This window comes from Myxocyprinus asiaticus, chromosome 40 (genome assembly GCF_019703515.2).
Source record: "Myxocyprinus asiaticus isolate MX2 ecotype Aquarium Trade chromosome 40, UBuf_Myxa_2, whole genome shotgun sequence".
Classification (NCBI taxonomy): Eukaryota; Metazoa; Chordata; class Actinopteri; order Cypriniformes; family Catostomidae; genus Myxocyprinus; species Myxocyprinus asiaticus.
In genome coordinates, this window is record NC_059383.1 from 6,610,109 (window position 1) to 6,898,466 (window position 288,358).

Consider the following 288,358-nt stretch of genomic DNA (forward strand, 5'->3'; position numbering starts at 1 on the left):
AGGGACATTCGCCTTTTTCTGTTGGCTGACTATTGTATGGTTTTGACTTTTAACATCATTAGCTCTGTCAGTTATGTATGTTATGTCTTTTTAGCTAACGTTATTGTACTCCGTGTCAGAGCAGCTTCTCTTATGCCAGATTTCCGCTTGTAAAATAAACTCGACGGATCCCATTAATTTGAAGATGATTTAACTTTATGCAAATTAATATGAAATTTTATTGTGCTGACTTACCTCCTATCGGTACTGTAGTCACCCCAACATCTTTGGACGAGCTATGCTAGCTCTCATAATCTAACGTTAGCAGTTTCTAAAAATTCCACGGTAGTCTGGAGGCATGGTCGGCAAAACAGTGCTCATCGAGCAAGTGTCTCACATTTTACAAGACAAGAAGTGGACATGGAGCAGTACCTACAGCTGACATTACAACAGCACATTAATCAGCATATGGGATGTAACTCTCCATACACCTTAAATTACTTTTTATCGTCGTTTTGGTTCCTAAAACAGGCCTGTATGTTGGTGGTAACATGTTTCCATCACTGTGCTTCTGCAGGTCTTAAAAAGTGCTGAATTCAGTTTCCTCAAGTAAAGGCCTTTGGAAGTATTCAAAAGTCTTGTAAAACTCAAATATATATTTAATTTACCTTCGTATATGACCAAAAATAAATCAGCAAATCTTTACATTTCTGCAGCTAAAACCAGCAAGTGTTTGACATTTTTGCTTGAAAAATTACTGAAACTATTAATCAAAACAGTTGCTGATTTCCTTTTTTTAATCATCTAATCATTGCAGCTCTAAATATGTGATGTAAAAATAAATAATTGTAGGCCTTTGTCACATGGTTATATGATATCCTGTCACGTTTCGGGTAGTGCTCTCTTTTTCCACCATACATGTGTTTGCATCCCTGAAAAAACATGTAAAAAAAAAAAAATCTGATGTCACCCCATTTTCCTTTTGGAAAAAAAAAAAAATGTAATTCGTGATAAGCTGTGAGCATTGCATGTTTGCGTAGAGGTGGCATATGTAAGTTAAGATGCACAGTGGGATGGCTTATTGTCAGTAGGGTTGCGTTTGGGCTAGTATTGTATGAATTCTAGTTCTAGTGAAATGATATTTCGAGCATTGATATGCCACAAATAAGAATGTGTGCAATGGTGCAGTGTAGTTTTTTGTTTGGAGGGAAGTTGAGTGAGTTTGCAGTGTCATTGCAGCTGATATAGCTGCGAACTTACATGGTATAAATTGGATTTTGGTGACTCTGGAGATGATAATGTACATTTTCAAACAAAGTTTTTCATCCTTTGTCAGAAAAATTTACATCAAAGCCGCCTTTCCCAGGACAAGAATAGAGTTACCAGTTTTAACTATTATGTTCATTTATCCATCTTTTTTTAGTTGTAAATATAAATAAATCATTTGTATAGTATTATAATAAAGAATTTGTGAGGAATTATTCACTGTCTTAGTCCAGATGCTATCCTGTTGTTTTAACAACCACAATCTCTATTGTAGGTTTGTGTGAGGTACAGCATACATGAAAGGCAACAGCGCCCACTATTTATGCATAGTGCGTGGCACAAATCGTTATTGCACCCTTCAGATTTGAGACTGATAGACAGAAGAACCAACCAACAGTGAGTTCTACTAGCTGCTGGTCGCAGCTTAAAAAAATGATTCTGAGGAATTCGAAATTTTTCTGATTTTAATTAATATTTTTGTCATAATGCAGGTGGATAATGGAGGACCATCCGTGACTGAGTGCAATGAAAGTCCATTGATTCTTCATCACGAAAATGCAGCAGCACCTGAGGGGAGCGGCCCCTTACCGTTGTCTGAGTCTGTGAGCTCTGACTAAATCAACAAAATGAACACAAATGTTTTAAAATGTTCTTAGAAATGTTCTTAATCTTGTTGTTTCTTCGTATCTTCTATTGTGTAATTTCTTCACCCAAGATTATTTTGGGGAAGTTTGTGCTTTTTACTTTTATTTCATTCCAAATAATTATGACATATTCTGTCAGCAGTCCTCTTCTGTCTGTGATCTTGTATATACATCCAGTGCATGGCTAGAGCATATCTCCTGTTAGTATCTTTAGTGATGTTCAGGATATTTTTGAAATATACTTTCACTGTGGGTTTATTCAGGACATCCCTGCCCTGAGCACCGATATGGCTAACAAGATGAAGCTAGAGGTGTTTTTCGTGTAGCGTACTCCAAACACTTGTAAGGCAACACTAACATCTACTAAATGTCATGTTTCAGGAAGGTGCAGTAAATAAGATATTCTACTTAACATGTCACTGCCAATGAAGAAGTTATTAGTCATAAGTAGTAGTCCTGTGCAAGCAAATGTATTTGTGTGTTGGCAAAAACAAGAAAATAATATTCCTCATTTTGCATTCTTGACTACTTTAAAAGACACACATGCTTTGTAAACTAGAGATTGTGCCCTCACACTTGTCACACACATTTTGCATTGAACATTTTAAGCAACAGTGGAGGAAAGAAAGTGGTGAAGCTGTGTATGTTCTAATAAATTTAAAAACAGTTTAAGAATGTTACCACAAAACATTGTGACACAAAAATGTATAAGATTGTTAGGGCATAATGTTCTAACAATGTTATCACTAAATATTTGTAAAATGTTTTTAGAGAACGTTATCCTACCTTTTAGTAGAACATTTTGGGAACATAAAGAAAACTTCCTGCAGAAATTTTTTTAAGCATGTTAGGGTGGGGTGAGGCACATGACGCCATGAGAGGATCGGACTTGTGAACGGCGAGCGGAATAACGTCCGTATTGTCAGGGTCCCTGAGGGAGCAGAGGGACAGGATATGGTGAAATTCCTGGATGGGCTCCTTCCGAGTCTGCTTGACATAACAGGCCATAAGCTGGAAATCAAGCGAGCTCACAGGGTTCCTGCTCGGTGATCTGCTGAGGGAGACAGGCCTCGATCAATTCTGGCCAAATTTCTGAGATCATCCGATAAAGATTTTGTATTACGCGATTAAATGTGATCGATTCAAGGAATGCAAGAAACCTTTACATCAATGGAAGTACACTGATATTTCCGGCTAAATTGAGAATAGCTGCTAAGGATGGCCTAAAACATTTACATGCCCACAGCAAGCGATGTCCTTCATAAAGTCAATGGAGTGAGTAAGTCATCTTGTTGCACTCACGTTGTAGCCGAGTGGACCGGCTCACTGAACATTCACTTGACTGTTTAAAGAATCTGCGCTCTCTTTTTGTGCTGGTTCCACCTATCTGCTGGAGTTTATTTTGTAGAGTATCACACCTAATCTGTTTTATAGATTATCTTTTGTTTGCGTAATTCTGTCTCACAAAATTTGTATAGATACACCTCATTTGAGCAATCCGACAGCAAGGTTGTCGCGGGGGTTCTCTTAGGCGTGCATGGACTGTTTGAGTTTGGAGGGATGGACGCCAGTTGGCGTTGTCGTGCGTGGGGTTAATGTGCTGCACATTTTTCTTTTTTCTGTTTGTTTTGTTCTGGGGATGTTTGGGTTTTGATTGTTGCATTAATGTTGGAATGTGGTCTTTATAATCTTGTTTTTGACACACGATTTATTTTTTCTTATATGTCAAAATGTCAAATGATAATATGAGTGGATTGTCTCTCTCCATGTGGAATGTGAATGGGTTGGGGCACCCCTTAAAAAGAAAGAAGGTTATTTCTCTTCTTAAGCATAAGAAATATGATATACAGTTGTGCTCAAAAGTTTGCATACCCTGGCAGAAATTGTGAAATTTTGGCATTGATTTTGAAAATATGACAGATCATGCAAAAAAACTGTCTTTTATTTAAGGATAGTGATCATATGAAGCCATTTATTATCACATAGTTGTTTGGCTCCTTTATAAATCATAATGATAACAGAAATCACCCAAATGGCCCTGATCAAAATGTAGGGCTTTACTGGTTGTTTAGATCAGTGTTACTATCAAAATAATTGGTAATTATTTCTGTAGTTATTAATCAATATTTAAATTAATTAATTGGATCTAACTCATTAAAACCTCATATGGGGCTCCAGTAAATGTAGTGTGCTATGTTTAGGAGCAAGTTTGGTTATTAGCAATAATTAATAATTATCAAAGATAATTATTAATTATAAAAATCAATAGAACATTGATGAGAATCAATGTTAGCTTTTTTTAATCCTTTAAAATCAACACTTATCAAAGATAATCGTTAATTGTTAACATCGATGAAACATTAAAATTAACACTAGCTTATTGATCATTCAAATTCAATCAAAGATAATTATCAATTATCAAAAATCAATAGAATATTAATAAGGATTAACATTGACGGGGCACCACCCTGGAATCAGGGACTAATAACCGAATATTAAAACAGTCTCAATATTAGATTGTTTTCTTAGGAAAATTGACATCCGTTGAATATCGATTTTCGGGAAAAAAAAACAATGAATGAAGGTTTGAATCCGAGCACTGACATCCCGTCAGCATGACACAGGCGTATGTAAAACAATCCAAAACACTTCTCTTTGTAATATAAACAAAGTTTATTTTTGCAGTAATATCAATTAATAATTAATACAATGCAGTCAATAAACTTCCGACTTACAACAACAAACTAAACAGTGATATGATTAGATATGGAAATAAAATAATCATATAACACATAAGGTGTGTGTGTGACAGTGTGTGTGTGTGTGTCAGTGTGGTTAGTGAGAGAGAGAGATGATTAAGTGACAGCCCGAAAGCTGATTTTGCGATAGCTGGAGAGAAAGCAGCCGTGTTCATCACTCAGAGACGCGGTTTTACGAGCGGGGCTCGTAAAAGTCCCGTGTTATTTGACTCTTTAATGGATGAACTCAGTTGCTGTCTCACCCGCGATGGCGAAAATGCACAACAGTCCAATTTGGTTGGACCACAATACAGCAAAACAAATTCGTGATAATTAATACCCTGAGTATTAATAATGAGCGGACATGGCGGTCCGTAAACTGTACAAGCAAAAACCTTGAAACACAAGAATAACACACTATAATATTCTATCTCTGCCCAGACGTAAACCTCTTACTTGAATCGCATGAGGACACAGGTAGAATGTGTTTTCCTCCATCCTTTAACTTTGACCCGGTTCCTTGAGGCTCGGGTGATGACGGGGGGCCGTTTCCTCGCGCTGTCGGCGGGCGGTACGGCTGTTGATTCTCGGCGGGCTGGCGGAGAACTCAGAAATGTCGACTTGATTGAAGATGGAAGAGAAATCTTTAATCTCTTCACTTCTGTAGGCCAACGGATGAAGATGCGAGTGTTCGGTTGAACACAGAGTAATCTCAACTCGTCCAGCGAGATGGAGATTGTATGGCTACAGTTTCAAGTCGGACATTACTTCCTTAAGCCACGAGATTGCACTGGAGAGCAGCAAAAAGCTATGTCCGTATTCGGTGAACGAAGTCGCTGGAAGCAACTTTGGAAGCATTTCAAAATTATTTGAAGTCCTGATGATGTCATGTTTGAGGGACGTTCTGTGGTGTGCCACATCCTATAGGAGTTGAGCACTCGATCCTTTAGTGAGCAAGGCTTCATGGATTTGTAGTCTGTTTTGGACTCCCTTTGATTTTGGTGCGATTTTTATCAGTAAAATTTACGACTTAGAAGGAGGAGGCTTGAGGAATGTTTTTATGACTGTTAGGCCTGCCTTTGTCTTCTATCTGAATACATGAGGCCCAACATTCCCCCCTTTGTTCTGAAGAGTTGGTTGTTGTCCAGCATCTTTAGAGCAACTGAAGGGCCGAACAGTTCTTGTCGGTTCACAGTAACCTGTGGGTTACGCTATCCATGTATTCCTGATAGGAAAGAGAAATGGTTGCACAGTCCATACAGTTCATTAGAGTCCAGTTTCTGGACAGAGACAGAGGCACATCTGGGCATAGAACTTCTAGCTAATTCTAAAACTACATTCATCACACATAAACATTTCAAGTTATTGGAAGGCACAGCATTAACCATAACACAATCCTTTGTTGTTCTTTGGTCATAACACAAAATCAAAGTAGAACCTGATATTGGTTACTAGGAACAAAATGTTAGAGGAAAGGAGGGTTAAAGGTTAAAAGGCTTATCCTTGGAAATGATGGAGTTAACCTGTGTGATGGGCTCAGACTGGTGTGTAAAACGCGGCTGTATGAGAAGTGAGTCCAGTATGGCCTGTAGGTGTTGAATGTACTTGTACATGGCGTGTGCAATAATTGCGATGATGATCCAACCACTAAGGAGGAGCCAGAGAGCAACCAAACTGATAGGGTGTTCTCGGTAAGATGACGATCTGCTTATGTGACTATGAAATATAGTGGTCAAGCCAGTCGGTTTGAGACTGAACTTCACTAATTCCATCCCTTCAGCCTGAAGCTGCTGTTGAAGGGTGTCATCAACGGTGAGGCTGTGACCTCTAAATGCGTCCATGATCTCAATTTCTGCGTCATGTTTGTTGACGTTGAGATGATGGAGGACAATATTGTCAATGTGCACGATGGCTCCTTGGGGAACCATTAAGAACACTGTTTGGTTTGGTAGCCTTAGTTTAGTGGCCTTAGCTAAGTGGCTGTATCATGGCAGTCATATGACTTCGGTGGCTGGTGTTAATGAGCCAGCGACTGCCTGCTCACTCTACCTTTGTCTCTGTTCCTTCATCTTTGATGGACATGCTATCATGACACTTGTTCATGGAATTCGGCTCTTTGGCCGCAGAGGTAGTTAGTCACCTCTCTAATAAAGGGGTTGCGTTTTGACAAACCCAATGAATGTACTTTGTCTTGGTACACATGTTTAGGTTAGAGATAAGGTAGAGCGAGGGGTCCTCATCATGGTAGGCGAGTGTTGGTGGTGTTTTGAGGTGAATGTGTGCATTACCTCTCTGAAAACCAACATTAAATACAGATTTTATTCTATATATATTCTGCCTATGACGGTAGATTGAGGATAAATCCTATTTTGAGGTTCTGAGGATTTACATGGATTGGAATTTCAATGCCAAAACTATATGCCATGTGTATCTGTGAAGGTTGCACAATGGAGATAGTAGCAGATCTAAGGATTTGTTCGAAAAGGTCTAGGGATACCAGGTAAGCTGGAATCCTTCCACCACTCAGACTGTTGACTGAGGAGCTAATTTCCCTGAGGTCCTGCATTAGATCTCTAACGATACACGCATAAGTTGTTTTCTCTGACAAAATCCCTAAAGTGTGCAAAGTGTTATTGATAAGAACGGATTGCAAATTTACAGTGACTATAGTACCCTGAAGGGTTTTACCCAGGCCCTGTAATTGTTCTTATTGGAGTCGTCATCTCTGCTGGATTTTTGGACGATGGCGACGTGTGTATCTGAAGCTGGCGAACTGTTTTCTGGACCAAGTGGTCTCGGTATGTCAACCTGAGCCCACATGTGTCCACGACGGCAGTCAATGAGCGGAGCCAATCGGTTCAGTAGGTCCTGGCCAACTAACAGTGGTTCCGTATTAATGGGACATATGTAAACAGGGTCTGTTAGCATCATCCCTTGAAAGGTGTCAATCCAGGCCCGTTTTGTGATAGACGACCTATCTTGCGTGTAGCTTGTGATGCTTACGTTGCAGGTCTCTGTCTATAACGGTTTGCCAAGGGAGAGCTTTGCTCTAGCCACCTCTGCGAAGGTGTTGGAACCCATTAGACTATTTCGGAACCGGTGTCGAGTAGTGCGTGGGAGCGGAATGACCCATGTGTCAGGCATTGCCCTTACGGTACAGATCGCCCAAGAAGGTCAGAAAAGGAGGGTGTGGCATGTTAGGAGTGACTGTTTTGGGGAGCAACTTGGACACTGTTCCCCTTTTCCCGACCTACAAAGTAAACTTTGGCATTAACAGGAGGGGGTACATCGTCTAGTCATACTGACGAGGTTTCAGCGCCGTGTTCCTTTGAGGAGTCGACGGACCTGGTGAACAACGGAGCACGTCAAGCTTAGTTACTAACTCAGTCAAGCGTCTCCTTATATCCTCCATTTCCTCTCTCAAATCTTGTTCTCTGAGGGTATTTGAAACCTTGCCTACCCACTCACCTTCTTGTTTGGGTTTTCGTTCGAAACGTGCATTTCCTTTCGGCCAGCGAACGTTTTGTTGTTTAGGCCTGCCGTGACCCTGGGGGTGTGTCTGGTCACCACCCCCCTGGTTCTGTTGCCTACCCTGCTGGCGGGGTGATCGGCGCCTCTGGGGTCCTGTTCTAGCATTCACCTTAACGTGAGGCGTTTTGTTGCCTTCAAACACTAGGTCTGCATATGAGGCTTGGATCCCCAGGGCTCTGGCTTCGCCTTCATGCCCTCGGGCAGGGCGCACGCGTGTCTCCCATGCCAGTTGCGCGTACTTTCTGATTTCCTGCATGGTGGGGTTGCCCATTCTGCAGTGCATTGTGACGTCATATCGCACGCACTCGTGGAGGTTGTGAAGGAAAAGAGACTTGAAAGCTCGTTCCTCCTCCAGACCTGGTGCATTACTTCCTTGGAAGTACGTGGTTCTCAGGCGTCTATAATACTCATGCGGAGGCTCGTGCCTCTTCTGGGTGATGGCGAACGCAGCAATGGTAGCGGAGGCTTCATCGATATACAGCGAATACTCCTCGCGTAGGGCTTTACACAGAGCTGAGTAGCGGTTTCGTGTACCAGTCGGTAGCGTTTCCATGAACGCATGGACACTCCTTACCATGGTCTTCCATATGAGCTTGAGTTTTTCGCGTGACGAAGCGTAAGGCAAATCAGTCAGGCAGTGCTCAATTTCCCTAAGATAATTGTCGATGTTTGAATCTAGATTACTTGGGTCAAAGCGTTCTATGTCCCCTGCGAGGGACTTGAGTTGTCGGATGCGCAAGCGTTGGTGTCGGTATGACCACGGGTCGTCCGAGTCATCCAAAACATCATAATAACTCGGATCGCTATAGCAATGAGGACGACTTCCTCCCCTTCGTGGTGGGGAAGGACCCCGGGTTGCGTACAGCTCCCTGGCTAATGGGATATTCGAGCCGCTTACACCACTCTGGGCTTGAAAATAATTGTCCCCCCTTCGTGGTGTGGAATCAGTCGGTTTGAAATGCAAGGTGGCATGACTGAAAACTGACTGGGGGGGGCAACTATAAGGAGGGGCACCTGCATCCATCCAGCGGGCCGCTGGAGGATTTTGAAAGGTGTCTTGGAGGACGAAGTCAGAGACTGTACCACTAGGGGCAGCTCGGCTCCTAGCGTGTGTTCCTGGGTTTCTCAGGGGCACATTTCTACGCATAGCGCTACAAAGGGAGCCCTCTTCTATGTCAGATGTTGTGCTGTGTGTTTCAGCTGCACTTACCTGATCTGACTCTACTTTTAACTGGGCAGCTTGAAGCTGCCTGCGCAGGGCTTCGTTTTCCTCCTGCATCCGGGCATTATTTCCCTGTGCCTGGACTTTCTCAGCTTGAGTGCACCTAATTTCTTGGTGCAGGCTGAGATTTTCCTTCTGCACCGCTTGATAGCTGCTCTGCAGCTGTGCGAGCTGGGCCTGGTGCTCGGCGGTTTGCAGTTGGGTTTTGCAGTGATGAAGAAGGAACATTTGGCCCACAAGGTCCAGGATTGTGCGCATTGGCTTCCCGACCGGGTTGTTGACATAATCAACTAGTTCCTGCAATGCTTCATCACAACGACTAATATTGTAGCCATTAAGGTTATTTCTCTCCTCTATGGAGAGACGGAGGACAGCAGCAACTACATCTTGCAGTGCTGGGTCGACTAACCTCTTTGGAGCTTTAGCTCCAGTCATGCAGGGCGATTGGTGACTCATTTTACTGGGGCCGTAAACATTCTTGTGATAGTTGCTCTGACAGCTTGTTGTTTTACAGTTGATATAATGCTAACACGAAAGCACAGTTGAGAGGCTTCGACCTGTGGCTTACGGTCTACTGTTATGTAATGTGCAAATTTCACTGTGTTCTCTCTTTGGTGGACGTCAATGAAGTGACTTGGCACCTCTCTGTAACATTTAGATGAAAGCGTTAGGAGTTAAAAAATAATAACAGCAGATTTTAAGCAGACTATAGTACATTTTCCAACCCCTAATTCACTCTTAAGAGCACTTTCACACCACACTGGCTTATGTTTGGCAAGTTGTGAGAAGTAAATTGTCAAACAGAACCAAACTTTTAAGTAAGGATTTCAAGTTATTACTTTGGATTCTTATGCATACACACTGTGACAGAACTGGCACGTAGGATGCCTCACACGGGGCACCAATTATTATGTAGGGCTAAACTGGTTGTTTAGATCAGTGTTACTATCAGAAATAATTGGTAATTATTTCTGTAGTTATTAATCAATATTTAAATTAATTAATTGGATCTAACTCATTAAAACCTCATATGGGACTCCAGTAAATGTAGTGTGCTACGTTTAGGAGCAAGTTTGGTTATTAGCAATAATTAATAATTATCAAAGATAATTATTAATTATAAAAATCAATAGAACATTGATGAGAATCAATGTTAGCTTTTTTTAATCCTTTAAAATCAACACTTATCAAAGATAATCGTTAATTGTTAACATCGATGAAACATTAAATTTAACACTAGCTTATTGATCATTCAAATTCAATCAAAGATAATTATCAATTATCAAAAATCAATAGAATATTAATAAGGATTAACATTGACGGGGCACCACCCTGGAATCAGGGACTAATAACCAGATATTAAAACAGTCTCTATATTAGATTGTTTTCTTAGGAAAATCGACATCCGAAGAATATCGATTTTCGTGGAAAAAACAATGAATGAAGGTTTGAATCCGAGCACTGACATCCTGTCAGCGTGACACAGGCGTATGCAAAACAAACCAAAACACTTCTCTTTGTAATATAAACAAAGTTTATTTTTGCAGTAATATCAATTAATAATTAATACAATGCAGTCAATAAACTTCCGACTTACAACAACAAACTAAACAGTGATATGATTAGATATGGAAATAAAATAATCCTATAACACATAAGGTGTGTGTGTGACAGTGTGTGTGTGTGTGTGTGTGCAGTGTGGTTAGTGAGAGAGAGAGAGAGAGAGAGAGATGATTAAGTGACAGCCCGAAAGCTGATTTCGCGATAGCTGGAGAGAAAGCAGCCGTGTTCATCACTCAGAGACGCGGTTTTACGAGCGGGGCTCGTAAAAGTCCCTTGTTATTTGACTCTTTAATGGATGAACTCAGTTGCTGTCTCACCCGCGATGGCGAAAATGCACAACAGTCCAATTTGGTTGGACCACAATACAGCAAAACAAATTCGTGATAATTAATACCCTGAGTATTAATAATGAGTGGACATGGCGGTCCGTAAACTGTACAAGCAAAAACCTTGAAACACAAGAATAACACACTATAATATTCTATCTCTGCCCAGACGTAAACCTCTTACTTGAATCGCATGAGGACACAGGTAGAATGTGTTTTCCTCTGTCCTTTAACTTTGACCCGGTTCCTTGAGGCTCGGGTGATGACGGGGGGCCGTTTCCTCGCGCTGTCGGCGGGCGGTACGGCTGTTGATTCTCGGCGGGCTGGCGGAGAACTCAGAAATGTCGACTTGATTGAAGATGGAAGAGAAATCTTTAATCTCTTCACTTCTGTAGGCCAACGGATGAAGATGCGAATTGCTCGGCGGTCTCCTTCGGATCCGTTAGAGTGTTCGGTTGAACACAGAGTAATCTCAACTCGTCCAGCGAGATGGAGATTGTATGGCTACAGTTTCAAGTCGGACATTACTTCCTTAAGCCACAAGGTTGCACCGGAGAGCAGCAAAAAGCTACGTCCGTATTCGGTGAACGAAGTCGCTGGAAGCAACTTTGGAAGCATTTCAGAATTATTTGAAGTCCTGATGATGTCATGTTTGAGGGACGTTCTGTTGTGTGCCTCATCCTATAGGAGTTGAGCACTCGATCCTTTAGTGAGCAAGGCTTCATGGATTTGTAGTCTGTTTTGGACTCCCTTTGATTTTGGTGCGATTTTTATCAGTAAAATTTACGACTTAGAAGGAGGGGGCTTGAGGAATGTTTTTATGACTGTTAGGCCTGCCTTTGTCTTCTATCTGAATACATGAGGCCCAACAAAAAGTTTACATACCCTTGAATGTTTGGCCTTGTTACAGACACACAAGGTGACACACACAGGTTTAAATGGTAATTAAAGGTTAATTTCCCACACCTGTGGCTTTTTAAATTGCAATTAGTGCCTGTGTATAAATAGTCAATGAGTTTGTTAGCTCTCATGTGGATGCACTGAGCAGGCTAGATACTGAGCCATGGGGAGCAGAAAAGAACTGTCAAAAGACCTGCGTAACAAGGTAATGGAACATTATAAAGATGGAAAAGGATATAAAAAGATATCCAAAGCCTTGAAAATGCCAGTCAGTACTGTTCAATCATTATTAAGAAGTGGAACATTCGGGGATCTCTTGATACCAAGCCAAGGTCAGGTAGACCAAGAAAGATTTCAGCCACAACTACCAGAAGAATTGTTCGGGATACAAAGAAAACCCACAGGTAACCTTAGGAGAGATAAAGGCTGCTCTGGAAAAAGACAGTGTGGTTGTTTAAAGGAGCACAATACGATGATACTTGAACAAAAATTAGCTGCATGGTCGAGTTGCCAGAAAGAAGCCTTTACTGCGCCAATGACACAAAAATGCCCAGTTACATTATGCCCGACAACACCTTGACATGCCTCACAGCTTCTGGCACACTGTAATTTGGAGTGACGAGACCAAAATAGAGCTTTATGGTCACAACCATAAGCGCTATGTTTGGAGAGGGGTCAACAAGGCCTATAGTGAAAAGAATACCATCCCCACTGTGAAGCATGGTGGTGGCTCTCTGATGTATTGGGGGTGTGTGAGCTCTAAAGGCACGGGGAATCTTGTGAAAATTGATGGCAAGATGAATGCAGCATGTTATCAGAAAATACTGGCAGACAGTTTGCATTCTTCTGCATGAAAGCTGTGCATGGGACGATCTTGGACTTTCCAGCACGACAATGAAGGTTGAAAAATGTGAAGGTTCTGGAGTGGCCATCACAGTCTCCTGACCTTAATATAATCAAGCCACTCTGTGGAGATCTCAAATGTGCAGTTCATGCAAGACGACCAAAGACATTGCATGACCTGGAGGCATTTTGCCAAGACGAATGGGCAGCTATACCACCTGCAAGAATTTGGGGCCTCATAGACAACTATTACAAAAGACTGCATGCTGTAATTGATGCTAAAGGGGGCAATACACAGTATTAAGAACTAAGGGTATGCAGACTTTTGAACAGGGGTCATTTCATTTTTTGTTTTATGATTGTTTCATTCTGTTATAACCTACAGTTGAATATGAATCCCATAAGAAATAAAAGAAATGTGTTTGCCTGCTCACTCATGTTTTCTTTAAAAATGGTACATATATTACCAATTCTCCAAGGGTATGCAAGAAACGCAACTTTCTACGCAGGAAGCTAAAAAATTTGGTAAGATATGGGGTGGGCATGTTTTTTATAGTGCTGACTCGAGTAAGAGCAGGGGAGTCACTACACTGATAAGTAAACATCTACAATTCAAATGTCTCAAACAGATTAAAGATAAATTAGGAAGAGTCATTATTGTTTTAGCTGAAATTCAGGGACAAAGTCTTATTTTGGCTAATATTTATGTACCTAACGTTGATGAATAGGGCTTTTTTTATAGATCTTGAAAGGATGTTGCAATCTGCTGGCACCCCTCATGATATAATATTGGCAGGAGACTTTAATCTTTTGATGGTCTCAGTCCTTGATCATAGTGAAGCAAAAGTGTGCAAGCCCCCTAAAGCAACATTGACGCTTCACAGGATGTGTAAAAATCTTGGTCATACAGATATTTGGAGACTTTTGAACCCATCAGGGAGGGACAATACATTTTTTCATCAGTCCATAAGATTTAATCTAGAATATATATATATTTTTTATATCTAAGTCCCTCATTTCATCAGTTGCTGATTGCTCAATTGGGAACATTTTAGTTTCGGATCACACCCTGGTGTGTTTAGAGGTTTTGCCACATATGGGGAAAAATAAATCATATAGTTGGTGCTTTAATGTATCCCGTATGCAAAAAAAAAAAGCACAAGAAATCGTGGAATTGGAAGGAAATATTAAAAGTGCCAAGCTGAAGCACCGAATTTAATCTAATGACCTCAGGGAATTGACCTGATTGAAATACAGATATAAAACTATTTTGTCACGGAAGGTGGAGTTTTGGCTATTCAGGCCAAGACAGTCATATTTTGAGTCGGGGGACAAGGCAGGGAAACTGCTGGCTAGATGTACAAAACAGAGATAGTCTTTTTCTACCATTGCCTCAGTGAAATATGCTGGTGGTAGAATATTTACCCCTGCCATTAATAATGCTTTTAAAGAATTCTATCTTGAGCTCTATAGTTCCATGTCTTCGTCTACTGATGAGGATATTAGAAATTTTGTGGAACCATTAGAACTTCCTAAACTGACGGCTGAGCAAAAAAATTCTCTTGATTTTGAGATAACCTTGGAGGAGCTTGGCGAGGTAATTAAGGCCTTGCCTACAGGTAAGTGTCCGGGGCCAGATGGCTTTTACGCTGAATTTTTTAGATCTTATGCTACAGACCTGGCTCCAATTTTTCTAGAAGTTTATACAGAATCATTAAAGAACGGAAAGCTTCCGCCAACCATGACGCATGCCCGGATCAATCTTATTCTTAAAAAGAACAAAGATCCAAGCAAGTGTAAGAGTTACCATCCAATTTCCCTGATCCAGCTAGACGTTAAATATTGTCAAAAATTTGGGATAACCGATTAAGTAAAGTTATGACATCTCTTATACATATAGATCAGGTGGGGTTTATTCAAGGCTGTAACTCTTCTGATAACATTAGGCGTTTCATTAACGTCATATGGGCAGTGGCGAATGATCAGCCTCCGGTTGCTGCCATCTCGCTTGACGCTGAAAAGGTGTTTGATGTGGTAGAATGGGATTATCTTTTTAAGATTTTGGAAATGTACGTGTTCGGGAACACTTTTATTGGGTGGATTAAGTTACTTTATAGACACCTGTAGCAGCGGTTAATACGCTCGGTGACCTATATGAGAGTGGAGTGTTGAGATCCTTTGAAAATATGGTTCAACATTTTGGGATTCCCAGGTCTCAATTCTTTAGGTATTTACAGCTGCGCCACCTGCTCTGTACTATTTTTGGGAGTAGCATACACCCCCCTAAAGCGGCAGATACTCTGGGAGTGGTGATTACTGCTTTTGGAAAAGGTCATGAGGGATCAGTGTATTACTCCCTGCTAATTCAGAGTCTGGGGGACAGAGCTTCAACTTCTCTCAAGAGATTATGGGAGAAAGATTTAAACTTGGTATTGGAGGAGGGAATGTGGGCTAGGATTCTAAAAAATGTCAAGACTACATCTAGAGATGCAAGGGTGGGCCTTATGCATTTTAAGATTTTACATCGATTCTATTGGACCCCCTCTAGATTGTAAAGGCTTGGTCTTAAAGACACACCCACCTACTGGCAATGCCAATCAGAAGATGGGGACACAACCCATGTTTTTTGGTGGTGTAATAAGATCCAAGAATTTTGGTTGAGGGTTCAGAGTTTTATGTGTGATGTATTGGGCACTCAAATTTCATTTTGCCCCAGACTCTGTATTTTAGGCGATGGGGCGGTCATTAATATAGGGCATATATACATAAAAATTTGGGTCCTAGCCAGTGTTATAATCAGCAGACAGGTCATTCTTAGGGGATGGAAGTCGGCTGGAGCCGGGGTAGTGGCATTTGAAGAAATGTCATATAGAAGGCTAGGCAACATGGATTTATTTAATAAAAAATGGGGCAACTATTTAGCCTTTTTAGAAGGCTCCCAGGGAGGGGCAGTGGAGATAGATTTGTAGTTTTAAATGTATGATTTTATTTTTTTTATATATATTCTTAAGTGTTTCCTCTTGTATGTTTTTTTATTATTATTATTATTATTATTATTATTTTATTATTATTTTATTTGTATGTGTGTATACTTTCATTTTGTGTTGGACCACTGGATGTTTGTAGTGTGTTGGGGGATGTTCAGGGGGAGGGACATATAATTTGATATAATTTGATTCTGTGTGTGTATGTTCTGTTTCTTCAATACTTTTGGAATCAATACAATGTTAATATATATATATATATATATATATAAACTAAGCATTTTGAATTTCTGGGGCATTTTTATTATTTTGCATTGAATTTTTGCCTTGAGCCCTCCTTATTATCTGACCCTGATATAATATACTTGAAATATATAACATAGGCCTACTTTAAATACAATATATACTAATAATAGCAGTTGTTTAATCTTTTTGAATATTGTGCTGTGTGTTGTGGTCAGTGTAGATCCATTGGTAAATAGGCAACTAAAGTTGTGTAGTAGCTAACACTCAATTTGATATAAATGATCTTTCTCTATATATTGCAATACCGACAAAGTCCAGAAGGTGGAAGTTTCTTCCTATATTTCCACTCGTGGTGGCTGTCAGTCTTCTCTGGAGAGAGGAGGAGATGAATGCATTTTTTTGTCCCGTGAGCATCTGTGGGTTGACACATGCGCTCAGAGGCTCTTGGGGAGTGACAGAAGCGCATTTGGGACAGGAGCTCCGCGGCGGGCTTTGACTGAGCAGCGCTGGACCTCCAATACAATCCGGATTTATTCCAATCCTTTAACCAGCCACAAAGAGAGCCGTGGGCACCGGAACACCCGTGTTATTTAAAGAAGAAGAGGTTTAGCTGTTTAATCTTTACACCTTCACCTGGAACAGAGAGTGAGGGCTTAAGGAGACCTTGGATCTCAGTTTTATACATAAAGAATACAGTGTTGAAGAGAGCGTGAGTGTGAGCTGCTCGAGGACACTTTTTATCATGAACACGAACGGTAAGTATTCCATTTCATTTTGGCCACATTTGAAGAAAAGTTTTAATGTCAAGATCTGTCTGCGTTATAAGGTACTAAATAGACATTTGCACCATATTAGTTTAATGAAGTATATAATATTGTGGTTAGTGAACACATAACTCTCCTGGCAATTACAAGTTTTGATATTTGTGAAATTATCGTGGTAAAATGGTCTTGATAATAATTTTTTTTTTGTTTTTGTTTTTAAAAAAAGCTGCTTTTAAACTATTTAAAATGTAAACTACATTTAGTTATGAAGCACAAAACGGTTCCTGAACAGCAAAAATGTAAAAGGTTATTAAAATGTACAAATATATATAATATTTTACATATTATTATTTTTATATGATTATTTCTACACATTAAATTAAATGTAATTACATTAAAATATTTATTTTACATTTATAAACTTATAAATACATTTATAATATAACTTTATTTATAATAAATTATTTTCTAATTTAAATTAATACATTATATGTACATTAATTATTTTTTAAATGTTTAATGTATGTATATATATATATATATATATATATATATATATAAAACATTTATTAAAATATGAAAAAATGTAAATTCAACACGTGACAACCTGCCCCAACCTGACATTATGGAAAATGTTTCCTTGTTCTGAGAACACAGTTTAACCTTTCAGTCCAAATTTACCTTTATTATATGTTGACTTTTACCTGAATGTATATCTTTGTGGTTTTATTGTGTTAACTTCTACACTATATTACAACAACAAAACATCACTGTAGTTGTAATGTAACCCAGAGCTTTCCTTTTATTTTATATCAGTTCATGTCTAAAGATATACAGTATAATACAGTTGTCTACCTGGATATGAGTCTATCAACAGTACTGATGTTTGAATAAAGGCAGCGGGCAGTGAGAAAAGACATGTCTACACATCTCCTTTCTGTATTGAGTTCCTCTTTCAGCTACCTTGAGCAAATGTTCTTCAGGTACATCCGCTGAGCACATTGCATTTATAAGAGTCCAGGTGAAATACTGCTAGACTGCAAACCCTCATTAATAGTTATAATTCAGTGCCTATAATTGTGTTTTCCTATACCAGATTTGAACAGAAGCCTCACTCCTGCTTTGCAAACAGGACATGTTTTCAAGTAGAGGTTGCAATAATTAGGCACAATGTTTTGTATTCTACATTGTATGTATGTGTTTAAATATAGTTTACATGTGTGTAACAATTAGGGGAGACTGGGGCTAGTTGTCCCACAGAATAGGGCTATATCTCAATAACTTTAAGGTTTAAAGGAAGAAATGTGAAGCTTATAATTTCATAAAAACAGATTAATTTTTTTGTTTAAACTTCTGTATTATTTGAGCTGTAAAGTTGTTTAAATCATTGTTTTTACAGACGTTTTAGGGTTTACAGTGTATCACCGTTAAGGCAATAAAGTTGTAAAACTGGCTCTAACTTTACACAGAAAAGCTTAGTAAATGATTTTATTACACTAAACTCATGTTGACACATATAATGTTTATGTCTTGTGGCTATATTTTTGAAGCAATGTGTATAACGTTTACGGATTAGCCGCATTCACTTCCATTGTAAGTGCCACACTGGAACCCAGATTTAAGATTTTTTAAAGAAAAGGAGGGACAAGTTGAATTAATTTGTGTTAATCAGCATTATGCCACAACAGCTGTTGATTAGTTTCCTTTAATAGGAATAATTCTTGAGAATTTTGTCCTCCAAACAAAGATTTGAAACACAATGAAACCACACTGGCATACATTCAGGCAAGAGTCAGCAATACAATTTCGGTTGATTTTAACCATTGCAATGAATATGGTATTTAAAAAAAAAACAAAAAACATATAAATGGAAGTGAATGGGGCCAATCTGTAAAAGTTAAAATACTTAACATGATTTTAGTGTTATAAAATCACTTACTAACCTTTTCTGTGTAAAGTTATATCCAGTTTTACAACTAGGAACCCGGAATATTCCTTTAAAGTAATAGTTCACCCAATAATACAATTTCTCATTTACTCACCCCTAGGGACTACAAACTAAATGTTATTCATTTCAGATCAAATGTTGGAGCAACAGCCATAAACACGGCCGTGAACACAGAATACCAAGGGCACAAACAGACTGGAGGAAGGCAGCAGTCGGACAGCGAAGCTCGATACGAGCCTCGCACAAAAAAAATGCTATCACACAAAAGAAACCAACATTAGCCCCGGGTACCAGAGCCAAGCAGTTAGCCTAATATCCAGCAACAACAACACATACCTTTAGAGCGACAGCATCCGAAACCGGAAAGCGGTGGTCATTTGACCGTGACACGTGTCTAGGTCGTAAATAGCCACCCTAATATACCCCACGAACACACACTGATAGGTCACGACTAATGTCATTGTCATGACAATGCAAACGAGCCTATAATCCTGGGAGGGTACAACCTACCCTGCCATAGTATAAAGCATTTTATTTTGCAAACCTATTACCTTCATCTGTCAGTGGCTTGAAGTGTTTCACACCCAGCTTTTTCACACTTTGTGTCTTGATTCCTTTCTCAGTACTGATTTTTTATTTATTTTTTTCATTAATTTTTATATGCATTCAGCAGTCATTTTAGGGTGAACAGGGGTCAGGGGGCTTTCCGAGGATTTTAGGTTGTTAAGTATCATTCCCAACTTTCATTGCTCTGGTTTTATTGTTATGGACCATGTGAGACCTGTCTGATTTTGTGGCATACACATTACCCAACTGTCCCACCCCTTGACTTTGATTAGACAAAGAGATGCATCAGCATGATTCATATCGTCATATGTTTCTATCAACCACAGCTTCCAGCTTCCATCCTGACCTGCATCTTTCAAGACTGGTACTGTATAACTAAAAACTTCATGTATACAATACAATATTTATGTACTCCATGAAGTAGCCATTTTAAAGTCACCATATCATACTTTTTCTTTTTCATTTCATTTCATTCTTTTTTTGTGGGCCAAGCCCCAAAGGGGCAGAACTCCTTTTGCATTTCTTTGTTTTTGTCTTCATATTCCTTCCCTGTCATGGGAGTATATGGTAGCCATATGAAGCATTCATAGGCAAATAATAATTATAAAAATAATACATTTTATTTATTAAGCGCCTTTCCCACAGTTCAAGGTTGCTTCACAATAAAATGAAAACAAAACAACAAAGAAACATAACAATAGAGTGACAACTTGGAAAATGGCCATACAGAGCTAATCTCAAACAAAACAAAACATTAAAACATACTGTGAAAATACAGTTGATGAGTTTTTAATTGAAATTTGGAGAAATAGAGGATCTGTTACGCAGATTCAAAGGGAATGATTTCCAGAGTTTCGGTGCCATGACACTAAAGGATCTGCCACCCACAGAGGAAAGACAGAATCTAGGGAAAGCAAGTTGAGAGTCAGAGGACCTGAGAGTACGCACAGGTGTGTAAGAAGCAAGGCTACTGAGTTATTAAAAGGATCTTGGGTCACACTTTATATTAGGTGGCCTTAATTTCTATGTACTAACATTTAATACATACAAGACTATGTATTTACTGTGTAATTACATGTTGTTCTGCAAAATTATTGCTACTGAGGTTGAGGTATGGGTAGGTTTAGGAGTAAGGGTAGGGTTAGGGTTAGGATTAAGGGTTTAAGGTTGGGTTAGGGGTAAAGTTAACAGTGTAACTACAAATGTAATTAAATGCAAGTATTTTAAATGTATGTACATAATAAGTACATTGTATCAAATGGTTAAGAACATAGTTGTTAAGGCCACCTAATATAAAGTGGGTCCGGATCTTAATGGAATGCGAAAAGACACAGACAACCAGTCACAGGGATTGGGAGTAATATGGGCAGATAATTTCGTGTGGGTGATAACTTTTGCTGCAGAATTTTGAACATACTGCAATCCGGCATTGATTTTAGGGAGTAAGTAAATCGAGAGAATTGCAATAACCAAGACGAGATGATATAAATGCATGGGCTTCTGTGTTTTTAACAATTGGCAGAGATGTGCAATGTTACAAAGGTGCAAGAACACAGCTTTAACAAGGGAGCTTATGTGAGCTTGAAATGTTACTGATGGGTCAAGAATAACACCCAGATAACGAATGGTTTGAGAGGCTTTGAAAAGAACCACATCTTTGGCAATGCTCATGTCAGAGTTTTTTTATAATTTTTTACTATTTTACAATTTGAGTGCAACCAGATCTTGATATCATTTATACAGGCATTATATTAATAGAGGGGGAGGGCAATTTCAGAATGGGCAGATATATAGAGCTGCAGGTCATCAGAGTAACAGTGATAGCTAAGGACATATCAGCGAATAAAATGGCAGAGGGCAAGATTGTAAATGTTAAAAAAGCAAAGGGCCAAGAACAGAGCCCTGTGGGACACCACAAGTAATGGACAGTGTGAGATTTAAACTTCTGGATACAAATAAAACATTGTCTGTCTGTGAGATAGGATTAAATCCATGAAAGCTGTGTCAGCGATTCCAATAGAGGAGAGCCGCGTGAGGAGCATGTCATGGCCAACTGTATCAAACGCAGCACTTACAGTAGGTCAACCAGGATGAGAAAACCAAGATACCCAGTCAGCAGCTAAAAGAAGGTCATTGATAACTTTCAAGAGATGTAGTTCCTGTGCTATGAAAAGTGTGTAAACCAGATTGAAAAGGGTCATAGAGATTGCTAGTGAGCAAATATGATTGCAACTGCGAGGCAACAACTCTTTCCAGTATTTTTGACATGTATGGGAGATTAGAAACAGGCCTGAAATTGTGAAATTGATGTTTAGGGACAGAAGCAGATAAAAGTGAGAGCTGTTTATAAAACATGACATTCATCACACTGATAGGGTTGGGCATGAATAGCCAACTGACAAATTTGGGGTCTCCATGCCAAACTCTGCTGCACATAACGTTTGGCCTAGCAAAGCATTTATTTATTTTTTGTCAAATTTCTCTACTCATGATGATTACAATGGACCCCTTACATTAAAACTCCACCCATTACAGTGGCCGGCATCTTGGCTTCTGATGTTTATCGGTTTTTTTTTTCTTTTCATGTCATACAAACTTGGTTCAATTTGTCTGAAAATTGGCTCAGATGATCTTCAGACTAAGCCACACAGAAATTAATGAACAGAATTTTGATTCTCACTACTCTTCGGAAGTTATGGCAACACTTCATTAGGACCATGATCTGAGGGTACATTCCGAGTTTGGTGACAGCGCCATGAATGGGTCTAAATAAAAATGGCTATTTTTGCCCATAACTTTTAAACTGTCCATCCTAAAATCATGAGGTTGGTGTATATGGTCATGAGGATTTCAACAATTCCAATTATTGCAGACAACGGCCATATTTACTCTCCACCATTTTTTAAATTTAATATAAAAGTAAAAAAAAAAAAAATTACGCTTTGTCAGATTTAAAAGAAAACCGGTATGCGTCATTGACATCATGTCCTGAGGGTAGTAGTTTGGAGACAGCATATACAGTAGATAGCATTCTAACTGTAGAATATTATTATATTAAAGCTATTTTGAAATCATGTTATTGTCAGGATCCTGTCGTCAGTCTAGTCTTGTTTCTACATTTGTGGCAGGATCCTGACACTCTTGTTGTTTTTGTTATTTTGGGATGTTCTATTTTCTCCATTTGTTTCTCTTTCCCTGCTTGTTTCTGTTCTGTCTCATGTCATGCCCCACCATCTGGTTTCTCTGATCCTCTGTTAATTAGCTTCACCTGTCCCTCTCGTTTGCCTGTCTGATTTCTCCCTCTTTATATTTCCCTCATGTTCTCTGTCCTGTGCTGGATTCTTCCTCTTGTTTTATTTCTCGTGTTTGGTCCTTGTTGGTTTTGTATTTCAGTTTATTGATAGTTCTCTGTTGTGTTTTTTTTTTGTTTTGTTTTTTGTTTTTTAGTTTTGCCTTCTCATGGGTAGTTTTTGTTTATATTTTCTTTAATAAAGTATTTTTGAAGAGCTGAATGTTTGCAATTGGGTTCTTCCTGACACAAACCCTGACAGAAGAATCCAGCCAGAACTGAACCCAGCACACAGTCAGCTATCTTCATATTTGGTCTGTTTCTCCACCCAGCTTCTGTCTGGCAGGAGATTTACTTCTGTCTGGCAGCCCAAATTTTGGGCTGCTCTCAGGGCAGTCAGCCTATTTTGAAGTATGCCATTGCTCTTCTGGATGTGGCCCAGGAGCTGTGCTTGAGTGAAACTAGTCTTAAACACCTGTTCCTGGCCAGACTTGATGAGCCTCTCAGCTCTGAGGAGCTTTTATGGCCCTATTGGGGAGTGGTGAACCACGACTGACGGCTTAGAGAGATGCTTCCCCTGAGCAGGACCTCCACACTGGATAACACCTCCTCTTTGTCTGTGCCCCACCATCCTTTTGGTTCACCATAAGCCAAGTGTTACAGAAAAAGGAGGACTGCTGCAAACCCCAAAGTGATCCCCGCCCTCATCTCTGCCCTGGCCGCCGCTGTTCTTCAGGAGGCGTGCCGTACTTGTCGCTGTATGCCAGGAGGCACCCGTCCTCACCACTGTACGCCAGGAGGCTCCCGTCCTCGCCACTGATCGCCAGGAAGCGCCCGTCCTTGGCACTGTTCACCAGGAGGAGCCCACTGCTGACCGCCAGGAGGCGGAGGAGCCTGCTTCTGACCAGCAGGAGGCAGAGGAGCCTGCTGATGACTGCCAGGAGGTGGAGGAGCACGCTGCTGACCACCAGGTGGTGGCAGCCATTCCCGCAGCAATGCTTCTAACCATCTGAAAGAGGAGGAGTAGAAGGGCCCCTGTTCCCCAGACGCTGCCAGTGCTCCTGGCCACAGAAGCCGTTCCCCTGCCGCTGTCAGCGTTCTTGGTTATGGAGGCCATTTCCCAGTCTCTGCCAGCTTTCCCGACCATGGCGGTCAATGCACAGCCTGTCCAGTTCCCCATGGTAATCGAGTCTGTCCAGTTCCCTGAGGCTGTCGACGAGCTTGTCCAGTTCTCCATGGCTGTCGACGAGCCTGTCCAGTTCCCCGTGGCTGTCGATGAGCCCGTCCAGTTCCCCGTGGCCGTCGATGAGCCCGTCCAGTTCCCCGTGGCTGTCAATGAGCCCATCCAGTTCCCCATGTCCGTCGATGAGCCCGTCCAGTTCCCCATGGCTGTCAATGAGCCCGTCCAGTTCCCCATGGCCATCGATGAGCTTGTCTAGTTCCCTGCGGCCGTCAACGAGCCCATCCTGTTCCCCGTGGCCATCAACGAGCCCATCCAGTTCCCTGAAGCTGTCGGCGAGTCCGTCCAGTTCCCGAGGCTGTCGACTTCCCCCTGGTTTTCTCCACCCTCCCTTCCTTGGTTGGTACTTCCTATGACTCCAGTCCTGCCCTGGACTTGTGTTTTGTTTAGTTCGTTTGGGATGCCTGGTAGTTGTCCCTTAGGGAGTGGGGTACTGTCAGGATCCTGTCATCAGTCTAGTCTTGTTTTTTACTTTTGTGTGGGAAGTGTGGAAGACCTGGGTTTTTGTCCCATGTTGAAACCGGGAAGTAATCGTGTTCGCACACGATTCAGAGGTTCCATTTTCCCTCTAAAATAAATTTTTTACACATCTGATGACTAGGTTTAGGGTTGGAGTTTGAGGGTGTAGTTAATAAAATACTGTATGCATTCCTCGTTACTGTATCACATCCTTTCCTCGTTACTGTATCACATCCTTTCGCTGTACAACTCGCACCCCTCTGTGGGCATTTCACCCGGAAATTGGTGCCCACATGTGCCGGTATGTTCAAAAACACTTCTGACTTCAGCCACCGGGGGCAGTGCTTCAAATTTAGGTAACCACAGACAGAGTTTAACTAGAAATGTCAACCTACTATTTCCAAATTCACAGTGAGACCAGTCTGACCAGGAACAAATTTATTCAAGCGCATCATCAAACCGCAGAAGTTTAATGTCCATATGTAAATCCTTTACATTGTGTAGACATCACATGGGACATCATTTAGTTGACAGTCTTGTAAAGCTTGGCATATGGATTGTTTATGAGACTTCATTAAGTCTGCCTCAAGCTCTTGCAGTAAAGCTCCTTAATGCCACAGTATTTACAGTCACAATATGGACATAAACCATTATAAGGTCAGTGGCAAAGGATTCACTCACTATGCACAGCAGAGATTAGTGGTCATTCATAAGTTAAAAGATGTTTCTCACCAATTTTTGAATTTATAACACAAAGGGAGTGAGGGCAATGTAAATAGAAGTCTTCACAATGTTAATAAAGCATTGATACTGACATTAAATCTATACAGTACCATTAAAATGTTTGGACACACCGAATTTCAGTTTCTTATTATCTTTAAAACATTTGACCAAGCTTAAGAGCTTGAAATTAGTTTTGCAGACTAATATACATTTTGTTAAGAAAATGTGTTAATTTCTTTACAAAACTAAACTTTGAATGAATAATGATTTTTTTTTTTTTTTTTTTTCAGTGCATGAGTTGGATGGAATATTGAAAAAGAAGGAGTCAACAAGTATCCAGAATATATGGGAACTCCCTCAGTACTGACAAGATTTGGTATATGATGCTGGACTTTTAGTTAAAAACAAGACAGAAATACAATGTGACTCTTATATTGAAATGTCTATGCTTTCAGGTATTCTCACAAACAGAAAAGAGGAACAAAACATGCACTCTCACAATCATTTTTAATCTATTACAAAAGAAACACTGCAAAGTGAGCATTTGCATACAGCAAAAGTAGAACTCACTAATGGCTGATTTACTGTGTGAATCACTGAGAAAGTGACTCTGATTCAAACTGATAACCTGAGCACCTGAGTTCAATCCAATTTTATGAATATTTTTAGCTGATTCATTCAAAAAAAGTGCCAGTTCAAAAGAGTCATTTGTTTGCGAATCGTATATCACAGCTTGTGCTGTGTTTGTTGTTGCGTGCAGCGAGCTCATCGCAACAGAAAGGATGAAAAGTGACGTAAGACACATTATTGCGCAGTCTTAAGATGTAATTCAATAACACACAAGAAGATATTTGACAATACCACATATGAATGCACACAGTGTTCCAGACTGTCGCCATTAGCCACTAGATTTTAAATTATTGTCACAATTATTTATTTTTTGTAATATTTGCGACCTTTATATTCACAGTCTGGAGGCCTGCATAATTCCATTTGTATTATTTATAGTTTTGATGACTTTGCTATTATTAAAAAATATTAAAAATAAAGAATGAGAAGATATGTCCAAATGTTTGACTGGTAGTGTATATCCACATGTATACCACATGCACAAAATTAACTTGTAAAAAACATTTAAAATAATTGTGCAGTGGACCCTTTTCAAATATGGGAATGCAGAAGTAGCAAGATAGCAGGGTTAACTGCTATAGCGGTGAATGGGAGACCACAGCAAATATAGTTTTTGTATACCCATTTTTTCCTACAGCAAAATAAAAAAAATCCACTATTATGCTATCACAGCTTTCCAAAAGACTAAAAATTACAGAGCGGTGGATAACAGCATTCAGAGGATAAAATGAGGCCAAATTTTCTGCCACTCCCTCAGCAGCTGAATAAAGTTGGTGCCACATTAGCAGACTCCAAACAACAAAATTTTGTCAGAGAGTGTCACACATGGAGACTGTTTTGCTGAGACAGACGCTAATGTGTGCTTCGTTTCCCTCCGCCTAGCTGGCGATTATATTAATGAAGCTCACACCTGAAAACCACTGGAAAAATCAGTTAGTGGGACACTGGCTTTAGAAACCTCACAGTAGCTGTGGTAACTCATTATTTAAAAATAATTCCAGGTCACTACAAAGTATAATGCATTCTTTATTTGGAATAAGATGCAGATTTGAATCGTGCAAAATAAGACCAGGAGTGTGTATTATAAAAGAAAATAAGCTCAGAGCCTCAAACTTGATTTCATGTTGACTTTTACTTACCATGTTCCAGTACCAGCTGGACTTTCTGATTACCAGCTCAGCCTCAGGACAGAGAAAACCGTACATCTCTGAAGAACTGGAGTAGAACAGAGGGCAGATCCTCATGGGTGATCTCGGCCGTCTCTGTAGAAAGTTTGTAGAAATTTCATGTCTCATCCAAGTCATCAGCCTAGCCGATTTGTAACTGGTTGACCTGTGTGACATTACCATGGTTTTTGTGGGCACTGACAGCTTCCCTAGCAACTCCACTCAGGAGCCAAAATGAAGACAGAACTGGGTACAGGGTGGGCTGCCAGTTCCGGAGGGAGACCCCGAAGACTGGCACCAGTTCTGGGCACAGATGGCTCGAGAATGAAAGACACATCACAGCCAAGCTGGACTGAGAGCCACTTAAGAAAAGAGCTAGAAGACCTGAATGTGTCATCCTCATAGCAGTGCTCCAGACTGCGACTAAAATGCATCAAAAAAATAAGTAATTGCGACAATAATAACAAATTTGGTGACAGTAGGGAACACTGTTGTTCTTACCATGTTCATATGTGATTTCTTCACATATCATCTTGTAAGTTACTGAAATACATCTTTAGAATGCACGCCAGTGTGTTTTACATCGCTTTTCACACTTTCTGTTGAGATGAGCTTGCTGGAATGGCCTTTGATCTCAGGAGCTCAGGATAGCAGTTTGAATCAAAGTCACTTACTCAGCTAATCATAGTGAATCAGCCGTCAGTGACCCGGATACTGGACATTTATAAAAAAGCAATCACTGATGATCTACTGTTCATGAATTATTGCTGATTTATACAGTAGTTTACTCTAACAGAACACATATCGGAAAGACTTCTCTGTAAAAAGTGGAAACCTGCAATTGTTATCTTAAGGATCTATTTCTACATGATCTATTCCATACAATTAGTTTTTTTGATGGAACCTAATGCATTCAGGTTGATTCAGAGATGTTAAATAATATTTGAACTTGAGGGCAACTGTCTTCATACAGCCACTAAAAATCCCCCTATAAAATATCCGGAATTTTGTAATGCATAATGCAGTGGCATTATGACACAGTACTGCATTTTTGTAAGAAAACTAAATTGGAGGAAAAACATAAATGTTGGGGTGTTACTTGTGCAGATATTGATTTTTGCATTATTTCTAAAATGACTCGCAAATCAAATGACTCTTGACTCGTTTATCAAATGTAATGCTGAAAGGCACTCAACCTGAAATTCCCTAAAACATTAGTACAGCCATTTTTATACTTGGCTCCAGAAGCTTTCTCCCAAGGTTTTATTAATATCATACTTGGCTCAGTAGGTACATGCAGATAGTACAAATGAATTCTGAGTTGCATAGCCTGCCAGACGTGTACAGATTGCTTTTTCTGTTGTAGGCCTACCACCATTTACTTCCTGAAGTACACTGCACTGACACTGCATTCGTATACAGTAGTGGCCAAAAATATTGGCACCCTTGGTAAATATGAGCAAAGAAGGCTGTGAAAAAAAATCTGCATTGTTTAGCCTTTTGATCTTTCATTCAAAAAAATTCACAAAAATCTAACCTTTAACTGAAGTAAAACAATTGAAAGAGGGGAAATATCTCATTATTAAATAAATATTTTTCTCCAAAACATGTTAGCCACAATTATTGGCACCCCTAGAATTTCTTGTGAGTAAAATATATCTGAAGTATATTCCCATTAATATTTTACATTTTTTAGCGCACCTGGGTGACTAGGAACATGAAATTGTTCAGCCATGACTTCCTGTTTCACAGGGGTATAAATATGAGGTAACACACAGGCCAAATTCTCTTAATCATCAATCACAGTGTGTTAGACTAAAGAATATAGTTCTGATGTGCGGCAAAATGGTGTTGAGCTTCACAAAATGGGAAGTGGCTATAAGAACATAGCCAAAGCATTGAAAATACCCATTTCCACCATCAGGGCAATAATTAAGAAGTTCCAATCAACTAGAGATGTTAAGAATCAGCCCCGAAAAGGACATGTGTTTATATTGTCTCCATGCACAGTGAGGAGGATGGTTCAAGTGGCCAAAGAATCTCCAAGGATCACAGCTGGAGAATTGCAGAAATTAGTTGGATCTTTGGGTCAGAAAGTCTAAAATTGTTTTTTTTTTTTTTTTTTTTTTTTAAATCAGACATCACCTATATCTCCACAATTTGTTTGGGAGGGTTTCAAGAAAAAAAGCCTCTGCTCTCATCCAACAACAAACTCAAGTGTCTTCAGTTTGCCAGACACTACTGGAACTTAAAATGCGACCAGGTTCTATGGTCAGATGAAACAAAAAAAGAGCTTTTTGGCAACAAACACTAGAGATGGGTTTGGCACACACAGAGATGAAGTACCCAATGCCCACGGTTAAATGTGGTGCTGCATCTTGAATGTTATGGGGTTGTTTTTCTGCCAGAGGTCCTAGACATCTTGTTCGGATACATGGCATTATGGACTCTATCAAATATCAACAGATACTAAATCAAAACCTGACTGCCTCTGCCAGAGAGCTAAAAATGGGCCGTGGTTGGATCTTCCAGCAGGACAATGATCCAAAACAAACATCAAAATCAACACAAAAATGGTTCACTGACCACAAAATCAAGGTTCTGCCATGGCCATCCCAGTCCCCTGACCTGAACCCCATAGAAAACCTGTGGGGTGAACTGAAGAGGAGAGTCCACCAACATAGACCTCTGAATTTGAAGGATCTGGAGAGATTCTGTATGGAGGAATAGTCTCAGATCCCTTGCCATGTGTTCTCCAACCTCATTAGGCATTATAAGAGAAGACTCATAGCTGTTATCTTTGCAAAGGGAGGTTGCAAAAAGTATTGAATAAAAGGGTGCCAATAATTATGGCCAATGCGTTTTGGAGAAAAATATTTATTTAATAATGAGATATTTCCCCCTTTTCAATTGTTTAACTTAAATTAAAGGTTAGATTTTTGTGAATTTTTTGAATGAAAGATCAAAAGGCTAAACAATGCAGATTTTTTTTTCACAGCCTTCTTTGCACATATTTACCAAGGGTGCCAATATTTTTGTATTTTGTACTGTACACTGTACACTAGTTGACCTTGAAATTGCTTGACTGAGCTAGTAATTGGGACCAGGGGTGTAAAGTAATTGAGTAAATCTACTTAAGTATTATACTTCAGTATTATTTTTAGGGATTTTTACTTCACTTGAGTGCAATTTTAATGGAACACTTGTACTTTTACTTAATTACATTTCCATAGAAAAAATAGTACTTTTTACGTGGAAATATTTGTGTGACTAGACTGTATGTGACCGCCCGACAGACTGTGATGTATTCATTCAAAACTATGAGCACGAAATAAAAAACCACTGACAGTTTTTGTCATAAACTTTATTCTCAACGCCTGCTACTTCTACAGATTGGATAGTTATAAAGTCAGAAATGATCATTCATGTTGCATATACACTGCCTGGCCAAAAAAAAAATAAATCACAGTTTGGATTTAAATAAGCAGATACATAAGAGACTATGATTGGATCATTATTGCAGTGAGTAATTTGTTTAAGCTGGCAACAATTCCTTTAACCCTAACTGATGCAGTGTTTAGCTTCTCATTTCTTTAACCGCCATGTCAGAAGATGTACCCCGTGGTCATGGAAAAGATGTTACTGTGTTTCAGAAGGGGCAAATTATTGGCATCAAGCAAAGAGATTGCTGAAATCACTGGAATTGGGTTGAGAACTGTCCAATGCATTATTAAGACCTGGCAGGATAGTGATGAACCATCAGCTTCGCAGAAGAAATTTGTTCAGAAAAATATTATCTTTAATGATCGTGATCGGAGATCACTAAAATGCTTGGTGAAGTCACATCATAAAAAATTGACAGTAGAACTCACGGCTATGTTTAATAGTGAAAGTAAGAGCATTTCCACATGCACAATATGATGAGAACTTACAGGATTGGGACTAAAAAGCTGTGTGGTCACAAGAAAGCCACTTGTTAGTGAGGCTAATTGAAAAAACTTAAATTGGCTAGGGTGCATAAAGATTGGACTGTGGAGCAATGGAAAAGATCATGTGGTCTAATTAGCCCAGATTTACCCTATTCCAAAGCGATGGGTGTGTCAGGGTAAGAAGGGAAGCACATGAAGCGATGCACCCATCATGCATAGTGCCCACTGAACAAGCCTCAGGAGGCAGTGTTATGATCTGGGGTGGCTTCAGTTGGTCAGGTCTAAGCTCAGCAACGTGATGCACCAATAAAATGAAGTCAGCTGAATACCTGAATGTACTGAATGACCAGGTTATCCCATCAATGGATTTTTTCTTCCCTAACGGCATGGGCATATTCCAGGACGACAATGCCAAGATTAATCAGGCTCAAATTGTGAATGAGTGGTTCAGGGATCATGCAGAATCATTTTCACACATGAATTGGCCACCACAGAGTCCTAACCTTAACCCCACTGAAAGTCTTTGGGATGTGATGGAGAAGACTTTACAGTGTGGTCTGACTCTCCCTTCATCAATACAAGATCTCGGCCAAAAATTAATGCAACTCTGGACAGAAATTAATGTTGTGACATTGCATAAGATTGTCGAAACAGTGCTACAAAATATGCGCACCGTAATCAAAGTTAAAGATGGTCCAACGAAATATTAGAGTATGCGACTTTTTTTGGCCAGGTAGTGTGTGTATATATATATAAACAAAAAGCTTTTGTAATTAAATGTGTACATGTAATTTATTTCTACACTTGCCTTCATGTTTAAATCATATCTATGAATTTCTACTCCCTATTTGCTGAATTATTATTGTTGTTGTTGTTGTTGCAACTATTAATTATAATAAAAACTATAAAACCAGCAATGATAATGGTAATAATAATGATATGAAAAAAAAAATAGTGGAATCCGAGTAAATATTAATTATGAATTTTATTGAATTCGTCCATCTGATCAAGGTTTGGTAGCAAACCTCAGAAAACAATTCACAAACCAACAACATTATGATTTCTTCAAATCATCGTTTGAATTTTTTTTATCTTTCTTTATGTCTCAAGGGGCTGGGTGCTCTGACATGGCAATTTGTGAGTGCCTTCTCCCATACAACGGAACATTGTGTGACGGTGGCAACAATTTTGCAAAATAAAATGATGTGGTTCATTACACGTCTCAGGGCAGTACCGAAGTGAAATGTCCACTGTGTGGTGCTAAAAGCGAGTGAAATATTCTCCCGAACAGATGAGGTTTTTAAGGTTCTATCGAGATTTAAATCAACAAAACCTACCTCTCTACCATAAACCTTAAGCATAAACCTAACCGACAGTGTCATAAAAAGCAAATGTGAGATGAAAAGCACAATTTGTGAAACAACCACATCATTTTGTGGTGCTTCTATGACACATTCGGCTCACGTGTTGTCTCGTGTGCTCTTTTGGACCCGTACCCAAGCTTTGTATCGCATATGCAACACTTTATCAGTTAAGCTGCCGTGCAATTTGATCACACTAAAACAAGCTTGTTTATGTAGTTGATTATGTAATGTAAACATGAAAATGAGTCATGCGCTATAGTTAAGGTGTTGTATGTCATAAGACAGCATTGTGTGAGGAACAGAGCGAAAAGTGTTTATGAACTGATAATCTGCTATTTTACTCGAGATTTCAGTAAAGGGGGATAAAAGTCATTGCTGTTTTAGCACCTCTAGTGTTTATTCCACCAGGAAATGGCCATGCTATGTACAACAGGCCACATAAAAACCATTATGCAAAAATGTAGTTATTGTAACATAATTCTATGACAAGGTTGCGAATGCCACTGGGGGAGAAATATGACAGTCGTCAGAGACAGTAAAATGGTGACTTAAACAAATCAAATTCTTCTCTCTTGACTTCATTCTAGATAGGAAAAAAGTTACTTTTTACTTTTTTAATACTTAAGTACAATTTAATGGGAATACTTTTTTAGTTTCACTCAAGTATATTTTTTGTTAGATACATGGACTTTTTATTGAGTAAACTTTTCACTCAGTATTCATACTTTCACTTAAGTATAATTTCTGAGTACTTTTTACACCCCTGATTGGGACATGAGATTTATAGTGACCTCGTCATCTGATTTCTAACCCTGTCACTGATGGGGAAACATAGCCTGTAAATCCTGGTTGGATGGTGCTGATAAATTCGATTCCCTGATGATTACACCATCACGGTGAAATGACAAGGTTGACGTCGGCCAAAACAGAAGCTTGAGTCCTGTGTGTTCATCTCTGTCATAAAACTGAGACAAATTCTCCTTGTCACTGGGGGGTATTCCAGAAAGCAAGGTTAACCTACCGAGACATAAACCTGAACTCAAATATTGCCTACTCACGGTATTCCAGTGTTCTGTCGAAGTCTGTTTCCACTAAGTTTACCCTTTGTCGAAGTCTGTTCTCCCTATGTTTCCCCTTAGGTTTGTGTCGAAGTCTGTTCCCCCTATGTTTAATGTTTAATGGCGCAGTCGAACTCTGTTCCCACTATGTTTCCCCTTAGGTTAGTGTCGAAGTCTGTTTCCCCTATGTTTCCCCTTAGGTTAGAGTCGAACTCTGTTCCCCCTATGTTTCCCCTTAGGCAGTGGCGGACTGGCCATTGGGAGATCCGGGACTTTTCCCGGTGGGCCGCCCGTGAAATGGGGCTGCATGGGCCACCGCGTTATGCAGAAGGGGGCAGCGATATGCAGAAAAGGACAGCTCAACAACTTTTGGGCCAGTTTCTATGTAAACTCCCAGGCCGAATTTTCTTCCCAGTCCGCTCCTGCCCTTAGGTTAGTGTCGAACTCTGTTCCCCCTATGTTTCCCTTTAGGTTAGTGTTGAAGTCTGTTCCGCCTATGTTTCCCCTTAGGTTAGTGTCGAACTCTGTTCCCCCTATGTTTCCCTTTAGGTTAATGTTGAAGTCTGTTCCCCCTATGTTTCCCCTTAGGTTAGTGTCGAACTCTGTTCCCCCTATGTTTCCCCTTAGGTTAGTGTCGAAGTCTGTTCCCCCTATGTTCCCTATCTGTCATTCACTCGACGTTGTGTCGATGTAGTGACACTAGGGGTCACTCTTGGGAGCCCGAAACACCTCTGGTCTTTGAAAAAAGTATTTGCATACCACTCCCTCGAACATACGGGTATAAAAGGAGCTGGTATGCAACCACTCATTCAGATTTTCTCTTCGGAGCCGAACGGTCGATGCTCACTGAGCTGAATTCCGACAGCTGTTCATTTACCTCTGCTGGATCTGATGGCACATTTCAGCGGCTTCTCCCCCCTCTGCACTGGTGCACTGCAGAGAATGCCCCTGGGCTCTTCGGCAGAAATAAAAGAGTATATTCTAAAAAAAAAGAGTATATTTCTCTAAAAGAGCGGCACACACGGAACGTCTTTTTAAAGACGCGTCTTTTTAAAGATGCCTTTCCTTTTGTGTGTTATTCCTGGTTGCGGTAGTTATCTCTCGCCTTCTGATGGTCACGATCGCTGTCTTTCGTGTCTGGGCGCTACCCACGTGGAGACAGCGTTCATGGATGGATCATGTACTCATTGCGAGAACATGACCATGGCAACTTTGCGGTCGCGGCTTGCCTTCGTAAAAAAGCAAGCCACCCCAGCGGCTCCCTGCCTCGGTCCTTCTACCTACGGGTATGAGGCATGCGCGGCTAGCACTGGGGGCGATTTGGGGACCCCAATGGGACCACCTCCACCGGGCATCCCCCCACGGACCTCCCGTTCCCCAGCATGCTCGTCTGCCCCAATCGGGTTTCCGGATGAGTCTGCCGGCTCGTCTCATGGCGAGTTCGGCCTCTTGTTCGGAGCCCGCGAAGGTGATGAGCTCTCGAGTGCAGCATCGGAGAGCGGGCTCGTCCAGTCGGATGCGGAAGCCTCAGCTGGGCTCCCCCCCTTGGGTACGGTCGCCCAGTCACAGGCTGACGTGGAATGCGGAAAGATGATGGACATGCTTTCCCGGGCAGCCGCGAGCGTCGGGCTAGAGTGGAACCCTCCTCTCTCCCCTGAATCCTCGCAGCTCAATGATTGGTTCCTGGGCTTGCGGCACCGCTCACAGCCACACCCCACCCCAGTTCCTTTCTTCCCGGAAGTGCACGAGGAGCTGACAAGGTCGTGGGAGGCACCTTTTACTGCCTGGTCCTGATCTTTCAGCTCCCCTGCCCTCACTACCCTCGATGGTGGGGTGGCCAAGGGCTATTCGGCGATCCCCCCAGTGGATAAGGCGCTCATGGTGCACCTATGCCCGAAGAGCACCGGCACCTGGCGCGGGTGCCCAAAGCTCCCGTCCAAGGCCTGTAGGTTTACGTCGTCCCTGACGGCCAATGCCTACGGTGCCGCTGGACAAGCCGCCTCCACCTTGCATGCCTCTCCTGCAGGTACATCAAGCCAAGGCACTGAAAGAATTGCACGAGGGTAGTTCTGACCCGGGATTGATGCAGGAACTGTGCTCGGTGACCGACCTCACTCTCCGGGTGACGAAGTTCATGTCACGGTCTCTCAGGCGGACGATGTCCACCCTGGTGGTCCAGGAACGCCACCTTTGCTTCAACCTGGTCGAGATGAGAGAGGCTGACAAGGCAAGGTTCCTTGACACCCCCATCTCCCAGGTTGGCCTGTTCGGCGACACCGTCGAGGACTTTGCCCAGCAGTTCTCGGCGGTGAAGCAGCAGACGGAGGTCATTCAACATATCCTGCCCCGGTGCGGCTCAAGACCCCGCACCCCGTCTGCTTGTCGCCAAGGGCATCCTCCTACAGCAACAGCACCGGCTCTGCCACAGCCCACTCCCACGGCCCGGCCCCGGTGTGGAGCCCACCACAGAAAGCAGACACCACCCGTCTCACAGCCGGCCGCCAAGAACCCGAGAAAGGATTCGAAGCACCCCTGAGATGGGTGTAAGACCATGTGATGTATTTCCACTCAAAATACCCCCCCCCACTTCCCCTTGGGAGTGACACCCCCCCGACGTAGACACTTATGGCCCCAGTCGGTAAACAAATTCCACTCTTTTTGGGGAGAAAAGAGATGAAAAGAGGCCACGACTGGGCTAGTCTGTCCCTATTTTTTGTGCAGTCGACTTGTTCCCGAAGGACCGTTCAACGCTCATAAGAGCATTGGGGGAGGTTACGTGACGGCCTGGTGCGCTGGCTGTGAGGCACACAGCGGTCTGCTGTCTCGCACCGCCAGTCCACGTAACACAGTTCAGCTTATTGTGGCATTTCGTATAGGGACCCCTAGTGTCACTACATCGACACAACGTCGAGTGAGTGACAGATAGGGAACGCCCTGGTTACTTTCGTACTTTCGTGTGTTCCTCCTGCCACAATACTGAACTACCTGCTGAAATGTCCTGGACTTTGTCTCGGCTCCACAGCACAAAACCTGAATGAGTGGTTGCATACCAGCTCCGTTTATACCCGTATGTCTGGGGGAGTGGCATGCAAATTCCACTCGCCAATTCGCATTGGCCTTTTTTCAAAGACCGGAGGTGTTTGGGGCTCCCAAGAGTGACCCCTAGTGTCACTACATCGACACAACGTCTTGTTCCCTCCATCAGGGAACGGAGGTTACGAAAGTAACCAGGACGTTTCCCACACTGCTGATGCAACACACTATTGGCCACACCACAGGATAAGGTTAACATACTTGAACCGATGCAAAAATGTCTGTTGGGAGATGGTGCTTGTCAATAACTCGACAGAATAGGACTGAACATTCGTAAGCAAAATGCCAACTTCCTGTTTGATCATGTTGTACATTGGCCTCATAGACTTTATTAAAGGGGGTGCCCAAGCCATATCTAGAGACCAGAAGATCACAGAGACAGCAGCAGCTGGTGCTTTTCAACAGTGAGACAGCACAGACAGGGCTCCAGACTGCAACTATATGGTCGCATTTTGCGACTATTTTTCCTAACAGTGCGATTAAACTTTGCAAGAGGTCACACTGGTGTGACTACAAACTTGTCCGACTCTCTGACAGTGCGCTGTTTTTTGTTGCGCATGAGAAATGACAAACGGCAAACGTTCCAAAAGCTAAAGGAAACAGCTAAGTCTTTCTAAGCAAGTCAGTCCACAGTATCTTTAGAATGCTCCCAGGAGACTATTTCCAGTCATGCTGAATGGGGGAACACCAAAATCTCAAAAACAATTGGTCAAGATTATGATCAAAGAACATATTTCAAATCAGCAGCAAAATCTGACAACGTTGGAATCATAAATTGTGCTTTTTGTTACCTCAGATTACTCTTAAAAAAAACCTACATTTTCCCGGCTTGTATAGCTAATGCGCATGCACGTTCTCGAGTTGAATGACTCGATGTCCTTTCTACATCTGTTGACAGTTGGGCGCTAGAGCTTCTTGGTTGGGCGTTCCTATTTCTCCCATTCATTTAAAAGAAGTGGCCCGTCTCTGCTAAATAGTCTCTGAAACAGCTTCGTCAGTGCGGCTCAAGGCTCAGTGGACAGATCAGAGCAGAGACGTGCATTTACATGGACCGGTCTCGAGTGCTCAGCAGTGCAGATCATCATAAACAGCGCTGTGAGAAGCATGGGCTGGGTTGTGGATTTGGCATTGATTTTTTTTCTTTTAAACCTCAATGAAAACCCATAATGTGCGATGATTAAACTAGTTTAAAATCAAATTAAATGGCCCCAACCATCTAAACAGAATTGAAAGGAAAAAAGGAGAAATCTGTACCATAAGCAGACAGAAATTGAAAGGCTTTCGATCACATCAATCACATCACAGATATTAAAAAATAGTTACAATGAATTTATACAAATATATCAGGGTAGTGAGGGAATACAATTTAATTTCTGGATGTGTTTTTTCTTATGACAAAATGGAATAATTTGTTTTATGGTTACTGTCCATTATGGTTTTACTTTTACCTTTGGTTACTATGATCTAATTGCAAATACCACAGTTAAAACTATGGATACAATGGAACTTTCCTTTTGTGTAAAGTCTTTTCTAATGCTCTCTGATTGTAGAAAAAGGATATGTTTGTCTTCAGATGACTGTATTTTAATCAGCAAGATCCTGATGAAAAGAAACCGTGAAAGAAAACAAATTCCCGCAATCACACCGTGTCCTAACCAGACGTAAGCGATAAAAGTTATATTTTCCATTAAACAGAGTGTGATGAGGAGGAAGGTGTGGCTGGGCCGTGAGGGTGCATGGCCAGTGCTGAGTCACCTAATCAGCTGGGAGGGGGATTAAGACCAGCTGGGGCACCAGATCGAAAGAGAGAGAGACATGTGGCTGCTGTGTGTGTCTGTGTGTTTTATGTTATGTTTAAATTCAGTTCATGTCATTAAAGTTATGTTGACTGTTCTGCCAATTTTCGCCTCCTCCTTGCCCATCCTTTACCCATTACACAGAGTTTTTGTCCTAACCTGTCACGACAGGGCATTCTATTTTTGGAATGTTTTCTATTTTCTGCGACATAGTGCAAAAATGGGTCTAAAATCCTTCTCATAACATTATATATTAAAGCTGGGGTGACACTAGCCGGTTCAAAACACCTTTATTTTCGCAGAGGATGTCACAGACCTACGGAATGTAGTGTTTGAGGTCTCGTTCTATTCAACCGGTGCTTTGTCATAGACACACACACTGGCTTATTTTAACTTTCTCTCCATTTCCCTGCCACAAGAAGATCGATGAAAAAAACAACAGAGTACTGCTTGAGTGCATGAACATTAAAATCGGTAATAGTCTGAATTTTGATTTGATTCATAAAGTAACTTTGCCCTTTGTATGTGTGTGATCGTGTACTTAACCACTTGAGGTTTGCCGTAGAATGTGTATGTCCATACACAGCTTCAGTGAGACAATTAGGTACGTTCAATAAACAGACTGTTCCATCTGACTGTTGTAACATCTGCTTTTATTGTCAGTCTGCTGGGTATCCATCCAGAATGTTTCACATTTTTAAAGCACTTTTCTAAAAATTAGACTTAAGAAAATACGAATTGTTGCGCATTTCCATCCACTATGTAATGCGCATTATCATGAGGGAGCCGCCTCGTCATGATGGAGCAGCTGAATGACCTCTCCCTGCTTTGGGGAGTATTATTTGCAAGATTGGAGAAAGTATCTCATTTTATTAAATGCATCCACGAGACACAGCAGAATAAGTGTAATATCTGAAATAATGTGGGTTGAAATAGCAGCGATGCCCACACACCGCCAGTCTCCAAATACCTGGGAGCGCCCGCTCTCAAAACTGTTCTGGCAGATTGTGAGGACCCACTTTATAGACCAGCTGTGGGTTAAACACTTCTGAATGACAAGCGCTATGTTCAAAGAATTGTGTGCCAAGGTCAGACCTTTCGTTGGGCGGGTCACATCAAGCTATCGCACACTCATAACACATGCACGAATGGTCAAAACCAGTCATCGTTTTGGAAATAAACCATTTCCATCACCTTAATGTGCATTTTAACTAATGCTATAGAAAATCCACCTCCTCCTAGCGCATTAAATTTAAGCGAATTTAGAAAGTTTATTCGCATATCATGCGTTTCCATTCAGGATTTCTTATGTGCAATTTCAAAATGCGAATAAAAATAGTTGGATTGAAACCCACTGATGGATAATCATTTTAGTGTATGAATAGCGCAGTATCGCATCACGTCTGGTTAGGAACCATATTGAAATGCACAAAGAGTTAAATGTAATATAGGTTATTTGTGCATTAAAGGAATATTTCGGGTTCAATACAAGTTGACAGCATTGACAGCATTTGAGGCATAATGTTGATTACCACAAAAATTCATTTTGACTTATCCCTCCTTTTCTTGAAAAAAGCCAAATCTGGGTTACAGTGAAACACTTACAATGGAAGTGAATGGGCCAATTTTTGAATGTTAAAATACTCTTTTAAAAGTACAGCCACAAGACATAAACAATATGCATATTAACATGATTTTAGTGTGTTAAAATCGCTTACTTTTTCTGTGTAACGTTATATCCAACTTTACAACTTCATTGCCATGACAACATAATGCTGTAAACCATGTATGATGAAAATCTAATCAGCCGAGAAGAGGGATAAGTGCAGCAGGATGCAGCAATTCGAGAGAGAGAGAGCAAGCGCAGCTGCCATTTGTGTATTTGTGTTTGTGTCTTTTTGTTTAAATTAAATATTATTTTGACTGTTCAGCCGGGTTAACGCCCCCTCCTTTCCTATCCTTAACCTTTGTTACATTGGTGCCGAAGCCCGGGAAGGAGGAGGGATGCGCTGTCGTGGAGTCCTCGCCATTGCCATCCGCCCAAAGGAGCAGCCACGGCCGTCCGCCGGGTGACGGAGGAGTCGCTGCCGGCCGCCTGGAAGCGGAGGAACGGCCGCCATCAACGAGGGGTGGAGGAGCTCGCTGCTGGAGCGGTGGAGCCACTGCCAAAGGCGGAAGGGCTCCCTACTGGCCGCCAAAACGCAGAGGGGCATTCCATCCGCCAGGGGTCAGAGGACTTGCTCCGGTCTGCCCGGGGAGGAGCGGCTGTCATCCGCCAGAGGGTGGAGGAGTGATCGAGGACCAGGCGACGGCATGTCTGGGAACCAGCGAGCAAGTTTTTTTCTCTCCTCTCTCTCTCTCAATGTCGTTCCGCCTTGCCCTTTCCCTCTCCTCTTTTTTTTGTTTTTCCCTCCCCTTGTCCTCCTCCCCAGCTCTAGAGAGGAGTGGAAATGCCTGCCGGCCAGAAAGGGGAGAGGGCATGTACGTCATGCCGGGGGTTCCCTCCCCGGCCTGAGGCAAAGGAGGGAGGAGTGTGACGAGGAGGAGGGCGTGCCTAGTCACGGCCCGGCCCCCAATCGGGCTAATTAGCCAAGGAGAGGGATAAGTGCAGCGGGATGCGGCAGTTCGAGAGAGTGAGACACACGCAGCTGTCGTGTGTGTATTTGTGTTTGTGTCACAAATACAGCCTCCTCCTTTCCCATCCTTAACCTTTGTTACACCATGTAATCCTGTAAAAAAAAAGATTTAAACAACTTTACAGCTCAAATAATACACAAGTTTTAACAGAAGAATTAATGTAATTGTACTTTACTTTTGTAAATGTAAATGTACTTCAAATTTCTGCCTTAAAATCCTCCAAATATTGGCCCCATTCACTGTCATTGTGAGTGCCTCACTGTAACAATTTTTGCTTTTTTTTCATGTAATCAACATTATTCCACAAATGCTGTTGATTGAGCTTAACTTGTATTGAACCTGGAATATTCATTTAAACTCATCATTGCCATATTTCTTATGGAATTTTAGAGATTTTTAGGGAGATATGCACAAAGTAAGAGATAAACATTCACTTTATTTATTCATTTTACTAATATCGATAAATGTGTCAAAGTAACAACATTACATGATGTTAAAGCTTGTTTAACAAACGGTATCAGAGTAGCAGTTGTTCAAAACATGGTAAATTATACTCTCTTTTGATAATTGCACACCTGTAGCACAAATGCTAATGTTGCAGATTTATTTGTCAATTGGGTTGCTGGGAGACATCTCTGGTGACAGTCAAACCCCTGCTAAGCTAACGTGAGCGCTGCAGTTTTGTTTCCTTACACGTCATCTTCTGAGCAACTGGCAATGGAATGCATTTATAGTCGGAGATCGGAGATATCAAGTTGGATTATCCCACATCGACTTGAATGGAATGCAGAATAAAGACCTCATGTTTGCCTTTGTTCTTTGTCTAGTGGTGGTGATTTTGATTCATCTCAGTGACTCGAGTCTTTTGAATCCGTTCACCAAAAAGATTTGTTCAGATTCTCCACTGATTTGTTCACTGATTCATTCTTTGACCACTTCTGCAAATTATGTTTTTGTGCAATAGATGGCACCAAATGACCATTTTTATGTTTTAAACGAGGAAAATCCATTGAACCAAAAGCACATTCATTCACGATTGGAACAAGTCTAATCATACTTTATTCAAATTTGCCAACAACTGACAACAAACAATATCTATCGTATTGTGAACTGCTAAGCACAACTATTTATCTAGCATATAAATAATAAAAAAAATTTTTTTTATTGAGTTTCAGTAGCATCCATATGTTATTGTAATGTGCGGTCATCACTCACTTTCATTCATAATTACTCTGGCCCCTTTTCTTGTTGAACCAGTTGACGAACTGAACGAACGATATGCAGCTCCTCCTCTCGTTCAGTTGGTCAGCAGATCCTCATTCAAGAATGAGATGTCTGATTCATTAAATTCAATTACGAATGAGTGTACCAGTACATTCAGTTCGTTCACGAATGAGACCTCTCATTTCGTTCAGACTCAAATGACTGAATCGACTGGTTCAGTGAAGGGTGTATTCTTTTAGAGGCTGTAACCAATTATATGTTCCTTCACAGCCTGCTCTCGAATGCTATTGGCTCATGCTTTAAGTCAGTCTTTAAAAGCTGGACAAAGCAACACAAATGGTATTTGAATGTCTACAAATGTACAAAGACACAAAGAGATTAAATAACCGTTTTTACCAAAAAATAACAGGTCTTATTTTTCCTATATTTTGTCAAATGCTGGGCTTTTTTTTTTTTTTTATCAAGACATAGAAAAAGTTAAAAGAAAAGCCTAAATATCTTACACTGTGCATCAAAGCACAACATTTTCATTCGTAATTCATGTCCTTTTAACTTTATGGTAATTTCTACACATTCATAAATTGAAATTTTTTTGAAATTACTTTGTCGCTGGACTCTTATTACATAACGCCTGTTTAGGACAGGGTGTAACCCTAAGGCTTAATCTTCAGCATGTAACTCATCTCAGATCATTTGTGCTACAAACAGCATCATGGTAGAAAGTTTTGCATTTGCAAGAACCGCTCAGAAAATCTCATTCGTATTTCAAATGAATTGGTTTTCACACTGACTAACCACATACTCGTGGTCACAGTTGATCAGCACATTTCTCCTGGTCTAAATTAATTCATCAAGCTTTCAGTCTTTATCTCGTTTTCCAAACAATGGCTCATTTAGCTTGTTTGTTGTGGCAGATGTGATAGAGGAGGTAGTTGGCAGCATGGCAGTGCAGGTGGCAGAAGTTTAAATGTGAAGTAAACCACACTGACAAGCGTTCCAGCAGCTGTTATAGAATACCGGGTGTTTCTATTTCATTTGTGTGCCATCTGTATTTATATCAGTGTTCTACTGTCCAATTAAATCGGCAGTGTAAAGATTCTGGTGTTTTGTCAAGCCATGTGTGCTAGTGACGTTATACAGCATGCTTTCAAATAAAAGTTCATTGGTTTTGAACATAACGAGTCCATAATGGGAGTATTATGTGAGTCATTATTCATTACAACAGTAAGTTAAGTTTCAGGCTTCGAAGATGATTGGACAAGAGGCATTCCAAGATTGCTAATATTTAGTATTACAACACTGGGATGGTTCACTATTTTTATTACTCCACTTGTCTGTGTTTGTCCAGATAGTGGTGGGTATTTTGATTCATCATTCCTTTCAATTTCTTTCACTGCATTCATTCACCATTTCTGCAGATGACATTTATGGCAGTAGATGGCAACATTAAAACATTTTTTTTTTTTATGTTAATAGTGAGGAATGTTGAGTGTAATCGGATTACAAAGTAATTAGTTATTGTAATCTAATAACTTAACGAAAAAAAAGTTGTTGAATTTTTTTTTATTCTTGTAATCAGATTACATTTGATCACTTTCAAATAAGGTGATTACTTTTAAGTACACAACTTGGGTTATGAATATTTCTAAAAAACAATTTTAAATTTTTTTTTATGTAGAATATAACCCCAATTACGAAAAAGTTAGGACAGTATGGAAAATGCTATTAAAAACAAAAAGGAATCCTTTGTAAATTCGATTCACCCTGTGCTAAATTTAAAAATAACTACAACACATTATTTGATGTTTTACCTTGTAAATGTAATTGTTATATATATATATATACACACACACACACACACACACACACACACACACACACACACACACACACAGGTGGCCAAAAGTTTGGAATAATGTACAGATTTTGCTCTTATGGAAGGAAATCGGTACATTAATTCACCAAAGTGGCATTCAACTGATCACAATATATAGTCGGGACATTAATAACGTGAAAAGTTCCTATTAAAATTTGAAAAAATTCAGAACTTCTTAAACTACTTCAAGCAGTTCTCATAAAAAAAAATCCTCCACATGCAGCAATGACAGCTCTGCAGATCCTTGACATTCTAGCTGTCAGTTTGTCCAGATACTCAGGTGACAGTTCACCCCACACTTCCTGTAGCACTTACCATAGATGTGGCTGTCTTGTCGGGCACTTCTCACACACCTTACAGTCTAGCTGATCCCACAAAAGCTCAATGGGGTTAAGATCCAGAACACTCTTTTCCAATTATCTGTTGTCCAATGTTTGTGTTTCTTTGCCCACTCGAACCTTTTCTTTTTGTTTTTCTGTTTCAAAAGTGGCTTTTTCTTTGCAATTCTTCCCATAAGGCCTGCACCCCTGAGTCTTCTCTTTACTGTTGTACATGAAACTGGTGTTGAGCGGGTAGAATTCAATGAAGCTGTCAGCTGAGGACATGTGAGGCATCTATTTCTCAAACTAGAGACTCTGATGTACTTATCCTCTTGTTTAGTTGTACATCTGGCCTTCCACATCTCTTTCTGTCCTAGTTAGAGCCAGTTGTCCTTTGTCTTTGAAGACTGTAGCGTACACCTTTGTATGAAATCTTCAGTTTTTTGGCAATTTCAAGCATTGTATAGTCTTCATTCCTCAAAACAATGATTGACTGATGAGTTTCTAGAGAAAGCTGTTTCTTTTTTGCCATTTTTGACCTATTATTGACCTTAAGACATGCCAGTCTATTGCATACTGTGGCAGCTCAAAAACAAATATAAAGACAATGTTAAGCTTCATTTAACAAAGCAAATAGCTTTCAGCTGTATTTGATATAATGGCAAGTTATTTTCTAGTACCATATTAGCAATTTAGCATGATTACTCAAGGATAAGGTGTTGGAGTGATGGCTGCTGGAAATGGGGCCTGTCTAGATTTGATCAAAAATGACTTTTTTCAAATAGTGATGGTGCTGTTTTTTACATCAGTAATGTCCCGACTATACTTTGTGATCAGTTGAATGCCACTTTGGTGAATTAAAGTACCAAATTCCTTCCGAAACAGCAAAATCTGAACATTTTTCCAAACTTTTGGCCGCCTGTGTGTGTGTGTATATATATATATATATATATAAACACTCATTTCAAATCACATGATTGCTGCACACAACAAAGTTGGGACAGTCGAGTGTTTACCAAAGTGTGACATCACAATTTCTTATAATAACACTTAAGCATTTGGCCACTGAAGACAAGTTTAGCGAGCAGATTTTTCCCCATTCATCCATTATGCAGGTCTTCAGCTGTGCAATTGTACGGGGCCTGTGTTGCCGTATTTTGAGCTTCATAACGCACCACACATTCTAAATTAGCTATGTAAAGCCTAACATATGAAAGAATTGTTAGAAAATTAAAAAAAAATTTTTACATTCAACTGTTTTTAGGACCATTAGACAAAATATAAAAAATAAATAATATTTTGACTGTCCTGTTTCTTTTTCTATCAGATTAAAGGATGTAGAGGCATGCATATCATGTACATATTTATTGTTTATATAATTTGTTTATTAAAGCATGTCATATTGGAAATCTGAGATACATTTTTGTCCTCTAAAAACAAATATAATTGTTTTCTTATAGATTTACTTAGTAAACTTTGTTATAATAATAAAAAAAAAGTGTTAAGTCTTTTAAGAGGAAAGAACAGTAATATTATAAATAACACTTTGTGAAGATTGTCAGATAAATAAATCCTAATGGCATATTTAGCCCGTAAAGCCTAATGTATCAAATCTGATACACATTATTTCAACATTGTAATTTACTAACTTTTAAGGTTAGTTCACCCAAAAATGAAAATTCTCATGATTTACTTACCTTTAAGCCATCCCAGATGTGTATGACTTTCCCTCTTCAGCAGAACCAAAGTGAATATTTTTATAAGCAGATTTCAGCTCTTTTTGTCCATATAATGCAAATGAATGGGTGCCATCAGTCTACTGGCTGTTTGACAGTCTAAAATTCAGGCAGCATAAAAGTAATCCACACGACTCCAGTCGATCAATTAATGTCTTCTGAAGCAAATCGATAAGTTTGTGTAATTATTTATTTTTTACACAAACCTAAATTGCTTACTGCCAGCAGTAGACACATTAGAGACGCAAGCGCAATGGCGCGTTAACGCGAGAAGTCAGAAGCACGCGCTTTGTTCAAAACAGAGGAACGTCATGCGAGCGTTAGTTCATTTCAAACAGAAATGCAGCGCTGGGCGGAAGCAACGATTTAAAGTTAAAAACTTTTTAATTATCAATTTGTTTCTTACACCAACCTATCAGTTTGCTTCAGAAGACATTAATTGATAGACTTGAGTCGTGTGGATTACTTCTATACTGCCTAAATATGCCTTAGACCGTCAAACAGCCAGCAGACTGATGGCACCCATTAATTTACATTATATGGACAAAAAGAGCTGGAATCAGATTAAAATCTTCACTTCGGTTCTGCTAAAGGAGGAAAGTCACATCTGGGATAGCTTAAAAGGCAAGTAAATCATGAGAAAACTCTCATTTTTGGGTGAACCTACCCTTTCAATATAGTGCTTTGAAACAACAATAGGCTAGTCTTATAAAGCAAACATTTGTCAAAAAAAGTCAATAACTTCATTAACTTGAACTTTTAAAATAAGCTGTCATTTATTCCAGCATAGTCACTTTTCGCGCAAGTCCGCCTTCATTTTTTTTAAAGGTGCATTATGTAAGATTCAGAAACCCTTGTTAATAACGACACCTTAGGCCGTTAAGTGAACTGTAGCCAGCTACCTGTTGCTCATGCTCGCGCACACACTCCACTGGGACGCGAGCAAGCATCAGCCAAAACAATGACATAATGTACAAAGAGACTGAACATAGCATAATTAAAATTACACAGTTATGATTGTTTTACTACAAACTTTGAGACTAAACTAAAACTTATTATCAGCTAACATAGCATACTGATACACACATACAGCTACATACAACCGAACTATACCAGACAGTTTATGGTTGCACTGTTATTTGCACTATTGCATGTCATTTGTACTACGAATAAGAAACCAGTGTATTTGCTTAAATTTATTCTGTATACCTGACTTTTAGAATAAAGAGAAGATCGTTGAAATTATTTGAAAGTTACGAAGCAAGGTAGCTTGCAATTCGTCAGCGTTAGCAGGCAAGATCAAGTTAGCTAAAATTACACAGATCAATCCTTATGGCACCATATGTCACACACTTTGCAGTTATGTAAGCTTACCTGTCCAATAAGAAGAATGCCAATTCAAGGTCGGTTTTGATCCCCAAAACCAAACAAAGTTCCCTCCAGGAATCAAATGCCCTGCCGATGTTCACTCTAGTTTTCGCTCGACCACGATCACATTCCCGCTTAGCCAGATGGGATTCAGTAGATACATTTTTTTTGTTTTTTTGGCTTACTCAGTTTGTGTAGGAGTCGGTGTTGTGCTGGGAGCCGGACGTTTTGCTGGATTCCATCTCTAAGATAATGTTACCTAGTGTTGCAGTTTGTTGTTGCTGTTGATCAGCGGAAGAGAAGCTATTACTGTCTGAGGCAAGGCTCTCGGGAGCACGCATAAACGTCACATTCTTTGGATTTTCCCGGCAAAAGCGACCCGCTCCCTTCGAATGAAAATTCATCTATAGGCTTTAATAGGCAACCTAGGAAGTCCGGGTAGGGTAACCCATTGCGTAACAAGCCGTTCACACATTGGCAAAAAAAAAAAAAAAAAAAAGGATATTACTTGAAAATTGTTACATATTGCACCTTTAACTGACTGATTAAAACCAATTTTTCCCCACAAATAACCACTTAATGGTGTCTTAAACATTTGAAACTTACATACCATAGGTTGTTTGGCTCATTTGCTTGAACAGACAGTGAAACAGGAGCCCTCAAACATAGTGTATCATATTGGATACACACGGTTTTATAGGGTTAAAGACAGATCAGGACTGCAGTCAGGCGATCTAGCATCTGCACTCTCTGCTTACGCCGCCATGTACGTGCCAAATTTAGTTTGAATCATAAGTTATTCAACATTACTTTTGAACTGTTATAATAAAAACAATATTATACTCGCAATCATGCTGTTGGGTATGTGCTGGTGACTATTTTACATCTCTTTGGCAGGGCCCTATCAACACCCCGCTTATAGCAGAGGAAGTGGTGGCCATGACCAGGTGTCCATCCACTGCCTGCGCTGCAGGGACATCTGTAAAGGAGAGGTGGTGCGAGTGCAAAACGTCCACTTCCATGTCAAGTGCTTCACCTGCCAACGTAAGAATCAGCATCTACTTCAAAGGCATTGTTCACCCAAAAATGAAATTGTCGTTATTTACTCACCATCATGTCGTTCCAAACCCATGTAACTCTTTGCAGATTTCTCAGAAAACAAAAGACTTTTTATATTTATGCCATTTTGTTTGTCAAGTAAATATCTCTTGTTTTAAGAATATTTAGACATTTTTACTGGAAAACAAGAGAAAAAGTATCATTAAAGTGGCCCATGCAACTAGTGTAACTGTTCTATCCTGTAACACAGTGGGGGGGAAAAATAAATAAATATTGTTCAGTTTAAAAATGTATGGTTGAAAACTGGCCTTACTGATTCAAATGACTTAGTGCACACATACCATCAGCTCACTGTGTAATCTTTAGAAGAGCAGTTCTTCAGGAGCAGTTTGGACTCCTATTTTGTCTCAGGCCATTAAAGTACTTTGAAATTTATCACGTAGACTGTTTTTAGGGGCAGTACCATACTGCTATTTCTTATTCTGGTTAGGGTTTGTTCTAAACCCTTAACTCCAAACATCTTCCTCCTTCTGTGGACCAGTTCAGGCTGCTGAATAACTGAGCATGTAGTAAAAGACTCTTTTGTATGAAATCTTGAGTCAGCACTCAGGGATCCACATAGAGTCAGCAGCTTGTGTGAGCAGTTCAGTCTCCAGAAATTCAGAGCAGGTGTAGGAGATGGTGCTCAGAGTCGAGGGAGATCCACCAGCTGGAGACTCCAGCAGAGTCATCAGTTAGAAACAAGGCCTGGATATGTGTGTTTAATGTGTTAAAGGAATATTCTGGGTTCAATACAAGTTAAGCTCAATCGCCAGCATTTGTGGCATAATACTGATTACAAAATCTTATTTAAACTTCTTAAAAATAAGATGCAAAAATCTGGGTTAAACACTCACAATGGAAATGAATGGAGGCCAATTTTTGAACATTAAAAATACTCACTTGTAGCAAACTTCACACAGGGAGGGAAAGGAGGACACGGGAAACTTGGGAGTTGAACTCAGAGGTAAGGCTTTTACTTCACAGCACAACAGCTTCACAATATGTAATAGCTTTTCAACTTCACAAACATAGTGGCAGCTCCACCATGTCTGGACCCAGACTCTCTCAGACTCTCTGTCGGTGGCATGGTCTCTTATATGCCGCTCTCCCTAAGCTCACTGCAATTGGAAACAGGTGTTAATCATAATCTGGCTCAGGTGTATGTCCCTTACCACTTTCTCTCTCTCCGGGTGGATGCTCGACCACGCCCCCACTGCCACATCACTGTTTTAAAAGTATAGCCACAAGACATAAAGGAAATGAGCGTAAACATGATTTTAATGTGATTAAATTGTTTACTAACCTTTTCTGTGGAAAATTAATTGGCTTTTAGACAATAAAGAACCAATATTTTTTGAAAGAAGATCTGCACTCTGGAAATGTCTATAAAAATATAAAACTTTTTCATGGTGTTACGTGGACTGTTTTCACAAATTCCATTGTAAAATACGATAAAAGAGGGTAACAGATGCATATGGCCATGGTTAGCAAGCTAGCTTTAGCATGACCCTTACAACAATTCTAGAGTTCTGGCAAACTTGCCGCAAATTTGCCACTCATTATTTTCACATGCAAATGAGCTTGCTACTCGAGGCAAATGTTTGGCAGAAGTTTACAGCTCTTCACTGGTAGTAGCAAACCTGTAGCAAACCTATTGTTACAATGAAGAGTTTGCCGCAAAGCTCATTTGCATGTGAAAATAATCAGAATCAGAATGAGCTTTATTGCCAAGTATGCTTACACACACAAGCATTTTGTCATGGTGACAGAAGCTTCCAGTGCAAGAGAATGCAATGTATATACATGCATACAAACATATACATTTAAACATGTATACATATAGTGACATAAAAAATAAAGAAAATAAGATATAAAAAGAGAAATATGCAATAGCACAATAATGTTGTTAGAATATTTTATAAACAGATATACAGTTAAGTGCATGTGATGTAATGTATTGAAGAAGAGGTAGGATGTGTTGAATATAAATAAAATATATGGATATAAGTAGGAATGGATGGACTGAATATTGAACATGGTTTTATTGACCAAAGGAAAGTATTTGGGGCAGTTTTAACTGTTCATGAGGTGGATGGTCTGAAGGAAAAAACTGTCCTGTGCCTGCTGTTCTGGTGCTCAGTGCTCTGTAGCATTGGCCAGAGGGCAACAGTTCAAAAAGTAAGTGTGCTGGGTAAATGGGGTCAAGAGTGATTTTACTAGCCCTTTTTGTTACTTTGGATGTGTACAGTTCTAGTAGGCTGGGTAGGGGAGCACCAATAATCCTCTCAGCAGTCCGAACTGTCCTTTTGAAATCTTCTGATGTCTGACTTGGTAGCTGAACCAAACAAGACAGTTACAGAAGTGCAGAGGACAGACTCAATGACTGCTGAGTAGAACTATATCAGCAGCATCTGTGGCAGGTTAAACTTCCTCAACTGGTGAAGGAAATACAACCTCTGCTGGGCCTTTTTCAAAATTGAGTTTATGTGGGTCTCCCACTTCAGGTACTGTGAGATAGTAGTGCCCAGGAACCTGAATGACTCCACTGCTGCCACAGTGCTGTTCAGAATGTTGAGCAGGGTCAATGTTGGGATGTTCCTCCTAAAGTCCACTATCATCTCCACTGTTTTTTTATTTATTTATTTCGATTAAAATGTTTAATTGATTCACATATATGTAACTCATAAGACAAAACGTATATACATAGAATCAAACTTAACCCCAACTAATTACCCCTCCCAATCCCACCCTAACCCCAACAACATAACAGTGGTCCCAAATGACAGACACACACATGCACAAAAAAATAAAATAAATAAATAAACAGATAAACACAACAACAATAATTACACATCCACAAATGACAAATACCTGCCCCATTTCTCCACGAACACTTTATACCTCCCCGTCCCTCTGAATGTCACTTCCTCAAAGGCCGCCACCCATCCCATCTCCGAGCACCACTCCTGAAAAGAGGGTGCTCCAGCCAACCTCCAACCCCTCAAAATGATCTGCCTGGCAATCATGACACTGGTTAAGACCCAACTCTTTATGTGTCTAGTTTCACTGTCAATGACCACCCCATCACCCAAGATACAGAGTCTGGGGCAGAATGATACCTGAATGCCTAACACATCGCACACCAGACTCTGCACTTTTAACCAAAACTTTTGTATTACAACACACCCCCAAAAGACATGGGTTATATCTCCGTTCTCTGATTGGCATCGCCAGCAGGTGGGTGTGTCTTTAAGACCAAGCCTATACAATTTAGAGGGGGTCCAATAGAACCGATGTAAAATCTTGAATTGTATAAAGCGCACCCTTGCATCTCTAGATCCTAGCACATTCTCCCTCCTCCAATTCCAAGTTTAAATCTTTCTCCCATAATCTCTTGAGGGTGGTTGAGACTCCGTCCCCCAGACTCTGAATTAGCAGGTAGTAATACACTGATGCCTCATGACCTTTTCCAAAAGCAGAAATCACCTCTCCTAGAGTATCTGCTGCTTTAGGGGGGTGTATGCTATTCCCAAAAATAGTACAGAGCAAGTGGCGTAGCTGAAGATATCTAAAAAAACTGAGATCTGGGGATCCCAAAATATTGAACCAAATGTTCAAAGGATCTCATCACACCACTCTCATAAAGATCACCGTGTGTTAACCCCCCTCGCAATCCACTCTGACCAACAAAAAGGGACTTATTAATGCATAGTTTGGGGTTTAGCCATAGGCTTGAGGCAACATTTAGATAAATATCTGAATTAAACACTCTGGACACTTTTGTCCATACTGAGTGCAAATGTGAAATAACGGGGTGTGATTTAACTTCTCTGGTTAGATTGACAGAAAGACTTTGCAATGGTAAAATAGGGGCAAGAACTTCTTGTTCAATGCAGAACCAGGGAGGGGCTCTTTCAGGTGGAAGCGACCAATGACCCAAATGTCTGAGACCAAACGCATAATAATAAAACAAAATCTTGGGTAGGCCTAGCCCACCTTTGTCAATCGGCCTATGCAGCTTACTAAAATGTCATCTGGGGCACTTACCACTCCAAATAAAAGACTTCGCTATGCTCTCAAATTGCTTGAAATAAGAGAGGGGGACATCTACCGAGAGAGACTGTAGGAGGTAGTTAAATTTTGGAATACAGTTCATTTTAATAACATTAACCTTCCCAATCATCGATAAATATAATGAAGCCCACCTGTCTACATCGCTCAAAATCCTTTTTATTAAAGGGTCAAAATTAACTCTAACTAAATCAGACAAATTTGTTGGGAATAAAATACCCAAATACTTAATGTCCTGTTTGGGCCACTGGAAGGCTTCTGGCTGGAAGGCCATTACTAGACAGTATGCTGTTAGAGCCAAAGTTTCGGATTTAGACCAGTTGACTTTGTTTCCTGAGAATTTGGAAAGGCATAGACTTAGTAAGGTCAGAGACGAATAATAAAATATAATCTGCATAAAGCAGAAGCTTATGCGCCACGCCTCCCGCCACCACCCCTGGAAAACGATCCTCCTTTCTTTTCGCGGCTGCTAATGGTTCCAGGGCAAGACAGAACAATAATGGGGAAAGAGGGCAACCTTGCCGGGTGCCCCTATTCAGAGTAAAATAATCTGAAATGAATCCATTTGTTTGTACCACTGCTACAGGGTGTCTAACTTGATCCAACCAATAAACGTACTCCCGAACCCAAACATTTCCAAAATCTTAAAAAGATAATCCCATTCTACCATATCAAACGATATCAAGTGAGATGGCAGCAACCGGAGTCTGATCATTCGCCACTGACCACATGATACTGATGATACGTCTAATGTTATCAGAAGAGCTACGACCCTGAATAGACCCCACCTGATCTTTATGTTTAAGAGATGTCATAACTTTACATAATTGGTTAGCCAAAATTTTAGCCAAATTTTTTACATCTAGCTGGATTAGGGAAATTGGACGGTAACTCTTACACTCGCTTGGATCTTTGTCTTTTTTAAGAATCAGACTGATCCGGGCTTGTGTCATGGTTGGCAGAATCTTTCCATTCTTTTATGATTTCGAATAAACTTGTGGAGCCAGTTCTGTAGCATAAGACCTAAAAAATTCAGCAGCAAAGCCATCTGGCCCCGTAGTAAGGCCTTAATTACCTCGTCAATTTCCTCCAAGGTTATCTCAGAATCAAGAGAGTTTTTTTGCTCAGTCATCAATTTTGGGAGTTCTAATGGTTCCACAAAATTTCTAATACCATCATCAGTAGATGAAGACGTGGAACTATAGAGATCAAGATAGAATTCTTTAAAGGCATTATTAATATCAATGGCCGAGGTAAAAATTTCATCACCAGCAGATTTCACTGAGGGAATGGTAGAAAAAGACTCTCTCTGTTTTATATATCTAGCCAAAAGCTTCCCTGCTTTGTCCCCTGACACAAAATATGACTATCTTTCTCTGAATAACCAAAACTCCACTTTCCGTGACAAAATAGTATTATATCTGTATTTCAAACTGGACAATTCTCTGAGTCCATTAGACAACATTCTGCATTTCAGCTCTGCCTTGGCACTTTTAATATTCCCTTCCAACTCCACTAGTTCTCGTGCTTTGGATTTTTTGTGAATGAGGCATACTGTATGATCCTGCCCCTAAGAACCGCCTTAAGTGCCTCCCAAGCCATGCCCACAGAGGATACTGAGGACCAGTTGGTCTCCATGTAGACATTGATTTCATTCTTTAGCATTCGTTGGAAATCAGGATTTTGCAAAAGGGATACATTCAAGCACCAGCTATATGATTTCTTTTTCTCCGTATGTGGCAACACCACCAAGCTCACCAGGGCGTGATCTGAGACTAAAATGTTTCCAATTGAGCAATCGTCAACAGATGAAATGAGGGACTTAGATAAAAAAATATATATATATTCTAGAATAAATCTTATGGACTGATGAAAAAAATGTATAGTCTCTACCAGATGGGTTCAAAAGTCGCCAAACATCTGCAAGACCAAGATTTTTACACATCCTGTGAAACGTCATTGTTGCTCTAATGGGCTTACACACTTTTGCTTCACTATGATCAAGGACTGAGTCCATCAAAAGATTAAAGTCTCCTCCCAATATTATATCATGAGGGGTGCCAGCGGCTTGCAACATCCCTTCAAGATCTATAAAAAAGCCGTGATCATCAGCGTTAGGTGTGTAAATATTAGCCAAAATCAACCTTTGCACCTGAATTTCTGCTAGAACAACAATGACTCTTCCTGATTTATCTTTAATCTGTTTGAGGCATTTGAATTGTAGATGTTTATTTATCAATATAATGACCCCTCTGCTCTTACTTGAGCCAGCACTAAAAAAAAGCATGTCCACCCCATATCTTCCCAAATTTTTCAGCTTCCTGTGGGGAAAGATGCGTTTCTTGAAGAAACACTATATCATATTTCTTATGTTTAAGAAAAGAAATAACCTTTCTTCTTTTTATGGGGTGCCCCAGCCAATTCACATTCCATGTGGAGAAAGATATCTCACTCATATTAACATTTGACATTTGATATAATAGAAGAAATAAATTGTGTGTCAATAACAAGATTACAAAGACCACATTTCAACATCAGTGCAACAGTCAAATCCTGAACTTTCCCCAGAACAAAACAAACAGAAAAAAGAAAAACGTGAGCATTAACCCCATGCACGACAGCGCCAACCGGCGTCAATCCCTCTAAACTCAGAAGGTCCATGTACGCATACGCGAGCCCCCGCAACAACTTTGCCATCGGATTGCTCAAGTCCGGTGCTTCTATACAGATTTTGTGAGGCAAAAGTACATAACAGAAAATACTTTGTAAAACAGACCTCAGCCAACAGGCAGAATAAACAGAAAAACGTGTAGATTCATTCACAGAACTGTCTTGAAGGTGTGTTCCCCACAAAACAAATTCCAGCTGATATAAAGCCGTTCAGTTTCCTCGGACAGACAAACAATTGTTTCAAGTGTTCAGTGAACCAACTGTTATGAGTGCAGCAGATGACAGAATCATTCCAATGTCCCATGAAAATATTCCACAAAAACAAACTCCAGCCAACAGGAGGCATAAGCACAAAGAACGAACAGATTCATCCATAACTGTCCCGAAGCAGTGTTATTCCACAAAACAAACTCCAGCTGCTAGGCGGAACTAGCACAAAAAGAAACAAAACAGACATCCTGGTTCCTCGGATGATCAAGAGTCAAATTCATTCGGAGGCCGCATAAAAAAAAATACATCATGACTTACTCAGTCCATCAGCTTTATAAAAGACATCCTTTGTGTGGGCATGTGGATATTTTGCAGTCATCTATAGTGTCCATTCTCAATCTGGCCAGAAACTTCAGTGTAAAAGCGATCTTCCGTCAATGCATATGTTTCTTGAAGGAAGTGTCATGCCCAAAACAAACTCCAGCCGCTAGGCGGAGCCAACGCAGAAAGAAACAAAAATGGTGCCCAGCTTCCTTAGACAGTCGAGTTATGTACAGCGAGTCAGTCCACTCACATAAGTAACATGCAATGGTTTACTCACCCATAGTTTCTATAAAGGACTGTGCTTTTTTGGGGCATAAAAATACTTTGCAGCCGTCTTTGGTGTCTATCCTCAGTTTGGTCGGAAACATCAGTGCAAAAGCGATCTTCCACTGATGTAAGAGTTTCTTACATTCCTTGAACCAATCACATTTCTCTCTTGTCAAACTCGCAAAGTCCGGGAGAAATTAAATATTGTGATTCTTCCAAGAAAGCTTTCCTTTGCTCCTTGCCTGGCGCAAAACGAGATCTTTATCGGGTGATCTCAGAAATTTGGCCAGAATTGATTCGGGTCTTTCTCCCTCAGCAGATCTGTGAGCAGGGACTCTGTGAGCTCACTCAATTTCCAGTTTATGGCCTGTTATGTCGAGCAGACTCGGGAAGATCTCGTCCAGGAATTTCACCATATCTCTGCCCTCTTCATGCTCAGGAATTCCAACAATTTGTATATTGTTTCTTTGATTCCTATTTTCTAGATCTTCCTATTTTTAATCGATTCGTTTCTCAACATCTGCTACACTTGTGACCTACTCAGAGAATTTTGTTTCCATCGCCGTAATAGATCGACTTATTACAGCGAGATCCTCCAAGTTAGCAACAACCTTCGTCAGCATCACCGAGATGTTGGACAGTTGACGCTGAATTTCTTCTCCCGTTGTGCTTACCAACTCGAGTCCCCGGCATGCAGGCCCATCAGAGCTTTCAGCTAGAGCACGTAGGTGTCTTTTAATGACTCCAGAGTCTGAGGATTTTGACTTCTATGCCATGTTTACCTCAAAGAGCAAATATGTAACTGGGTGTATCGAAACTCACTGGATTAAACATGAAAATAATTAAAAACTAGCAAAGTGCGCAGAGCTAGTCGCTCACACGTCTGCTTCTCACATGGCGTCACGTGACCCCCTCATCTCCACTGTTTTAAGAGTGTTCAGCTCCAGGTTGTTTTGATTGCGCCAGACTGCCAGCTGTTCAACCTCTCTTCTGTATGCAGACTTATCATCATCTTGGGTGAGGCCGGTGACTGTAGTGTCGTCTGTGAACTTCAGAAATTTGACAGAGGGGTCCTTGGCAGTGCAGTCGTTTGTGTAGAGTGAGAAGAGTAGTGGGGAGAGCACACATCCCTGGGGGGCAGCAGTGCTGATTGTACATGTGCTGGAGGTGAATTTCCCCATTCTCAATAGCTGCTGCCTGTCTGTCAAAAAGCTGGTGATCCACTGACAGATAGAGCCGAGAACAGAGAGCTGGGTTAATTTAGTCCATAGGAGAGTGGGGTTAATGATGTTAAAAGCCAAACTGAAGTCAATAAATAGTATCCTTGCATAAGTCCCTGGTCTGTCTAGATGTTGAAGTATGTAATGCAATCCCATATTGACAGCATCATCCACAGACCTGTTTGCTCTATAAGCAAATTGAAGGGGATCTAGAAAGTCCTTCAGGTGGGCCAACACCAGTCTCTCAAATGACTTCATGACCATAAACACCAGAGCGATGGGTCTGTAGTCATTAAGTCCTTTGATTTTTGGTTTATTTGGTACAGGGATGATTCTGGAGCATTTGAAGCAGCAGGGAACTTCACATTGCTCCAGTGATCTGTTGAAGATCTGTGTGAAAATGGGGACCAGCTGGTCAGCAAAGGATTTTAGACAAGAGGGTGAAACCATCTGGGCCCTGTGACTTTCATGTCTTCTGTTTCCGGAAGACCCGGCACACATCATCTTCACAGATCTTAAGTGCATGTTGAATGCAGGAGAGGGGAGGAGGGTGGTGGCAGGAGGTGTAAATGTTTGTGTGCTGTGAAGGTCGGAGAGGGTGTGGGTTGGTGACTGGGCTTTTCAAATCTACAGTGAAACACATTCAGGTCATTAGTCAGTTGTTGATTCCCTACAGTGTTGGGGGATGGTGTCTTGTAGTTGGTAAAGCCTTTCAGGCCTCTCCACACTGATGCTGGGTAGTTAGCTGAAAACTGTTTTTTCAGCATTTCAGAAAGCTTCTTTTAGCCACTCTAATCTCCTTTGTCGGTCTGTATTGTACAAGATTTTATCCCCACTTCTATTATCAGAAGATCAGAATCAGCTTTATTGCCAAGTATGCTTACACATACAAGGAATTTGTCTTGGTGACAGGAGCTTCCAGTGCACAACAATACAAAACAGCAACAAGACATAGATAATAATAAAAACTGTAAAACAATTGAATAAATAAAAAGAATTGAATAGAAAAAAAGTGTATATACAATAAGACAATATATGTATGTATGTATATATATATATATATATATATATACATACACACACACAAACACACACATACATACTTAAACACATACACATACGTAGTGCAAACCTAAATACAAATCTGTTATATACAGTGCAAGGGAATGTAATAGTAGAAGAGATTGGATGTGTTGGATAAATATAAAAGACTAGACGATGAATTGCACATAATTATTGCTCAATGGGGCAGTTTTAACTGTTCATGAGATGGATAGCCTGAGGGAAAAAAACTGTTCCTGTGCCTGAAGGTTCTGGTGCTCAGAGCTCTGAAGCGTCGGCCAGAAGGCAACAGTTCAAAAAGGTAGTGGGCAGGATAAATGGGGTCCAGAGTGATTTTTCCAGCCTTTTTCCTCACTCTGGAAGTGTATAGTTCTTGAAGGGAGGGCAGGGGGCAACCAATAATTCTCTCAGCAGTCCGAACTGTCCTTTATAGTCTTCTGATATCCGATTTCATAGCTGAACCAAACCAGACAGTTATTGAAGTGCAGAGGACAGACTCAATGACTGCTGAGTAGAACTGTATCAGCAGCACCTATGGCAGGTTGAACTTCCTCAACTGGCGAAGGAAGTACAACCTCTGCCGGAACTTTTACACAAGGAGTCAATGTGGATCTCCCACTTCATGTCTTATGAGATGGCAGTGCCCTGGAACCTGAATGACTCCACTGCTGCCACAGTGCTGTTCAGAATGGTGAGGGGGTTGGGGTGTTCCTCCTAAAGTCCACAATCATCTCCACCGTTTTGAGTGTTTTGAGCGGCCAGCTGTTCAACCTCCCTTCTGTATGTAGACTCATCATCATCTCGGATGAGGCCGATGACAGTGGTGTTGTCTGCAAACTTCAGGAGCTTGACAGAGGGGTCCTTGGCGATGCAGTCATTGGTGTAGTGGGAGAAGAGTAGTGGGGAGAGCACACATCCCTGGGGGGCACCAGTGCTGATTGTACAGGTGCTGGAAGTGAATTTGCCCTGTCTCACAAGCTGCTGCCTGTCTGTTAGAAAGCTTGTAATCCACTGACAGATAGATGTGGGAGCAGAGAGCTGGTGTAGTTTAGTCTGGACTATAGCTGGGATGATGGTGTTGAAAGCCGAACTGAAATTCTCAAAAATTATCCTTGCATATGTCCCTGGTCTGTCCAGATGTTGCAGGATATGATGCAATCCCATGTTACTGTATCTTCCACAGACCTGTTTGCTCGATAAGCAAATTGAAGGGGATCTAGAAAGGGTCCAGTGATGTCCTTCAGGTGGACCAACACCAGTCTCTCAAATGATTTCATTACCGCAGACGTCAGGGTGACAGGTCTGTAGTCATTAAGTCCTGTGATTTTTGGTTTCTTTGGGACAGGAATGATAATTGAGCATTTGAAGCAGCATGGGACTTCACACTGCTTCAGTGATCTATTGAAAATCAGTGTGAAGATGGGGGTCAGCTGGTTAGCACAGGATCTAAGACATGCGGGTGAAATGCAATCTGGGCCCTGTGCTTTCCTTATCTTTTGCTTTTGGAAGACATGGCACACCTCCTCTTCACAGATCTTAAGTGCAGGTTGAGTAGCAGGAGGGAGCTTGAAGGAGGTGTTGGTGTTTGTGTGAAGTGAAGTTTAGAGCGGGTGTGGGGTGAGATTGGGCCTTTCAAATCTACAGTAGAACACATTCAGGTCATCAGCCAGTTGTTGGTCCACCATAAGGTTGTGGGCAGGAGTCCTGTAATTCGTAAGTTGTTTCATGCCACTCCACACTGATGCAGGGTCGTTAGCTGAAAACTTGTTTTTCAGCTTCTCAGAGTATCTTATTTTGGCCACACTGATTTCCTTATTCAGTGTGTTCCTGGCCTGATTGTACAAGACTTTATCCCCAACTCCGTAAGCATCCTCTTTGGCCTGACAAAGCTGCCTGAGTTCTATAGTAAACCATGGTTTGTCATTGTTGAATGTTAAATAAGTCCTAGTAGGAATGCATATATCCTCACAGAAACTGATATATGATGTCACAGTATCTGTGAGCTCATCCAGGTCAGTGGCTGTAGCCTCAAAAACACTCCAATCAGTGCAGTCAAAGCAGGCTTGTAGTTTCAGCTCTGCTTCATTGGTCCATCGTTTACAGTCTTTACTACAGGCTTAGCTGACTTAGTTTCTGTCTGTAGGTTGGAAGAAGATGAACCAGACAGTGATCAGAGAGTCCTAAAGCTGCACATGGGACAGAGTGATATGCATCCTTTATTGTTGTGTAGCAGTGATCCAGTGTATTTCTGTCTCTGGTGGGGCATGTAATGTGCTGTCTGTATTTGGGCAGTTCACGTGTGAGATTTGCTTTGTTAAAATCTCCATGAATAATAATAAGTGAGTCCAGGTGTTGTTGTTCCGTGTGTGTGATCTGATCAGCCAGCTGTTGCAGCGCTGCATTCAGGCACGTGTGTGGAGGAATATAGACACTCACAAGAATACACGAGGAAAACTCCTGCGGCGCGAAGAAATGCTTACAGTTTATGAAAAGCACCTCTAAATTAGGACAGCACATCTTCTTCAGCGTTGTTACATCTGTACACCAACATTCGTTGACGTAAAAACACGTTCCACCACCTCTCGTAATGAGTGGCGAGTTTGAGGCAAGTTTGCGGCAACTCTAGATTTTTTTGCAACGGAAGTACTGTGAATGCAGTATGTTAACCCTCTGGGGTCGACGGACGTGCCGGTGCATCCTGCTGAATGTTTTCCTCATAACAGCGGAAACAACTTAAAATACTCTGTCATTTTTGGGCATACAGATAAGTGTAAGACATCATTAGAGACTATAAAGGGTCTACTTTTATTTGTGTACACTCACAATAACAACAAAACCTTGTGCTTTTGTAAAATAAAGAAAATAAACAGGGTGCGCTTTCAGCCGTCTCTGTCTCCCTGAGCATCTTTCTGAAACACATCACAAAAATGAACTGAAACTCCACGGATATTTATCACACAAACATGAAACATATGTCTAAATAAAGCTTAAAATGTCTACTTTTAAATAAAACAATTCAAATTTAAAACAAATATTCTCCTGCAATGTAATCTGTATGAAACAAAGCGATGTACAGTTTCTCCTGGCTCAGCTAATTATCGCTAATGTGATCCCACCCACCAGCAGAGTGCGCTATTCATACGGTAATGTGCTGAGACGATCAATGCAAATGGTAAACGCCCCCAACATTGCCTTAAAAAACATCAAGTTCATTCACTTTTCTGCGCGTTTGGAAGATGGCACGCTACACACGTGAGGAAGCTCTACAGATGGTCCTGGATAGTGACGAAGTGTTCACATTTGAAAGAGTGACTTGATCCAGCCGAGGATACAATTTTGGATGAGTAAGTCTTTACTTACATTAGTTGACATGCTATTTTATATAAACATGTACGTATTTTACTAGTTGGACTATTTCCAGACTTGCCAGCCATGATTTAGAGTATTGAAATTTGAAATATGTCCTAATTGGCAAGATTTAGTTACATTTAAAAGTTGTTTAGGCTAAAGCATGATATCAATATGATATGTAATATGATATAAAAATAATATGAATGTTTAGATTATATTTGAACTAGTGTTTATGCTGCCTCATTATCATCAACGAAGCTTGTGCTTGCAAATATCTGTTCGGGTGTAAATGTGTAAAATGTGCTGTAAATATGCCCATATTAGAAAATCAGCATATTAGAATGATTTCTGAAGGATCATGTGACACTGAAAACTGCGGTAATGATGCTGAAAATTCAGCTTTGATCACAGGAATAATTTGCATTTTACAATATATTCAAATAGAAAAGTTATTTTAAATTGTAAAAATATTTCACAATATCAATGTTTTTGCTGTATTTTGGATCAAATAAATGCAGCCTTGGTGAGCAGAAGAGATTTCTTTTAAAAACATTAAAAAATCTTACAGATCTAAAACTTTTAAATGGTAGTGTAGGTCTAAAGTTTTTAAGTAAAGTTTTTATGTAAAGAAAATGTATAGTCAGATTACTTCTTTTAACTAAACTTGATTTTGTGAATAAGCTACAAACAATACATTCAATCATTAAGTCTCCTCACATTCATTCTCTCTCAAGGGAGAGGTCTTTGTCTCCTCATGTCTGAATCACATCAATATTCGTGATCATCCACGCCTCCTCGCATATGGCCTTTCTAACACTAAAAGTGTCTTACAAAAGTTAAATGACTATATTGTTTTATATGAATGAGTGATCAGGATGGTTTTCACATCATTTTTGTAGCAAAAACTCTAGGCTACAAGATCCAGTTCTCAAAAGTCTTGTGAACAAATGTTTAGTATGTGTTAAATGGCCTTATTTCAGTGACTTAAAATTTTAGTTTTTTCAAAAACCACGCATAAATGTTATTTTCTCAAAAATACATACATGTACATACATGTTGCTCTCATATTATTGTAGCCCAGTTTGTGCTGAATACAGTGAAAGTGAAGCAAAGCAGAGCTCATAGTTAGAACAATCCAGGAGCAAATAGCATCTTTTTCTGGCTTCAGACATCACCATAAACACAATGGATCTGCACCAAAAATCAGTGTGTAAAGAATGTAAGAAATGCACGTGTCAGTAAAGGTATCCATGTTGTTGTTGTGACTGTTGTGAGTCTCGCTGTAGTAAACTTCCTCAACGCGCTATTATGGGGCTGCTAATAGGTCAACCAGAAAACGTATACTCCACTTAATTTCTTCACCTATTCGAATGTGCATAGTGTCATGTAGACTTGAACAGAGAGATGAAGACTGTAGCTCAACAACCCAAAAACTTGCAGTAGTTCAACTATAACTGCCCATGTAAATGTACTCGGTGAAGACTTTTCAACACATGAATGGTTTACTTTAGTTGTCTCTGCATATTAAACTGTGATATAGGAGTAAATATTTAACCGTAGACTTCACTTTGAAGTTATTACCAATTTTGCAATAGCGTTACATTTATTTTCTGCTCTTACTGACTAATCCTGACCTGTGCCATACACAAATTACCTACTATACCCTCAGCAAAAGAAAATCCCTTTCTCTTCATTAAAGGCAGTGTTTGGTTTAAAGTAATTACTTGATGATACTGATCTTCTAACTTCAGCATTCCTCAGATAAACAATTAGCAGCCGGTTTAGTTTAAATCCTGCACAGTTCAGAGCAATAAATGTTTAATTTACACAGTCTGAAGTCAGCCGTAAGTTCAGCTGACATTTCTTCTTGATTTGATAATAATAGGCAGTGTTTAGCCTGAGAAAAAAAAGTGTTTGTCGTGTGAGCTTCAGTTTCCAGGTGAAATGCCCACAGAGGTGCACCAAATGGGAGTTGTAAAGTAAGTTGTTTTTAGCTATTAATTGTTATACAGTGAAGATGAATGCATATTTTATAAACTGTACCACTGAACCCCAACCCTAAACCTAACCATCTACGGGGTAAAAATGTAATCTTAGAGGGAAAATGTAACTTCAGAATCCCGCTTGTGACTTATTATATTTATTAGCTAATATTATTTATTATTCAGTGAAAATCTTGAAATCCATTGCGTGTTCATGAGAGATGCTCTTTTACGCTGGCTCATGCTTAAAATCCATGTATTCACGCAAGAACTCGCGTTTTTGCTACAACTGAAACACAGCACTACTCAATGAGCTCGCAAGCCACTTTTAATGAGCTTCTCATGCAATCTCAAGATTTTCGTTGAATATTGACTGCGGATATATGGGCACCAGAAAGCGGCTTATTGCGAGAAAGCGGTTATTGTGAGAAAACAGCATTCCCGTTTACATGCACTGTATAAGCACTGTACTCTTTACTCCCGTATACATGCGGCTCGTTCAGTAGGCAGCTTTTTCCACAGCACTGTCATTTTCACGCAACGCTTGTGTAAATAACACAGGGCATCCGAGGAAGACTTCACTATTTTACTCTGATTCACTTTATTTCCAGATATTCCAGAGTCGTTGCTGTGTTTGTTTCCTTAACTTACTATCATGACCTGCAGCTGAATTGTGATGCATTATTGGGGGTTTCCCTCTTACATAAAACTCCAGGATTCCCCAATGAATGAGCACATATACTGTATGCAGATGTTAGGGACAGTTGATATTTTACATTTGTGTATATGAATGGGTATAGTTTATAGTAATTGTGATTTTCCCACTCTACTCCCAGAAATGTTGAATTCTTTCCACTGTGTTGATAGGATGGAGCCTAACAACATATGACGTTGTTATGGCAGTCTGTTCCACTGCATTCTCTGGGAGAAACCTAGGTGTGTTAAACTGCTTTCTCTTAATCCCTTAAACGGCGTAAGGAAGTCAGAGTTCTTGTTTACATGACGTTTCAGAACGATGCTCTCTGCTAAAACCCTGGAATAAACCATTTTCTTAAGTGCATGTAAACGTGGTCAATGACATAAAGGTGCACTCAGTGTGCATTCCATTCTGAAGGGCTCATCCCTATGCCCTAATCCCTTTAAAGGGATTAGCCTCCAGAGTGAGAGCTTCGGAGGGTTGAAGGGTGTAGGGCTCAAAAATATCTGTAATTCGAAACGCAATTCAGCGTCATCTATCCAAGCCAAAGGAGCCGCTGCCATTGCACAAAGGTTGATGCTAGTAACATCACCTGCACCTAATCAGAAAAATATACACATGATTTTGCCACACTAACTGCTTTCAGAATGCAAACTGAAAAGACTGGAGCTCACATAGAGTGCCACTGAGATAATGAGAACTGCAAGCTACAATGTAGAGTTTGACGTTTAGTGTGCGATTTTCATTTTGTCTGCATACAATTCAGTTACAAATGCCTGCAGCTCAGTTTGTTTTCTACAGGCTTTTGTTGGAAGAAACCATCTGAGCACTCTTTCTTTCTCTTTCTCTTGCTTGGTCACTGCTGGTCATGAAGATTTAAACATAGTTCATCTAAAAATTTAAATTCTGTCATCTTCCTAGGAACACAAAATTAGATCTTCTTGCAGCTCATACAATGCAGGTCAAAGTGACCACATCTGCCAAAGCTCCAAAAAAAAAAAAAAAAAAAAAAAAAAAAACACATACATTCTAAATATATTCAAAGATGTTTGAGACAAGTCCAGTATTTAGCAGATTATTCTGTAAGAGGTGGGTGAAAGAATATCTCCCTATGATGCAGGAACGTCAGAAGTGGAACAAAGAACGTTGAAGTTTTAAAATTGGAGATCTAGTACTTGTAATGGATGAAACTGCACCCAGAAACTCATGGCCCATGGGATGCATTACCGAAACAATGGCAGACTCTAAAGGATTTGTCCATTGTGTTCGCCTGAAGACACAAACAGATGAATTAGACACAACAATAAGCTATGCCTACTATTGGAAGCAGTGTAGCACTGCCATTTAGTTTTTGTTTTTGTTGGATTCAAGTAATAAAACATTTGACTCTACATTTACACTGACACACATACCCTTACAAGCGAACATTACACCTGATCACATACTTAAAAATTTTTCTTTTTCAAAGAAAATTATCTTTATTTCTGAACAATTTCTTATGGACTAAAGCTTGTGTTTTTGAAAATGAAAGGACAAAAATGCAATGAATTTGAGTGAACAATGGACTTCAAATGGACTGTAATATGAAAATGAAATAAGAACATAAATGTCTGTATATTTAGATGTCTCAATGTTTGTACCGCTACTGATTTACTTTGTTGTAATTGATTGTAAACAACAATTAGGGGCTGGAATGTTGTAGCCATTTTAAGAAAGTGGAAATTTTGTGGTTTGTGTTAAATTCTCAAGGTGGTGTTTTATTTGTAGTATTTTTATTATTATTGTTGTTTACATTTATAATTGTCTGTGTGTTCTTAATTTGTATTGTCATATGTGTCATTGTTTGGAGGGAGGTGGTTACATATGATTTTTTTGACCACTTCATTATTAGAAATGCTTTTTCGTTTCGATTAAAATTAATTTAGATTTTAATTTAGAGATTTTCTTTGAGTTTGTTTTGTTTTGATAAATAAATACAACTTTTAAAGCAAAAGCGACTGTGGAAATGAAGTGCGTGCAAAATGATATGGTGCCTTAAGGGGCTGTTTACAGCAAAATACTAAAGAGGGTGAACAAATATTTTACTTCTCACTTAAGAACTTTTGGTGCTCTTATTGGATGTATCGCTCTTGCTTTTGAACGCACTCTGGTTTATGTGATGTTGAACACTCATGGATAAGCATGTCGCGATTATTAAATAACCGTCTGATTGTGGTTATTTGATTTAACTGGGGCATTCAATTTCCAATCACATTTTAATTCCCAAATAAGGGAATTTCAAGCAAATATACTGAGAGGCTATTTCCAAAATGCCAGTGCAGCTCTTATCTACTTGAATGGAGAAAGACCAAAATCTCAAAAACTGTTGGTCAAGATTACGATCAAAGAACATATTTCAAATCAGCAGTAAAATCTGACAATACTGGTATCATAAATTGTGCTTCTTTACCTCATATTATGCTAAATAACGCAATTTTCCTGGCTTGTATAGCTAATGCGCATGCACATTCTAGTGTTGATTGAAAGGTGATGTCAGTATCTAAAAGGTAATTGGCTCTTTTTACCTGTAAGGCAGGAACAGGAGTGTAGATTCCAGGGGGGAGGGCAGATTCATAGTAATCCTCCGTTGAAGCATAGTGAGGTGCAGAGAACAGCGCACAGCAGACTGGAAGGAAATCACTCTCCCGACACGCGGGTAGTGATGAGGAATCCTCCACTGAAGATTTATGAGCACAATAGAACAAGCGTACAGCAAACTGGAAGGCAACCACACTCCCGACTCACGGGCAGAGATGGGCAACCAAACAAATACACGGGGCAGGTCCAGCTTGGCAGGGAGTGTGAGGCAAGTTACTTCACACCAAACAACAATCTAGCAAAGATACTGAGAACACGAAGGGATTAAATAGGGAGTGAATCAGTGGAGAACCAGATGCTGCTAGCACACTAATTAGTGACATGATCAGCGTTCCTTTAGGAACAATCAGTGTTTCCCAGCAGCGCCTGCGAAACATGAGGGAGAGAAAATGACAAAACATGCAGAACAAACCGACAAGCTCACCAAAGTCGTGACAGTATAAATGTGTGGGCGGACAGGACCTGAATGTTGGGTTCTTGTGCAGGGAACAGAGGGGGCTGATAACTGAGGCTGCACTGGAAGGGTGATAATCCCGTAGACGATGACTGCAAGGAGTTGTGGGTGCACTCGACCCAGACTAAATGATCACTCCAAGAAGACGGATTATGGGAGGCCACACAGCGCAGGGTTTTTTCAAGCTCCTGATTCACCCGCTCCGCTTGCCCATTTGTCTGGGGGTGGAACCCAGAGGACAAACTCACCGTAGCCCCCAGCTCTCAACAGAATTCTGCCCAAAAACATGACACACATTGGGGGCCTCTGTCAGAAACCTGATATACCATGAATGCGGAAGACGTGGTTTATGACTGCTACCGCTGTCCCTCGCTGTGGGTAATTTGGGGAGGGGAATGAAATGAGCCGCCTTCGAGAACTGGTCCACTACAGTCAAAACAACTGTGTTGCCGTGGGAGGGGGGAGACCAGTCACAAATTCCATGGCTATGTGTGACCAGGGTTTCGAAGGGACAGACAGCAGTTGGAGGAGCCCGGTCGGGGGGTTACAGGAGGTCTTATTTGTCACGCAAACAGGGCAAGCGGCTGCGAACCGGCATATATCCCGCACAAGCAATGGCCACCAGAGATGTTGTCTAATGAGCATCTGGGTGCAAGTCGCCCCTGGATGACATGCAATGTTGGATGAGTGACCCCTCTGTAGGACGTGTGTCCAAACTGATCGTGGAACAAATAACTGACCCTCTGGGCATGTAGCGGGGGGCGCAGTGTTTCGTAGCGCAGCACGGACTTTAGCCTCCACCTCCCAGGATACCATGCTCACCACATGAGTGCCAGGTAGAATGGTATCTGGTGGGATGGTGGAGGCCTCGACCTTGAAACATCGAGACAAAGAGTTGGGCTTGATGATTTTAGAGCCCGGGCGATACAAGAGAACAAAATTAAAACTTGTGAAAAATAGTGCCCAGCGAGCCTGTCTAGAGTTAATGTGTTTGGCACTACGGTTGTACTCTAGGTTCTTATTATCAGTCCAGACCACGAAAGGTACCCCTGAACCCTCTGACCAATGAAGCCACTTGCCCAAAGCCAACCGGGCAGCCTGAAATTCTCGGTTACCGACGTCAAAGTTCCGTTCTGCTGGTGTTAAATAGTATGAAAAAAGGCACACAGATGCATCTTTCCATCCGAGGAAGAGCGCTGCGACAGGACCGCTCCAACATCAACCTCAGATGCATCCACCTCCATCATGAACTGACATGCAGGGTCGGGAGTAACAAGGATGGGTGCAGTAGAAAACTGATCTTTAATTTAGAAAACATCCCCCATTCACTGGCCCTTCCAGTGAGGAGTGTGATCACACAAGCCACCTTCATTGTCTCTGATGGGAAAGCAGAGGGCTGTAACGTGAAGAACAGGGATCATTGTGATAGGAATGTGCTACAGGATCCCGCCTCACCTGAATACGGGGTTGGAGGAGGGATACGAGCCTCTGAGTGCCTAGAAATGTGGGGAACCACCGGAGCTGGTGAGGGTGCTCCCTGAGTTGGACCAGCATCATGGGGGTTGCCGGAGTTGTTGAACGACAGAGGTGAGCTCACCGAGCTGCGACGTCATATCCAGAGGCCGGTTAGATGTGGAAATTTGATCCTGCTGATGTCCCAGTAAAGCTCCCTGCTGAGAGAGGGCGGAGCAAAGAGTAGACTTCCCTGCTGGGTCCATACTTGGCTAGATTGTTCTGTTAGGGCAGTGAGAGTAAGACAAAGAGTCCCAAGAGCAGAGGAACAGTTCAAAGGATTTATTAACAATAAGATGGTGAGATATCAGATTAATGTACCTTCGTGCTTTCTCGGGGATTGCTGACGTAATTGTAGGTTGGGATGAAAAAAGGAGATCAACAGTACTTGTTGTACTTTAACACACTATCACGGTGCATGCAGAAAACATTAATGTTCATTTAAAGAGAAACACTCCAACACTGTTTACATTGAGCCCGCTTCAGCTCTGATCTGTGCGTTGGCTCTACTGGATAATGACGCCTGGCGCGGTGCCGCTTTCCTAGGAAGGCAGTAATTTAAATGCTTCGTCCTCCTTTTTCTTGTAATCGCAACGCTGTTGCATCTAAGCGACAGCAGGGCCAAAAAGAGCCTGGCCGCTTCTCACTGTCAGTGAGGCCCAACAGATTAAGTCACAGTGCACGTTCTCCGGCCACTGAGAGAGCCATGGAATGCCCGCAGGCTTGGACGGACTGACGGGCGTTACGGAGGACAAGGTCATTGACAATTTCCTTCCACAGAGAGGGCGTGGGGGTCCGTTTCTCTTGTTGTTGCCCCATGTCGACCAGGAGTTCAGCCTGGTATGCAGAGAGGAGGGAGGAGATGTTGAGGGCCCTGGCAGCCAAGGCCAAGGCTTTGAAAAAGGCCTGATGGATGGAGGCAGAAAAGCGGTCCAATTTGTTGGGGTGAACATGCTTGGGGGGCAAGTAGGCTGCCTTGAGAGGGATTAAAGTGTCTGGCAATAGAGGGCTCGATGGCGGGGGGGGGTCATCCATGCCAAGGGCCGCCATATCCTTCATTTCAAGGCCCGTGAGACCGTGTTTGAGGTCGAGTGGGTCTCCCCAGCAATGCCTCATATGCTTAGCACATGCAGGGAGGACAGGGAAAAGTTGATTTCTCAGGCTGGGAGGGGGTCCCACGAGTTTCCCGTCGTACAAGTCCCTCTCTTTGTCAGTGGCACTTTGTAGGGCTGGCCATTTGACATTGAGGCGAGTGGCCGCTTGCTCACAAAACTCGATGAGGACAGACTGGGGTAAGGCTGCAAGGGCGTTAGCCTGGGGAGTCATGGAAGAAGGGAGGGCCTCCTCATCCTCCAAATCCTCGAGAAGACCTGCATCGTCCTCGTCACCAGAATCAGCCGGCTCATTGGTGAATGAGGGATCCCCTGAGAAAATGCCCTCAGGGAACACTGGGTTCCTTAGATCGGCCCAGCTGAGAGAGACCGCACCCCGGGAGGCCCCCAGGAACACGTCGTCGTCACCCTTTCCCCCGTCAGAGTCGGAAAGTTCGGGGTCGGCGCGCTGGGTAGCAGCAACCTTGAGCCTCCAGCGCCAGAGTTTTTTGGTCAGCACCAGGCAGTGGCTAGTTTTCCAGTTTTCCACTGTCTACGGGATTATGGAAAGCGCCATACTATGGAAAAACTCAGTAAAATCCATGACGAGCAGCCGTGGAGCAGGGGAAATGGTGAGAGAGAAAGGTGGGCAGCCTAACTGGTAGGAAGTGAGTGTGGGCGGCTTGCAATAAGTAGAAAGAGCTAACCTGGCTGAAGCAAGACAGTCACATCTGGCGGAGGCTGATCTGAATGATGTGTCCTCCTGTAGACAAATTGTGAAAGTCCAATTCCAACCGAGCTAAGAGAAGCAGAGGTCGCGAGAAGCGAATGTCAGCTGAGGAACAGCAGCACGTGCAGGTCATTATATGCTCTCAGGTAAGGGGGTGGGTCCTTACCTGGCATAGGTCACGCACTTCTGTCTGTCTAGCTAGACTTGGTGCAATTGGATGATTCTGCAGAGGTCAGGTATGGATGCCCTTCCCATAGGTGGATCTCGAACACAAGATGATGAAAGAGAACTTGAACTTTAGTATGCAGCAAAAGTATCATGGCATTTGGTGAGGTGGCACCAGAATAGCGTGTGTAGATAAGGTTGGGTAATCTGTTGTCATGGCAATGATGCCCATTGTTTCTAATCAATGAGCCAGACTAAGATGTAATATGTAGCGTATAGAGATAAGAGGGTGTGTACATGTGTGAAGGTTGGCCATCCGTCCTGCAGTGTTGGAATAGAGGGACAGATTATCCACTGTTTATCACTCAGTGGGGCACCAGCCAAAGAGGATTGATAATTTTCAACCTCAGTTTCACTGTCAGCAAACACACACACACAGTTACTATGAACTACTAAATGTCAATTTGAATATACAGCAGCCCCAAAAAGTATTTGGTCTCTTAAGTCACATTTAAAGATGTCTGAATGTCATTAGATTAGATAACAAAATATCACACCATATGGCATCTGCAAATAAAAGATGCTTTTCTCAGAACTAACTTCACTTTTCAAATTAATTCTGGACACGTTCGTTTTCATTTGACAACAAGAAAGTTTTTAATCGTTTTTTGTCTGTAAAGTGTGCAGTGTTGTTTGTATGCTCAGAAGGAAGAACAGTCTCGTTCAAACAGAGCAACCCCAAGGCTTTTGAAGCATCTAGTAATAAAGAGACTTCACTGAAGTAAATTAGTGTTTGTCTCGGCAATGTTGTTTTAAGTGATAAAATATACTGCTCACATCCATATCATTGAATTGCAGATCTTATGCATTTGGATCATATCAAAAGGTTTCAATGGAACTAATGATATCTTACAAAATATAGATTATAGATTTAAAGTCAAGACTTGACTGATTGAAGATCTGCCGCAGCTAGTCAGCCAAGAGGCTTGTGGCTCATTGACCGTGGGCTTTAATTATGAACAGAATCTGATTAATGAAGTGAATGACAATTCAATTAAATGCATTTTATTTGAAAAGTGATAAAATACTATAGTAAAAAAAATTGGCTTTAGACTGTCTTGCCCAACTCTTTAAAGAGTTAGTTCTCCCAAAAATTACATTATTTACCTTCATTGTACCAAACCCTTTCTTCGGTGGAACACAAAAGGAGAAATTTTGAATATCCTGGCTAGTTCTCTGGTTTGTGTGCAGCTGTGTTGTGTTCTGTTGTTTCTATCGCTTTGGCGGAACTGTTTTTAGATAAACAAAACAGGTTTTCGCTTGAATGGCCCATGTCGTGAGGGAGCTGCATGAACTTGCTCTCGTGCAGTCTCATGAATGCGCACAGGAGATCAAAGATCGGTCTGCAGTTTCACTAAATAATATGTTAGATTTCAGTTTGTTTCTCACCAAACCTTATCGGATGCTTTCATAACAGTCATGAGTCTCATGGAATAATTTATTAGATTTCTGAATTATACTTTTGCATCCTTTTGAAGCATGAAGAGGTGATCACTATAAACTGCCATTGTATGATATCACTGAGCACAACATTTTTTCACAATTTCTCCCTCTGTGTTAAGAAAAAGAAAGTAAGTCATATAGGGTTATAACAACACAGGGGTGAGTAAACAATAACTGAATTTTCATCTTTGGGTGAACTATCCCTAACGTGCTTCACATTAAATAGCAATAACATTAATTGACATATCTTGACTAAAGCAATATTAAAACTTAATATTTAAAAGTAAGGACTAAAACTTATTACATCATTTCTACAACCTATTGCATCAGTACACAAAATATAAGCAATTCGTTTTGCATTTGGTCTCCATGTTCCCACACGGCTCGTATGAGATGTCTGTGAGAGCGAGACTGTTGCTGAGCATCAAAAAATACCAACATGCTTGAATCTTGTTATGCTTATATCGTTTAACATAGATAAGATTATTCAACAGCCAAACTTCACAAGGTATGTGCCACTGTTTCCTCATGCTGTGCCTCATGTCAGTGCTGGGAGCAGGACACTGGCCCACTTTGGTTTTGCTCATGACGTATTGAGCTTCTGCTGAGGAATACAACAGTTAGTTCGGTGGAACGAAAGGCATTCCAAGAGTGCAGAAATACAGGTATTGTTACTAATTTAATAATATACTGTATAGATACATTATACTGTTTATATACTGAGTGTGTGTGTGTGTATACAGTGTGTGTGTGTGTGTGTGTGTGTGTGTGTGTGTGTGTGTGTGTGTGTGTGTATATATATATATATATATATATATATATATATATATATATATATATATATACACAGGGTTGAGAGGGATATTTTAAAAAATGTATTCCACTACAGATTACAGAATACATGGTGTAAAATGTAATTAGTAATGTATTTCATTAGATTACTCAAGGTCAGTAACGTATTCTAAATACTTTGGATTACTTCTTCAGCACTGGTAGATTTTTTCACTTGTTTTGACTTTAAAAAAATATTGCCTGTACAGTAAGACAAAAACAAAACAAAAAAAGTTACAAATACATTCTCTAAAAAAACCTAAATATCTTATCCAGTATTGCTTCTAAAACAAGATAAAACAAATTAGAAAATTAAGGATTTTGACAGCAGTCTGTTTTGTAATTGAGTTTGTCAATCTGTCCTGATCTCTTAGGATGTGTTTTGCATTCCATCTGTGCTATTTTTCATTTTTGTCTATGTACAGATGCATCAGATGAAAGCTTTTGAAGCAGTTCACTGGCTTTTTTAGAGTCATAAACACTGTATTTTTAAAAGTATTTTAAAGTAGTTTGAACTTTTAAAATCACGTCTGATTTAGCTGTCAAGAACGCTTCCTGTGTGACCAGATCTCATTCTGTGGCTGCGCTGCTTGTGGTTTGTTGAGGCGCACTGACTGCCCCCTGCTGATGCAGCTCATTAAAATACAAAGTTACATTTACTTCAAGCTTGAATTGCTCCAATGGTGGTAAAAACCTGACTTTCATAGAATTCTGAGTTGACAAACTTGTAAGTAAGAGTTCTATGAAGATGTGAATGTTTTTTATTAGTAGTTACGGTAATTCCGACATGATGTGAATGCACCATTATTGCCTGTTTTGATTAAAATTTTATTTTAAGAGTATTAAATACCAATTAAAACTCCTTTTATTTAACTTTAGAAAACATGAAATCAAGTAACAGCCCCGGTCAATTAGCGCATTAAAATGTTATTAACAAAACATTTTCAGAAGGTGCATGTTCAAATAATCCAACCAATCATGACAATAAGGATTTACAAACAGCTCATTAACATCTCTCCTTCCAACTTTCAGCATTTCTACTCCACTCTGAAGTGGTCTTGTTGCGTTTCATGTCCAAGCCTGTTCATTAAGGCGAGCTCAACCAGCCTCCCCTCTTAAACGCTCTTATGTAAAAGGAGGACTTGTCTCTCCAGACTTCACCTCATGGGAAGCTGTCATGCTGTGGCAAAAATTAGCCTTGTGCCTCACGTGCCCAATGGCATTTGTTCCGCCTGGATGCGAAAGGTCACGCTGGTATTTGAGCCCAGCCTACAGGAGTCGAATAATGCATATTTTGTGTGTGTATGTGTACTGGTCAGCTAACTAAATGAGCCCAACCTAGAGTTTGAAATGGACCTTTGTTGGATTGTGATAGAAATGCCTAGAAACTACATTTTTACATTTTCTAAATGTGAGTGGTGCTTGCCTGTGCAAAACTTACTGCCATGATAATAGGGTGTTGTGGTTGCTAGAGTGTTTTGGTTGGTTCTTAGGGTGTTGTAGTGTGGTTGCTAGGGTGTTCTGGGTGGTTGTCAGCCAAGTCAAAAGAACAACCTGGTCTCATAGATTCACATTACCACAGCTACATTTTTGCAAAATGTTTTTTATGTGGCTCATTGAATGTATCACAGCAGTTTCCTGCTGAAATGAACAGTAGACGCTATAACAACAACTTTTATTCCCTTTTACACTTACTTTTCACCTTGTTCCTTACAGAACCCTATCTAATGACATCTCATCACTTTTAGAGTAGACCTTTTTCACTTTTAGCACCAGATTTTATTTTTGACGTGAATGAAAACGAGGTTGGAAGGGATTGATTTACAGTGTCTTCAATGGCATGCACTGTATAAATCTATATAAAGCTCTTAGATCGTGTCTACTTTTCCACAACTCAAGTTTTCTGAAGTTTGCTATTTTATTGAAAAAAAAAAATCATCAGCCGAACGATCCTAAACAGTTTAAACAATTGTACAAACCTTTGAAGATACTGAACGTCTATCCCTGACAGCCTCATTGTCATTCCCATTGAAAATTAAAGATGGCGCTAATGTGAATAAGGTGCATAGCCCATGACTTGTTTGGTGATACATTTTAACATTTGTGTTACATAACTGTATTTACAAGCTTGTTCAAGCATGATCAAATTGCACAGAAGCTCAACTGATAGAGCATTCCATTAGCGATGTAAAGGATCGGGGTATGAGTAGTGAAGAGCACGCGAGTCAACGTGTGAGCCGAATATGTCAAAGAAGCACCACAAAATCATGTGGTTGCTTCAACAAATGTGTTTTTTTAAAGTCACATTTGCTTTTATGACACTATCAGCAAGGCCGTAACCATGTCTTGAACACTGGGGGGTACCAAACCATCACAAATATAATTGTCCTCTTTGGTCCTTTAAAATAGTAAAGGCCCTAAATGCAATAATTTTCTGAATAAAGGCTTTAAATGCGTGGTCATGTGTCTGTCTGTGGGAGAGGGAAAGCGGTAAGGCTCGTCAACTGGGTCGTAATTATCTCTAACACCTGTCTCTCATTATAGTGATGGCGGAGGGGAGAGAGTGACCAGAAAGCACGACGGCGCAGAGAGAGTGTTACTTATTTGGAGTGCTTTCGTTTATTTAAAAAGTTTTCTTTATTATCGACGGTTTCCATCGATTGTGTGTTTAAGAATTAAAAGACTGACCCTGAACCTGCTTCGCTGTCTCCTGACTCCTTCATTGCCCACGAACCTAGACCTTTTACAGTCTGGTTGTGGTATATATAGTCCATATACCCAGACCTCTCTATAACTGTCCAGGGATTCCCGATAAATCAACCAGAAGAGTTTAATTTGGGCCTGAGCTCAAATGTCATCCCGTCATAGAGAAGACGTACCAGTCATCTTTTTTGTTGTGGTGATATATAATCATTGTGGGACAGGATTGAACATAAGGCTCAATGTTATGGGCATTTTATTTGGCAAATTTGATATGCGCTAGTCACTAGCCTCTTAACTGAAACATTTCAGTACTTTGATTGGGCAATGGAAATAGAGTCTTGGAGTCCATTTATTTTATGCTACTGCTTCAAAGATAAGGAGAAATGGCATTTTCCCATTTAATTAATTTAGATTAAGATGTCTGGGATTTGCTTGCCCTCTAAATTAAAGGACTATAGCAGTACTATGGTACGGTGATGGTATCAGATGGTGATCATGATATTTCCAAAAAATCAAACAAAAGAATGCATTGACGTAACCATGGTGCTACTGTTTCGCGGGTTCACCCTGAAGACTAGCATATAAGCATCAGCTAAAATACTGCCATTTATGGATTACACCTTGTCCACAGAACTCCTATTTTGTTTTATTTCATTTATTCTGAATCTCTCTGTTGCTGTCATTTATTATTGGATAAATAGCAAAGTACATTCCTAAACACAGGAATGAACGACTAAACAGAGAGGGAGAGATAACAGGTAGTCATTCATCCTTTATCCTAAAACCTGTCCAAAACACATGCACACACACACACACACACACACACACGATAAAAGTAATTGCATTGCATGTCATTAACAAAGAACAGGAGGATGGGCAGCCTTGTACTGCTGAGGTGAATTTTAATTGTGTCTGTTGGCTGTTGATAAATACATAATCAACCTCAACCTTCCCCAACACACACACACACACACACACACACACACAGCTGCTGTATGTTCTCTACACTCTATAATTCCACATACTGTAGGTCTACTACAGACAACACAAGTCCGGACACACACACACTTTATTTATGGAGATGTTGAATTTTGCATGGGGCCGCATGGAGAGCGAGAGAGTAAACTGTAATGCGTGCAGATGTCACAAATCTTTTCTCTCTTGTGAATGGGCCAGCAAAGGCTGCGATTTGTCTTATTGACTCTTACTGGCTGAGAATGTACAGCATTAAAGCAAGTGCACCTGCACCACAGAACACTGTTTTATGTACAGTTGCAATCAAAATTATTCAACCCCCCTGACCAGCAATACATTCTGGTGATGTGAAATAAAACACATCAACTAAAACCTCAGCAAACAAAGTAAGTTTTTAATACACATTTGAGTAATTTTGAGAACAAAGAGTTCAGTTTACCCAAATTTTTAAATAAAAAATAATGAATTCTCTCCACAAATGTCATGTCAAAAATATTCAACCCTCTAAGTCAATCATTTGTGGAGCACCCTTTATCCTTAATAACAGCAAATAAATGTTTCAGGTAAGTGTTCTCAGGCTTCGGACACCTCTCTATTAGAATTTTTACACATTTCTCATGAGCAAAAGCTTCCAGCTCATTGACATTCTTTAGTTTCTGTGCTGCCACTGCTTCCTTGAAATCCCAACAAAGGTTTGGAATGGGATTTTAATGATGGACTGAAAGGGCCATTTAAGGACATTCCACGACCTATCCCAGAACCAGATTTTGGACAACTTGGTGTATCCTTGTTGTTATTGTCTTGCTGCAAAGAACACCCCATAACAGGACTGACCCACCTCCATGCTTGACTGTGGGGACGGTGTCATTCTTGTCATCACCTTGTTATCTTACTCCAGACGTACTGCTGACCCATGGGTCTAAAACTCATTTTCAGTTTAGTGTCATATGTCTATAAAACCTTCTTCCAGGACTCCACAGGTCTTTCCTAATTACTTCTTGAATATTCAAGTCAACATTTCCCTTGGTGAAGTTTTGCTTTCTTACACACCCCAAGAATGTTACTGTTGTACCATATTTAAAAAATGTATGAATAATGCTGCCAACTTTGTCTATTGGAAATTGAAGTGCCTTGGAAATGTACTTTTAGCCATGACCTTTCTTGTGTAATGAAATAATCTCTTCTATTAGCTTTTGAGACATTTTAATAGCATTTTTTGCATAGAAATACATTTTTGCTTACAACTCTAAACTTAAATTTTAAAACTTAAATAAGTGCCATTGCAGACTGATGACTTAATTTTGTTTTAAAACAATTACTTGTGTAGCCTTACATATTTAAGAAACAGCTACATGCAATAGGGGTTGAATAATTATGACAAGGTTGTATTTTTTAAAAATCCTGCTATTTAGAAATATTAGGTCATATATTCACACTATGACTTTGAATGTGTCACTCAACTGATATAGATGTAAAGTATAAAAATTCTGGGTCATCAGAAAAGCTTACCTTTGTAAATCCTTACTGTCTTGGAGGGGTTGAATAATTTTGATTGCAACTGTAGACATTATTACTGCCATTTCTGGTTGTTTCACCAGATTTATAATGAGGAACAATGTTGACGATCAAATACGCACTGTCCTTTCACACTTCACACTGTTTTCTGTCAAAATAAAAGCTCCAGGTGAAGGTGTATATAAAGTAAATGATACGAAATATATATCTAATGTATAAAACAATGTAATCCTAAAAATAATAATAATAATTATAAGCTTATTGCAGAGCTAAGTGTAAAGGATGTTGTGGCCACAGTGTCACTGGATCAATAACATCTTCTGGCTTGACCTCTGCAGCAGTACATGCACACACTCACACACACAATCACAGCACATGAACACATATATGGTTTAAATACACATATGCACACCTGCCCTTGTCATCCTCTAACTGCAGTAATCTGTGTTGCGCAGAAAGCGTACAGTATTGGCATGTTGCTTGTATCCCTGATGGGTGTGTGCATGTTACAGCGTGCAACTGCCGGTCGGCGTGATGCGAGAGATGGCTCAGGAAATCACATTACACACTCAACGGGAAAACAGGAAATGAAGAGAGAAAGAGAGGAACATAACAGTGTTTTGATGGAGGGCACTTTTACACACATTTAATGGGATATTTCACCCAAAAATGACACTTCTGTTATCTTTTTCTCACCTTCATGTTGTTTGAACCCCATCTGATTTTTATGGTGTTCATTGTTTTTGATGATCTTTTGTTTGTTTTTATCATTATTTTACGTGTTCATCGTTTACATGCATAATTTGTACTATTTACCAGTATTTACATGGATTTGTAGAACAAGTGCTAAAATGGTACTGTCTCTTTTATGAATAGTGGCAGTTCAGCAAACATCTCACTGAAGTGTTTTGAGTCTAATGGCTTCTTTACCGCACCCGTGCTATGTGTGATTATAATTGAATGTTTCATTTTTGTTGTTGTTTTTAATCAACAACTGATTGTAAGGAACGGAAAGGATATTAAATGAGACATTATTCAGTGACAAATGGATTGTGTAGATCTCATCTTTGGCCTAACAATACAAGGAAAGAGTTAAACCAAACTCATCACACAGTGAAAGGATCTCGCTGCTGAACATCACTATATTTCATAATCGCTGCTGAGTAAAATTTGAACATTTACCTGCCAGTGGCTAATCAGAGACATTTTAGTCACATAGCACAAAATATGTTTGTATGTATGAGTGATTTACTCGCATTGTAGAGGGTTGCACATACAGTAAAAGATTGATCTTGGGATTTAAGAATTGACATCAGGATTGTTCAAATGAAGATTGCGATGCATCGGAAAATTGACATACAAAAAGTTGTCCATATGACTTATGACATATGACTATATTCCAAATAGTTTGAAGTGATACGGTAGCTATGTGTAAGGCAGTGACTGAAATTTAAGTTGTTATTCAGAGATAATCTTCTCCGCTGAAGCAAGGAAATAAAATTTGTATGTTCTACAATAATGGCGTGTCAGTTTTCTTTCTTTTTTTGCATTTTGCATTTTTTTGCACAATGCATTTTGGAGCTTGACAGATCAAGTCCCAATTCACTTTCATTATATAGGCTTTTCCGACAATATAAACGTAAAAAAAAATTTAGCGAACATGTAGGTTTAGTAACGGGATTTCACGAGACCAGGTTGTATTCTTCTGTTGTCACTCCCTCAAATATGTTAATTAAACCTTTATTTTTAAAGGGAGAAATATCATAGCATAATGGAGTTGAACAGACACTGAAGGGATGTCAAATTTATTATTTTTTTCAGAACATGCATACAGCATTGCAGAAAAAAAACTGCAAGGTAAAAGCATGATATTTTAATTCCAATAAAACCAAAATTTAGTAGAATTTGTTATTTTTAATTTCTATATAACTCGTATAAAACATGAAATTTTAAAATGTATTTTTGCATTACACACTACAATAGTGTTAGGAGTTAAAGGAATATTCCAGGTTCAACACAAGCTAAGTTTAATAGACAGCATTTGTGGCATAATATTTATTACCACAAAAATTAATTTTGACTTTCCTTTAAAAAAAGCAAAAATCTGTGTTACAGTGAGGCACTTACAATGGAAGTGAATGGGGGTAATTTTTTACATTAACATAGTCACTTTTTCAAAAGTTTATCCACAAGACATAAACAATATGTGTGTTAACATGATTTTAGTGATGAACTCACACTAAAAAGCCACTAGCGTCACCGTACCAAACGGAGTTGCAAAATATTTATTGTTTTCAAACAGATTCCCCAAAACACCCATGTTTTCCAAACAGATAGTCCTGTCCCAAACTCATGCCATTGGTCGAGCTGATGTTGCTGTGTTGGACTGGACGGGTCGCTCAAACAAACAGAACAATGTTTTTATGTTACACTTTTAGGTAAAATCAACCTACGCATGGTTTTCTAATTGACAAGATAATAACAAGAATTGTAACATTTGAAAAAATTACAAACTTCACCTTTAAATTGATCAAATAATGTGACTAATTTCAGTATCCTGTTAATTATATCAATATAAGTCATGGGGACACAAATGGGGTAGAAATTGACTATTTTTAATGTTTGAGCTTCTCATACTGAGACAAAGACAATAACTTTTAGTGGACTGTATTCATAAGAACTTATTGAAGGATCTGATTTTGTAACCTTTTTTTTTTTTTTTTTTTTTTTGATTTTTCCCCTTTTTCTCCCAATTCCCAATGTGCTTTTAAGTCCTTGTGGTCGTGTAGTGATCTGCAACTGAGACCGCGCATCTTATCACGTGGCTTGTTGAGTGCGTTGCCACAGAGACATAGTGTGTGTGTAGGCTTCACACCATCCACTGCAGCAACCACACCCAACTCACCACACACCCCACCAAGAACAAACCACATTATAGCGACCATGAGGAGGTTACCCCATGTGACTCTACTCTCCCTAGCAACCAGGCCAATTTGGTTGCTTTGGAGACCTGGGTGGAGTCACTCAGGACGCCCTGGGATTCGAACTAGCGAGCTAGGTCACTCCAGAGGTGGTAGCCAGCGTATTTTACCGCTGAGCTACCCAGGCCCCTGATTTTGTATCTTTAAATAATGAAGCTGTTTTCTGTTTGCTTGTGTCTGCAGTGTGCGGCTGTGATCTGGCTCACTCTGGATTCTTCCAGAAGAGAGGTAAATACATCTGTACGGAGGATTACCAGCGCCTGTACGGCACCAAGTGTGACAGCTGTGGAGACTTTATCACAGGAGAGGTGGTGTCTGCTCTGGGACGTACTTACCACCCCAAATGCTTCATTTGCAGCATCTGCAGGTACAAACATTTTTATCCACACCACCAGAACTATGTTAAGATATAAAGTCAACACTGAACAGTACAGAAAATATATCACCAGTTTTTGCAAATTTAGTGTCTTTGCCACTTTATGTGATTCATATGACCTAAAACCCTAATGTTCACTGCAGTAATATACTGTACATTTTCTTTCTCCAAATATTTATTTTCTTCCCCCTTATCGTGTAAGTGGGCTTGAGGTTACAGTAAAGTGCTTTCTTAGCTTTCAGTGTCCGTGGAGAGATGACTTCGATTCTTTAAAGACAGCCTGAGGGGAGTTTTCATTTATTTTTGTTGTGATTTTTTTATGTTCTGTGTTTAGAAGAATGATAAACACAAACACACTTTCACTCTGATGTTCAGTTTCTTTTGTTGTCTTCAGCCTTTTTGATGTGCTCTTACTCTATACAAAAACAGAGAACAAAGTAAAGATGAAAAAAGTATAAGAACTGCAGTCACTGTACAGTGTTTCTACAAGAAAAAAAACTTGTAGAACTCTAAAATGTCCTTTAATTTTCTGTGTCCATAATTCATAAATGGACAAAATTAATTAAATAAATAAGGGGGAAAAAATTATATATATATATATATATATATATATATATATATATATATATATATATATATATATATATATATATATATATATATATATATATATATATATATATATATATATATATATATATATATATATATATATATATATATATATTTAGCAGTGATTCACTGACTGAGCAGGAGAGTAAAAGTGTGCAGATATAAACTGAGGATATTGCACAGCTTGTGCAGAATCTCAAAAGATAAGTGCCGTTCAAAAGACGGTTGCTGCTGAAATTAGAGCACAGAAATCAAAGAATTTACTATCAGTGTTCATAGCCCTGAACTAAACCATGTCATAATTAGAGAACTGGGGAGAACGGGGCTAGTTGTCACTCAGGGAAGTTGTCATAAATGCTATATCTCAGTAACTATAAGTTTAAAAATCATATTGATTCAAAAATCCAGTCACGTAAATGTGCATTTTCTCTAGCAGTGGTTCTGTATGTTGGTTTCAAACACCTAGTTCAAAACTCGAATAATTATTATAAAATCTATACTCCAACCTTTTTTCAAAGGTATTTTTCATAAATGTCAGGTATGGGCAAGTTGTCACAATTTTAATGGGCACATTCTCACGTCTTTTAAATGACATAAATGTTCACAATTTATTCATATTTGTTGGCCAAAACAATGGTTTGATATAAGTTACCTTTTATATTTTTGTTGCTTCATAAATTGTTTTTTATGGTCCCTTTATCCTGCTACAGAGGAAAATATATATATATATATATGTATATAAACAGTAATTTTGACTTTATATCTCAAAATTGTGACTATTTCTCATAAATTCCAACTTTATTTCTTGTAATTGCGACTTCACATCTCAGAATATCAGCTTTATAACTTTTTTATTATTATTATTTATATATTTTATTTTTTTGCAGTTGTAATGTTATATATTAGTGTTGCAAATGTATGTCTTGTAATTGCAAATTTGTATCTTGCAAATGCAGTTTTTTGTTCTCGCAGTTGCGACTTTATTTCTCAGAATTGCAAATTCATCTAAGCTCGCAACTGCGACTTAAAATTTCGGAATTGCAACTTTTGTCTTGTAATTGCAAAATATAAACTCACAATTATGAGAAATAGTCTTAATTGTGAGATGTAAATCTCAGAATTACCTTTTTTTTAGGATCCGTCTTCCATAGTTTTGCATTTCATAATAGTTTACGGTAACACAGTAATTGAGGGATCAGAAATTAGACAGTAATTCATGACACTTGTAAGTGACTAGTTATGGACTTGTTTGGCATTATAAATGATTTATTAAGTCTTTATTGGCTGATTACTTATTCTTGCATTTTAGCCCCTTTATATTTGCTTTTGTCATATTAATAGCTAGTATGATACAAAATACATCCTTTATAGACCATTTCAAGAATGTAAACAAAAACAAAGGAATTTGAACGGTCCAGACGTTTTTCCGGATCCTTTCAGCAAAGTCTCTTTTTCAAAGTAAATCAGTCCACTTGGTGGCCGATTTTGGAACGTTCTTGGGCAGTTTTGGCAGCTATTTTTCTATGTAAACAAGCATCATGAAAGTGCAGCTCCAATCTACTTGAATGGAGAAAGACCAAAATCTCCAAAACGGTTGGTCAAGATTACGATAAAAGAACATATTTCATATAAGCATTAAAATCTGACAACACTGTGTGGCTTCACTCAAGTGGCCTGGCTTCCCTGGACCTCGGACCTTAAGGGGAATAGCGGACCGGTATCCTGGCCCATCGGCCGCGACACATGCTCCAACTTGCACCTAGTTTCTGGGGTGCGGGTCCGGCGACGCATCTAACTCGCACCGGACCCTTCCTGCTCTGTTCCTGAACCTGTAAAGACGCCAGCAGGTAGAGACCGCTCTCCCAAGGAGAGGCGCGCTCGGTGTTTAAGGCAGCAGTGATGAGGCTCTTCATTGGGATCACACGAGCCCCATCATGTGAGGCGGGGTGACGATGATCCACTGGAAAGGCGTGTCGTTCTGTCACAACTGGTATAATAAATTGTGTTTCTTTACCTCAGATTATGCTAAAAATGCAATTATACCATCTTGTATAGCTAATGCACATGCATGTTCACGAGTTGATTGACAGGCAATTTCTGTATCTAAAAGGTGATTGGCTATTTTACCTGTATGGCGGGTTGACTGTTGGCTGCGGTTGGACATTCCAATTTCTCCCATTCATTTTAATAGAAGTGGCCCATCTCTGCTAAATAGTCTCTGTTTTGACAAGCAGGAAATGTTCATGGAACAATGATGTCACTTGACGTCACCAACGAACAGTCCTTGAAATGGTCCTCAGTACTCTGTGTGAATGTGCGGCTTATGAGTATAAAATACATGTAGAATGCATATAGTATTTCAAAAAAGGTTAGTTTTAGGTTTAGGGGTTGATGTAGGGTGTCTGTGGGACTCTAAATAAACACAATTAACATGCTGCAGTGATGCCCCTATACTGAATGGTAGTAATTAATTAGGGGTGAGAATAGCATCTAACACTATTTGCACTTATTGCAAAGAAAATGCTTTTTGTTGATATTTACACTAAGCATTAAAAGTCTCTGCCTTCTATATTTATTTGATACTTATAAGTTGCACATTTACATAGTGTAATGACAACCTATAAAGGATGTTTTTTGCACCTTACTAGCTATTGGTATCTTTTGTTTTTTACCTAATATGTTAATTGTTAGGGAAAAAACAAATGTAAAGATGCCATTAGGCAAGGGTAAGAAATCAATGAACAAAGGCCTAAAAAATATCTTATAATTCCAAACAAGCCCATAACTAGTCCCTTACAAGTCCAGTTATTAGTCATTAATTACTGTCTAATTTCTGATCCCTAAAATAAAGGGTTACCTAGTTTAACTGTTTACCTTTTGCTGAAAAGCCTATAATGGGCTGTTTAGCTGGTTATTGTTGCAGGTAGAACAGCTTGGCCACTGCAGCTATGATAAAACCATCACGGAAGTATGCAAAACATACTTAATATTGGTTACCTGCAATACGATTGTTCTGGTTGTTTAAGTTGGCCACCAGCTGAAACTGTTTAGATGGTCAAATCAGTTTAGCTGGTCTAGGGTGTTTTATTTGTTTTGTTTTTTCAGCAGGTCTGTTACTTTTTATTTCTACAGATGCTTTGATTGAACAGCACATAAGTAGATCACTGTATATGCAGCATCATTAGTATGGACTGGTGTGTGTGTGGCCTGACATGCTCTGTCTCTCTGTGCCACAGTAAGCCGTTTCCTATCGGTGACAGGGTGACCTTCTGTGGGAAGAAGTGTGTGTGTCAGCAGTGTTCACACACACTCGGCAACAGCAATGAGCCGGTGAAGATTCACGGGCCGAGCCGTAAGTCTGCGCTACTGAACTCTTGTCTCAACCTCATTTTAAAGCACATTACCCTCTTTCTGCACATGAAATTATGACTCTGTTCCAAAACCTAGTGAGCTGCCTTGCTGTCTACTGTTTATATAGGCAGCTGCCTTCTAAGGGAGCAGCCTAATTGAAAATAGAGCCTCATAATTGATTGATTTGGAATGCTCTACATAGGCAGCAATTCTGTGTGTTATACAAAATGCCCTCCTCACCTGCAGCCCACAAAAGACTTGACTTACAATTTAATCAAATAGCGTCTGATGTAAGCATGTTGCTAAGCTAACAATGTGATATTCTAATAAGCATAAAATACATAGCACACACACATATTGGGTGTAGCAGACTATTTTTTATTATTTAAATAAATGAATTGTTTTTATTATCACCATTTCTCACTGTGTCTGCCATCTTGGAAGATTTGTATTTCATTGAGTAGACTGAGTTGACTTCTGTACCTATGATGTTGAGAATTTGGCCTGAAGAGGGTGTCTTAGAAGGCATATGCTGCTTACCTTTTAGAACGCACTTCTGATGCCTTAAAATGCTTCCTGCGTAGCTTTTGAAACAGATCCAATATATTTATTCTTAATGTAAATGGCCTAGATGTGTTATAGCCCAAAACTGATAAGAAAGTGATCTAAATAATCTTTTAAATGCATAAATGTTTGTAGTATTTTAAGTGAGTGTCAAGCTCTCTCATCTTTCTCATCTCTCATGCTTTTCATTCATGACATTAATGGAGCCTCTGCCAATTTATCTTCAAAACCACTGCAATTACGTTGCAGCCTACTTTGTGACCCTCTAGTGCTAATGTTCAAAGTTATATGGGTGAATATCACGAAACTAAATACAGAAAAAAAAAATTAAGCCTTTTATGACCATTTTGATATACAATATATATATATATATTTTCATTTTCACATTATTGCCATGACAGTTAAGCACAGTTCCCTCCAAATTCAAAGACGTTTTACTTTTCAGTTATTTTGTAATTCCCATCATTCTCAATAGTGATTATCCACACTGTAACAAAGTAGTTTTTACTTTATTACAGTAAAAATATAAAATACAATCATTTTTAAGGGTCATAGACTTTAAATAACTTTGTGAAGTTGACATGTCCTATGGTGTGACATGCTACAGAATACTCCATCTAAAACCAGGGTCAGAAATTAAAGGGGGCTTGTGGCAAAAATGCCACCCAGAAGTGACATAAATGTGGATAATTTTAATTGACAGACTACATTTGTACTTTTAAAAATGAACTAATGAAGGTGATTTAAAGATTATGAAAAACTCTAAAGGGTCAGCTACCCTTATATTTAAATCAGCATAAATTAAACGCAGTACAACAAATACCACCATGACGTATAAAATACTTTACAATTTAAATTATATATCATTACTTTTCTGCATTAAAATAATGAGAAGGACATTTTTATGTTACGGTAACTTGAATTGGGTGGGAAATGTGCTTAGATGTCATGAAAGTAATGTCACACTCCCAAAAATCTTAATGGTCCTAAAATAGTCTTTTAAATGCAAAATATCATTTCTTATTTTTTTTTTTTTTGATGATGGGGTGAAATACGACTTGGACATGTTCTTGATAAGTTTTGTAATTCACCTACTGTATGTGTGTAACAAATTGTGTCTGGATTTGAACAAAGGATCAAGTCTGTAGGGATGGCAGCAGAGGCGGGCAACAACATAGGCACCTAAAAGAGAACAAATGAAGGGGCAACCTTTTCCCACCCAAAAACCCCTATATAGTCATGTATGATCATCTGCCAAAACTCTCCCTGCTGCCCCACTTAAATCCATCTCAATTTACTTTGGTTATTTTTCAACTTAGCATTTGTCAATAATGTTCCTCTTGTGCGACTATTAATTTAGTTTCTCAATAAAACACAGATTTCCATTTGTCACCTATCTGTCTCACTCGCTGACTCAGATCCAGGGGTGTTGTGGGGGGTGGGGGGGTGCTTCGGGAGCCCCTGATGTATTGTCCCAAGCCCCTGGTCTTTTCTTGAAGATTCACATGTTTCAATTCACAAATAAAATATGATGAATTACTTTGTTTGCCAGTAGTCTGTCTGTCCATAATGAAAAGCAATGGGCGCTGGCTGTGGTAGATTATCGTTTGCGTTCATTCAATTCAGCACATAAACTACCGTCAGCTGTGTTTTAAAGCCCTGACCTGACTGTCGAACATTACCTGTTCCGGACAGTAGGTGGGACAGTTGTCACTCGGCAGGTTTCAACAAACAGTCGTTGTTTTAAAGATCTGATGAGGTTATATACACCTATCAGCCACAACATTAAAACCAACTGCCTAATATTGTGTAGGTCCCCCTCGTGCCACCAAACAGTGCCAACCAGCATCTCAGAATAGCATTCTGAAATTATAGTCTTCTCACCACAATTGTACAGAGCGGTTATCTGAGTTACTGTAAACTTTTTCAGTTTGAACCAGTCTGGCCATTCTCTGTTGACCATTTCCGTCCACAGAACTGCTGCTTACTGGATGTTTTTTGTTTTTGGCACCATTCAGAGTAAATTCTAGAGACTGTTGTGCATGAAAATCCCAGGAGATCAGCAGTTACAGAAATACTCAAACCAGCCCGTCTGGCACCAACAGCCATCCATGCGATTATCTAGTCAGCCAATTGTGTGGCTGCAGTGCATAAAATCATGCAGATATGGGTCAGGAGCTTCAGTTAATGTTCACATCAATCATCAGAATGATCTCAGTGATTTTGACCGTGGCATGATTGTTGGTGCCAGAGAACGGCCAGACTGCTTCGAACTGACAAAGTCTACAGTAACTCAGATAACCGCTCTGTACAATTGTGGTGAGAAGAATATCATCTCAGAATGCTGTTCTGAGATGCGGGTTGGCGCTGTTTTGGCGGCGTAAGGGGGACCTACACAATATTAGGCAGTTGGTTTTAATGTTGAGGCTGATCGTTGTACATTCAAAACCAAGTACTATCCACTGTTCAGTGAAATTGAGATTGTATGTCTTGACTTCTGTGCTTAATTGTGAACAGTTTACAATGTGACCTGTTAAGTTTAAGCTATAGTTAGATATTATTTGTGAAAAATAATTAACGTTATTCAAAGAAATACATTATAAATGTACTGTATATTTAACTAAAACATTTTTTAATTATTATTAATGCACAAAAAAAGATGTAACATAAGAATAAAAATCAGCCAAACAGAGTGGGAGAAGTGGATTATTGCCTATAAATGTACACTTATAAATGAAAACTTATCCAAAAATAATAAATAAATGAGCAATATATTGAATATCTGATTTTTTGTTGTTGTAAAAAAAATTATATCAAAAACAATACATATGTCAGATACCATTTTTGCTATTTGCACATTTAAAAAAAAAAAAAAAAGTGTTTCATCATCTCATCTTTGTTATAAAAAGTAATTTTTCTTAATTTTGTCAATATACTTAAATATATAAAACATATAAAATATACTATTACAGGTATAGCATATGTGTAATATTTTAAAGGCAGATGCTATTTGCATCCCAGTGCAAATAATGGTATTTACACCCCAATAGTGTCAGATACTATTTGCACCCATATTTAAATAATAACATACAGTATATGGGCATCACTGCAGTGTGTTTAATGAATTTATTTAGAGTCCCACGGACACACTACATTAACCCCTAAACCTAACCTTGACCTTGACCTTACCTTAGAAAAAATAACCTTGGTTTTACTACAGTAAGCATAGTTTCACCATGGTATTTTTTGTAAATTTACAGTAACCAGTTAGTTTTTCTAATTAACCATGGTTACTATATTAACAACATATTACTGTACTAACACCATGGTTAATTGTATTAAAACTATGGTTTCTGCCAAAAAACATGGTTATTACAATATTAGTAATACAGTGATGCAATCTACACACAAGCGATGACGAGCCGCGGGAACGAGTGCGATCGACAGACCCCGCCTCCGGATCAAACCCTTCTCTGAACTCCTCGACATTCACTGTGACCAAATTGCTGTGATGAAATCAACATTTATATGAATTTGTATCTATTATTTTAAGTAGTATAAAAGTAAATGTTAAGAGTGGAAACAGGAAATCGGATGGGGAAGAAGAGTGGGACAAAACGCGGATTCGAACCACGGTCGCTAGGACATCAGTACACATTCACACACACGGTCATTACATCCCACGCCACGGCAGCGACACCTACTGTTTAGTTTGTCATATATTTCTGTGGTTTCACCAGACTATTGGGGTGAAAATAGTTGCGCTGTGTGGCAGATGCTATTTACACCGGGGTGCAAACAGACACTCTTTTTAGTATTTTAAAAGACATCTCTATAATTTTATTAGTCAATACATTTATGGGGAAAAGGCCAAACCAAATTCCAATTGACCTCATAAATACAGTATCTATCAACTGAAAAGTATATGCTGTAATAGTTTTTCTAATGAAACAATTATAAACAAAGTGGTTACTAAACTTGTCATCAGTAACGGGTTCCTTGAACTGAGAACGTAACACAAGGACATATCTAAACTTAACTCAAAGACATTGGATCACACAGAGTTTGCTCTCCTTTTAAAATATTCTTAATACCAATTGAAATGGCATTTACAACAATTTGGAACTCTTTTGGACTGGCTTCAAATTATACTTTTGGGAAAATTCTGAAAAGAAACATAACTGGTCATGGTCATTAAGCAACTGGCTATCAATGAAAATATTATTACTAAACCAATTCACAAAGAAAAGCGATTTATTCCTAATATGAAGCTATATTTAAATCAGTGATTAGGATTTTTTTTTTTAAGTTAACAAGTGAATAGTCATCCACACAATGTAAATACATTAGAGTATGTAATTTACCTCCATGCCATGTAAACAAATAAATATTACTAATTTCTTATTTTTCAAAAAATTTGTTTAGCACCACATCCTTTCTTTACTTGTGTGATTGTGTCGTAATTGTGTTTGTTCAAAATGTTCAAATTGCAATAAATGCAGAATATTGAAGGTGTTGGTGTAGTATATACTACCAGTCATTTCTATGGTTTGAAATTAGACTCAAAATGATTAATAAATGTGTGCATATCTGCCAATTTGATCAATGTTGCAAATGTATTTTACAATCCACATACAAATGCCTTTTAACTTGTGTGTGTGGAATTCAAAATTAAATTAATTTAATATAGACATATATAGACATATAGAACTGTGTAAAAGTTTTAGACACTTGAGTAAAATGTTGCTTAGTGAGTATGTCTTCAGAAATAATGCCATAAATAGTTTTCATTTATCAGTTAACATCATACAAAGTCCAGAAACATAAAAAATTAAAAAAAAACTAAATTTTTTTGGTGTGACAACCTTTGCCTTCAAAACATCACCAATTCTCCTAGGTACACCTGGACACAGTTTTTCTTGGTTGTTGGCAGATAGGATGTTCCAAGCTTCTTGGAGAATTTGCCACAGTTCTTCTATCTATTTAGGCTGTCTCAATTGCTTCTGTCTCTACATGTAATCCCAGACTGACTCAATGATGCTGAGATACGGGCTCTGTGGGGGCCATACCATCTGTTGAAGGGCTTCATGTTCTTCTATTGAATTCTATATGCAAAGGGAATGTTGAAATCTAAAATCGATATTTCCTACTCATACACTAAAAGCAGAACATATAAAGTTACTGTTTGAAGACAAATGTTTTTGTGAAAAATATAAAGCGCTTAAGACTTTTGCACAGTACTGTATTTGTGAACACAAATGTTCCATTTTGTATAAATCTATCACAATTTGTGTATGCAACCAAAGGAAGATGTTCCAAATCAAACACAAAATGATCTTGTGAAGTATTGAATGTGCTTTTGTGGATCAAGTGATGCATGCATCCATTGATGTATATTTGTGTTGATTCTGTTTGATTAATTTAAATTTTGAGACTTTTGTTTTGCTGTTTTTACCATGGCCGACTCACACACAAACAACTACCAATGGATAAGTCCTAAATGTATTCATAAATGTGTGCATATCTACCCATTAATTTGAAGAAGAAAAAAACTTCGCAAATGTGTATTTCAACCCTCAAAAAATGCATTTCAACTTGTATCTGTGAAACTGATCATTAAATAAATGTGTTGGAATTTGTACAAATAGAGACAGATTTGTGAATACAAGTGTTCCTTTTTGTACAAACACATCACAATTTGTGTGTGCATCTAAAGGGAGATGTTCCAAATTACTAAAGCACTAAACTTTAAACCTTGCTTAAAAATAATCACAGTTACATTTGCGAGTACGATGGCTCATTTTGTTGGCAGCGCGGTTACCCGCTTCCCCATTGTTTACATGCGGAGACATGGGACAGACATATCTCTCGAAGAGAAGGAGAGCGTTAATTCGGCATTTAATGAGAGTGCTTACAAGCGACAGGTGTTCGTTATTGCTTCCCTCCTCTATCGTACTCGCTTCAGTCGGCAGCCCACGCTCTTTATTTCTGACCACAACAGTAGCACTGATGCAAGGGGAGGCGGTCGATCCAAGACCTATGCAGTCCTTTTTCTAAAATTATGCTGCCATATTTAAGGCTTGTGACGTTGTACATGCTGCTGAGACATTTTCTTAACCTGCTTGATTGGTGCAACACAACTCAAAGTAAAATAAAATTTGGATCAACAAACCCTGGATTATCTCTAAACTCTGCTTAATTTAATCCTTATTAGTGCAACCCACCCTGAAACTTTTGTCTACATAATTGTCAGAACATGAGTACAGCTCTTAATGTTGTAGTATCCAAACACCTGGCACTGTTGCATCCTTTCTTAGGTTTCACTTTGAGAAGCCATTATTTCTCATGTAACACAATTAGATTGTACAGCTCAAACTGTATTGTTTTTAAATTGTTATTGAGGGGGAAACCTCCAAGGTGTACATGTAGAAGAACAGCAGCACAGCTAAAAGTGCCTTTATAAAACATGAATCATGTTTACAGACGATAAACTGAAGAGCACATACCATAAATACTTCACATTAAGATTTATACATGATCTGCTGATGTAAGAATTGGTTTCCATATTATGTAAATGTATATAATAAATATTTTTTCCCCAATAAGGCAATATTGATATGAATTCCATAATATACTATTTCAGATTCAGACAATGATCATTAACTCATTACTTATACCTTTTCAGATTTTTCCTGTGCATTGCCCATCAACAGCACTTGACTCACCTGCTCCCAAACTCACCTGTTCCAGGTCCAGTACAGGATACATTTTGAGATTAATATGATCCTTTATTGTTCTTTGATGTGAAGTCAGACTTTTTAAATTATATTTCCATGTCTTCAACATTTACATAAATAATTTACATTCTTCTTTTGCCAGGACTTTGTTTTGTGAATATGAAAAAAGAATGAAAGTTGTCATCATTTACTCTCCCTCATGTTGTTCCAAACCCATGACTCCTCTAGTCTCTTTACATACCTTCTAACCTCTTTCATGGGATGTGAGTAAATGATGACAGTTTTAATATTTGGGTCAATTATCCCTTTAAATATGTAAATATTGTTTTACCACAGCATTTAAAGTAAGGTATTAAGAAAGTGTGTCTGTATATAAAAAAAAAAAAAAAAAAAAAAAAAGAGACTCAAACGCAAGTCAGTTCGCTGAAGAGGCATTTAATTTTATATGCACATACTGTATACAACATGTGAAACTCAAGTGTCTTTCACATAATTTTATTGTACAACTAAGGAATGTGGTACATTCTTAGCAGGGGGCGATAATCAAGATTACAAATGATAATTTATGTTACTATGAAACAATAAAATTTGGGTAAATTTAAAAAAATTAAAAATACACTTAAGGATAGTTCACACACATCTAATAAATGCTTGTGTACAACTACAAATTAATATCCATAGAAAAAAGAGAGAGAAATACTTGCACACTGCTAACTTTACAGTTTAATGACAACGTTTCAACTCTGGGTCATCATCATGTTTTGTTTGGGTCGAAACAATTTCATTAAATTGAAATGTCAGCAGAGTGCCAGTATTTTTCTCCCTTTATTTATTTTATATACACACACAAACAATGGAATAGACATCACAACTAAAGCGTTGTGGCATTTTGCTTGAGGTTACCTTTCCTCATTCCTACTGCATGGTGTCGTGTCAGTTGTTTGGGACTGATAGATACCTCTAGCCAGGGCAAGAGCTGGATGGATAAATTTAAAATAATTAATAACTACACAAAAACCTGTTTAAAATGTTACATAATGAAACAAGGTTGTTGACATGAAGCTGTGTTATGCCTTTCCAGTTGCAAAAAAGTCCTACAGCAGTGTCAATCTACAACAAACAGGGGCCAGATTCACGAAAAATTCTTCAGAAGAAAATGGTAGATATACAGAAATACAGTTTAACAAATCAGAGATTAAACTTTTAACCCGTGATTAAAACCTTCATCTGTGATGAATTTTGTCCATCATTTTGTGTAGATCATTAGTACACAGGGCCGATCAAGCAGGTTAAGAAAATGTCTCAGAAGCATGTACAATGTCACACGCCTTAAATATGGCAGCATAATTTAAGAAAAAGGACCGCACGGGTCTCGGATCGAACGCCTCCCCTCGCATCAGTGCTACTGTTGTGGTCAGAAATAAAGAGCGTGGGCTGCCGACTGAAGCGAGTATGATAGAGGAGGGAAGCAATAATGAACACCTGCCGCTTGTAAGCGCTCTCATTAAATGCCGAATTAACGCTCTCCTTCTCTTCGAGAGATCCGTCTGTCCCATGTCTCCGCATGTAAACAATGGGGAAGCGGGTAACCGCGCTGCCAACAAAATGAGCCATCGTACTCGCAAATGTAACTGTGATTATTTTTAAGCAAGGTTTAAAGTTTAGTGCAACAGAATAATTCGATTCCTTGTTGGCGCAACCCACTGTCTGTCTATAAACTTTGTTAAGATTAAAACAGCAGACTTTAACACTGACTAGTGCCAGAAACAACGACACAGTCATTCAGGTGTTGGAATCCTATTAACTAGAAGCTACTGACATGTAACACAAATGCATTGTCACCAGGACTTGCACTCTAAAATGGGCCTTTTAAAATATGATATTATCCTTGGTTATATATGAGAGAAATTGAGATAAACATGTTATCCTTTCTGCTGATGTCAGCCTCTGTTTGCTTGAAGTGTGGAGCGCTTGCTCATTGACCTTGTGAATAAACCACACCCCGCCTGATGGTATTTCTGTAAAATGAGACTGACATTTAGTGGTACCTGCTTTGCTCGCACAAAGTTATGTGTGGATCGTGCAAGGCAAAACCAGTGGAAAGGAAGTCTCAATATTCAAACAAATCGATGAATTGACACAAATAGATGTCAATGAAGTGTGTGTATCTCTTGTTCCACAAATGCATATTCAATGCTTCATAAGGACAATTTGTGTTTGATTTGGAACATCTCCCTTTGGTTGCACACACAAATTGTTATGTGTTTGTACAAAAAGGAACACTTGTATTCACAAATCTGTCTCTATTTGTACAAATTTCAACACATTTATTAAATTATACATTTCACAGATACAAGTTGAAATGCATTTTTCTGAGGGTTGAAATACACATTTGTGAATTTTTTTTAATTTATTTTTAATTTTTTTTATTTTTTATTAATGGGTAGATATGCACACATTTATGAATACATTTAGGACTTATCCATTGGTAGTTGTTTGTGTGTGAGTCGGCCATGGTAAAAACAGCAAAACAAAAGACTCAAAATTCAAATGAATCAAGCAGAATCAACACAAATATACATCAATGGATGCATGCATCACTTGATCCACAAATGCACATTCAATACTTCACAAGACCATTTTGTTTTTGATTTGGAACATCTTCCTTTGGTTGCATACACAAATTGTGATAGATTTATACAAAAGGGAACATTTGTGTTCAGAAATATATCTCTATTTGTACAAATTCCAGCACATTCATTTAATTTAGAATTTCAAGACACAGGGGGCCTGGGTAGCTCAGCGAGTATTGACGCTGACTACCACCCCTGGAGTCGCGAGTTCAAATTTAGGACGTGCTGAGTGACTCCAGCAAGATCTCCTGAGCGACCAAGTTGGCCCTGTTGCTAGGGAGGGTAGAGTCACATGGGGTAACCTCCTCGTGGTCGCTATAATGTGTGGTTCTCGCTCTGGGTGGGGCGCATGGTGAGTTGTGCATGAATGTGGCGGAGAATAGTGTGGGCCTCCACACGTGATACGTCTCCGTGTTAACGCACTCAACAAGCCATGTGATAAGACACGTGGATTGATGGTCTCAGACACGGAGGCAACTGAGATCCATCCTCGACCACCCAGATTGAGGCGAGACACTATGTCACCACGAGGACTTAGAGCACATTGGGAATTGGGCATTCCAAATTGGAGGGAAAAAAAATTCACAGACACAAGTTGAAAGGCATTTGTCTGGATTGTAAGATACATTTGCAACATTTATCAAATTGATGGATAAGTGTGCATGCATTTTTTAATCATTTTGAGTCTAATTTCATCCCATACATTACACATTTTAATGTATTTCAAAATGTATTTTGTCCTCTTTGGCTAAGCCCCATATCCAACCCTAACAATGCCCCTGCTCAGATCAACTCAATTTTGGCTGGGGATGTGCCATACCCAATGTTTTACTGAAAACGTACCCTCTTCTGACAGACTCCAACATAAACAAAAATATTACTGAATGCACCTTAATCTGATTTATGAGGTCAGAGTTCATGTGTCTCCAACCAATTCACTAACTGATTCTCCAGTTTTCCTCTCTCCATCACAGCTAAATAAATCTTGTTTGTCAATTCAATAAAGTTTTATGTGCATAATTTCTTTCTCTATCTTTCAGACTGTGCGGGGTGTAAGGAAGAGATAAAACATGGCCAGTCTCTCTTGGCATTGGAGAAACAGTGGCATGTCAGCTGCTTCAAATGTCAGACCTGTGGGATGGTCCTGACCGGAGAATACATTAGCAAGTAGGGCTCTACTGTGGTGTCTTCTCTCACATTAAACTTTATGTCCCATACTTCTACATATTTAAGTGCTCAGCCAGTCAAAACTCTCGTTAATGTCATCCATATCTTGTCTTGTGAATGACTGTCTAAATATCAAGATCAGACCACCTACCTCTATCCCCTATCAATGATGTGTGATTCTGCTTATCATGTCTGTCTGGCAGGGATGGGATCCCTTACTGTGTATCTGATTACCAAAACCAGTTTGGAATCAGGTGTGAGACGTGTAGAAGGTACATCAGTGGAAGAGTGCTGGAGGTGCGTCTCTGTCACACACACAAAATGGATTACCAATTTTATACCTTGGCAATAGAGCGCAACAGTCTGTAAGTAAAAAATCACATTCGTTTTCTCCATAGAGAAATTTATTTTTACCAATATTAAATGTATAAACCTTTTAAAACAGACCTACCATGAGTTACTGTAGTAAAACTAAAAATCATATTCATGTGGGTAATATGGTTTTACTACAAATACCATATTTCAACTATATTTACTGTAGTAAAACCATGGTTAACTTTTGTGAAAATCAACCATGGTTATTTAAAAACCACAAGATAAACCATGGTTACTACAGTCATGGTTACTACAATATTACTATAAAAAAAAAATCATGGTTTCCACAAAAAAAAAAAAAAAAAAAAAAATACAACATTAAAAAACTTGGTTATAACAATCATGTTTACTACAATATTACTATAGTAAAAATATAGTTTCTGAAAAAAAAAACATAGTTACTACAATAGTACTAAAGTAAAATCATGGTTTCCGCAAAAAAAAAAAAAAAAAAAAAACTTTATTACAATCATGCTTACTACAATATTACCATAGTAAAACTATGTTTTCTGAAAGGAAAAAAAGAAGAAAAAAAAAGAAACATGTTTACTACCGTCATGGTTACTACAATATTGCTATAGTCAATTTGTCCATGGTTTCCACCCAAAATAAAATGCCAATTGTTGTTACTACAATGTTACTATAGTAAAACTATGGTTTCTGCAAAATAAACATGGTTACTACCGTCATGGTTTCTACAATATTACTATAGTAAAATCATGGTTTCCGAAAAAAACAAAAAAAAACCTTGGTTGTTACAATCATGGTTACTACAATGTTACTATAGTAAAACGTCTCTGAGAGGGAAAGAAACATTGCGTAATGACGCAATTGGGACTACATCAGTGAGTCACGTGGTCTGAAGCCTGTATACAATCATACCAATTCATTGGCTGATGGCGCTCAAGCAACGCCCTCAGGGAGCTGTGTCATGGAACCCATATAGGCGGCTGCTTTGGCACAATTTCACAAGATTTTCTGCAACAGACACAATACTATGCAGCAAATAGAGAGTATGGCCAGCAACACAACATCTCGTTTCCTCTCAGGGAACCTGAGCTGCAACTGCTGCCAAGCCGTAACACGGGCAGACAGGGGAATTCATGTGTGATTCTCTATTTCAGCACAACGAGTAACCACTTGATGACGCTCTTGGCTTACCTTTGATGGTCGACTTGCAACCAGCGACACAGTGGAGGGAAGCCCTCCCACCTCCATCATTGTGGCTGACTGAATGGGGTTTAACAATGTTTGCCTTAATTGTATTTAGGCATAATGACTGTCGTCCTGAAGTGTGCTTGCAGCAGGAATGTTTACAGAAAAAAAATCGCTTTCTTGGTGTTTTGAATGGGAAACAGTGTATGAACACTGGGGGAGAGTGCTTGTGCTTATAGTACATCGAATTCCATTATGCCTGTCCAGAGACCCTTTGGCTATGGGGACAGAGGCCAAATTAAATCAGGCAAGTATAAAAAGGGGTCATTCTGAATGTATTTACAGCAGAGGATGCCAGATACACTATCTTCCCTAGCATTAAAATGGGGAAGAATGTGCGAACATAAGAGGAATTGAGTGCAAGCAGGTTTGCCACAATGGCTACAGCATTTATTATGGGGGGAACATTATGTGACATTTATGTGTGTGATTTGTGAATACTTGTGCTTATTATACATCGAATTCCATTATGTCTGTCCCGAGACCTTTGGCCATGAATTCGATCAGGCAAATATAAAAAATGGGTCACTCTGAATGTATTTATGTATTTAAAGCAGAAAACACCAGATAAGAAATTAACATTAATTAGACTTTTTTTTTAACCTACCTTTGATAGGTTATTTTTATACCAATTGACCTCCATAAAACAATTTTGATACCAATTCACCTCCATTGGAGAATTTTGATACTAATATGCCTCCATAGACAAAGTATGTCCCAATGGTTTCTTAAGAAGAAACTATAATCCAGTCCATACATACAGGTGCATCTCAATAAATTAGAATGTCGTGGAAAAGTTCATTTATTTCAGTAATTCAACTCAAATTGTGAAACTCGTGTATTAAATAAATTCAATGCACACAGACTGAAGTAGTTTAAGTCTTTGGTTCTTTTAATTGTGATGATTTTGGCTCACATTTAACAAAAACCCACCAATTCACTATCTCAAAAAATTAGAATATGGTGACATGCCAATCAGCTAATCAACTCAAAACACCTGCAAAGTTTTCCTGAGCCTTCAAAATGGTCTCTCAGTTTGGTTCACTAGGCTACACAATCATGGGGAAGACTGCTGATCTGACAGTTGTCCAGAAGACAATCATTGACACCCTTCACAAGGAGCGTAAGCCACAAACATTCATTGCCAAAGAAGCTGGCTGTTCACAGAGTGCTGTATCCAAGCATGGTAACAGAAAGTTGAGTGGAAGGAAAAAGAGTGGAAGAAAAAGATGCACAACCAACCGAGAGAACCGCAGCCTTATGATTGTCAAGCAAAATCGATTCAAGAATTTGGGTGAACTTCACAAGGAATGGACTGAGGCTGGGGTCAAGGCATGTCAAGGAATTTGGCAACAGTTGTCGTATTCCTCTTGTTAAGCCACTCCTGAACCACAGACAATGTCAGAGGTGTCTTACCTGGGCTAAGGAGAAGAAGAACTGGACTGTTGCCCAGTGGTCCAAAGTCCTCTTTTCAGATGAGAGCAAGTTTTGTATTTCATTTGGAAACCAAGGTCCTAGAGTCTGGAGGAAGGGTGGAGAAGCTCATAGCCCAAGTTGCTCGAAGTCCAGTGTTAAGTTTCCACAGTCTGTGATGATTTGGGGTGCAATGTCATCTGCTGGTGTTGGTCCATCGTGTTTTTTGAAAACCAAAGTCACTGCACCCGTTTACCAAGAAATTTTGGAGCACTTCAGGCTTCCTTCTGCTGACCAGCTTTTTAAAGATGCTGATTTCATTTTCCAGCAGGATTTGGCACCTGCCCACACTGCCAAAAGCACCAAAAGTTGGTTAAATGACCATGGTGTTGGTGTGCTTGACTGGCCAGCAAACTCACCAGACCTGAACCCCATAGAGAATCTATGGGGTATTGTCAAGAGGAAAATGAGAAACAAGAGACCAAAAAATGCAGATGAGCTGAAGGCCACTGTCAAAGAAACCTGGGCTTCCATACCACCTCAGCAGTGCCACAAACTGATCACCTCCATGCCACACCGAATTGAGGCAGTAATTAAAGCAAAAGGAGCCCCTACCAAGTATTGAGTACATATACAGTAAATGAACATACTTTCCAGAAGCCCAACAATTCACTAAAAATGTTTTTTTTATTGGTCTTATGATGTATTCTAATTTGTTGAGATAGTGAATTGGTGGGTTTTTGTTAAATGTGAGCCAAAATCATCACAATTAAAAGAACCAAAGACTTAAACTACTTCAGTCTGTGTGCATTGAATTTATTTAATACATGAGTTTCATAATTTGAGTTGAATTACTGAAATAAATGAACTTTTCCACGACATTCTAATTTATTGAGATGCACCTGTAAATGATGACATGTTTGGTCTATACACAAATCATGACCTACTCTAGTAGTGTGCAGGAAGCCATTATCTGTATTTGTATCTGTATCTGTTCAAATGACAAAATTATCTGTATCTGTCTCTGTATTCATATAGAATTGGGTGTGGGCGGGGCTTAAACCAGAAGTGCGTCAAAACTAAATGAAACGTCCATTTTTAAGTGTTACTCATACATTTATAGTTTCTATTAATAAAATATGTCTTGTAAATGCCTTTTCATAATAATAGTCTAAAAATAATAATAATAATAATTTGTTAATTTGTAGGCTACATTAACTGTGGAATATGTTCTCCTGGTATTTCAGATATTAATATCTACATGAACAGAATTTTTGTTTGTGCATGCATAACAACATTATTCTGGAGGCAAGAGGTGTCAAGCAAAATGTGAAATGTCAAGCACACATTTTGCAGTGAAATTATAATAAAATCAAAATAGCCTAAAAACTGGTGTAAGTCTATCAGGAATTTTTACAATAGGACACCATTATTTTGTTAAATAATAATAATGTTAAATGTATATATAGTTGAAGTCAAGTGCAAATCAATCCCAGAACAACAGCAAAGGACCTTGTGAAGATGCTGGAGGAAACAGGTAGACAACTATCTATATCCACAGTAAAACAAGTCCTATATCGACATAACCTGAAAGGCTGCTCAGCAAGGAAGAAGCCACTGCTCCAAAACCGCCATAAAAAAACCAGACTACAGTTTGCAAGTGCACATGGGGACAAAGATCTTACTTTTTGGAGAAGTGTCTTTTGGTCTGATGAAACAAAAATTTTACTTTTTGGCCATAATGACTATCGTTATGTTTGGAGGAAAAAGGGTGAGGCTTGCAAGCCAAAGAACACAATCCCCACCGTGAAGCATGGGGGTGGCAGCATAATGTTGTGGGGGTGCTTTGCTGCAGGAGGGACTGGTGCACTTTAAAAATAGATGGCATCATGAGGAAGGAAAATTATGTGGATATATTGAAGCAACATCTCAAGACATCAGCCATGAAGTTAAAGCTCGGTCACAAATGAGTCCTCCAAATGGACAATGACCCCAAGCAATCCTCCAAAGTTGTGGCAAAATGGCTTAAGGACTACAAAGTCAAGGGATTGGAGTGGCCATCACAAAGCCCTGACCTCAATCTGATGAAAATTTGTGGGCAGAACTGAAAAAGCTTGTGCAAGCTGACTCGGTTAACAGCAGTTCTGTCTGGAGGATTGGGCCAAAATTCCAGCAACTTATTTTTAAAAGCTTGTGGAAGGCTACCCAAAATGTTTGACCCATGTTAAACAATTTAAAGGCAATGCTACCAAATTCTAACAAAGTGTATGTAAACTTCTGACCCACTGGGAATGTGATGAAAGAAATAAAAGCTGAAATAAATCATTCTCTCTGCTATTATTCTCTCTGACATTTCACATTCTTAAAATAAAGTAGTGATCCTAACTGACCTAAGACAGGGAATGTTTTCTACGATTAAATGTCAGGAACTGTGAAAAACTGAGTTTAAATGTACTTGGCTAAGCTGTATGTAAACTTCTGACTTCAACTGTAGCACCTTACCAGAGTTCAAGAACACTTAACATTTTCAAATTTAGCACAGTTTAAAGAAGAAGAAGAAAGAAAAAAAAAAAAAAGACAGTTTCAGTATCTTTGTTTTGCATAAGGAGGAATTTTCCTAATAGGTGAATACTCAATGGAGCATTTAAACCTTAATGGAACACATTGTTAAATTCCTGACCTGAAGAGCATTTTAACTATAATAAAGTTTTTTTTCTGAATAAAGCCAGTTAATTACCTTAATCGCTGATGTGGATATAAATGTGGTCAACTTTAAGAGACGGAAAGACGAGTTCCAACGTTAAATCACTTCTGGTCAGGTATTTAACATTGTACTCAGGTTTAGGCTATAAATAAATACATGAGAATCATGTGTGAATCGTGTGATACATTAAGTGTATATGATGTCGTATCTTAGTTAATGTTACACTTGACAAGCTCCAGGCACACAATTAACAGAGACCGCAAATGGAGTGGAGACCGCGCCCATCCGATCTGAAATCACAATGTGCGCATTCTCATTCATATGGTTTACACTTTAGAAATATTGACTGCACAGATTCATAAATTCACTGTAATTTTGGATATGTTTATTTAAAATGTCGCTTTATCCTTGTGTTTTTTAAATTATTCAGATGAATCCGTTATACATTTTGAAGTCATTATTCGTGCCTTTCCAAATAAGGTATTCAGCTTTGGGCACATCCCTAACCTACTCGATCATCCATACATGCTAAATCTCGAGTGTCCAATGCGTATCAACGCACGAGGAGAAGCAGGAGCGTGACCGAAGGAGAACTCAAAACACAACTCCTTAACAACGGAAAGACTGCAAAATCAGAGAGTACAGAATTAACACATCTTAAAAGGAGCGAGGAGCGTGAAGTACGTGCCACCATTGAACAGGGACAGAGATAGCATTTGCGTCTCTTCACTCGTCAAAGAAAAGACGGCCGCTCAACCATTTGAGTTTCACACACTCGGCATCTCCTGATAGGACCCAGGAAGAATAGTAACGCTGACGACGTACCTTTCGTGTGGGTAAACAATATTGTAATGGAGAAAAATAATATTTTTTTTTTTCAGCCTCTTAAGTCCCCGGGCTTGAGCACCAGTCACCCGGGAGCTCGCCCGCCACGCAACAGCGTTCCAAAAATGGGAGAGAAAGAAAGAGAGGCCAGGGCAGCGCCTGTGCCTTATTATGTTTCTGTGAACTCACTAGGGTGACAAAATAGAAGAAATTAGGTATTTTTAAACAAGTGCCTACCTTTTCCATCATTTCCGCAATGAAACCAAACCAGCGTTTCCTTGATGGAAAACGGCCTGTGTGACGCGTAACAATGCCAAACTAGGCCGCGTGCCAGATAAAGGAGCGTGTCTCAATGGCAAGAACAGTGCATCCATCTGGAGGGAGAGAGAAACACAAGGAAAAGTCTGGTGCCCGTCCTCAGTCCTTCTTCTTATGACAAGAGCTGGAGTCAAGGCTCATATGGCTCCTTTCAAAGACCGCATGGTTTGACAGAGCGTCGATGAAGCGCCATTGGGCCTGTTTAACAATGCGGTTGAATCCGCACACGAACTGCTCATTTCCAACGACGTCCTCATATGTTGTCACTCAAAAGGGAGAACATAGTCCTCGCTTCGGCGTGAGTCGCTAGTAACAAAATCGGTTAGAGAAATTCGTGCACTGAAGTAATAAAATCTGGCGAAATGGTGCCAAAGCAGCCGCCTATATGGGTTCTGTGACACGGCTCCCTATGGGCTTAAGCGCCATCAGCCAATGAATAGCCGTGATTGTATACAGGCTTCAGACCACGTGACTCACTGACTTAGTCCCAAATGCGTCATTACGCAACGCTGATGTTTCCTTGAAAGGGAACTATGGTTTCTGAGGGAAAAATATTTGGTAATTACCGTCATGGTTACTACAATATTTCAACACTTACAATAGTAACACCATGGTTTCTACTCAAAAAAACATGGTTACTACAATCATGATTACTACAATGTTACTATAGTAAAACTTTGGTTTCAGCCCAAAGAAACAAACAAGACAAAAAAACAGGGTTATTCAAATCATGGTTACTGCAATATTACTATAGTAAAACCATGGTTTCAGACAAAAAAATTAAAGTTAAAAATTACATTGGTCATTACAATCATGGTTACTACAAAATTGCTATCGTAAAACTATGGTTTCTGAAAAAAAAAAAAAAAAACATTGTTACTTCAGTCATGGTTACTACAATGTTACTATCGTAAAACTATGGTTTAAAAAAAAAAAATCGTTATTAATATCATTCATGGCCAAAATGATGCCCTACACAGTGCTATGTGACCGCTAATGGGTCCTTGAATAATGTATAATGTGCGTGGAAGGGCATCCAGTGGAGGTCCCGGTGCCCCCCTAGGGAGTTAGTGCCCTACACAAACTGCATAATATGTCTATAGGGAGTGGCAGTACAGCAATCATTTTTACTACACTATTACTATAGTAAAATTATGGTTTCTGCAAAAAAAAACATGGTTACTACCATAATGGTTACTACAATATTACTATAGTAAATCTATGGTTTCCGGCAACAACAAAAAAAACATGGCTAATACAATCATGGTTACTACAATATTACTATAGTAAAACCATGATTAATTTATTGCAGGGAAATGCAAGTTATTGCTAGGGAACGCTAACTTTAATGTGAGGGGTCAAAATATTTAAGAAAAAAATTCCACTTTTTCCTCTAAAGGGCGCCGTCGTTTGTTTGTGTTTTACTTAAAATCAAAGGTTGCTTTGTTGTGATTTATCACAGTGCTGGTTGGTTTGGTTCATGGCTTATAATCCTTTATTAAAAACTTGAAATGCCTACAGAGGAAATGAATGGGGAAAATACTTGACTGCTAAAAGGCTGTTGAAAAAGTGGGTTCTCACTATTGCATGCTAATATATGATAGTTGATGAATGTATAGTTTTTTGTAAGAGGTAACACTAATTCACCTGGGCAGTTTTCATTGTTCAATTCCTTTGGCCAATACTTGACTGACAGTCTTTGGTAAATACTTGGTTTTCCTCATTTTAACTCGTTAATGAATTATTCTTTTAGTTTTCATTATTAATGTGGTAATCTGTCCGCTCTCTGTCTGTCTCTCTCTGTCTGTCTCTCTCTCTCTCTCTCTCTCTCTCTCTCTCACTCTGTGGTTTAAATATTGTTATTTGGCACAATATCAATAGCAGCAGATGATAAATAACAGACAGCCCTTATACTTGACCTGTATGACTAATTTCTCAGATTACAGAATTAGTGACAGATATACTGGCCAGGCCAATTTATCAGCAGATATATTTGGCTTATATAGATTAACAGAAATATGTAAGTTCCAAAGTCTGCCAACAGCCTTGTCAATAAATATATGAAAATTCTCTTACCATTTACTCACCCTCATTCCACCCCAAATGTGTATGAATTAGTTGTTGGTGTACATGGTCGTCTGTGTTCCACGACTGTTACCAGGTCCTTAAATAACGTGTAAGGTGCGAGTAAGGGCAGCCAGTGAAGTTTCTGGTGCCTCCTAGGGTAAGATGGTGCCCCCCTAGGGTGCCCTACACAGACTGCATAATATGCATTAAGGGACCGGTGGTACTGAGTATATTTATGCATTAACTTTTGTTTAATGACTTTGGCTTTTACTTTGTTACGCATTACTCAACAGTAAAAATCAGAACTAAGTTTTTCTGGGGTGCACATTGTCATATAGATTTGTCTTATTGATTTAACCTACTGGTTTTGTTGTATAAAATATTCTATGGTCAGGAGCGGTTTGCTTATTTTCCTTCCCACTGAGAGTTCACTGACCCCATATCACAGTAAATAGTCCAAACAAATTATATTTAAACAAAACACTAATGCATAATGAATGTATAATAAGTTTTAGCGGGGTAAAATTAGTTTTTTAATTCGATATTCATTGAATATTCGCCTTGGGTGTGTAAGGGACCGTCTGAAAAGTCCACACACTGCACTAAAACACCACTGGTGTCTAAGTGTTCATTCAATTGATTTGAATGTTCTATCTAACAAAGACTTTTATTAAAAATATTTCTAAAGGTTGTAGTTTTTATGTATAACTTACAGCTGATGAACAATGAAATGGCAAGTCATGTAACATGCCATCCTCCATCTAACACTTTTTAAACAGCAACACTATAAATATTTTCTAATTTAATGTAATTATTATGCATGCAGCTTTTATAACCTTGTAGTAATTGAAATATTACATGGAATAATATTTAAACTTTTACACATTCATTTGTTACACTGCAGGACCATTTAAAATGATCTACTGTGACCATTTACAAGACATTCAGAAACTTTTGACATACTAATGAATTTTAACAGCTATGTGGCTCACTGACCACGTTTGCATGGACCGTTTATTATGTTTAAAGGCTCGAAATCAGTGCATGCATTTACATGAGCTATGCTCGTGGCTTTCTCTTTACCCCTGTATACCTGTACATGTGGCTTGGTCAGTAAGCAGCTTTCTCTAAGTAAAAACTAGAAAGGTAACAAAGCCTTGCCTGAAAATTACAAATATAGTTTTAAAATATTTAAAGTTTTCTGGTTTTACAGGCCATAGTATAAGAAAGAGAGACAGAAAAAAAAAAAAAAAGTCAGACAGATAGATAAATAGATCGGCCGATTTAAGGTTTACTGCGTTATGTCGTCATGGCAACAAAGTTGTAAAATTGGCAATGACTTTACACAGAAAAGGTTAGTAAGTGATTTTATCACACTGAAATCATGTTAACACTCATATTGTTTATTTCTTGTGCCTATACTTTTAAATTAGCCTCATATTAGATTAGATTAGCCTCATTCACTTCCATTTGTAATTAATCAATATTATGTCACAAATGTTGTTAATTGAGCTTAACTTGTATTGAACTCAGAATATTCCTTTAAATGTAATATGATATACCACCTGTCTGCAGCCCTTGTAAGATTATTTAGAAGCTCCAAACAGTATGAACATTAAAATAAACTGCAATCAAAATGAGGGACAAATTAGTTCCACTGGCCTGATTTAGCTTGAAACAGTTTTCGATTAGATTTGTCTTTCAGCCAATTTTGGAGTCTTCTTCAAAGTCTCAAAGTCTCAGTCTTTCTTTGGTTTTCTCTTCTTCAGACTGGAGGAAAGCACTACCACCCCACCTGCGCTCGCTGTGCACGCTGTCACATGATGTTTAATGAAGGGGAGGAGATGTACCTGACAGGTGGGTAGGTGCAGAGCTCACTTCAACCAGCTTTGCTCTGGAGCAGGTGCAATCTGAACAGTGCATTACATTTCTTGCATGTCATCTGATGTAAATGTTTTAAAATAGTCAATTAGGGCCTAAATGTATTCAAGCCTCCTTCTATCAAAGACGGATCAAAAAACTACTTTGACTCTACTAATTACTAGTAGTCATACAGCAAATGTTTTTATTCAAAGCGATTTCAAGTATACTTACTCTACTGGGACAATCTTCCCTGGAGTAAATTGAGATCAAATGATTTGTTCAAGGGCACAATGGTGATGGCTCATGGCTCTCTTCTTGTGGGGATTGAACCAGTATCTTTTTCATTACTGGCCCTGAGTTTTAGCCACTAAGCCATGGAACCACAGGCCCGTTTTTACAGGGTTTCAACCCCAGGTGAATTAAAGTCCATAATAAAGAGTGTGCAAATGAAGGGGATGGGGGAACAGATTCTTTATCCAACTGTTCATTAGTGAGTCGAAACATATTTTCTGCCAGAAATCATTTATAGATTTTCTCTGCAAGACATTCATTACAATATTAAGTGTCTTTACAATCAGATTATAGGTATGTGATTAATAATTTAGAAACAATATATGCATCTGTAACAATCAGGATGAATATACCAATATATATGTGTGTTGCTGTAGCTCAACTGGAAGAGCAAGGTCACATGTTTTTTCCCAGAGAACACACATACTGTTAAACTGTAGTGCATGAATATCCTGCTAAATGAAAAAATGTTTAACTGTTGTAAAACTTTACCAAAAGCACTTACATTAATTCTTCTGTTAAAGCTTGTGTATTATTTGAGCTGTAAAGTTGTTTAAATCATTGTTTTTACAGTCGTTTTAGGGTTTGCAGTGTTATGCATACTTGCCAACACTAGCGTAAGGTTCCCATTTTTGTATTTGTTTTTGGGAACTAATTCCTAACGTTCTAACAATGTTCTCTTTAGTTTTTATATTTTATAACCATAAACTAACGCTCACAGCATGTTCTGGGAACAGAAAATTGTTAGCTGGGTTCCACTGTTCTCCCGATTTACAATTTCTCCTGATAAACTCACCATTTTCCGCATCCACATTTTTCTCATCAGAATGTATTAGATCTCCAGGTAGGGTTGCCAGCTGTCCTGTAAAATACAGCATTGTCCTGTATTTAAATATGAAATGATGCATCCCGTATCTAATTAATATGATGCAATTGTCCCATAAGCTGATCAGACTGAGCAAAATCGTTCAGATCATTAATTTAACATTGATGTAAGTTGGAAATGTATGAAAAGGGGTCATCTGTAAAGTCCACACATTGTGCTGAAACATGCTAATACTGTGGAGGGTGTGGTAAGGGACCTTCTGAAAAGCCCACACAATGTGCTAAAGCTGTGGACTTTATTGAAAAACAGACAGTTCAATATAAATGTTAAAATAGATGTACAAAATTACACAGATCCAACAATGTATGAATACAATCACTGAGTCATAAAGACAAGAAGTACAGGTGAAGGAAAAAATAAATAATTAAAATGAAATAAAAAATATCGTAGAAATACATATAAACGATGGGTTACGTAATGTAATCCCGGGTTCTTTGATCACTATGGGAATCCCTTTGGGCATGACCACTACGGAAGCTCCTATGACACCACGTCTGTCCTTGACAGACAGGTCGGCCTGTAACCAGGCTCCGCCCCACCTATATCTCCTAGGTCGACCCCTACAGAAGTCATTATAGAGAATTTTCTTCCCATGCCTGTGCAAGGAGCGAAGTGTTGGTGAAACACCTCACTCTGTTATCAAAGAACTCGGGATTACTTTACGTAACCCATCATTCTTTTTCTAACTTCGCTTGGTGTTTCACTATGGGAGATATAGACTACTCCCGGATTGCACGACATATTACAACCATATAACAGTTAACAACTAAATGGGTTCCGACATACTGGCTCCTAGCACCGCATGCACTAAGGATGACTCAGACACATCCAATCTGTACAACTGCACAAAAGTGTGTGGCGTAGCCCATCTTGCCGCCGATATCCTGAACAGAAACTTCCTTAAGTTGGGGCCACGATGTAGCCATACCCCTTGTGGAGTGGGCTCTCAAGCCCACTGGCAGTTGAGAACCCCTGAATCTGTATGCTATAGTCATAACAAGTTAATTCTAGTTGAGAAGTTGAACTATCTCCGTTACCCAATGTTTGGATGGCCAATGTGGGGCTATCAGAATTAATGACAAGCCCTGCTCCCTCACTCTGGCTAGAGTGGGGGAGATTAAGCTCAGAGGAGGAAATGTGTAAAGAAGGACATTTGGCCATGGGTGGGCTAAAGCATCCACACCCAGTGGTGTATTTCCGTCCACTAGAGAGAAATACAGAGGACATTGAGCGTTTTCCTGTGAGGCGAAGAGATCTACGGCAGCCTGACTGTACCTCTGCCATATCTGATCCACCACCTGTGGATGGAGTCTCCACTCTCCATACAGAGGATTTCCCCTGGACAATAAATCTGCCCCTCTGTTCAAAATCCCCAGAACATGAGTTGCCCTGAGGGATAAGAGTCTTATTCCGCACCACATGATCAGTCTTACGGCCAATTGATGCAGTTGAAGGGAACGTGTGCCTCCCTGTCATTTGATATAAGCAACCACCGCAGAATTGTCTATTTTCACTAAAACATGCTGGCCCCTGATGGAGCTCAGAAAGTGTTTCAGTGCTAAAACACTGCCAGCAACTCCAAGTAATTTATATGCTTGTGAATTAGATGAGGAGGCCACACACCGTTCACAGTCCTGCCCATCAGAGTTGCTACTTCTAGTCCCCACCAGCCTCGCTCTTGCTACCATGGCTGCTGCAAAGCACTGCCGAGCTGGCTGAGAGGGTGGTCGTGGCACTTGCTTGCATGGTAAACAAAGGTTAAAGGCCTCGTCCTCCTGTTTCCTGAGGGTGCTGGTTTCCCTCATTTTCTTGAGCCGGCCCGAACAGACACTTAGTTGGATCGTAAGCTGCGTCCATGATTTACGCTTTCTGAGCATCACCCAAGCCTGACAGGTTTAACCACAACGCTCTCTCACCTGACACGGCCAAGCCCATTACACGGTCACAGCCCTGAACTGCACCCTGGGAAGAGTGCAGAATTAAATCGTTCACCACACAAAGTTCATCCCAGAGTACCGGGTTCAGCACTCCAGTGTCTAGTTGTCACCCCATCTCCTCTAAAATCTCTGCCTGGTATGCTGACAATAAAGAAACTGGGTTCAGTGAGCACACTGACTGCACCGCATATTTATACATCCTCTGATAGATCGACATGGTCAGCCGTTCCATCTTAATTGGCAGTGAATTTGAAGAAGAAATAGAGCGCCAGTTCGGGTGGAGATGATAGGCCACTGAAGACTCTAACGCTGGAGGTCCGGTCAACCCCAGCTCCCCCATCCCCTGAATCTCCAACTTAGAATATCCCTTGGCATGGAACTTGCTCTTAAAGGGGCTAGACCAATGGCGGGACATCTCCTTCATGCACACCGGCACGGTGCGCATGAGTTGTCTCGCGGTGGGTTGAGGAGGCGGCAACCTTTTCCTGATGTAAAGGTCCCTCTCTGCTCCTTTGGTGTCCTGGGCTGCAGGCCAAGCTAAGCCTAACTTCGCCACAGCTCGTTTAAACACCTCATGCAGGCCTCTGTCCACCTGAGAGGCTGAGTCAGCCGTGCTAGGGGGTCTAGACTGTTGGGCAGGGAAGGGGGTATTGTTCCTACCATTGTAATTTAATAGGAGATAGGCTGAAGAGAATAGCTTGCCTTGACGCGGACACTATTCTACATTTTATTTGAGCGAACAGCTAAAAAAACTCAACTTTTTAAAGATGTCACTCAACACAATCCAGTCCAACCAACCTCGCTTTTGGTGACAGATTCCAATGATGGTCCATCCGTTGAACAGTTAAGCGAAATCAGTGGAAAATCCGGATGTGCTGAGAGAGCTTGCTGTAGTCCCTCATGGGAAGAAAGCGCGAATGACTTCTGTAGGTGTCGACCTAGGAGATATAGGTGGGGCGGAGCCTGGTCACAGGTCGACCTGTCTGTCAGGAGCTTCTGTAGTGGTCACGCCCAAAGCGACTCCCATAGTGAAACACCAAGTGAAGTTAGAAAAAGAACCATCACAGTATGTATAAATAAGAAAATGAAGATAAATAATCATAGAAATAAAAATAATTATATTTTTATACGTCATGGGTCAGGAAAGTTCTCTGCATATAAGGATGTGGGAAGAGACCATATGAATACATTTCTTGATATTATTCATGTTCACTGCAGTATTACTGACCAGCACTGCCACTCCCTATATGCATATTACATAGTCTGGGCACCATCCTACCCTAGGATAGCACAAAAACATAAATATAAAATATCTCCCTATTTTTAACAATCCAGTGTTGGCACATATGGTTATGTCGTCATGGCAATGAAGTTGTAAAATTGGCTATAACTTTACACAGAAGGTAAGTAAGTGATTTTATCACACTAAAATCATGTTTTACACACATATTGTCTGGAGTCTTGTGGCTATACTTTTGAAACAGTGTGTATTTTAATGTCTACAGTTTAGCCCTATTCACTTTCATTGTAAGTATATCACTGTAACTCATATTTTTGCTTTTTGTAAGAAAAGAAGGGACACGGCGAAATGTTTTTTGTGTGTGTGTTAATTAACATTATCCAAGTTTGTTCAGTAGTTCCTATGTTAATGTAATCTTGTGTTGAAGCAGTAAATGTATTTGGCTTGCTGTCCGTATACTGGAGGGCTCAGAGCTCGAGACTCGACTCAAGTCCTGATTACCCCCAAAAAGGCATTAAGAAGAAATAACACTACCATGACTATGGCAGGAAGTATTTAGGACAATAAGCCAGCAACAATTCTATTTGGCAAATTGGCTTGGTAGATGCTTCTGAATTGTTTTTCCCAAAAAAATATTTGTACAGAGGGAGTGCTTTAAGCATTTGTTTGAAGGTGCGTTCTTGTACGATTGCTAGTCAAGAGGGCTATGCTGCGATTCGAACGAAAGACCACCACTCATCGTAGAAGTGGGTGGGCTCACAGTATGTGAACAGGGAAGGTGAAAATGATAATTGGCTCGTGCTGCGTTACAAATGGGAGACTGTTCTAAGAGAGAGAGGTTAAGCTCACGGCTTTTGAACGGGTAAACCCAGCAAGCAGTCGAACGGGGAAGGTGAGAATGAGAGTTGGCTCGCACTGTGTTCGAAAGGGAGGGCTCACACTGCGATTTGAACAGGAGACGGCTCTATAAAGAGAGAGCGCTCATGGCATTCGAACGGGTAAGCCCTGCAAGCAGTCGAACAAGGAAAGTGGGCACTAGTTGGTTATGCTGCATTCGAAAGGGAGGGCTCTCACTGCGATTCGAATGGGAGACTGCTCTATAGAGAGAGCGTTCACGGCATTCGAACGGGTAAGCCCAGCAAGCAATCGAACGGAAAGAATGAGAACGAGAGTTGGCTTGTGTTGTGTTCGAAAGGGAGGGCTCACACTGCAATTCGAATGGGAGACTGCTCCATAGAAAGAGAGCGCTCACGGCATTCGAACGTGTAAGCCCAGCAAGCAATCGAACTGGGAAAGTGAGAACGAGAGGAATGGGACTTGTTTGCGGGGGTAGCCTCACTCAATAGGCTAAGGAAGTGAAAGGTTAGTTAAGAATACAACTTTATTACGTTTGTCATGGCAGGGCACTGCTGCGGCAGTATCAAAATGCGAAAGGGGAGATGCTGTGGCATAATTGAGAGAATGCGGGCAGTGCTGCGGCAGTATCGAGCGTGGGCGGGTGCTGCAGCACATTATCTGGTGGGGCAATGTGGCTGCAGTATCAATGTGTAGGGCACACATAGTTTATCACATTTAGGCACACCTTATTGTGTGTCGGGCTCATTTAGACCATGAGCAAAGGAAATGCCAATGCCACGGTTAACGGGAAAAGCTAAAAGGCTCTTAACACTACACTCGAACAGGAGAGCTCATAATGCGTTTCGGATGGGAGAGCCCACGGAATGAATGACGTGAAATCTCACACTGCATTCGAATGGGAGAGTCCACCCTGTGATTCGAACGGGAGAGCCTGCATTGTGGTTGAACGGGAGGGCCCACACTGCGATTCGAACAGGAGAGCCTGCAACCAATGCGCTGAGGTTCACACTGCATTCGAACAGGAGAGCCCACACTGCAATTTGATGGGAAACTCTGCATAGTGTTCGAACGGGAGGGCCCAAACTGCATTCGAATGGTGGGTGGCACAGAGTAAAGAACCTTGCTGAATAGTGGTTTGATGGGTATACATTTGAGCTGTGCCCCTCGAGTTGTGGGAGATTTAGTGGCAGGCCCTGAAAGGTTCCGCAGTTGCAGCACCTGGAAAAAACACATTTGCGCTGCTTTGCGGTGTGGTGGAAGTTTGTCGCATGGTCCGAAGGACACTGCAGTTGCGGCACCTGAACAGCACGTTTGCGCTGCTTTGCGGTGTGGTGGGAGTTTGTCGCATGGTCCAAAGGACACCACAGTTGCGGCACCTGTACAGCACATTTGCGTTGCTTTGTGGTGTGGTGGGGGTTTGTTGCATGACCCAAAAGACGCCGCAGTTGTGGCACGTGGACAGCACATTTGTGCTGCTTAGGGATGTTTTGAGCCAAAGACAGAAGCACCGCAGTTGTGCTTTCTTAATTAAAATGGTTGCCATCTTTGGCTCCATGGTAGGTAATGGTGAAGTCTTGGAAAGACACCTAGATAGAGAAAGTGAGAGGTAAACCTGTGTACAATCCAGTGACAGGAATTTAAATGAGCTCTCTCAGAGACCTGCTGGAAGTAATATTGGTGAGACCCTGTGGAAGGCACAATTTCGGGCGTTGCTGTAGAAAAGACAAAATAATCATATTTAGGTGAAACTTTAGATAAAAATGTGCTAGGGAATACAGTATATCTTCATAAACAATGTGAAAAAATAGCATAAAATGATCTGAAAAATAAGAGCTTTGGCTCTGTACTGCATACAGATATGCATGGACTTGCAATCATCATTGAAGGATTCACTTTAGGCCATTCGCTCTTTAGGAGTATAACTGTCGTCTGTAGTACAATATACTTCTTGCACAGGAAATGCATCGCATAGCAATAGGTGTGAATTTTCTGTTTAACAATTTTTTATTGATTCACATAAATGTACCTCATAGAACAAAACATATATACATAGAATCAAACTTAACCCCAACTATTACTCCTCCCCCTCCCAATCCCACCCTAACCCCAGCAACATAAGAGTGGTCTTAAATGGCATAGACACACATGCACACACATAAAAAAAAAATACATAAAAAAATAAAAAATAAACAAATTAAAAAAAAAACACAACAACAATAATCACACATCCACAATGACAAATACCTGCCCCATTTCTCCACGAACACTTTATACCTCCCCGTTCCTCTGAAAGTAACTTCCTCAAAGGCCGCCACCCTTCCCATCTCCGAGCACCACTCCTGAAATGAGGGTGCTCCAGCCAACCTCCAGCCCCTCAAAATGATCTGCCTGGCGATCATGACACTGGTTAAGACCCAATTCTTTATGTGTCAACTTACAATGTCAGTGACCGCCCCATCACCCAAGATACAGAGTCTGGGGCAGAATGATACCTGAATACCTAACACCTCGCATACCAGACTCTGCACCTTTAACCAAAACTTTTGAATTTCCACACACCCCCAAAAGACATGGGTTAAATCTCAATACTCTGATTGGCATCTCCAGCAGGTGGGTGTGTCTTTAAGACCAAGCCTATACAATTTAGAGGGGGTCCAGTAGAACCGATGTAAAATCTTGAATTGTATAAGGCGCACCCTTGCATCTCTAGATGCAGTTTTTATGTTTTTTTAAATCCTAGCCCATTCTCCCTCCTCCAATTCCAGGTCTAAATCCCTCTCCCATAATCTTTTGAGAGTGGCTGAGACTCTCCCAGACTCTGAATTAATAAGGAGTAATACACTGATGCCTCATGGCCTTTTCCAACAGCAGAAATCACCTCCCCCAGAGTATCTGCCGCTCTAGGGGGGTGTATGCTATTCCCAAAAATAGTACAGAGCAAGTGTTGTAGCTGAAGATACCTAAAAAACTGAGATCTGGGGATCCCAAAATATTGAACCAAATTTTCAAAGGATCTTATCACACCACTCTCATAAAGATCACCGAGTGTATTAACCCCCCTCGCAATCCACTCAGACCAACAAAAAGGGGACTTATTAATGCATAGTTTGGGGTTTAGCCATAGGCTCGAGGCAACATTTAGATAAATATCTGAATTAAACACTCTGGACACTTTTGTCCATACTGAGTGCAAATGTGAAATAATGGGGTGTGATTTAAGGAAGGCGCCCGGCTGGAAGGCCGTTACTGGACAGTACGCCGTCAAAGCCAAAGCTTCGGATTTAGACCAAATGACTTTATATCCAGAGAACTTGGAAATGGAATTAATAATATAAACAATATAATGACTCCCTTGCTCTTACTTGAGCCAGCACTAAAGAAAACATGTCCACCCCATATCTTCCCAAATTTTTCAGCTTCCTGCAAGGAAAGATGCGTTTCTTGAAGAAACACTGTATCACATGCTTCTAGTCTCAAGATCTTCAAGCTTTTCAAGAACCCGTTTCAGATCAGCTTTGGTCGCGGGCGGATTAGCGGATGATTCCCTCTCCGAAGACTCCAAATAATCGATTCGTCTCTCAACATCAGTCACTCTTGTAACTATCTCAGAGAATTTTATTTCCATCGCCGTAATCGATCGACGTATTACAGCGAGATCCTCCAAGTCAGCAAGAACCTTCGTCAGCATCACCGACATGTTGGACAACTGACGCCTCTCCCGCCGCACCATCTAAATCGAGTCCCCGGTCTGTAGGCCTGTTGGGGCTTTCATCCTGAACACGTAAGTGTCTTTTAATGTCTCCAGAGCCAGAGGATTTTGACTTCTTTGCCATGTTTTACCTCAAAGAGCAAATGTGTAACTGGGTGTATCGAATTTCACCAGATTATAACATGAGAATAATTAAAAATTAGCAAAGTGCGCAGAGCTCGTTGCTCACACGTCTGCTTCTTGCAGACGTGTTATATATATATATAACACTTAATGTGGTAGCCGTCAATACTGTTAAAAACAAAGAGCTGTTGTGGCAGCTTCTGTTGAATAACGAGACTTTTTGGATGGAAGAGCTGTTCTGGTGGAGCCGAATGCTTTGCAGGGAAGTTGCATCCGATGATCCGTCTGCCTGGGTCTGTTCGTGGGGAAATGGGCAGGGCTGAATGCCGGAAAGACTCTCATGTCAGGAGAGTTGTCACATGAAGCAGGTAAGCAGCGGCTTATATACTCCTGCTCGTGGGCTATGATTTTTCAGATTAAAATTAACATGCTCCTCCTGAACCTCTGTTAATTAACTCCATTTAATGGCACAAGCATAATAATAAGGACATTAAATTAGGATTCTGATTAATTTCACTTCTACAATTATGATTAAACAGATAATTTCCAAATTATCTCATGTCCAACACTTGTATAAAAAAATGGTTGGCCACTACTTTTTTGGGAAATCCACGTGATGTTCTCAGTTGATTGATGGTCTTGGTGCTCTACAGCTGCATATTAATGGATTTCTGAAACATATTACTTTGAAGATTTGCTGAGTTGAACTTTTTATGGCATTGATTGGATTGATATTAGCTATATATTATAGTCACAGAGCCAAGAAGGATTTGAACAGACGCCAGGAGCTGTATATTACAAGCTTTATGCACAATGCCAGCAGAATTTGATACCTAGAATGAAACAGTCAGATGCAGGAAATCAGATAAAGCAGTGGCCAGTATTTCCTGGTATAATGCTGTTATGTAAAGTCCAGTCTCTCTTTAAATTATTTTATCTTTACTTTATTTGGCACCATACATAAGGTGTGACTTGTTTATAGTGTGACTTGTTTATATGTGTGTAGACATATTGAGAGAAATATCCCTGCAGCTCTGCTCTGATATATGGCCCTCTGTGATTCAGTGTTGATAAGTGGGAGTTGTTTGGAAGTGCTCATCCACAGACTCATCTCTTTGATCAGGCAGAGTGATTTATGAATACTAAGGATGGTACAGCACACTGGGGGAGAGTTGCTGTCTCTTTAGGGCCCTTGATTCACTTTGAATAGCTTGAAAAACTCCCAGGTTTATGCACTATTTAGAACTGAAATAAGAATGCCTTTTAAATGTCACTTTAGCAAATAAAGAGCAAAAAGAATGCAGAATTGTGATTTCAAATGTTATATTTTAGGAAGTAGAATAAATTAAAAGAAATGTGGATGTAAAAGAAAAATGTATGTAACTGCTGTGAGTTTAGTTGTGTTATCTCATAGCATATGGAGTATTTCCAGAAACATAAGATGATATTAATAATCAATGTCTGAAGTTCCACAGATAGAAATATGCATTTAATTTAAACACTGTATATAGTTTGTTTTATTAAAAAAAAAAACAAAAAAAAAAACACATATTTCAATACATTCAATTTTGATATCAATATTTATATATGTAAAGTCATCTGACAATAATATGCTGTGGGGCAACATTCTGTTTTGACGTCTTTGTTATTTAGAGAAACACTGTGTCAACTGAGGAAAAATAATTATTCTACATATCAGGGATAAGTAGGCTAAATAGTATAATTAATGATGTGATAAATTATGTTTTGACTAAAAGATTGTGTTGGACTTGGTGTTGGGGAAGCTACGATAGCTTCCCAAGCTACAACCTACTCATATCTGCACACCATTGGTGTAATTTCCTTCTTAAAAATGAAATGATCTTTATATCCAGTGGTTAAATGCTGAGGTAGACCGCTCCATCTTCAACTGGCAGGCTAGTAGCGAATATCTGTCCTGAGTGCAATACACACAACCCTCCCCATCATTTCCGAAAACACTTGAAGATTTACCGAACGAATATCAGCGGTGTGCTGAATTAGAATGAACAATGTAAAAGATTGAAAAAAGAGAATGATTAGGATGATCAATAAATTATTTACAATTTGCCGCCGTTGCCTTGTTAATATGATATCATGTAAAATATAAAAAATTAACTGTAGTCTGATTACGAGAATTTCAAAATGTAATTTAATCCAATTACAAGTACTTGATTTTTGTAATCTGATTAAGTAATTCAGATAACATGTAATCCACTACTACCCAGCACTGCAAATAACAAGTAGTATTTTATTCAAAATGTTAAAATATGCCATCTACTCTCTTTCCCATAGGGCTGGGCAATATGGCTAGAAAAATTATATCTCAATATTTTTCCTATTGATGATATTCTATATATATCTCGATAATTATATTTGCTCTGAAATGGCTCTAAAGTTATTTTTTATAATCAGAGGAACCATCATGATCGTTTAATTTAAAAAGTACAAAACAAGTAACTAAATCTTGTAATTTAGAGCAACAATAAAGTTTATTTGTATTTCAACCCATTTTGTAATTCAATACAACACCGTGATAATACCATATACCGTGATAATACCGTATACCGTGATAAAAGCAGTTAAACTACAATCACTCTTTTAAAATGTAGTAAGTTACACTACAGTAGCTAATAACATTGAAGCTATTTAAAGAAGAACATATTTATAGATATATAACCAATGAATTATATTATCTAATTCAGATTGCAGAATTTAATTTGGGTGACATTCCCTTAAAAAATTAACCATGATTTTACAGTAACCAAAATGTAACCATGGTATTTGTAGTAAAATCATAGTAACCACAAAATTGACCATGGTTACTACATAAATTATTATTACTATAGTAAAACTATGGTTACTGTATGGACACTTTAGTGTTACTGTGGTAAAACTAAAATTAATTGTATCAAGACCATAGGTCCTGAAAAAATATTTGGTTATGACTGTAACACTGGTTCCCTTTCAAGTTGGTCACTCCGACGCTGCGTCAGTAGCTGACACTATGGGAATTCCTCGCAGGAGTGCCGATATCTGAAACCATTTACAATCATGCCAATCTCATAGGAAGAAGATGCTTGGCGCTCCACCCCAATGAGTGCGTTATCGCGGGCATATAAACCAGAACAATGTGCCATTTCATCAGGATTTTTCAACTGAAGGGAAAAGCATCTCTCAGTCCCTTAACAATGAGAAATCAGTAGAGCATCTCATTCCCTCTTTTAAGGGAACCAAGGTTACAGTTGTAACCAAAACATTACCTTTTTAATATTCAACACTGCGTCAGTAGCTGACGTTATGGGAATCCTATACCATTACACCTACTGATTCACACGAACAAAGGCAATGCCCACTAGCCAACAGGGTAGTGAAAAAGCACTGACATAACCTCCCCTTGGTGGTGAAAATAGGAAGGAAGGACAAATAGATTTTTTTTGTTAGAAGTATGACAGTGACTAGGGATGTACCAGAAGACGAATACCTTTTTCGCAAATGTACGAATAATGACTTCAAAATGAATAACGAATGTATCTGAATAATAAAAATATATATATTCTTTAGACTGATTATACAAGAAGCACAAGGATAAAGCGATATTTTAAATAAACATATCCAAAATTTCAAAAATATTATGAGAATGTGAAGCCAATATTACTAAATTACTAATAATTACCTTATTAATGTAAATGCATAAGGTGTGATTTCAAATTGAATGGCCGCAAACTCAACTTCATTTGCAGTCGTTGTGCGCGTCTCAAAAATCTAAGCTTGTCAGGAGTAACTTTTTTTTAATTTAATTTTTTTTTTAATCCCCTTTTCTCCCAATTTGGAATCCCCAATTCCCACTACTTAGTAGGTCCTCATGGTGGCACAGTTACTCACCTCAATCCAGGTGGCAGAGGACAAGTCTCAGTTGCCTCTGCTTCTGAGACAGTCAATCTGCGCATCTTATCACGTGGCTCGCTGTACATGACACCTTGGAGACTCACAGCACGGGAGGCTCATGCTACTCCCCACGATCCACACACAACTTACCACACACCCCATTGAGAGCGAGAACCCCTAATCGCGACCACAAGGACGTTACCCCATGTGACTCTACCCTCCCTAGCAACCGGGCCAATTTGGTTGCTTAGGAGACCTGGCTGGAGTCACTCAGCATGCCCTGGATTCGAACTCACGACTCCAGGGGTGGTAGTCAGTGTCAGTCCTCGCTGAGCTACCCAGGCCCCCTGTGAAGTGTAACCTTAACTAAGACACTATATACATTTTCCAATTCTTGCAATGTCTATGTTAATGTTTTATACAATTCACACATAATGAAACCCATGCATGCATTAATAAACCAACCTGAGTGTGATGTAGAATTCTTGACCTGTGATGATTTTACAGTGGAGCTCGTCTGTCCATTGACCACATTTATATCCACATCACCGATTAAGGTATTTATCTGGTTAAGCCTTTATTCCAAAAAAAGTTTAAATGCTCCATAGAGGTTTAAATACTCCATATAGTATAGTGTACATCTTTTCAGAATATTCCTGCACACGTTATTACAGATAAACTTAAAGATGCTTGTTCTTTTTCCACTATTCTTCTGGAAATATTAAAGAGGCTCACTCTTGCCATTTGTTCCAATGCCTTTCTCTAATATTGCACCTGTAATTTAACTAAATAATGATGTCCTCCACATTAAAATACATTCAGTGACCACTTTATTACGTTTACACCTGTACACCTACTTATTCATGTGATTATCTAATCAGCCAATCGTATGGCAGCAGTGCAGTGCATAAAATCATGCATATACTGGTCAGAAGCTTCAGTAAATGTTCACATCAACCATCAGAATGGGGAAAAATTGTGGTCTCAGTGATTTAGATCGTGGCATGATTGTTGGTGCCAGACGGGCTGGTTTGAGTATTTCTGTAACTGCTGATTTCCTGGGATTTTCACACACAACAGTCTCTAGAGTTGACTCAGAATGGTGCGAAAAACAAAAAACATTCAGTGAGCAGCAGTTCTGCACATGGAAACGACTTGTTGATGAGTGAGGTCAATGGGCCAGACTGGTTTGAGCTGACAGAAAGGCTACAGTAACTCAGATAACTCCTCTGTACAATTGTAATGAGCAGAATAGCATCTCAGAATGCACAGCACGTTGAACCTTGAGGCGGATGTGCTACAACAGCAAAAGACCATGTCAGGTTCCACTTCTGTTAACCAAGAACAGAAAACTGAGGCTGCAGTGGGCACAGGCTCGCCAAAACAGGACAGTTAAAGACTGGAAAAACATAAACTCGTCTGATTAATCTCGACTTCTGCAGAGGTATACAAATGATAGGCCCACTTCAGTTTTCTAAAAATGAGAGATGTCTGTTGGACCCTGAAGAAAAATTCTGATAAAATGGCACTGTGCTCTGGTTTCCATGCCCACAGTGATGTGCGCATTAGGGTGGGAGTGCTAAACACCATCTGCCAATGAAATTGGCGTGAGTGTAAAGGGTTCCAGAGATCAATACTCCTGTGAGGAGTTCCCATAGTGTCTGCTACTGACGTGGCGTCGAAGTGACCGCCTCGAAAGGGAACCGTGGTTACTACAATATTATTTTAGTAAAGCTATGGCTAATTTTCGTAAAGTTTAAAAAGATATTAAGAAACTAGAAAACATCTTATTTTATATAACTGAATCAAAATATAGTGATAAAGTGCAGCAATTCACCAGTGGTGTAGTGGGATCTGAAGATGTGGGCAAAGTTTATCAAGGGTTCAGTCAATATTTTCACTGTTTTATAGCAGAAGTTGTGCTTAAATGCTTAAATATCTTAAATATGTTCGCATTTGGCAGCAAAGTGAATTTACAGTGCAAATGAATTATTACTTGTACTGTTCGCACATCAGCATTTTACTGTAAATGCTAGAAATGTCCCGCCCCTGTCCTGAAATGGAGAATATGCCTGGTTGGAAAATATCCCATCATGGCTGAAACAAATGTTCTGATTGGTTGTTTAGCTGAATCAGACTGTCTATCTTTCCTGCGCCTTAAGGTTAGCACTCCCGTTACATGCACTTAAAGACAATCTCTTTACACTTTTTAAAGTAAAATAAAAAAAATTCACACAATTCACTCAAAGGTACTGCCACAGTAGTTTGAAAAGTCATGGGTCTAAAGCCAGCTTGTTGTTCTGTTTGGTGACCTTTGATACGTATCATTACTCATTCTAGGTGAGCATACGCAAAATCCTTGGATGTGCTAGAGACTACACTACTGCAATACACTAAACATTTTGCTTAAAAACTGTTTACTTATTTACATGAAGCGTCCAAAAGAGCAGACTCACTAAAAGGAATCGGAGTTCCCAACACTAAATATAATGGAATCATTTATTTTTACCTCCTAATTTCATTACAATGGTAACCAGTAATTTGGGACCTTTATCTTCAAATGGGTGTTTCTCAATCCTCTCTGTCAGGCCTTCAGCTGGTTCAAAACACTGCTGCTAGGCTTCTGACTGGTACCAGAAAAAGAGATAGTATCTCTCCAGTGCTGGCTTCTCTTCATTGTCTTCCTGTCCAACACAGGATCCAGTTTAAAATTTTAATATTTGTTTACAAGGGCTTGCATGGTCTGGCACATGAGTACACTTCTGAGTTAATGTCTCTGCATCATTCATTTAGACCTTTACAGTCATTAAATAGTTTACAGTTAACTGTTCACAGATCAAGATTAAAATTGAAGGGTGATCAAGTCTTTTCATTTGCAGCACCAAGGCTTTGGAATAAGTTGCCTTTACATATTAAGTCTGCTCCAACTCTTGATGATTTTAAATCACTTCTTAAAATGCACTGGTTTGTTTTAGCATTTGATACTTTGCAATTGTACATTTTACTTTTACTGTTTTGTGTATTGTTTTTATCTCCTTTTGTGAATGTTGTTCTGGTATTCTTGTAATACATACCTTATTTTTTTAACTAGTTTAATTGTACAGCAATTTGGCCAACAGTTTTTGTTTTTAAATGTGCTATATGCAGCCCCAATTCCGAAAAAGTTGGGACAGTATGAAAAATGCTAATAAAAATAAAAATGAGTGATCTGTAAATTATATTCACCCTTTGCTATATTGAAAGCACGACAACTACACATATATGATGTTTTACCTTGTGAATTTCTTTGTTTTGTTTTTTATGTACAGTAAATCAGATGATTGCAACACGCTCCAAAAAAGCTGAGACAGGGGCCATTTAAGAATTTAAAATAACAAGGCAATGTGAAACAGGAGATGTTAAACAGATGAGGCAATCGTGTAGTAGGATATAAGGAGCCTCCAAAAACAGCCTAGTCCTTCAAGAGCAAGGATCATTTGAGACTTTTCAATTCGTCAACTGATGCTTCAGCAAATAATCCAGCACTTTGAGAACAATGTTCCCCAAAGACAACTTGGAAGGATTTTGGCATTTCACCCTCTACAGTGCGCAATATAGTTAAAAGATTCAAGTAATCTGGTCAAATCTCGGTGCGTAAAGGGCAAGATGAATACTACTTCTGAATGCGTGTGATATCTGATCACTCAGACGTCACTGTCTTAAAAACATCATTCATCTGTAATGGATATCATGAACATAGGCTTGGGATAACTTTAGTAAACCTTTGTTAGTCAACACCACTCGCCGCTGCATCCACAGATGCTAGTTAAGACTTTACTATGCAAAGGAGAAGCCCTACATCAACACTGTCCAGAAGCGCTGCCGACTTCTCTGGGCTCGGTCTCATCTGAGATGGAAAGTAGAACAGTGGAACTGTGTTTTCTGGTCTGATGAGTCCACATTTCAAATAGTTTTTGAAAAACAAAGCCGTCGTGTTCTCGGGCCAAAGAGGAAAAGGGCCATCCATGCTGTTATCAGCATCAGGTAAAAAAAGCTACACTGGTGTGAAAATAGCTGAACTAATGTCAAGCTACTAAAAATATAGTTAAGTTGGTAGTGTCGCTACTTTTAGTTAACTGCTCCCCAACACTAGTTCTGTTAAATTGCTCTGTTGTGTGATTCTGTTGCATTTCTTTGAATTGCAATTCAGTAAATTTTTCTTCCTGTCTTTACTATTCAAATTCCATTTCAGCATCCTGTGTTGTATTGCCAATTCAGTTCAAATTCAATCTCACGAACTGAAAGTGAGGTAATTCTTAAATTTTCTGAATTTTGGTCAATGTTGCTTTGTTGTCTTCCAGGTTCAGAGGTCTGGCACCCCATGTGTAAGCAGGCAGCAAAAATGGAGCGCAAACTCAGGGTATATGTTCAGACTTGCATCAAAACACCACTCTTTTGGACTGACGGACATGTAACATTAGAAACATTTCATAACAGTTTCCAACCGATTATTTTTAATTATCCCTGATCATTTCAGTCTGATCATAATAGTTTTAGCCACATTCAGTGCAGTTCAAATTGGGACATGTTTGCCTCCGCAGAGCATGAATTGTCTATTCGTTGATCTGTGTATGTGTGTATATGTGTGTGTGTGTGTGTGTGTGTGTGTGTGTGTTCTCCTGCAGCTCAGACGTACCTCAGAAGCCTCCATCTCTCCATCTGGTTCCAGTATCAGCTCTCCCAGTAGAGTGATCTGTGTGAGTACTGCTGTCACTCAGTCATTTGGACACTTTAAACTGTCCAGAATTGCTTATAAATCTTTGAAATGGGTAAGGAGAATATAAAGTTCCTCTTTCTGGGAGTTCAAGTTTTGAATAGTGCAGGTGACTTTTAAAACGAGTTTTTGAAGCGAACTATGTACAGTACTTCCGTTTTACATTCTGGCAATTTAGTAAAAAATTTTAATTTATTATTATATTTTTTAATTATTATTATTATATTATCAACATAACTATTTGAGTGAAAAGTTTAATTTAAAAATTAAATCTGCTCTACAGAACTTTTGGGCTCTCTATCGACAGCAGTGGTTGAAACCTAAAATTGTAAGTTACTTGCGAAGTAACAGTGATTTGTTTCTTACGCCAGTTGTGTTTCGGCACCGCTCTTCTGTGCAGATTAGTATAATGGTTTGAGATTACCTGTATTTACCATATCAGAGATGTATCTCTGAGATATTCATCTGTAGAGCCAGAGTCATGATGTGTTATTTTCACATTGATAGTTTGTTATTCGATTACATTTTATTACTTGCTTTGATAAAGATAAATAACACTCTTATTTTCATATTTTAATAGGATTATTCAAGTGTTTTATCCACCACACATTAATGATGTGGCTGATATGAGTTCAATGGAAGACCTTTAATGGTTTTTATGTTACAATTTACAGCCTTAATGAATTAAACTAAACTGTTATATAGTATGAACACAATAAAACTGTTACTAAAAACACAAGTGGATTCAGTAATGATCGGTATGAAATATACTTTATTAAACATGAAAATAATATGCAGAAATATGCAATATAACAAGTACACTGCAAAAATCCTTTTTGTATTTATGTCTTATTTTCCAGTAAAAAATATCCATACCTTCTTAAAACAAGATACATTTACTTGAGAAGTAAATTGCCAAAAGGTATTTTGTCTTGTTTTCAAAGAAATCTAACAAAATTTAGTAATATTTTTGCCTATAACAAGAAACAACTATTTGCCAATCAGGTAGGGGAAAAAAACAAAAACAGACAAAACTGATGCTATTGGACATGCAAATGGAGGCACAAAACATAAATACTCAGTAAGAAAAATATTTTTGGTAGTTTACTCTAATAAGCCGTTTTCTTATTTCTTTGGCAGTGGACTTGTAATGGAGACATGGTTACATGCTAAACAGATTAACATATATATTAATAAAAAAAAATGTTGCTACGAATCAAAATCAGTTCATATTTATACATTCGCTCTCACACACACACTTAGTGAACTTCGAAACTATAGCAATGTTATACAACACCAATAGGAATAATGGTGAACATGACTAACCAGGGGTGCTCACGCTTCAATGGCATGAGATATAATTTTTGGTGATGCTATTATAGAAAGATCTACATGCACAATTTCAATAAACATTATAGGCAGTGTTGTCACAATACCAAAATGTCTATAGTCGGTACCAATACCAAACTGAATTTATTTTACGATTCTCTATACCAAAACTAATACTGACTAATTTGTTAATTAAGTAAACATTGTTTCAAGATCTCAAGTAAGTATTCAAATAAAGGAAATAATCAGTAATAAAATAAAAACAAAGAAACAAATTAAGTTTCTAACAACAGTATCAATTATTTAAGTAAACATTCAGAAATACTTCTTAAAGCTGCTAAAGTTATCCAACCAATAGCAATGAGTGGTATTCTTGTTATTGTTGTTTGATTAATATTAACGAAGTGTCTATTAGTTTGCATTCACACTGCAAGTTCTAATGCACAGATCCGATATTTTGATACAAATCCACTTTTTTGTCATGGTGTTTACGTTTACTTCATACATAACTGACTGTGTTTCTATTAATACCTGCCAAGATTGGCATTTTTAAGTGTATTTGACCTTCATGCAGGAGCGTATCCACATTAAGGCCAAAGTATACTTCGACTGTCCGTGTTGCTGATTGAAATGTGTCCAGTATGCGTTATGCAAATTTCATCATCAACACAGTCTATGCGAATTGTCCACGTGCCACCCAGTTTTTCTCGACACACGGACAGTCCTTCCCTGCGTCTGAAACTGCATACTGTCACAGAATGTACTATATTTGATGAAAAACGCACTTCTCGGCCGGTAAAACAGTACGCTCTTTAGGTGTGCGAGAGGCAGTATGAAGAGAATTCGGACATACTAACATCCGGGAACATACGCATGGTCCTGTGACCAGAATATATGACGTGACAACAACAACTGTGAAAATCCACTCAAGTTCATTTAAATAAGTGCCATTTCATTACAATGAGCAACGTTCTTTGTGTATTCAGCACTTTCTGTTAAAAACAACCTTCCGCCCTGCGGTTCTCCACCATTTGTTTTAAATCCAGCGTTTGAATGTGACATTTCCTTGGCACGATGCATTGTGGGAGAGGAAAGTGTTCAACCAATCCACACTTTGGATTCCCGCTGGAAGTAGTAGGTCATCCGGGCATTTCTCGCTTACTGTCTTATGAATACTATGGATTCGTACATACTACTCCACTGGCATACTGTTTTTGGCCTACTATATAGTAGGGAAGTATGGACATTCGGATGCAGGGCTTGTCTTTGCACATGTACTAAAACAGTAATCACAAAGCAGTCGTAGTGTGCATGCAGTGAGTATCTTTTGAAAGGTTTAGCACTCAACCATGTGCAAGATGACCCGGAATGCAGAAAAATTACGTATACCCGAGCCTTTATCATGAGCGCACATAAGCACGCACACACAAAAAAAGCTGGATCACAGTCAGAGAGAGGAGAGTTTTCGAAACGTAGGACAGTGAGGGAAATTTCATTTATATTCATGAAAAAGCCGATACCTGATTGGTCGGAGAAACTATAAACCAACCCTAGCCGTAAACCTTATGCTAACCTATCAAGTAGAGCTTTCCTCATAAATATAAATGAGTCTTCCCCTGCCATCCTAGGTTTTGGAAACACCCCGTTTCTGAAAGATTATTGTAGATTTAGGCATCTTTAAATTTCCATCAGATTGGTAGTGGATCAGGACAAACTAACTGTCATTATTATTGCATCTGATCTAATAAGACCAATGTCCCCTGCAGCTGGTAGTTGGTAGATTTTAAATTTTCGCAAATGGCTGTTTTTGATTTCCAAGTTCAATCACTGTGATGGATATGTCATCACCATGTTAGATCTAATGGGACAAACGGGACCCTGTCTCCACCACTAAAGTGCATAAGCAACTATTTGTGAAAGGATATGCAAAAAACAATAATGTAATACTTCTAAAATTATATATTTGCATTTGTTTTGACTGCAGTAAGTAACATGTTCAATGGAAACCCACTGTTATCAAGTTTAAATATTTATATGATGATATTGAAGTCAAATGTTATTTACTGTACTTGTAGACCAATACTTAATTTAAGCAGTAGATGCATATTTTATGTCTGATGGTAGTTTTCATTTTATATGCCACATTTTCCAGTCTTTTGAAGTGTGATAAACATGTGAAGCAGGGAAATCTAACCTTTCTTACAAATGAATTAAGATGGGCAATGTCATAAATTTGCATATATTTGACCAAGAAATAGGGCAAAGGAATTGCAATGTGTCAGTCATTTAAAGCTGAGTGAGTATGTTTGTTTTGAGCTTTAGGTGTGAAGGTGTGTGTGTGCAGTCTGCAGCAGCACTAAAACTCTATCCCCGCAAGTTCTGTCTCTCTCTCTCTCTGTGTATCACCTCTCTTCTGTTGCGTGCTGTTCTGTGTCCTCTCCACAGGCTAAACTGCAGAATGATATCCTCCATTATAAGGTTCTGGCCGTGCTGCCAAAGATTAAGTCTATATATGAAGCGCAGCAGCCCAATCTTATACCCTATGAGCCCAATCACACATACTCGTCATATGACGGGCTAGAGCACTACAGCTATGGCAAGGTACGGAGATGCAACTGCAACATGGTGCCTCCAAGTGCGTGTCCAATAGCATCAGTTTTGTCTGTTAATTTTCCTCCATTTAAAAAAAAAATTTACAGAACACGTGTGCGTCTTGAATTTCTGTTTCGTAAAGTTGACTTAAGGCATCATGAAACAACATTAAACAATGCATGAAATTTTATAATGTGATGGTTTTCAGAGTGAAACTAATTATTCAGGAAGAAATAATGTAGTGCAGAACTTGAATTGTATCTATTGTGATTTGACTGGTTAATATTGGATTGGTTTTATCAATATTTTTATTGGATTAGTTTTATCAATATTTTTTTCTACAGCCATTTCCATACAGAAATCTCTTTTATGGCCATATATGAACATATATATAAAACTAGATAGTAAAGTTTGAAGACAAACTTTATGTTGGCTTGACAAAGCCTTGTCTGAAAGTTTAAAATAGTTGGAAGAGTTGGAAGTTTGAAGGTCTTACAGTCAGACAGACAGAAGGAACATCATACAGATAGACAGCCAGCTGCAAGAAGTCCTATGCAACCCTACCCCTTGCTTGTTTTTCTTAATGGCAAATTAGTTGCTAGGGTAACCACATTTGGTTGCTAGGCAGTTACCAAGGTGATAATGAAAAGGCTCCTTGCTACCCTGAGTCAAATTAATGAAACCAGAAATCTCTACAATGTTCTGGTGCAGAGATATGTGATTTGTTACATGGTTGCTAGGGTAACCCCATCTGGTTGCTGAGCAGTTACCAGGATGACACTTTTCAAGCCTCCTTTCCATCCTGAGTGAAATAAGTCAACCTGGAAGTCTCTACAATGTTCTGGTGTAGAGATATGTAATTTGTTACTTGGTTGCTAGGGTAAACCCATATGGTTGCTAGGCAACTACCAGGGTGATACTTAGCATGGCTATTTGCCATCCTGAGTGAAATAAGTCAACCTGGAAGTCTCTACGATGTTCTGGTGCAGAGATATGTGATTTGTTACTTGGTTGCTAGGGTAACCCCATCTGGTTGCTAAGCAGTTGCCAGGGTGATACTTATCAAGCCTCCTTTCCATCCTGAGTGAAATAAGTCAACCCGGAAGTCTCTACGATGTTCTGGTGCAGAGATATGTGATTTGTTACTTGGTTGCTAGGGTAACCCCATCTGGTTGCTGAGCAGTTACCAGGATGATACTTATCAAGGCTCCTTGCCATCCTGAGTGAAATAAGTCAACCCGGAATTCTCTACGATGTTCTGGTGCAGAGATATGTGATTTGTTACTTGGTTGCTAGGGTAACCCCATATGGTTGCTAAGCAGTTACCAGGGTGATACTTATCAAGGCTCCTTGCCATCCTGAGTGAAATAAGTCAACCCGGAAGTCTCTATGATGTTCTGGTGCAGAGATATGTGATTTGTTACTTGGTTGCTAGGGTAACCCCAGCTGGTTGCTATGCTGTTACCGGATTGATACTTATCAAGCCTATTTTCCACCCTGAGTGAAATAAGTCAACCCAGAAGTCTCTACGATGTTCTGGGTCAGAGATATGTGATTTGTTACTTGGTTGCTAGGGTAAGCCCATGTGGTTGCTAGGCAGTTGCCAGTGTGATACCAAGAAGGCTGCTTGCTGTTCTGAGTCATACAAGCCAGCAATAAAGTCTCTACAACATTCTGATCCTGAGATACCCATATAAGCGCAACCCATTTTAAATGGAAGTCAGTAGGGTTTGGTTGCTAGGGTGCTCTAAATGGTTGCTAGGACGTGGCTAAGTAGTTTCCATGAAGATACTTGAAGACTGATTGCTCACCCAATTCAAACAAACCAACTCTCATGTCTGTAGGACATTCTGATCTGAAGATATCACACGCAGCCTTTTTGAATGGAAGTCAAAGGGGTTTGGTTGCTAGGGTGCTCTAAATAGTTGCTAGGGCGTAGCTAAGTAGTTTCCATGATGATACTTGAAGACTGATTGCTCACCCAATTCAAACAAGCCAATTCTCATGTCTGTAGGACATTCTGATCTGAAGATATCACACGCAGCCTTTTTGAATGGAAGTCAAAGGGGTTTGGTTGCTAGGGTGCTCTAAATAGTTGCTAGGGCGTAGCTAAGTAGTTTCCATGATGATACTTGAAGACTGATTGCTCACCCAATTCAAACAAGCCAATTCTCATGTCTGTAGGACATTCTAATCTGAAGATATCCATCTAAGCCATCTTGAATGGCAGTCAATGGGTTTTGGTTGCTAGGGTGCACTAAATGGTTGCTAGGTTGTATGCAGTTGCTAGGGTGTTAAAGTGATGGAGTGAAAGAAAGAATAAAAAGAGTGGAGTGATAGAACGATAGAAAAGAGAGTGATAGATAGAAAGTCTGAGTGGTAGAGTGACAGTAAATAGATTGAATCCTCTAAAGGAGTTATTACAGGGAAAGGTTTTCACACCTTGAATGGGAGTCAGTTTAAAATCAGTCCTGTTCAGAAGTCTGATACGGGAATAACGGAAGTCCGATCAGTTAGAAAAGAGAGAGCAACCTGAGTCAGACCAGTCTGAAAGTCTGTGGCGAGTTTGGTGTTTGTAGCTTGAAAGCTCTAGGAGGAGATACTCTTTAAATTTTGGCTCATAAGAAGAAGAAGAAGAAGAAGCATAGTAGATCAGTATGTTGGCTTTGTCAAGCCAACATAATTATACACTGGTGGCCAAAAGTTTGGAATAATGTACAGATTTTGCTCTTATGGAAAGAAATTAGTACTATTATTCACCAAAGTGTCATTCAACTGATCACAATGTATAGTCAGGACATTAATAACGTGAAAAATTACTATTACAATTTGAAAGAAATATTCAGAACTTCTTAAACTACTTCAAAGTGTTCTCATCAAAAAATCCTCCATGTGGAGCAATGACAGCTTTGCAGACCCTTGGCATTCTAGCTGTCAGTTTGTCTAGATACTCAGGTGACATTTCACCCAACGCTTCATGTAGCACTTGCCATAGATGTGGTTGTCTTATTGGGCACTTCTCACGCACCTTACAGTCTAGCTGATCCCACAAAAGCTCAATGTGGTTAAGATCCATAACACTCTTTTCCAATTATCTGTTGTCCAATGTCTGTGTTTCTTTGCCCACTCTAACCTTTTCTTTTTGTTTTTCTGTTTCAAAAGTGACTTTTTCTTTGCAATTCTTCCCATAAGGCCTGAACCCCTGAGTCTTCTCTTTACTGTTGTACATGAAATGTCCTGATTACTTTCGTAACCTCCATTCCCTGATGGAGGGAACGAGACGTTGTGTCGATGTAGTGACACTAGGGGTCACTCTTGGGAACCCAAACACCTCTGCTTTTTTTAAAAAAGGCCAATGAGAATTGGCGAATGAAATTTGCATGCCACTCCCCTGGACATACGGGTATAAAAGGAGCTGGTATGCAACCACTCATTCAGGTTTTGTGCTGAGGAGCCGAGACCAGGTCCCGGCCATTTCAGCGGGTAATTCAGCATTGTGGCAAGAGGGACACAATGTCTCGTTCCCTCCATCAGGGAACGGAGGTTACGAAAGTAACCAGGACTTTCCCTATCTGTCACTCACTCGAAGTTGTGTCGATGTAGTGAGACTAGAGGTCCCTATACAAAACGCCACAACTAGCTGAACTGTGTTACGTGAACTGGCGGTGTGTGACGGGCAGACCACTGTGTGCCTCGTAGCCAGCGCACAAGGCCATCACGTAACCTCCCCCAACGCTCTTATGAGCGTCAAAGGTCCATCAGGAACAATTCGACTGCCCAACTATAGGGACAGTCTAGCCCAGCCGAGGCCTCTTTCCCTCTCTTTCTCCCCAAAAAGAGTGGAATTTGTTAACTGACTGGAAGCCATAAGTGTCTGCGTTGGGGGGTGTCCCTCCCAAGGGGAAGACACCGCGGAGACCACATCCCACCCAAAAAGAGGGGGGGGGTATTTAGAGTGGAATACGTCACATGGTCTTACCGAGTCTTGTCGGAAGTATGTCATGTGGAGAGGTCCCACGGTAGGTTCTATCCGAAGGGGGAGGAGTTTCTACAGAGCATGGCGACCAGGGGCAGAGGGGCCTCTGCCCAAGGAAGATGCAGTTTGCCGACAGGGAAACAATTTTGCGGAAGATATCACATGGGGTCGCCATCAGGGAACCAGCACATGTGGAGCACCTACCCCAGTACAGGGGTTCATTAGTGCATGTACTGGGCCGGTCAGCGAGGTTCTCCGCAAACTCAACTGCCAGATGGCTAAGGATGAATGTCATCCAGGGATCACAGTCTGTGAACACGACTAGGAGTCAAGAGCGCACATCTTCACCTCAAGGGAGGGGAAAGGCGCTATGCGCAAGTGGTACACCCAGCCAGTTGTCCTGGAACTTACCTGCTCGTGCCTGCCAATACACGGGACGAGACCGGCTCAATCTGGAGATTGTAGAACCTCACAAAGGTGTTGGGTGTTGCCCAGCCCGCTGCTCTGCAGATGTCTGCCAAAGAGGCGCCACTGGCCAGGCCCCAGGAGGCCGCCACACTCCTGGTGGAGTGGGCTCGTAACCCTGCAGGGGATGGCCCATTCTGACCCTGATAGGCCATCGCGATGGCGTCAATGACCCAGTGGGTGTGTAAAGCTCTCACCGGACACAGCAACGCCAAGGTTGGGTCTGCCTCCTCCAGGGGCACATAGCCCGGTCGGGGTCTCAGGATCATGTGAGAGTAACCTGGACTGAACTCCAGGCACGATTCGCTGACAGAGAACGCCTGCAGGTCCCCTACCCTTTTGATGGAAGTGAGGAGGACAGTCTTCAAAGAGAGTGCCTTAAGCTCAGCTGACTCCAATGGCTCAAAGGGAGCTCCCTGTAGACCCCGAAGGACTACAGAGAGGTCCCACGAGGGGACGAGGCGCAGTCTGGAGGGATTCAACCTCCTAGCGCCTCTCAGGAACCTGATGATCAAGTCGTGCTTCCCCAAGTACTTACCATCTACTGCATCGTGATGAGCCGAAATAGCGGCTACATACACCTTCAGGGTGGAGGGGGACAGCCGCCCCTCCAGCCTCTCCTGCAGGAAGGAAAGCACCGATCAGGGTCTGTGCAAGTAGGCTCACTGGGTGAAATGTTTATTTGCGTAGTCCAGGGGGCCAGCTGTGTGCCAGCGCATCTGTACCGAGGGGTGCCTCGGTCAGGGCGTACCAAAGCGGGCAGTGGGAGGATTCCCGGGAAGCAAACAGGTCTACCTGTGCTCAACCGAATCGATTCTAAATCAGCTGGACCACCTGAGGATGGAGTCTCCACTCTCCCCTGAGGGTAACCTGATGTGACAGTGTGTCCACTGCGGTGTTGAGGTCGCCCGGGATGTGAGTGTCTCGTAGCGACTTGAGGCGCTGCTGACGGCGGGCAAGTTGTGACATGCAACGGGAGCGTAGACCGCCTTGATGGTTGATGTACGCTACCGTCGCTGTGTTGTCCATCCAGACCAACTCGTGCTTGCCCTGGATCAACGGCCGAAACCTCCGCAGGGCGAGTAGTATTGCCAACAACTCTAGGCAGTTGATGTGCCAACGCAGCCGTGGGCCAGTCTAGGAGCCAGCGGCCCCAGGAGCCTCTTAAAAAGTTACAGTGGAACCGCTGTCCTCCATCTGAACACCTTCAGACAGTTCAGCACCGACTGTGCATGCTCGTTCATGAGGCGCGCTGTCATCGAGACTGAGTCCAACTCCAAACCGAGAAAAGAAATTCTCTGAACCGGGGAGAGCTTGCTCTTTTCCCAGTTGACCCAAAGCCCCAGTCGGCTGTGGTGCCGGAGCACGAGGTACCTGTGTGCGCACAGCAACTCTCGAGTGTGATCTAGGATTAGCCAGTCGTTGAGATAGTTGAGGATGCGGATGCCCACTTCCCTTAGTGGGGCAAAGGCTGCCTCTGCGACCTTCGTGAAGACGCGAGGGGACAATGACAGGCCAAAGGGGAGGACCTTGTACTGATACGCTTGGCCTTCGAAGGCAAACCGCAGGAAGGATCTGTGCCGAGGTAAGACAGAGACTTGGAAGTTCGCGTCCTTCAGGTCTACTACCGCAACCAATCTTGATGCCAGACGCTCGCTAGAATGTGTTTTTGCGTCAGCATCTTGAACGGGAGTCTGTGCAAAGCCCAGTTCAGTACTCGCAGGTCCAGCATTGGTCGCAACCCATCGCCTTTCTTCGGTATGATGAAGTAAGGGCTGTAGAACCCTTTCTTCATCTCGGCTGGAAGGACAGGCTCTATCGCACCCTTGCGCAGAAGGGTAGTGATCTCCGCACACAAGGTAGCGGCATTCTCGCCATTCACCAAGGTGAAGCGGACGTCGCTGAACCTGGGCGGGTTCCTGGCAAACTGAATCGTGTAGCCGAGTCGGACAGTCCGGGTCAGCCATCGCGATGGGTTGGAAAGCGAGAGCCACACACGCAAACACCGGGCGAGGGGGACCATGGGAATGATCACATCGGACGTACCAGCGGGTGGGGCCTTGCAGCGGGGCAGAGCTCGAGGTACCACATCGAGGGGATTCGAGCCCCATGGCCGTGCTGAGTCCAGGGATATCGAAGCACTTACCTGACTCCTGCCGCCCACCATAAGATTGGCCGAGGAGGGGGGAGGAGGAGTCTCGTCCCCGTAGTCCACGGACCCAATCCCATGTGGGCATGTTTGTGCCACAGCTGTGCGCACAGGGGTGGGGGGACTGTTGCTGGAGCACCATACCTGCAAAGATGGGACGGTGGACAGTGGTCTTGACGATAGACATGTGAGCCAGGGAACAAGAAAACCGGTCTTTTGTTGAATTTTTGGGCCTCTTGGACATGCGGTGAAATTAAATGAAAATGAAACAAAAGATTCTACTCCCGGCCCTACACCGGGGGATGGAGTGGTCTGCACACCAGCTCCAGAGAAGCGGGTCTCCTTGCCCCTGGGTCGCCCATCTCAGGGGCGCTTCAAAGCCTTCCTCGGGTTCTTAACAGCTGGCCGTGAGATGGGTGGCATTTGTTTCCTGCGTTGGGCTCCACGTTGGGGCCGGCCCACGGGGGCGGGCTGCGGTGGAGCCGGTGTTGTTGTTGCAGGAGGACGCCCTTGGCGACGAGCAGACTGAGTGCGGGGTCTTGAGCCGCGCCGGGGCAGGATGTGTTGTATGGCCTCCATCGGCTGCTTCACCACTGAGAACTGCTGGGCAAAGTCCTCGACGGTGTCACTGAATAGGCCAACCTGGGAGATGGGGGCATCAAGGAACAGTGCCTTGTCAGCCTTTCTTACAAATGCAAGCCGCGACCACAACGTTGCCATGGTCATGTTCTCGCAATCAGGACAAGACCCATCCACGAATGATGTCTCCGCGTGGGCAGCGCCCAGACACGTAAGACAGCGATCGTGGCCGTCAGAAGCAGAGAGATAACGACCGCAACCAGGACTAACACACAAACGGAAAGTCATCTTTAAAAAGACGTTCCGTGTGTGCCGCTCTTTTAGAAAGAAAATATTCTCTTTTAGAATATACTCTTATAGTTGTTCTGCCGAAGCGCCAGGGGCATTCTCTGCACTCCACGGGTGCAGAGGGGAAGAAGCCGCTGAAATGTGTCATAGAATCCAGCATATGAAGTGAATGAACTTTGCGGATGAATTCAGCTTCAATGAATAGAACCGCTCGGCTCCTAAGATAAAATCTGAATGAGTGGTTGCATACCAGCTCCTTTTATACCCGTATGTCCGGGGGAGTGGCATGCAAATTCCACTCGCCAATTCTCATTGGCCTTTTTTCAAAAAAGCAGAGGTGTTTTGGGCTCCCAAGAGTGACCCCTAGTGCCACTACATCAACACAGTGAGTGACAGATAAGTAACTGGTGTTGAGTGGGTAGAATTCAATGAAGCTGTCAGCTGAGGACATGTGAGGCCTCTATTTCTCAAACTAGAGACTCTGATGTACTTATCCTCTTGTTTAGTTGTACATCTGGTCTTCCACATCTCTTTCTGTCCTTGTTAGAGCCAGTTGTCCTTTGTCTTTAAAGGCTGTAGTGTACACCTTTGTATGAAATCTTCAGTTTTTTGGCAATTTCAAGCATTGTATAGACTTCATTTCTCAAATCAATGATTGACTGATGAGTTTCTAGAGAAAGCTGTTTCTTTTTTGCCATTTTTGACCTAATATTGACCTTAAGACATGCCAGTCTATTGCATACTGTGGCAACTCAAAAACAAACACAAAGACAATGTTAAGCTTAATTTAATGAACCGAATAGCTTTCAGCAGCGTTTGATATAATGGCAAGTGATTTTCTAGTACCAAATTAGCAATTTAGCATGATTACTCAAGGATAAGGTGTTGGAGTGATGGCTGCTGGAAATGGGGCCTGTCTAGATTTGATCAAAAATGACTTTTTTCAAATAGTGATAGTGCTGTTTTTTACATCGGTAATGTCCTGACTATACTTTGTGATCAGTTGAATGCCACTTTGGTGAATTAAAGTACCAATTTTCTTCCAAAACAGCAAAATCTGTAAATTTTTCCAAACTTTTGGCCACCAGTGTAGTTCATTTATTTAAGCATATATGTACTTTACATATTTAAATTCCACTTGTATTTGAAAAAAAAATAAATAAATAATATATATATATATATATATATATATATATATATATATATATATATATATATGAAAAAACATAATATTTTAAAATATAAGTTGCATGTATGTACAAGTATGTGACTTTTTTTGTATCATATGAACATATATTTAAAAAATGTGTTTAAAGGAATATTCCAGGTTCAATACAAGTTAAGCTCAATCGACAGCATTTGTGGTATAATGTTGATTACCACAAAAATGTATTTAGACTCATCCCGCCTTTTCTTTAAAAACAAAAAAAAAGCAAATAAAAATTAATTTTTGTGGTAATCAACATTATGCCACAAATGCTGTTGATTGAGTTGAACTACAAGCTGAGCACAAGCAGTTTTGGCTTTGGTGCCGCTATGCTTCAAGTTCATGGTGACGTGACACCCGCTGTCGCCTTTTGCTCAAGAACACTTACAGAAGCAGAATGCAGGTATGCCCAAATCGAAAAGGAGTGCCTGGCAGGAGTGTGGGCATGTGAGCGGTCTGCTCGCTATCTACAAGGCTTGGATTACTTTTGCCTGCAGACGGACCACAAACCATTGATCCCGCTAATTAACTGTTATGACATTGACCGGGCCCCTTTAAGGTGTCAGCGTTTGCTGATGCGTCTTATGCACTTCAATGTGAGAGAGCATGTCCCGGGGAAATGCTTAGTGGTGGCGGACATGCTTTCCAGGAATCCTCTGAAAGAGCATGACCACTCAGAGATGGAGGATGAGGTCAAGGCATATGTGGAGGCAGTTGTCACAAACAAAGATGTGTCACAGTTCAAGCTAGATGCCATTTCGGAGGCTACACAGAGAGATGCTGTCCTCCAGGCAGTGATTGGACACCTCAATATGGGTTGGCCAAAAACCATACCATTCCACCTGAGCAGCTACCATGCCGTTAGAGCTTCCTTGTCATATGTCGGTGGGTTGCTATTGTATGAAAACAGAATTGTGGTCCCTGAGTCACTGCATGAGGAGGTTTTAAGCAGAATACACGAAGGGCATCAGGGTCTTACCAAGTGCCATCAGAAAGCAAAAATGTAAGTTTGGTGGCCTGCAATAGGAAAAGACATCAACAGGAAATTCTCAATGTGCACTTTCTGCAGAGTTCACAAACCCACCAAAAGAAATTAACCTCTAATCACCACCCCTTTGCCTGCCGGTCCCTGGTACAAAGTTGCAGTGGATTTATGTGAGCTGAATGGTAAAACCTACCTGATAGTTGTGTATTACTACTCACGTGATATTGAAATCTCTCATCTGCAGACACCATCCAGCTACCAAGTCATCAGCAGACTAAAGAGCGTGTTCGTCAGATGGGGTATTCCCAGGGAATTTGTGTCTGACAATGGCGCACAGTTGGCCTCTGCTAAATTTTAGCAGTTCAGTCAAGATTATGACTTCCACCACACAACCTCAAGTCCGCACTTTCCCGAAGCCAATGGAGCCGCTGAGAGAGCAGTCCAAAGTGCAAAGTGGATTCTTTGCAAACATAACCCACACATGGTATTGATGTGCTATCGTGCAACACCCATTGCTGTGACCGGACTGAGCCCAGCCCAGCTAATGACAGTTTGACAAATCAGAACAACCTTACCAATGCTTGAGCGAAAACTCCTGCCTCAACACATTGACTACAAGGGAATTGGGCGAAAGATAAGCCTGCAAAGAAAGCCTACATGTTCTTCTTTGATAATAGATATTCTGCCTGGGTCCTACCTGAATTACATCCTGGTGAGGAAGTTCTCCTCAAGTTGGACAGTGTAAAAGCTTGGAAAACACCAGCAGTTGTGCTGACCAAGGCACCTGAACCCAGATCATACCTTGTGCAGACACAAAACAGATATGTCTTCCGCAGAAACTGTAAACATCTTCAAGCTGTGCCCATGCAACCTGCTACAACTGGGTGCAGAGAGCCTGAGGAAAATAAATGATCCACCCCGTGAGATTGAAACTGACCTCTCAAATCTCCCTGCAGTCGGTCCGACTGCACCCATCTCAGCCACTGCACCAACAATTACAACTTCCAGTGGTAGAGTTGTTAAAATGCCAAAACATTACTTGGACTGAGTTGTATGGTGCTAGTAAAACAGGGATTGATAAGAGTTCTAGTTGAGGTATTAAAAAAGGGGTTATGGCACTATTTGTAAAATTCTGTTTTGAGATATTATCCTGAAAGAGTAAGTTGAAAAAAAAAGAACCCTGTATTGTTCTTTATGTTCTAATGTATCAAAAGAAAATGGAATGGTTTTTTTTTCCTTAAGGAGGGGAGATGTGTGGGAACCTGTGTTCTGTTAACCAATCACAACCTAGTAATTGGTGGGCTAGACTCCACCCACAGGAACATTAGGGGAGTGTTTACGAACTGTGGTTAATGCTAGTTCATGTATGTGAGTAGTACATGCATTGTGTTTAATAAATGTGCAGTTAATGCCAACGTGTTGTGTCCTCTTGTGACAATACTCTATGCAAGTACGTGAACACAGATGCTTCTAGCTATGCAAGCTCGATTTCATGCATCGTTGCGTTTCAAACTGCGTCAGACTGCAATTCATTACACAACGCGAGTAGGCGTTGCATTCTCAACATTACCACAAGGGCTGCTAAAGCAGATATTAGTGTAAACTGTCTGCTTCTATGGTGAGTTTTCTCTTTCAAGTCAACTGTCATGGCACAGCAATAGTTTGAAGAGAATATTGCTGAGCAAGTAAGTTAAAGTCGATATATTTAAAGCCACTTACTTGAATAATAACATATCCAGTCGTAACAGTTGTGTCAGGTGATGTTGTTTTATTGTGTGGCAGCGAGTGTGCTGGTTCTGATGCTGTTAATTATTTTATCGTAGTGTTTGAGGTGAATGTTGGAGCTCATGTTTGACTGCTGTCTTGTTTGTGCTGTAGGATATCTATGACAGTGTAGATCTCAGGCACCGTGGCTCATCTAGCCCGGGCTACATCATCAACTCTCCCACCTACAGCCAGCAGGGCATGTCTCCTACTGTCCCCCGCTCCCCTCAGCTGTACTACAGTTCCGGTGAGTACACACACGCACAGACACACACACACACATTGACAGCATAACCGGGCTCCAGTGCTGCAGTGCGAGGTTGGACTGTTTACCTCTAAAAAGAAGAAACAAAATAGAGATGCTCTAGTGGTCAAAGGCACTCAGAGTAGGGTTTACATTTTTAAAAAGCCTTTATTAGGTCATGGCTGTTGGATTAAAACATACCACAAACCGACGCGTTGCGTCTTATAAAGCCTTCATCTGGGTGACTTGTATGCTGTGCTTTACTAAAACAATTTAGGGGGGAACTCACCAAGAAAGAATTGCACCGCTGATTGCGTTGTTTAGTTGCATGGCTGTCTGCGTTGTTTTAGCACCTGATTCACTAAAGGAATTATGCAAATCAGGTAACGACATGTACAAAAATTCATGTTGAACTCAATTGCTATGGTGCAATTCTGATATTGTGGGCCGGTTCAAAGCGCTAGTTTAAGGAGGATACAGCGGACCACCGCCAGGGTTGTGAGGGTTACTTTTGAAATGTATTCCACTACAGATTACAGAATACATGCTGTAAAATGTAATTTGTAATGTATTCCGTTAGATTACTCAAGGTCAGTAACGTATTCTAAATACTTTGGATTACTTCTTCAGCACTGGTAGATTTTTTCACTTGTTTTGACTATAAAAACTCTGCCAGTACAGTAAGACAAAATACACATGTTAAAAATACATTCTCTGAAAAACCTAAATATCTTATGCAGTGTTGTTTCTAAAACAAGATAAATCAAATTGATCTTATTTTAAGGATTTTTAGATATTTTTACAGGAAAACAATACAAAAATGATTATCAAGAATACGATTTTTTCCCTAATATCAAAGGTCTTACTAGAAAAAATAAATTATGTTAAGATTAAGATTAACGTGAATTTTCTTGATAGAAAAATATGATCGTTCCTGGTAACATGTGCATGTAAAATGGCTAGAAATAGCATTTTAGCTTAGCGTAAAGCTGACAATTTACACAAGGTTTATTTCTATTTCTTCTGCTCCAAACTTACTTCAAACGTACTTCTCTATCTGCTCGTATGAATGTAACACATCATAAGAAAGTGTTTCACCGCTGTTCAAATGCACTTTGGATCGCATCATTTATATGTATAAATGTTTTCCATCTGAAAGGACTAAATATTAAATGAAACAAATGACAATAATACGCTAAGTAATCTCTTCAGCAATCAAAATATTTTTTGAATGTAACTGTATTCTAGTTACCAATGATTTAAATTGTAACTGTAGTGGAATACAGTTACTTATATTTTGTATTTTAAATACGTAATCCCGTTACATGTATTTCATTACTTCCCAACCCTGACCACCACGATCTGTCATACTTTACTGGGACTGTACAGCATCACTCCACTACCATTGTTTGTACGCTGATTTTTAATTTTTTGCAACGCAGACTGTTTGCATTGATTTTAGGTCAGCCGGATCTCAGGAAAATTTTGTGACTGTGGTGATATTTTTGCTAAATACACACATCGTGGCAGTTATGAGGTGAAATGTCCACTGTGTGGTGCTAAAAGCAAGTTAAATGAAGTCCCTTAAATAAAGTTAATGCTCTATCGAAGTTTAAATCAACAAAACCGATCTCCCTACCCTAAACCTTAAAAGTAAACCTGACCCATAGTGTCATAAAATGTGAGATGAAAAATGCAATTGCTGAAGCAACCACCAACAAGCTTGTAAATGTAATTGATAATGTAATGCAAACATTAAAACATTAAAATGTGTCGCCTTACAAGTCATGCGCTATAGTAAAAGTGTTTAGATGTCATAAGATAGCATTGTGCAAGGAACAGAGAGAAAAGTAAGTGTTTATGAACTGATAATCTGATGTTTTACTCGTGATTTGTTTGAAAGTGAATAAAAGTCATTGTTGTTGTAGCGCCTCAAGTGTTCATTTCACCAGGTAACTGCCGCGATACGTACAACAAACCACGTTAAAAATAATTTAGCAAAAATGTAGGTATAGTAACATGATTCTATACCAGGTTGTTGTAGGTTGCATGTGGCAATTTTTTGGAGGGCTTCATGTATGATGACTAGTATATTATATTAATTTATTATTAATAATATTATTTATTTTTTTGTCAATTTCTCTAGACAAAAGAGATACAAATAAGATAGGATTAAGCATGATTAGAGGATCTGGTCCACATCATTTTTACCCCATGTTTGTTAAGCAATGTGTGATGAACGGGGCCCAGGTTTAATTTTGCACAGTCACTAACTGACAAACACTTGTGGGTGGGGCTTATATTTCATTAAATCAGGCAGGACCTGTTCTCACCTTGTGCTTTGTGTCATTGTGATTGGTCTTGGGCTGACTGCAGGCACTTTGAGTGGCAGGAATTCACCATATTACAGTCAGCTTGATGCCAGGTCCAGCACGCCCACCATCAATCTAGCCCCCAAGCATTTTCATGTGCCAGGTAGGGCGCTGCTCTTCTTTTCATGCATACTGTTCACCTCTATACCTTTAACCCTCTCTCCATCATTTGACCAAATAACAAGCTCCTTGTAAACAAGTTGAGCTGCATTTCACTTTGTCAAACAATTACAGAAAAGTACCATGGTATTTCCATCTGATACCATCACTTTACAATGGTAGCCCCACAGTACACAGTAAGTTACAACACCCTCCTTGCTAGTACGTCTTGTTTTCAGTTTTTTTAGACTTTTGACTTTTTAGTCAAAGAAGCAAACTAATTATAAAATAATTAGCGTGAACTATTTAAAAACTCACATACATTTCATACATAAAACATTATTACATTATATAATGCTTAACAGATCATTCAAATAGTAAAAAAATTTCATAAAACTTTGATTCCTATTTTCATATATTATGAATTTGTTCTTTCATATATGCATATAAGTATAATCATATTTTAAAATACTCATATGAAGGTGCGACGAGGAGGGCGTGGCCAGGCCGTGATGGAGCACGGCCGGCGCTGAATCAGCTGATCAGTGGGAGAGTGAGATAAAGGGCAGGTGGAGACGCCTGTTCTCGAGAGAGAGAGATGCACGTGGCTGCATTGCATATGTTTTTGTGTTTGTTTACTTTTGTTTTAAGTTGAGTTTCTCATTAAAACTTTGTTTACTGTTCAGCCGGTTCCCACTCCCAGCCGGTGCTGAAAGGGGAGGGATGCGCTGTCACAGAGTCATCCGCCAGGGGAGCAGCCGTGGCCATCTGCCTGGGGACGGAGGGGTTGCTGCCGGCCGCCGAGAGCCAGAGGAACCGCGGTCGTCTGCCGAGAAAGGGAGGAGTGGTTCCGTCCGACAGTGGTCGGAGGACTCGCTGCTGTCCATCAGGGGAGGAGCGGTTGAGGAACGGGCGACAGCGTGTCCGGGAGCCGGCGAGCAAGTTCTTCTCTCTCTCTCCTCTCTCTCTCTGTGTGTGTCTCCACTCGCCCTTTCCCTCTCCCCATGCCTCCCCTCGTCTCTCCCCCAGGTTCACAGGAGGTGGGGTGGACCACCGGCTGACAGAACGGCCGGAAGGGCAGCGTCTCACTTCCAGAGATGGTGGGGGGTGGGGGAGTTAGTCAGACCGGTGGCGCCCCGGCCTGAATCGGGCGGGGGAGGAGTGTGATGAGGAGTGCGTGGCCGGGCCGTGATGGAGCATGGCCCGCCCTGAAACAGCAGATCAGCGGGAGAGCGAGATAAAGGGCAACCGGAGAAGCCGGTTCGAGAGAGAGAGAGAGAGAGAGAGAGAGAGAGAGAGAGAGAGAGAGACACACGTTGCATATGTGTCTGTGTTTGTTTACGTTGGTTTTAAGTTGAGTTTCTCATTAAAACTTTGTTTACTGTTCAGCACCCATCTATAAGAGACATGGTTCTTTACTCAGAATTACATGAGGCAGAGGTCCTAATCTCGATAGTATCTTTGTTCCTAAACCTAGTGAGTTGCCTCACTGCATACCACCTACAAAGGCAGCTATAAGCCCTCTCTGCTGTTTGGGTTTTTTAGTCCAATGTAAATTCATATTCCTTTTCCCTTTAATGTTTGATTCTGTCATTCAAAAAAAAGGAGGAAATTGTATGAAATTCATGTCCATTTTTGATGAACTTTTCACTCAAATTGTTATTCTAATAATATCATAAAAATAAAATAGTCAGTAGAAGCATTTTTAAAAAGTGGATTCAGATGTTTGAACTCCACTCTTCATAGAACATACAAATATTGGGTGAAATATTTTAAGTGAATTCATAATCAAGTCTCCATCTGACATCTCATCTATTTTTCCATAAAAGATGTATGCAATGCTGCTTTTAGAGGGCATTCACATAAAACACGTTCTTGCATTTCATCTACACTATTGCTGTTGGTTTATGTACATATGCGTCAAGCTGACTTCTTTGGCTGTTGCGTAGTATCTGATTTGTTTCGTTTTTTCGTGTCAGGACTGTGCGTATATGCCTTTAAAATGCTATCTAGACAACTCGCTTGGTTTTGGAACAGAGCTATTACTTTAATTTCTCATGCTAAAATTTAAGAATACTGCATGATATACAGTATATGGTAGTTAGAGTGGTTTTGCTACAAATACTATAGGTAAACTAGTTTAACTCCCCCCCTGTCCTTTAAGGGGCTCTGTATTGATCTGTTTTCAAATGAATTATATACCATTACCTCCACTGGAGCTTAATGCATAATATTTAACACAGCTCCTCCATGTAACGTTGGGGTCTAGGAGAGGAAGAGAGGAGATGCAGGAGTGGAATCTTTAAATCCTTTAATTTCAAATGTTGGAATAGAACAAACGCTGGAGTGGAAACAAGCAAAAGCCTCAACAATAGTAATCGCTGGAGTGGAACACATACTAACTTTAAACATCAAAACTAAAAAAGAACTGACAGAGGAATGAAAAATCCTGGGGGTATTTATACACACAGGTGCTGATAAGGAAATGGCGGACAGGTGAGGAAGATTGGGAACAGATGGCAGTGATGAGGGCAGTGCATTTTGGGAAGTGTAGTCCAGGGGAAACTAAGGATGACACAAAAACCATATCAAAATAAGAGTTCAAAGAACAGAACGGTGAATAACGGTGACATTACCTACCCCCCCTTTAAAAGGCAACTCCTGGCACCCCAAAGACGGATGAGGAGGGTAGGGTGACGTAGAAGGTGAGGAAGGATCCAAGGAAGATGAACAGTAGGCCTGGGGGTGGCTTCAGGGCTGGGAATGGATCCGGGGGCCTGGGGGGCAGCCACAGAGCAGGGACTGTGTCAGGAGACGGCCACCGAGCAGGGACTTGAGGTCTCAATGGAGGAGCCGGAGATGGGTCCGGAGACGGAGCCACAGGAGGATGCAGGATTTGGGTCTCAAGGGGAGGAATCGGAGGAGGAGCTGGCGGAGCCACAGGAGGATTGGGGTCTTGAGACACAGGTAGTGGAGAGCGTGGTGGAATGGGCAGAGCCATAGGAGGGGGAGATCCAGGGATTGAGGGCGGAGCAGTAGGCGACACAGAGGGTGGAGCCAAGGAAGGGTCGACGGAGGCAGGTGGAGCCGGGAGAGGCTTGATGAAGGCTGGTGGAGCTGTGGAAGACTCTGGGGGCGGAGCTGTGGCGGGCGGAGCCGTGGAAGGCAGAGCTGTGAGAGGCTCGAGTGACAAAGCCGTGGAAGGCGGTGCTGTGAGAGGCTCGAGGGACAAAGCCATGGAAGGCGGAGCCGTGAGAGGCTTGAGGGCAAAGCCATGGAAGGCGGAGCCATGAGAGGCTCAGGGGGCGGAGCCATGGGAGGCAGCATCATGGGAGATGAAGCCATGGAAGGCTTGGGGCTAAGAGCTGTGGATGACTGGGAAGTGACTCCCATGGTAGAGAGCACAGGCAGAGACTGGGGATCGACCTCTGCAGTCGAGAGCACAGGTATAGACTGTGGAATGACCTCCATGGTCGTGAGCATGGGCAGAGACTGGGGAACAACCTCCGTGGTCGTGAACACGGGCAGAGACTGGAGAGAAGGTGTCCTTTTCCTTCTCCTCCTCTTCTGGCCAGCAGAAAGTGTGGTTACAGGCATGGTCATGGTTACAGGCATAGGCTCTGGGACAGTCGAGGCTACAGGCATTGGCTCTGGGTCAGTTGAGACTACAGGCATTGGCTCTGGGACGGTCGAGGCTACAGGCTTTGGCTCTGGCTCGTTAACCGTGGCAGGCATGGGCTCTGGCTCATTAACCATGGCAGGCATGGGCACTGGCTCGTATACAGTGCCAGGCATGGGCACTGGCTCGTATACCGTGCCAGGCATGGGCACTGGCTCGTATACCGTGCCAGGCATGGGCACTGGTTGTGGCCCGGGTTTCCTGCCATAATTCACAGTGTAAGGGGGAAAAGTAAGGAGTGGAGTTACCACGGAGACAGGGGCTGTGGAAGGCATGGAGACAGGGGCTCTGGAAGGTGTGGGGACAGGGGCCGTGGAGCAAGGGGCCATGGAAGGCGTGGAGCAAGGGGCCGTGGAAGGCTGGAGGATGTCCACTGTGGGAGGAGATTCAAAGTCCTCATCCTCCACACCCACAGTGTATGGTGAGCCACAGAGCTGCAGAGCCACCTTCACGTACTCGGAGATCATCCAGTGAGGACCCAATGGAGGCATCAGCTCCTTCAATGCACTATTCAGGCCAGCCCTGAAGAAACTCACCAGAGCGTGATCATCATAGTGCACCAAATTTGCGAGATAGAGAAACTCACGCACGTGATCCTCAACTGGACGGTCTCCTTGTTCAAGGAGGAGGATTGCTACTGCAGGCGGTAGATCCATTTAGTTCGGTCAGTCCCTCTGTAACATTGGGGTCTAGGAGAGGAAGAGGAAGAGAGGAGATGCAGGAGTGGAATCTTTAAATCCTTTAATGCAAACTTTGGAATAGAACAAATGCTGGAGTGGAAACAAACAAAAGCCTCAACAATAGTAATCGCTGGAGTGGAACAAATACTAACTCTAAACAAATCAAAACTTAACACAATGTAACACTTCAAGAACTGACAAAGGAATTAATAAAACTGGGGTGTATTTATACACACAGGTGCTGATGAGGAACAGGACAGGTGAGGAAGATTGGGAACAGATGGCAGTGATGAGGGCAGTGCATTATGGGAAGTGTAGTCCAGGGGAAACTAAGGATGACACAAAAACCATATCAAAATAAGAGTCCAAGGAACAGAACGGTGAAAAACTGTGACACTCCAACAGCAAACATTATTCCATTTATATATATTTATATGCCTTGACCTGTGATCTAGTGACCCCTTAACGGTTTCGAAAATGATTTATTTACATTGTGGAGATACAGATGTTAATCTATGAAGCTCTGCCAGTTAAATCCCCTCAGTTCATTGGCATATTCATGGCCTGTATCATGTTATAGTCTATTAGTGCTGAATTAGTGTTAAAATGCCACTTATCTAAGCAGCACAACAGCTTTTCCTTATGTAACAGTAGCCAGCTGGTACATGATAGTTGTGCAGTGTGTAAACCTCACTTTCCTGGCCTTAAGAGACACACTAGCGACTGAGGCTAGAGGCCATGGCTTTTATAAATTCCTTGCTAGCGTGTCCGCCTCCCATGCTGGGGATCGCCGGTTCGAATCCTGCTCAGAGCGGGTCAAGTAGGACTGGTGACACTGGTGCAGTGACCCGGATGGGAGTGAGGTTTAGGGGGGTGAGTGTAAAGCCCAAAATATACTTAGAATTTGATGTGAATGCTCAGTGTCTGTGTGCAGTCGAGTGCGAGCCTGTCAAAGTATACTCCATTAGACGGTGAGCACATACACCAGCAGTAGGTGCATGTGCGCTACAACTATTGTTGTTTTTACCTTCATCTCCTGTTAATTACCGGTGATTACATCTTCTAGCATTTCTTCATGACAGCAACGGTACAAATGTGAGTGTTGACACCATGTGGATCCACTAATTCGTGCAAATAATTCCAGGCGCATGCGCATTCTGCTCGTTCAAAGATGCGCGGTTAGAAAAATCAGGCAGCGTGCGTTCAGTGCTCGAGCAATCTGACGAGATTTGCGTCCTGTATACTTTGGGCTTAACAGTAGCCAGCTGGTACGTGATAGCTGTGCAGTATGTAAACCTCACTCTCCTGGCCTTAAGAGACACACTAGCGACCGAGGCTAGTGGCCATGGTTTTAATAGCCTCCCTGCTAGTGCGTTCGCCTCCCATGCCGGGGATCGCCTGTTCGAATCCCGCTCGGAGCGGGTTGAGTAGGACCGGTGACACTTACTGTGCGCTTCTTTACAATCACATTTAAAGGAATTCCTTCCTAGATTAAAATTCTGTCATCATTTTCTCACCCTCATTCCAAATCTGTATTAGTTTCTTTTTTGTATCTACCTGTATCTACAGTACTTTAGTTTTTTCCATTGAATTACAATGAGTAGGGACTGGAGCTTTCAAGCCTTAAAGGACACAAAAGCACCATAAAAGCGGTCTTGTGCACTACGTTTCAAGTTTTCAGAAACCAACCGATTGCTTTTATGAGGAACAGACCAAAATTCAAGTCATTTATCACTAAAAATCTTGACATCTGCCCTAGCTCTCCACATTAATGAGAGTTCACAAGAGCAGAAATGCTATCTTCAAATAATTGTTTGATCCAGTTCACAAAACCATGCTGAATGATTCATTCACGATTTCAAGTTTGGACTCACTGAAGCGATTCAGCGATTTTTGCGATTCTCGGGATAACAGCTCACTTGAGGGGACGATTATCAGTTAGTATTACACTGCGCTCTGGAACACTCTAATCTGATTGGTCAATGGCGGCATCTAGCGGCTTGATTTCTCTAAGTAACAACTGCACATTTGGGGATTACTGTGTGATCTCTATAAGTAAGCTAATAAAATAATTTCAAATCAATGTTTCATGTCCATTTATTTATTTATTTATTTAAGTATTCTTGTAATAAGATGCATAGTGAGCAGTCAGATGGTCATTTGCACAGAATAAACACCAACAGAACTCTGACGCAAACCGTTGGTGGATTTCAGCTGTTCAGCAATTAATTTATTTTCACTTAATTACATAATTTCAACGCAAATCAATGTTTCATGTCCATTTATTTATTTGGTTAGTAGCCATGCAATAAGTGGGATAATATAAAGTCAGCCGATTGTTATCACAAAATAAACCCCTTCAGGGTGATACAAGATTCTTCCTCTTCACGTCGAGGTCCTGATTACTCTGCCAGGGTTTATTTTGCGATAACAACCGGATGACTGTACATTATCCCTTGCACAGTGACTTGAATTTCTGTCTATTCTTCACAAAAAGCTATTGTATGACTTCAGAAGACTTGAAACATATTTGTGTCTTATGGACTACTTTTATGATACGTTTAACGTTCTTCAAAATTTCTCCTTTTCTGTTCAACGGAAGAAAGTGAAATGAGTTTGAAACAAATGAGGGAGTAAATAATGACAGCATGTTTATTTTTAGGTGAACTATCATTTTAAAGCTCCCCCTCTCACTGCTTGTCTCTGATCTGTTTCTCCCCTCTCCTGTCCAGCTGTTCTTTTCCTTGGTAATCCATCCTCACTTTAAGTATCTGACTCCATAAATGAGTGCTGTCTCTGTTTTACTGTATGTTTATCACACACTGTCACCTTCATTAACTAATCTAACTGTATAACCTTGCAAAAGGGGTCCAATGCATTTTGCAATCCGATTACTCAAACCACATTCTGAGGTAGTCAGAAACGTATGTGACCACATCACAATTGTAGTATAAACACCACTCTGAAAGCGACTTGCAGTGACAAAGCAACAGGACGTCATTTATTTTCAATGAGAGTTGTTGATTTCTGATAACCTGTGCGACAGCGACTAAGTTGAGAAAATTTAACTTTAAACTAATAAGCAGTTACGCAATATGGCGACCGTGTCAGAAATTGCGACATTCTGAGTAAATTTGATTCATCGTATTGATAATCCTTCATCTAGTTGTACAAATATTTACAATCTGCATCAGAAGGTTACTGCTATATGCAGTGTTGGGTGTAATCCGATTAAAAAGTAATTATTTACTTTAATATGATGACATTTAGGTAAAAAAGTAGTGTAACACATTACATTACAAATTCTTGTAATCAGATTACAGTGACTGACTTTTAGTTAATTTAATTACTTCTAAGTACATTACTAGGGTTCACATATTTTTTAAATATTATTTATGTAAAATATATGTAAAAAATGAATTATGTGACATCTGAAGGGTCGACATTGTAATGGAGAAATGTGTGGCGCTGAGTGTATGACTTGTGTGCACCAATGAACAAGGAGGAAATATTGGAGGAAATATTATTTTGAATGTTTATTTGAAAAGTGTTTTAAAAAGTAACATAAAAATAAAGTAATTAGTAGTGTGATTACTTTTCAACAAAGTAATCAGTAATCTGATTACCATTTTAGACAAGTAATTAGTAATTTGTAGTGGATTGCTTTTTTGAATAATTTACCCAGTGTTGGATGTACATAAATGTATATGATCGAAGCAGTACATTTTGATAACAAGGTAGCTGCATTTAGCAAAATGAGTAAATTATCATTCACTACAGAAACCGTACTTTGTCTCCTCCCAACTCAGGTATCAAAATTATCTCTTGTGTTTCCCTAGTCATAATAACGACTTGAGGGGGTGTTCACGTGCAACTTCCAAGTGGGAAATTGGTACGGTAATTCCGATAGCATGTGAAGGCAGCATAATGCATCCTGATGTGTCCTGGACAACAGAGAAGAACCACCTAGTCAACTGTCATCCATCACAATAAAACAAAAAGATCTGCACCACTAGAGTTATGAAATTAAGTGCAGAAATGATCACTGTTATTCATTGGTTGTACAAACAGATAGTCCCGCCCCAAACTCTCACCATTGGTTGAGCCAATGTTCTTGTGACGGACTGGATGAGCCGCTCAAACAAGCAGAGGAATGTTTTGATAGTGTCACATTGTTACACGTTTAGGTGAAATCATCCGACAAATGGTTTACTTACAGTTGTCTCTGCATATTAAACTGGGATACAAGGAAAAATTACAAACATCAGCTGACATCAGATACAGGTTCTCAACTAAAATATCAGGGTGCATTCCACTCTAAACGCCACGTTTGTGGTAAGTTGATTTTGGAGCAATAAACTGTGGATTTTTGTGCTTTTTATGTACTTGCTTGCACTTTGTCAACATGCACTTACTAACATAGTTAGTGATGTATGTTTACAAAATCAAAGACCTCTCTTTCCAGTCTGTCCTCTTATTATTGTGAGTGATGTTCTGTCTCTGCCTCATGGTCACTTCTATTTTTCCAGTCTCTCTATCCTCATTTAACTAATTTGTTGTCTCTCTCATTTTTTACCTGAGAAAATGACTCTTTCCAGCTTCAGCCGTTCTACGGCCTGCAGCTCTAAGTAGCTAATGTATCATTCTCCCCCATAGATGACAATGAAAATGAAGCTACAAAGAGCAAAACGAGTGAGGATATATTGTCTTCTCCTTTCTCATCGTATTCTCCAGACCACTATCAGAACCCAGAGTCTGACTATTACCAGTACACTGCCTCTCCTAAAGGTATTTCAGAAAATGATGAATAGCTGAGCTCTGTCTGCTTGGGTTCGATCTTTATAGCTCATCGGGTGATGCTCAGTTTGATTACAAATGATGGATTAATTGAGTCTCTCTGTTTTATAGTTACAAGAGCACAGAGATTTTCTTCCAGTGGAGATGAAGATGCCTGGAATCAGAGCATTAACAGAGTAAGAGAATATCTAGGATGCCATAGCCTGAAGAAAGGGATAGTTCACCCAAAAAACAAGTTCTGTCATCATTAAAGAATCTTTTCAGAATCTTTATTCCATACAACAACATGTCTTAGTGAGGATGGATGGATGGATGGATGGATGGATGGAGCAATATTGATTATCTATCAAATTATGCATTGAGTTCTATAAGCCCTGAGGTTAACTGTATTACATTTTTTTTTTTTTTTAAAGTCTGTCTCCTTCTCTTCCTGTCTCAGATCCAGGGAGGGATTGGGAGGATGAGCCTAAAGGAGGAGATGAAGGCCAGGTCTGGTTCCTATGACAACGACCTCTGGGCCAGTGCTCGCAACTCTTATAATGGCAGCAAAGAGACTCTGCATAACATGGGCTGTAGCAGTACAATCAATGGCTGTGAGTACATAGTTTTTGTTTTATCATTATCATCTGATTGTTTTACCACATATGGATTAATATGGATTTAAAATAAATTCATGTCATCTCGTCAGTGCTGAAATAGTTTTGCGTTCCCTCACAATTAATTTGGGATCCCTCCCAATAAATTAACCATTATTTTACTATAGTAACCATAATTTAACTATAGTATTTATAGTAAAACCACAGTAACCACAAAATTTACCATGGTTTAACTATAGAAGCTATAGATAAACTATGGTATTTTTAGTAGAACCATTGTAATAATACAGGAAAATAAAAACCATGGTAATAAAAAACAAAAACAAATCATAACTTTGTGATTACTATGCTTTAACTACAAATACCATAGTTCATCTATGATTGCTGAAGTTAAACCATGGTTAACCCTTATGAAAATTAACAATGGTTTTATTTCAGTAACCATAGTTTAACCATGGTATTTGTAGTAAAAGCAAAATAACCACAAGATTAACCATGGTTACTACAGTAATGGTTACTACAATGTTACTATAGTAAAATCATGGTTACTAAGTGGCTACTACAGTATTAATGTAGTAAAGCCAGGGTTGATTGTATCCAGACAGTGGTTCCAACCCAAAAAAAACTTACTTCAGTGGTTACTGAAAATTTAACTATATTAAAATTCCTGCAAAAAAAACATAATTACTTGCAATAATTTATGCAAAAAATAAATAAAAAAATAATAATTAAAAAAAACATTGTTACTACAGTTATGGTTACTACAATTTTACTATATAAAAATTCCCGCCAAAAAAACATAATTACTTGCATGGTTACTGCATTATTACTAGTAAAACAATGGTTTCTGCAAAAAATAAAAAAAAACATTGTTACTACAGTTATGGTTACTACAATATGATTATAGTAAAATATCCACACCAAAAAAAAAAAAAAAACTTCAGTGGTTACTGCAATTTCAGTAAAAATAAAATAAAAAATCATTACTACAGTTATGGTTACTACAACATTACTATAGTACAATTTCATACTGCATTACAAAGACTAAAAATCAGGGATGCAAACTACTTACCTTTCAGCTTGTGACCTTTTCTGAAGCTAATTTGCCCAAATTGTTTTGATAATATTTTCTACATTTTCCTTATTTAAATCACTTGAAATGGTTACTTAAAGTTTAAACACTTAAAAAAAGCTTTAAATACTTCAAAAAGCTTTAAATACAAATACATAGATATACAGTTTTAATATAATGATATTTTGTAATATAACATGTAATACCAAATTTTTAACATGCAAATGTAGAGAAACTTCTTGTTCAAGCACTATTTTTGAGGCTGTTCTTAATTATGATGATGCACATGACAGTTCACCTGTCTTTGTTGTTGCATGTACAGCCACAATTATTTGGAATTAAGCAGGATTGGGGAGTAATAGAATACATGTTACGGGATTATGTATTTAAAATACAAAATATAAGTAACTGTATTCCACTACAGTTACAATTTAAATCATTGGTATTTAGAATACAGTTACATTCAAAAGGTATTTTGATTACTGAAGAGATTACTTTGCATTTTATTGTCATTTGTTTCATTTATTATTTAGTCCTTTCAGATGGAAAACATTTATACATATAAATGATGTGATCCAAAGTGCATTTGAACAGCGGTGAAACACTTTCTTATGAAGTGTTACATTCATACGAGCAGACAGAGAAGTACGTTTGAAGTAAGTTTGGAGCACAAGAAATAGAAATAAACCTTGTGTAAATTGTCAGCTTTACGCTAAGCTAAAATGCTATTTCTAGCCATTTTACATGCACATGTTACCAGGAATGATCATATTTTTTTATGATAGATCATAATTTCTTTTTTTCTAGTAAGACCTTTGATATTAGGGCACAAATCATATTCTTGATAATCATTTTTGTATTGTTTTCCTGTAAAAATATCTAAAAATCCTTAAAACAAGATCAATTTGATTTATCTTGTTTTAGAAACAACACTGCATAAGATATTTAGGTTTTTCAGAGAATCTATTTTTAACATGTGTATTTTGTCTTACTGTACTGGCAGAGTTTTTATAGTCAAAACAAGTGAAAAAATCTACCAGTGCTGAAGAAGTAATCCAAAGTATTTAGAATACGTTACTGACCTTGAGTATTCTAACGGAATACGTTACAAATTACATTTTACAGCATGTATTCTGTAATCTGTAGTGGAATACATTTCAAAAGTAACCCTGCCAACCCTGGAATTAAGCCAGTGTTTTCCGAACCACTGTGCCGTGTTACACTAGTGTGCCGTGAAAGATTTTCAGGTGTGCCGTGGAACAAAAATTACCCAAAATAAATAAATGCATGAAAAAAAATAATACGTTCAGGAATAATACGAAACTCCTCACCTTTCGGAGAAATTTGCCGTTTTGAAACCATAATCGGTCACTTTTGTGATTGTGAAGAGCAATAATGAATGTGCAAAAGTGACTGATATTAATATGACCTTATCGTTTATGAATATCAGAGATCCCAGTTATTGAACTAATTTAAATTCACCAAGAAAACTCTTAGACCTAAACATAAACGAGTCCTTTTATTACTTTCTGCTATCAAAGCAACTGCAAGCTTTTTTTCTCTCTTCCAAATACTTTTTCAATGTTTATTGTGTACACCTCCCACTTTCTTGCATGGCAAGCTTGTAAAATCGCCCCTCTGTGATGCTTTCTGCAATGCTCGTCATGTGGCGGGCAATGCGGCGCTTGACGCTGGCGTTGAACGGAGCGTTGACACCTTGACTCAACTCATGTGAAATGCGCTTTACAATGAAAGAACATTATTGAAACTCAAAATGATTATTATTTGTCTATTGTTGTGGTCTTTTCTGATAAAAGTCATGCTCAGCAGTTTAAATAGGCTACTGTAGGAAAATAATACTGTAGATCTGCTTTGTGTTCTTAATTCTTATACTGAAGTCAGTAAATTTGTAGCCATGCAAGTTTTAATAAAGGAGAAGGTAAGGACATTATTGAACGTTTTTATTTATTTTTTTGCATCCCTGTAATTTGTTGTGGCATTGCAAGAACAAATCTACAAATTAGAAAAGACGCAAATTTGTTGTTTCTTCATTACCCATTTAGCGCTCTTGCCACCTGTGACCTCACACAGCGTAGCCTACCTACGTGACTTGTTTTTTGTTTGTTTTTTTGCATAGCCGAATTTCAAACATTACAAGTAAACACGCTACTAAGACGGACAGAAAACATGGACAAGTTCTTGAAAAGGAAAAATATTGACGATATTTAGCTTATGTGGGATAGTGGTGTGCCGTAGAATTTTTTAGTCATAAAAAGTGTGCCGTGACAGAAAAAAGGTTGGGAAACACTGAATTAAGCAACGTCAAAATAAAGTGAAACTATAGATTTGCGTTCACAATGCATGTAAAATGTGAACTTCTCCATGGAAATAAAGCTAATTAAATTCAGAGCACCTCTTTAGATGGTCTGAGATCATGTGCAACATTCTCATATACGACACTATTCTTGCAAACTGTTTTCAGACATGAGAACTCTTATGTATGCACGTGTTCCATGAGAATCGCTCGTGCTGCGCCCATGAGCGACAGAGCGCCACTGAACCTCTGAACCAACAGTGAATCACATACGGCCATCAACAGCTTTTCTTTCAACTGTTCTTCAAAATATAATCAAGTGTGTTTCTTCAAACATGTGTCTTTGTGTCTAATGGCATTTCTTGTCATTTGTCTCTCCGAGACGTCTTACAGGTCGCCCACCACAGTGGTGGGTACATGAGCAAAATCACCCACCACTGTGCATGAAATGTCAAAGAGGAGTTTCCTAAACACACAGTCACAACCTTTGCTTCTCAATGAAAGTCTGCTGAAAGCTAGTGTGTAGTTGACCAGCTGACCTGTGCTGATCAAAGCAGTTAATCAGCTGCTTGATCCCAATAACCCCTCTGCAGGCAGCTCATACAGGTGCATCTCAATAAATTAGAATGTCGTGGAAAAGTTCATTTATTTCAGTAATTCAACTCAAATTGTGAAACTCATGTATTAAATAAATTCAATGCACACAGACTGAAGTAGTTTAAGTCTTTGGTTCTTTTAATTGTGATGATTTTGGCTCACATTTAACAAAAACCCACCAATTCACTATCACATCATAAGACCGATAAAAAAAACATTTTTAGTGAATTGTTGGGCTTCTGGAAAGTATGTTCATTTACTGTATATGTACTCAATACTTGGTAGGGGCTCCTTTTGCTTTAATTACTGCCTCAATTCGGCGTGGCATGGAGGTGATCAGTTTGTGGCACTGCTGAGGTGGTATGGAAGCCCAGGTTTCTTTGACAGTGGCCTTCAGCTCATCTGCATTTTTTGGTCTCTTGTTTCTCATTTTCCTCTTGACAATACCCCATAGATTCTCTATGGGGTTCAGGTCTGGTGAGTTTGCTGGCCAGTCAAGCACACCAACACCATGGTCATTTAACCAACTTTTGGTGCTTTTGGCAGTGTGGGCAGGTGCCAAATCCTGCTGGAAAATGAAATCAGCATCTTTAAAAAGCTGGTCAGCAGAAGGAAGCCTGAAGTGCTCCAAAATTTCTTGGTAAACGGGTGCAGTGACTTTGGTTTTCAAAAAACACAATGGACCAACACCAGCAGATGACATTGCACCCCAAATCATCACAGACTGTGGAAACTTAACACTGGACTTCAAGCAACTTGGGCTATGAGCTTCTCCACCCTTCCTCCAGACTCTAGGACCTTGGTTTCCAAATGAAATACAAAACTTCCTCTCATCTGAAAAGAGGACTTTGGACCACTGGGCAACAGTCCAGTTCTTCTTCTCCTTAGCCCAGGTAAGACACCTCTGACATTGTCTGTGGTTCAGGAGTGGCTTAACAAGAGGAATACGACAACTGTAGCCAAATTCCTTGACACGTCTGTGTGCGGTGGCTCTTGATGCCTTGACCCCAGCCTCAGTCCATTCCTTGTGAAGTTCACCCAAATTCTTGAATCGATTTTGCTTGACAATCCTCATAAGGCTGCGGTTCTCTCGGTTGGTTGTGCATCTTTTTCTTCCACTCTTTTTCCTTCCACTCAACTTTCTGTTAACATGCTTGGATACAGCACTCTGTGAACAGCCAGCTTCTTTGGCAATGAATGTTTGTGGCTTACCCTCCTTGTGAAGGGTGTCAATGATTGTCTTCTGGACAACTGTCAGATCAGCAGTCTTCCCCATGATTGTGTAGCCTAGTGAACCAAACTGAGAGACCATTTTGAAGGCTCAGGAAACCTTTGCAGGTGTTTTGAGTTGATTAGCTGATTGGCATGTCACCATATTCTAATTTTTTGAGATAGTGAATTGGTGGGTTTTTGTTAAATGTGAGCCAAAATCATCACAATTAAAAGAACCAAAGACTTAAACTACTTCAGTCTGTGTGCATTGAATTTATTTAATACACGAGTTTCACAATTTGAGTTGAATTACTGAAATAAATGAACTTTTCCACGACATTCTAATTTATTGAGATGCACCTGTATGTTTGAACTGACACATATATCAAATCTGTGTTCTTGAGGTTTAGAGAAGAGCTGAAATTATAACAGGTGACATTATAAAGGGATTTGATTATACCTGTGCCATTACTGAATTGCTTCAAAATAGAATAGAATATAATAGTGGAGAACAGAATAAATCAGAGTGGAATAAACTAAAACCAAAAAGTGGAGCAGAATAGAATAAAATAGACCAGAATAGAACAGTAGAGAAAATAGAATAGAGCAGATTAGAATACAATAGAACGGGATAGAATAGAATAGCGGAGAACAGTATAAATTAGAATACAACAGAATAAAATCAAATAAAATAGAGCAGTTTAGAATAAAAGAGAAAAGAGTAGGGAAAAATAGAATAGAGCATATCAGAATAAAATAGAGCAGAATAGAATAAAATAGAGCAGTATTGAAAAGCAGAGAAAAATAGAATAGAGCAGATTAGAATACAGTAGAACAGAGCAGAATATAACAGTGAAGAATAGAATAAATTTGAATAGAACAGAATAAAATAAAATAGGACAGTGGAGCAAAACATAATGAAATAGAACAGATTAGAATACAATAAAATAGAGCAGAACAGAATACAATGGGACAGAATAGAACAGTAGAGAAAAATAGAATAGAGCAGATTAGTATACAGTAGAACACAGCAGAATATAATAGTGGAGAATAGAATTAATAAGAATAGAGTATAATAAAAAAAGAACAGTGGAGCAGAATAGAATGAAATAAAGCAGATTAGAATAAAATAGAATAGAGCAGAATAGAATAAAAGTTAACAGAGTGGAGCAGAATAGAATAAAATTGAACAAAAGAGAATAGAGAAATATAAAAGAGTAGATTACAATACAGTAGAACAGAGCAGAATATAATAGTAGAGAATAGAATAAATTAGAATAGAACTGAACTGAATAGTGGAGCAGAATAGACTAAAACAGAACAGTGGAGCAGAATAAAAATAAAATAGAACAGAACAGTAGAGGAAAATGGAATAGAGTAGATTAGAATACAATAGAAAAGAGCAGAATACAATATAATAGTGAAGAATAGAATAAACTAGAATAGAGCAGAATGGAATAAAATAGAACAGAGTGGAGCGAAATAGAATAAAATAGAACAAAGTAGAGAAAAGAAGAATAGAATAGAGCAGAATAGAATAAAATGGAGCAAATAGAGCAGAATAGAATTAAGCAAAATAGAACATAACAGAATAGATTAGAAAAAGAGCTGTATATAGAAATAGAATTTTATTTTTTCAAGTATATATTTTAGTCTTTAGTATCTGACTGATGCACTCTTTCTGTGTTTACACATGCACAGAATGTTTGTATTTACCCTCATTGATTCTGCACCTCCTCCTCATTTCCTCCCCTCAGCTCTAGTGCCTGTACTCTTTTATTCATGAGAGATAAAGGAAGATACTCTTATTGCTCTGTCTGAACAGAGACTGACAGTCTGAATGAGTTTGTGCTTTTTGGCCATGCATCAATGACACGGTCTATTGTTTCACACTAGATCATAGCATTAGGGTCTGATTTGTGTCTGAGCAAACTTAATCTACTCTCTCCTTCTCTCTGTTTGTTCCCATAGCTCCCAGATCCCAGTACAGTGCTGAAAGTGGTGAGTGACTCCAAGACTTACAGTCATGATTTATTGAACAGAGAGTCATCATTACAATGAAACACATCAACAAAACACCACATACAGCACCACAAAATATCCTCCATATCATTTCAACTTTAAGTCAAAAGATTAATCTGTTAAAATATTTTGTATAAAGTAATATTGAGCTACAACCACACAAGTGTACTAATTATATTATGTTTATCAGAAAATGTCATAGTCCATTAATTCTAAAAAACTAGTGAATTTAAATGAATGTTAATTATTAATTACAATAACATTTCTCTTTATGGAATTTCCTAAACCGATATTTTAGACACCCCTCTGTGTGTATATTATAACATGCTTATTAGTAATTAATATGGAAAAATGAAATGCACTATTAAAAACTGCACTTACAGCAGTTATGAGTTTCTTTGAATTGTATTTTGATTCCACATCATTCTTGCTTTAATAATAAGCGTCATGTTTGCTTCTTCAAATTAAATTAATAATTGAACTGGAATTTAAAAGGCATTCTCAGTTCAATTCTGAATGATGCATAATCCTGATTTCAGTTTCGTTTAAAGTCACTGGTTTCATTTTCCAAAAATACTGTTCAAAAGAAGTTTTTTGGCATGGTGAGTGTGCATGCGGGATTTGTGCATCATTGATTGTGTGCAGTTTATACAATATTTGGATAAGCATTCACTCAAACTGTTTTATCACTCATTTCACCATCTTCCAAGGCATTATCCATGTGTGTGGTGAATGGTTTCTTCTGTTTGCCCAGTGTAAATACATGGTGTGATGTGTGTTTGTGTGTTCAGATCTTCCCACTCTTGTAGTGTTAGGTCAGATAGAGTGGGTGTTAAGTGTTCCCATCTGATTGTGTGTGTGTGTGTGTGTGTGTGTGTGTGTGTGTGTGTGTGTTCTCTCCCAGATTCCTTCATCTCTAAGTCAGCATCATTGCCAGGGTACGGCAGAAACTGCTTGAACAGGGTAAGATATCTGAGATTGAAAGAGTGGGTGGAGGCCAGGCCTGCAGATGGATTTGTGGACTGTTTCTCTGAGCTTGTTGAATCAAAAAGATTCTTTAAATGCTCAGGGCTTCTATTGTAGCAGGGTTTTTTAGTATCTTAACCTCCTGAGACCCCCGCGTGACTGCTGTGTGCATATCCCTAATTGATTTGTAACTAGTAGCACCTAATAAACAAGCACAAAAAATAAATACATAAATAAATAAAATCTAGAGCAAATAGTTTTCCTAAAAATTGATGTCCGCATATGTGGAGAGCGAGGCTAAGTTGCGAAATTTTAAGTAATACCAAGCTATAGGAAGTCCGATTTTTTTCTTCATCAAATAGTTTATTATTTTTCCAGGAGTGTTGGTTATTCAAGTTTTTGAGACGTTACAGACATTACAGCTGATTTTCTATAAAGCTGAATAAATAATTCTGATTCAAAGTAATGGCCAGCATCATCAAATCACTGCCAACCATGTTAAAATAACATTTTGCATTATAAAATTCTGAATCTATGTACTGATTATCATTGTCCCATGTCTGCCAAACATGTTGAGTGATCCAAACATCATCTGCAACCTGAAACTCAACTTTTGGTTGGATTTTAGGAGTGAATGTACTTAGCTGCCTAGAAAGCTATATTATGCACCCTTGCTTCCTATTTAGTGAATGACTTAACCTCCAGTGTGCTGTCTATCTGCACTGGTCTCAGAACAGTTTTAAATGCACCTTATTTTCATCCTACCTCCGTATACCGTAATCCTTTTTTGGATACGTCCATTGATTCTCAATGTGATGATGCACAGTAAATGTAGGATTTTTATTGAAAGTTAGTCCTATTGTCCACATATGTGAACATTGTGTTTAACAGCATGTCGTTTTGCAATAAATCGATGCAATTTTTAAAATGGCATATCGGATGAAACTAGAGACTCTACTCTTTTGACTCAAACAGGTTTTAATGTGAAAAGTGCCCCCGTGTCAATAGGCCTGACCCTCCCAGTGGCCCCCCTAAATTGGAGTGGTAGAATTGTAAGAGTGGTATTCTCATTTCCATCCCACTTCAGTGACCCCACATCATAATAAATAGACCAAACAAAATATATTTAAGCGAAACATCAATGCATTATGACTGCATAATATTTAGTGGGGTAAAGTTTAATTTAAGTTTAATATTTATTAAATAATCACTTATGGTGCATAAGAGACCATCTGAAAAATCCACACATTGTGCTAAAATGTCACTGGTGTCCAAGTGTTCAATGCAACTGCCTTGCATGTTCTGTCTTAAACACTGTTATTAAAACAAACATTTACACATTCTAAAGATTGTAAATTGTATGTATAACTTGCACTTTAATTGAATGAATTAATGAATGAATACATGGTTGGACGCCTCTGATATTTTAGTGCTATGGGTGGAATTTTCAGACAGTCCCTTACTAGGACTAGTCAATTAAAGCCCACAGGAGCATTTTTAGGCATAATTCTCCAGCTACAACAAGCACTGACCATTTGAGTTCAATGTTTTATGCCTGTATGGTATAGTCATATATTCTTTAACCCAATTGTGCTAATGATATTGTTGTAAAATTGTCAGCTCCAGAGAGCGTGGGTAGGAGAAACCGAATGTCAAAGGAATAACGAACCAGTTACTAACTTCTGGAGATAAGGTAGAAGTTTCAGCATTAGTTTCACATCTTCAGATATGCCAGCTGTAATTTCAGTTCTACTTGCTGTGGATTATAAGTGCTGGTGTAAATGTAAGTGTAAGTTAAGTTACTTTTATTGTGCCATAACTCACGTTATTCTCACAAAACCCGATCTGGATCAGATTTTCTGCCTTATTGAATGCACCTGAGCCCAACTCATTAGAGATCACCCTTATTTGGCAAGAATTCATTATAAAATATTTTTGTATGTAGCCTATACATCTGTCGGGTTTTTATTTCTGAAACAATATAGAGTACACACTTTTTATTTATCTTTAATGTTTTGCACTGTACAATGCAGAAACAAGACAAATGTAGTGCAACAAGTCTGGCAAAACAAACGAGCAACTATGATGAAACAGCATGCAGGAACAGATGTGAAGAAACAGGTGTGAAGAAACAGCAGCTAGCGTTATACAGGGCATGCAATGGCAAATTTATTATGAATACACTTTAAACAAATAATTTGGAACCCTTTATAAATCACCCCACTAAAGCCCAAATAAATGCCTTACCTTCAGTGAGAAAGGCTCTTATACACTAAGCTCACCACATCAACACACTTCAACCTAATAATATATACATATTAATGTCAGTAGGCTATTGTTGGTTAAAGGCTCAAGATAAAAAGCGAGAGAACAAAGCTACAGAGTTGATCCTGCTGCTTCTCTTGCATACGAAATGCAAGAGAAGCAATAAATAGTTTACAGGGAAGATAACAAACACAACATCATCTTTATGAACACCATTTATCAATCAAATATTTAACGCACGGCACACCAATCACAAGGGAGAGGCACACATGTGCTCAATAATGGAGAGGCTTAAAGGTGCTGTAAGCAATTTGTTCATGGAAAAGTATGCAAAAAATGTTCCTACTCCCTTAAAGATATTAATGAAACAAGTGTCCTGAGATATCTCACCAGTCCCTGTGACAGCTGTAGACTCTGTTAACAGCAAACAAACTTTCTGCCTGTCAATCATTTTGCACGTTCTCATAGAGTTATATGTGAAGCGGATCATTGAGGCTATGATTCATAATGTTTGTCAATTCCTCCAATTGGCTCTCATTGTAAAATAGCAAACACGTGTCAGAGAAATGGAGGCGGGGCAACAGTTGCTAAGACAGGATTGGTCAGAAACTTTTTTAAGTCGGAGCTTAGCGAAGGGTCACTTAGGAATGCACATAGACACTGGCAGACATAATAATAATAAGAAAAAAAACACATTAAAGCCATCTTATTGGTCACATATTACGACGCATGCAACTTTTTTAAACTCATAATTGAGATAGATACATACATTTCAAAATTCACTTGTTACACTGGACCATTTAAAATGAACTAGTGAATTTAAAAATGTGCTTAATAGAATCGTAAAGGAAACGGTGACCATTTACCAGACCTGTAGATGCTGAATATAGCCTACCGCTTAAATTCTAACCTATCATTCATTTTACCCAAGAATTTTACTGCATTAGTCATTCCAAAGAACAGCATGGCAACATGGCTTAAAGTTTGTGGGTAAAACCAGAATGTGAGGCTGTATTGAAAAATTAGTCAAGAGCCTGTTTATATATATATTTTCCAAATTATTACTCAAATTTGGTGAATCTTTGGTTGTCTTTAAAATAATTGCATGTCGGGGCCTGGGTAGCTCAGCGAGTACTGACACTGACTACCACCCCTGGAGTCACGAGTTCAAATCCAGGGTGTGCTGAGTGACTCCAGCCAGGTCTCCTAAGCAACCAAATTGGCCCGGTTGCTAGGGAGGGTAGTGTCAAATGGAGTAACCTGCTCGTGATCGTGATTAGTGGTTCTCGCTCTCAATGGAGCAAGTGGTAAGTTGTGCGTGGATCGCGGAGAGTAGCATGAGCCTCCACATGCTGTGAGTCTCCGCGGTGTCATGCACAGCGAGCCACATGATAAGATGTGTGGATTGACGGTCTTAGAAGCAGAGGCAACTGAGACTTGTCCTCCACCACCCGGATTGAGGTGAGTAACCGCGCCACCACGAGGACCTACTAAGTAGTGGGAATTGGGCATTCCAAATTGGGAGAAAAGGGGATAAAAAAAATATATATTTAAAAAAACTTAGCATTTATATAAATTTTTCCATACAAAAATCTTTTGTTACTTGAGCTGTGTTGCAATGTTTTTCAATCCTCCTTTTAGTGGTTGGGCTACTTTTCTAGGTGGATGGACATCTGTTTATGCCTTACCGATGTAACTCCTGTGTTAGGACTCCTTGTAAACAGTCCCTTTCTGGTTGCCATGCATGTATTGTGTGAAAGTTACAGTGTTTGCCGGCTTTACATGGTCATGACAGGAGTTGAAACATTGGATATACTGGAACTGTACACAGACAAAGTTAGTAAGCCGTTTTATCACACAAGTCAAATTAAAATATGTAATGTGGCTGTACGGTGTGTATTTTAACATTTATACCAGTGCGATGTCTTGCCCCATAGACTTCCTTAAGTGTTCACACAAACTGAGAGACACAATTACTTTCTGTGCTAACTGACAGCATGCCGAATGTATTCTACCTGGAACATTTTTAAGGCTTTAATATTGATTCTTTTCAGCCTCACAGTGCAGACTATTTTCACTACGACAGCAGCAGTTCAGTCAACATGACTTACAGAGGTGAGTTTCTCTGAGCGCTACTGTATAAAAATATTACACATCTCTGGATTCATATAAAGAAAGTGATTTCTTATTTTAATTTCTTTCTTTTTTCCAGACTACAAGGTGAGGATCTTTACAAATGATTTGTTCTAAGAGAGAGATTTGTGCCTAAATCCAAGGATCCAGTTTTTCTGACATTGATTCAGCCTTAAAAAAGGGAATAGGTGTTAACTGAAATTTAGTTCTACATTAGTCTTAACTGTTATCTAAAAGTCTGCCAGAGTTCTGGTTCATCAGTTTACAGTTTAAATCTGATGATATTTAAATATGTGATCAATTCATTAGTGTACTCTCATGTTTATTGCAGATATACCCCTATGAGGCTCTGATAGTAACGGTTAGAGGACGCTGTCAGCTCCCACATGATGTGGACAGAGCAAGATTAGAGGTGAGCAAAGTGCATTCATTTATTAGATATTATCTTTTTCCCATTAAATTATCATAACTTTATTTATTTATTTTTTTACAAAAATGGGCTCATTGTAGGATAGGAAATGAAAAATGATGAAGGATGATATGCGTATTGTTTTGGTTGTTAAAATACATCCATGCTTCATATTCAGAGACAACTATAAGAGCCATTCATGTATGTTGAGTTCTCCTGAAAAATGTGAACATGTGGCTCTGTGGCACTATCAAAACATTGCTCTGTTTGTTTGAGCTTTCCAACCAACCCAACACAGCAACAATCAGTACATTTACATGCACTTTCAAAACTGGATTTTAGTCGGATCATTTGTCTAATAATTTGTCTTTTTGAAACGTAATATTAAAATCTAATAATTTGTTGGAATGTTATGTAAACGCTGTAGCCTGATAAACATGGTATTGAAATAACCGGTCTAATAATTCGACTTTTTGAAATATGTAAACGCTTCAGTCAAATTTATGTAAATGATATGTAAATGCTCTTAGAATTTGTCTTTTTTAATGTTATGTAAACGCTTTTGTCGGACTAAAATCGAACCAGTCTGATTTTTGCGAAGTCAGATTAACAGACCTTGATAATACAATTGTAGCTCGGCTTCATCCAGCATGTATTAATTGGACCTCAGTTGTCCTCGGCATTGTGCACATGCTGCGAAAGACAGAGTTGACGCGCAAAATGTATTTAACCCAATGTCGTCCTTCCTTCGAAAATATTCGATCGTGTATTGTGTCATGTATACCTGGACAGACAGATGAAAACTGTAGCTCGACAACACAAAACCCTCTGTAGCTCCATTTTAACTGCATGTAAACATGCTGATTGGCTCAACCAGTGGTGTGAGTTTGGGGCGGGCTATCTGGAGCGTTTGGGGAAACCTGTTTGGTAACAGAAACTAGCGTGTTACTGCATAATCCTCAGTAAATACTGCCTACTGTTTTTTAAATGGTATATTAAGCAGTGAACATTATGCAGCTATAAACTTTTCAAAAGTAGCATGCTACGTTGTTATCACATGACCTCAATTCGTGCATATTTAATTCAGCAAGTGTCGTCTAGTTACCATGTCAGAAATAAAAACATTTGCCATTTAATATGATTTTGTGTAAAAATGCCATAACATTTTACAGTCTGTTTAAATAATAAGCCAAGAAAGAGTTGTTAATATCAGGACAGTAGCGCAAGTTGCATAGTAGTATGCTATTCCGAACATAGCCATTATTTTTTCAGTTTTGTTTGGTGCCACTAGTTGCAGAAGTTACACAGTGCAGCTTTAAGGTCATCGTGGCATAAATTCTGTGGTTAGATTATGGTAGATGTGCTAGAGATTCATTGGCTGTGTTTTGGTGTCCATGCAGAGACATCTGTCCCCACAGGAGTTCTATCATGTCTTTGGAATGACTGTGGCAGATTTTGACCGGTTGGCACAGTGGAAACGAAATGAGCTGAAGAAACAAGTCAGACTGTTTTAGAAGCTTAATATCTGGACTAAAGCAACTGAACTCATGCCAAGGCCACACAGTACTGCTAGATTCAATTGGATCTGGAGGAACCAAATGGACTGGCACAGAGATCTGGATCCCTCAAATGAACTTTTCTGGTCAGGTCCATCAGACAGAAATGTGAAAATTGGAACAGTCTGGATTTATTTAATGCTTTAAAATAAAAATTAATACATTTTTATTAATTAGTGGCTCTGTTGAATTAAAGATGTGAAAACTTTGCTCTGCGACAGTAGTGGATTCTTTTGTTTTGAATTATTTCAGGGTTGTTTTCCTGATTTAGCACTTGAGACTTCAAGGAAAAGTTCACCTAAAACTGAAAATTCTGTCATTATTTACTCACCCTCATGTTGTTCCAAAACCGGATGACTTTATTTTTGGGATGATCTATCCCCTTTGCCTTATCAACGAAATAAAAATGTCAGCTCCACCAGCTGTTCGGAACGAATGTTGAGCGAATCTGAAATATCATGTCAGAATGTTGTAAGGACATAATCCTCACTATGCTGTATGAAGAATGTTGAGTTTATGAAGTGAACTGTTTGCTTGTGTGTTATCTAATAATATACAACAGTTAGTTCTGGTCCTCAAATCTGATTGGACGAGAGACGTTCTATGAGTACTGATGGTCTCACACTATCAGCACTCGGACGCTTCACTGTGTGTATCACTGCACTTGTGTTCGTGCCGTTCTAAACGAAAGTGTAAGAGCAGTGCAGATGTGTTAAGAGCCATCTGTCTCTTTACATTTAATTTTGTGACATTACATATTTTAGCCAGCAGGTGGTGGCAAAAGATCATTTTTGCGTGTAATATGAGCCAGTTGGTGACATGAAGTGTGTCAGCGTCACTCAGTGTTTATATTCAACAGCACTCCGTGATCGCTCATATTACTACTACACTACTAAAGCTAGGAAATAGCTTTAAACTACTTTAAACGAACAACTTCAGCATTAAGGCTCATCATAGCTGAGAGACACAACAGACTGATTAATTACACAAACTCAAGGCACATATCTCTTACCGGACTTTCCACATTGGAAATACTGTTCAAAATGGAGGAGGACATTGTGGTTTCTATAGTGAAAGATTCTTGCACACCAGCTACCATGGAATAGGGAGGTGTACCTCAGCTTGGATGGCTATTTTTCCACTGAGAAAATAGGATGAACTTCACCAAAATGACATTATCTTCAGAAAGCTGACTAACAGACTACAGCATCAACAACAGGTGATCGCACATGCTCCATCTCTCTCTCTCTCTCTCTCTCTTTCTCACACACACACACACACACACACACAGCCCAAGCCGTGATACTAGTTCTAAAGTAACGTTTTTAAGAGGCTTGGACACATCATTTGGTTTGAACCAGCAACAGCATATTCTGATCCGTCGTGTAAGAAAGTAGTTCCATGCACAAATGCCTTTTTTATGACCGTACTCAGTTTTTCCTAATTTTTTTAAATGTACTTGTTCATTGAACTTGTCGGCCTGTGGTCGAATCACAGCAGTGCTGATGTAGGGACATATCGCACTCTTGCTCGTATGATATTGCTTGAATATTTAAATTAGTGTACTGTGTGTGTGTGTGTGTGTGTGTGTGTATGTGTGTGTGTGTGGGCAGGTTTAAGTGGTTTACGAGGACTTTTTTTTAGGTTACAAACGGGTAATTACAAGGGTATTATGATATAAATGTGGTTTATGAGGACATTTCTAGTGTCCCCATAATTCAAATCACTTAAAAAACATACTAAACAATGTTTTATTGAAAATGTAAAAATGCAGAAAGTTTTTTTTGTGAGGGTTAGGTTTAAGGGTAGGGTTAGGGTTAGGGGATAGAATCTATAGTTTGTACAGTATAAAAATCATTATGTCTATGGAGAGTCCTCATAATGATAGCTGCACCAACATGTGTGTGTGTGTGTGTGTGTGTGTGGACAAGTTTAAGTGGTTTATGAGGACTTTTTTAGGTTACAAACTGGTAATTACAAGGGTATTATGCTATAAATGTGGTTTATGAGGACATTTCTAGTGTCCCCATAATTCAAATCTCTTAAAAAACATACTGAACAATGTTTTTTTTTTTTATAAATGTAAAAATGCAGAAAGTTTTTTGTGAGGGTTAGGTTTAGGGGTAGGGTTAGGGGATAGAATCTATAGTTTGTACAGTATAAAAATCATTATGTCTGTGGAGAGTCCTCATAATGATAGCTGCACCAACATGTGTGTGTGTGTGTGTTATAAAATCAATGTCATAGAAATATCTTTTCTAATACATATCAAAATGTGCCATATACATTTTGAGAATTCAAATTTTTTCCCCAAAGAATGTATATCTAAGGGATCTGTTAAAACATAATTACATGTGAAATTACAATTATGTATATTGACAATTCTACAAATTTGTTCCAAAATAATCAGATTTCTGATATAATGGTACACTCTTAAAGATTTTCCCGTCCAAAAATGGTAAAGAACTGGCAGTAGGGTTCCCAGCAAGTTACTGTAAAATTAACGGTGTCTTGCTGTTGCTGAAATTAACAGCTAGACACTGTTTTTACAGCTACAGTATACAACCGTAATTTAGCAGCATATAGCTGTCAAATTACATACTATCTACTGTTGTTGAAATTAACACCTAAATTCCCAGAATGCACTGTGGCATGAAGAAATTTCTTAGATTTTTCACTATTTACTGGTTTATTTTGATGTTTTTGTTGTAGTCTAAGTTACTTGTATTTTAATGTTCAGCTTTTACTTTTTTATGTAAAAGTATGTTTGTTAATTGTCACCACTGTTGCGTTTTTTATGCCGAGAGTTGATTTCTGTGTGTGTCTTATTTACAATTCGAGTTAAGCTGTAACTTCATTAAACTCGAGTTATGCTGAAAGTTCATCAAAAACCATCAAACACTCAATTTGCTGATATCATTTTGCTGAAATATCCTTTATTGTTTTTGCTTTTATGTCACCGTTATAATAACCCACAATGCAGTGCTATACTATTATTTTACTGTGTACAGGTTGTTGTTGTTTTCATAAACAATATACTGTTCAATCCTGTCAACATTTTACATGTACATTGCTTCAAAGGTTGGTTTATACTTTTTTTTTTTTTTTTATTTGACTTCTCAGACAGACAAGTGAAGGCTGATGTGAGATGATAAAGAACAGAGGAGTTGGTCAGAAACATCATGAACACTAACCATGTGCCACAAACTTTTTCATGGGGGGTTTTAAAATATACAGGTGCATCTCAATAAATTAGAATGTCGTGGAAAAGTTCATTTATTTCAGTAATTCAACTCAAATTGTGAAACTCGTGTATTAAATAAATTCAATGCACACAGACTGAAGTAGTTTAAGTCTTTGGTTCTTTTAATTGTGATGATTTTGGCTCACATTTAACAAAAACCCACCAATTCACTATCTCAACAAATTAGAATACATCATAAGACCAATAAAAAAACATTTTTAGTGAATTGTTGGCCTTCTGGAAAGTATGTTCATTTACTGTATATGTACTCAGTACTTGGTAGGGGCTCCTTTTGCTTTAATTACTGCCTCAATTCGGCGTGGCATGGAGGTGATCAGTTTGTGGCACTGCTGAGGTGGTATGGAAGCCCAGGTTTCTTTGACAGTGGCCTTCAGCTCATCTGCATTTTTTGGTCTCTTGTTTCTCATTTTCCTCTTGACAATACCCCATAGATTCTCTATGGGGTTCAGGTCTGGTGAGTTTGCTGGCCAGTCAAGCACACCAACATCATGGTCATTTAACCACCTTTTGGTGCTTTTGGCAGTGTGGGCAGGTGCCAAATCCTGCTGGAAAATGAAATCAGCATCTTTAAAAAGCTGGTCAGCAGAAGGAAGCGTGAAGTGCTCCAAAATTTCTTGGTAAACAGGTGCAGTGACTTTGGTTTTCAAAAAACACAATGGACCAACACCAGCAGATGACATTGCACCCCAAATCATCACAGACTGTGGAAACTTAACACTGGACTTCAAGCAACTTGGGCTATGAGCTTCTCCACCCTTCCTCCAGACTCTAGGACCTTGGTTTCCAAATGAAATACAAAACTTGCTCTCATCTGAAAAGAGGACTTTGGAACACTGGGCAACAGTCCAGTTCTTCTTCTCCTTAGCCTAGGTAAGACGCCTCTGACGTTGTCTGTGGTTCAGGAGTGGCTTAACAAGAGGAATACGACAACTGTAGCCAAATTCCTTGACACGTCTGTGTGTGGTGGCTCTTGATGCCTTGACCCCAGCCTCAGTCCATTCCTTGTGAAGTTCACCCAAATTCTTGAATCGATTTTGCTTGACAATCCTCATAAGGCTGTGGTTCTCTCGGTTGGTTGTGCATCTTTTTCTTCCACACTTTTTCCTTCCACTCAACTTTCTGTTTACATGCTTGGATACAGCACTCTGTGAACAGCCAGCTTCTTTGGCAATGAATGTTTGTGGCTTACCCTCCTTGTGAAGGGTGTCAATGATCGTCTTCTGGACAACTGTCAGATCAGCAGTCTTCCCCATGATTGTGTAGCCTAGTGAACCAAACTGAGAGACCATTTTGAAGGCTCAAGAAACCTTTGCAGGTGTTTTGAGTTGATTAGCTGATTGGCATGTCACCATATTCTAATTTGTTGAGAGAGTGAATTGGTGGGTTTTTGTTAAATGTGAGCCAAAATCATCACAATTAAAAGAACCAAAGACTTAAACTACTTCAGTCTGTGTGCATTGAATTTATTTAATACACGAGTTTCACAATTTGAGTTGAATTACTGAAATAAATGAACTTTTCCACGACATTCTAATTTATTGATATGCACCAGTACGTTTCAAAATGTCACTATAGCTTTTACCAAGATGATATGATTTTGAATGTTCATTTTCCCCTAATGCATAGAACAGCTATTTACTGTAAAACTAATCACTTCACAGTGAGCCTGCTCTTGATCTCCCAGAATGCAACATTTTTAACAGCAAACTATTGTATTTAAGAATCACAGTAGTAATACAATATATATTGTATTGTATTATTTTATATCATATTAAATTATTTTTATATTCTATTTCATTATATTGTATTTGATTTCATATTATATTAAATTATATCATATTGTATGATTTATTTCATATTGTATTATTTTTATATTTGATCATATTACACAGTTGTTTTAACGTTAAACAAATAAAACTCTATTCATATTCAGTACTCGCACTCTGATTGTAGTCCATCTTGTATTACTGTCCTATTTCACATTCTTCTTTTGTTTTTGGCAATTTGCATTCATCATGCATATCGCCACATACTGGTCAGGGCTGGTCAAAGGTGAATTACTGTAAAAAAAAAAAAAAAGGACTTAAATATTGTTCCGTTCCCTCAGCCACACCTATCATTAAATGATGTGATTTAATCTTGTCCCTGCAATAAATGTCCCCATTACCTGTCAGTTATCACTGAAATGGGTGCCATGTAATAGCATACTGGTCTCTTTAACAGCCTTGTGCTGTAAAAACACCTGGGGAAAAATAGCCATGGGTCACTGTCAGATTCTTTGTTTAGCCAATCATTCTGCACGTCACATGGTTTAAAGGCAGAAATATGATGCTTAGGTCTTGACTATACTTCTGAAACAGTATTCTAACATTTAATTGACCCCATTCACTTCCACTACAAGTGCCTCACTGGAACCCAGATTTATTTACCTTATTTATTAACATCTTAATCTGTATTTTACCCTGCTCATGTTGGAAATTGCTTAAGGGTCCATTGTGTTTTGTAAATTCTCTGATGCATCACAATTCTTTGCAGTTCACACAAAATTCACACAATTAACTGAATTGAAAATATTTTAATGGGTACAAAGGACATTGCAGTTCAGTGCTGCTTTAACACAATCTCATAAATAAACCAATCGACTGGAGGGGAGTGACATTTCCTAGATCATAAAACTGGACATTATTAGTTGGACATGTAGAATGAGCAGACAGGTGATAACAGCATGGGCTCGCAGTCCGAGTCCTGGCGGGCAGGATGTCACTGATTGCAGAGATCCAAGCATATGGTGATTGCTCTCAGCCTTCTTCATCCTGTTGGGTGTCTTGATGCTGAACTACATTTACCCTTTGAGTGAAGACATGCCAGCCCTCATGATCTCATCAACCAGAAGAATGTTACTGGCAATGACAGTGCTGTACAGACGGAAAAGGAGAAAACAAAAAGATAACTTGAGGTTGAACCCTGAGTAAATAATGAGGTTGTGTCAGGAATGGAATACTTGCATAATTGGCTACTTTTTAAATATAATGGGTTTTCCTTCAACTCATTTGTTCCAGCCCAAAGTTGATAAAAACGTTAAAATCCCAGCTCATATTACTTCCGGTTAATTCATCACACTGGAAAAGTTTGGGTGCACTGCACTGAGAGATACAGTATTGACAGTGTGATCTGGTTATATACTGGCAAATGTAAGTCGGTCATCTGTGCATCCCATGCATGCAGTGCACAGTGTACATGACACTAGATGCTATAACACCACATGTCCTGTTGAACATCTTCGACTGTATGTGCTCTCTCTTGCATGTGTGATGAGACAGTTTCATCACTATTCAGAAGCAGAGAGAGTGCTGATTTTGCATGGTGTCTGACTGCAATTACTATTAGACAGAGTAACACAGAATTCAGCCATGCTGTTCTTTCTCGGCAGCAACATTTGCTTGAATATCTCACCTTGAATGAAGGAGCTGCTTCTTCACACTGTAGTTATCCCACACACCGGCCTCACCCGCTACCATTGGTTCGCCTGCAAATAACAAAAACAAAACAAAAACATTCATCTCACAAATGTCAATAGCACAAAAGCGAGAGTTGGGAAGCTTGATTCATATCCAAATGTTTCACTCCATAAAAAAATAATTTTTTTTCGCATGATCACTCAAAAATAGGGGAGGGTATCGCTACAAATGCAAAAATGTCAAGCCCTCTGAACATTCCGGTTCCTTAAAGGTTCCATTAATGATTCTTTTAGTATTTTGTATTGTATTTTGTATTCTTTTAGTATTTTAATTCAAATATTTTATTCATTCCTTTTGATAAAACACAACTAATTACAACAAAACTCATGTGGATCTATCAACACATTGTCATATCAACAACCATACAGTAATTACTCTGAATTCTTGATTCATTTAAGACATGACAAAACAAATTATATGCGGTTCTGTAAGTTTTTTTTTTTTTAAACATGCTGATTGAAGTCATTCATTCTTAAGATGCTGTAAATTCAATAGAATCAGCTCATAAGAGTCAGTCGCTCAGGAATCGGACTACACTGGTCACACTATGTTTCACACTGTAGACTCAAAAGAACAAACTCATAAGAGTCATTCGTTTGGGAATTGGTTCTGTTTTGCTGTTTTTAGTAATATTTGGAGTAAACAATTCTTCTGCCAGGTAAAATAGTGTAACTGCTGTAGGGATGTATGAGACTAGTTCACAAAACGGTTTTGCTGCTCCTAGTCGGCATTGGAAATACTAGTCGGTTCAATGCGTTTTCCCCATTAAACTTCTCAAAACATTTTTCTTTTTAACATTATCTTTTTGCAAAGGCTACACTGAAATTACTGTCTTGTTAACATTACATATATAATGTACCTTTATTTAAAAAAAAGCACATAACTGGAGCAGATACAAATTTTAATTTTACACCAGGCTGGCTCCCCCTTTCATTCATGGCGCATGCCCAAAAATGTCCTTGTCACATGTTTGCCCAAGCTCTACAGGCTTGCAAGTTGTAATGCCTAATTGTTAGTGTTTAAGAAGCAAGAAAAAAAAATTCTGCTATTTCTGCATCCCTGCAACTTCTGTTCCAGCGGACCAGGCTTTTTCAAGAGAAGGGATTATCTACCTCTGGTCCCATCTTTCACCATGTTTACATATCAGAAATGTACAGTCTAAGTTAGTAGTAAATGGCTATTGTATGCTAGATATGCCTTTTTTTCCCCACATTATTTTTAACCTGCCAGTTCATCAAGTGGGCTAGTATTCAACAAAGTCTCAATTGCTAAATTGGTAAACTCTTTTATTCTGTGAGTGGATGTCATGTTTTAGGACAATATATAATGTTTACATTTCTCGATGGGCCTGGGTAGCTCAGCGAGTACTGACGCTGACTACCACCCCTGGAGTCGCAAGTTCGAATCCACCGTGTGCTGAGTGACTCCAGGTCTCCTAAGCAACCAAATTGGTCCGGTTGCTAGGGAGGGTAGAGTCGCATGGGGTAACCTCCTTGTGGTCGTGATTAGTGGTTCTCGCTCTCAATGGGGCGCGTGGTAAGTTGTGTGTGGATCGCGGATAGCAGCATGAGTCTCCACATGCTGCGAGCCTCCACGGTGTCATGCACAACAAGCCACATGATAAGATGTGCGGATTGACCGTCTCAGAAACCGAGGCAACTGAGACTTGTCCTCCACCACCCGGATTGAAGTAACAGCGTCACCACGAGGACCTACTAAGTAGTGTGAATTGGGCATTCCAAATTGGGAGAAAAGGGGATTTAAAAAAAAAAAAAAAAAAAAAAAAAAAAGGTTTACATTTCTCATAGGACTTTTTTTTTCTTTGTTAACCGTTATTAGCTAACTTTAACCAAACAGCTTTGATCATAATATATCAAAGCATGTCACAAAATATGCTAAGCTTTCAGCACTCCCCCCCCCCACACACACACTTTCACCTACAAATTATTTTGAACTATGTGCCTACTGTTATAATATGTTGGGTATGTCTGTCTTGGTGAATTCTGTTTAGAACAGGCTATTAATTTTGCTCTTACTGGTCCTGCACTGCCTATTGCTTCAATTATTTTCAATAAATATGCCTATATTTGCAAACGTTGATTCAGGGAATGCATGTCATGTTTTACAGATAGCCTATTGTACCTGTACAATGATCATAATGCAAGGAAAGCACACTGCAAACATATGCATTCTTTTTAGCAGCATTAAGCATCGGATTTGGCTGTTGGAATAACAGATTAAGTATTTCAAATGATTCAGATATACATAATGTTGACTGTTTTCTGATGGTTTCTTACATTTAAACTGGTCAAATAGTCGATTAAAATAATTCTGTTTAAATATCAGTGAAATTAGTTGTTGCGCACATCCCTAATTTGCTGTTGACCGTTTACGGTTTACAAGCAACAATGCATTAATATATAGAATGTGTTGTCATAAGTGTGCATTTTACAACATTTAATATTGTTGTCAAAAAGCCAAAAAATATCAGCTATAATGTCCAGCCTATCTAGGCAGGTGACCATTCACTGAGCTGTATGTATGCGAGATGGGCACATGCCTGTGCTCAGGTCCACTCCCACCAGCTGTCCAGACTCTTTGTATTCACTCTGCAGCTTCACAAGAGTCTCTTGCATGTCATAGCCTGAATTCTGAGCCAGAACCTTTACAAAGAGAGAAACTGTTTAAAACCACCATTCTGGAATTCCACATCAGAAGCTTGATGATTTATATTGCACACAAGTAAAATATGATGAGATCTTGGGATTTTGGTTCTTTGGTTTTGTCTGTACCTTCGGGATGATGAGGAGGGCGTCAGCAAATGCCTGCACACCCAGCTGGGATCGGCCCTTCACTTTGGGCTTGTGTTTGACCAGAGCATCAGCCACAGCCACCTCGAACGCACCTGCCCCAGGCACAACAGAACCTACACAGAAAAGAGACAACGAGAGGCACTCAAGCACCAGTCTATATCACCCCCTTGTGATCTGTAGCACTACTAATAGGAGTATTAAGGGGTGATCACACTAGACTTTGTGTTTCATTTACTTCCATGCATGGCTGATTCTTCAATTATGGGCACTTTTGACTACTTGAAATCTTGTCCAAAATGTTTTATGTTGTAGGGTTGGGCTTTTTTCCACCTACCATCTTCAATTGCGTTTTTGACCGCTCTGAGTCCGTCTCTCACCGCATCTTTGATCTGCATGAGGGTGTGTTTGTTGGGCCCTTTCACCAACAATGTCACTGAACGAGGGTTTCCACATTTCTCAATGAACGTGTACTTCTCCTCTCCCTAACACATACAAGCAAACATGCATAAGCATCCTACTCAGACGTCAATGAATACATTTGAGTGTGGCAAGTCAAACCACAGTGCTCACCAGTGTGTGCTCATACACAAGCCCAGCATATCCCAGACAATCAGGCGTGAGGTCGTCCACAGAGTTCATGGCTACACCACCGCAGGCCAGAGTCAGTCTAATGTGAAAATTAAGTGTTAGAGTTCAGACAGATTTGAGAGACTATTTTTATATATTAAAAAAAAGATTTCAGTTAAAAGAGGCATTCTATAGTTTAATGTTTTTCCCTGAGGTATGTCAGTCAAGGTTTTCTGCAATGAAATGTGCACTATGAAATGTGCCACTTAATACTCATAGTTCACCCAAAAATGAAAATTTCATCATTTACTCACCCTCATGCCATCCCAGATGTGTATGACTTTTTCTTCTGCAGAACACAAATTAAGATTTTTAGAAGAATATTTCAGCTCTGTAGGTCCATACAATGCAAGTGAATGGGTGCCAAAATTTTGACACTCACTATTTTGACAAAATTCACTAAGGCAGCATAAAAGTAATCTATATGACTCCAGTGTTTAAATTCATATCTTTAGAAGCAATATGATAGGTGTAGGTGAGAAACAGATCAATATTTAAGTCCTATTTTTACTAACAATCTCCACTTTCACATTCTTTTGTTTTTTGGTGATTCGCATTCTTTGTGCATACCGTCACTTACTGGGCAAGGAGGAGAATTAATAGTTAAAAAAAAAAGAAAACTTAAATATTGATCTGTTTCTCACCCATACCTATCATTTCAGAAGACATGGATTTAACAACCGGAGTCTTATGGATTACTTTTTTGCTGCCTTTATGTGATTTATGGAGCTTCAAAGTTCTGGCACCCATTCACTTGCATTGTATGGACCTACAGATCTTAAATAATTCTTCTAAAAATCTTAATTTGTGTTCAACAGAAGAAAGAAAGTCATACACATCTGGGATGGCATGAGGGTGAGTAAATCATGAGAATTTTAATTTTTGGGTGAACTATCCCTTCAGGCTGAAAGTTGTAAAAGTTTTAAACAAGTTATTTTGCAGATTAGTTCCTTTAGTGTTTTCTGATCAGGGAGGAAGCTTTGAGTTCTGAAAGTTACAGTATGTTTTCATATTACCAAAAAAACATTGCAAAAGATCAAAATATATATTTTTTCTGATTTGACCCCATTAAGCAGCCACAGTAGCCTTTTTTTTTTTTTTTAATGTGCCAACTCTCATTATAAGCAATGGGAATGGACTGATCCCATCATTAATTGAACAGAAAGGAGGTGCTGATCTTGCATGGTGTCTGACTGTATTTACTAGAAACAGAGTAACACAGAATTCAGCCATGCTAGTAAAGGGATGTTTTCATGTATGATACTGATGATATCCCTCACCTCTCCATGTTCCTCCTCTTTGCTCGGCGCAGTGCCACAATGCCCTCTTTGGCCAGAGCATCCAGAGAGAACGGATCAATGCCCTGTCAAAGATCAATCAATCAGATTAAATCAGTGCTGCAGCAGACAGATGGTGTAAATTTAGGGTTAGAGAATAGAGAATGTGCTAGTCCGATGAATACATGTAGAAGGAAGAGAATTCTTCTAATGCAGAGGTAACAGACCACACATTTCTATAGCACAGTTAAATAGGCCAAGGAGAGCTACACAAGCACCCATGGGTGTTCACTGTGCGTGCAGGGCAGTTTGACTATGATTTTCATTGGTTACTAACATTTTAAAAGCCAGCAAGAAAAACAGTGAGTCAGAGCTGTGGCACAGTGGGTTGTGCTCATGGCATTTAAGATGTCCCATCTCTCAATTTCAGTCTCCCTTAACTGCCCTATAAAAATAAAGGCTAAAAATCCCAAAAATAAAATAATAAATTTAAAAAAGCCTGTGATATAGATTCATGGTAATTCTGCTTGTCTCAGCAAATACTCTTAATAAATGAGGTCTGGGCTAAACAAATTAGGCTCGATTCCAAAGTAGAAAAAATAAATGAAAAAATACTAAATGTCCAGCACCTTCTGATTGATGACCACAAAGCTTTTCTTGTTATCTGCACACACTTTGTTCTTCAGCTCAATGATCTTCATAACCCGATCTTCAATGAACTTCCTCTCAGCCTTCACCAGCTTGTCCCTCTCATTCGCACTCTTGTAAAAGAACCCAGAATTCACCTCTCTGTGAGAGCAGATGCTTAGCATGATTACACATTTTTCCTCATTCATAGATGTTTTAAATATTCAGTAATAAACTGTAAATCTAAAAGAGTATCTTTAATGTGTACGTTTTCTCATATTCCAGGGAGACGTTGCAGGTGAGAATGAACGCATCCTCCACCCTCTTCTTCATGTCAGGATGTCTGGCACCATGATCCAACACCAGACCACTGATCAGTCTAAACATCAAACACAAACAAGGCTAGAACATCCATTGCTGTTATTAAAACACTTTCTTTCCTGCTTTTATTACTGGACTATCATATTATTTTGGCAGCTTTATTCTTAGTTTATTTGTTGACTGGGATACGTCTTGGCAGCATGGGATAGTTCACCCAAAAGTGAAAATGGTCATTTACTCACATGCTCGTTGCTCCAAACCCTTATGACTGTATTTCTTTTGATTTTTGGCAGAACATTAAGTGTCAGTAATTATTCACTTTCACTGCATGGGGAAAAAATGACTCAATTACATGACACTGTGACCAAGGCTATCAGTCACTAACTTTGAGCCGAACATCTCCTTTTGTGTTGTACAGAAGAAATAAAGTCATACAAGTTTGGAACATCATGCAGTGATTTTATGGCAGCATTTTTTATTTTTGGGTTAACAAACCCTTTAGGAAAAGCATGGTGACCCCAAGAAAAAGGAAAGAGTAGAAGTCTTACTGTGTATCACTGTCAGTTTTGTGTTTCATCTCCATGATCTCCACCATGTACAGGTCGATGGGCTCGTTGGGTTTTCTGATGGTCAGTACAGCATCCACCACAGCCTGAAGAAAACAATCATAATGTGTTACACTTAAAAAAAAATCTGAACAGGCTTGGGATAGATGCCCAGTAAAAGTACTATTAATCATATTCTACACATATTTCTAAAAGTAATCAGATTACTTTAAAACACTAGTTATTTATTTAATTAAAAATCAGTAATAGGGTGTTTCTTCAACTTCAAGAAGTCTCAAAACATTTTTTCACACTCGGTAATATTTAAAATTTGTCTACTAACAAAATTCAACAGTGTACGTACATGCAGCACAGGAGATTTGTCATTTTTGTCATGAAAATTCCCACACCTCAAATTCTGTTTTGTGTTTAATAGAATTCTGTGCTGGAAATGATGCTGATAGAAATGACCTTTTTAATGTTTTTGTAATAAAATGGTGTACTATTTTTCTTGTTAAGGTTAATTTCATAGCTGATATTTTATTTGTGCACACAATTAAATATTTTCACAATTTGTGCAATTTGGCTTGAATTAGAAGTGACGAAAATATTCACCTTGATTTTTCTTTGTTTTCTTCAAACATCACTTATCTCAAGTATGCTCTTCAGTGACACTTTTGTCAAATCGAGTAGCAAGTACACTAACTTTAGAAAAATTTTGTTAAGGGGAAAATTGTTTGGTGTGGTGGAAATGATGTAATTACAGATGCAATTTTTGAAAAAAAAAAAAAAAAAACAGAATTGTCACAATACTGAAATGGTTTATTGTTTCACTATTTGCTTAGATTATCAAAGTTTTCAACATGTAATAATTTGTGCTTTTATAATGGATTTTCAGAGTTTAATATTGAAAGTCTGGGTCTGGGTCAAGGCTAAAACAAAATCTCTATACATAGACAGTTGTGCCAATAAGTACCAAAAATAAAGGATGAATGCCTGATAAAAAGTTTCCAGTGCAGCTTTAATGAGACGTTCACACACCAAAAATAATTATTTTTTTTCATCTGAATAAATATCCACCTCTGGGACATTAAAGCATCTGAAGTTGAAGAAACACATTGTATTGTAGAATCATACTCTTATCTCTGAAACCATTCACTTAGATGAATGAATAGGTGAACTGATAAAAAAAAAATGCTTCACATGAAGGATATACAGCATATAGCATATATGATCTACGTCATTTTTCTGTTCATGTGTATTAATCTGTATTGTGTTATGTTTGTTTCTTTATAATATAAAACATTATACAATTATTAATAAGAAACTTAGTAATACTGTGCCAACTATTTTTATTTTTTAAGAAGCATAACATTAACAGTTCAAAAGCAGCAGTGACTGTGGAGGAAAGGGGTAAAAATTATATGTTTTTTTTTTCTTTTCTTTTTTTTTTAAAGTGAGCCATAATTCTACTGAAAACGTAGTAACAGCATTTCACCTCTGTGAGTAAATCAGCCAATTCGGTGTGGACCTTGGTTCTGAGTGAGGTTCTGGCCACATTGATGAGAGTCTCTCTGTCCATCTGCTTAGTGACCTTTATCTCCTCCAGCACCTCGAGAGCCTTTTCCTTAGCAGCCTCAAAGCCATCTGCGATTACTCTGGGGTGAAGACCCTTCAGAGGACAGACGAAGACTGGTTTACAAAGGAACAAGGCTACTGAAACAAGATAAGCACTAAGAAATGTTCAAATAAACGTGTAAAATATGCAAAGTGCTCACAAACCTCGGAGACATAGAGGTCTGCCTGCTTGAGAAGCTCTCCGATGAGGAGCACATTTGATGTTGTGCCATCTCCTGTGATGTCATCCTGGGCTGTGGCAACCTTGGCGATCAAAGAAGCGGTGGGATGCTGGATTTGCTGAAACATGTCAATTAAAAAAAAAGTAACACTTTACAATAAGGTTCCATTTGTTAACATTAGTTAACTATTAGTTACATTTACTCATTTGGCAGACGCTTTTATCCAAAGCGACTTACAAAAAGAGGAATACAATATAAGCAATTCATCTTAAGGAGACAGTAGTGTGAAAAGTGCTGCATTACAAACTTTCAATTGTATCAGAAAAATACTATCCAAGATTAGAGTGCAACAAGAATAATATTTGTTTACATGAACTAATAATGAACAATACTTTTACAGCATTTATTAATCTTGGTTAATGTTAGCCTCAACAGAGACTAATACATTTTTAAAATCAAACTGTGTTTGTTAACATTAGGTAATGCATTATGACAACAATGGTATATTTATTAACTAGTATTGTGACTAATAAGTGTAAAAGTGGGCAGAGTTCCAGAGGGCAGTAGTCAGGGCACTGGGTCAGGAACTTGGCCAATTCTAGAGCTGTCCCAATCGCAAAATCGTTCCAGTGCACTGCAATGTTCGCTCCTTAAAACTCCTAGAATGCACCGTAAAATCCAGAGAGCATCGCTGCTCACTGAGGGTGTTTCTCAATGTGCGTTGTTATGTTCTTGTGGACTCATTCAAAATCATCCACTGCCGAAGTTCAATTCCAATACTCAACAACGCAAGTACCGAGAATGCATTAAATTACCCGGATGTGTTCTCGATCAGGCCGAATATTGAGGATGCATTGGATGGTGACTTGTGGGCAAGAACCCATTTGAAGTCCCAGAAGTCATAGGTGCACTACGGTGGTAAACGAAGGACATTTATCATTGTTTTCCCTCAAGAGTTTTCAGTTGTAAGCTCACGAAAGTCTGATGGCTCATAAGGTGTGTGATAAAGCCAGAAGTTCTCTCACTGGCTACAAATGTGCTGGAATGAGCTATTGTGCAACAGGAAGATCGCACCACATCTCAAAGCTAGCAAAGTTGCATTCTATGTTCTCCTATCGTTCTGAGTTCATTCTTCCAAGGTTAGCTTGGCAAGACTGGACAAATATATATATATATTTATTTTTTTTTACACAGGCCCAGTTGGTATTGGAAGTTTTTTTTTTGCTTCAATAAATAACATTATCATTTAAAAACTGTATTTTGTGTTTACTCAGATAAGATTTTGTTTAAATTTTTGAAACAATTTAGTACGAGATGCACACAAAAACAGAAGAAATCAGGATGGGGGCAGATACTTTTTCATAGAACTGTAGCAAAACTCACGTGGAGGACTGTTTAAAGCATACGGTTCACATTGTGGATCGTGGGATATTTCAGACCTTTGGACTTATTTTTTTATTTGAAAGTAAGTCAAATTATAACATACTGCGTTAACAGTACTTAACATACCATTTCTAAGGTAATGATGTGATATCAGCTGGACGTGCCTTTGTGCTTTCCCGACGACCACTGACGTAATTGTAGGTTGGGGTGTAACAAGGAGATCAACAGTGCTTGTTGTCCACCATTGTTTACATTGAGCCCGCTTCATCTCTGATCTGTGCATCGGCTCTTCTGTGATTTAAGAAGTGACATGCAGAGCCAAGCGCCGTGTGACTGTATAGACAGCCTTATCAATGTCTGATTGCATGATTACTGAACTTATTTGGCCAGAAATTAATCGATCAAATTATTAACAATTAATCGATTTTCGATAAATCATTAATATCCCAAATTTTAAACTACATGTTGTCATCTGAACGACCAGTAAGTACCTCTCATGAGTCTTAAATACACATGACACAGTTCCAGTTCTTGGGTTTATTTGGACTGAGTCAATTAATTCAGTCAGCTCTAACCGGATTCATAAGTCCTTTTGACTTTTGAAAAAGAGCCGGATCATAGAGTTGTTCGTTTGGGAATCGGGCACCTATGGTAGCGCTGTATTTGTTGATTCGCTAAAAAGAACCAGCTCGAGACATTTGTTTGGGAATCACACTACACTATCATGTGTTATTTCTCAGGCTGTAGATTCAAAAGAACCGGCTCAAAAAGAGTCATTTGTTTGGGAATCACTCTACCCTATCGCGTGTTATGTCTCGCACTGTAGATTCAAAAGAACCGGCTCATTAGAGACATTTGTTTGGGAATCACACTACACTATTGCGTGTTATATCTCACGTTGTAGATTCAAAAGAACCGGCTCATTAGAGACATTTGTTTGGGAATCACACTACACTATCACATGTTCTGTCTCATGCTGTAGATTCAAAAGAACCGGCTCATTAGAGTCATTTGTTTGGGAATCGGTGTACACTAGTATCACTTTGTCTCGTGCTGAAGATTCAATAATATGGAGTGTTGCTGCGCCACTGAATACAAGTGCAGGGAACACTGAGTATTTTAGTCTGCATTTGGTCCGTATTGCCTGAAGAATGCACTTTGAAGAACCGTTAACGAAACCAAACATGAAATTCATACGGTTTCTGTATAACAATAATGCAATCATTACCAGAGGATTTGTATGCATTGTGGTGAGTAATTAAAGCTTACTCACACATCCACTGGAAACACTGGAATCTTGCTTCTAGATTTACCACTAACTGAGACTATCGATGAACAGGGTGAAAACTAGCACAGAGCCTATGTAAACATCTGCAGACCTAATGATTGTAAGCCTACAGAACCCCCTTGAGGACAAAACTGGAACACATTTCATTATTTTACAAGCTAACAAACTGAACAGAAAGAAAAAAGCACACGCTAGCATGGTGCGTGACATCCCCGTTCACACGGATCCGCGAAAACGACTAAAAACGCTGTATTATGCATGCCAGGCCAGTAGTTGACTATGTCACTTTGTAAAGAAACACTATGCGCCTGCGCACATAAGCATTCTTCCACAGAACGGTGAATACAAACAATGAAGATGGCGAAAGCATTGAGCAATTTTGTCTTGACGGACGATGAGGTTGCTTTATTACTACAATTACTTTGCTGGAGAAGCGTCAATAAACTCAAAATCTTGAGCAGCACAAACACAGTCCTGTAGTTCGCCATTGTAGTTTTGAATGTCTCACGCGCATGCCTATAGACTGAACTCTCAAGATTATTCAATAAACTCTGCACATTTCTACAATCACTTCATCTCCTGCCTTCTTCTGTATTCCCCCTGCTGACTCTTGGGCTGGTAGGAGAGTAAGTTAACATAAGCTGTAGATGTTGACTGGTTTTGGATATCAGACAGAACTGTCTCCATCAGAATATATCTATATATCAGAGGTCTTGTGTACACTAGATCTAACATGCATTTTCACAGCCTCGTGTTTTCATATTCTAAGCATATCATTGAATACTGAACAATGGCATCACATCTCTGTCTATACGCTATATACATAATCGATGGGTGAATGAATTGCAGGGTAAAGCTACATCAAATAAAAGTAAATAAATAAATAACATTTAAAATACAAATACATTTTTCCCATCTGAATCCATACATTAATTTCAAGATTTTCAAATAGCAGGTTCTGCCTACTGTACAATGTTCACACTCCATACAAAACACTCCAAATGAATAAATTGTTGATTATTGTTATTTGCACAGACACCAGTATTCATATTGACATTATACATATCAAAACGATGCCCATCAATCCATCATTCTTTATATAACACATAATACGCGTGCGCATGACGTCATCGTTTTCAAAAACCTGCACTTTGAAACCCGTTTTCTAAAGTTTGCGTTTTCAGGCCCCAAAACGCCGTTGTCATGTAAACGAACAACCAAAACGCATAAAAATATTTCTGTTTTTAACTGAAAACGTTGTCGTGTAAACGGCCCCTAATATTTAAATTAAAATATCTACAGTATATGGTACCAAACAAATTAAGTGTGTGTTGAAATGTACACAACTTGAACATGTCCAAGTTTGAGCAGGTTCAAAAGTGCACACCAAAAGGAAGCAAAGCTCATACCATCTCATGCAACAGAACATTCCCATCTTTGGTGAGTTTGATGTCTCCTGCACCAGACACAAGCCTGTGGAAGGAACGAACAATTTGATCAAACCGCCTTATCCATTAAAACCCAAACAAGTATGAGACAAAGAATCTATGCAGACTCTGTTGTCTATGCAGCACTGACTTTATATATCAAGCCAATTAAATTAAAAAAACATCATTATATAATTAAGTTGATTTAGTAAAATGAGGTTACTTTAGACATACCAAAACGATTAATCCGATTAACACTAACAGGCAAAGTGAATTACATGTCGCACACCACAAGTCAACACAAAGACCTGACTAGTTAAAATGGGTGGGTCTCGTTGGACACTTCAAAGGGTGATTGCGACTGATATTAAATACAGCATTTCCATCACAGCATGTAAAAACTGCTCAATTCATGCTGTTCAAAGGGGATATTTATGAATATAGATGTTTTATTAAGTTAATTGTCATGTTGAGCTAACAGCTACCTACATGGCAAACATGTGGACATGAGTTTTAATACCCGTCTGAAAGCTACACTGTTCTTTTAAAAGAATGTTTTATTTAACCACTGCTAAACATTGTTTTATTACTTCGCGATAACATGGAAATTGTGCGTAGACGCCGGAACACGTGTTTATTTGGGCTCTTAGCCGGTTAGCTCGAGCAGAATCACTGAGTCACAAGTCTCGCGCCGCATCACGACAAACTCACATTTTCATGGTTCCTTTTGGTCCCAGGTTACTTTTGAGCACATCCTGAAGTCCACGGGCGGCACTGATGTTCACCGCCAGGGCCGCGTGAGCCCGGGCGACCTCTGCTTTCGGGTTGAGCGCTTTTACCGCGGACATTCTGCTAAATTGAAGAGCAGGGATTCACGCGGCTAACGGAAGAGAAGCTTGTATACGCACCGCTTCCAGAAACCTCGAGCATCCACCGTCTCAGCCCCGCCCCCGGCGCGCTATGATTGGTCAGAAGACACATGACGTGTTTAGATATAATCTATTGATTGGCTCGTTAGAGTGCCTATCTTTGGCAAGCCTCGCCTTGACATGCGTATGAAAAAATAAAGTTCTAGAGTGCTTCTCTGTATATTTTGAATTATTTGCAATATATCCTTTTAATAAAATGCTATTATTATTGTAATTATTATTAATAATATTATGATACTAATATATTATACTGTACATGAATTATTTTGTATTAGCCATTTTTATTAAAGGTTCAATCAGTCATTTTTTGTTTATATTGTCTTGGACACCTAGGGGCATGGATGCAACATCATTGAAACGCAATCGTTTTCATAGTCATTTAATTAATCCATGAGTGAAAGTGTCCAATAACAGTGCGGTTACTGAAATAAGCCAGTCACGTTCGGCTGGTCATGTGATTCTAACATGGCAGCCCCCATGAGGGGACCCTCTCCATGAAGACAGCTTTTATAAGGTTACTGATATGACTGGGGTCTTTGTTTCATGCGAGTGATCATAATTTTATACATGTGTTTCAAAATTACAATTCATTCCTTTAGAAGAATTTTTAATGAGGAAAAATAACTGAGTGAACCTTAAAATAATTCATTATTATTTAGTTTTATTATAATTGTTGCTATCCCATGCTTAGTAATGTACAAATAATGTCATAATTTGTGGTGCTTGCAAATGCATTAGGGCTGTACTTTTCTAAAAGACCTGACTGACTTGATGTATGATAAAATGGGTGAAAAATCTCATCAACTTGCATTGAAGGAGGGACTTGCTATATCTAGACTCCAGAATATCAAATAAACTATCGTAGGGACTTGGACCAGTAGGCATTTATCCTGCAACCACCCAGAAAACCTTAGCAACTGCATAGCAACACCCTGGCAACCACCCCAACTGCCTGAAAACCACTTAGTAAGCATATAGCAATGCTCTGAGAACATCTCAGAAAACTTTAGCAACCATATAGAAATATTCTAGAAACCAAATCTGTGCTGCTGCAATTTATTGTGGCTATTTGGCTATTACGATAGAGGATTATAGCTGAACATGCCTTTAAGCAAGTTTGACAACATATTAAAAACAATAAGAAATAATATTAGATTTTCAGAATTCATCATCTTTATTTGAAAACAACTGCTCAAGCAATCACTCATCCCTTAAATAACATAGTCTACATGGTGGAGGCATTAATTACTAATATAAAAAAAAAAATAAAGAAATATTGAGAGGCTTAAAAATCACTCTGACTTTTATTCTTTTCAGAAAAGTGGAAGAGGCAATTACTCATTAAAATTATCTTCACAATTAAAAAATACACCCATGCTTGTCATTCAAATGAGAATGATAAAGCTAAGACCACAAATCTATTTTGTTCATAAAGAAGAGTGAAAATAACCTGAAGTCCAAACCAAGATCTTTGCATGGAACTGTTTTACAAATACATTAAAGTAGGTGTGAGTAGGAATTTAATTTCACTATATACAACTAAATTTGCAAAGTACTAGGTGTTAAATGACATAACACACTGAAATTATTTAGACAGTATATTGAGTATTGAGAGCTCACAGTATTGGTGAGTAGTTCAGCGACATGCGATTCAAAGCTTTTAGCCAAATAAAATGTTTCATTAATAGATGTTGATTGTTACTCAAATTTAAAACATTACCACATGCACACTCATTGATGAGGATGTCCAATGATATGAAAACAATTGTAAATCAATCAAGTTGTTAATTTGATAGCTTTCACAATAAAGAGGACTAGATAGCAACATTGAGAAATGTAACACTTTGAAAAGGCTTCAGGTTAAAGTGAAATTAGCAATATTTATACTATTCTATCGTTGTGTCCTTCGACAAAGCTTGCCATGTTAGCATTGATTGGAAACCACAGTGACTTGTTATGGCATAATTTTGCTGACGCTGCATGGAAAATGGAAAACAATAATCTTCATGTATACAGGAAAAAAGCAATGGGGTTTCTCTAACAATCTGGAACTAAACCATCATTATCTCTTTTAATTTCTAGACAGTTTATCCACTGATTGTTTGAATGTTTAAACCAAACATCATAAATGACTACAACAACAGGGAGGAAAAAACATGGAAATGGGTGAGAAAAAAACATTGAAAATTTCAGATTGATCAGAATTCCATGGCAGTGCAAACTCCGACTGAAAGTTGATTGGATCATTGGATGGATAAATAATTGACCCAAAAAAAGTGATGCAGCTTTGTTTTTTTGTTTTCTTTGCGTGAACTACCAGTTTAAGAGATGTAGTTGGTTTCTGTCAGGTTACTTCAGAGGAGAGGTCTTCATTGGAATCATTATTCTCGACTCCATATGCTGAATCAGGGGAACTAAAAGCAAAACAAGATTTTCTTAGCCTTCATCTCCATAATCATTTAGACTTCATATTTTAAAAACAAAAACTCACCTGTGTAATACACAGCCTCATCCCACCCCTCATGCTGCCATGCTGCATTTCTGGTTTCCTCTCTAGACTGCAGGTCTTTGTATGCTGAGAGGAGGAAGTAGTCCAACTTTTTAGAATCATTCTGTCACTATGGCTCTGTTTACATCCATCTCAAGTTATCTGATCACAAGTGGTCAGTCGAGACATACTGCCATTTACACCTGGTATTTGTAACTCCTCGGAGTTACAAATATCCTGCTTTTATCATCCGACCACGGCTGCATCTCTGTTCTTGTGCTTTTACATCTTAGTGCTGCCTTCGACACAACAGATCATGCCATTCTCTTGAATAAGCTTGAGGATGTTGGCATTTGCGGACAGGTATTAGCATGGTTTAGGTCCCATTTATCTGACCGCTACCACTTTGTTTGTGTAAACAAGAAAAGGTTATATCAAGCACAAGATAAGTGTGGAGTACCACAAGGCTCAGTATTAGGTCCTTTGCTTTTCTCCTTGTATGGGCTTCCCTTGGAAGACATTAGCCAGGTTTCCATCCAAAGGTTTCATATTTTGTTAAGCATATTTAAAAACATTTGACTAAAGAAAATGCAAAGCATAGTACGTTTCTATTCAATACATTATGTGCATTATCTTTAGGGAGTCGCCTTATGATGGATCAGCTGAATGACTTTGCTTCGGGAGAGTTGTATTGGAGCAATTTCACATCATTTTATTAAATGCTGCCAGGACACACCGCAGAATGAGTGTAATATCCCATATAATGAGGGCTGAAATGGCTTTCTGGTGATTGTGTGGACCCACTTTAACGGCCAGCAGTGGGTTAAACACTTCCGAATATCATGGGCTCACCCACCTTTCATTTACAAATAGTCAAAACATGTCATCATTTTGCAAATAAACTGTTTCTTTCATGTTAACGTGAATGTGAAAATCTATAAAATCTACCTTTGCCTAACACGTAAATGTTTGAGTGAATTTTTAGGTTTTATGCACATATCAAGCGTTTCCAAACAGGTTTTCTTAAGTGCAAATTTTACATTAAAACTAGAAAACCCAGCAATTATCAAGAACCATGGAATTAGATGTCACTGTTATGTTGATAATACATGGCTTCATATTTCCTTGAGACCTGGTGAAATTTCACAATTCTCCAAGCTAACAGAGAGTATCACTAATATCAAAGACTGAATGGCTAGTTATTTCCTTCTACTAAATTCTGACAAAACAGAGGTATCTATTATTGGACCAAAAACATCTAAACATATAATTGTAGACAAAAATTTTAAGGATTAGACTGAACTGAATCTTGATGGATGTTCTGTTGTGCCATCTTCTACCGTTTAGATCCTGGGTGTTAAGTTTAATAGCAATCTGTCCTTTGAAAATCACATTTCCAATGTTTGTAAAACAGCATTCTTCCACCTTATAAATACTGCTAAACTATGAGGTCCGTGTACCGTCGGATAATTAATTTTTTTGTTTTTGTCTTCAAAACGGAATAACCAACAAACTGACAGTTTACTTATCTAGATAGAAATGAGCAAAAAAAAATTCATTCAAGTGCTTAAAATAAATGTACAATCTTATTATTTGATTTGCACAAGTGGATGACGTGACACACCCATTTCTACTGATTGGTTAAAACTGCAATGTCATATGTTCTTCCTCATTCCTTTTCTTCAGAATAAAAGTCTTTTCACATGGGACATGGCGAGCGCTACATCACCGCAAGTTTATCACGTAGCCTACATTGAGGACAGGTTTGTTTTTTTTTTTAGTAAATGTGGTGCTAGTGTTGCAGTTTCAGGTGCACAGGTTGCCATGGCTACAGTCAGAAAGGACTTCATTTTGCCTGACATGTCTATCTGTATACCATTTTTAAAGTGAAATATCAGTGGGGGAGTAAATTTGTGTCCATATACAGAAGCAGGGTTCCCACTCTTTTCAAGGCACAATTTTCCAGGGCATTTCCAGGACATTTTATGTGCCCAACAAGTGTAATATTTATTGCTAATGCCATTTTTATGATGAGATACCATGTTTTCTGCATACTACATGTGGTAACTGCGGTGTAAGCTGACTACAATCGTTGAATTGTTGAAAATTAATTCACATCACGAGGTATTAAGGCTGAATCACCATGCTACCAACCCAGTGTGAATTCATTTAAAAAAAAAAATCAGTGGTCCGACTGTCATCATTGTCTAAAGTTTATAACTCACAGAGTTGAAAAATCGCTGATCCACGAACATGTTTTCAGAGTTAATTTTTTTTTTTTAAGAATAAGCTAAAAGCACCAACTTAAGCTATTTTAATGATTCAAGTATAGAAAATTATCTGCAAAATTGTGCAGTATTAGCATAAAAAATAATGGGTAATTTGGTGTGGCTTGTTTCTGTTTCACAAATTTGTTCAGTTTCATTAATTGATTAGTTTAGTGACCACTTTGAGTCAGTCATTGAATCATTTTGAGATGTTCATGACCGAAATCTGCCAAGAGACTTTATAGTATTTAACTATTATAAGAACAAAGAAGATCTATAGTGTTCCTTCAGTTTGTGAACTGCTGAGAATGACTTTATCAATAACAGTCTGATAATAATAACGAGTATTAATAACGTCCTTACATTTTCCTTAATTAAAATCTGTATGTCAAATCTTCTGACTTCAGTAGAATGTTTAAGCATTATAAGAACAAAGAAGATCTTCATTTTCCTATAGTATTTAAACTGCTGAGCATGACTTTTATAAAAAAAAAAAAAAAAAAAAAAAAGACAACAATAATAGCCTAATAATAATAATTTTGAGTTTCAGTAATGTCCTTTCCTCATGGTAAAGCGCATTTCACATGAGTTGAGTTGAGGCGTCAAGCGGCGCTTTGCCCTTCACATGACAAGCGTTGCAGAAAGCATCACGGAAGGGCGAATTTACAAGCTTGCCACGCAAGAAAGCAGGAGGTGTGCACAATAAACTTTGAAAACATTTATTTGGAAGAGAAATAAGGCAAATGCTTTAATTGCTGAAGTAAACAAACAACATGCCCCTCTCATTCAGTCAGTCGGTACATGTACCAGTTCATTCAGTTTGATTATGAATGAGAAGTTTCACGAGTGCTGCTTCTCACTGTGCACGTGCTGCTGTAGCCAAGCACGTGATTGGCTGTAGCTGTAACCAATCAAGCGATCTGCCTTGGTTGAACCACGATTACCAAGCACACGATTGGCCACTGCTGTAATCAATTACGAGGGTGTAAGCACACTTAACCACTGATGTTGTTTCACAATGCGCAGCAGCCGGCAGTGACAAAACAATACGAATTTGTGTATTTGACTCCTATTCCGAACCCCGATCGTTACCACGTTTTTGTACATGTAACAGAAACCTTGCTAGCAACCAAGGTTATAATAGTTTTACACTTTTAATTTAGTTTTTATTTCTATTTCATTAAAAAAATTTCACACCAATTTAGTTTAGTTTTTGTTTTGTTTGTCAGTCCTTTGTTAGTTTTAGTTTGTTAAACTAAAAAAAGAACTAAGTTTAGTTTTTCAATACTTTTAATTTTTGTAGAAGTGATAAAAAATTATTGAACTTAACCACAAAGTCCTCTTTAATGCACTGGACATGAGATAGTAACTCACCGCAACTCTGAAAACTGAACGTCAAACAAAACACTTTACCAGTGTCAAATTAAATGTAAAACAAATCACAGATTGACAGGGTAAGACAGAATGAGTGAGAAGACTGTGTTTGTGTGTGTATGAAACGTATGTATGTTGATATGCGAGTGTGTGTGGGAGAAAGAGAGAGAAAGACAGAATCAATTACTGGATATTGTCATTTTGTTTCTGTTCTGTCTTTGTTTTACTCTCATGTTTTGACAAGACAATGAACAGTCATGCCAATAAAGGAAAATTATAATAAATATTAATTTACTGAATGTTGCAGACATCTTCAGAACTGTGGTTCCCAAACTTTTTTAAACTAAGGCACCCTTTTTTGGCCCCCCCACATGAATTTTAATCGAAACAACCTTCCATTATTATTTCTTTTCACTCATATTATGTAGCTCCATCAATATTCAATAAAAAATAAATACATTTTGTAAACAGAAAAAAAGCTACATTTCCTTAAGGGGTGCAACTAGCCCCGTTGTACCCTAATTTTTCAAGAGCCATTAATAGAGTCAAATAGAGTCTACATTTCTCAGTTACAGCTGCAATTTAACATTATCATAATATAAATACTTTTAAAAGTTATCTAATGCAAAATACTTGCTAATCTTTAGTGTGTGATTATTTGATATCGTTATTCTAATAGATATTATTAGATAGGTCTGTTAAATTTGATAGGCTATTGATTCCATGCAGTCAGAGTTTGACTGAGAAACAGACCTGTCATTGAATTTTATTGGTCTTAAAGCTACTAAAGATATCCAGCCGAGGACAGTGATCTTTTTCTTTTTTCTTGTAAATATTGCTGTTTGACTAATATTAACGACATAGCAGGGAGCAGCAGGTCTATTAGGAAGCATTTACACATTGCACAGCCAGATCGGATATTTTGAGATAAAAGATTATTGTCCTGTGTGCTTACGCTCATGTAATACAGTACATTAACGGCCGTGTTTACATTTAGATTTGGTGTCTTCAAGAAAGGCATTTTGACCAAGAAACGCGTTTAACTGTTCCCGCGCACAGCTGCATTCACAGCGAGACACGAACACTCACACGCAGACATATGCATGTGAGTGTTTGAAAGAAGCCGGCTACTCAAAAAGCCGGCTATGCAAAATGGCTTAAGGACAACAAAGTCAAGGTACTGGAGTGGCCATCACAAAGCCCTGACCTCAGTCCGATAGCAAATTTGTGAGCAGAACTGAAAAAGCATGTACGAGCAAGGAGGCCTACAATCCTGACTCAGTTACACCAGTTCTGTCTGGAGGAATGGGCTAAAATTCCAGCAACTTATTGTGAGAAGCTTGTGGAAGGCTACCCAAAATGTTTGACCCAAGTTAAACAATTTAAAGGCAATGCTACCAAATACTAACAAATTGTATGTAAACTTCTGACCCACTGAGAATGTGATGAAAGAAATAAAAGCTGAAATAAATCATTCTCTCTACTATTATTCTGACATTTCACATTCTTAAAATAAAGTAGTGATCCGAACTGACCTAAGACAGGGAATGTTTTCTACGATTAAATGTCAGGAATTGTGAAAAACTGAGTTTAAATGTATTTGGCTAAGGTGTATGTAAACTTCTGACTTCAACTGTACTTTTACTATGCGTTCAACCATAACGCAATAAAATATTATTTATGGACAGCGAATGTGTTTAAAACTTCATGGGAATTAGGTAAAGTAATTGTACTTGATTAAAGATTCTAGTCACAATTTGACTGTTTTAATTTTTTATATTATTACCCCATTATAATAGTCGGCCTTATTAATATTAGGCCTATATACTCCATGTGAGTGCCTTGGATTTTGTGGCTTGATGTAGCCTACCAGCAACGTGATTCTCCAAAGTCGAGGTTGGATTAACAGGCAACACTTTTAATACACTTTTGGTGTACTACATTAACCTTTTTTATACTTTTTTTTAATAATAAAACAGATGATCGGGGGCCTGGGTAGCTCAGCAAATATTGATGCTGACTACCACCCCTGGAGTTGCAAGTTCGAATCTAGGGTGTGCTGAGTGACTCCAGCCAGGTCTCCTAAGCAACCAAATTGGCCTGGTTGCTAGGGAGGGTAGAGTCACATGGGGTAACCTCCTTGTGGTCACGATTAGTGGTTCTTGCTCTCAATGGGGTGTGTGGTAAATTGTGCGTGGATCGTGGAGAGTAGCATGAGCCTCCACGTGCTGTGAGTCTCCACGGTGTCATGCACAGCGAGCCACGTGATAAGATGCGCGGATTGACGGTCTCAGAAGCAGAGGCAACTGAAACTGCTCCTCCGCCACCCGGATTGAGGTGAGTAACCGCGCGACCATGAGGACCTACTAAGTAGTGGGAATTGGGCATTACAAATTGGGAGAAAAGGGGATAAAAAAATAAAAATAAATAAATAAATAAAACAGATGATCAATTACTCAGATGATCAATAAATTAATTACACTAGGGATTCATGCTGAGTGTGAAGGGGCCGTTTTCAGGTTCAAATAGATGTTACAATTTATTTATTTTTAAATAAACCATGCAAAATGCAACTCTATGTCAGCGAAAGTAAATCAGGAACAGGGCGCATTTAGTTGCATTTAATTTCATGAATTCAATGGAATAACAAGCGGGCCTCGGATAGGCGGCAAGTGAAAAACATTGCGTGGCTCGGCGCCCCGACAATGAACTTGACACTTGCCGATTAAAGACTGGAAAGCAAAAGGTGTAATTACGAATGAACATAATCGAAAGAGAGAATAAAAAAATAATAATACAGTACACGAATAATGAGGGCTGAGCCCCTACCCCATGGTCCTGTTAGGTTAATCCCATGGTCCTGTTGTGCCCTTTATACTCCTCAAAACCATGAAGACATCCTGCGAGGCTTATTCACATCCAATGGACGTTTATATTTCCCCTATGTTTCCCTGCATTAATAATAACAGCAATAATGACCAGATAACAGTCTATTTAGTTACAGATAGGTCTGTGCACAGCATCCCAATTCATAATTTTCCTTTTAAAAATAAAAAAGCACCGCCACCCCGCAGTGATAAAAGCGAGTTGGTGAGTTCATTGGTTGTTGTATCCAGGTGTCCATTGCTTGATGGGATTGCAATAAACATGCAGCAGTCAGAAGTTTTTCTAAGAAATATTAATGTTCTTCATTAAAATGATTAGAATCTATCTGCAGAAACAATCAGCAAACTTGAACTTTGTGAACTCTATTTTCTTATTTTCTATGAACGGGGTTGAGGAAGAACAGATGATCGTGCGTGTTGACCAGTAGAAAATAGGAGCGTCAGGCCCGCCCACATGTGCAAAACAAATATTCAAGTTATAAACGGTTTTCTTGTTCTTGGCTATTTCTTTTTAAATTGAAAAACAAGCAGATCCAACATAAATTGTTGTGATGTAATAAAGAAAGATTATGGAAATGTGATAAATGAACGGTCTATTGGTTATTACGTTTTGAAGACAAAAACGAGAAAATGAATTATACGAAGGTACACGGACCCTACGACATACTGTATGCTCTGTTTCTAATGCAGACAAGCTAATTCAAAAATGTCTCCTGTGATCACTTGTGATCATATTTTGTCAACAAAAAGGTTTCTGATTTCATGACTACTTCCATAGTGTCACTCCATGGTGATAAAGCCAGAAAATGGATACCAAAAGCCAAAATATGAATATAACAGGTGCAATGGGATCATATGCAAGTAATTTATAAAAAAGTTCACCCACCCCAGAGGTGATGCACCATGTACAGGTTTCCAATCTGAGAGAAGAATCCTCCAACAGCTTCCTGGTTCTGCTGGCGGAACTCAATGGCTCGAGCCCTGCGAACGCAACGCGAAACTTCAGCTTTCTGCCAATTCTGGATCTACTTTCGATTTTCGTTCTCAATTCTCCATGTAGGCCAATACTGACTGTGTGGGAGAGGCCAGTTTTATTGATACTCTAAATTCCTTCATGCTATATATATTTTTTCATTCAATCTAATCAAATTACTAACTGTAAAAATTTGCAAGACGTATCCAATCAACGTTTAAAAAGAGGCATGCAGATTCTTTGATATGTACATTGTTTGATGCAGCAGTCAAATTAAGCCAGGCATAAAAGACCAAATGCGATTGTATATTCATCGCCTTTATTGTCCCATATTTGGTTTATATATTTTAGAGCGTGAAATTCAAGGAATGTTACCATGCTTTCTCATAATTCAGCAACTACAATCTGTAAGAGGCAATGAAAACATCACTTCATATGTGTGGCATAAAAACAGCCACCATATCAGTAGAGTACAAAACATTCAGTTTATTTTAAACTAAAAGAAAATATCTGTCTCACCAGTAATTTCCCCACTCGATCATGGTTCCAGGCTAAGGAGAGGCAAAAATGTTAAAATCAGTCAAATAAAATCCAATCTTTTCATCCATAAGGAAATAGCCCTGATTCGGGCCAACACAGCACTATATACGCTCAGTAGAAATGTGTCAACTGGTAGATTTTTTTTTTTTTTTGTACAGTTACTACCATGGTACATACAGTATACTGTAACTGCATGGCGATCAATGGACTGCTTCATGTTATTTACACAAGAGGGTGACAAAGAAATGTGGAGAAATGTGAAAATACAGAGCAGGATGTGTCCCAAACAAGCCAAAATGGGCAAGAGTCATTTTATCTTTTGGTTTGGAATAATCAAATTCCAAATAAAAAGAGAAAAGAATCAAATGAGATGAAAATGTAGTGTGCTCAAAGCCTAGTGTGACCGCCCCATAAGTAAATGATGAGGGAATTATCATTTCTGGGTGAACTATTCCTATAACATGAAATAATATTTCTCATGCAAGGAAACCAAATGATAAATACGTAGCAATCCATAGTTTTTGTCATCAGCATGAGTTGATACACACCCGGAGTTGATAGGACCTCAGCTCGTATATGTTTGGCCCTTCTCTGGGCACCGGCTCATTCCAGAAGCTGAACTCCAGCAGCAGTTGGTTTCGACGGGACAGCAACATCTTACCACGCTTTTCTCTGTACTCCAAAAACTCCTGAACAGACACATCAGCAGTCATCAATGTCCATTATTTCCAGACACAAATCACAAAAGAGGCTGAGGTACACATTCTGTAGTGTTTTCCAATAAAGTGTAACAGTATTCCATTCATTTTCTGCATAGAGAAATTGATTTTTAGTGATAATGTATAATGCTTTCAAGACAGACCTAACAGGATTGCAAATTTTAAGAAATTTCTTAATCGACAATCGTTAACGTTAATAAATAAAATTGATTAATCATTAACAATAACAATTAGGGCTGTCAATCGATACATTTTTGTAATCAAATTTATTACATGATATGCCAATTAATTAATCGAATTAATAGCATATATGAATATTTGTCGAGAAAGGCCCCCCCCCCAAAATAAAACAATTCAAAATATAATGACTAAAAAATGTATAATTAATAAATAATTATATACTATAAATGCAATAATTCGGATAATTAAAATAAATTGCATTACTGTGACAGACAAGTACAGCATTGATTAGGCAATACAGTATATTGTTTATTTCCATATCATTGAATAAAAGCCTATCATTGGCCTACAGGCCAAAGCAATCCATTTTGCAACTGAATTCATCTATCTGTCCAAAGTAGATTTATCATAAGGACTTTTCTGAGGATGCGTCAATGTACACATGCATCAGACGGATGCTAACGGAGCGCCTCGCGGTTTTAGTTCGGAGTTGCGCTCCATCCAGCCGTTTGAACGCAACAACATGTCCTCATCTTGTGCTGAATGGCAAGCCAAGAGTATCAGAATATCAGCGATATTTTTAACGCGCTTACATCTAAAACGGCGTATTTTATGGCTTTCTAAACAACCCTAATGATGTAAAATACGCCGTTGCAATTCCAAACACATAAAAAATTATGAAGGTATTTTTGGAGCAAATCAACTGAGCACCTGTGACAGTGGAATTTGTAGTTGTAGAGATTAGCCACACATGTGTATCAGTAAATTTGAAGTCACAGAGAAAAATGTTTTAAGCGTTGCAAACTTGTAGATTTTTTTTTTCTCTCCCACAAACACAACACAAGAGAAACACCTTCTCAAATTCTTCATCGCAGGTGCACAAATCCTATTCCACGAATGACAAATTAAGAAACTCATACCTCACATTTTTGCTACAGTTGCTGCAGTGAATATGGTGCAAAACACATTCACACACCCGCATAAACAAATGTGAAGTCACGGACAAATTTTGCTCATCCGCAAATCAGTATGTGAGCCAAGAGTCCAATGAGAGTTGCACACTTGTAGAATATTTTCTCACAAATAATTTTTTCTTGGATATTTTTCCAGCACAAACACAAGTACATAACTACAACTGCTTGAATCTGCTGTTACGAGTCTCAAACACTGTTTTTCGCTTGCAAATGTCAAGTTTTGCGCGTTCTCCCTTTTGCACCACATATCTATGTAAAATATGGAGCAAAAGTGATTTGCGCATCTGTAGAGGCAGCGGCGGGCACAGCTCAGAGATCAGAGAATTTTGGCCAATCAGAAGAGCTAGTTATACCAATAAAGGTATGTTTTTTCTTTCTTTTTCTGAAATCACTCACCGTTATACATTTGTTTACAGTTTAAATATGCACGCTGGTCTGCTACGTTGGTAATCAGTGTTTCTTAGTTAGGTTAGCCTTTCTTGTTTCACGAAAGGTAAGCTAACGCTAGATTACCTGCACTGTTAAGTTTGCTGTTCAGTAGTCTCATATTAAATGATACCCTCATATTAAATGATTTATTCCTTATATTCTCTTCTGCTTTACCTTCTAGAAAAATGACAGAACAGGGTGGGTCTTCGCAGGTGAGTATCATATCATAAGTATGCACCTAATGTAAGATTACTCTTATGAGAATGTACCATGGTCAGAAAACCATGGGTACCATGTTTTTTTTTTTTCGTTTGTTTTGTTTGTTTTTGGTGGATAGTAATTTTTTATAGGAATACCATAGTAAAGTAAAGGGATGTCAGAGTTTGCCCAGTAATTATTACTCCCATAGGGAAGCAGTCCCGAAATTGGAAGCTATAAATTACATAACCTTCATCCCATAGGTATCCAGGAATTGAGCGAAACTAACCAAGTAAACTAAGGGGGCTGGAAGCACCTGTTTCCAAGTGTGCTTCCAGCCTCTGTTGCAGGTCAGCAGACGTGATTTAGTGGGACACTGCAGGGCACATGGGAGTGAGATAACTTACTCTTCTTAGACTATGTAAATATTGATTTTATATTATATGGAACACCTATTTGCAGTGATGTTGGATGAAAAACATGCTTTAAATCGCCTATAGGCTTTATAAAATGTTAATTATCCCGCTCTGTGACTCACTGCAGCTTCCAGTTCCAGAACTGCTTCCCTATGGGAGTAATAATTACTGGGGCCGCTAGAGGCCGCTGCCTCTACAGATGCACAAATCACTTTTGCTCCATATTTTACATAGATATGTGGTGCAAAAGGGAGAACGCGCAAAACTTGACATTTGCAAGCGGAAAACAGTGTTTGAGACTCATAGCAGCAGATTCAAGCAGTTGTAGTTACTGTACCACACGTTTGTGCTAGAAAAATATCCAAGAAAAAAAATATTTGTGAGAAAATATTCTACAAGTGTGCAACTCTCATTGGACTCTTGGCTCACATACTGATTTGCGGATGAGCAAAATTTGTCCGTGACTTCACATTTGTTTATGCGGGTGTGTGAATGTGTTTTGCACCATATTCACTGCAGCAACTGTAGCAAAAATGTGAGGTATGAGTTTCTTAATTTGTCATTCGTAGAATAGGATTTGTGCACCTGCGATGAAGAATTTGAGAAGGTGTTTCTCTTGTGTTGTGTTTGTGGGAGAGAAAAAAAAAATCTACAAGTTTGTAACTCTAAAAACATTTTTCTCTGTGACTTCAAATTTACTGATACACATGTGTGGCTAATCTCTACAACAACAAATTCCACTGTCACAGGCGCTCAGTTGATTTGCTCCAAAAATACCTTCATAATTTTTTATGTGTTTGGAATTGCAACGGCGTATTTTACATCATTAGGGTTGTTTAGAAAGCCATAAAATACGCCGTTTTAGATGTAAGCGCGTTAAAACTATCGCTGATATTCTGATATTCTTGGCTTGCCATACAGCACAAGATGAAAAATACCTAAAAAAACTGTGTTTAGTGTATGTGAAAAGCGGTGCTTTTTACACTGTTTGGCTTGGTATGATGCCCCGCCTAATTTTCACAGCCAGTTTCTTTATTTTTTTGCACAAAAGCAGCACTTTTTACGGCGTTTTCTATGTAGTATATTGAGCCCCGCCTGATTTTCACAGCCAGTGAAGTTTGAGATGTTCTCACCCAATCAATCATGAATGAGTCAGACCAGTTTACTGCTGCAAGTTCATTGCTGCAGGCAAAAGTGTGCTGGTGATTTTACAGGATAAATATACATACTTGTTTATGTGTTTTTAATAAATCATTATTTGATTTAAAAAAAAATTATATATATATATATTAGTGAGCTAAATTTTTAATGATTTGTAATGAATTGCTGTTTTTTACCCCATTAATTAATCTAAATGCACCAGTGTTTTTCTTTTCTATTTTTCTGAGGTGACATTTTGAAAATTATAATAAGATGTATTATTCAAATAATGGGTTATAACATTGTTATTTTTACTTTATGAAACAGTTAAAAAAAATAATTACAAAGCATTATCACATTGGCATATTACCACTCTAATAACTTATCACATAAGAAGGCATATTATTATATCAAAAGAATATTATAAATTATATTAATTATAGCCAAGTTCGAAAATTGATTGGATGAGAACACCTCAAACTTTACTAGCTGTGAAAATCAGGCAGGGCTCATTATACTACACAGAAAACGCAGTAAAAACCGCCACTTTTATGCAACCAAACATTGTGTTTTTTACAGCGTCATATGCCAAGCGAAGCAACGTAAAAAGCGCTGCTTTTCACATACACTAAACGCAGTCCAATACGTCCAATATAAAGATTTGTGCAAATTTTTTCCAGCGTTTGGAATTACTTCGGCGTATTTTACGCCATTAGGGTTGTTTAGAACACTGTAAAATACGTCATTTTAAATGTAAGCGTGTTAAAACTATCGCGTAATTCTGATACTCTTGGCTTGCGATAGTGCTGTCTGCTTTCAGTAAGTGTAGTACTGGATTTGCGCTTACTGCCCCCTGCTGAAAACAGGTGGCACTTCAAGCTTGCTCCGATGGAGGAATATTCCTTATTACAGTCCAGGGACATGATTCATTGCGTAAATAATTTTTTAATGTGTTATTTTTTTAAATATAATTAGTTGCACTGAATTATCGCATTAAATCATCAGCCCTAATAACAATAATAAACTTTAAGTGGTGACCAGCTTGAAACTCAAGATGCATATTTTTATTGAATAAAAGCTTTATTTATACAAAGTTTGATTTCTGACTGACCAACCGTTCTAATGCAAACTTAAAAAACGTCAACATTGCATCATAGAAAAATTACTTACTGTAGAAGATAATGGGGCAGATTCACTAAACAGTTGCACCACTTTTGCGCATGGTATTTTAGCGCAAAAACCTGCGTCTTATTCACTAACCACCCGCAAACAATTTTAGTAGGCGCAATCAGCAAAGAAATTGTCTTGAATATTTGAATGAAGTCATTGTCATTCCTTTCTGTGCAAACACGCCTCCTTTCTATGCAAATTAGGCTAATTGTAGATTGCACTTCATTCACAAAAGTTGCCTGGTGCAATTTAGATCGCACTATTACCAGTAAAATGTATTTTATTTAAAAGAGACATTTGTGAACATTTTCAACTGATCATATCTGTAATTAATCAAATAATCATCAAATGATGGAGAAGAGCATTATAACCTGGCAGATATTCAGATGCGCAGTGTCATCAAGTGCACGTTTCTCCATGTTGCAGGTGTCTGGATTAAAGTGATGCTGTACAGTCCCGGCAGGGTGTGTCAAATACGGTGGTCTCCTCCACTATATTGAGCTCAGAATCGGACCACAAGATCAGAATTGCACGTGCAAACTGCGCTCAGCAGCGATTCTGTGGGCACGTTTGCGCCGTTGCCTTATCTGCATCATTTTTTTCATGAATCGGGTGCTAAACCAGCGCAGAGAGCGCATGCAAAAAAACGGCGCTATTACTGGCCGCAATTCATTCTTAGTGAATCTGCCCCAATATGTTAAATTATTAGGATTTATGTAAATCATTATATTATGGTAATATATGTCAAATATATGAGTAGCTTCATGAAAACCCTCGCATCAACAATATTTATAGACATCAAATCTTTTTCCAATCATTCTGCAAAGCTGCTGTGCGATTCCCTCCGCTCGTCCATCGTCATAAAATCTCTTAGCGAGCAGTGAGGTAATAATATGATGTGTGCTGTACCTGCCCTCGCTAACACCATTGGATGCTGACTTCTTTAGTGGTACACTGATGGACTCGTAGTGCTGTTAAATTTCAAAACAGCATCACAGTAATGACAATGAACATTGTCTTCTTTATGTGAACTGGTTCCACATGGGTCCCCGATTGGACATTCAAGAATGCCTCACAACATCTAGGCTTGCGGTGAATTACCAACTCCTTGCATTAGAAGTTGCACTTATATGTATCTGAAGAATCCACAAGTGTGATTTCAACTTCATTTTAATGAAGCAAAAGTCCCGGTGAAGCACTATACTACCCATAATCCTGAAGACAGATCCACCAATCAGAGAAGTCGCTGTTATCATGCAAAAGGAAAAAGTGGGCAGGCACCATTGTGCTCCAGAGTCCCACTCTCCTTAGCATTGTTTGTATGTCTGAGTGTCATAAAATGAATGCTAAACAACTTTTTGCTCTTGTGATGGTATGATCAGGCCATGAAAGCCACTACATTTTTGTCTCCTCCTCTGGCAGTAACAAAAAACCCTCACATCACAAAATTGTGAAACAGGTGTACATGACCCCATGAGGCATTTTTTGTCAAAGATTATTAGGTGAAGGACATCCATCCAAACTGACCTTTAGTCCAAGCTTAAGTTTAATGTAGATCCCTGAGCTAATCCTAATCCTAAATCTCAGCCATTTATATCACGCAGCAAGTGCAGATACACTCATGAACGCACCTTATTATTCTTGAGTTTGTTCATGACATCAGTCAGAGCTGGGTATCCTCCTCGATATCTCCAAAGATGTACTGATGGACAGACACACAGAGATATAAAAACTAATCCTCATAATCCGAATCCTCACACACACACACACACACACACAAAAAAAACATCTTGCATAATTGGCCTTTTGCTAAGCTTCGCCCACTTTGGCTACCGTTGAACGCTCTGACAAGCTTTGCAGAACTTCCCATAGGAATGAATGGAACGCGTTTTTATTTTTATTTTTTTTGCCAAAATATTCTCATAAACAAAAATGATAATATTCTTACATGGGCTGGGATAAAGAGTGACATTTTAAAGCATATTTATCTGATGTTGTGTTTTTCTAAATAAACTGTTAAATTACACAGTAATTTCATTGAAAACTGTGGAGACTGCGAATCAGAATCGAAGCAAAGAAAAGCATCATTTAAAAGTTATTATACACCTGATAATATTAGTGTAAGTACACAGAACTGCACATAACGTCTCATAACACACTCATTTTGATGTTTCACCTTTACCAAGACCTGAATCAATACATAAATTAATTAATGTTACGTTATTAGTTTCATTTACTTTGGAGCAAATGTAGGTGTCCTTGCTGATGTTTTCCATGTTTATTTGGGAATTTGGGCTACACGGTTTAATCCATAACATGCTTTTCTCGAGATTTATTAAAGATAAATAAAAAAAAAAATTAAAAAAAAATCACCTTAAAACTGCTCAAACACACATTACTCTTGTAGACTCTCGTTGGAAAAAGCAAACACAAGTCAGAGAAATGGTGGCCAGCAACTGTTGCTAAGACAGGTTTGGTCAGAAACACTTTCAAGGTGGGGCTTAGCAAAGGGTCAATAATAGCAACATTGCTCACAGCACGTGATTTGAAGTCTGCCTTTTTGGGGATGAATTTAGAGACAAACTTATCAAGAGAGTGTTTTAGCATTCTGTTATAACTGACTTTTAGATTGTAAGCATGCCAAAAGCATACGTAAAGTTGCGACTCAACTTCATTCATCCGCTTTAAAGCATCACTAATAAAAAATGATAAAAAACCCCAGATAAACTAACTAGCTGATCATCCTCATAATTCATCACCATGTTTGAATTATAGCCTGGCCTCATGAAAATTATGTGATTGTGGCAACATTTCTGCATATAAAATTATGTGCCTGATTACACGTTTCGCTACAGTTTCCCAGTGAAATGTCTAGCAAGGGGCGCCAAAAGTGAGTGAAATGGTGTCGTAATCAGACAAGGTTTTTAATATGAATATTACATGGAGGTTTTAATGAGTAAAACATACCTCCCTAACCTAAAACTTTAACTTGAACCTAACCAATCGTGATTTAAAATCAAATGAGAGTTTGACACAAAACAGACATCCTTACACTAAACCAACACCTTAAACTAATCGATATCATCATAAAAGCAAACGCGACATGAAAAGCACATTTTCTGAAGCAACAATGTCATTTTGTGTCGCTTCTATAACACTTTTGTCTCACATGTCAGCTTGCGTGCGTTCTTGACTGGTCTTGAACCCTGGTCTTCCGAGTCTAAAGTCTAAAGGTATATCAGGTGAGCTACTGCGCAAGCTAATCACATTGGTGTGTAAATGTAGGTGAGTCTGTAATGTAGGGTAAAATGTATTGTTTTTCAAATGATGCATTACAGTAAATGTGTTTTGATATCATAACATTGCAGCGTGTGAGTTATAGAGTGAAAATTAATATTCGGCCGTTGTAGTCGTGATTTGTGAAAGTTAATAAAACGCTCAGTTGTTGTAGCGCCTCTTAATTTCACCAGGAAACTGTGACGAAACTTAGAATTTGGCACGTAAAAGTCAAATTAGTTATAGTAACGTTCATTCTATGAGACTAATCTGTAGAATTATCTGATCAGGTGCAGTGTATCAAATAACAGAACATGAGTAAGTGGTGAGTGTCGGGTTCTCCTCACCTGCCTGGTCCTGTTCTCCATACCATGTGTTCCAGGTGCCCACCAGCTCACAGGGATAGTTGGAATCAGCATGTATGGATGGCAGAACATCCTCACTGTATGTGCAAACACAGATGTCTTTTTAAACCCAATTAACAACACTCAATATATTTGATTTAGATACTTTCTTACATCCTCAAAGCTTTCAATCACGATAGAAATTTGAGTGGGCTAATAGTAAATACAGCAGTAAACCCAATAAACCTGTATGGTTCTCAGTTGGTCTGCATAAAATGGCTTTGGAAGACTTGAACGAGTCGGATTAAATCATTTCAGGGGGCTTTTTTGGAGCTTGACAGTTGGGCTCACCAATCGTTTTTGTAGGAAAACAGCAGCCTTGACATTGAAATTTTATTTTGTGTTCCATGGAATTAGAAAAGTCATACAGTTTTGGAATAACATGAGTGAGCGAACTAGTCATTTGAGACAAACATGAATGGCACAATTATTTCTGTAATCATTTATGCTTATTCTGTGATGTTAACAAAAGTATATATTTGGTAGTTTTGTTACTTTAACATGTTAGAGTAATTAATTATGTAAAAATAGTAAGTAAAATAATTAAAACAATTAATCATGACTCCTGACCGATATGTAAATTCCGTAATGAGGGGGGGTATGAGCCTCAACAGCTGGGGGCAGTCAGCGCACCTCAACAAACCTCACAAGCAGCACATCCACAGAATGAGATCCGCTCACACAGGATGCGTTCATGACAGATGGATGAAGCACATAAGAATACAGGGACGCAATTTAAAGTTTGAACTACTTTTAACTTGATACAGCGTCTTACAATGAGGAATGTCCTAAAATACAGACACATTGATTATTGATCAGCACGTTATTTTCTCTATATGTTTTTGAGGCATCGATATTTAACGTCAGCCGACATTTAAATTAGAAGCCTAGTTCGTGCGCTTTCCAATTCAACGTCAGTTTGCCTTCCGTTTAATGTAGTCTGGTGTAATAGTTTGGGAGACCACAAGGGGGTGATATAACATTTACTTAAGCCGGTCACACACCAGTCAAGAAGTGCCGCCTCGCGACTCGTTGTTGCGGTGCAGGTGGTCGTCCACAGTTGTAAATGTAGCCACCATACACACAAAAGTTACGAAGGTTTTTGTACTTCTTCAAGAATGAACTAAGTAACATTGATGAGTTTGCAGGTTAGTGTATGAAACTGGTGTAACTCCGCAAACTGAACGATTAGAAATGTAGACATTTATTATGCAATTTCTCTGTATGTAGCCTTGAATAGGTTTCATTTATTCTATCAAACCACAAAAAGACATACTTGTAACGGAAAACACATTGTGTAGGCTTTATGAAAGATACGCACAATATATCATCCAGTGATGGCTAGAGTAAATAATCCTTTGATAATGATTTGCAGATATAAAAAATGCAGATATCGATCGACAATCATCTGAAAAATTGTCTGATTATCGAAGCGTGAAAAAGGTATCGCCTTTCCCAAGCCTAGTTAAAACCCTTGTGTATATGGCGCTGAAAACCAGTTAGACACTTGGGAAATGTCTGTCTGAAGTATGTTCAAATACGACAATTAGCTAAAAATAGCGCAGATGAAATGCAAGAACAAATCCTGTGAGAACAGAAACAGAATTACAAACTCAATGCAAAATAGTTTGCTGTCGACTGTAGGATTATGTTCATTGATATGATAATAAAACAAATTATATATTGACTTATAAGCCATTTTTTTGTATTGTCTAATCATGCTGTACTCGTCTGCCACTATAATGCGATACATTTGAATCATTATATACAGTATCTATATTTATAATTATTTGAAATATTATGTATTATTCTTATTGAAATTTCTTCATTTGGAGGTCTTTCTCAGCAAATACTGATATGTGATTAATTCGATTACTTAATCGGCAGGTCATGTAAATAATTCCATTTAAAATTGTAATTGATTGACAACCCTAATATTAAGTTATTTAATTAAACACAACAGTTCACATTCAAGGTTGAATTTATACATAATTACTTTACAACTACATACTAAACAATGCCATCCAACATCATCTTACCAGAGTTTGTTATAATCATCAAGGCAGTCTGGTTTGACATTGTGAACTGTAAAAGAAAGGCAAGTTATGGGTCGTTCAGATGGCAACAGACTGTGCTTCTACTGGTGGAGGGGAAAAATCTACACATAATCCACCGTAATCTGAATTTTCAAGAAAAAAAATAATCTAACTCGGCAATGTCATCTCTCTACATAACAACAACAACAACAAAAAAATAGGAATGTGGGATTAAAAACATACACTGAATTTTGTAGAGGTTGTTGTCTTCTTTCTTAGCGAGCAGGTGAGAGTGGGCGTCCTTTCTGGGATCCACTTTTCGTACAAAAAGAGACTTGATCCAGCCCTCTTCACTACTTTTGTTTGTAAATGCACTCCTAACAAAACAAAGAACAATAAACGTCCAATAATTTAACACATCATAATTATTATTCCAGAGCATAATTGCAATATGCCAACAACACACCTTTCTATTTCAATGTACTGTGTCAGTTTAACTAGTCATGTGATACATACTGTAACACTACTAGCTACCCTAATAGTCTTGTTTTGAATTATTATTATTTAATTTAAAAGTGTCAGGGGGTATAGAAAGCAAAACAGTGAAAGACTATAAAAGTAAAAAAATTTTAAAAGGTACATTAAAAAAAGATCGCAAATAAATTATATATACATTTTTTTTCAAATAAAAATATTTAAATACATAAAAAATAAAAAAACATATATAAAATATATCTCTGAAGCTGTTAGCTGTAACATGAGTGTGCTGATAACATTTAAAAGTACACTCAGTAATTTTTTACTCATTAAAAAAGTTTTACTCCTAAGAAATTGATAGTAATTTTGAAACACATGTATACAATTCTTATTACTCACATAAGGTAAACCTGGCAGTTATACCATTAACCTTATAAAATATGTTTTTATTCTACATGGAGAGGGTCGCCTCATGGGGGCTGCCATGTTATAATCACGTGACCAGCCGAATACTACTCGCTTAATCTCAGTAACCGTCCTGTTTTGGACACTTTCACTCTTGGATTAAATGAATCATGGTTGACTGTGAATAGTGAATTTTTACAATGTAATCGGTAACTGAAAACTATTTTGTTTAAAGGATGCAGCATCCAGGCCACTAGGTGTCAGTGTAAGTCCAAGAAGACATACTTAAAAATTTACTGAGTGCACCTTTAACACCTCTCAAAAATACTAAAAATCTGTAGATAAACTGAGTAGATTTATCCACAGCACCACGAAAAGAACATAGAGAATATTCATTAGGTAGCATCCTTTTTAGATACAGTTAAGAGCAAAAGAAAACAAAAAAAACAATATTGCTCAGTCAATATTTAACAGTTTTGATGGGCAGGCAAAATTATTTATTGTATTGCAATATTGCATAATAATAAAAAGTCAATTTTAGATTTTCAATAATTATGGCACACTCATGTTTTCATGTTGACCTTGACCCCCTCTATTCAATCCGATAGTGAGTGACTAATGCATCAATGTACGTCACTTTCAAACTGCTGCAACTTCCTTCAAAATACTGTTCCGTTAAGATTTACAGCTGCACCGAGATGTTTCTATGCACTTTCCCCGAGAATACACAGAAAAGGCAATCAAGACAAACTCAATTTATTCAAAATGCAAAAACGTTGATTTAAAATGCCAAAGGGGTGTGTATATGGCACGAATAAACTAATCAAGCGCTGTATTTAGCCCGCTGGCTACAAGCAACGCGTGATTCACTAACTGGTCGTGTAGGTAAACAAATGGAGCTCGCGCCCAGCAGTAGGACGCGTCCTAATAATGTCTTGTGTCAGTTTGTCCTGTCAAAATGTCATCTGACCTGACAGCGAACCGCAGGTGCTGGTGCGGTCGAAACGCTTTTCTGGCATGCTGTGTCAGGCCGCTGCCCAGTGTCTGAAGGACTCGCGTCGCCATGTTTCCTGACTGCTGAACGAATGTTGTTCCTGTCGACACACTTGCAGTGCATTCTTCCCGCGCCGCTAGAGGGAGACAGATGACTGCATATCAGCAATACAAATATGAGCCTGCGCCTTTCAAAAACCTATTTGTTGCTTGAAAACCTTGCACATATTGCCAATCAAAATTTTACAACAGATTGATACAATATATGAGGCTCTATATTGAAAACTGAGTAATATATAGTTATTTTTTAAATGATGTATGCCATCATTTCTCTGTTTTGGACTTCTCCTTTACCCAGACTTTACAACTTAACTTTTTAATCTACAATAGGCTAATATATTTAACCTTTAAATGCATGGGTGTTTTGCCAAACATTATTTCATACTTGGGTCTTTAACAACCCGGCACGTAGATGTACCACAAAATGATCAACAAAATGCCCAGGTTGTGTCAAATGTTCAAAACATTACATACAGTTGTGCTCAAAAGTTTGCATACGCTGGCAGAAATTTAGAAATTTTGGCATTGATTTTGAAAATATGACTGATCATGCAAAAAAAAAAAGACTTTTATTTAAGGATAGTGATCATATGAAGCCATTTATTATCACATAGTTGTTTGGCTCCTTTTTAAATCATAATGATAACAGAAATCACCCAAATGGCCCTGATCAAAAGTTTACATACCCTTGAATGTTTGGCCTTGTTACAGACACACAAGGTGACACACACAGGTTTAAATGGCAATTAAAGGTTAATTTCCCACACCTGTGGCTTTTTAAATTGCTATTAGTGTCTGTGTATAAATAGTCAATGAGTTTGTTAGCTCTCATGTGGATGCACTGAGCAGGCTAGATACTGAGCCATGGGGAGCAGAAAAGAACTGTCAAAAGACCTGCGGAACAAGGTAATGGAACTTTATAAAGATGGAAAAGGATATAAAAAGACATCCAAACCTTAAAAATGTGGCGAATCACTACGCGACCACGAGGACTTAAAAGCGCATTCGGAATTGGGCATTCCAAATTGGGTGAAAAAGGAAAAAAAAAAAAAGGTTTTGCCTGCTCACTCATGTTTTCTTTAAAAATGTTACATATATACCAATTCTCCAAGGGTATGCAAACTTTTGAGCACAACTGTACACTGGTGGCCAAAGGTTTGGAATGTACAGATTTTGCTCTTATGGAAATAAATTGGTACTTTTATTCACCAAAGTGGCTTTCAACTGATCACAATGTATAGTCAGGACATTAATAACATTAAAAATTTCAATTACAATTTGAAAAAAATGTTCAGAACTTCTTAAACTACTTCAAAAAGAGTTCTCATCAAAAAGTCCTCCACATGCAGCAATGACAGCTTTCAGATCCTTGGCATTCTAGCTGTCAGTTTGTCCAGATATTCAGGTGACATTTCACCCCACACTTCCTGTAGCACTTGCCATAGATGTGGCTGTCTTGTCGGGCACTTCTCACGCACCTTACAGTCTAGCTGATCCCACAAAAGCTCAATGGGGTTAAGATCCATAACACTCTTTTCCAATTATCTGTTGTCCAATGTCTGTGTTTCTTTGCCCACTCTAACCTTTTCTTTTTGTTTTTCTGTTTCAAAAGTGGCTTTTTCTTTGCAATTCTTCCCATAAGGCCTGCACCCCTGAGTCTTCTCTTTACTGTTGTACATGAAACTGATGTTGAGTGGGTAGAATTCAATGAAGCTGTCAGCTGAGGACATGTGAGGCATCTATTTCTCAAACTAGAGACTCTGATGTACTTATCCTCTTGTTTAGTTGTACATCTGGTCTTCCACATCTCTTTCTGTCCTAGTTAGAGCCAGTTGTCCTTTGTCTTTGAAGACTGTAGTGTACACCTTGTGTGAAATCTTCAGTTTTTTGGCAGTTTCAAGCATTGTATAGTCTTCATTTCTCAAAACAATGATTGACTGATGAGTTTCTAGAGAAAGCTGTTTCTTTTTTGCTATTTTTGACCAAATATTGACCTTAAGACATGCCAGTCTATTGCATACTGTGACAACTCAAAAACAAAGACAATGTTAAGCTTCATTTAACGAACCAAATAGCTTTTAACTGTGTTTGGTATAATGGCAAGTGATTTTCTAGCACCAAATTAGCAATTTAGCATGATTACTCAAGGATAAGGTGTTGGAGTGTTGGCTGCTGGAAATGGGGTCAGAAGTGACTTTTTTTCAAATAGTGATGGTGCTGTTTTTTTACATCGTCAATGTCCTGACTATACTTTGTGATCAGATGAATGCCACTTTGGTGAACTAAAATACCAATATCCTTCTGAAACCGCTAAATCTGTACATTATTCCAAAGTTCTGGCCACCAGTGTTTATGTAATACCCACTAAAAACAACTTTTTGGTCACTTTTTAACTGGCCAGGATGGGAGACCAAATTAAACTAGATAAGATCAACACAACCACAAGCTTAGGCAAGTTTTTTGCTATTTATTTATTTTGAGCTAAGGTAAAATGACTAGGACATATGATATCACTATTGCGCAATGAGCCTTGAAGGTTTTTGGATCATATATGGGATTCGGTAATATTTCAGTCCCTCAGACTTTTTAAAGTGATGGTTCACTAAGATTAAATGTTAAAAGCTTTTGAAAAGTTGTTTGTCCATTATAATGAATTAAAAGAACTATTGCTTTAATAAATCTTGATCATAAAACAAGACATTATTTCTATCTTTATTCCAAGCATTTTGTCATGTTCCTGAGGCACTTCACTGAATTTGTACCTAGAAAATAAATAAAATGTGCACACTATTTATTTTTTATAAAATACCATGTTTTAAAAATGTGTCCATCAGTCTGAAGTCAACAATTTCAGCCTATAAAAATGTTGGTTCCACCCATATGTGAAATTATGCAGAATTTATATAATTCATCTTTCTTCAACAGCCTGGTGCAGAAACATGTGTGTGTGTATATATATATAATCAGAATTTGTATTAATATTTTGATATGCATCATAGTCAGGGTTTGAATCCATAAATATATAAAGAATATTAATTCATGCATGATTACTATTATATTGGATTATTAAAATGGGAACACAATTTTAAAAAAAAATCACTATTTTCTGCTGAGCAATGCCTGACTTTAAGGGTGAGCACAAAAGTTTTAGTTAAAATCTGAATTTAAAGCATTTTAAACCAAAATAATGAGACCACAAACACACAGTTTGCCTAGCTCCATCAGATAGAACTTAAGCGCTATATCTGTTTATGAGCAACATTCGGTGGTTTATGAATGTAATGATTAAGTAAACCGAATTCACAAATCCTACTATGGCGAAGGAGAATGGGTCCTTCATATTTATTAGGAAATGCAAATATTGATTGTAACCTTCTAATGGCGAAAGTTTGATTTCTTAATATTAATTAGAGTATGCTAACATTGCTTGGTAATCTTCCAATGGCGTAATCCTGACTCATGAATATTTAGTACAATACCTTCGTCATAGTAGGAGTCGTGAATTCAAGGGTGGATTTTTTTTTCCCCCCATTGACACACTCACACGACCAAAGCGCCTGCGTGTTCACCTCATGAACTCATGAACGAACACAATGGCGGGGAAGAAGTTCAGGTTTAATGATGAATGTTAACGAATATATATGAACCGCTCTTTTGGAAAAAGACGTGAATTTAAGTTCACACCGGAGTTTCGGAGTTGGTGCAGTCCACACACGCGTTTCAAGTGTTGGACCCAGCTCGCATGTGAGTCGACTGATATACAGCATGTATTTCATGCAAAGACTGATACAGAATTATTTTACAATGTAACTAGATGTGTTATCAAAACATATGTATGAGGGTTATGCAAATTGCATTTTCTGGTGATAAATGCATTATATGCACGGGGGTTTAACAGAACATGATCTTTTTTCGCAGATTATCATGTCTTTAACACGAATGTTGAACAGACTGTGTGGATCTGTGCATTGGAAACAAGGCTTTGAGTGTTTGGCAGCCAGTGGCACTCTTACACAGAGAAAGAGACTGCAGCATACTGCAACACATGCAACTTCATGCAACTATCGACTGCAGCATGACTGCTTGGGTGAGATACAGTTCCTCCGCACAATATCAAGAACATGTTACTTTCCTCATTTCTCATACAGCTTTGCATTGCATGTGCATTCCCAGATAGACGTTGCATTGTAAAACTGAAATGTTGCACATTATTGTCATTGCATTTAAAATGTCACAAATATGTAAAATACACACACACACACACACACACACACATATATATAAAATCTAGATTAGAAGCTAGATATCTTGGTTGAAATTACATGTCAAGCAGAGCCAGCTGTGTCCTGCATTGTGACAGGCAATAAACTTAATCTAAAACTATTTTAAACAGCATTTTCTAAATCTTGTATAATTATTATGCATGCACATTTGAATATTTGTACTTTTGAAAGTTCACTTGTCACTGCATATGTCAGGATTATTAAAATCAATTAATAAAAATAATTTAATGACAGTAGAAATGTCATGTGGTGTAACCATTAATTAAGCAAGGGATAATATATAGTCAGCAGGTTGTTATCACAAAATAAAGCTCGACAAGGTGATTATGACCCCGACGCAAAGTGCTTATTACAGTGCTACTATCCAAATGAATAAATACATGGACATAATACATTGATTTGCATTGAAATTATTTGATTATTTTACTTGATCACACTTGAGATCACACAGTGATCAGAGAAGCAGGAACAATGGCTCGCAGAACCCGGATGAGCGGTCTGATACGTGGATGTGCGGTTGTTACTGAGCAGTATCAGACCGCTAGATGGCGCCATTGACCAATCAGAATTGAGTATTCCAGAGAGGCGTGTAATAAAATGTATTAAAATACTTTCCTTGCACCTTGAATACATACAATAAGTTTATGCAACATAATTATTAATTTCAAAAAAGTTCAGACATTTGTCAAGGTAAAATTATTTTAAAATAATATTTTTCATGAATTTTGAGTCACAAATATTAAGAAGTTTTCTCAGGATTACTCCATTTGACCCAAACAAAATGTGCATAAAAATAAAATATCCATAAATATGTCAAAATATGTATACTTAATGATATTAAATATTTCATAATGAGTTTTTTTTTTTTTTTTTAACAGTCTAAAGGTCTAAAGGCATCCTCTCCGTTTTAAGTTTTTTTTTTTTTTTTTTTTTTGTCACATGACAGCAGAATGGCTTTCTGCATGTTGGTTATACCACATGACATTGATTTGGTGGACAAACATTTGTAAAAAAAATATTTTAAAACAAAATTGTTTCACTGTTTATTTTTGTAATAAATAATGCTAAGGTTATTCTGCACTACTAATGCCAACATTCTGTTTTTCAAGGATTTCAGCTCTTGATCAGACTTTTTTTTTTTTTTAAACTGTCTCCGGAGGGTTACACCACTTGACATTTTTTACTTTTTAATTCCCAGAAAAAAATCTTATAATTATTTTGAATTCAATAATTGAAAACATGTTCATCTTAGTAGTAGTGTATTCAAGTAATTGTCTATTGAATTGCATTTGTAATGTATTTTTTAAATAATTGTATAGATCTGGACAAAAATATTAGCACGTGACATCATTGACCCACATACTATATTATATTATTATATTATTAACTGTATGTATAAATTTGGTAGCACTCTACAATAAGGTTGTATTTGTTAACATTAGTTAACTACATTAGTTAACATGAACTAACAATGAAAAATTATTTCACTGTACTTAATAATCTTAGTTAATTTTAATTAATGAAAGGGTGTATTATGTTAACATTAGGCTAGTTAATGCATTATGAACTAACAATGAACAATTGGATTTTCATAAAGTAACATAAACCAAGACTTATAAATGTTGTAAAAAATATTCCTTATTATTTTGTTCATAATACCTAATGCAGCATTTACTAATGTTAATTGAAAATGTTACCAGAAATTTTAACCTAAAAATCTCATGTCAGTGTTACGATAGCTACTTATAGAAACAGATGGATATTGCACCATTGTAACACAATCAACTAAAACAGTAACTAAACAACTGACATACACAGAACAAAACACAGTGCTTAAATTCACACAAATCAGGAAAACAAGACAACCAACGACAGAAAAGAAACAGATCACAAAACTAATAAAAGAACAGTCAATAACACAACTAATAAAGCAAAAGACCAAACAAAACAGTACACATGACATACCATGAAGGTCACATGACACAGGGAATTCACATGGCATGATTAAATCACATGACAACACTCGGAAAATAACAAGACTGACTAGACATGACTGAGATCAAAATAAAAGACCTTTACCATAAAGCTCGTTGAACAAACTCAGGGTTTCAGGATTGGTTTCGAGTTGACAAAACCAATCCAATCAGGCTTTATTGGTACCATGATGCAGCTCATCAACTTTCTGTCAACTCAGGCTTTGATCCAGAGTTTAAAATTGGTTTATGCGCTCGTGCACGTGAATGAGTTTGCAGCGAACAGCCAATCACGTGAAACACAGAGCGCGTGATTCAGACTCACTTCTTGCAAGATTTACCTCTCCGCTAAAGGCTGATCGTTATGCAAATATGAAGAACTATATATACATTTAAACAGCACAACAAGAGATTTTTATGAAAAATGAAAGTGCATTTACTCTGCACAAGCAATCTCCATGAAATCATGAAGGATTAAAATGCATTATTTACACAGCACAAGGATCACTTTACAATTATAAAGAATTTAAAGACATTTACACAGCAACAAGAAACAATGTGGCTACTGTGAGACCTCAAGAGGACCGCTGCAAACTAATTCTGAATGTGATCAAATATAAAACGGCTGTGATATCAGTGCAAAGTACAAGTGAATTCATATATGTCCACAACAAGAATATACAGGCTTCATTTTAAAATATAAAAGCTTTTATATTCATTTAAATTGCAAGCTTAATATTGTTAAATGCTATTACAAATTAATATAGGCTTCTATTGAATAATTAAAATGGGAGCACTCAGAATACTCTATGCTGTAATTGGTTTGCAATAATAAGACATATATACAGGTGCATCTCAATAAATTAGAATGTCGTGGAAAAGTTCATTTATTTCAGTAATTCAACTCAAATTGTGAAACTCGTGTATTAAATTCAGTGCACACAGACTGAAGTAGTTTAAGTCTTTGGTTCTTTTAATTGTGATGATTTTGGCTCACATTTAACAAAAACCCACCAATTCACTATCTCAAAAAATTAGAATATGGTGACATGCCAATCAGCTAATCAACTCAAAACACCTGCAAAGGTTTCCTGAGCCTTCAAAATGGTCTCTCAGTTTGGTTCACTAGGCTACACAATCATGGGGAAGACTGCTGATCTGACAGTTGTCCAGAAGACAATCATTGACACCCTTCACAAGGAGGGTAAGCCACAAACATTCATTGCCAAAGAAGCTGGCTGTTCACAGAGTGCTGTATCCAAGCATGTTAACAGAAAGTTGAGTGGAAGGAAAAAGTGTGGAAGAAAAAGATGCACAACCAACCGAGAGAACCGCAAGCCTTATGATTGTCAAGCAAAATCGATTCAAGAATTTGGGTGAACTTCACAAGGAATGGACTGAGGCTGGGGTCAAGGCATCAAGAGCCACCACACACAGACGTGTCAAGGAATTTGGCTACAGTTGTCGTATTCCTCTTGTTAAGCCACTCCTGAACCACAGACAACGTCAGAGGCGTCTTACCTAGGCTAAGGAGAAGAAGAACTGGACTGTTGCCCAGTGGTCCAAAGTCCTCTTTTCAGGTGAGAGCAAGTTTTGTATTTCATTTGGAAACCAAGGTCCTAGAGTCTGGAGGAAGGGTGGAGAAGCTCATAGCCCAAGTTGCTTGAAGTCCAGTGTTAAGTTTCCACAGTCTGTGATGATTTGGGGTGCAATGTCATCTGCTGGTGTTGGTCCATTGTGTTTTTTGAAAACCAAAGTCACTGCACCCGTTTACCAAGAACGTTTGGAGCACTTCATGCTTCCTTCTGCTGACCAGCTTTTTAAAGATGCTGATTTCATTTTCCAGCAGGATTTGGCACCTGCCCACACTGCCAAAAGCACCAAAAGTTGGTTAAATGACCATGGTGTTGGTGTGCTTGACTGGCCAGCAAACTCACCAGACCTGAACCCCATAGAGAATCTATGGGGTATTGTCAAGAGGAAAATGAGAAACAAGAGACCAAAAAATGCAGATGAGCTGAAGGCCACTGTCAAAGAAACCTGGGCTTCCATACCACCTCAGCAGTGCCACAAACTGATCACCTCCATGCCACGCCAAATTGAGGCAGTAATTAAAGCAAAAGGAGCCCCTACCAAGTATTGAGTACATATACAGTAAAAGAACATACTTTCCAGAAGGCCAACAATTCACTAAAAAATTTTTTTTTATTGGTCTTATGATGTATTCTAATTTTTTGAGATAGTGTATTGGTGGGTTTTTGTTAAATGTGAGCCAAAATCATCACAATTAAAAGAACCAAAGACTTAAACTACTTCAGTCTGTGTGCACTGAATTTATTTAATACACGAGTTTCACAATTTGAGTTGAATTACTGAAATAAATGAACTTTTCCACGACATTCTAATTTATTGAGATGCACCTGTATATTTTTATATATATATTTATTTTATTTTTTTTGAAGACTTATTTGGTGTACCACTAATTTTTAAGTTAAAGTGAAATACTTTGTTCGTCCCTTTCCTATGAAAGAAGTGTATTGGGAGGCATTCATCCTTTCTATAACCATCTTGTGGAGTGTTTAAAGGAGCAATATGTAATATATTTACTGTACTAAAGCATAAAATGATCATAATATGTTATCAGAGATTTAGGAAACATGCTAAGTTGAAATACTGGCTTCTCCGAAAACAGTGGTACAGCCAGTATATTCTACTTTGAAATGTCCGTTCCAGGCTGGAATTTCTGTTTGTGTTTTGTCCTGTGTGATCCCGCCCACTGCCCATTTCTCAATAGTATTTCGACACCTCAGGTTGCCAGATTTGAAACAAGTTAGCGGGCAAACACAGCACGCTGCAGCCATGGAAGCCAGAAATACATCTAGCTAACATTGACAGAGTTATAAAAAGCCACATGAGCTGGTTTATAATTTGCAAACAATAAAAACATTGCAAATGTGTATACATTAGCTATCAACTTGCAGTGTAAGGCTCGTTGCTTGCCATTGTCAGTTTGCTCGTTCCTGTTGCGTGTCCTCAATCTGACAACCCGCTTGAGCTTCGAGTCTGGGGAGGAGGGGGCGGGGGAGACAATTCTCTCCAATATTTTGAATTTGGACTGCAGTACCCATTTTAAACGCTTGATGTCAGTATTACTTATTGCTCCTTTAAGCTTTTAATATTTTAAAATCGATCACTATCGGCAGGCATTATATTAATCCATCTTACTAGCTCTTTTATAGAAAGTCTAATATTACCGTTATTCCGTTTATATTTTCATAGACATTTTTCATTTTATGGCTAGTGTAGGTAAATGAAAAATAATTACAGTGTAATTAAAATACAAGACTCCATTGGCCAAAAATCTGTTTAAATAATTTATTATGAATAGTTGATTTTGTGGATTTCTAAGATTTATTCTGTAAAGTTCATTTTAGGAGACATGTGGGAGTGACTTCAAAATGTCAGAGATGTCACTTTGCTCACAGCTGATTGGTTCTGTATCTGTTAGCGATCTGTAACCCAGAACAAAACCTGCTGCGGAGATGGTTAGCCGTGTAGCGTAAGTTGCTATGGTGATGAACACGGCTAAAAGCCGACCAACTTTCATGATACCTAAAACCCGGGATTGACACAAACTAAACTGAATATTACCAGGCCCCTGACAACATGATAAACAGAACATGACCAGATATTTTACTATACATGTATAAATGTTGCATTATTATTAAATGTGTTGATCTTATGCAGAAATTATATTTGATGTAATTTGTTCGTTAAAATTCTTTCTCGTATCCCAGCTTAATATGCAGAGACAACTAAAAGTAAACTATTTCTAGGTTTACTTCAACTAAAATTGTTACACTGTGATGCTATCAAACATTGCTCTGTTTGTTTGAGCAGCCCAACACAGCAACATTGACTCAACCAGTGGTGTTGTTTGGGGGCGGGACTATCTGTTTGTAACCAATGGAAAACAGGGAATTTTCTGAAATCAGTTTGAAAACAGTGATTATTTTTACACACTTCACGCTTAAATTGCACATCATCATAAACAGCTGTAATAAACAGAAGCAATAGTTAAAAAACAATCATAAAATGAATTTGTATTTCCACAGAGCTCAACTATTGTGGTCTTGTAATGCACTTCGACTATGTGTGGCTGAGAGATCACTGCCGCTCGTCTTCATGCTTCAACTCGAAAACAAACCAGCGTAACCTGGACACTGCCAGCATTGATCTGAATATCAGACCTTTAAAGAGCAGAGTGGATGAAGATAACCTCTTCCTCACATGTAAGTGCACTATATGAATTGAAAGGATAGTTTACCCAAAAATGGTAAAAATTCTCTCATTTACTCAACCTTGTGTTGTTCCAAACCCATATGCTGTTTTTCTTCCGTCGAACACAAAAGAAATTTCATACAATCTTCATGCAGCTTTTTCTTTTCCATACAACGAAGGGTCATAGTGACCAAAAAAACAAAACAAACAAACAGTATATACAACTCATGCACTAAATTCTAAGTTTTCTAAGGTCATATGATCGCTTTTTGAAAAGACCAAAATTTAAGTCGTTCACTAAAAAACTTTTTCTAAATTATCATTTTCTATTCTGCATTTCAAACTGGCATGCTGTGTTTCGTTCTTGTTTGGTTTGTCATTTTGCAATATAATAGTTCAGTCATACAAATTAAGGAGGTCTTGTGCTATGGTCAATAACATTTAACATGGTTGCAAGAACTAAGATTAGTTTAATTCAAAATAGATAAATTGCAAATCACACCCATTTATCCACAAAAAAGTGGATTAAAGGCTGAGATATCCAAAAGGTTCATCTTTTATTGGTTCACTAGTACAAATGGGCAAGATCAAAATGTTTTGGTCCCAGCGGACCTTCTTCAGTGTTACAACATTTAGTCTCAATTAGGGATGTTCCGATATCGATTCAGAAAAAACAAACAGGAGAATTTGACCCCAAACAATATCTGTGTAATTTGGTACTGTAATCTTTTTTTTTTTTTTTTTTTAATAAATGTAATAACACTAACTTCACTTAATTAAAAACTCTATAAAGTTTAAGTTTAAAGTTTTTTGGGGGGTTGTGGTATTTTTTTAAATTTTTTTTTTTTTTTTTTGACCTTATTTACCTCTAAATGAATAAACTACACCATTAATTTTCATATAAAATAAGAACATTTTATGTCATCCTAACTTCAGTGAAGATCTACATTTCTCAATTTAATTCAGGGAGAAAATGTGAAAAAGGTGTCGTGCATTGGGGCAGATTGCTTCCATCTGCTGGGAAAAAAAAAAGTTTAAATTAAAATGAACCTGAAATTATACAATTATAACCAGTAGATTGCTGCAGAGGTCCACTCATTTGTCTGGTTGTAGCAAACAGATTTTTTTTTCTTATCACAAGTTCTGCATTTGGATATATATATATATATACTTAGACATGATTGTCACAATTTTTGTCACAGTTTAGTATTTTTTTGGTTTGAGGTGTTTTGAAGTGTCAGATTTTGCAATGATGCCACATTATGATTACAAACCATGGTGTTACAAAGAGAAAACTTGGAGTAAAATTTGTTACCTATAATTTATTTCAAACATTCCAATTGAATAAAGCAATGGAATAAATTAATAAAAAAATAAAACCAACAGCAATAAACAGGAATGAACAGTGATAACTAATTTTGTGTACAAACATAAGACTTAGAATAACATTCTGCTCCCACACCTAGATGTAAACTTTCTCAAAGTGGAAAAAATGTAACTGTCTAAAACTTGGCCTTTGATCTGTGTGTGTGCGTGCATGTGTGTAAGCATGCTTGGTGTGTGCTAAGTATTTTTGCCTCACACTTTCATTTATGTGTGTGTGTGTGTGTGTGTGTGTGAGCACGTGTGTTATGCATTGTGGTTAAGTTATAGTATTACCCCTTCATTTCTGTGTTTGTGTGTTCTGCATTGTGGCTGATTTATTGATTTTATTTGACAAATAATTAAAAAAAAAAAATGTTTTATCCTCCCACCCATTCATTTCCTATGTGGGGTCAAATTTTACCCCGACCACCACCACACAACCTCAATCCAGCCCAATTTTTTTGTGTGTGTGTTTGTATTGATCGCAAATGTAGGAAAAGTCACCAAATCTCATTCCACTGGGATTAAAAGAAACTATGTTTTTTAAGGAAGTAAAAAAGTTAAAAAGTGGTAATTTTTGACCCCAAAGCTACATAAGGGTTAAAAGCCACAGGAACAAGTTAACAGGTAAACAAAATTGATCAAACAGGATGAAATAAAATGCTTAGTCTCAAATCCTTTTTCATTAAATAACTCTTAATCTTGTTAAACTTCCTTGTATTTAATATACAGTTGAAGTCAGAAGTTTACATACACCTTAGCCAAATACATTTAAACTCAGTTTTTCACAATTCTTGACATTTAATCATAGAAAACATTCCCTGTCTTAGGTCAGTTAGGATCACTACTTTATTTTAAGCATGTGAAATGTCAGAATAATAGTAGAGAGACTGATTTATTTCAGCTTTTATTTCTTTCATCACATTCCCAGTGGGTCAGAAGTTTACATACAATTTGTTAGTATTTGGTAGCATTGCCTTTAAATTGTTTAACTTGGGTCAGATGTTTTGGGTAGCCTTCCACAAGCTTCTCAAAATAAGTTGCTGGAATTTTAGCCCATTCCTCCAGACAGAACTGGTGTAACTGAGTCAGGTTTGTAGGCCTCCTTGCTCACACACACTTTTTCAGTTCTGCTCACAAATTTTCTATCGGACTGAGGTCAGGGCTGTGTTATGGCCACTCCAATACCTTGACTTTGTTGTTCTTAAGCCATTTTGCCACAACTTTGGAGGTATGCTTGGGGTCATTGTCCATTTGGAAGACCCATTTGCGACCGAGCTTTAACATCCTGACTGATGTCTTGAGATGTTGCTTAAATATATCCACATAATTTTCCTTCCTCATGATGCCATCTATTTTGTGAAGTGCACCAGTCCCTCCTGCAGCAAAGCACCCCCACAACATGATGCTGCCACCCCCATGCTTCACGGTTGGGATGGTGTTCTTCGGCTTGCAAGCCTCACACTTTTTCCTCCAAACTTAACGATGGTCATTATGGCCAGAAAGTTCCTTTTTTTTGTTGTTTTTTTTGTTTCCTCGGACCAGAGGAAATTTCTCCAAAAAGTAAGATCTTTGTCCCCATGTGCACTTGCAAACTGTAGTCTGGTGTTTTTATGGCAGTTTTGAAGCATTGGCTTCTTCCTTGCTGAGCAGCCTTTCAGGTTATGTCGATACAGGACTCGTTTTACTGTGGATATAGATACTTGTCTACCTGTTTCCTCAAGCATCCACGAGGCCCATCGCTGTTGTTCTGGGATTGATTTGCACTTTTCGCACCAAACTATGTTCATCTCTAGGAGACAGAATGTGTCTCCTTCCTGAGCGGTATGATGGCTGCGTGGTCCCATGGAGTTTATACTTGCGTACTATTGTTTGTACAGATGAACGTGGTACCTTCAGGCGTTTGGTAATTGCTCCCAAGGATGAACCAGACTTGTGGAGGTCCACAATTTTTTTTTTTTCTTAGATCTTTGCTAATTTCTTTTGATTTTCGCATGATGTCAAGCAAAGAGACACTGAGTTTGAAGTTAGGCCTTAAAATATATCCACAGGTACACCTTATATTCAGTACACCTCCTATCAGAAGCTAATTGTCTAAAGGCTTGACATAATTTTCTGGAATTTTCCAAGCTGCATAAAGGCACAGATAACTTGGTGAATGTAAACTTCTGACCCACTGGAATTGTGATAGTCAATTAAAAGTGAAACAATCTGTCTGTAACAATTGTTGGAAAAATTACTTGTATCATGTACAAAGTAGATGTCCTAAACGACTTACCAAAACTGTAGTTTGCTAATTAAATCTGTGGAGTGGTTAAATTAGTTTTAATGACTTCAACCTAAGTGTATGTAAACTTCTGACATCAACTATAACTCAAGTGCATATGAGACAATTGTATGACTTCAAAATCTTGGAATATTGTGCATTAGTCTTTTATGGTGTTTATAGGGGGGCTTTTTTGGAGCAAGACAGACATGGTCACTGAACTGGCTTTGCATGGAAAACAGCTGCATGAATTCTTCAAAAAAATTGTCATTTTGTCAAATAACAGCATGCAGTTTTGGAACAACATGAGATTGAGAAATAATGACAGAATTTATTTTTCTACTATTCCTTTAAGACAGTGCCTGGAATACAGGCAGTTGTTAATTTTTACTTTTTTGTTTGTCATGTCAGCACACATACAGTAGTATCTTGTTCCTCATTTCCCAGAGAACATCCTGGTTTTCAAAATATATTTGTGCAATAAACAAAACAAAAGCGCATAAAAATTCACCCTTACATAACATGCATTCGATGCACACTGAGGTTCTCTGTAAGATATTGTTGTAATTGGGTTAATCCATCTCAAGTGGTCCAATACAGGTTACTTGACCATTTAACATTTTCCTAATTGTTTTTAGTGATTTGGTATTGGTATTACAAAACCACCAGTTTTTTATTTTTATTTTACTTGGTTTAACCACGCCGGCCATCTTTGTGTCATGGCGCATGACAAATTTTGGTTATACAGCGGTTTACTGAAACCTCAGTATCTCGGCTCAGGATGGTCCTCACTCCTTGGAACAAAAAACGATCTCTAGAGCACATTACAAGCTACATGTACATAAACATTTTACACATTCCTGTTCCTTATACTTAAAACGTCCTAATGTAATGCTCAAGATTGCTCAAATTTCCACTTTTAGGGACAATTTATAATGGGAAGTGTTTCAGTCTCAGTCCTAAATTTTTTCAGGGGGTACAGTGTGCATGCAGAACATTTCAGGTTTGAGACTTCTCAATGACAGCTTTGCAGATCCTTGGCATTCTAGCTGTCAGTTTGTCCAGATACTCAGGTGACATTTCACCCCACACTTCCTGTAGCACTTGCCTTAGATGTGGCTGTCTTGTCGGGCACTTCTCACACACATTACAGTCTAGCTGATCCCACAAAAGCTCAATGGGGTTAAGATCCAGAACACTCTTTTCCAATTATCTGTTGTCCAATGTCTGTTTCTTTGCCCGCTCTAACCTTTTCTTTTTGTTTTTCTGTTTCTAAAGTGTCTTTTTCTTTGCAATTCTTCCCATAAGGCCTGCACCCCTGAGTCTTCTCTTTACTGTTGTACATGAAACTGGTGTTGAGTGGGTAGAATTCAATGAAGCTGTCAGCTGAGGACATGTGAGGTGTCTATTCCTCAAACTAGAGACTCTGATGTACTTATCCTCTTGTTTAGTTGTACATCTGGTCTTCCACATCTCTTTCTGTCCTAGTTAGAGCCAGTTGTCCTTTGTCTTTGAAGACTGTAGTGTACACCTTTGTATGAAATCTTCAGTTTTTTGGCAATTTCAAGCATTGTATAGTCTTCATTCCTCAAAACAGTGATTGAGTTTCTAGAGAAAGCTGTTTCTTTTTTTTGTCATATTTGACGTAATATTGACCTTAAGACATGCCAGACTATTGCATACTGTGGCAACTTGTTTAAGGAGGATTTTAAAGGAGAAAAAAAGTTTTGATTCCGAAAAGAAAACAAAAACTAGTTTTAAAGAATAGAATAAATAAACTTTTAGTGTGTCTTTTCAATTACTTCTTTCTAATTACTATAAGTGTTTAACATGTTACATTTGCCAGAATGACATTTGAACAATAATTGATCAAAATCAGTTAAATTCTTCATTTAACTTTCCTAAGAACGTAAAGCACATTTTCAGTTAAATTGGTATTTATGTGTATAATTTGGATGTGTTAATAATGAGAAATGAAAAGGAGAGAAAGTCATAACAGGTTTACCAGAGGTATTTTTTTCAGCTGTTTTTTTTTCTTAAATTATGGTTTAAGTACTGTTCACCTGGAGGAGAGGTCATTTTTTTTTTTTTTCAGCTTCAATACGGAACTGAACAACATGCAGGATGTCCTGTATGTTGACCAGGGTATTTCTATGCTGTACCAGCAATGATGGGTAAATAGTGTCAGTATTAGCAGTAATTCTTGCTCCTGCCAAATGATGAGGGCCACGGATTTCTTTGAGCACTAAGGCTAACTCTTATTTATTTATTTTTTTTAAAAATACAACTTTTTTTCTCCTAATTTGGAATGCCCAATTCCCAATGTGCTTAAGTCCTCGTGGTCACGTAGTGATTCGCCTCAGTCCAGGTGGCGGAGGACGAATCCCAGTTGCCTCCATGTCTGAGATCGTCAACCTGCGCATCTTATCACGTGGCTTGTTGAGCGCATTGCCACGGAGACATAGCACGTGTGGAGGCTTCACGGCATCCAGCGCGGCAACCACGCTCAACTCCCCACGCGCTCCACCGAGAACGAACCACATTATAGCGATCACGAGTTGCTTAGGAGACCTGGCTGGGGTCACTCAGCACACCCTGGGATTCTAACTAGTGAACTAGTGAACTCCAGGGGTGGTAGCCAGCGTCTTTTACCACCGAGCTACCCAGGCTCCCCAAGGCTAACTCATTTTAACACATTTTAATACGAACTCATTTTAGCTAATCTAGCTAATGTGATTTCTGTGTGGCTCTTATCTTCAGATTCTCAGGTCCTTGGATAATGAGAGCATCTTCACAGCTGAAAGGCATAAATTCACTTTTCTCATTTAAAGAGCGAATAATGCATGTTCTTCCGTGGCCAACATGATGAAGCAGCTATTTGCCTAGAGAGCAGAGTGTTGATGTGAGACAGGTGTTATTTACGCGTGCGACAGTAGGAGGCGCTCCTGACTCAAGTGAGTCATGAGCAAAAACCCGAAGAGAATGCGCATCTAAACCATCTCTTACTCTAAACAAACAGCTGTCTGTATCACTTTATGTCAGGAAAATGCACTATTTCTTTTTTCAGATTTTTTTTTTCTTCAAATGTAACTAATCTGATTTCATTGGTTTTTATGTAACTGTAACAGATTAGTTACATATTTTTTCTATCCTGATTACCTAACACCATTACAAGTAATCCTGTACTCCCCAAGCCTGTTTTTGTTCCAAGGAGTGAGGACCATCCTGAGCCGAGATATTGAGGTTTCAGTAAACCGCTGTATGACCAAAATTTGCCATGACACAAAGATGGCCGGCGTGGTTAAACCAAGTAAAATAAAAATAAAAAAACTGGTGGTTATGTAATACCAATAGATGGAGGTAATCACTAAAAACAATTAGGAAAATTTAAAATGGTCAAGCAACCAACTTTAGAATTATTGGACCACTTCAGATGAACTGACCCAATTGCTTCAATGTGAAATCGAAGGACAAACCTCCTTTATCAGTGCCTTCATGTTTCAAACTTCTCCACAGATTGTTGTCTTATTGTGCTAAGATAAATTTAACACACTTCCAAAACAAAGATGATCTCTCTTTCCTGAGTAAAGATAAGTGTCTGTGAGAACGACAGAACATTGATTCTTGCGAAACTCTGTGGATACAGCCGAAAGACCACCTGTGAGATTCACTTTAAAGACGACTATATTATTGCAGTGAGGTGTAGTTACATAGTAACTGCTTTCCACACTTTCTGATACAGCTTTTGTGTCTGTTACTTTGGCCCAAGACTGGTGGTAGATTAGTGACATATCTCAATATGCATTAGTCAATGAAATATCTGTTGTCTAGTCTATAAAATAGATGTTGTCTTTGTAATTGCGGCTGTGTAAAAATATTTTTTCCCCAAAGCATCGAGATCTTTCTTTGAACGATCTCGATAACGATTCTTAAATCTAAAGATTTATCAATGCGTCAGCCCTCTACAATAAGAGTACATCACTCGCATATGTGACTATAAAAATGTCTCTGATTAGCCTCTGGGTGGTAAATGTTCAAATTTCACTCTCCAGTGATTAAGTAGTATAGTGGCGTAAATAAAGTTCAGCACCCAGATCTTTTCACTGCTTGTTAAAATAAAAGGTTGGTTTGACTTATTCCATGTAATGTGTGTCTAAAGAAGAGATATTCACAATCTATTTGTCATTTGAATAATGTCTCTTTTAATATCCTTTCTGTTCTTTGCAGTCAGTTATATATTTAATTCTGATCACACATAGCACAGATACAGTAAAATAGCCATTAAACTCCACTAATATGCACTCAAGCAAAACACTTCTGTGAGACGCTTGTTGAACTGCTGCTATTCTTAAAGAGACAAAACTGTTTTAGCTTTTGTTCTACATATCTATTTTTTTTTTCTCCCCAATTTGGAATGCCCAATTCCCAATGCGCTCTAAGTTCTTGTGGTGGCGAGTTGCCTCCGCATCTGAGACTGTCAACTCGTGCATCTTATCACGTGGCTTGTTGAGCACGTTACCGCGGAGACCTAGCGCGTGTGGAGGCTTCACACTATTCTCCGCGGCATCCACGCACAACTCGCCACGTGCCCCACCGAGAGTGAACCACATTATAGCGACCACGAGGAGGTTACCCCATGTGACTCTACCCTCCCTAGCACCCGGGCCAATTTGGTTGCTTAGGAGACCTGGCTGGAATCACTCAGCACGCCCTGAATTCGAACTCGCGACTCCAGGTGTGGTAGTCAGCGTCTTTACTTGCTGAGCTACCCAGGCCCCCATATCAATGTTAATACTTGTAAATGATACAAATTATGCATGTAAACAATAAACATTTAACAAAAATATGCAATTTCAAAACATCATATTTATTGATGTAATACATGGATTTGTATATTTTTAATGTCTCTGAAATGACTTGCTGCTTTGGCTGATTTTTGAACCCCTCTCCTTCTACCGCCTGTCATTTTTCACAATCAGATAAATTCTAGATGGATAAAATCAAGTCACACCCTCCTTTTTTCGTGTAGTTGAATACCCAGACTGATTACACTATAAATTCGGCGACAGGTTGTTGAAAATTCTGCTACTGAGATCGGTCTGTGCTTAGAGAAATTCAAACCACTGCCCCCAGTGGCCAAAGCTGGAAGTGTTGATGAGGTGAAATGTCCACAGGGTGTCGCCAATAGAGTTGTTTTTAGTTGTAAATGATGTAATTCGGTCAACTGGAATGCAGATTTTATAGAGCTATCAGTCGATTTACATTTTTAATTGATTTTAATTTTCGAATTAACTATGACCTGCAGGGTTGGGAGGGTTACTTTTGAAATGTATTCCACTACAGATTACAGAATACATGCTTTAAAATGTAATTTGTAACGTATTCCGTTAGATTACTCAAGGTCAGTAACGTATTCTAAATACTTTGGATTACTACAGCACTGATACAAAAATATGATCATGCCTGGTAACATGTGCATGTAAAATGGCTAGAAATAGCATTTTATCTTAGTGTAAAGCTGACAATTTACACAAGGTTTATTTCTATTTCTTCTGCTCCAAACTTACTTCAAACTTACTCCTCTGTCTGCTCGTATGAATGTAACACATCATAAGAAAGCGTTTCACTGCTGTTCAAATGCACTTTGGATCGCATCATTTATATGGATACATTTTTCCATCTGAAAGGACTAAATAATAAATGAAACAAATGACAATAAAATGCAAAGTAAACTGTTCAGTAATTAAAATACTTTTTGAAAGTAACTGTATTCTAATTACCAATGATTTAAATTGTAACTGTAGTGGAATACAGTTACTTATATTTTGTATTTTAAATACATAATCCCATTACATGTATCCCATTACTCCCCAATCCTGATGACCTGACTATTAATTGAATTAATCTCAATTAATCACATATATCATTATTTGTTTAGAAAGGCCCCCAAATAAAAATGGATGCTGTATCAAGGTAAATGTAGTTGAAATCGCATCTGGAGATCCCTACATTCTGTTGTGCTTTGTCCAGCTTTTAAGAATGCATCCTGTGTTAGAACTCTCATTCTGTGGCTCCGCTGGTTGTAAGGTTTGTTGAGGCACGCTGACTGCCCCCTACTGACAAGGCTCGTAAAAACACATGTACTTCGAGTTTGAATTGCTCCAATTGTAGGAAAATACATAATTTTATTAAGGAATGTATTTATGAGTCATGGAGCATGACTAATTGTGTGTGTGTTTTGTTTTGTTTTTTTGTTTTTTTTACGCATTATTTTTATATAATTAATCACAATAAATTAACCTGTTAAATCGACAGCCCTAATATTTTATTAATTCAACACCCTAACCCAAACCCCAACCCTAAACCTTAATGTCCGTGGAGTTAACATTTAATTTTAGAGTGAAAAAGCAACCTTTGAATCACACTCGCTATTGTTTGGGAAGTTATGAAATCTGACACTTTTGTTATCAGCTTTCCTATATGTTATCTAGTAATTTCTGTATTGTGTGTGATTGCCATATCCAGGGCCAGATGGTCATGTAACACGCTACAGACTAGCATGGCTAGCTCAGAACAGTTATGAGGGCCAGAAGAGAAGTTCGGTACAACCTCGTATCCTGTGGAATGCAAACATCTTCACCAACGCTAAGGTGCCCTCTGCAAGCTGGGACAAGTTTATGAGCTGTGACGAGGAGCTTAAGAATTTCCTCAACAACTTCCTGCTTTATGGAATTGCCTTTGTTGAAGGCGTCCCAGCGACCCTTGAGGCAACTGAAACAGCAAGCCAAAGAGTGAGCCTCATCAGGTCAGTGCTGGTGTATTGATGCTTCTACATTAATAAAAAATATCCTTTAAACCTCTTGTTTCTTTAAAGAAAACATTCTGTCACAATTTATACAGTACACCCTTATGTCGTTCCAATCCGGTGTAACTTTCTTCAGTGGAGAACACAAGTTTAGTGAATATTCACACAACTATCTTCAGAAGACTTGGAATATAGCACACAAGTCATATACTACTGTGGTGGAGTGAGCAAGAGACAGGCAACGTTTCCAAACAAAAGGGAAATCTGGCGTCCTCATGGTAAAACTCTGTGTAGGTAAGGGGAGTGTCCAGGACATGGGCGGGGACTGGCAGTCGCACGGGACGTTGCAACTCATTCACACCAGGGGTCCGGGGCGAGGGTCCAGCGGCGCATCTAATTCGGCTGGTACCCTCCCCGCTCTGCTCCTAGACCTGCGAGGACACCAGCGTGTGCACACAAGGAGATAGAAACCGGCTCCCTGAGGAGAGGCGCGCTCTGCGTTTTAAAGGCAGCAGTGATGAGGCTCTATTCACATCAAGTGCACCTCATCATCCACTGCCAAATGAGGCTTATTAAATTGCGCTTCTCTCACTTGCCTGGCTGCAGGACAGAATTTAAAGGAGAGGCGGAGCGACTATAACATGAGGGAGGGGTGGGTTGTTCAGCCACAACTACTTTCATGATACTTTTATGGTCATTTTTGTCGCTGAACAGACTCCGTACCCATTCACTTCTATTGTATGGAATAGAGTTCCATACTCTTTTCCATACATGTTGTGTTCTATGAAAGTAAGCAAACCATACAGGTTTGGAACGACATGGGGTTGAGTAAATGATGACAATTTTTGGGGGTGAACTATATTTCTTTTGTAAAACTGCAATTATTTAGTGCATATGCTACTTAAATTGTACAGCTGCTGCTCACCAGGCGCCTTTTGTAAGGCACTCAGACACTTGAATTCTTTTGGCATTGCTGGGTTTCCATCCAACTATTTTTGTGCACATTTTGAAATTGCGCATAAGAAATCCTGAATGGAAACGCTTCATATGCGAGTAAACTTTCTAAATTAGCTTAAAATTTAAGGCGCTAGGAGGAGGTGGATTTTCAAGAATTTCACATTAGTTAAGATGCGCATTAAAGGTGCACTCTTCCAGTAACTTTTTGTTGGTGTCATCTTGGACTAATTTGATTTTGATTGATGCAGCATCGATCAAAATCAATAGTTTTCAGTTACAGATGTCATTGTAGAAATTCACTATTCACAGTCAGACATGATTAATTTAATCCAAGAGTGAAAGTGTCCAATAACAAGACTGTTACTGAGATAAAGCGAGTAGTATTCAGCTGGTCATGTGATCCTAAAATGGCAGCACACATGGGGGCGCCCCCGCCTCATGTAGAATAAAACAGCTTTTATAAGGTTACTGATATGACTAGAGTCCTTATCTCATGATTTTATACATATGTTTCAAAATTACAAATCATTTCTTTAGGAGTAAAACTTTTTTAATGGTGAAAAAATTACTGAGTGCAGACGGTTTATTTCCAAACGATGGTGTATTTTGACCATTCGTGCATGTGTTATTAGTGTGCGATAGCTTGATGTGAGTAGCCCACCAAAAGGTCCAACCTTGGCACATAATTCTTTGAACATAGCGCTTGTCATTCAGAAGTGTTTAACCCGCAGCTGGTCAATAAAGTGGGTCCTCACAATCTGCCAGAACAGTTTTGAGAGTGGGCGCTTCCAGGTATGTGGAGACTGGCGGTGTGTGGGCATCGCAGCTATTTCAGCCCACATTATTTCAGATATTACACTTATTCTGCTGTGTCTCGTGGATGCATTTAATAAAATGAGATACTTTCTCCAATCTTGCAAATAAAACTCCCCAAAGCAGGGAGAGGTCATTCAGCTGCTCCATCACGATGAGGCGGCTCCCTCATGATAATGCGCATCACGAAGTGGATGGAAACATGCAATAATTTGTATTTTCATAAGTCTAATTTTTAGAAATGCGCTTAAAAAATTCATAACATTTTAGATGGAAACCCAGAAAATGATTACTAATGAGCCAATGCTGGACTCAGAGCTATAATTAGTCAGACAGTGCCCTTTCTTTTCCTGTCTAGTTTTGTCTTGATGGAAGTATCCTTAAGTTCTCTCCATCCACTGTGTTATTAACTCATTTAATTCAAAATATTCCCAGCTAAATGAGCACAAAGCTTTATTCCTAGTCAGATTTTGCTCAGTTGGTCATTAAGACTGAACAGAAAACTGCAAACAATAAAGTAACGCAAAGAAATAGTCCACCAAAAATGAAAATTGCCATTTTTTTTACTCACCTTCATGCTGTTCCAAACCCAAATGCTATTATTTTTTCTGTTGAACATAAAAGGAGAATTCTTGTAAGAATTATTATGCAGCTATTTTCCATATAACAAAATACCATAGTGACCAGAGTCTGTCATAAAAAGTAACACAAGCTCCATAATCTTGCGCTTGATAGCACCTTGTCACTGTAAGAGCTGTGCAACAATTCTTCAAAAATTTCTACTCTTGCGTTCCACGTTGAAAAAATATGTTTGGAATGACATAAGCATGAATAAATAATGATAGAATGTTAATTTTTGGGCAAACTATTCATTAACTTTTAAAATATATATCGGTTACCTATTCAGAATGAGGCCCTGTGTTTTTCCACTGGTCACAAATGTGGAAAATGACTATTTAAATTAGCCAAATGTGACAAGTTCAAGTTCTTGGCAATGGAGGAGTCGGGAGACAACGAGAACAGTTCACAGGTCAGTCTCTTTAATTTGTTGCTCAGCAGACACTTAGTGGACGGCAACCATCTATAACACAAATGTAGTTCATTCTGTGATGAAAGCACTTTTAGAACAATAGGCACTCTCTCTCTCTCTCTCTCTCTCTCTCTCTCTCTCTCGTAGCCGTCATGTTTTCTAGACACTCTGATGTGCCTTTTGAGGTCTCCCTCCACCATCACTATAATTAGAGACAGGTGTTAGATATCATCACAACCCAGGTGACAGGGGCAGTGGTGGCTCAGCGGTTAAGGCTCTGGGTTACTGATCAGAAGGTCGGGGGTTCAAGCCCCAGCACCGCCAAGATGCCACTGTTGGGCCCTTGAGCAAGGCCCTTGACCCTATCTGCTCCAGGGGCACCCTATGATGGCTGACCCTGCACTCTGACCCCAGCTTAGCTGGGATATGTGAAAAAGAAGAATTTCACCGTATATGTGCAAATGTATAATGTGTGATAAATAAAGAAAATTATTAATTATTAAATTATTAATTATTATTAATTATTAATAATTATTTGCATTAACACTGCCCTATATTTTGCGGATTTGGGGGACATGCCCCAATAAATTGCATATTAATTTTGGGGGAAACACGCAAAAATTGCGATGAAGTGCTATTTTGCTCTTCTGAAAGATGCAATCCTCAAAAGACTACGTTAGTAGATCGTCTCTGACCTTTTCTGCACGTGCTATCGAGTTTGCACGTGTTTTTATACACTCAAATCTTTAGTAAATCAGGGCCTATATGTACCAAATGTTATAGTTGAATCTTTAGTATAAGTTATAACAGGTTTTTCTTGCTGCTTTTTATGGTTTTAAACAGCAGTGTTTAGTGTTTTAAGTTTTGTACCACCATTTCCATTCCATTTCTAATGTTAATTTAGAGAGACGTTTGCAGTGTAAAGAGTCGGTACTGCAGATATGCAAGGAAAGAGCACAGCACCATTCTTATTTACAGGTTATATCTAAACAAAAACAAAAGTGACAAGTCTATGTATCCTCCTAGTCCTTCTGAAAGCAGTCTCTAATGCATTGATAATTAAGATTACTTGAGCGAGGCAACTCTTTGTTTCTAGGGAGACCATGTATGGGCGGATGTGGAATTTCACTTCAGATTTCTCTCGTGGAGACACAGCCTACACAAAGCTGGCACTGGACCGCCACACTGATACGTCATACTTTCAAGAACCCTGCGGGTAAACACCTTTTAATCAGTTTGGTTTCAGTTAGCTTTTTAAAAACTAAACATAGTCTGTCAGATTAGTTTTCACATGCTTAATCAACCAGAATGTATTATTTGGCCAGAATGTATTATAGAGGGTCAAAAAGATTCTCTTCTCTTTTTCCCACAAAAACACAGTGGAATAAACTTAGATTTTAGGCCTGTTTCAGTTTCCAAGATGTTTATGTTCTATATAATGTCAGCTTTTAGTTTCAGCTTTCAGCTCAAGTAAAGTTTAATGGAGCAAATTCATGCTTTTGTGAAAGATGGCTTTTAAAGATACTTTCCTTGCCCCAGAATTGTGCAGCTCCTAACATGAAGAACATGCTTTTAAAACTTATTTTGGAAACTTTTATCACAAAACTCTTTTTGTGTGTCATGATACACCATGCATCATATACTGCGACTTTTAAAAGGCTCATGGAGTAATCAAATTTTCCTTGATATTTTTAAATAAAATAACTTGATATACTACGGAAACGTAGTGTGACCTTCAGAATTTAAAACTTACTTTCCAGTCCAAAATAAAAATTAAAGTTGAAAAAACAACTCATTATGAACTTCTGTAACTTTCTGCCGTCAAACAGATATCCAATAACACCATCTACATTTACATGGAATTACTTGTATTGGGGGTTCAGAAAGAAGGAAGTAGGGTAGATGTGCATGTAAATGTATCAACAATAGTCTATACGTACAACAGTAGTTCCTTACTGTGTTGTGAATTCTTTGTGCTTTTAGAGACGTATTAATTTTCAGTTTTTTTAGAGACTTTAGGATTAGTGGTCGACCAATATGGATTTTTCAATGGCTGATGCCGATACCGATATCTAGAGAGCAAGATATAACTGCCGATATACATAATACAATATAAAAACAGCAAATCAGATGATTTGAGAATTTCTAATGGAAAACTGACATTTATTTTATGCAATATTTGCTCAAATTTGCTATAGAAATTATTTACAATCCATTGACATATATCTATTGGTAGATATTGGAACTGACACAAGGGAAAGTTAACAAAAGTTAATCGGCCTGGCCGATATATCGGTCTACCACTATTTAGGATTTTGCACTACATAGCGCATTGTAATGGCAGCAGCCTATTCACAATGCGAGTTTTAGCGTGCAACTTATTTCAAGTTCAGCTGTGCATTTTCTTAATTGTCTGTGCAGATGCTAGTAGTAATATTATATTAAAGTTGTTGGTATAACTGATTAATCTCCTAGCATTTAGGTAGTATGCATTTAAGTAAGGTGATTAAGCTGCTAGTAAAGCGCTTCAGTTTACCTGTGTTCAGCTCCCGCAGCTCAGACGGGGCAAAACCCCAAATACTATGACTGAATCATTTGTATAAACAAGGTTTTATTCAACAAGGTTTTTCATATTCTAAAACATTGTTAGTGGATTTTTTTGTGTTATTGCAGTGTTATTTGTTTTTTGTCAACAGTATGTTTTATCTAAAATTGTTCAATTATCCTCATTATGCATATTCTTCATCTCGTCTTGGTTAGTGGGTTAAAAAAACAGCTCATACATTTTTGTCACTGATTTCTTTGACAAGATCCTCTCCAGACTGGACAAATTCAACATACTTTTTTGTTTTTTATTAGTCAAAACATTTTTAAAATCTGACAATTGCGTCTACAAAAACGTTTAGCCAATATAAGACTGACACATTTAATTATTGTTCACCCTTTTACTAATAAGCTGTTCAGGTTGACAACGTTCACCATGTTAGTAATCAACATTTGGACATAACAGGTTTGGGCATTCTGGGTGATTTTTAACTGTTGATGTTTGAATGTTATGATTTATGAGTTGCATATTGCGATATCTTACAAAGGGTTTAATTTCTGTTCATTTTTTTAAGTTTGATCCCCAATAAACGCCCTTAAGCACCGCAGTGGTAATGAATTGCCACTGCAACAGCTGTAGGTTAGATACTGTTATTCCTGAACACCAGAGGAACTAACTATCAGATTAAATGTGGGAAAGTCTGTCAAACCTTGTCTGTGTAGCACCTGCCGCTCTGCAGGTCCTTCTGAAGAATCCCAACATTAGAAACACGTGGCTGAAATGTATTTTTAACAAGATAAGTCTTAACCGTTTGTGCAATTGACACAAAACATGTTATAAAACAATGTAATACATGCTTTGCATAGAGGCTGTTATCGAAAATGTAAAACTAAATTATGACTGTTTTTAGCACAAACTTTTGACTAACATTATCGACCTCAGGGAGAATATAGCCTATGTGATACACCCCTTTAATCTTTTATTTAATTGCAGTAAGAATTTCAAATGACAATGCAAGTAAATTGTGAAGTCTTGAACTGTAAAGAGAAAGGCCTTTGTAACAGAATGGCACAGTTATTTTTTCATTGCATTATTTTGTTGATGTTTTCATAAGCATCCAGGTGTTTCACTGTCTGAGGCATGAGGGTACGGGTGGCAGAACTCTGCTGGTGGACGGCTTTCATGCTGCAGACAGGGTCCTCCAGCAGACCCCAGAGAACTTTGAGCTGCTCTCTCGCATGCCGATCAAACATGAATATATCGAGAATCTCAGTGGACATCGCAACCACATGATCGGCATCGGCCCGGTGCTCAATGTTTATCCGTGGAACAACGAGGTGTACATGATTCGGTAAGAGAGCTTTTAATTTAGTTTGGACAAAAAAAATCATATTGCTATTTATTTATTTATTTGTTTATTTATTTTTATTATTTTTTAATTGCGGTTTGATAATCATTGATTTACATATGGTGATAAATATTTAAATCTGAATGTCCCCACTGATATTAATTCTAAAATATCAAAAATTATTTAAACACGATTTGTGTGCAGACATTAATTTATTTCATTAAATCAAAGCCCTATGCGATTTTAATCTTTGGTCCTATTGCAATTTTGATTATATTTTGATTAATTGTGCAGCCCTACTTTTAATATAACCAGTTAATAAAATAACTATTTAAAAAATAAATCAAATAATGAAAAAATATGCAATATCTAAATAATATAATATAAAAAATGTATAAAATAAAAGTAATAAATTAAAGCCAGCTTGTGATGTATTTTATGTTTGGCCTATTAGTTTGTCATCTTTTGTTTCTAATCACATGTATATGCAGTTGTAACATTATTTATAAAATGGTTTCAGTATTATTAATACTTATAATACAGTATTTTACACCAGTGGATTTCTGATGAAGCTTTAAAGGAATATTCCGGGTTCAATACAAGTTAAGCTCAATCAACAGCATTTGTGATATAATATTGATTACCACAAAAATACATTTTGACAATTTTATAAATGCACTTACATTAATTCATTAAAACTTGTGTATTAATTTGTATTGTAAACATGTGTGTCTAATCTTTTGAAACAGTGAGTATTTTAATGTTTACGGATTGGCCCCCATTCACTTCCATTGTAAGTGCCTCACTGTAACCCATATTTTTGCTTTTTTTAAAGAAAAGGAGGGACGAGTCGAAATAAATTTTGCCACATTATGCCACAAATACTATTAATTGAGCTTAACTTGTATTGAACCCAGAATATTCCTTTTAAAGCTTAAGCTCAAAGAGCTTAAAAGTGCACTCAGTAATTTTTTTCCTTATTAAAAAAGCTTTACTCCTAAAGAAATGAATTGTAATTCTGAAATATATGTATAAAATCATGAGCACTCGCATGAGATGAGGACACCAGTTATATAAGTAACCTCATAAAACCTGTTTTATTCTACATGGAGAGGGTCTCATCATGGGGGCAGCCATATTGGAATCACATGGCCAGCCAAATACAACTTGCTTTATCTCAGTAACCAGCCAGATATTGGACACTTTCACACATGGATTAAATTAATCATAGCTGACTGTGAATAGTGAATTTCTAAGATGGAATGTGAAACTGAAAACAAATGATTTTGAATGATATGTCACTGTAAGTCCAAAATATAACACACAAAAAATTCATGAGTGCACCTTTAAAAGCTGATGGTCTGTCGTTATGCCCAAAACAAACTCTTCATTCTCAGCATTGTCGCAGTGGGTGCGGACACTAGCGTAAACTTCAACGGTCAGTTTTCTCTTTCAGGTAAACTGCTGTCATGTCGGTGCAACAGTTAGTTACAATTATATAAAGTCAACATCTTTATATCTAGCTACCTGAATAATAACACATACGTTTTTTTTTAAAGATATCTCTATAAAGTTAACTGTATCACCCTATTGAGTACTGATGCTGCCACAGTAACACAAGAATGCACATTAAATATGCACATCATGACCACACACTTGTAATGCATTTGCCAAGCATTTAGGTCTGTGTTTGCATACTCTCATTGAGTATGCTCCCTAAGGCCCTTTTCACACATAATGCATCAATTGGGCGTGAGTGCCACATGTTAATTTCAGAGCCCATATTAACAGGTTACAGCTTTCTGACTGTAACATGAATACACAGGAAATCGTCATGCTGCTTCCGAATGTTCATGTATCCTGAAATCGACCCCATACTGCTGAATTACTAACAAGCGGCATCCCCCATCAGACATTTTTGCATCAATTCAAATGTGAGCAACCTCAATGACACAGTTTTTGGACCCGTGGAAACCACTAAGTAATCGAGTTCACATAAATAATGATGAGCATGATTCAGAGTTTGCATTTTCGCTTTAAAATTACATTTTTACTCCACTGACATTTAGGTTTAGTGTTGGGGTTTGGGGTTGGGGGTAGGGTTAATAAAATATGCAATCCTATTGACAGTAATTTGTCATTTACAACTAAATACAGCTCGCTTTTAGCGCCACCCTGTGGACACTTGACACGGAAACTGCAGCTCACACATGCCCAGACGTTCAACAACACTTCTAGCTTTGGCCACTGGAGGCAGTGATTCAAATTTCAGTAAGCACAGACTGATTTCAGCAGCAGAACCTTCGACTACCTAACATTGAATTCACAGCGTGATAAGTTTTCCCTCACAAAGCGTGGAAAAACACATTGAAAATGCACTATAAACCTATTTATCAACACAATGTTTTGCAATGTAGGATTTTATAACACATTAAAAAATACTGGAGTGAACTAATCACCCATTAATTTAAAAAAACATTGTGTCAGTCTTGATGCAAGTTCCACATGTACTATTCAGTAAATCTGATTGAATCCAGATGATTTAATGTAAATTCATTACTATTTGGATGTACTGTATATGTGATCATCCTCATGTAAATTAGATTTCATGACGATTTCATTTAGAATTGTTCGCAATGACACATTCACTATAACCCTTTTATAATTTTTGGCTGTTATTACAGGAAAAACTCAAAGTAACCCATAAATCACTTTATTTTCTGTATAGAGCTGCAGCTCTGTCACACAGTAGAGACGCGTCTGTCGTTGACAGTGGAGTCATTTCACAAAGTAATTTAAAAGTAGTGTCAAAGTAACTAATAGTGTACTCTACATTTGAAAAATCTAGTTGGCACACATGAACGAACATCTGCATAAGCTATTGCTGCATTGCACACTGTTTTGAAAGAGCTGTGTGATTTACTGTTGTTTTGCAGGTATAATAACTATGATCGTTCTGTGATTAGCACAGTCCCTCATGACATGGTGCAGCTCTGGTATGCAGCTCACAGACAGCTCTCCACAGAACTGAGGAGACCAGAGAACGAGCTGTGGGTCAAACTCAAACCTGGCAAGGTATGCAGTACTTCTGCCACACACATTATTGTGCTCATATTATTTTGTTAGTGGGTGAATCTCACGAGAACTGTCAAGAACATGTCCAGATCATATTTTGCTGATAACTGATAAATTGGCTGATAGTTTTTCAGATCGATTTATTGAATGTGAATTTTTTTTTACTATGACGGGCACAGACAGAGAGGCAACAAAAGTTCAAAATAAATAAATTCCCAGATGCAGTTTATTGTATAACCAAAATCTCAATAATAACCAGAAAACAAATTAAGATTTGGTGCATTACGTGGGACATTTAACTATAAACATCATTTTTATAACATCCCATATTAATAATTGTGCATTAGTCCAAAAACAGTGACCGTGACTTGGCTCTGTTACAATGCTCTATATGTAAGTATTCACCAAATTAAGCTTTTTATAGCCTATATATTCAGATGTTCAGCAGGTGAGGTTTTTTTATTATTATTCACAAGATATGAAGTTGGAGACGCAATATATATGCTGGCAGTGCACGCTTCCATGTAGTCGCATTTTTCTTCGCTTGCCCTCGCTTCAGTTTAAAACACTTGATTATCTAATCAAAATAACAAAATATGCAGTGAAGGATTAAAATAATGCTGAATATTGTCAAATGAAAAATGTAGATACAGTAAAACCCCCACAAGGTGTCAGTGATTGTTTTTTAGTCAGTGGTATTAGTAATTTAGTCATGAAGTGTTAACAATTGATCTGCAACTATCGCCATTTATTTTTGCAGATAAAAAGCAACTATTAGCACAGATTAATTGGTAAAATCGATATACGACCGCTAATTTTCAACCCCCAGTTTAAATTGTAAACATTTGGAAAGTAACTATTGAGGAAAAAAACTATTAGAAGATTTTTAATTGATGATGTCTAGATAGGATGATTTCTATTATTGTACTACAGTAATGAGAGTTTGATTTTCTTTTACAGTACAGTATTTGTGGGGAAATAATATTAAATTTAAAAATCCTGTAGTCTTCATTTTTTTTAATTAAGAAACTTTACTTGTTTCTAAAGCACTCTGAGCAATAATTTTATATGAAAGGTGCCTTTGATATACATATATACAGTGTGTGTGTGTGTGTATATGTGTATATATATATATATATATATGTGTGTGTGTGTAGAATTGTTGGGGGGTGGGGTGAAATGTTTAATTAAAAATACTAATTGTCCTAAAAATATTAAATATTTTTATTATAAATGTTTTTTTATGAAAATATATATATATATATATATAAAAAAAAATAAGTGAAATGACCTGAATATTTTTTCGTGAGGGGTAGCAGCATGTATGTCACTACTGGTGTATTAATCCACACTGTCATTTCTCTAAGGTTCTGTTCATTGATAACTGGCGCGTGCTGCATGGCAGAGAGTCGTTCACTGGTCTGCGGCAGTTATGCGGGTGTTACCTGACCCGTGATGATGTGCTGAACACCGCTCGCTCTCTGGGTCTCCAGGCTTAAGACTTCACAACACGCCCCCTGAATCTCATGTACAGATATTCATTATTCCTTATTATAACTGCATTTTGAAAACCTACCAATAAGAGTGTAGTAGCACTAACATATTTTAGCATAATTAAAGTCAACATGAAATCAAAATTTACCCTATTAACTTTTTTATATATATGCCCATGTCTTATTTTGTCAGATTATTCCAAAGAAAACAAAGTGTTTGTAATCTTTCAGCAAAATATAATGACTTGCTCTGCCACTGAAACAGCTTTCATTTCTTTCTTACTTCTGATGGTAAATGTTAAACAGTAGGTAAATATCTATTTAGGCATTGTTGTACACAATGCAACCATTCTAAAATCCTGCCAATAGTTACATAACACAGTAAGTTAATGGTGGTTAACATTAATATTATATAGGTTATAGAATTAAAAGCAAATAGTGATAGATAAATAAATTTCTGATGGATAAAATCCAGTCTTTCCGTACATTTTTTCATTTTGATTTATCTGTTTTACTCAGAAATGCAGTATGTCACAATAATAGTTTCTTTCTCAAGAACGTTTGGTACTCTGAACTCTCACACTCTTCTCAACAGAGAGATATGCAGCACACAGCACACTAGGACTTTTTGAATTGATTTTATGACAATATGCACGAGACACTGCAGCTTCATGGAACAGGATGGCTCGTGCAAAGCAGTTAATTGTAGGATTAAGGCAGCATGGCTTTGAAATGATTCAGCATTCTGCAAAACAACTTAATATCTGTACTGCTTGTGCCCTTATCTTTCTGCTTTAAAGGACTTGAAGATTAACTCAACTTTGTTTTAGAGGATGTACAGGTGCATCTCAATAAATTAGAATGTCGTGGAAAAGTTCATTTATTTCAGTAATTCAACTCAAATTGTGAAACTCGTGTATTAAATAAATTCAGTGCACACAGACTGAAGTAGTTTAAGTCTTTGGTTCTTTTAATTGTGATGATTTTGGCTCACATTTAACAAAAACCCACCAATTCACTATCTCAAAAATTAGAATATGGTGACATGCCAATCAGCTAATCAACTCAAAACACCTGCAAAGGTTTCCTGAGCCTTCAAAATGGTCTCTCAGTTTGGTTCACTAGGCTACACAATCATGGGGAAGACTGCTGATCTGACAGTTGTCCAGAAGACAATCATTGACACCCTTCACAAGGAGGGTAAGCCACAAACATTCATTGCCAAAGAAGCTGGCTGTTCACAGAGTGCTGTATCCAAGCATGTTAACAGAAAGTTGAGTGGAAGGAAAAAGTGTGGAAGAAAAAGATGCACAACCAACCGAGAGAACCGCAGCCTTATGATTGTCAAGCAAAATCGATTCAAGAATTTGGGTGAACTTCACAAGGAATGGACTGAGGCTGGGGTCAAGGCATCAAGAGCCACCACACACAGACGTGTCAAGGAATTTGGCTACAGTTGTCGTATTCCTCTTGTTAAGCCACTCCTGAACCACAGACAACGTCAGAGACGTCTTACCTGGGCTAAGGAGAAGAAGAACTGGACTGTTGCCCAGTGGTCCAAAGTCCTCTTTTCAGATGAGAGCAAGTTTTGTATTTCATTTGGAAACCAAGGTCCTAGAGTCTGGAGGAAGGGTGGAGAAGCTCATAGCCCAAGTTGCTTGAAGTCCAGTGTTAAGTTTCCACAGTCTGTGATGATTTGGGGTGCAATGTCATCTGCTGGTGTTGGTCCATTGTGTTTTTTGAAAACCAAAGTCACTGCACCTGTTTACCAAGAAATTTTGGAGCACTTCATGCTTCCTTCTGCTGACCAGCTTTTTAAAGATGCTGATTTCATTTTCCAGCAGGATTTGGCACCTGCCCACACTGCCAAAAGCACCAAAAGTTGGTTAAATGACCATGATGTTGGTGTGCTTGACTGGCCAGCAAACTCACTAGACCTGAACCCCATAGAGAATCTATGGGGTATTGTCAAGAGGAAACTGAGAAACAAAGACCAAAAAATGCAGATGAGCTGAAGGCCACTGTCAAAGAAACCTGGGCTTCCATACCACCTCAGCAGTGCCACAAACTGATCACCTCCATGCCACGCCGAATTGAGGCAGTAATTAAAGCAAAAGGAGCCCCTACCAAGTATTGAGTACATATACAGTAAATGAACATACTTTCCAGAAGGCCAACAATTCACTAAAAATGTTTTTTTATTGGTCTTATGATGTATTCTAATTTTTTGAGATAGTGAATTGGTGGGTTTTTGTTAAATGTGAGCCAAAATCATCACAATTAAAAGAACCAAAGACTTAAACTACTTCAGTCTGTGTGCATTGAATTTATTTAATACACGAGTTTCACAATTTGAGTTGAATTACTGAAATAAATGAACTTTTCCACGACATTCTAATTTATTGAGATGCACCTGTATCTCTAATACATAATGTAAAACCAAATAATAGGAGTGAAGTATATCATTCAGATTTAATTTTTTAAAAATAGGACATGTTGGTGAGGAAATGACAATGGAAATGCATGTTGTCATCTGAAGGATGATTTCCTACAACCTCTGATGAAGGATAACTGTCACTTTAAAACAGACAAAATGACCTCATCATACTTGATCACAATGAAAGGATTAATACTGTACAATTATTATGGCAGTAAAGCCTTTGTTTCACTTTGAACTTTGAAGAATGGTGTCTGGACTATGGAATTGTGTTAAAATCATTTTACGTAAATGGCACAGGGTATTCTTATGGTTTTGTGCCATAACAGTGATATGGTAATGTGTAACTGAGATAATGGGTTTTGTTATCTGGCTGCAAGTCACAGTGTTTGTCTGTATACTGTATTGCATTAATTGTCGGGAGATCATTTATTTGATATTTTTATAATGTTTAGCATTTAATTATCCTGCATTTGGAAATCATCTCAAATGATTGTACGCACAAAAATATCAATGTTACCTCTTAGAAAATAAATTGAATTCCTTGCGTTTCGTGTCTATCATTTTCATGATGCCGTTTATTATAGTTTTTATATTATTATAGCCACTTTAAAAATGAAAGTTTAATAAAAATAAATAAAACTTTAAAATAAAAATAACGTTAAAATAACATGCAAACAGTATAAAAAAGCAAGTTGAAATAATTGTATACATTTTTAATGTACTCATTTTTTTTATTTTATTTATTTGTAAAACACTCTGAGCAATAATCTTATATGAAAGGTGCATATTGTTATATTTATTATATAGTCTTAAAGCTCTGTCAGAAAGATTTATTACAATGTTCCAGAACAAAAGTCAGTGTGATTATCTGGAACTAGCAGCATCACTCGCTTCTGGATAATCACTGTGAAACATGTTGCACACCTTTTTCTCAGACTGTGATGGCGGAAACGCCTTATTTAGCAGCGTAAATCTCGCGAATTTTTTATATTATGCATTTATTTAAATATTGAGTGTAAATTTACAACATTATGCTTTGTGTTATATTACCCTGGAATTAGTTTTAAAAACTGAATGACCACAGCTGTGAGGGGGGTTTCGAGTGACAGTAAATGTGTCATCTTCTCCCTTCTAACGGTCTTAATTCACCGCTCTCTATTTTTTCCTCTTCTAGAAAGTCATTCAAACGTAAAAGTGGATTTTTTATTTTGGTCTTGGAACAAATGGGTAAGTGCAAATAATATTTGCTGTGAACTCCCATTCACCGCTGTCGGTTTACCCTGCAAACATTTACTTCCGCGGTCCAAAACCCGGAATGTGAAAAGTCTATGAACGTTACAGTATCGCGATACTTCACGTCACGAGATGTTGTTAAAGCGCATGCGCACAAAGTCAAACGTGCTGCTTTCTTGTGAAGCGCTCATTGAAGATGGCGGACACCGAAAGTAAGATCATTTTCACGCACTTCCGATGTTTTTAATAATTATTGTAATGCAATTTATAAATCATGACTCTTATGTTTGTCTTTTAATTGTAAATATTATGCATATAAAGTGCTACAGTTAATTGATCAAAGCTAAGATCTCAAATAATGCCTCACGTGTGCAACATTCAATGGATGAATATAGAAATACATAAAAGTTATTTATACATATACTCGTAGTAATGCATATGACGAATAATTAATAATTAAGCATTTTACCTCACAAGTAAGCTGTAATGTATTAGCTAGTATAATGGGCATTAAGTTGTTTTAATCTATGTTAAGCCTTAACCTAGAATATTAAAAACACTATTCAAACTTATATTTGTGATGCAGTAAGTGGTCAAAATAGTATTTAGTGGCATTACAGGTAAACGTGGTTTATACTAATGATAATCTGAAACCATGGTTACTTTGTGAATCAGTCTTCATCACGTTACATTGTGCTATTTTAGTAAATGTACCAAAATGATATGCAGAAATCTGTTTAAATCCAAGATTTAGGTTGTATTAAAGTTTTTGAAAAGGTAAAATGTTTAGTTTTCAACCCACCCACCCACGTGCTGACTGCACGAGCCACGTGGTTGCGCCTCAGCAAGAAGAACGCGCTTTTCTCAAAGTAATGGTCAGCGTGAAAATAATAACAGGGAACTGTGATTTCATAATGAAAAATTCACTAATGGATGTTAGCGAATGTACATATTCAAAACTTGGTCATCTAAATATTTAATTGACTAGTATTTATTTGACCGCATTCTCTATAAAATAATCTTACAAATTGTATCCAGTATTTATGAACGACTGGAAAAGTGGGGATTCATTGGTCAAAAACTGTAGCAACACTGGCAATAACCAGACGAGTCAGTCATGATTAGGATGTTGTTTGCAATACTGTCTGTTCATACAGAAAATCTGTAACCTTATTATTTCTGCAGTTGCCTCAGCCAAGAAAGAAAAGAAAAAGAAGACAAAGAAAATTGCAGATGAAGAAGTTGGGGTAATAGCTTGTTTATGTTTCGTTTTTAAGGTTTGCAAATGCTGGTTATGTACCTCTTTATAGAAGTGCACTCATGCAAGGGGTGGGGTTAAAGTTATCTCATGATTCGGTTTGATGTACGAGTTCACGATTCGATATAGTCTAGGAACACTTAAATGACAAAGTATGACAGATTTTATTTTTTATATATATATAATGGACCTTAAGATTTCTCATGAGAATTAAGTTCACTAATACACAATATAAATGCTGAAAGAAGTTTCTCATACCTTTTTATAAGTGCAGGACAAGCAATATAACTAAACTGAAAATATGTCCTGTAAAATATGATGGTTTGCATTCAAAACCCCTTTATACACTGAACAAAAATATAAACACAACATGGAAAGTGTTGGTCCCATGTTTCATGAACTGAAATAAAAGATCCCAGAAATTTTCCATACGCATTGATTAGATTAGGGCCTAATGAATTTTTCAATTGACTGATTTCCTTAAACGAACAGTAACTCAGTAAAATCTTTGAAATTGTTGCATGTTGTTTGTATTTCTGTTCAGTATGAAACGTAAGGGACAGTTGTACGTTTTCTATTTCTCGCCTAGCTCGAGGAATAGAGAAGTGAAAGTGTGTGTGTATGTGTATATATATATATACAGTTGAAGTCAGAAGTTTACATACACTTACACTATATGGACAAAAGTATTGGGACACCTACACATGACACCTACAGGAGCTTTTATGACATCCCATTCTAAATCCATAGGCATTAATATCGAGTTGGTCCCCCCTTTGCAGCTATAACCGCTTCCACTCTTCTGGGAAGGCATTCTACAAGATTTTGGAGAGTGTCTGTTGGAATTTTTGCCTATTGTTCCAGAAGAGCATTTGTGAGGTCAGACACTGATGTTGGACGAGAGGGCCTGGCTCGCAGTCTCCATTCTAGTTCATCCCAAAGGTGTTCGATAGGGTTGAGGTCAGGGCTCTGTGCGGGCCAATCAAGTTCTTCCACACCAAACTCATCCAACCATGCCTTTATAATAATTAATAATTATAATAATAATTGTATTTATCACACATTATACATTTTGCACATATACAGTGAAATTCTTTTTTTTTTTTTCACATATCCCAGCTAAGCTGGGGTCAGAGTGCAGGGTCAGCCATGATACGGCACCCCTGGAGCAGATAGGGTCAAGGGCCCAACAGTGGCATCTTGGTGGTGTTGGGGCTTGAACCCCTGATCTTCTGATCAGTTATGGACCTTGCTTTGTGCACTGTGGCACAGTCATGCTGGAACAGAAAAGGGCTTCCCCAAACTGTTTCCACAAAGTTGGAAACATAGAATTTTCCAAAATGTCTTGGTAAGCTGAGGCATTAACATTTCCCTTCAGTGGAACTAAGGGGCCTAGGCCAACCCCAGAAAAACAACCCCATAGCATAATCCTTCCTCCACCAAACTTTACAGTTGGCAAAATGCAGTCTGGCAGGAAAGTTCTCCTGGCATTTGCCAAACCCTGACTCGTCCATCAGACTGCCAGATAGAAAAGTGTGATTTGTCACTCCACAGAACACATTTCCACTGCTCCAGAGTCCAGTGGCGGCATGCTTTACACCATTCCATTCGACGCTTGGCATTGTGCTTGGTGATGTAAGGCTTGCATACAGCTGCTCAACCATGGAAACCCATGCCATGAAGCTTCCGGTGCACAGTTTTTGTGCTGATGTTAATGCCAGAGTAGGTTTGGAACTCAAGAGTCAGCAGAGTGTTGGCGACCTTTACGCACTGTGCGCCTCAGCACTCGGCCACCCCGCTCTGTAACTTTGTGGTCTGCCACTTCATGGCTGAGTTGCTGTGGTTCCTAAATGCTTCCACTTTGCAATATTACCACTTACAGTTGATCATGGAATATCTAGGAGGGAAGAAATTTCAGGAACTGACTTGTTGCAACGGTGGCATCCTATTGCAGTACCACGCTCAAATTCAGTGAGCTCTTTAGAATGACCCATTCTTTCACAAATGTTTATAAAGGCAGACTACATTGCTAGGTGTTTGATTTTATACACCTGTGGCAATGGGACTGAATGAAACACCTGATTTTAATGATTAAGAGGTGTGGTCCAATACTTTTATCCATATAGTGTAGGCTGAAGTCATTAAAACTCATACAAGTTTACATACACTAAGTTAACTGCACCTTTAAGCATCTTGGAAAATTCAAGAAAATTATGTCAAGCCTTTAGGCAGTTGGCTTCTGATAGGTTAATTGGAGGTGTACCTGTGGATGTATTTTAAGGCCTACCTTCAAATTCAGTGCCTCTTTGCTTGACATCATGGGAAAATCAAAAGAAATCAGCCAAGACCTCAAAAAAAATGTGTGGACCTCCACAAGTCTGGTTCATCCTTGGGAGCAATTTCCAAACTCCCGAAGGTACCACGTTCATCTGTATAAACAATAGTACGCAAGTATGAACACAATGGGACCACGCAGCCATCATACTGCTCAGGAAGGAGACGCATTCTGTCTCCTAGTGATGAACATAGTTTGGTGCGAAAAGTGCAAATCAATCCCAGAACAGCAAAGGATCTTGTGAAGATGCTGGAGGAAACAGGCAGACAAGTATCTATATCTACAGTAAAACGAGTCCTATATCGACATAACTTGAAAGGCTGCTCAGTAAGGATGAAGCCAGACGCAGTTTGCAAGTGCACATGGGGACAAAGATCTTAATTTTTAGAGAAAGGTCCTCTGGTCTGATGAAACAAAAAAATTGAACTGTTTGGCCATAATGATTAGCGTTATGTTTGGAGGAAAAAGGATGAGGCTTGCAAGCCGAAGAACACCATCCCAACCGTGAAGCATGGGGGGTGGCAGCATCATGTTGTGGGGGTGCTTTGCTGCAGGAGGGACTGGTGCACTTCACAAAATAGATGGCATCATGAGGAAGGAAAATTATGTGGACATACTGAAGCAACATCTCAAGACATCAGCCAGGAAGTTAAAGCTTGGTCACAAATGGGTCTTCCAAATGGACAATGACCCCAAGCATACCTCCAAAGTTGTGGCAAAATGGCTTAAGGACAACAAAGTCAAGGTATTGGAGTGGCCATCACAAAGCCCTGACCTCAAGCTGATGAAAAGGCATGTGCGAGCAAGGAGGCCTACAAACCTGTCTCAGTACCAGTTCTGTCTGAAGGAATGGTCCAAAATTCCAGCAACTTATTGTGAGAAGCTTGTGGAAGGCTACCCAAAATGTCTGACCCAAGTTAAACAATTTAAAGGCAATGCTACCAAATACTAACAAAGTGTATGTAAACTTCTGACCCACTGGGAATGTGATGAAAGAAAGAAAAGCTGAAATAAATCACTTTCTCTACTATTATTCTGACATTTCACGTTCTTAAAATAAAGTAGTGATCCTAACTGACCTAAGACAGGGAATGTTTTCTACGATTAAATGTCAGGAATTGTGAAAAACTGAGTTTAAATGTATTTGGCTAAGGTGTGTGTAAACTGACTTCAACTGTATATATAATGTGTGAGTGCATATATTATATAATTCATTTGTCATCACATTTAGCTTTTTTTTTTTTTTTTTAAATGTAAGAATTCTAAATTTTATCAATGAATATTGTCATTGAATTTCAAAGGAATCATTTCTTTACCACATCTGCGCTACATGCAATTATAGTTTTTTTTTTTACCTTTTGATCAACAATTGACTGTAAACAACAGAAAGGATGTTTAAAAAGACATTATTCAATAAAAGTGAAGTGCGTGGATCTCGTGTATATTGGACACAAATTGCATGTAGAAACAATTCAGTTTTAAAGGTGAAGTGTGTAATTTCTGCACTACTAGTGGCACCAAACGGAATTACAGAAATAAAGTAGTTTTCAAACAACCTTTGGCAACAACACCCCTCAGACTCATCACGCCCTTTCGCACTCTCTGATTCCCTATGAACAAATAGGCAATACTAAATTAAAGATGATGAACATTTAACGTCATATTAAACAATACTACTATAACATATACACACTGGACAGAAAACGTTGCAGAGGAATCTGCTCGTCCGATAACACCGCTGGATTGAACGGCAGCTGGTGTGTGGGGGATCCAGCACAAGAGGTATTATGGTTCTTTGTGACTAGTAAGCATAACGATACATATTCCGAGTATTTTACTAATTTATCTGAAGCTCGACAGTAATGAACTTGAGTGTAGCTTACCTGTTGAGAAGCAACACACCGAGAATCGGACCCCAAAAATTCGCTCAAAGTCCTCCACCTTGTAAATGTTCACTCTGGTTTTACTCCGTTCTCTGTTTCTGTCTTTTAGCAAGTCTTTGAATTTTGGTGAATCTTAAGTTTCTTTTCTGCTGTAACATGTCTGCCATGTTCATTCACATTCTCCCTGTTGAATCGTTTACAACAAGTAGCCACGCCCCAAACTCATGCTATAGGTTTAGAAAGAACTGAATGGGTGGGGCTGTGCGGGCCACTCAAAATGTAAACAATGTTTTGATAGTGCCTCAGAGGCTCGGTGTTTATACTTTTGGGGGAGGTAAACTCACGAATGGCTTGCAGTACTTATACTTGTCAATAAACTAGGATATTAGAACGTATTTTGATAAAGTTACACTTCACCTTTAATTTCAATCACTTTCCAGGTATTTCAGTACTAACGCCTGTTTTACATCGCACACCGAAGCAGCATGTGAGCCGAACCAAAGCAGTGCGTCGTGACAGTTTCGCAGCAAACGACACGTGTGATTTTACACCAGCAGAGCGTTTCTGCTGCAGAAACTGCTGTGCTCTGTACACACAATAAAGTTATAATTTTTATCAGGAGTGAGTTATTGATAAGTGTTAGTAGCTTGATCGTCAGTCTTATTTACATGATGCTGGCGTTATCTAATGCAGTCTTGTAGAATTAATGTAGTGATGGCCAACATAAGCTCTGCTCATTTTTAAACATTTAGTGGAAGGGGAGGACGATGAGCCTGGATGTTTTTCACAACAGAGGACAGTTTGACCACTTGGTTTGGCTCGATCACACTTAATAATATAACTTAATATTATAGTCAGAAAAAAGTAATTATGCACAACCACTGAACAGTGATATCTCTTTGTTCAAACACCAGCCAAAATGGTTAAGTATTGAATATTTTCCTCACAAAAAGGACACTTCCAATATGTTAACTCACCATCTTCACCAACAGCCGGGTACAGCATCTTACGTTTTTTCCTTTGATAATTAATCCTTCTAAAAAGTTGAGGGCAATAGAGCACTTTAATAATAGTGTCTTTCAATACAAGACTGAGGTAAGTTCTGAATTTACAGAATACACGTGCTGTCACTTGCGTTTATTTACATTTGGCAACACTCGGCTGTATACGGGTATTGCTGTTAACACATTAGACCTTCTCTCAATGTAATAGTATAAAAAAAAGGGCTATGACTTTTCATTTTAAATGAGAAAACCATATGTCGGCTTTATGTATACATGTGTATGTATGTATATATAATTAAAATAATTTAATATTGTTTGTGATTTTATTATTATTTGGTTTTCCAATGAGCTGTGACTAAAACACACAACTAAAAATATATGCTTATTCTGTGCAATATCTACTTTTTCTTATCAACTCCTCTTCATGATGTCCATCAACAGTGCAGAGTCACTTTAATTCAGCGTGTGCTTCGCTGCAATAATAGACTCAACACCGAAACTCCCGCTGCAGTGCAGCTAACGCGTTGCTTTTGCCATGCTCTGATGCACTGCTTCTGCTGTAAATACACTCATTTGTTAACATGGATGCCGAAAAAAATACACACTGCTTCTTTCCTGGTTCAGTGAGCGGTGTAAAACGGGCGTTGCATTTCTAAAACCTAATTCAAGTACTTTAAGAACTCCAAGGAACATGTGCGAACCCTGTAAATCATGTAGAAAAATAACCACAGATTTTGATGTTTGACAGGTCATTGCATTTATGTTCACATGGATAGAAAACAGTGTTTATTTAGAAATGTCAAATTTTGCCTCTACAATGTCTGTCATTTATTTTAGTTTTGGGAAAACTATTTTGAAATGAACTGTACCATACCTTATCCATGCTATTCAGACAGATACTTTGGTCACACAAATTACTCAAACCAGATGTTGATCATTTTCAAAAATTGGTTTCCTAATTAAATTTTTGACTCTATCATCAGGAAATTCAAGAAAGTGGTGACTTCCTCATCAAACCTGAATCTAAGGTTGCAAGCTTGGACACATCTCAATGGCCATTGCTGCTGAAGGTAGGCTTCTGTTGCTCCCCCACAAATCCTTCAAATGTGACCCAGCATGTGGCATGATGAACGTGTTTATCCATTCGCTGAGCGCCGCTGCTTCTGTCCCTTTGCGGCTCTGCGGTCCGTTCTGGGCTGTACGGTTACAGTTCCCTGATTCTGCACAACTGGGCCAATGTTCTATTGGGTCTGCTGCTGTGGAGTCAGACGTGCTGGTGCGAGGGGTCAGAGCAGCCCTGACAAAGACGAATGAACACTTCTGATCACATGTACATTTTTGTCCCATCATGTGTTCATCTTTGCTTTTGTCTACTTATTTATCTATGAACCTGCTTATTATCTACAGAACTTTGATAAGCTGAACATCAGGACGGCTCATTACACTCCTCTGCCACATGGGTCGAATCCACTCAAGAGGAACATACATGATTATGTCAGGCAAGTTTTAGAAGTGTGATTTTGACTATTTAAAAAAAGTCAACATGAAATCAAAATTTACTCTTTATACACGTTCCTAGTCATTTTATGAACAATTTGACAGTGTGCTCTATTCCAAAGAAAATACATTTTTATAGTCTTTCATCAAAATGTATTATATATGTTACATTAAGGCCACATCCACACTGAGACAGTGTTTTTGTCTGTGAAAAGTGAGCTTTTTGAAAGTGCTCTCCCAAGGGGATACATTTGAAAATGCTGTCTTTGCGTTTTAGTGTGGACTGCGAAAACAGATATCTGAAAATTTACGTATGTTGTCATGTGACGTGGTCATGTGATCCATTCAACCAAAATAATCAAGATGGCGGCCCGTGTTACAGCAGCGCTATTGTGCCTGATATTCACTTTGATAGCATTGTTAAAGATAAATGTTACTTAGTACAACATTCACATTGCATTCCTTCAAAGGCAACAGGAGTTTACTCTGAATTGGTGTCCGACAACGGAACACGAGAACAATGTGTTTGACAGTACATTCAGCAGCAATTTTTCGCATGCGCAGTAAGGAGATTGAAGCGTTTTCATACGTTTCAGTGTGGACGAGCAATTTTTGGAAAATGCTTAAACTGCAGTGTGGACGAAGAGCATTTAGAAAATGAAAACGATGTTTTTAAATGTATCTGGATTCATGTAGACGTAGTTAAAGTTAAAACCGTTACTGTTTTATGTTGACTATGTAGAAGCTACATGATGTGATCTAGATTGCATTAGCGCTCTGTGCAAAGATGACCAAGTATCTATCACCCGAGACTGATGGCTTCCACGAAAGTAATGGAGACATGTTGTACAAGTTTTTTTTCTCTCAAAAGCTTGTTTTTCTTGAATTCATCTGTCCAGGGCTGGTTTCATTAATCTGGACAAACCCGCTAACCCGTCCTCCCATGAAGTTGTCGCTTGGATCAAAAGAATCCTTCGCGTTGAGAAAACGGGCCACAGTGGCACTCTCGACCCTAAAGTGACAGGCTGCCTGATCGTGTGTGTAGAGCGAGCCACGCGATTGGTCAAATCTCAGCAGAGCGCAGGTAGGTCAGCTGTAGCACGTCCAGAGCCTTCTGCCAAGCATTTGACATGAAGCCTGACTTGTACAGAAAAATGAGTAGCCTCTCCTTACTACTCTTGTGCCGTGTCTTTCAGGCAAAGAGTATGTGGGAATAGTACGGCTGCACAATGCACTAGAGAACGAACATCAGCTAGCGAGGGTAAGTGAGAATGCAACATGCTGCTTTAAGCAACTGTGTTATAGTAGGGCTGGGTGTTATGACCGAGCAGTATGAGCAGTGCTGTATACATGACTTATCCAAACATAACTGGAGTCGGAACAGTTTTGAGTCGTTAGTTTTTAAACTCAAGTGTTTAATGTAAAGCAACTTTTTTGCACTGATGCCAGACTTGGTTTGCTTCCAAGTTCCTAATAAAATCAGGGTTAAAAACAAAAATGGGCATTACTATAGTAACTGTTTTTGCCTGAGAATCCATGTTTCACATTGAATGCCCTGGGGCAGTGGTAGCTCAGTGGTTAAGGCTCTGGGTTACTGATCAGAAGGTTGGGGGTTCAAGCCCCAGCACCGCCAAGATGCCACTGTTGGGCCCTTGAGCAAGGCCCTTGACCCTATCTGCTCCAGGGGCGCCGTATCATGGCTGACCCTGCACTCTGACCCCAGCCTAGCTGGGATATGTGAAAAAGAAGAATTTCACTGTATACAGGTGCATCTCAATAAATTAGAATGTCGTGGAAAAGTTCATTTATTTCAGTAATTCAACTCTAATTGTGAAACTCGTGTATTAAATAAATTCAGTGCACACAGACTGAAGTAGTTTAAGTCTTTGGTTCTTTTAATTGTGATGATTTTGGCTCACATTTAACAAAAACCCACCAATTCACTATCTCAAAAAATTAGAATATTTTGACATGCCAATCAGCTAATCAACTCAAAACACCTGCAAAGGTTTCCTGAGCCTTCAAAATGGTCTCTCAGTTTGGTTCACTAGGCTACACAATCATGGGGAAGACTGCTGATCTGACAGTTGTCCAGAAGACAATCATTGACACCCTTCACAAGGAGGGTAAGCCACAAACATTCATTGCCAAAGAAGCTGGCTGTTCACAGAGTGCTGTATCCAAGCATGTTAACAGAATTTGAGTGGAAGGAAAAAGTGTGGAAGAAAAAGATGCACAACCAACCGAGAGAACCGCAGCCTTATGATTGTCAAGCAAAATCGATTCAAGAATTTGGGTGAACTTCACAAGGAATGGACTGAGGCTGGGGTCAAGGAATCAACCACACACAGACATGTCAAGGAATTTGGCTACAGTTGTCATATTCCTCTTGTTAAGCCACTCCTGAACCACAGACAACGTCAGAGGCGTCTTACCTGGGCTAAGGAGAAGAAGAACTGGACTGTTGCCCAGTGGTCCAAAGTCCTCTTTTCAGATGAGAGCAAGTTTTGTATTTCATTTGGAAACCAAGGTCCTAGAGTCTGGAGGAAGGGTGGAGAAGCTCATAGCCCAAGTTGCTTGAAGTCCAGTGTTAAGTTTCCACAGTCTGTGATGATTTGGGGTGCAATGTCATCTGCTGGTGTTGGTCCATTGTGTTTTTTGAAAACCAAAGTCACTGCACCCGTTTACCAAGAACTTTTGGAGCACTTCATGCTTCCTTCTGCTGACCAGCTTTTTAAAGATGCTGATTTCATTTTCCAGCAGGATTTGGCACCTGCCCACACTGCCAAAAGCACCAAAAGTTGGTTAAATGACCATGGTGTTGGTGTGCTTGACTGGCCAGCAAACTCACCAGACCTGAACCCCATAGAGAATCTATGGGGTATTGTCAAGAGGAAAATGAGAAACAAGAGACCACAAAATGCAGATGAGCTGAAGGCCACTGTCAAAGAAACCTGGGCTTCCATACCACCTCAGCAGTGCCACAAACTGATCACCTCCATGCCACGCCGAATTGAGGCAGTAATTAAAGCAAAAGGAGCCCCTACCAAGTATTGAGTACATATACAGTAAATGAACATACTTTCCAGAAGGCCAACAATTCACTAAAAATGTTTTTTTTATTGGTCTTATGATGTATTCTAATTTTTTGAGATAGTGAATTGGTGGGTTTTTGTTAAATGTGAGCCAAAATCATCACAATTAGAAGAACCAAAGACTTAAACTACTTCAGTCTGTGTGCATTGAATTTATTTAATACACGAGTTTCACAATTTGAGTTGAATTACTGAAATAAATGAACTTTTCCACGACATTCTAATTTATTGAGATGCACCTGTATGTGCAAATGTATAATGTGTGATAAATAAAGAAAATTAATTAGAATCAAGACCCAACACGGTACCAAAATAATTTAATGTGCAGAAGTACACCAATTTCCAAAGATTAAAAATATAAAAATTCTAGAATGTTACTGTCACTTTAAGAGTTTGAAGAGAGTCTCAGACTCGCACGTTACGATTTAGAGAACTGTTTTTGTAGCACATTCACGCTATTTGTGAGAAATTAATGTTTCTTTTTATCTGACTGTAAAGAACAAAGGAAATGAAAAGACACTATTCAATGAAAGTGGAGTGCGGTATCTCCTCTTTGATGGACACACATTACATGGAAGAGATTTTCTTATTAATCTCAAGCACCTTTAAACAAAAAGTGGTTTTCCAGGTATTCTAGTACTTAAAATACTAAAAGCTAAATTCAAGCACTTTCAGCACTTCAAGGATCTTGTGCAAACCCTGTAAATGGTGTAGAAAAAGTGCAGTAGGGGTAAAAATCAAGCTATAGAGAGATTGTGTTTGGCTTGTCATTTATGACCACATGAACAAAATTATGTTGCAAATTTCGAAATGCATGCTTTGTTTTTTGGTATGTGATATATCGAATTTCGATATATGTCATCCCATCCCTAATTAAAATGTTAGTAAAGGTTTTTGCACAAAAAAAGCCATAGTATTAAATAGAGCTGCACAATTCTGGATAAATTGAGAATTACGATTTTTTTGCTTAGAATAAAGATCAAGAATATGAAGAAGAATTATTATTTCAGTAATTTACAAAACTTGAACATAAGGGAACTAAACAAATTTACATATAATTTAGTAGAGGTTCTGACAAAATGTTCTCTACTTCAATCTATGCAAAAATGCAATAAAGTTGTAAATCAAATATATAAATTTAAAATGTCCTATGTCCATAAGAGGGTGCAACAAATGCATTATATACCAAACAGCACCTTGTGATTATTGCAAAAAAAAACAAAATAAAAAATCCTGTTAAACTGCATAATAAAAAAAGTAAAATAAAAACGATTGAACCTGTTTCTCACATGCGAAGTAAAAAGCAAAACGAGCAGAAAAAAGCTTCATTAACAGTTCTACATTATCTTGGTATTGCACTTGTAAGCAATTATGCAAGAAAACACTGTTATTTTACAAAAGTTTTTAAATATTAACAATTTAAATTAAAACGATGAGGCCTTCAGTGTTTTTCTTGTAAAAATTGCTTCAAGCTTGTAAAGGAATTATTCAAGAGCCAGTAATGAAATAGAGAACAGAGTAAACAGTGCTTTAAGTTTTACAGCAACCGTAGCAATTAAACGTTAAAAAAACAATAAACATTAAAAAAGGTAGTTTAATGCGAAACGAAACTACTTAAATTCTTGACGCTCTTTACTGTGATAGATCTGCATGAAGTATTTTGATTAAAAACAGCGCAGAGTCTCGTGCAGGAGCGCTGCATTCATCACAGTACACAAGCGCACAGGTAGACACGTGTGTGAGCTTTTGAAAGCAGCCAGCTTTAATCATACAGTGCACGGGAAGTGAATTTAGTCAGATCTTGGTAATGCCATCATTTCACTCCTAGCTAATCGTGGTCTGCACCCTGCAGATTGTAAAGCACTGTGCTGGACAATCGTCTTTGGCCGTTGCATTTTAGATTATTCAGCGTCCCGTGCAGGAGCGCTGTGTTTTGTTGATGCCATATAAAGTTTATCAACATTAAAAACATGTCTTGAAGTGAATTTCGAATTGAAATTTGACCGCCTTACAAATGCGTGCCACTGGAACGTTAATATACATTGCAGAATCGTTGTCATTTAGAAATGAGATCGCGTGGGTGTCTGAATCGAGATCGTGCAGCTCTAGTATTAAATTCTTTTTCCACCCTGTCTCTGGCCCACTGTCTGAAATGCTCTGTTTTTCTTCAATATACATGCCCACTGTGGTATGATTGGCTGACACCACCAACACTAATGGAACACTTATTTTTGGGGTGGGGAATGAAAGATTTACCAAAAATATAAAGCTAAGAACAGTGGAAATTGACCCTTCACTAAGCTCTGCCAATGTTTTTTTACATTTTTGGGATTATTTTTTATCAAATCCCGCTTAAAAGTACTCAAACACAAAATACAGGACACGCACAGAACTGACCAAACTAAATTTTGATTCTTGCTAACGTTCGGAAGTTACGCCAGTGTGAAGTCAACAATGTTGCCGTGAAACCGGAAATAAGGCTGTATTTCGGCAATGCTTTGGTTTATCGATAAGAAACTTGTTATACTCCATTAGGACCGTGATCTGAGGGGAAATGCCAATTTTGGTGATGGCACCACCTATGGGTCAAGAAATCCCAGAACTTTTGGGCTGTTTTGCCTGAAATCATAAGCTTTGTGTCTGGATTCTCTGGTCATATTACCTGTTTGACATTTTGAATTTTAATTAAGAGTAATATCTTTTGAACGCTTTGTCTGATTTAAAGGAAAATTAGTGTCTGTCATTGACATTATGTCCTGTGGGTACCTGAGGAGTTTGGAGACAGTGCTACATAAAGTTCAAAAACCCTTTTTATGCTGACTAAACTTGGCATGTCTCTGCCATTGTTAACCAGTGTGCATGCACATTGTACTTTATATCCCCTCTAAAAAGGCCTGTAGGCGTTAAGATCATAGTCATACTGCCCACCCCTATTTCATAGTATAGAGTAACTTTGACACCGTTTCAAGCAGTTAAATATTTTAGCTTTCAAGTGTGTTGAATTGTGAAGGTCCACTGCTGTGTATGAAATGAACTTGTTTATCCATTCTCTGAGTGTCTCCGGGCCCCCTCTATCTCACCGGCATTCAGGGCCCGAGTGCCAGTGCTGCTGGTCTTCTACTCTCTGCTGAAGTGTTCTACTGCAGCGGCTGGTCTTGGAGATCCTGCAGGTTTTGGAGAGGCCTGGTTTCACCAAAGAAGACCAAACATGACTGAACACATTGCTGTGGACCTTGTGACCGCAGATGTAATTTTGAGTAGTAGTGTTATCAGTGTTTTCTGCTTTCCTCCGCAGGCTCTGGAGTGTTTAACAGGAGCTTTGTTCCAAAGACCTCCACTCATCGCCGCTGTGAAGCGACAACTGCGAGTGCGGACCATCTACGAGAGCAAACTGATCGAATATGACTCTGAGAGAAGATTAGGTAGAACCTCAAGGCTTTATTATTGGTTTAAAGTCAACATGAAATCGAACCTATCTACTTTTTATCGGTGCACGTTTTCCAAAGAGGGAAAACATTTTTTTTGTCTTGTCGACTAATGTTACTTAGGCCATTATTGACAAGTTATTGGTTAGTCATAGTTATAATAGCTCTTTAGGCATTGTTGGTTTTAATTATGGTTTCATGCTGACTTGGATCATTCTGAAGCCACATGATGTGATATAGATTGCATTAGCACTCTGTGCAAAGATGACCCAGTATCTATCACCCGACACTGATGGCTTCAGTGCATTATAGGTCGTTTTGTTACAGAAAATGAAGAACTTCAGTAATTGTGCATTCTCAACTCGTGTGCAGGTATATTCTGGGTGAGCTGTGAAGCGGGCACGTACATCAGAACTCTGTGTGTTCATCTGGGGCTGCTGCTGGGAGTCGGCGGTCAGATGCAAGAGCTGCGACGAGTCCGCTCTGGTGTTCTGGGTGAAAAGGTATGTTTAAATCCTGCCCAGCCATTGTTTGGACACCCAAAGTGTTGAGTTCAGTTCTGGGTTTTGCCCCCGGTTCTGGTAATTTATCTTTGGGAAAGAAAATGGCTGAAAGTGAAAGGAATAACTGAAGTGGTTATGGTTTGACCTCTTCATCAAACTTCAGCCTACATTAACTCTTAATTAACTCCATGGCCTAGCATTTGGTGCACAGGCTCTGACACATTGAGCTGTGTTGCGTGTGTTGGTGAGGCACGTTTGAGTCCATCTCATCCAGCCTTGTATTAATATTTCAACTTTCAGACTTTAAATGTCTCGTTTTAAAAAAAAAAAAAATGGTATTTGTCTGACAGTGCATGTACATGCATCACAGTCTCGTTTTTTTTCTGAAAGTCATGTAAATTTCCAGCACATCTCAGATTCTGTATTGTGATTAATTGAATTGTGTGCTGGAAATGACATTTTTAACGTTTTTGTAATAAAATGGCAGACTCTATTGTCTTGCTAAGGTTAAAGCAATGGTTCACCCAAAAATGAAAATTTGCTGGTAATTTACTTACTCTCAGGCCATCCAAGATGTATCGGAGTTTCTTTCTTCATCACAACAGAATTTAAGATTTGTAGGATTTCATTTCAGGCTTCTTCCTTTAAACAATACAAGTGAATGTCCTCCATTTTTTGACGGTCCAAAATGCATATTTAGGGTGCATCAAAATAATCCACACGACTCCAGTCGACAAATAAAGTTCTGAACACAAACGATTGATTATTTTTAGAAACAAAACAATACTTATATACTTTTTATCTACAAATGTTCGCTTCCATACATCTTTGTGATGCGCGCTCTACGAGAGGGATGACGTAAGCATGTTGGTAAGGTCACGCGTCACGTGGAGGAGTCCGGAAGCGCGTCATTGTTTACTTTTTTTTTAATTTGGAAATTATTTTTTATTTTATTGTATATTGAAATTGTTTTGGACTTTTGGTTTGTGAACAGCGCTTGGTCTGTGGTCTGTGCAAGTTTCTCTTGTAAACAATGACGCGCTTCCTGACTCCTCCACGTGACACGTGACCTTACCAACATGCTTACGTCATCCCTCTCGTGAGCGCGCATCACAAAGATGTATGGAAGCGAACATTTGTAGATAAAAAGTATATAAGTATTGTTTTGTTTCTAAAAATAATCAATCGTTTGTGTTCAGAACTTTATTTGTCAACTGGAGTCGGGTGGATTATTTTGATGCACCCTAAATATGCATTTTGGACTGTCAAAAAATGGAGGACATTCACTTGTATTGTTTAAAGGAGGAGGCCTGAAATGAAATCCTAAAAATCTTAAATTCTGTTTTGATGAAGAAAGAAACTCCGATACATCTTGGATGGCCTGAGAGTAAGTAAATTATCAGCAAATTTTCATTTTTGGGTGAACTATTCCTTTAATTTCATAGCTGACATTTTATGCATCCTAATTGCACACAATTACATTTCACATGTTTTGCGTAATTTGGCAAATTTGCAACTTAATTGAAAATAATACCCAATAAAATTCTGCTCAAGTGATATTTACCTTTTTTTTTTTTCAAACATCACTTCTCATTTTTCATCTCGCATGCTTTTTACTGACACTTATCACTTTGGTTGAGAAAAAACTTTAGGAGCAAAATTGTTTGGTGTTGTGGAAATGTCGCAACAACTCGATGTAATTTTTGAAAAATTGATTAATCTTTTTCCACACAAGAAATATTGAAATGGTTTATTTCACTTATATTAATGTAGTTTTAAATGTAATTTGTATTTTTACTATGGATATTCTTAGTATCTAAGACCTGGTAGATCTGGGACAAGGATAAAACGGTAAAATCTGGATATTTAAGTCATTTGAAAAGTACAAAAATTAGGCTAAATGATGGCCTTGTAAAAGTTTCCAGTTCAGTTTTTGAGGCCTTCATATAACAAATGGAAATAAGTTAAAATCTGCACTGCAAAAATTAAGTTTTGTTTTTTTTCCCAATCAAAATATCTGAACTTCCTCAAAACAAGATGTTTACTTGAGGATTAAGATTTGTTTTCAGAGATTATATCATGAATTTAGCATATACATGCTTGAAACAAGAAAAAACTGTTTGCCGATGAGGTAAGAAAAAAAAAATGGTTACATCAATGTTGAATTAATCTTATTTTTCTTACCCCATTGGCAAATTTTTTTCTTTTTTCAAGCAAGTGTAAGCTTAATTCAAGATATATTCTCTGAAAATAAGTCTTAATATTTTATGCCGTTTTGCTTCTTAAATTCTTTGTGGTTTAAGGACGTTTAGATATTTTTATTGGAAAACAAGACAAAAATACTTGAATAATTTTTTGCTGTGTGTTTAAATACAAATCAACCTCTGGGACATGTAAGTACCCAAAGTTGAAGAAACACCCATATGAATACCTTAATGTCCTTAAGCAAACTGCATACTCTTGTGTAATTGTCAAATTTCCAAAAATGTGTTCTCATACAGTGGTTTGTGTTAGCTGTTGTCAAATCTCATTTCTCAAAGGATAACATGGTGACCATGCATGACGTGATGGACGCCCAATGGCAGTTTGACCACAACAAAGACGAGACGTATCTGAGGAGAGTGATCTTCCCTCTGGAGAAACTGCTCATCTCGCACAAGAGGATTGTCATGAAAGACAGCGCTGTATGAACATTAGTTATTAAATTGTGGAGTGTCCTAAAGTAATGCTTTATATTGACTTGATAAGCATGTTGTTAGTTGTTTTTGTTGTTTTTTTTTTTTTTTTTTTTTTTTTGCTTTCAAGCTAAACTTTTACATTATGAAGTTTGTCTTGATGAACTTTATTATTTAAAAAATAATAATAACTTGGATGTTCATTGCAGGTGAACGCTATATGTTATGGTGCGAAGATCATGTTGCCAGGCGTCCTGAGATATGAAGATGGTATTGAGGTGAATCAAGACATTGTTGTCATAACTACCAAAGGAGAGGCTATTTGCACAGGTATATATAGAAATACCACCCCTCACCACCCATTCAAAGCCACATGATGTGAACTAGATTGCATTAGCACTATAGCAAAGATGACCAGTTATCTATCACCCTAGACTGATGGCTTTCCAAATCACTGACTTCAAGAATATCCATTTGCACATTCTGAATGTTTTATTTGCTCATCAGCGGTCGCTCTAATGACCACAGCCGTCATATCCACATGTGATCACGGGGTTGTCGCTAAAATCAAGAGGGTCATTATGGAGCGAGATACATATCCACGCAAATGGGGCCTTGGACCAAAGGTTAGGAACATTTCAAGAAATGTCAATTATTAGTAAACACTTATACTACATATAAATGCTAATCACACTGTTATTCTACATATAAACTCAGCAAAAAAAGAAACATCCTCTCACTTTCAACTGCTTTTATTTTCAGCAAACTTAACATGTATAAATATTTGTATGAACATAAAAAGATTCAACAACTAAGACATAAACTGAACAAGTTTCACAGACATGTGACTAACAGAAATGGAATAATGTGTGCCTGAATAAAGGAGTGGGGGGGGGGGTGTCAAAATCAAAAGTAACAGTCAGTATCTGGTGTGGCCACCAGCTGCATTAAGTACAGCAGTGCATCTCCTCCTCATGGACTGCACCAGATTTGCCAGTTCTTCCACCAAGGCACTTGCAAGTTCCCAGACATTTTTGGAGGGAATGGCCCTAGCCCTCACCCTCTGATCCAACAGGTCCCAGACGTGCTCACAGACTGAGATCCGGGCTCTTCGCTGGCCATAGCAGAACACTGACATTCCTGTCTTGCAGGAAATCACACACAGAACGAGCAGTATGGCTGGTGGCATTGTCATGCTGGAGGGTCATGTCAGGATGAGCCTGCAGGAAGGGTGCCACATGAGGGAGGAGGATGTCTTCTCTGTAACATAACATTGAGACTGCCTACAGTAAAACAAGCACAGTCCAATGACCATGACGGACCCTCCACCTCCAAATCGATCCTGCTCCAGAGTACAGGCCTCAGTGTAACGCTCATTCCTTCGACGATAAATGCGAGTCCGACCATCACCCCTGGTGAGACAAAACCGTGGCTCGTCAGTAAAGAGCACTTTTTGCCAGTCCTGTCTGGTCCAGTGAAGGTGGGTTTGTTGCCAAGTTGTTGCCGGTGATGTCTGGTAAGGACCTGCCTTACAACAGGCCTACAAGCCCTCAGTCCAGCCTCTCTCAGCCTATTGCGGACAGTCTGAGCACTGATGGAGGGATTGTGCGTTCCTGGTGTAACTTGGGCAGTTGTTGTTGCTATCCTGTACCTGTCTCGCAGGTGTGATATTCGGATGTACCGATCCTGTGCAGGTGTTGTCACACATGGTCTGCCACTGCGAGGATGATCAGCTGTCCTTCCTGTCTCCCTGTAGCGCTGTCTTAGGCATCTCACAGTACGGACATTGAAATGTATTGCCCTGGCCTCATCTGCAGTCCTCATGCCTCCATGCAGCATGCCTAAGGCACATTCACGCAGATGAGCAGGGACCCTGGGCATCTTTCTTTTGGTGTTTTTCAGAGTCAGTAGAAAGGTCTCTTTAGTGTCCTAAAGACCGTCTGTAAGCTGTTAGTGTCTTCACGACTGTTCCACAGGTGCATGTTCATTAATTGTTTATGGTTCATTGAACAAGCTTGGAAAACATTGTTTAAACCCTTTACAATAAAGATCTGTTAATTTTGTAAAAATCCAAATAACTTATCTTTAAAATACAGTGTCCTGAAAAAGGGACGTTTCTTTTTTTGCTGAGTTTATATGCTATGCACAGTATGCAAATCTGTGTATGGAATACACAGGTGAAAATATACAATATACAACCAGAGCACATTAAAAGTACATTTATTTTCAAAAACAAACAGTACATAAACTGTGCAGTGTTCTGTAATTAAGGAAGCTAGTATTCTGTACACAGCCATTTTCTCTGTTTCCATGTATTTACTAAAACATTTATGTACCAACTCTGTTTCAGGCAAGCCAGAAGAAAATGATGATTCAAAAAGGACTTTTAGACAAACATGGCAAACCGAACGGCAGCACCCCAGCAGACTGGAAAGACGGTTATGTGGACTACAGGTACACTTCGGCTAAGTGTTTGATCTGAGCTGCTGTTGCGGACTGTTGTCCCTTTTTAACCTGCAGTGGCTCTAGAGGGAGTCTTGTCTGCTAAATTAACTCACTGATCTCAGGACAGTGCTGTCTGCAGCAGGCCTGACAGACACTAGAGGTCTTTGGACAAATCATTTTCTAGAATTTTCGAGGAATAGTACTCCCAAAAGTGAAAATTGCCATTTGCCCTCAATGTATTTTCTTCTTTGGAACACAAAAGGAGAAGTTTAGTGGAATGTCTAGGCTGCTCTTTTACATTAAATGAACGTAAATGGGGACTGGGGCTGTAAAGCTCAAAAAGGCACCATAAAAGTGTAATGAAAGTAGTCCATACCTCTTGTGCTAAATATTACAAATCTTCTGATGCCATAAGACAGCTTCGCTCTGCTGTAGTTCTTAAATCCCATGCAAGAATTTAAGTATGCCAGGTTTGTCATCAATGCTGAAGGCCATCAACTAATGCCACAGTTTTGAATATGTATGTGCTCTGATGAGATTTAAAGGCTGAGGGCAAGTTTATTGGCAAAAAAAGACTTCAATTTTTCGATTTCAGTGTTATTCACTCAAAATAGTCGTACGACTTCGGAGGACTTTGATTACAGCGCACAAGTTGCATGGACTACTTTTAGTTGCATGTTTTGATTAAATTTAAGTGTTTTAAATACCAATTTACACTTTACAGCAAACATGAAATCGAACAATTTTCTGGTAATGTAATCTGTGTAATTCCATCAAATAACTAATCTCATAACATGCATTTAAAAATGTTTTAATTTAATTACAAGTACTTGATTTTAGTAAACTGATTACATAATCCAGATTAAATGTAGTCCATTACTACCCAACTCTGGCATCTTGATGATGATTTTCTAGCTCACTGATGGCTTAATTTAGGAATCTGAAGTCTTATTTGAAAGGTGATGGTTTTTATTTTCTAGCACTCCCAAGACAAAGAAGGTGGAGAGTGGCGATGCTGGTCCAACAGGAACAAAGGTTTAAAAAAAAAATTGTTTGTTATTGTTATACATTTTAGAATCAGTTTTGGATTAACAAGATTCCTTAATGTTTTTCAGAGGAAGCGAGATGACAGTGGAAGTGAAAATGACGCTGCTGCCATTCAGGACACTTCAAAGACAGAAGAAATCAAGAAGGAGAAGAAGAAAAAGAAGAAAGAAAAGAAACTAAAGCAGCAGGCTGAAGAGGCAGCAGTTGAAGCTCCTGAAGAGGCACCTGCAGAGGGTGACACTGAGGTGACCCAGTTTTAAAACACATTTGCTCCGTTTTAGGCTGTTTAGATGAAATTCTAACACATTTTTTTACACCCAGGTTACGGAGAGTGCAAAGAAGAAGAAAAAGAAGAAAAATGTGAAAGATACAGAGAATGGATCGGAGTGAACATGGAGACTCGTGTAATATTAGATTAAAAGACCTTCAAGATATTGGAGGAAGATCACACAGACTCTTTGGTCAAGTAGAAACTCAGTCTTCTAAACTTGTCCACCAGTGAGTCATGTCTGTTCTGGCATGATTGTTCAACCGTGGGTTGGTCAAGATCCAGGGCAATTAGTTTGTGCTTATGAACGGTTGACTTTTTTCTTTTTTTTTTTACTTGTCCATGTAGAACCCATGTTGCCTGGGTATATTCAAGTATTTTAAGTGAAGAGATTTTTTTATTGTTGTAAATACAGAGAATGAAACTGTAATCCTGAACCAATCAATTTTTACAAAGATTTTCCATTTGTTTCCTTTATTGCCAATATGCTTTTGTTATTGTGCCACTCTTAGTCATGTTGAAGTAACAGAATCTGCTCATTGAAGTTAAGTAACTGATCTTTCTTTGTGCACTTTCTGTTACCATCACATATTGCAGTTTTAATATTTTTGGCTGTAAGGATCTGTTTCTGCTGACTGTTTGTGATTGTATCCCAATGCGCTTAAGTCCTCGTGGTCGCGTAGTGATTCGCCTCAATCTGGGTGGTGGAGGACAAATCCCAGTTGCCTCCGTGTCTGAGACTGTCAACCTGTGCATCTTATCACGTAGCTTGTTGAGCGCGTTACCGCAGAGATGTAGCGCGTGTGGAGGATTCACGCCATCCACACTCCACTCGCCACACGCTCCACCGAGAACAAACCACATTATAGTGACCACGAGGAGGTTACCCCATGTGACTACCCTCCCTAGCAACCGGGCCAATTTGGTTACTTGGAAGACCTGGCTGGAGTCACTCAGCACACCCTGGGATTTGAGCTAGTGAACTCCAGGGGTGGTAGTCAGCGTCTTTTACCACTGAGCTACACAGGCCCCCTGAAGACGGATGTTAATTGCAGGTGTAAACATGGCAAATTCATGCCATGCTCCAATGCATAAAGTCATCGCTCTTTATAAAACAGTTAAATCCTGTTTTAGAAAACAACTGTGTAAATGCAGAAGAATAGCACAAAATCCTGGATCCTTGGGAAGCATGATAATTGACCAGAGGTTAGATTAATAAGACCCCATTTACCAATTTTAAAAACTGTTAACCCATAATTCCAAATTCCTTTGACAAATTCTAACCAAGTACATCAGTTTTGATTTAGACTATCTTTACGTGGCTTCTCTCTCTCTCTCTCAAACTACATGATCCCTTCTGAGATTTTTAAATGACCAAATATATTATTGTATTTTATACTGTACACATTATACACTTTATATATAATATATATGTATTATGGTTGATATTCATAGTTGCTTGGTTTTGAAGGCTGTCCAGGGGAGACTGGGGAAATTGTAACAGAGTTTGTCACAAGAGCTGTATCTCAGTAACTAGAAGGACAAACTGCACACGTGCTTGTTTTCTCTAGTGGTTATTGGTCAACATCTAATTCAAAACTAGTCTTAAACTAAGTTTTTACAATTCTGTCCTCTAAACTAAAATGTCAAAATGACTATCACTTCAAAATCACTTCAGGAACAAAAATCTTAACTTAAAAAAACCTAGTAGAGTAGTGTTTACTGCCCAGAACATTCTTCATTTCTTCAAAATGTTTGTGTATAAAGTATAATGCAGTCAGATCTTTGTTAAAAGACTTTTTTTATTACATTATATTTGATCATTTTATTTTGTAAATTGGCTTTAGTATTTGTAAACAAACTTCAAAATTTGAAAATATGAAAATGTAACCTTTACTTATTTCATGGTTGGATAGAAATAACGGTCACTCAAAGTTTAAAGGAATATTCCGGGTTCAATTCAAGTTAACCTCAATCAACCGTATTTGTGGTATAACTTTGATTGCCACAAAAAATGATTTGGATTCGTACTTTTTTTTTTTTTTATTTTATTATTTTTTTTTTTTTTTAAGAAAAGCAAAAATCACGGTTATGCTGAGGCATTTACAATGGAAGTGAATAGGGCCAGTCCATTAAGAAAAAAAATACTGTTTAAAAAGTATAGCCTGAAGACAGCTGATGATAAAATCCCTTTGTAATCTTATCTGTGTAAAGCTCATCCATATAATTACTATTTCGGACAAAGCGGCAAACTATAATTTTGTTAATGTTGGTAAATCCCTAATTTAACACTAAAGTCATGTTAACATTTTGTTTGTGTCTAATGGCTAATTTTTTTTTTTTCATGTACTGATCACGTTCACTTCCGTTGTAAGTGCCTTACTGTAACTGCAATTGTTTTTTTTGTTTTTTACAAACAATGGACACATCTAAATGATATTTTTAAGTGATCAACAATGTAACAAATGCAGTGGATTGAGCTTAAAAAAAATGCAATTGAACCCTGAATATTCTTGTCAATATATCAATATTATTATTGCAAGCACAAATGAGTTCAAGGCCTGACTACAACTGTAAATGTGAGTTATGATGCATTATCTGCTCTTGAGCAAGAGTTTTAGCGTTCTACATTGTAACTCACAACTTTTTTACTTAATCTTTCATCACTGTTAGAGGTTTACAGTTTTACTGTTCGGGTCAAATTTAACCAGAAATATCAAAGGTGTAAACTAACACACTTTTTAAAAGAAATTTAATTCTAACTTTTTTTTAAAGTGAAAACTAATATTATGCATTTTTTATGTGTGTGTGTGTTTGACCTTATTACCTCTAAATTAATAACTAGCATATTTATGCTATCTTTTCTCCCAAAAAAAAAAAAATACACACAAAAAAAAAAAAACTTGAGAAATTAAAAATTAGGCAAAATATCTCGCACATGAAGGCCCTGTGCTGGAGTAAAATAACAGCCTGATATGAAATCAGTGGAAGTCTATGAGATGTCCTCACTAATACAGTCAAACCAAACTGTGTGTGTGTTCTGCATTGTGGGTGTTGTCTTTATTGATTTTATTTGACAAATAATTAAAAAAATGCTCTGTTGTAGTGTCACCTATTAATTTGCTATGGCGGGTCAAATTTTACCCTAACACTGTGTTCAATTTGTTTTATTTTATTTTTTTTTTACAACCAATGGACTCATCGAATCAAGTCCAAAAAAATGTTGTGTTCAGATGGCAATTGTAGGAAAAGTTCCCAAGCCTTGTACCAATCAGATAAGGGGAACCAGTTTTATTAACAAAACAAAAATGATTCTGGTCAAAAACGAACAACGATTAAGGGTTAAAACACTATTTACCACCTCACAATACATTTCCACTGCAATGTGCAATTTTTAACCACTGAAATCTGAATGTAAAATGCAGATATTCTTTGCTTATTGTTTTTTTTTTTTTTTTCCTCGTTTTTCTCCCAATTTGGAATGGCCAAATCCCAATGTGCTTTTAAGTCCTCGTGGTGGTATAGTGATTCGCCTCAGTCCGGGTGGCGGAGGACGAATCTCAGTTGCCTCGGCGTCTGAGACCGTCAACCCGCGCATCTTATCACGTGGCTTGTTGAGCACGTTGCCACGGAGACCTAGCGCATGTGGAGGCTTCACACTATTCTCCGCAGCATCCACGCACAACTCACCACACACCCCACCAAGAACGAACCACATTATAGCGACCACCAGGACGTTACCCCATGTGACTCTACCCTCCCTAGCAACCGGGCCAATTGGTTGCTTAGGAGACCTGGCTGGAGTCACTCAGCACACCCTGAACTTATTGTTTTAATAATAATATTAAAACATTCTCATAAGAGCATTTCTTTGGACCCCTTGTAAATTCTAATCTGTGTCCTCATATTTTTCTCTTTGTCCTTCATGAGTTCACATCTTTGAAAACAAAGAGTGAACTTTCTGTTTGTTAGGTCTGTTTGTTTACTATGAGTTTCTATTAATTTCCTTAATGAAAAGGGGCATTTTAAAAGGCATAATTGGATATTGTAAAAGCCATCCAGATGATGTCAGTGTTTTCTTAATGCATGTTGTCTGCTCACACAACAGCAACAGAGACTGACTGATTATATCTTTACCCTCTACCTAACTATTTCACACTTTCTGTAGTTTATTTAATCTGTCTACTAAAATGTCCAACTGTGGATATACATGCATGTATCACAGGAGATTTATGTTTTCACACATGTCAGATTTAATCTCAACAGAGCTGTACACTTATTTTGGGGTGTTAGCACAAATGCAAGTGGGCTAAAAGATCAATTAGCATACATTAAAATGTATTAACACATAAAAGTATGGTCAACATTATTTGTATTATTTACTGTAGTATGGCATGCAACAAACAAAGTGGCAGCTCATTCAAATAATCACATAATCTGCTTCAAACAGTCCTCTAATTTCTTTCAAAGATTAAATGGCATAAGCTTTCCAAGCTTTGGCAAATCTAACCTAAAAGTGCTTTTTGTAGCAGCCTGGTAACTTCTAAACAAAACTTTGTTACCTTCTGAGCTAATAAAAAAACCTATGCACCCCTGTCTCAAAAGAGTTGCCTCAAGCAGGTCGCCAATCATAGTAGATTTTCTGACAGCTCTTGACATTTTTTCTGCAATGTGCATCATGCTTGACGTGAACATCTGTGGGTATGGTCCATGGGCATGCCACCTGAGACTAAGATAAACCTTTGAGCAAATTTAAATCTCCTTGAATCTTCATCTTAATTATTTAGTGTTTTACAAGTATGGCAATTAAAACATAAGGGAGTGCAAAATAAATAACCAATCAGCTTTTTATTAAACCCATATCATATACCTTTATCTGTCGACCACTAATATGAATAGCCTATTAGAGGAACACATCACATGCTGTTTCTCTAAGAAACATGCTGAATTCAGTGTTTTTGAGTCAACACCTCATCATCTCACCAAGTCAAGCATAGATACAGATTTCAGGGGCAAACAGAATAATATCTCATGTTTTAATTGTTCGCCTCTTAGTGTCTGCTGCTCTCGTTCACAGTGGCTCACGTTTTCATGCAAGAACTTTAGTTATTTAGCATTAAAAACACATGTGCTACTGTGAACAAGCTTCTCTAATTTGAAAGCTTTCTTGCAAGCCTATAAGGAGGCTGTGAGGGATATAGACATACAATCTGTTCAATGGGTTGCACTATCTAAATGTTCTAGATTACGTCTAATTATCACAACCCATGTTTTTAAGACATTTTATTCCATTGGAATTTCCATGACATGACATTTTTTTATTGATTCATATATACACAACAAAGAAAAACCCAACACATACACAACGAATCAACATTTAACCCCACTAATATCCCTCCCCAATCAACCCCACCCTAACCCCGATAGATGTGATCGTGAGTCTGGTAGGGGTGGTGGGGTTATGATTTATGTTAAAGAGGATATCCGGTGTAAGCAAATCGAAGCACTGAGAAACATGCCGGAGTGTGTTGGAGTTAACATCATGCTTTCTTCGGAAACGTCCTTTGCTATAATTGTATTGTATAGACCTCCATCTGCTAAGGAGGATTTTTATGATCAACTCTCTAAGGTTCTTAATTTTAATGGGAGATTTTTTATATTTATTGGCTAGATAAAAGAGGTAGAAAAAAATGAAAGTTAGTTATAAGTTTCACTTGACCGAAGTTATAAAAAGGCCAACACGTATAACAAAATTATCTCAAACCTTGATAGATTTAGTTTTTTCAAATAAAGTAGATCGTATATTAAAAACGTATAACTTATTAACAGGTTTGTCGGATCATAATCTTACACTAGTTGTAAGAAAATTGTCTAAAACTCGGTACAGAAACTTAGCCAAAACAAATGGAAATGTAAAAAGTCTTTGTATATCAAAGAGAAATTTAGAATGATTTAGTAATGAATTGAAGCAAATGGATTGGAATGATGTAATTCAAGGTAAAAATAGTCAGACATCCTGTGAAGATTTTATGGAAGTGTTTCAGCAACTTGTAAATAAATACTCTAAAGTAACAACTATGAAGAATAAACGTACGCAGTCTTTACCATGGTTGAATCAAGATTTGTGGCAATTAATGAAATCGAGAGATGCAGCTTTAAAAAAATCATTAAAAACCGGTCTTAATACGGATCGTTTAGTATATAGGGGTCTTAGAAATAAAGTTACGATGCAGCTTAGGAAGGCTAAGGCAACTTTTTATTTAGATATTACTAAACAGGAAAAGGGTAATACTTAAGTGATTTGGCAATTTATAGATAAACTAACAGGCAAAGGACATCAAAATCTTGCAGAGATTAAAATAGATGAGATGCTTCAAAATGATAGATCTATAATAGCAGAGTATTTTAATAATGATTTTATTGAGTCTGCTAATAAATTAGGTGGGAATTTCACTGAATCTCAAATATTTGAGGATTGGAATAGTAGTGGAATATTGAATGATAATTTAATGTTACATTTTGAGGAAATAGATGAGACAACAGTTAATAAAATGATTTTATCATTAACAAACTCAAAAGCAAAAGATAGTTGGGGAATTAATAGTGAGGTCATTAAAAAAAAAAAAAAAAACATGGATAGTTTAATTACTCCTATAACTTATATTATAAACCAGTCAATGAAAGAGAGTGTATTCCCTAGAGTTTTTAAAACAGCTGTGGTAACTCCATTATTTAAAGCAGGTGATAGATTAGAAGTAATTATAGATCTATCAGTATTCTCCCGATAATCTCAGAAGTGTTGGAAAAAATGGATTGCTGAGCAGCTAGTAGAGCATCTACAAAATGCTAATTTATTACACCCAATGCAATTTGGTTTTCATGTGAATTATTCTACCAAAACTGCTTGTTGTTACTTCATAGAAATTATTAAGATTAAATTAGATAAACACAGGACAGTGGGAGCAGTGTTTTTAGATCTTCGTAAGGCCTTTGACACAGTTAACCATTCCATACTCTTACTAAATTATTGAATTATGGATTATCTTCTAGTGTGTTAAATTGGATAAAATCGTATCTGATGGAACGTACTCAGTGTGTTAAGGTTAACAATATATTATCTCAACCCAAATCATGTAATTTGGGAGTCCCTCAAGGATCAATACTGGGGCCATTGTCATTTAGCCTGTATATAAATGATCTTCCATCTGTGTGTGATGATGAAGGTATTTTGATGTATGCAGATGATGCTGTCATATATGTACATGGTAGTAATGCAGATCAAGCAGCAATAAAGCACTCATGTATAATGCAAAAAGTTTCACTTTGGCTTAAGTCCTCAGATCTTACATTGAATACTCAAAAAACTGTAACCATGTATTTTCATAAGACATGTAAACCAAGAGCTCTTCCGTATGTTTATGTTGATGGTCAGAAGTTAATGTACAAGAAGTGAAATATTTAGGGGTTCTCTTGGATTCAACTCTTTCTTTTAAAAAACATATATAAAAAAAGGAGTAATACATTGAAATATAATATAGCGATGTTTAGACATATTAGAAACTCTCTTACTTCCAAGGCATCATGGATTTATTTGAATGCAGTGATATTTTCCCATATTAAATACTGTATTCCTTGTTGGTCGCAAGCAAACGAGATAACTTTAAAGCCCATTATATCACTTTATAAACAGGCTATAAAAGTATTAGATAGGAGATCTTTGCTGTACCATCATTGCGGTATATAAGTAAATACAGGTTATTAAGCTTTGAAAATGTAATTGTCTATTCAAATGTTAGGTTTGTTTTTAAAATAGTTCAAAACATTGCTCCTCCCCCTTTTAAAAGATTTGTACATCTTTGCCCAGAACAGATGACAAGGGTTTCTACATCTACTGCACGGAGAGATTGCAGAATTCCTAAAAGAAATTCTGCATTTCCACAATCAGCTTTTTCATCTAAGGCAATTAAAGAATGGAATAAGCTACCCATCATTAGCTTATTACTTGTCATCATTAATTTTGTACAATGTTAGTATTTTACTGTTAATGTACATGTGTATATGTATGTACATGCATTTGCATGTTTTTTATCTATAATATTTTATTTACCTGCCCAGGGACTGCAGATGGAAATTAGCTAGTAGCTAAATCTGGTGCAAAGCATCTCTTCTCTTGTGAGATTAATGTTTTTTGTGCATGGTCCCTGACAAATAAATGAATAAAATAAATAAATATATATAAAATAATTTAAGATAAATGTATTAAACCTCTCTTAAAAAATAGAAGCCTTTGAGAATGGTATTCTTCCTACTTCTATGAGAGAAGCTTTAATTACACTTCTTCCAAAACCAGGAAAAACTAACAAGTGTGAAAACATGCGCCCTATAAGTCCTTTAAATTCTGACACAAAGATTTTGTGTCAAATTTTAGCAAGGAAACTCGAAATTGCAATACCGTACTTAATAGGGAGTGATCAGAACGATTTTATTCTGCACAGACAAGGATATCATAATGTTAGAAGAGTATTGAAGATTATGCATAATAAGAAGGGAAAGGTAGATACTGCTCTGTTATCACTAGATGCAGAAAAAGCGTTCGACAGGGTAGAATGGAATTATCTTTTCGAAGTGCTCAATCGTTTTTGGACTTGGAGAGGATTTTTCTAAGTGGGTTAGGTTGCTGTAGAAGAACCCCGTTGCTGAAGTCCTGACCAATAGCATGGTGTCAAAACCATCTAATGCAGCGGTTCTCAAAGTGTGGGGCACGCCCTGTAGGGTCTGTTCTTGACACAACACAATCATATGGCTTCAGAAGAATTTAAATCTAAGGCACGAGTGTTATGGACAACTTTAATGACACATTTATGTGCGCTTTCGAAGCTTGGACAGCCACAAACACGACGTGACCTGAAAAAATTGAGAACCACTGATTAATTGTATCTAGAGGTTGCAGGCAAGGTTCCCCTCTCTCCCCTCTTCTCTTTATAGTGGCTATTGAACCATTTGCAATTGCATTTAGAGGTCATAGGGATATTCAAGGTATAACAATTGGTAGTATGGAACATTGAATAGCCCTGTTTAAAACTGGACACATACATTCCTGCTCTTCTTCAACTTATTGAGTAATTTGGGAAAATTTCAGGATATCGGATAAACAATTCGAAGTCTTCTATTATGGTGCTGAATGAGGAAGAAAGAGAGAATTCCATTAATAATGTTAGTATGTCAAATATTTTACATATCTGGGCAATAAGATAACCCCACAGATGGAAGATATTGTTACAAAAAATTATGATCCTGTTCTTGAAAATATCTCAGATTCAATTGAATGGTGGACTTCTTTACCCATCTCTGCAATAGGGAGGATAAATATATTAAATATGAATACATTGCCTAAATTAGTATATTTGTTTCAAAATATCACCTTGCCACCTCCAAGTGGCTTATTTCATAGACTCAAAAAACTTTTCACTAAATTCATATAGAATAATAGACGATCTAAACCCAGATTATCTCTTTTGGGTCTACCATTTGATAGGGGTGGACTCCAATGCCCTAACCTTCAATGGTATTATTTGGCTGCCCAACTAAGATCTATTATGTTTTATTTTTCATCTCAAGACCCACTCTCATGGTTAGATATGGAACTTAGTTCAGTTAAATCAGGCCTATCTTTACAATCATATCTTTATGCTGCAAATTTTAAAGAGCATAGAAAAAATGTAGCTAATCCCGTGGTTTTGAACATGATCTATGTGTGGCATGAAACACAGAGGTATTTGGGCATTTCCAATACAAACTCTCTATCTCGTTATAGCCCTATACGGGGAAATAATAAATTCATACCAGGCCGAGTGGATGCAGGGTTTAAATTATGGGCAGAGAATGGTATTAAAAAAATAGAAGACTTATATACAGTATGCTGGGCAAATTTATGTCTTTTCAGGAATTAGTTAATGAATTTGATATACCAAGATTTTTTTTTTTTTTTTAGGTATTTACAAGTAAGAAGTTTTGTATTTTCATCTCAGAATCATACTCTAAATATGCCATCTTTGTCGATTTTGGAAAAAGAAATCTCCAAAAATTGTTGTGGCAGGAGTCTGATATCTTTAATATACAACTTGTTGGAAGCAGGTTCCCAGGAGTCTGCTGATTCTCGGTTAGAGGCATGGAGGAAAGATATTAATGAGGAGATATATCTATGAAAGATTAGAGTGAGGCATTTAGAGAAGCTCAGATGCAAACTGTTAATACACGACTGAAACTGTTACAATACAATTGGCTGATGCAAGATTATGTAACTCCAACACTTTAAGTCAATATTACAGATACTTGTTCTACATGTAATACATGTAAGGGTACTTTTTATCATTGTATTTGGGAGTAAGTGATTTTAAAATTCTGGAAATAAGTAAAATATAAGATAGATAAAGGTTTCTATCCATCTTGATTAAAAAATATATATATATTTCATCTATACCCACATAATCTGAGTCTGAGAAGAAAGGAATATACATTTATAGATATTTTGCATATTACATGCAACGCATCTTATCGCTCTGTATTGGGGAAAAAAAAAACTGATAGACCAAGCATAGGGAGATGGTTAAAAGAAACAGCAATTAAAATGTCACTGGAGAAAATAACATACATTATTAAAGATAGATATAAGGCTTTTGAAGACACTTGGAGTCCCTTTATAGCATTCTTGAAAAATGAAGATATTGGGGATATGTTAGATGGGATAATAGATTAATAGAAGTGTAAATGTTTATTTTTTGAAATGCTTATGAATGGAACTGTTTACTTATGTTTTTGATTGGGTCCAATAGTGTTTTTAACTGTCCCATCCTTCAATGACAATTTGTTTGCGAAGCTTGAATAGTTTTATGACTGGTTCACAAGCAATCCACGCTGAAATAAGCTGAAAACACATTCAAATGATGCATAGTCCAAAGCACATTGAAGATGCACACATCCAGTTTCCAGTATCATCCTGTACTGAGGTGCACATCGCCATAAACACATCAAAACTGTTAAAGACGTCCATTTAGGGTGTGTTTAAAACACCAACCATTAAAAATAGCACAGATGGGCGAAAGAACAGTATGTTGAGCAGTTTGTGCACACAACAACAAGTGGCAGCAGCTGAATGAAACCGAATGGCTTAAAACAAAGTTGTAAATTGAAACCGCATCTTTTAAAAGTGATGCCAGAGACATAACAGTCAAAGATGTCTGTGTAGTCAATGTTTGTATACAAAAATAATTAAAAATTGTCGAGATGGGTCCCATTTGGTGTTTAGAATAGTTAGACCACACTAGGCCTGTTTGTTCTGCTCTCTCTGTGTTTACAAATTGAGCCCCATGGGTGGGGCCAAGGGTGCAATGATGTAAAGTAGGCATTGATGTTGTTGCTGCAGAGGCTCTCATAAATTAATGAGTACCCTTTGTGACATCACAATATTACAGAAGTAGAGAACGAGGCATTTTGGCAGCTTGGTTTCAAAAAATGCTTTTATTGCATTGGGGATTAAGTTTTGAGTTCTGAAATTTACAGTAGGTTTTTATAGTAGTATATTAAGATCTCTTATATGTCAAAATATCAAGGACAATTTGATTCCTCATGACATGACCCCTTTAAGAGTTTTGCAGTGTATAATAAAGATTTGTAGTGAATGATGACTTAACTTTTTGGGAGGAACAGATAAAATTTATCAAATGACTGCAGAAGACTTGGAATATAGCAGTATGTACTACTTTTCTGATAATTTTCTGATGCTTTTGCATCCTTTGAAAGCTCCAGTACCCACTGTGACGAGGAGGAGGGTGTGGCTGGGCCGTAACGATGGATGCCCAGTGCTGAATTAGCCCAATCAACCGGGAGAGGGATAAAGAGGAGCCGGGGACGCCGGTTCGAGAGAGAGAGAGATGCACGCAGCAGTCTTGTGTGTGTGTGTGTGTGTGTGTGTTTTGTGTTATGCTGGAAAGCAGTTTTATGTTGTGTTTTGTTCATTTGTGTCATTAAAAGTTTAAGTTGACTGCTCAGCCAGTTCCCGCCTCCTCCTTGCCCATCCTGTGAATCCATTACATTGGTGCTGAAACCCAGGAGGGAGGAGGGATGCGATATCGGAGAGCCCTTGCCGCTGATGGAGAGTCATGACGCCGAGGAGGTATGGTCCGGTGGTACTGGAGAGGTTCACCAGAAGGCGGAGGAGCCTGCTGCCGTCTGCCAGGAGACGAAAGAGCCACTGCCGTCCGCCAAGAAGCGGAAGAGCCGCTGCCATCCGCCAGGGGGCGGAGGAGCTGCTGACATCTGCCGGGAGGCAGAGGAGCCCGCTACTGTCCAGTGCCATCGCCTGCCATCGCCTGGCGTTGAGGACCGCTGCACAGCTGGCTGAGGACCAGTTGACAGCGTGTTCGGGGACCAGCAAGCCAATATTTCTCTCTCCTCTCTCCTCTCTCTCTCTCTGTCTCTCCCACTTGCTCTTTCCCTCTCCCCTCTCCCTCCCCTCGTCCTACTCAGATTCCCAGGAAGCGGGGAAGAACAGCCGGTGGAAGGACAGCCGAAAAGGCAACACCTCCCGTCTAGGAAGGGAGGGGTGGGGAGTAAGTCAAGCTGGCCTGAATCGGCCCAATCAGCCGGGAGAGGGATAAAAAGGAGCCGGGGACGCCAGTTCGAGAGAGAGAGAGAGAAGCATGCAGCAGTCTTGTGTGTGTGTGTTTTGTGTTATGCTGGAAAGCAGTTTTATGTTGTGTTTTGTTCATTTGTGTCATTAAAAGTTCCCATCCTGTGAACCCATTACACCCATTTATTGTAAACTGCATGGAAAAGAGCTACCATTACCATTCTTCAAAATGTCTCTTTTTGTGTTCCACAGAAAAGAGAGTCATATGGGCTTGGAATGGCATGTGAAAATGACAATGACAATTGTAATTTTTGGGTGAAATATCCCTTTAAAATGTAGCAAGGATTCATTTATGTAGACCTGAAAATGTTAGACACTATAACAGAGGCTACGGCATTGGTGGTCTTAAATTGTTTATTGTTTTTGAGATTAAAACATATAAACAATACTTATAACCCATGGCTATGATCAATTAATTTACCGTAAAGACCCTTTCTGTAGTTATACATTAAGGTATTTCACAAGCACAGGATAGGTGGTGCCTATGTGCTTCTGGTTGTAGTGGTGACAGACTATCTCCACCTCATAGACGTTAAAGGAGACTTTCACGCGCTCGTTTGGGGACGTGAGGAAACACAGAGTGTACAGGGCAAACTCAAACTCAGGGCTCACACCAATGAAGATGCTTCCTTTGGGTTTGATACCATTCTTCCAGCTGAACTGGAGGGCCAACATGTGCTTATTCTCATCCGGCTGGGAATCATATTGAAAAGAGAAAAATATTAAGCTATATGCTTTTTGGATGGATGGATGGATGGATGTGCGTCCCTCTAAAAATCAGTAGACTCAGTACCATCTGGCAACAGATTTCAGTATATCTACTAATAAATCAGTAATCCCAACAGCAAGTTATTACTAACTAAACTATACAAAATAAATAAGCAATAAACAAACTAACTCTAACTGATACATATACTTTTCCATGATATCTTAAACATACCTGAGGTGAGTTGGCATTCACACTATATCCTTTGTAGTCAATGTGTCCAAGTTTCTCTTGTAAGTACAATTGAATCCAGTTATGAAAACCAATGACAGTATGACCTCCTCTGGTCTCTCCTACAAACACATGCTCAAAACCAGATGAGTCCGGTCTTGTGCGGAGAGAGAGATACAAACAAAACATACCTTTTAAAAATTACTTTGCATTACCTAAAATAAAGAATTTTTAAACATCAGCATGTAGAAATCAATTGACATTGGCACTTTTCAGGGTACAAAATAGGATGGATAAACTCAGATAAAATCTCTCAGTAAGGACTAGCTAGTTTGGGACCAAATGTTGGTTTATAGTTATTGATAAACTTCACATAAATTAAAGAAAAAAAAATGGTTTGATAATTTTTCTTCAAATAACTTTGGTAACAGGGTTGGATGGTTAAGGTTGAATGCATTCAACACCCATTATTGTGTAAAAATCGAGAAAATGGAATGAGATGATTAATTTGTCTTCCTGACATGCTGTACAACGAGTCCAAATGATGTTACTTCATTGGTGTCACAGTTATAAGGAATGTTAAACATAGGGCAAAATCATGTGGTAACTGGGTTGTGCGCAAAATGTGGAACACAAAAAATATACACATTATAAATGGTTTTTACATGTTACATTTTTCCTACATTTAATGAAATATCAATCAACAGATTATAGAAAAATAATGACGTTGTTTGATTTTGTTTGTTGAATACAGTTGGGAAGGTAGGGAGAATACCCTCTGAGGTGGGGCAGGCCACGGGATTTGTGCTTCTAATGCTTCCAAAAAAAAAGTAATGGGATACTAATTTAGGCCACGACACACTCACGGGTGAAGTTCTTCATTGTTCTTCGCTCAAAGCCAAAAAGAAGTTTAAAACAGCTGAGCAACAACATACTGTTTGCAAACATTCAGAGGAGCATTTAAATATGAGGACGTTCAAGACTACATGTAAAACATCAACTAATGTGACAATAAAATGTGTTATCATCGACTTTATGCCTCATTCTATGAGTAGAATTTACACAAGATCAGTAAAAGAAGCTGTTTTAACTACTCGATGATGATTTAAAGTCATATACAGCATATGTATTAGATAATGTGTAATTTGTAATGTTTACCTTTTGCATTCATTGCGCTAACACACGGCCATAAAATGTGCAGATTGCACTCTGTCAAAGTAATTTATGATGACACTGATACTACTGCAAAGATGGGTGTATAAAAGAGTGTTAATGGGTAGAATACAGACAAAAGAATGAGAGGCATATCTCACTTTGGGCAGATGTGTGAATTGCTTTCGCTGCAGACGCACATGAGTGAAGCAGCATATCAAACAATAAAATGAATAGGCACTTAAGAGTATTTGAGTAGATTTGAATCCTTTCATAGATTTATTAAACAAAAAATTTGCATGACATGTTCTAGGAAAATGTCTCTGCGTAAACGATCGTACAGATGTTGGCAAATTTGCACCAGTTCGCTAATAACTCTACACACCAGTGTGTTCATGTTGACTGATATTAACCAGAGATTATTAAACAGAGATGGGTCACTTCTATTAAAATTAATGGGAGAAATTGGAATGCTTAACCAAGGAGCTCTGAGCACCCAACGGTCAATGGATGTAGAAAGAAAGTCCCGCCTTACAGTTAAAAGAGCCAATCGCCTTTTAGATACAGACATTACCTGTCAATCAGCTTTAGAACATGCATGTGCATTAGCTATACAAGCCGGGAAAATTTCGTTATTTAGCGTAATATGAGGTAAAGAATCACAATTTATGATTCCAGTATTGTCAGATTTTATTGCTGATTTGAAATATGTTCTTTGATCATAAACTTGACCAATCTTTTTAAGAATTTTGGTCTTTCTCCATTCAAGTAGATAGGAGTTGCACTGGCATGACTAGAAATAGCCTCCTGAGAGCGTTCCAAAGATGGCCGACAGTGGACTGACTTGCTAGAAAGACTTTGTCTTAACTGACTGAACGCGAATTAGCTGTCGGCCTCAAAGTAGGTGTAGCTTCAGGTCACACCTACAGATGATGTGGACCAATGGCAGTAAGAAGGTGTTTAGCAGCCATTACGTGAAAGTTTCCTGAAAGTTTGCACTGTTGAGCAGTTACAAATCATCAAAAACAAATTAAAAAACACTTTTGTTTTGGCCAGATTTTGTTCTCAATGACCCCCATTCGTTCTTCGATTTCGTTTGAAGTGTGCCAGGGCCTTAAAGTGCCTAAGCTGAAAAAGTCGAGACTGTTTTAGATGAACTCCTCTGTATTTTGAATACCGGATTCAAACTTTACAATATCAGTCTTCTACAAGCTATTCTGAAGCCTCTATACTTACTTACTGGATCCTCTCCTAGCGTACAGCTCAAACCAGATGCTGTACAGCTGCTGCTTGAAGTCTGTGGTTTCCTCTGGAGACAGATGCTTCCCCACTAGATATTTGTGGGCAATCTGATATAAGGCAAATTTAAGTTTTGAAATGTTTGAAGAAAATACTTATTAATATACAATTAAGAAATATGTAATATACAAATATAAATGAATATCATTAATTTCAAGTGTTGTTGAACTTGCTTAGTTTAGTGCAAAAAACAAACCATAAACAAGCTTCTCTCATAGCGCTCATGAACATGCAACACGCAATTTAAGATTTCAGCGTTCAGTGGAAAGATATGAGTAAATTTTGATAATTTTTGGTTGAACTATTTCTTCGACAGTCAAATGGTCATGTTTATACAGCTGTTAAAAAATCACACAATAGCACTGTACATCAGTGTGAGGATATTTTAAGGGTTCAAGATAATAGTCACAGATTTTGAAACATGTATTTCTGTGCATTGTACTTGACATGAACTAAGACAAATTGGAAAAACTGAATCACCCTTAAAAAGCACAGACCATAACAATGGTTACCTTCATTGTGGGAGTCTTTATAATTGAATCCAGGAACTTGTGATTCTCCAGCTCTTCCTCTGGTGTGACTATCTCTGGTTCACCAGTATCACTTTCATAGTTGTCCAGCAATGAGATGAAGGCTTCGATGACACAATAACATTATCTTATGATCAAAAAATGTAAATTTTCAGCATAATCTCTTGTTTACTACACATACTTGTTTAGAATCCATACTATTTCCTTTCTGGTCATGGCATACTAGATCTAAATATGATATTGTATTATGCATAAACTGAAATGGTTTCATCAAATTATACATGGTTGTCCTTTATTTAACTAGTAAAGGAAAAATAGACTTTTGTTACTTCTTGTTAAATATGACAATCATTTCCTACCCAAAAAAGTCTCCTTTTTGAAGATGTTTTCATCAACAAATGTGAACAAAGGCAACCCCGCTCCATCATTGCCATCTGTGAAACCTGTCAGATTACCTGCTTTGCCCTGTGACATAAAGAAAACCTTTTAAATGCATTTCCCTCTGCCTCTCATGCAGAACTGGCATAATCTAACTACAGTTTTTAATGACTGACATTAATATTAAATATGTAACGGCTAAGACTGTCCTATATGTAGAACCTGTTCATGGGCTATTTTACATTGATGCATATACCAATTATAAGAGAAGCATGAGAGGGGATTTTTGTTTACTTTAAATATCTCTGACAAAAATGTGTTGTTCTACATTTGCTTGTACTGGTTGTATTGACTGTACTGAGCAGAACTGAGTATAAGATGTGTAAGACTTGTTGATAAAAGGGTATGGGTACTAGAAGTTAAGAGTTTGTTTTTTGGTAAATTAATCACATTTACATTAAAAGTTTGATATCAGAATTTGATCACATTCTGAACATGTACTATGTGTCATGGAAACACATTAACCCAACTGTCATAACCCAATTAAAGGAATATTCCGGGTTCAATACAAGTTAAGCTCAATCAACAGCATTTGTGGCATAATGTTGATTACCACAAAAATGTATATTGACTTGCACCTTATTTAAAAAAAAAAAAAAAAAAAGCAAACATCTGGGTTAAAGTGAGGCACTTACAATGGAAGTGAATGGGGCCAATTTTTGAACGTTCAAATAATAATAAACGAGTTTTAAAAGAAGAAGAATTAATGTAAGTGCTTTTATAAAATTATAAGTTTCACATTTCCACCTTTAAACCCTCCAAAAATTGGCCCCATTCACTTTCATTGTAAGTGCCTCACTGGAACCTCGATTTTTGCATTCTTTAAAGAAGGGACGAGTTAAATGTTTGTAAATGCCACAAATGCTGTCGAATGAACTTAACTTGTATTGAACCCAGAGTAGTCCTTTAAGACAATATTCTGGTTTCTGCAAATCTAAATTAGACGGTTGGCATATGCCCATATTAATCGTAATTCTGTGTCGTGTAAACACCTTATTTAGAATATAGACACTTATGTCACTGTTCCCTTTGTTAATGATTTACAAAGTGGTTTAGTTATAACTAATAAGTCATTTACAAATGCATTATCAATCATGTATATGCAGTTAAAGCACCAAGCATAAAAAAGGGCAACTTTCATCTAATACCTGCCGAATAGTGAGCATTTTAACTGACATGTTATAAATGCTTAATAAATGCACTTATTCATACTTATATTAATCAAAAACATAAAATGCACTAATGCATGATTTATGTCACAATGCAGCAAAAATAGACTACTATAGTGAGATTAAAAGGAGGGATTATGTCATTTTATGTTTATATTCATTCCAATCTCTTGACACACTTGTGTTGTCACTTTCCTTGTCACGCTGATGTCAAAAGAATGGGTTTAACTAGTCCTGGTTACATTAAGTCCCCTGCAAAAAAACTTTTCATGCTCATTCACAGCATATTTCATATAATAAACCCTGATGACATTAAAACATTCTGAATTTTTATGTACAGGCTTATAATGTTGGCAACTCCTAAATACATGCTTCACAGGAGTCCACTTTACATTTTGGTACATTTTCATAGGTTACTAATGTTTATTAAGTATTATTAAAGATGTATAACAAGTATTATTAAGCATTTATAAAATATGTTATATAAATATGAAATGGCTCACTATGTGGCAGGTATTGCATGAAAGTCACCCTTTTCATTATACATGTTATTATAACTGCATATCAATGATTTATTATGTATTATAACATATATTGTATTATAATTATAATGTAAATAGCTGCACTAGCTCTGGCTACTCTTTGAACTTAATATACAGTAAGTTCAATTCTCAATGCAGCTAATTTGTTGAGAATCAATAAATCACATATGTTTATTCTTTAGTAAACAATCCCAGCAAGCATTCCAGTTTATGTGTTGATGCCATGTGCAAAAGTGCTGTTGTGAATGGTTTTCTTAAAAGAGCATTTGAACAATGCCCATCTCAGTTTGTATGTGTTGTCTCTCTGACCTTCTGACCTCAGGTCAACAAACATAAAATAGCAAATGCATGTCACTTTATTTGTGTGACATGACAGAACGTGAAGGATGAAACAGAAAGCAGATCGAGTCTGTCTGTTTATATGCTTTGCTAAAACATATTCTAGGTTACTTGTAACGTTCACACTGGAAAGATTTGAGAATTACCTGTAGAGATATGCGATAATCTATGCCAGGTCTCAGACGATTGATGTCATTGTCCCAGAGCTCCCGAATTATGGCTGAAAGTTCTCGATCACCTTCAATCATCTTTTTTCTTTTTGTATTTCCAAGGGGTCACTAAAGGTGTTAAATATACTTAATCAATTAACACAATTGTTTTACTCAAAATATAGCTTAGTGACTTAATATTTCATTAAATTAAAGGTGATTTGACATAACTTTGTGACCAATTAAATGACCAAATGTTTTAGGTAGGAAATTGGAGAGATGGGGGCAAATGCAGTTAATATAGAAGGATATTATATTTACTGTAAAACATTTTGGTATGTTTACAGCATTTCCTAACTGTATGTCATTAAAAGACATACTATTAATATACTTATAAATTAAAACTTTTATCAAAGTTTACCATAAATGTATACGTGGCTTTGTTTAACATAAAATTTCAGTATAAATCATTAGATAATTCATACATTTTACTTATACTTACATATACTGTACTGTATATGCATACTTGTATTCTCTTATAAAATATAATACCATCTTGTACTGTATATACCTGGTAATGTAACTTAAAGTTTAACTAACAGGTTTTTCTTTGACCATTTTTTACAGTTCCAGTACATTGGAATGAAAAATACATTCTGGTAACACTTTACAATAAGGTTGTATACATTAACATTTGTTAACTACATTAGTAAACAATGAATGATACTCTTACGGCATGTATTAAACTTGGTTAATTGTTAATTTCAACATTTAATACATTTTAAAATTAAAAGTAGTG

The 288,358-nt window shown here is 38.5% G+C and overlaps 6 protein-coding genes, 1 long non-coding RNA gene and 7 other non-coding genes across 14 annotated transcripts in view; 9 read left to right on the forward strand and 5 right to left on the reverse strand.

Moving 5' to 3' along the window:
* LOC127430705 (uncharacterized) overlaps positions 1-2,500 on the forward strand; it is a 2,599-nt gene extending 99 nt beyond the window's left edge. Inside the window, exons 2-3 of the long non-coding RNA XR_007895475.1 lie at positions 1,520-1,641; positions 1,737-2,500. This is a non-coding gene — a long non-coding RNA (uncharacterized LOC127430705). The remainder of the gene's footprint in view (positions 1-1,519; positions 1,642-1,736) is intronic.
* Positions 2,501-16,703: 14,203 nt separating this feature from the next.
* On the forward strand, positions 16,704-169,839 carry LOC127430655 (actin-binding LIM protein 3-like). The gene is made up of 22 exons (XM_051680585.1): positions 16,704-16,997; positions 48,327-48,473; positions 81,665-81,848; positions 85,706-85,821; positions 96,795-96,921; positions 97,125-97,218; positions 107,608-107,695; positions 124,992-125,050; positions 125,316-125,387; positions 129,179-129,334; positions 135,460-135,489; positions 140,853-140,985; positions 143,359-143,457; positions 152,469-152,600; positions 152,721-152,785; positions 153,049-153,202; positions 160,372-160,401; positions 161,327-161,385; positions 165,708-165,768; positions 165,866-165,873; positions 166,118-166,198; positions 167,596-169,839. The coding sequence occupies exons 1-22, from the start codon at positions 16,985-16,987 to the stop codon at positions 167,707-167,709; spliced, it is 2,022 nt and encodes a 673-aa protein (XP_051536545.1). The 5' UTR covers positions 16,704-16,984; the 3' UTR covers positions 167,710-169,839.
* Positions 169,840-173,576: 3,737 nt separating this feature from the next.
* LOC127430663 (T-complex protein 1 subunit zeta-like) lies at positions 173,577-187,551 on the reverse strand. Its single transcript, XM_051680597.1, has 14 exons — positions 187,353-187,551; positions 186,624-186,687; positions 182,527-182,661; positions 182,243-182,416; positions 180,748-180,851; positions 180,147-180,257; positions 179,881-180,040; positions 179,255-179,337; positions 177,918-178,014; positions 177,682-177,829; positions 177,327-177,460; positions 177,095-177,197; positions 174,470-174,542; positions 173,577-173,931 (listed from the first exon to the last, which is right to left on the reverse strand). Exons 1-14 carry the CDS (start codon positions 187,487-187,489, stop codon positions 173,859-173,861), a joined length of 1,596 nt encoding a protein of 531 aa, XP_051536557.1. The 5' UTR covers positions 187,490-187,551; the 3' UTR covers positions 173,577-173,858.
* On the reverse strand, positions 174,303-174,430 carry LOC127431382 (small nucleolar RNA SNORA15). The gene has a single exon (XR_007895586.1). It is a non-coding gene; the product is annotated as a small nucleolar RNA SNORA15 (small nucleolar RNA).
* LOC127431383 (small nucleolar RNA SNORA15) lies at positions 179,076-179,209 on the reverse strand. The gene has a single exon (XR_007895587.1). It is a non-coding gene; the product is annotated as a small nucleolar RNA SNORA15 (small nucleolar RNA).
* A 1,169-nt stretch (positions 187,552-188,720) lies between the features above and the next one.
* On the reverse strand, positions 188,721-211,032 carry LOC127430684 (protein NipSnap homolog 2-like). Its single transcript, XM_051680650.1, has 10 exons — positions 210,892-211,032; positions 209,283-209,416; positions 209,043-209,088; positions 206,947-207,041; positions 204,955-205,025; positions 198,646-198,786; positions 198,077-198,108; positions 197,471-197,565; positions 190,062-190,145; positions 188,721-189,984 (listed from the first exon to the last, which is right to left on the reverse strand). The coding sequence occupies exons 1-10, from the start codon at positions 210,984-210,986 to the stop codon at positions 189,920-189,922; spliced, it is 858 nt and encodes a 285-aa protein (XP_051536610.1). The 5' UTR covers positions 210,987-211,032; the 3' UTR covers positions 188,721-189,919.
* A 3,495-nt stretch (positions 211,033-214,527) lies between these two features.
* On the forward strand, positions 214,528-243,233 carry LOC127430672 (trimethyllysine dioxygenase, mitochondrial-like). Its single transcript, XM_051680620.1, has 8 exons — positions 214,528-214,718; positions 214,893-215,061; positions 221,346-221,522; positions 231,668-231,947; positions 235,844-235,963; positions 238,407-238,643; positions 241,577-241,715; positions 243,083-243,233. The coding sequence occupies exons 2-8, from the start codon at positions 214,899-214,901 to the stop codon at positions 243,212-243,214; spliced, it is 1,248 nt and encodes a 415-aa protein (XP_051536580.1). The 5' UTR covers positions 214,528-214,718; positions 214,893-214,898; the 3' UTR covers positions 243,215-243,233.
* A 3,795-nt stretch (positions 243,234-247,028) lies between these two features.
* On the forward strand, positions 247,029-270,354 carry LOC127430665 (H/ACA ribonucleoprotein complex subunit DKC1-like). The gene is made up of 15 exons (XM_051680600.1): positions 247,029-247,093; positions 248,067-248,128; positions 254,345-254,431; positions 254,769-254,860; positions 255,758-255,942; positions 256,055-256,119; positions 261,249-261,375; positions 261,751-261,881; positions 264,422-264,565; positions 264,766-264,886; positions 265,064-265,182; positions 266,907-267,010; positions 267,982-268,036; positions 268,117-268,293; positions 268,370-270,354. Exons 1-15 carry the CDS (start codon positions 247,078-247,080, stop codon positions 268,436-268,438), a joined length of 1,554 nt encoding a protein of 517 aa, XP_051536560.1. The 5' UTR covers positions 247,029-247,077; the 3' UTR covers positions 268,439-270,354.
* Positions 254,480-254,689, forward strand: LOC127431385 (small nucleolar RNA SNORD17). The gene has a single exon (XR_007895589.1). It is a non-coding gene; the product is annotated as a small nucleolar RNA SNORD17 (small nucleolar RNA).
* On the forward strand, positions 255,603-255,679 carry LOC127431395 (small nucleolar RNA SNORD83). The gene has a single exon (XR_007895598.1). It is a non-coding gene; the product is annotated as a small nucleolar RNA SNORD83 (small nucleolar RNA).
* Positions 261,600-261,676, forward strand: LOC127431394 (small nucleolar RNA SNORD83). The gene has a single exon (XR_007895597.1). It is a non-coding gene; the product is annotated as a small nucleolar RNA SNORD83 (small nucleolar RNA).
* On the forward strand, positions 261,916-262,053 carry LOC127431381 (small nucleolar RNA SNORA36 family). Its single transcript, XR_007895585.1, has one exon. It is a non-coding gene; the product is annotated as a small nucleolar RNA SNORA36 family (small nucleolar RNA).
* LOC127431396 (small nucleolar RNA SNORD83) lies at positions 264,925-265,000 on the forward strand. The gene has a single exon (XR_007895599.1). It is a non-coding gene; the product is annotated as a small nucleolar RNA SNORD83 (small nucleolar RNA).
* A 10,994-nt stretch (positions 270,355-281,348) lies between the features above and the next one.
* The window catches only part of LOC127430687 (uridylate-specific endoribonuclease B-like), a 7,440-nt gene continuing 430 nt past the window's right edge, over positions 281,349-288,358 (reverse strand). The window contains exons 2-7 of the mRNA XM_051680652.1: positions 287,557-287,688; positions 285,282-285,387; positions 284,905-285,026; positions 284,330-284,442; positions 281,945-282,098; positions 281,349-281,697 (exon numbers count right to left, since the gene is read on the reverse strand). Of these exons, the coding sequence (XP_051536612.1) occupies positions 281,446-281,697; positions 281,945-282,098; positions 284,330-284,442; positions 284,905-285,026; positions 285,282-285,387; positions 287,557-287,658 (849 nt within the window). The 5' untranslated portion in view covers positions 287,659-287,688 and the 3' untranslated portion in view covers positions 281,349-281,445. The remainder of the gene's footprint in view (positions 281,698-281,944; positions 282,099-284,329; positions 284,443-284,904; positions 285,027-285,281; positions 285,388-287,556; positions 287,689-288,358) is intronic.

Coding starts and splice junctions, on each gene's coding strand:
- LOC127430655 (XM_051680585.1), top strand. Junction 107,696..124,991: donor GGAGGAGATGTACCTGACAG/GTGGGTAGGTGC, acceptor GTTGTCTTCCAG/GTTCAGAGGTCTGGCACCCC. Junction 153,203..160,371: donor TAGCAGTACAATCAATGGCT/GTGAGTACATAG, acceptor TTGTTCCCATAG/CTCCCAGATCCCAGTACAGT.
- LOC127430663 (XM_051680597.1), bottom strand. CDS start 187,489: ATGTCCGCGGTAAAAGCGCTCAACCCGAAAGCAGAGGTCGCCCGGGCT. Junction 177,830..177,917: donor TTGTGTATGAGCACACACTG/GTGAGCACTGTG, acceptor TGTATGTGTTAG/GGAGAGGAGAAGTACACGTT. Junction 177,198..177,326: donor CCCTCCTCATCATCCCGAAG/GTACAGACAAAA, acceptor CTCTTTGTAAAG/GTTCTGGCTCAGAATTCAGG.
- LOC127430684 (XM_051680650.1), bottom strand. CDS start 210,986: ATGGCGACGCGAGTCCTTCAGACACTGGGCAGCGGCCTGACACAGCAT. Junction 209,417..210,891: donor CACCTGCGGTTCGCTGTCAG/GTCAGATGACAT, acceptor TTGTTTTGTTAG/GAGTGCATTTACAAACAAAA. Junction 189,985..190,061: donor TGAGGCTGTGTATTACACAG/GTGAGTTTTTGT, acceptor TTTTGCTTTTAG/TTCCCCTGATTCAGCATATG.
- LOC127430672 (XM_051680620.1), top strand. CDS start 214,899: ATGTCTTTAACACGAATGTTGAACAGACTGTGTGGATCTGTGCATTGG. Junction 235,964..238,406: donor TACTTTCAAGAACCCTGCGG/GTAAACACCTTT, acceptor TGTTTTCATAAG/CATCCAGGTGTTTCACTGTC. Junction 238,644..241,576: donor AACGAGGTGTACATGATTCG/GTAAGAGAGCTT, acceptor GTTGTTTTGCAG/GTATAATAACTATGATCGTT.
- LOC127430665 (XM_051680600.1), top strand. Junction 254,861..255,757: donor AACATACATGATTATGTCAG/GCAAGTTTTAGA, acceptor TCATCTGTCCAG/GGCTGGTTTCATTAATCTGG. Junction 264,566..264,765: donor TTGTCATGAAAGACAGCGCT/GTATGAACATTA, acceptor TGTTCATTGCAG/GTGAACGCTATATGTTATGG.